This window comes from Bacillus rossius, chromosome 13, assembly GCF_032445375.1.
Source record: "Bacillus rossius redtenbacheri isolate Brsri chromosome 13, Brsri_v3, whole genome shotgun sequence".
Classification (NCBI taxonomy): domain Eukaryota; kingdom Metazoa; phylum Arthropoda; class Insecta; order Phasmatodea; family Bacillidae; genus Bacillus; species Bacillus rossius.
Genome location: NC_086340.1, coordinates 17965461 through 18253818, shown reverse-complemented (window position 1 = coordinate 18253818; position 288358 = coordinate 17965461). Strand labels below are relative to the sequence as shown.

The 288358-nt window shown below is 41.0% G+C and overlaps 5 protein-coding genes across 10 annotated transcripts in view; 4 read left to right on the top strand and 1 right to left on the bottom strand.

Annotated features, from left to right (window-relative positions):
- Window positions 1-35918: 35918 nt before the first annotated feature.
- LOC134538300 (gastrula zinc finger protein XlCGF8.2DB-like) lies at window positions 35919-64561 on the top strand. 3 transcript variants are annotated; one of them, XM_063379491.1, is made up of 5 exons: window positions 35919-36005; window positions 40290-40379; window positions 43222-43369; window positions 55670-60450; window positions 64267-64561. In XM_063379491.1, the coding sequence occupies exons 2-4, from the start codon at window positions 40293-40295 to the stop codon at window positions 56380-56382; spliced, it is 948 nt and encodes a 315-aa protein (XP_063235561.1). In that variant the 5' UTR covers window positions 35919-36005; window positions 40290-40292; the 3' UTR covers window positions 56383-60450; window positions 64267-64561. The 3 variants fall into 3 exon arrangements, with proteins under 3 accessions (XP_063235561.1, XP_063235560.1, XP_063235559.1); XM_063379490.1 differs by lacking the exons at window positions 35919-36005; window positions 55670-60450; window positions 64267-64561 and adding an exon at window positions 46833-55661 and having other exon boundaries at window positions 40289-40379; window positions 43067-43369; XM_063379489.1 differs by lacking the exons at window positions 35919-36005; window positions 40290-40379; window positions 43222-43369; window positions 55670-60450; window positions 64267-64561 and adding exons at window positions 43377-46521; window positions 46833-55661.
- Window positions 64562-80850: 16289 nt separating this feature from the next.
- LOC134538299 (oocyte zinc finger protein XlCOF6.1-like) lies at window positions 80851-110837 on the top strand. 2 transcript variants are annotated; one of them, XM_063379487.1, is made up of 4 exons: window positions 80851-80987; window positions 88285-88374; window positions 95916-96069; window positions 106719-110837. In XM_063379487.1, the coding sequence occupies exons 2-4, from the start codon at window positions 88288-88290 to the stop codon at window positions 107780-107782; spliced, it is 1305 nt and encodes a 434-aa protein (XP_063235557.1). In that variant the 5' UTR covers window positions 80851-80987; window positions 88285-88287; the 3' UTR covers window positions 107783-110837. The 2 variants fall into 2 exon arrangements, with proteins under 2 accessions (XP_063235557.1, XP_063235558.1); XM_063379488.1 differs by lacking the exon at window positions 106719-110837 and adding an exon at window positions 100947-103458 and having other exon boundaries at window positions 80898-80987.
- Window positions 110838-126390: 15553 nt separating this feature from the next.
- Window positions 126391-272643, bottom strand: LOC134538297 (uncharacterized). Its single transcript, XM_063379484.1, has 8 exons — window positions 272191-272643; window positions 263287-263791; window positions 180681-180821; window positions 170366-170559; window positions 153334-153551; window positions 151250-151399; window positions 149544-149803; window positions 126391-127577 (listed from the first exon to the last, which is right to left on the bottom strand). Exons 3-8 carry the CDS (start codon window positions 180779-180781, stop codon window positions 127418-127420), a joined length of 1083 nt encoding a protein of 360 aa, XP_063235554.1. The 5' UTR covers window positions 180782-180821; window positions 263287-263791; window positions 272191-272643; the 3' UTR covers window positions 126391-127417.
- Window positions 136744-141163, top strand: LOC134538298 (uncharacterized). The gene is made up of 2 exons (XM_063379486.1): window positions 136744-137195; window positions 139643-141163. Exons 1-2 carry the CDS (start codon window positions 137021-137023, stop codon window positions 140413-140415), a joined length of 948 nt encoding a protein of 315 aa, XP_063235556.1. The 5' UTR covers window positions 136744-137020; the 3' UTR covers window positions 140416-141163.
- Window positions 272644-281496: 8853 nt separating the features above from the next.
- LOC134538293 (4-galactosyl-N-acetylglucosaminide 3-alpha-L-fucosyltransferase FUT6-like) overlaps window positions 281497-288358 on the top strand; it is a 73142-nt gene continuing 66280 nt past the window's right edge. For all 3 annotated transcript variants that reach the window (XM_063379476.1, XM_063379475.1, XM_063379474.1), the window contains exon 1: window positions 281497-281603. The gene's annotated coding sequence lies outside the window, so the exon portion shown is untranslated. The remainder of the gene's footprint in view (window positions 281604-288358) is intronic.

Here is a 288358-nt window from a genome sequence, read left to right as displayed (position 1 = left end):
CCTGGACGACTCTGGGCCGGTGAGAAAACCTCAACTGAAGCTGTATCGAATCACCAGCCACTACGTTGAGACACCTTCACAAGACAGCAGCCAATGAGAGGGTGACATTTGACCGAGTGTACGTAGAACTATGAAGTTCATCCTAGAGGTCATTAAACCCGCTAATTTTTCCGGTCCCTGCCTATAGGCATAGACATGCTGGGTTTTGGCCATGCGGGAAGAGCAGCCTGCACCATGTGCTTGGTGGGGACTTACCGGCCATGGCAAATATTGATGCCATGCCTAACTCCCCTATCGTAATTCTAGAATATAACTTGTTAAGTTGGGCCCAGGTAAAGACATGCACAGATGCAGGGAAAACCCTGAGCTCATTCACGCCGGATTAAATATGGCAAACATCATGCAAGCAGGTTCAACACAGGACGAAGATGATAGACCGGAAGAAGAGTTGGTCTGGGCAGAAATGTTTCAACCACGTTGGAGTTCGGTAGCTTAAGACCTTGCTGTCCGCTTTGGTGTCCGCTTCATGCCCCTGACCTCTTCTGACGTGTACTTCTATTACGTATGAAGGCAGGACGAAATGCAGCTATTGACGTGATAACGTCTTATAAATCGATGAACGCCGGCTGCACGCACGAAAAAAGTAATGACTCATTGTCACGTTCCGCCCGAGCCGAGCGTGCAAGAACCAGCCAACCCACCGTGCGAGAAAATCTTCTATAATATCAAACAGGTTAAGGCGGGCTTTTTAAAGCAGCAATTTAAAAAAAATTGATTTATTTGTCCAATTTCGTCATTTCAAATTAACAATTTATTGACATTGATTTCATTTCAGTTTATTTCTATAACTAATTGCTCGTGATTATATTAAAACAAATTATTTAAATTAAATTTTCAAAAACTGTAAATAATATTTGAAAATTTAAAAATATGCAATTTTTTATCAATGTTTTCTTATGGCGTTTTCACGTTAAATTATCGTCCGTAACCCGACTTAACAGACAACCCCCCCCCCCTTTTATGTACATCATCATAACGAATCCCCTCCTAAATGTTGAAACATTAGTTACAATGTACACTGTAATAGTTAATTATTCATTACTTAACTACATGATGTCCATAAAAGAATTTTCCAGTTCCAATGGAATATTATAAAAAGTTAAATTTTGACTATTTAATAAAAATCATACATCAAATTGAATGTAAAATAACCTAGTTTTTTCTACAAATATTAAATATGTGCACCTTTAGTTATACGGCACACATCCAATCTAAGGTACGATTCTTTTCTCAAATTGGTTAACAATTCCGGAGTAATGGATGTAATAGCCTCTTTAACTAATGTCGCAACACTATGGAAAATCATTAGGTAGCGGCTGAACATAGACACGATATTTTATAAAGTCCCAGAGGAAAAAAAAATCGCATAGCTTCATGTCAAGTGAACAGGGAGGCCAGCGAAAAAGAGCTCTGTCATCTCGACCTTTACGACGAATCCAACGGTCATGAATAGAGACCGGAAATTTTCGCGAATTAATTTCGCGATAGGCTAAAATACAAATCGTTATACCTCAGTGCTGCCTCTGCTATTGGTTTACAACTCACCTGGATGACTCTGGGCCAATGAGAAACACCCAACCAAAGCTTTATCGAATCACAGGCTGCTACGCTGGAACGTCTCACAAGACAGCAGCCAATGAGTGGGTGGCATTTGACCGAGTGTACGTAGAACTATCGAGTTCGTCCTACAGGTCATTGAACCCGCGAATTTTTCCGGGCCCTAGTCATGAACTATGACGTTCAACCACTCTCGTACAAAGAAATTCTAATGGGGAGGGGCTCCATCCCGTTGCCAAATAATGTTTACAGGTTTTCCCTCCACTTATTGGGGAAATTACTCAGGAGTCGCCATTTTGCGTATGTGGCGCTGCAGGTGGAAAAAAACAGTTCTCGACCATGCGGTTATCTAAAACTGTTTTAGTAACTCTTTAATTGTGACCTTGAACCAACATTCTGCGACGCTTACAGTTGATATTAAAATTTATGACTGGGATATTCTTTTATGGACATGCTGCATTTTTTTATGATGTACCATAGACGAGCATGGATATTCATTCGTGGATGTATGTATTATTATGATTGATTTTACAGAAAAAAAATTGGTTGTCTGTAAAGTCGGTTTACGGACGATAGTTTAACGTGACAACGTCATAACACAACATTGATGAAATGATAGCATACTTTTATGAATAAAATTGAATCATTTTTATTGAATTATCACTATTTTGTATGGATACAAAGAAGGAGTGAAATGAAATATACAATTTAATTGATAAATTTACTTTTATTTGCACTCATTAATTCAAATATGTTTATTACTTTAACGAACAGATTATTTTAACTATAACTTTTATACATGTTTGCTATTTAACTTCTTCCAATCTGTGTTATTCTGTTAAGGATAGGACTATGATAGGAAAAGTAGGAAACGAATGGGAGTTTTTCAAGTTTATTGTGCCTCGAAAAAGTCAAATGGATGGTTGTTCCAATCGAGTGGAAGAGAGATAGATGCGGCGCAAGCGTACAATGAGCGTAACGTGACACAGCGTAACGGGACACTTTTTTCGTGCATGCAGCCGGAGTTCATCGATTTATTAGACGTTGTCACGTCAAAAAAAAAGTTTGACCTTTGACGCGGTCTGCGGATCACTTTGACGTCAAAGTGTCTTCTCTTCTGGCCGTCGTCGCCTCCCCAGTCAAATAAACTGGTTGCCACCGAGTCGTTCCGGTGCGAAGAAGCTCCTGTTATCTTATCTTCCCTTCTCCCTCTTGCGCGCACCCTTCGCCCTCTTACTTTCCTTCTTCTGATTGCCCTCTCGTCACTTCCTTGTGCCCACCCATCAAAAGGGAGGGGGGGAGGAGAAGGTGGATGGGAAAGTGTGAAGGCGAGAGAGGGAGGTGAGATTCCCTCTTCTTTTTTTTTTCTGCTGGCTCGGCGAAAGACAATTACTGGGTCGGCTATCCAGCTTCTACCCCTCCCCTCCCCCCCCCCCCTTCACCTTGTCCATATACCGTCCTGCACCTTAAAATAGCGGCCAATAGCACTGCGCGCGATGACGTCAGTGGCGAGCTGCTGACTACCTTCTCCTCCTTCCCCTCCTGTAGGATTCTCTCTACCCCCTTCCCTTCCCTCCGACGAACATCAAGCCACTTCGTGCCCCGCGCCTGGCTCGGACGGCAACCCGTGACGCACGTCGTCCTATTCGAGGGCTGCGGCGAGAGCCTTAACAGTTCTTGCGTCTGCGAACCACGTCAAGCACAAGAGAAAAAAATATCTCTGCCATCTATCCATACACACAATGCGTCTGTGACGGGAGTCCTTTCTGTGCGTGGGATGTATCATTGGAACAGTAGTCGAATTAATAATAGAGAAGTGTTTTCAGAGGAGAAAAAAACAACACATTTTTATATTTTTGTCTGCATGCTAATTTGATACGGAATCTCGTGAAAACCATTTAGTTATTGAGTGTTCAATTTATCACGATAGTATAATTTTATATGTCGAGAAGACACATTTAATGCTCAAACTGGTCCCAGTGGTCCATTGTGTTAGTCACTGGCGACTGTTTTTCACATACTTAAGTAATAAGTTTAACATTTCCGTTTCACAGTAACAATTTCTCAGGCGCAAGTGGGCCCCCACATTGAATTCCCCCCGTAGCGTAGTCGGTCCCATAGCGTAGTCAACCCACGTAGCTTAGTCGACCTCCGAAGTGTAGTCGGCCTCCGTAGCGTAGTCGACCCCCGTAGCGTAGTCGACCCCCGTAGCGTAGTCGGTCCCTTAGCGTAGTCGAGACCCCCGTAGCGTAGTCGGTCCCATATCGTAGTCGACCCCCGTAGCTTAGTCGACCTCCGAAGCGTAGTTGGCCTCCGTAGCGTAGTCGGCAATGCACCGGGCTTCGGTGCGAGGACTCTGGGTTCCTATCCCGCGCAAGTCAGGGATGATTAGCCATACACCAGCAACTACAACAACAACAAAATTACACAACGACTCTGTGTTACGTTAAAAAAAAATTTAAAAACCTTATTGGAGGGAGATGATTGGCTAACTGTTGACTGTCAAACTTGCCAGTGTGCCACTCGTCATTTCAAATAATAATAATAATAAAAAAGTCTTATGGCACTGGACTTGCATTCCAAGGAACTCGTGCGCGAATACCGGTACAGTCATGCTGATGTCAGTTCTATGTGGTTCCCTCGTAGGGGAAGGTTCGTTATTATACACCATTGATGGGCAGCTTAGCTCATTTTAGAGGCAAGATATTGTTCTTAAAACTAATCCCTGGGCTAGACACATATCAAAAAAATATTAAATTTATTACAGCAAATTTTTAAAGTTGAATTTTTTTTCGGGTAACCAATAAATGCAAACTGTAGCGTGTCATGAAGAAGCGAAAAAAAAAAAAATTTCTCTTAAATAAAATATTTTAAAAAATCCCCAATTACAAGAAGTAATACCCAAGGGGGGGAAACATGATATATAAATTATAGCGATATATATAAATATATATAAGCGAAATACCACTCAACTAACTCAATCACGTTTTTCAACAAAACGTTCTACAAAATTTAATGTCGGTGCTTTTTTTTCCGTTTCAACGCTGGGGACTCAGGGATGTCGGAACAGGGGGGGCAGCCCCCGTGCTGTTATGTATGGGGGGGGCGAGAGTAGCATTTCGCCCCCCTCCTTTTCCCAGAATAAATGTTTGGTCCTAGTAGTATTTTTCTCAACCAGTAGTTACAAACTTTGTATTGGTGATCACATTGATTAGAAAATCAAATTTATGATTGTCAATATACTGTAAAATGATTGCAAATTCCTAGATGGTATTTTATTTAAATTGTACTACATCTACTGTCAGAGTAGTATTTAATACACACTACGTCATCAAATTCTTGGAATGGTATATTTAATATTTTGGTTCGGAAACTCATTAAATAGCACAATTTTGCATCTAAAATTCCAAATTTTTCCGGGGGAGGGCCCCCGGACCCCCCGCTCTACGACTGAGGTAAGTGTGATACATCTTTTCGCCCCCCCCCCCCTCACTCATGAAAACGTTCCGACGTCCCTGTGGGGACTTCGGCTAGTGTGTGTTTGTGTGTGTGTGTGTGTCTTCCAGTGTCTGCGCTGACAACTTAGGATGGTTGCACTCAGAATCAAAAAACTTATAATGGGCGCACTCAGAATCAAAACACTTATAATGGGCGTACTCAGAATCAAACAAGGCGTGTCGCGACACGTGCGACACCACGCGATGGCCGCGCTATAGCTTTGACGCCGTGTTTTTGTAACGTCATTTATTCACACATTCTTTGGAATCAAATTACTGCTGTGAGACTACTCCTTCAAAGATTTAATTATGTACAATAGCTATTTCCAGTACTGAACATACTGATCAGTCTGCATCCGGCTCCATGCTGAGGGAAAAAAAATTCAATTAAAAAAACTTTACGAGGGAATATTAATTCAAATTAAATTAGCAATAAAAATAGTTTTTAATTAGTCAGATTTTAACACACTACGGCAATGCCTTTGTTGACAAAGAACACTTGCAGCCGTCAGACAGGCCTGCTTGTGACGAAACTGGGAGCAAGTCATCCGATGTTGCCGCGCCTCGCGTCTGATCGCGACAGTTTTTGTGGCGTCGTGTCGTGTCGTGTCGTGTCGTGTCGTGTCGTGTCGTGTCGTGTCGTGTTGTACCTCATTCTGTGTGCGCCCGGCCTCATTAAACACACGCAAACAAAGACAAGCCTGGGTATACACAACAGTGCGTAGCCGTGCTTGATAATGTTTCTTTGTTTGAGTGTTATCCGCCTTTGGTAACCTCGTTTGTTGACGATACTTTCGTCCTCACTCAAAGAAAAAAAATAAGTACGTACGTGTTTTGAAATTGGAAGTTTTTTTTTTAATTCGCCTGAACATGAACAGTTGGTTACAACGGGTAGGGATAAACGTTTAAGCCACTCCAACTGCGATGAGGCTAGATTTAGCCCGTAATCAATAGCTGGCAAAGAGTTTATGGCTATCGTGCCAGCGCGTGACGTCACGATATCAAGTTTCCTCGTCTGCTTTATCGAAGTGAAACTTTTTTTTTTACAGCTGACGTGTTTAAGTCGAGGCGATGACGTGGCGCAGCGGTCCGCTCAGGATTGGGGCGCTCGATGACAGAGAGGTTGGCGGTGAAGGGGTGGAACGAAGACTAAAGTAGGGAGTCGGGCAACTGCAAGACTTGTCACCGGTTTTTAGTCGCCGTGTCTGTTACAATTGTGAACCTCCAGCGTAAAACTCCATTACCCACTTTTATTGTTATGTTTTACGAAATAAAGATTTTGATTTTATCCTTAAAGTCATGGGCGTAGATTCCGGGGGGGGGGGGGGGGAGAGGGAGGGGTAGCAGCCACGAGCAACCCCTCTCCCCCACCCCCATGGATCTTAGAAGCCCATCAGCTGTCTTGCACTTGCAAAAGCGTAACTGTGAAACGGGTTTAATGTCAAATTTATGTTTTATGTAAAACTTTCTGCATTTTTTTTAAAGTTTTTTTTTTCCTTTCTGCACGCATATAGGCAAACATAAAGGGAAGTATACAACACACAAGCACCCTACCCAGATATGACTTGTGTGAGTTAAAACACACGCGCAAAACTCTCTGTCCTCCCCTCCCCATCTTTTTTTTTTTTTTTTTTTTGTGAATTTACCCTCCCCACCCTTCCTCTCTTTCAAATCCTACAGATTTGTGGCCCTGCTTCGAGTGAATTATTGAAGTGTGAAGTTTTACTTCTAACGCGCATTGTGGCAACTCACTCTTCTTTTTTGCTCTTTTTTTTTTTTGCTTCACTTTCAGAGTAGCTCAGTTTCTCCATATTCACGCGATTCCTTGACTCCTTACTGCATTATTTATTAGTTTTTTTTCCCCCGCAGGCTTGATCAGCCAGAACAAATTTACACTGTTCCCCGGGCGTTGCGGTGCAATCCTTCATTCTGCTGTCACCACTGCGTGATGGATTGCGCCCACGTGGTGGATTCTCGTCCAGTGGAAAATGGGTTTGTTTCCCGTGGAAGTTCTCCAGTCGACTTCCGAGATTACCGGTGTTAAAACACACGATCTGATGCGATGGAGTATGTACCGCGTCGCAGTAAGTATGGGTCACGTTAACTTGTCTCGGATTTGAACAAGTTTTCAGAAGAGTACCAGCAGTTTCCTATTCACCAACATGATATCTGTTTACGAACTCTGGCAACCGAAGTAAATTTGTTCACAAGCAATGTTGACAGAACGCTACAGAGGCAGAAGGATGCGTAGAACCTTTTTTGGGAACTGTCAAATTTGAGACGCGTTGAGGTGGACTCTCAATGATTAGAGACCGGAAAAATTCGCGGATACATTTCGCGGTACGCTAACATCCAAACAAGTGTACCTTCGCACCTCTTCTGCGACTGGCCCACATTTTATCTGGGGAACTGGTAGCCAATAGGAAACCCTCAACCAAGACAGTGTCAACCTAGTTGAGACGGTCTATGAGTCAGCAGCCAATGAACAGGTGTCAATTTCCTGGGTATGTAAAGGACTGTGGAGTCTATTCTCGAGGCCAATGAACCCGCGAATTTTTCCGGTCACTATCAATGACTAGAGACCTGCAAAATTCGCGGATTCATTTCGTGATATGCTACAATTCAAATAATTATACCTTAGCGCTGCTTCTGCAATTGGTTCACTGTTAATCTGGAGTAATGAGGGCTAATTAGAGACCCTCGCTCAAAGAAGTGTCGAATCACAAGACACTCGGTTGAGACGACTCACAAGTCAGCAGCCAATGAACAGGTGGCTTTTTCCCGAGTGTGTAGAGTGTAGTAGAGTCTATCCTGGAGGTCATTGAATCCGCGAATTTTGCAGGTCTCTATCAATGATCCGTTCGCGCCTGTGCGTCAAATGCCCGACCGATTCACAGCACAACGCACGCACATCACAAAACTGTTACGAGGATGCTGGAAGAAAATATTTCACAGTGTTGCGGGGCCTTTAGTCACGGAGTTAGGAACTGTGACGTAGGTTAAGTCACCATGCCAGAAACATTGCGGGAATGGTGCTTGACCACGTCTGAAGTAAGTGTGAATTAGCATCTCCGTCGTTAAAAACCGCCACTTTCATTTATTTTTTTTAATTAAAAATAAAAAGTCATTTGAAACTTTTTTTTACACTGCAACCACTACACTTCAGCCAATGTTTCGGGCGTGCATACAAACCAACATGGCGCAACGATTAGCTGAAGGAAAAGTTTTGGCTTCACGCGGATAGCAAGCGATCACGCAGGCAGGACCCACCCTCCCTCCCTGCCTGCCTGTAGTCGGGTCGTTACCACAACGCCGAAATACCACAACGCCGAACGTACAATAACGCCGAATGCCAAATTGACCGAAACGCCGACAGCTAGAAAACTGCTGTGTACCACAACGCCGAAATACAGTAACGCCGAAAAATGTTGCTTTGGGGAAGGGGGGGGGGGGGGAGGCACTGGAGCAAAATGAAAAAACAACTGAACGAATTTTTGTGTGTTTCTTAAATGTATCTTAACGTCGAAATACCACAACCTAACCTAACCTAGGCTAGCCTAACCTAGCCTAACCTAACCTTACCTAACCTAACCTTTGTGGCAGTCCTGCAATGACATTTTTCGGCGTTAATGTATTTCGGCGTTATGGTTTTCGGCGTTATTGTACGTTCGGCGTTGTGGTATTTAGGCGTTGTGGTGCGTCACCTCCTTGTGGTCTCGCAGTGACGTCACGTCCTGCTTCCAGCAACGCTCCCGCTTGTTTGCCCTGGGCGGCTGGGGCCGGGAAGCACAGCTCGAATACAGATCGCAGCTCCCGTTTAGCATTCCCCGGGTCACGTGCGCGCTTCGGAGGACGTGCCTTGACGGGGGAACCACAATCCCCGCCCCTCCTCCAACTCCAGAGCTCGTTTTCTCCAAATAATAATGCAACTCATTGACCAGCTTAGAATGACCGATGTACGGTTTAATCCTCGGTCACTGATCATCCTTGCTCTTTAAAACCCTTTGAGGCACACAGAAATATATTACAAATAAATTAGAATCTATTGTGTAACTTTTAGCAGACGTGGCGGAAGGAAAAATTAAATCAGCCAATGTTGCTTGTTCTTGTTAGGGTCGCCAGATAGCAGCACAAGGCTTACTCACGCGAGGTATTTCGGCAATACCACTGAAACATTGCGAATAGTAACATTTTTTTCAAAGTGGTATCATAGAAATACCACTATAAAACAAAGGGTTAAAACACATCTGTACCGCGGAGGCATAAGACACTAACGTCCGCTTTTGATTTTTGGGCAAAATGCACTTTTGGCCATAAACTTGACCACCGAAGCAGGTATTAAATAAAATCCTGTTCAATTATTAGACTTAACGAGATTAAATTTTCTTTTGTTATGCAAGTTTGGAATTTTTTTATTTTATAACATAAACCTGTAATAAAGGAATTTGTGTTCTGCTTTTGTTTATCCTTATTTATGATATAATCTGATATTGTAGTTAGTCAGCTCATGGAGATAATTCGCCGTAATAATGGTGTTCATTTACTCTAAAGAGTTCCAAATACCATCCTGGCAATTATTTTTTTATATGTTCTTTGAGAAACTGTAAATAACAAGCGAGACAAAGAAACAAGAATAATATAAGATAAACTGTAATTCTAAGTGAAAGAAAAAACCATTTCGTATTTTAATTTACTAGATGTGCAGTCAATGCTTTATTTATGAATAATTTGTTTATGAACAATTATTTCTTAATAAAATAAGGTGTTTCATTTAGATATTTATTAATTTTTTATTTAAGTTATTTGTGTTCGGATAATTTATTTTTATTATTAGTAAATATTTAAAGCTATAGGCTTACTCATCATGAAATAACAAAACCAATGCACAGAGATATAGCAATTAGATATTTAAAAAAAAAAATTATTTTACATGAAGTACAAATTTTTTTATGTAACAAGCAGGTTTTTTTTAACCCAGCGACGTGGTTTGAACCACATCAAAACATGAGCACGGAACGCGCACTTACACGACGATCTACCTTTTTTTTTTACATAAAATTTTTGGCTGGCCCGTGATTTTCATCACAAGCCAGTCAAGCATCCCTCCTTTATTTACTTATTATTTCTTAAAGTTTGACAATTTCGTGTAACAGTATCATTCACTTCGACAAATTAGTGACAATTGTAAACTTAAATTTACACCCATGTCACCCGGGACTTGAACCCGGAACCCCTCGCACCGTCAGCCGGTGTGCATGCGAATACGCTACGGAGATCAGCATCCAATGTTGCGCAACAATCAGCTACAGTTGCCGTCGTCCCGGTAACGGAGGCTGCGTTAGCGGGTAAGCCTAGTAGGGAAGTCGGCTGGTATACTGTTCGGTCCGGATGGGCGCCAGGCTAGCTTGCAGCTAGGCCACAGTGGGTGTGGGTCGTCATCCCCTGTGCAGCTCACTAGGCTCGCCGGCGGTGCGGAGTTCGCGTCCGGAAAACACTCACATATCTCACTATTCGCGTCTCACGTCTCGCGATCTCACGTCTCCCGGAGTCTCACAGGGTTACACTTCCGTCCTTGGTCGCGCGCGGGCGAATACTGACTAGTGATGGTGACTGCGCGGAGGAGGGGTGTGAGGGTGCAATCCGCCAGCAGGGGCTGGTGCTGGCGGGGTGGGGACCGGGCTTTACTGCCCACGGAGGTACGATGTCAAATGCCCCCCTCCCCCCCGGAGAAGACCGGTCTTACCCCGCGCTCTGGCCCCCACGGCGTGTTTGCACCCTCACTGCTGGGAGCAGGTCCAGGTGGGAGGCACCTGTGAGAGCTGCTGCTGGTAGGGTCTGCGCTCTGCTTCCCCCTGTGTTCCTCGTGGTGTACCTGGGGGCGGCATCTCCAGACGAGGGCCCTTGGGATGTTTCCCATGTGGTATGCCTCCAGGTACCTGGGTGGCCGTCGTACTCGGTGGGGGTGGTCAGGTCGACCGTCTCCTGCCCGACTCCCCAGAGGTTTTGGGCTGTCATTGGTCTTTATGGAGGTTACCCCATATTCGGGTTGCCCCCGTGTTTGTTGCAGATGGCATGGACTCCTTTCCTGCGCTGGGCTTCCTACCGAAGGGCCCATCAGTGGGTCCAGTGATGCAATTGTTTCTCTCTCCAGGCCGATTTGGACTGACAATGAACGGTAGGGCACCCTCTCCCGCTCAGGGATACCTGGTGAAATGTCTGTATTGTTGGTTTCAGCTGCCTGATAGCACTGGGGACTCCCTGTTTTGCCACTGGGCCATGGGCAGTTCGGGTTTTGGCCTCTTGGTCCGGGTGTTGTGGACCGGTCTCCTGCATAATCCTCCACGAAGGGGGGGTGCGGTGACTGTCGGTGTGGTCCGATGGGTGGTTCTTCATCCGGATCGCTCACATACATTGTAAAGGTGACTCCTTCTAGGGGCGCAAGGTGGCCCCAGGCACCACGAGTGGGCGACTCCAGTGTTTCTGGGTCTAGCTCCTCCGGCTCAGTCACGACTGGTAGGGTGGGTGGCATGCCATCAGCTTCGGGCTCAGATTCCTCTGCTGAGACATATGTGATGCTGAATTTCCCCAGGTTTGAGGCTGCGGTCGGCATGGGGTTTGTACGTCGGGTAGTTCGCTATTCCTCCCAGCGGAGGGTGTTTGCAGTTCATCCGGTTCCCCCTGTGACCTCGTGTCGATGGATGGGCAGTTGGGAGTCGGTGTCCCCGGGAGCCTGTCTCCTGGGAGTGGGGCGAGTCGTAGGTCATCCCGGTGTATTTTCTTCACTCGGCACCCGCCTAGGCATACCTGGTATGTCGTCTGGCCGAGCCGTTTCTGAACGGTGTAGGGCCCGCCCCATCGCGGGGCTAACCCCGCGCAGTAATTGCGAGGGGCAGCGGACAACGGGTGGACCCGGACATAGACTTGATCCCCGGCCCGCACCCCAGGAGGGGGTTGATTTGTTATAAGTGTGATCTCCTGCGCGTATGCCCATTGCCTCTGGCGTGCGCCCTCGTGTGCGAGGTTGCGACGCTGGGCCCGTTCCTCCAAATCTTCCGCTGTGTGCGGAACCCCATGAGTGGTCCACTCCCTGGGTAGTGGCAGGTTGCGCCCCTGGACCATCTCGGCGGGTGTCATACCGGTGGCGGCATTCGTCCGGTGCCGGACACAAAAGAGTGCGTCTGTTAGGTGTTGGTCCCACTGGACATGGTCCTGACCCAAACGGATGCGGAGTTGCACTTTCAGCTCCTGGTTCCTGCGTTCTGTGGGGTTGGCCCGCGGGTGGTAGGCAGGTGTAGTGTGGTGCCAGATTTGTTGCTCTCCACACCAGGCTTTCCAACACCGGCCCAGGAACTGACTGGCATTGTCCGTGAGAACCGACTGTGGGTAGCCCCAGCGTGGCAGGAACTCTGCTCAAGATCTTGGTGATCGTGGCCGCCCGCACGTTCCTACATGGGTAGGCCTCCGTCCAGTGTGTAAAGAGGTCGGTTACTACGAGGATGAAGCGGTGTTCTCTAGGAGTTCGTGGGTAGGGGCCCATCACGTCGAGCGCTAGTGTTTGGAATGCCGTGGTGGGCTCACGGGGCTGCTGTTGTTCCTCCCCATCTCGTCTTCGAGCCTTCCGCGACTGGCATATCTCACACTCATGCATGTAATCTCGTACATCGCGGGTGACTCCGGGCCAGTAGTAGAACTGACCCACTGCCCGTCATGTTTGGTCAGTACCTGGGTGGCCGGCCAAGTCATGGTCATGGTGGAAATGTAGCACAGCCTCCCGTGCCTCGGGTGGTACATATGTTTTCCACTCGACATGTTTCCCGGGTGCTCGGTTCATCAACGTCCCGTCCTGGGTACTCCAGGTCTCCTGATCTCCTTCGGTCACCTGCTGGCATCGACGGGCAGCTTCTGGTGAGACTTCTTGTGCCTCTAGTACCCGTCGGTGGACGTCGTTTGAGGTACACGGAGGATCGCCCTCTTCCAGTGTGTCGGCTGTGATCCGAGTGCAAGTCGCATCTGGGTGAGGTAGCCTGTCTTGGCTGTTGGGGGGCAACATGTCTTCCCACTCTTCTGGGTCGATCAGCTCATTGCGCTCGTCCGGCTCACGGGACAGCAGGTCGGGCAGCTGGTTGTCTGCTCCGGGGACGTGTTCGACGTTGAAGTCGAAGGATTGTAAGAACAATGCCCACTGGATCAGTTTGCCCTTCCTTCCCTGCATTGTATGCAACCAGGTTAGGCACTGGTTGTCTGTGCGAAGTGTGAAGGACTTCCCTTCCAAGTGTGGGCGGTACTTCTTCATCACCCACACGACAGCCAGGCACTCCTGCTCGTTACTATGATAACGACGTTCTGCCGAGCCGAACTTCGCGCTGGCATAATCGATAACTTGCCGACCCCCATGCTGGTCCAGGTGGAACAGCACGGCCCCTACCCCCAGGGTACTGGCGTCGGTCTGCAAGTACAAATGATGCTCTGGGTCGACCCGTGCCAGAGTATTGCATTGTGTGAACACCATTTTGACCTGGCTGAATGCTTTCTGAGCAATTGCATCCCACCGGTAGCGGTGTTGTGGGGACAGGAGGTCAGTCAGGGGGGCAATGACATGAGAGAAGTTCGGTACATAACTCCTCAGCCAGTTGACGAGGCCGATGAACCGCTGCAATTGCTTGCGGGTCCGGGGAACCTCGGCCTCTGCGATTTTCTGCAGGTGGCTGGGCTGTGGGCGGTTACCCGCTGCGTCCACGACGTGTCCCAGGAACTCGACTTCTGAAGCGTCGATGTGGCATTTGAGCGGGGCTACCGTTAAGTGGTGAGTGGCCAGCCGCTCCAGGACGAGTGCTAGCTGTTGGACATGGTCTTCCCATGTCTCAGAAAACACAATGACCTCGTCCAGGTAGGTCATCATTTCCTGGAATGTTGCAGGCGCGCACTTAAGGCCAAAAGGCATGGCTCTAAACTGGAAGCGCCGCCCATCCGGGATGGTGAAGGCTGTCTTTTCCCTGTCCCCGTGCTGTATGGGCACCTGCCAGTAGCCGGCCTTCAGGTCAAGGGTGCTGAACACCTTGGCCCGTCCTAGCCCCGCTAAGGCGGCCTCGACACTGATCTGAGGGGGGGAGCACTGACGGTCATGGCGTTCAGGGGCCGGCAGTCGACGCAAAACCGTAATGAGCCATCCTTCTTGGGGGCCAACACCACACAGGAATTGTAGTGACTACTGGATGGCTCGATGACACCATCTTGCAGCATCTCTGACACCTGCTCCCGGATGGCACGCTGCTCCCTGAAGCCATACCCCCTAGGTGGCTAGTGAATAGGTCGATCATGGGTGGTGGGGATGTGGTGTTCCGCTACTGTGGTGCGTCGGAGTGGGCTGGCCGTGGCGAACACACCCTGCCTCTCGCAGAGTACCTGTTCGATGGTGGCTTGATACTGTAGGGGGACATCGTGGTGTAACTGTCTCAGAGTCAGCGGCTCACTAGGTGATTCAGGTGTGAAGCCTATGCCATACACTGTGAACCGTTTCTGTATTCCCACATGGACGCGGGCTGACTTTAGCTCCACTACAGCATCATGTGCTGCTAGCCATGGTTGTCCCAGGACAAGGGCCTCGTGTAAATCCTCCACAACAAGGGCAGTCACTGTGGTAGTAAGGTCCCGAAGGCTTACCTCAATCTCCGCCTGGCCCACCATCACTCCTGTTCGTGTGGTGGTCGCTAGACGCAGCTCCGCATGGTGAGGCCGGAGCGCCCCTGGTGGTACGAGGCTCGGGGTGATGAACACATGGCTGGCGCCTGTGTCCACCAGCGCTGCGGCCGGCCGGCCATTCACCTCCACCGGTATGCGCAGCAGGTGGTATTGCAGTTGGAACAGCTGGCCCAGGGTTGGCCTGGGGCCAGTTGTGCTCCCAGTAGCCAGTGGTGCCCCCAGTGGTGGGGCAGTTGGTGCCCGGGAGAGTTTTGTGGCAGGTGGTGCCGATGATGTTAATGGTGCTGGGTCTGTGGTAGGTGGTCCTGGCATGGCTGGTGGTGTGGATGGTGGTCTTGTGGGGGGCGGGCTCCTTAGTTCCGCGCCCCCGGTGGCCCGTTTCCCGATGAGGTTGTCGTTGTGTGCTGGCATTGTGATGGAGGGAGGGGGCACCCACGATGCCAGTGGTATGTTCCGCTGGGACAGCGTCGTTGGCACTGTGGTGGCCGGTCATATTCACGTGGCTGCGAGTGTTCACGGTAGCCCTGTGAGTTGAGTGCCATTGGTGGTGCTGTCGTACCCTCGATGGCCCGCTGTCGTCTGGGCGGGGTTTGCCACTCGGTTGTCCTGACTGGTTGGTTTGTTGGCCGGCTGCCCTGTGTTGTGAAGTGGCTGCTGTTTGCCCGCTCTGGGGCTGGTGCACCTCGCCGCCAGATTTTCTGCAAGTTCTTCTCCGTGGCCACTGCCTGCTGCACGTAGTCTTCTACTGAGAGGTGTTGGCTGTTGTGGAGAAAAGGCTGGAGCTCATCACGTAGCAGTGTGGTGATGGTCGGGAGCGCAGATGTCAGATCCGTGTTTGGGGCGATCCGCCGAAACAACTGTACTTTGTGGGCGATGAACAGCTCCACTTGCTCCCTGTCCCGCTGCTGTTCCCCGTAGAATTGGGACGTGCAGAGTTCTATCGCTTGGCCGGTGTTAAACCGCCGTGTGAGCCGGTCCACGAACTCGGGCCATGGCATGTCGAACTGGCCCCAAAGGCTCCACCACTGCTGTGCAGCGCCTCGTAGCTGTTCGCTCGTCCGTTGCGCCCACTCGTCAACCGGTACCCTCGCTCGCGCCAAGCGTACATTGCACTGTCGCAGGAAGGCCCCTGTGTCTTCGTGTGATAGTCCGCTGAACTCCGGTAGCGTGGTCCTTCCGGCACTCATCTCCACATGTGGTGCTGCTACCCATGGTGGGCTCAGGTCGACCAGTGGTGAGTACTGTTGCACGGGCGTCTGTTTGGAGCCGCACTGAGCGCAGTTTTTACATAGGGTTGGTTTCGTGTCGACGGGTGGTATCCCGGTGGAGGGGTTACCAGTGTTTGGGTTTCCTTGGGTTGGTTGCCAAGAAAGTGGTGGCTTCACCTCTGTCTCCCCTCTCCAGATGGGGTTCCCTGGTATGTCCCATGCGTTGGCCACGGTATCACATTTGGTTGGGACTTTTCCCATGTCCGGTGCACACAGGCACGTGTTGTGCCATGGTAATGTTCCCGTCAGTAGATCCATGTTTTTTGGCAAGGAGCATTTCGCACAGAAGATGATCATTGTGTGGGGTAACATTGTGTTGGTGTTACTATCAGATCTGAGGTGATGGTCAGTCGAAAATGTTTAATAAAGAGTTTAAATTACTTTTAACATTGGAATCTTTAAGAATCAAAACTAATGGAGTGGTGTCTGGTGTTTGTTTTGATCGTAGTTGTTTGTTACATGGTCGTGCGCGCGCACTCTGAAACGAGGGGAGGTGTGGTGGCCCCTTGCCCGGACGACCGCACAAAGAGGAGAGTGATAACTCTGGGGGGGGGGGGGGGGAAGTGGGAGGTTGGGTCGTGCTGTAGTTGTCTGCGCGCGCAGCGTCGAGGAAGGAGTGTGGGACGCTGCCCGGACAATCGCCCAAAAGGGAGGGCGATAGCTGCCCGGACAATCGCACAAAAGGGAGGGCGATAGCTGCCCGGACGATCGCACAAAAGGGAGGGCGATAGCTGCCTGGACGATCGCACAAAGAGAAGGGCGATAGCTCCGACAGGTGTTGGGTCGTGACGCAGGCCAGCTGCGTCGCTCGCTCTGCTGGAAAGTTGTGAGGGTGGGGAGGGATGCTCTTTGTTCGCTGCGCTGGTTGCGCCGGCCTGTCTGACCCTAATCACGTCGCGCGCACGAAATGGCCGTTTCCCGCATACCACTCAGCTTGGATGTTGAAAAGTTGCTGTAGAACACTGCAATTTTCTTGATTTTTGCCACACGCAGGGGCGCCAAATGCCGTTGTCCCGGTAACGGAGGCTGCGTTAGCGGGTGAGCCTAGTAGGGAAGTCGGCTGGTATACTGTTCGGTCCGGATGGGCGCCAGGCTAGCTTGCAGCTAGGCCACAGTGGGTGTGGGTCGTCAGCCCCTGTGCAGCTCACTAGGCTCACCGGCGGTGCGGAGTTTGCGTCCGGAAAACACTCACATATCTCACTATTCGCGTCTCACGTCCCGCGGTCTCATGTCTCCCGGAGTCTCACAGGGTTACACTTCCGTACTTGGTCGCGCACGGGCCAAGACTGACTAGTGATGGTGACTGTGCGGAGGAGGGGTGTGAGGGTGCATTCTGCCAGCGGGGGCTGGTGCTGGGGGTGGGGACCGGGCTTTACTGCCCACGGAGGTACGATGTCACAGTTAGTCAGTAAAAAAATGCCATATATCAGAGTGATTATTTATATCAATGACTATTTAAGTTTATAAAATGTATAGCAGGATATTTCCACTGTCAAAAAGGTTTGTTTGGCACACCAATACGTTTGGTTCATCCTCATACATTATTGAAAGAGAATATTTACGGGTGTATGATATCACACGCGGGGAATCCTTTTCACAGACGAGAGAGCCAAACGCCCAATCGTGCATCTTCGGTTGCTTTTTCTGTTCATTGTAAATAAATATGGGGGTGTTGATAAAAGGATACTAATGGTCAATTAGGTTAGGTTAGCTACATTATAAATACTTTAAAACATTTTGGACGGTTGATTTGGATAGGATAGTTACATAGAAGATACAAAAAAAAACATGAACTTCGGGGAACTTCGGGTTTTGGCTCTCTCGTCTGTGAAAAGAAGGCTACCCATCACAGGCGGGTCCGCCAATGTGAAGACTACTGTTCGTGAGTACGGCAGAAAAAAAAACACGTTCTAGTACGGTTTTAGATAAGACTTTTAAACCCAGAGCCATACTCTCTTTGAAGGGTGCTAAGTTGTGATCTACACGGGAGCAGAGGTGCGCAAGCATAAATTATGCATGAAAACTACCTTGTAAATGGGCATCGTGTGGGGGTTTAGATAGCTTGTACCCTCTCGTTACTAAACAATTAGTTTGTAACGATTTTATACATCGAGAATGACGTCACAGAAAAAAACTTATAATAAGAAACTGTCGAGAATGGACGATAATCGATGAGCATCGACAAATTTTATCGAAACAATAAACTTAGAATAATCACCGTGGACCTGAGTCTAGGAGAAGACGTATGCAGGGTTTGTACGCCTCCTTAGTAACCTTAAAAAGTCCTTTATTTGTCTTTCCTTACATTTCACCGAGAAAACTTACAAAGATTCCTAGCTAAATGTCTAGTTAAATTAATTGTTAAAATAAGTTAAAACTTCAGCATAGCCTGGATCAATAGACATTAAATTTTCTTCGCTACATTCTTGTAAAAATTTTCGTAAGCAGCAGAGATATGTGCCCTGTCGTTCTGACAGCCAAACATCGAAGCTTCGCCTCATATAACACCGAGGAGATTAAAATTTACATTTCGAACCAGTTTGTGTGATATACACCATTTTCATTTAAAACTAGAAATAAAGCAGCATCAACTTAATTTAAAATAATTAAATTAATGTTTGTAAGACAGATAGAATTTTTTTTTCTGTTGAAGTCCGGTGCTGGTAGAGCAGTGTGAAGAGATCTCACCTCACTGTTCAGCTATCGTCCGTCTAGGACAACTCTAACATTTGACCTATAATTTGTTTCAACCGCTCCTACATTGCCATTGTGCCTGCGCCAGGTGATATTTTGGGCTCCTCCCATATATTACTTACACAAACGGATGTCTTATATGTGTATTTATTGTTCATTGGATCTATTCAGATATAACAGAATTTTTTTTAACCTATCACGTTGCATTACACGCGTCCACTGCCATATACCTCTCGTCTTTCACTAACAGTTTATCTCGAACTATCGCTTTGACCTGGGAAGCCAAACTTCCACTCCGAAGCTGAGGTCACGTGGCCAGATCGGTGGCAGGCTAAGCACCGACAAAGAAAGCCGACGTCAAGATCCCGCAGAAATCTTTAATAAATTGAATAATACAATAATGCAATAACGCCACGCAATTACACAATTAAGCTCTATCTCTTTTTTAATTTTTTTCACTGATTTTAAATGGTGTTTGACAAATGATGTAATAGAATTAAAGTTAGAATTAAAATGAAATTGATTTCAAAAATAAAATATAAATAATAATACATGTTTATCAACGACGTATACATAACTGATTAATAATATTAGCATTTAAAAGTGCTTATCTCTCATAACTTACCCTCTAAATGTGCTTCGCATGCTTTTAATTTTTTCGCTCAGTTTTTAAAGAGCTAATTAATTTCTTTGCAGATATCAGTAGTAAAATTTGACAACAGTATATAACTTAGCTCAAATACTTAGTCATTTAAAGGTGATTTTGGTTAGGCCCTAAACCAAATACTTAGTTTAACAACCTACTTGAATATTGTCGCCGAAATGCTCTATCCGAGCCTAGCCTTTTTACTGAACCCCCGAACAGTTGAAGGCCCCAGCTGGCTAAGTCCATCCCCGCTTGACGAGGGAGGAGAGAAATACCTCGTTTCCAGCGGTCTTTGCTCCCCGCCACCAGAGCAGGATGCTAGCATGTTCAGTAGATATTGAGTGTAAAGTCCTAGTTAGATTAGACGTACTTGCAGAGTCGTGAACTGTAGGCTGTGCTCAAACCACCATCAGTGGAAGCCTAGATGGCACAATAAAAGGACATGATCACCCCTAAGAGCAATCTTTGTGCATTTAACTGAGGCTTGGTGGCATCCAAAATATCCATCACTTCCTCAGCCTCAACTCGGCTTAGCAACGGAAAAAAAACGAGTGGTGTCGATTTGTGTACCGGTGAAAGTACCAGTGAAAATTCGGCCGAGCGATGGGTAAAGGACAGACATTGGGTGGACAAGAGGATACAGGTACCCACCTCTACCATATACCCCTCTCCCCATAATTGAGTTCCAGCACAGACAAGAGGAAGCAAATATCGAGACCTACTGCCCTTACCCCCCTCTTGCTTCCATGTGTTCCCAACACTAACCAGCTCTTTCTGGGCCAACATTTCACCACTTCCTCCTTTTATTGTTACCAATCAAGCATTCATCCCTCATGAATTCCTGACCTGAGTCGGAGAACAGTAGATAAATTCAAGCATGCATCTGTCATTCTCCCTTCACGCATGCAGGTGACAACTTGGAAAGGAAACAACTGATCGAAAATCACTCTAGATGGACATGTTGTTAGCAACATAGACTCTGACAATGTATCTACTGACGCCGCCGTCGGTGCTCCCTCTGAGAGCACATGCCGTTATGTGTCCTCAACACCTGAATTAGGGCCAGTGCTACGAACACGCCCGCGCGTGTAGCATAGTGCAGGGGGGAGCAGTGCCTCGAACGGCATGACGTAAGTCACAGCCGGCTGTGTATACGAAGCGCCCGGCCGGGTGTGGCAATGCGCAAAAGGGAATTCAGTGCATATGCAATTTAAATAACAAACACGAACTAAAACTTTTAATATGTCAAATATTTCTTAATAATTAATTAATGAAATTTTAAACTCTTTTCATTCACAAAACTGGCCGGCATCATCTTCCCACGCTCCGTAGCTTCCCGCGGATTTTCCTCCCCTCCCTGGCTGCCTTCCAGCACTCACCAGGGCCAGCAGCTCCGCGCACGTGGAGCCTCCAACTTTCCGCGCCAGAATCAGCATGTAGCTTCAATAGGTAATATTTCTAAATCCGCTTTCATCTGCTCCACGGTCGGCCCTAACTCGGCCGTATGACGTGTCGTACGGTCCGTCAGTTAAAATGTGTGACTCGACTACGAGTCGTTTTCGTGTGCTACGTAAATTTTAGTGTTTTTGGGCAGCCCGCCGAGGTGCCTGCGCTTCACACCTTTATCACTCCATCCGGAGAACTTGAACTTTGCCCACGCGGGGCGGCAAAACGCCTAACGCGAACCCAAACTTTATAACGCATCAATTCCTGGGACGTGCCACGGTCGCGGGTGAGTTACCACGTCAGGTAACACCACACCTGTACCCAGCTTAACGTGGCCTACGCCACCACGAGGACGAGCCTCGATTATCATTAATTTCCCTGAACGGGAGGGACTAGTATCATCCCGAGCTCCGGGACATTCTTGTAGTAAACTTTATTACCAGATTTAAGTGTTAGTGTTAGTGTTTGCCATCAACCATGCGTAAGTGTTAGTGTTTGCCATCAACCATGCGTAAGTGTCAATTTTAGTGTTTTGTGTAATTCCTCAATCAGTAACTAGTGAACTCTCTTTGTAACGTGCCGTCCGGACTACCACGTCCTAATCACTAAATTCGCCGCGTGCCTTAATCGTCGTCGCCGTCGCTCTCAGGATAGCCTGCGTCCCTCGATGTGGTAGTCTCCCAGAATACCGCCAGACGCTAACCAGTACCGCCAATGGAGGGCCGTGTGAGCGGAGATGAGAAGGTAGACGATGATACGGCCAGTCACGTGAAGATGTACTGTACAAGGTGAAGTACTGTAACGTGTGACGCAGCAATAAAACCAGTTACGTTTACGTGTGTTTTCAATAGTACGGCGTCCTGGGGGGCCAAAACAGCCCGGGGGGCCCTTTGTAGACGCGACCCTGCCTGCAGCCACGAGGCAAAGAACCCCGCCCTCGAGACCAAATTCTAGTTAACGTAATTTAATTATAATAATTTCAGGACAGGCAGCGGGGATGGTGTCACTGCATGAGTAAATATCTGTGCCCTTAGTTTTGCCCAGTCTTCAGAAAAATAAATACGGACAACTTATTATTTATAGTTTGTAGCTGATTCCCGATACATGTACATCATTTCAATTAAATGTTTCTTGATAAAATTTACACCAATTCATATTACAGGCACGATTATTTGATAATTCGTAGTCTAAACATCAAGATTACACATTGTATTTGAGGTTATCTGGCCAAAATTTAACTAATGGACAAATTCGGAAGTTTTTTTTTTCCATCCAATATTACCCTTCTAACTTTTTGTCACAAATATTTTGAGAAAATGTTTTTAACAGTTTGACAAGCCTTTAGTATCATAAAAGTTACTAGGTAAAATATTTGAGATAGGTACATAATTTGTTCAAAGAGTTTTTTTTTCTTTATTGCTATAAAGGTCACATCACACTGTTTAACATTCGCTTCCAACACCTAGCCAATATTTTTAGTTAAATAATGTTTGAGGGTTATGACATCCCCCACCATTAACATTACATACAAGTGCAACTATGTTTGTTTGAAAAGTTGTAATGTTTTTTTCCATCAAATAGTTTGTTATAGGACTGGTTCTAAAATGTGTTGACTGCAATTGGCCATTTAATATCGTACAAGGCAAAAATTTAAATTACATAGGTTTCCATAAAAAACTACTTAGAAAAAGGGTCTATAAAACAAGGTCTATACGGTTGCCGTCACCCGACCTCTGTGAAAGGCCCGGGGGGTACCTGACGGGCGCTACGGGCGTCGCGATGCTCTTGTTGTCCGGAGGGGCGCCAGGCTAGCGGGCTGCTAGGCCGTTGGTGTTGGGTCGTGGGTACTCTGCCCCTGCGTGCCCCGCCAGGTACACGGCTTGAATCTACCCTGAATAGCTCTCCCTTGACTGTGAAGGCCGCTCGGCCGTGTGGAGGACGGGAGACTACCTACGAAAAATTAGTGTACACGAGTTGGTGAGAATTACCTTTAATTTAGTCCCGCTACAAAACACTCTCACCAACACTTGGCGACGTCTAGCCGTTACACAATTAACACAAAAAAAAACATAACACTACGCGACACTAATGGTTACCGTGGCAGTCTCGCGGGGCGTGGGTTGATGCTCGCTGGAGACGGCCAGCGCCGAAAGTTAATGGGTGCAGGGGGGGCTCTATGAGCGGGCTCCTAAATTCGGCGAAACACTTACGTGTGTGCAGCCGGCAGGTATATGCACGGCGTCCTTAAGTAAAAACACTTCGCTGGAGTCGGCCAGTACCGTACGTTCTGTGATACGATACGTAGCGCGGTATCACACTGAAGACGGTCGGGATAGGCCCGGCTCCGCAAAATACGCGCCGAGTCGACGTGGGCAGCGGTGAATTAACAAAAGGTTTTAAATTTAAAGATTTAGTACAGAATAAAAATAATCAATGAAAGAAACTTGGATGCTGCCCACGGACACACGTCTGTTCCCGGCGCGGAGTGGTTGGAGACTGCCGAACATGGCCGCCTCGCAAGGAAGAGAAACTTTCTCTTCTTTGTGAGTCGGCGTCAAAAAACTTATATTAATTGAATTTACTCTATTACCAGTTAAAACATGTTCCAGGTGCCCAATTAAAATGCAGCACCTGGTAATTGGGTGCTTAAGGCTTAACAATGGTTTTAATGTATTTAATTATTCAAATTGTGACATCAAGTTGGCGACTGTAAATTTACTAACATATTGTCCCACTGCGAATTGTTTTAGAGGGATTTCTCCTAGTCTGACTTGATCATAGTCACGGGAATTTTAATTAAGGCCAGTGGCCGCAGTGACTGTTAATGAGGTTTGTTGTCTGCTCCGTGCGTGGTGTACTCGCCCGGAGTGGCTACGACGCACTTATTACATTGACACCGTCCCCGCTACTTCTGACTATTTAGACGTGATTTTTGCTCGGGTTCGTGATCTCAGGGAAGGTTCGGCCTTGTGGCTAGAGGTAGGGGTTAACGCAGTAGGGCCCCCCGAGCTGTTATGGCCACTCGGGACGCCTGAAGAATAACACAAAGTTTAGTTGGTGAATTTAATACAGCACAGCCCAATACATGGTGCTGCCCGTTCTGTCCGTAACGGTTTGCCCGACGCGAATAGTCACACGCGCAGCTCACTTCCTCAGTGGCGGCTCACGATTTTAATGCGCGTGAGGGGCGGACTTGTACACGTGATGCGATAGTTACAAAAATACACTCTGACATGGCGCACGATATCTTGACGAACAATACACTCCACTATTACCTAACACTTAATAAACTGGGCTAGTGGCACGTAGGCCCGTGTCTCCGGCGACTCTACGTGATGTCTAGATATGTCCCAGGGACTGAATCGTTATTATGTTCGATGGCACGCGTCGCCTGCTGGCTGCCACGTGCGGGCCAAAATTATGTAGCCTGTAGGCTAAGTTGGGGCGTGAAGCACCGACGTAAATTCACGTAAACTCCCCACAGTACTTACGTATGACGTAGAACACTCATCTTGGAGCACTGATTTAATCAAGTTAAATGCCTCATGGTAAATTTAGGCCGACCGCGGAACTGTACGTAAAAGGTTGAAAAGATATTACACTATTGAAAACTACATGTCGGTGAAAGCAAAGGTTGAAGGTTCCGCGTTGCGCGCAGGCTACCGGCCTGGTTGAGCTCTCGAAGGACACTGCCGGTGTCGCCGCGCGCGACCACCCTCCCCCGCCAGCCCTCCCGCGGAAACGTGTGAATTTCGCGGGAAACTGAACCGGCCAGGTTCGGGACAAAACGCACAGTGAGACATAATTTTGACAGGACTGAATTATTAATTAATGAAAAATAATGTTTAATAAAACCCTGTGGAAAAATATAATTAAAATAATTTGTTGTAGTGCGGAGGAAGGATATGCCACACCCGGCCGGATCCTTCCGCCGGAGCAGTACTCGTTGCATGGCGTTCGCCTCGTCGCACGCACTACCCTTTGCTGCGCGCACGGGCGCGTTCGGTGCACATGCTTTTGCGAGACATTGATGAGGCATAGCGGTCGGCGTCAACATGTCGGGTAATTAGTAATTTCGTACTAATGGCTTTTCGCTTAATTGAATTATGGGTTCGAGCCTCCGGAATTCCGTACCTTTAAGTTTCATTACGTCTATTGGGGTCACGCCCGAGGCGCTCGCCTGACTCATTCCGGCTGGGCAAAGGGGCGCGCTCCTAAAACGGGATACGGTACTGGCGGTGCGGAGCACGGGCTTAACGGCCATGGTCAGTACGACGTCAGGTTGTAACAATGTAATAAATAAAATAATGTGAATATGTATGCTGTATGCTAAATAATTGTATGTGTTAAAGGTAAATTAAATTTTTATAATTTTAAAAAATCAATTAACATTATGACGACAGTCGTCGTACCCTCCCAGATACAGAGGCCGTACCTGGCCACCGACGCGGGCCTGAGGGGGCCTATTTTCCCCCCCAGTGAACCCCAGTGTGTGCGACGGCCAGGGACGCACCCGCGTGCGCCCTAGCATGCCAACGAGTGTTTTTTCTATGTGACTTTATCTTTTATTTCAGTGTGTATATATTTGTAAACGATTAAGGGATTTGAATGTGTGTAATTAACTTATTTTATTTATTATTCATTGTGCAAGTTCGCTGTGTAATTAATGTCTCGTGTATGTCTTTGTAAATAATTCAATAACTTTTTCTGAAGTGTTTCGCCGTAGTATGTAATTGCAGCCTGGCGCGCCGCGGGACGGAGCTCTCTCCCACGCCGGCCGATTTTCCCCTCCCTCCCCGCCACCCGCGGGCGCCGGCCCGCGGGCGAGCGGGGAGAGTCAGTCGCGTCCTGGTCTCGAGCGGAGACAGACGTGTTCGTTGCTCCGCGAGCCGCGCACGTTGCGCTCGGGATTGAACGTTCGCTCAGTCCGCAGTCGGTCACGGCAGCTGAGCTGCCACCGCGAATCAGCTTAGCATTGTTAACTTACGAGTCATCGGGAGACGTGTCTAGCGGGCAGTTTCTACAACGCGAACGTGGTGCTACGAGTCTCTGAACTTTTCGCCGTCCACGGAACATTACGTAACGGGCCGCGTATGTACAGCGTTCCGTCTTCGGGCCCTTTCTCACTGGGTCAGCCTAGCATTAATAAACTTTACGATTCGCGCCGAAACGTATTTGAGAACCGCCCCGTCATCAGGGAGTCCGTGTCGCCGTGGTAGGGCACTTGTTCCGCGACGGTTCCGCCAGGCTGCGGCAGGACTTTATAAGCGTTAATAAAAGACGGCTCGTGAAATTCGTTAATGCCGTGTTCTGCTTGCGACAACCTACCAACATTCCTCGCAATCACTTCACTCTCCCTCCAGGTCCCGCCTTTCCCGGTCCCGGCCACGTTGGCCTGGACCCACACCTCTCCGACGAGGGCAGTACGGGCATAACAGGACATTTATTTCAACGGGAAAACGGGGACCTGAAGCCGAGGGACGTCATTTGGCGCCCAACTAGTGTGGCCGTAAGCATACGCAAGCGCACGCAAGCGCACGCAAGCGCACGCAAGCGCGCAGGTGCAGGACAGAACGGAAGCAGGTGCGGCTGCGCGGCGTGGGAGCGGCTCGAATTCGAGACGTCGCGCCGGCGCGCCGGCGGGAGATAACGCAGCGCGGGAACGGCGCGAACACGAGACGTTTCGGCGAGAGATAGCGCGTCGTGGGGGACAGAAATACAAGACGGCGGTGCAGCGGTATCCCGGACTGAAGATAACGCGCTGGGGAGGATCGTATTGTATTACTGGGGGAGATTGTGTTCACGATCCGCGGATCAGTAGCACAGGAGGACAGGATGGCGTGGAAACAGGCGGGACAAGAAAGATACGATCTAATCAGTTTCGAAACGGACTTGTGTGAGGAGGGAGACTCCGCGAAAATGGACGTAAAAAACGAGGTTTGCGGGTCCGGCGGCGCGGCCGAGGGCGCAAACAGCACGGACAGCACAGTTGAGGACAGTAAACGGGAACAGGGGGACAGGCACGCGGACGCAGATGGGCCGGTAGTGCGGTACGTGAGCACGCAGTTTGAGTTGCCAGAGTTTGCGGGGAGAGACAACGAGGACCCGCGGGAGTTTTTGCGGGAGTGTGAACACCTCCTAAAACTGTACGAAGTGCGACGGGCGGAGTGGACGCCGCGAGTGGCGGGACAGCTCCGCGGCGAGGCAAGGAACTGGTGGTCAATGGCCGGGAGTTTTGATACCGAGTGGGGACATTTTGTGCGCCAAGTCAAAACTAGGTTTGATAACGATCAGGCGCGGGCAATGTGTTTGCGGACATTTTATTGCCGAAACCAGGAGGAGGACGAGAGTGCAGAGCAGTTCATTTACGAGAAGTTACGCATGTTCCGCCGATTGGGGACAAGTGGGGACGTGAGTGCGGCGTTGCCAACCATTGTCGAACAATTGCTGCCAGAGTTTCGCCCCTTCATGAGGACGGCTGCTGGTCGTGACACGGAGGAGTTCGTGGCCCTCGCCCGCGTGATCGAACGTGACATGTCGCAGTGGAGGACGGCACTCAGGGGCGCGAGAGCTCCCCGTGCTCGCTCGGGGCCGCGAGGGGTCACCGTCACAGAGGTCACGGACAGTGACTTGACCGTGGTGAGCTACGCCGGCGGCGCGGGACCGCGCAGGACAACAGACCGCGGTGGCACCAGGGAACGCCCGGAACCAGCTGCGACAGGAGGAGGACGTCACGAGCGGACAGATACGAGAGAGAGGGACGAACGTCCGCCGCGATGCCGTTTTTGCCCGGACGCGTACCATTGGCATCGCCTCTGCCCCACCAGAGCCGCGTGGGAGGAGGCGCGCGAAGGCAACACGTCGCAGGCGGGAAACGCAGGACCGGGGGCGGAGGGACAACTGGGTGCCGCTCCCCGGCCCGCCAGCCACCGGCAGTCCCAGTAACTGACAGAACACGTCGACCACCACCGGCGCCTACCGCACTAACGTCCTGTATGCCGCCGGGAAGCAGGGGACAACGGGACTACTCCTCATCAGCTGTCCCCATGCCGAGGCAACTGCGGGGACAGCTGACTGCCGGCGCCACCACCGCGGCCCTGAGGCCGGGTATACCAGGGCCGGACCAGCCGCCTCGTCGACACGCCGTCGACGGGGTGGACAACCAGAGCGTCAGCGCAGGCATCCCGCCGACCATCTCCGGGCAGGGACAGCTGACTGCCGGCGCCACCACCGCGGCCCTGAGGCCGGGTGTACCAGGGCCGGACCAGCCGCCTCGTCGACACGCCGTCGACGGGGTGGACAATCAGAGCATCAGCGCAGGCATCCCGCCGACCATCTCCGGGCAAGGACAGCTGACTGCCGGCGCCACCACCGCGGCCCTGAGGCCGGGTATACCAGGGCCGGACCAGCCGCCTCGTCGATACGCCGTCGACGGGGCGGACAACCAGAGCATCAGCGCAGGCATCCCGCCGGCCATCTCCGTGCAGGGACAGCTGACTGCCGGCGCCACCGCCGCGGCCCTGAGGCCGGTTATACCAGGGCCGGACCAGCCGCCTCGTCGACCTGTCGTCGACGAGGTGGACCACCGGAACGTCAACACGTCGGCGCCGGAGCGAGCCGCGGACCTCGCCGCGAGTTCCCCACGCCCGGACGGCCAGGTGGCCGGGGGCGGTGGGGGACAGACGACTGCACAGCTGGGGCAGGTCGGCCCCGAGGAGCCGGAGCTGCTGCGAATTCCTGTCCGCGCTAACGGGCGGGAGATGCTGGCCCTGGTGGACACCGCCGCCAGCCGAACCTACATCGCGGCCCACCTGGTGGGAGCGGAGGCAGTGACACCGCGGAGGGAGCTGGTGCAGCTGGCCACCAGGGATGCCGTCGTTGCAGCAGGGGGCATCACTCAGGTAACAATGAGCATCGTTGGTCACGTTAGCCACGTCGAGGCCTGGGTGGTCCCCGAGCTCCGCGAGGGGCTGATTCTGGGGGTCCCATGGCTGCACGAGGTCGACGCCACCGTGGAAGTACGAGCTGGCCGGATGCACTTCGGCACCCAGGGGCGCTGGACGGTGTACGGCGTGCACCAGGTTCCCCCCAGTCCCCCTCAGTCAGTCATTCGCCTAGAAGACCTTCAGCACGGTGTTCCAGAGGAGTACGTCGATGTCATCAACCATGTCCTCACCTCTCAGGCACAGGTATTTGCGGCCGCGGACCGGCTACGACGGACAAACGTGACGGAACACCGGATACCGATGGTACCGCACCGCCCTCCCTTTGAGAAGGTATACGGATTTGGCATCCGGGAACGGGAGGCCATACAGACTCAAATTGACGAGATGTTACGTGACGGGGTAGTGGAACCCAGCACCTCCCCGTATAACTCACGGGTGGTGCTGGCCACCAAGAAAGACGGAAGTCTACGCTTTTGCGTAAATTTCAAGGCGATAAACAAACTGACCATTCCCGCCCCGCCCCCGCAGATCAATATCACAGACGCACTGGCAGGACTGGGGGACGCCACTATTTTCACGACACTAGACTTAAAATCAGGCTACTGGCAGGTGCCGGTATGTCTGGAGGACCGCCCTAAGACGGCATTTACGGCACCAGACGGTCGACGTTACCAGTTCTGCGCCATGCCGTTTGGTCTCATGGACGCCCCTGCCACGTTCCAGGCCCTGATGGTACGTGTTCTGGATGGGTACATTGGTGAGTTCGCCAGTGCCTATCTGGACGACGTTATCATCTGGTCCAGGACGTGGGAGGAACACGCGCACCATCTGGCATTGGTGCTAGAACGTATGGCCAGACACGGACTGACGTGCGCCCCAAAGAAATGCCACATTGGGGCCACGGAAATAGAGTTCCTAGGACACATAGTGACGGCGGAGGGGTGCCGCCCCCGACCTGAGCAGTTGGAGCTAATAGAGGGAAAGGGGGCACCGAAGACCAGGAAGCAGCTCCAGAAGCTGCTGGGGCTGCTCAACTGGCTGCGGTCCTTCGTCCCCGACTTCGCCACGGTGACGGCCCCGATGACGGACCTACTGTCGCCGAAGACTAAGTTCCGGTGGACCCCCGCCGCGGACGAGGCCTTGCGACAGGTGAAGCGCCGGTTCAGGAACTGTCACACGCTCTCACGCCTGGTGCCCAGCCGCCCCATCTTCATCCAGACGGATGCGAGTCAGGAGGGGATGGGGGCGGTGTTGTACCAGATGGATGACCGGGGCGAGAGGCGCGTGATCGAGTACGCCAGCGCCAAGTTTGGGCAGGCTGAGCGGAAGTATCACGTGAATGAGCAAGAGTGCCTTGCGGTGGTCTGGGCCCTACAGAGGTACCGTCACCACGTCGAGGGCCGCTCATTCACGCTGAGAACCGACAGCCAATGCCTCCGCTGGTTGGACTCCGCTCAGGGCCGGAAGTCTAAGTTCACTCGGTGGGCCATGCTGATCCAGGAATTCTCGTTCACGGTCGAGCACATTCCTGGACGTGAAAATCAGTTGGCCGACGAGTTGTCCCGGAATCCGGACCCTGAGAATGAGTTCCACGACGACCAGGGCTGGGAGGAAGTGCTCCTCCCTGAGCGTGAGCGCGGGGTAGAGGACTCGGTGCCGCGACCGTGCGCGTTGTACGCGCTGACAAGCCCCACTGCTCCTGCACCTGACGCGCGACCCGAGACTATGACTGACCTGCTGGCGTGGGTCCACGCGGCGCAACTCCGGGACCCCGACACCCGGACCCGACTGACAGAGTGTGGGGAGGGGGTGATACCGGGCTGCCGGAGCCTGAACGGGGTGCTCCAGACCAGGGGGGCTCACAGGTCGAGCGGGTGGCGGACCCACGTGCCGCCCGAGGCCAGGCGCTGGGTCCTGAGCTACCTGCATGACCACCCCCTGGCGGGACACCCGGGCGCGGAGCAGACGCTGCGTGAGGTCAGACGGACGTTCCGCTGGCCTGGCGACGCGGCAGAAGTAAGACGCTACGTGCGGGCCTGCCTGCGTTGCCAGGAGCGGAAGTCCAGGCGACCCGACGGCAAGGAGCAGCAGGTCCCACGACGGCCCCGGAATCCCTTCCACACTGTGGCGGTGGATATTATGGGGCCGTATCCTCGCACGTCCCGTGGTCGGCGATTCATTGTTGTGGTCACGGATGTCTTCACCCGCTGGGCGGAGGCGTTCGCAGTACCAAACGTGAAGGCCGGCACCGTGATTGCCCTGCTCGAGCGCGAGTTCTTCCCGCGATACGGGTACCCCGCGGTCCTGCTGACGGACAACGGGGTGCAGTTCACGGGGAGAAGCTGGCGAGTGTCCTGCGCGGGTTGGGGGGTGGAGCATCACACGACGCCCACCTACCATCCGCGCGCGAATCCGACCGAAAGGCGGAATCAGGACATTAAAACTCAGCTGCGCATCCGGTTGGACGAGAACCACACCAAGTGGGACCTGCACCTGCCGACGCTGCTGTTTTGCCTGCGCCGTCGGACGAACGCGGTCACGGGCCATTCCCCCGCTGAACTGGTGCAGGGCCGGAACCTCGCCCTGCCCGGGGAAGCGCGCGCAACCCCCGACTTGCACAACATGACCACGGACGATCTGCGCGAAGACGCCCGACGTCGCCAAGCTGACTACCTGACTAGACGTACGCCGCAGACGCACCAGCCCCCAGCACGACTAGAGCCTGGCCAGCAGGTGTTTGTTAAGTGTCATCACCTGTCGGCTGGCGAGCGGGGCTTTTGCGCCAGTCTGGCTCCTAAGTGGGCGGGGCCACAGGAGATCGTAGACAGACTGGGCACCACCTCGTACCTCGTGCGTCGCGCCGACGGACGGACAACTAAGGTGCACAGGGACGACATTCGACTGATAGGCGACCCGCACGACGAGTACGACCACGACGACAGCGGACCAGTGGACGGTGACGAGGCCGAGGATGACGTCACCGAAGGTGTACTGGCCGACCTCGGCGCCCCTGTGGTGGTACCGCCGGAGCCGGACCTGGGACGTCGACGGGGACACGCCCACCCCAGGTCACTGCGGGGGGTTGGCAGGGACGTTGACAGGGACGACGACACACGGGACGGGACCGATGACAACGTCGCAGTAGGAGTCCTGGTCGACCTCGATGACCCCGTGGTGACGCCACCGGAACCGGATCAGGGACGTCGACGGGGACACGCCTACCCCGGGTCACGGCGAGTGGCAGGCGAGAACGCTGACGGGGACGGTGACACACGGGACGGGACCGATGACAACGTCGCAGTAGGAGTCCTGGTCGACCTCGATGACCCCGTGGTGACGCCACCGGAACCGGATCAGGGACGTCGACGGGGACACGCCTACCCCGGGTCACGGCGAGTGGCAGGCGAGAACGCTGACGGGGACGGTGACACACGGGACAGGACCGATGACAACGTCGCAGTAGGAGTCCTGGTCGACCTCGGTGACCCCGTGGTGACGCCACCGGAGCCGGATCAGGGACGTCGACGAGGACACGCCCACCCCAAGTCACTGCGGGGGGTTGGCAGGAACGTTGACAGGGACGACGACACCTGGGGCACGACACATGGACGGGCCCCCACGACGACACCGACTCAGCCTCCTACGGGGGGACAGCAAAAGGGGAACGGTGGTTGGCAACTGGCAAGAGGGGGCGGGGAACGGACGCCCGTCAGAAGGGGCGGAAGGGGTCCGCGTGGCGCAAGCATGGCAGAGCTGGAGCGCTTTGTGGACCGGGTGCTCCCGCCTGATGACGTCAGCGCCTACGCCAACGACACTGATGGACCGCTCATCGAGGACGTAACACATGACAACACTGCTCAGGGCGACCTGGTCGACCTGAGTGAACCAGTGGTGACGTTGCCGGAGCCTACCCAGAGACGTGGACGGAGGTACGTCCACTCCTGGGAACGGCGGGTGACGGGGACGGACGTGAGCAAGGACGTGACAGACGGGGTAACGGTCCGGCTCCTCAGTGGGGAGGGCGATGTCGACAGGGCCCAGCAGGTGGTCCTGGACTTGCCTTCCGGGGAGCCGAGGATGACCGCTCACGCGGGGAGGGGACCGGCGTTGCGCCGGTCCACGCGTGAGAAGACGGCCCCCCACTACCTCCGGGACTACGAGTGGGGGAGTCAGCGCAAACCCCGCGACGTAAGACAAACGACCGACGGGGGGTTACGCTGCAGCGTGATGCAGCTCCTGCCCCAGTTTGCCCGACCCGGACGGAATGACGTGACGAGCTCCGACGACCAGACAAGTGGCCGGACGCGGACGCAGCTGCCGGTCTAGGTCGGCGTCGGGGGCCAGGACGGCCTCGGGAGAGGGGGGGCATATGACGACAGTCGTCGTACCCTCCCAGATACAGAGGCCGTACCTGGCCACCGACGCGGGCCTGAGGGGGCCTATTTTCCCCCCCAGTGAACCCCAGTGTGTGCGACGGCCAGGGACGCACCCGCGTGCGCCCTAGCATGCCAACGAGTGTTTTTTCTATGTGACTTTATCTTTTATTTCAGTGTGTATATATTTGTAAACGATTAAGGGATTTGAATGTGTGTAATTAACTTATTTTATTTATTATTCATTGTGCAAGTTCGCTGTGTAATTAATGTCTCGTGTATGTCTTTGTAAATAATTCAATAACTTTTTCTGAAGTGTTTCGCCGTAGTATGTAATTGCAGCCTGGCGCGCCGCGGGACGGAGCTCTCTCCCACGCCGGCCGATTTTCCCCTCCCTCCCCGCCACCCGCGGGCGCCGGCCCGCGGGCGAGCGGGGAGAGTCAGTCGCGTCCTGGTCTCGAGCGGAGACAGACGTGTTCGTTGCTCCGCGAGCCGCGCACGTTGCGCTCGGGATTGAACGTTCGCTCAGTCCGCAGTCGGTCACGGCAGCTGAGCTGCCACCGCGAATCAGCTTAGCATTGTTAACTTACGAGTCATCGGGAGACGTGTCTAGCGGGCAGTTTCTACAACGCGAACGTGGTGCTACGAGTCTCTGAACTTTTCGCCGTCCACGGAACATTACGTAACGGGCCGCGTATGTACAGCGTTCCGTCTTCGGGCCCTTTCTCACTGGGTCAGCCTAGCATTAATAAACTTTACGATTCGCGCCGAAACGTATTTGAGAACCGCCCCGTCATCAGGGAGTCCGTGTCGCCGTGGTAGGGCACTTGTTCCGCGACGGTTCCGCCAGGCTGCGGCAGGACTTTATAAGCGTTAATAAAAGACGGCTCGTGAAATTCGTTAATGCCGTGTTCTGCTTGCGACAACCTACCAACATTCCTCGCAATCACTTCACTCTCCCTCCAGGTCCCGCCTTTCCCGGTCCCGGCCACGTTGGCCTGGACCCACACCTCTCCGACGAGGGCAGTACGGGCATAACAGGACATTTATTTCAACGGGAAAACGGGGACCTGAAGCCGAGGGACGTCAATTTATTCTATTTTGAAACTAATATTATTAAAAGTTAAATTTATTCATGTTTATAAAATTAATATATGCGCAAATAGCATTACAAGTTTTAAAATTTCATCCAGCGTTGTGATCATTATTTATTTATAACTAAATAAAAAAAATTTAAAGTTTGAGATAGCTCAGAGCTAAAGTAAGCTGCCTGTTTTAGCTTTTTAATTGATTATTAACGATGTAAAGTATCTCAGGGGTTTTACGGGGGTTCGGCCTCGTGGCTGCAGGCAGGAGTGCGTCTCGGAGTTTGAAAATTACGTTCAGAAATTACCTGGGCTGTTCAGGCCATCCAGGACGCCTTGTAAATGAATGGTAAACGATTTATAGGACACTGCACTTTATTCAGTATCAATACACTCATTCGTCCCGAGACTGGCCGCGTCCGTTGTCGGACCGCTAAGACACGCGTATCTCTAAACATGACGGTTCGCGCGACCAAGATAGATTGCAAAGTTATATTGACAAGCTGAAACAGTGGCTTCACGTCCCTATGAAAGGTTTAGCATGTAAATGAATGGTTATTGCCACAACTTAGGCTGGCACATAAATACGTAGAAAAGATCCTATGTTCAGGATAGTTTGCAGTCTAGCCTGCTACGAAAAATTAACGTCTCTGAAATTACGTGGGCACGCCGACTGAAGACATACACGTAAAAGTTCCTTACACATAAAAGTTAGTCACTTAAATACACGTTACACTTTGCACTATAAAAACGGAGAAAGTTACAAGACGAAAGTTAGTCAGTGTTATTCTCAACACTTAATACAGAGGATCTACGACGATAACGATTAATTGGCTAATCAGCCGAAAATTGCGTACCATCACTACGCGGTCCTTAAACTGGACATGGATTTACGTATAAAAAGCGAAGTTCCCTTGTGGGAAGAATTTAATAAATCAAGAGCCGCACGAAATATCGTGCGACTGGGTTGGGGTCGGCGCCGAGTTAATTAAAAGATTTACGAAACTTACACTATTGCTGAAATGTTGAAGAGATGCTAGAGTTGATGACCCGACGTTCGCGGAGCGCCCGACCCCTTCGAGCTCCAAACGGTAACTGAGCGCGAGACCGCCCTGCGGCCTCGCGCCTAACCACGTGAAACGCGGGAAAACCGACCCGGCCAGTTTTGGACTTAAAGACAAGTTACAAAATATATGCTTATAAAAAAATTAGACATAATTTCCCTTACATGAATCCTCTTTTAAATTGTTATTAATTTAGTTGTTTTAATTTGACAAATAATTATATATAATTAGTTAGGCGCATTGCCACACCCGGCCGGGCGCTGACGTCGCTTTGGTGTTCGTCGCGGCGCACTTTCACACACTCGGCGGACATCACGCTCGGGCGTGTTCGGCGCACTTAAGAGTAAGTGTTGTTGTGACATAACGGCCTGTGCGAACCAGAGGGAGCACCGGCGGTCGGCGTCAATGGTGTGACATGATGTATAGCGTATTTTGAAGTTATCTATCTCAATTTAATTAATGAAGAGCATAGAAAGCAATTTTCCATTCAAAACTACCTTTCCTCAAAATTTTCATTTCGACAAATATTTGATAGTTAGTCCGATTTTCACTGTAGTAGTCGCACGTCTTTTTTTTCTTTTAAGTTTTGTTCTATGATATGTTTTTATATACATGTGTATATTTGGATTTCGTTTTCTCTCTTTCAACGAGAAGAATTTATTTTAAATAGGTAATTCATTACGTTTACCTTTGCTGTAACAAAATTCCGAAAGTGCTATTTATTAGCACTTCTCGGAGATAGGCTAGTGTAGGTTTGTCTCTTTAAAAAAGACTGCAAAGACTTGATAATTGATTTATCAGTTCCTTATTGATTCTAATTATATTATCAAGGCACATTCTTTAACGTTACATGTAATTAAAATTTTACGTTTGCCCGCCGGTATCGCAACTCACGCCATGGTTGATTCCCTGTAAGACCTGTACTATAATGACACGGAAACTGATAAATATATCCTGGAAATTTTGTTATCGCGTCTGCTGCTTCCACGTTTTGAGACGTAACAATTGGCAACTAATGAGAATGAATTTCAAGGTTACGAAGTATTAATTTAATTTTAAAGAAATTAAGGTTCGCTTTCATAACATGGTTAGGGTTTACGTATGTCATAATAATAAACCACAAAGTAATTATAGAACACTAGACATTCTTTTACTTGAAACTATTTTCAACATTATTATATAAAAAATGTGGCCACCACTGCAGCCAGATACTCTGCTTCTATTGGTCACACGGAGTTAACGTAAACGAAAGAGCTCGGCATTGTGGAACTGATCTGTACGGGTCCGTGTCTGCATGTGTGCCATTGTTGATATTCAGTTTGGGGAGATGTGTCTGTTTATTTGATCTGTCTATGTGTAATTTTAGAACGGGCTTAAACGTTGAATATTATTCCAGACATACACATGAAAACTGTATTTTTGGGTTGAAGGATGGTGTATCATTATTGTTAATATATGTAATGTAAATATAGTAACACAATTAGTTTTGGTCTTAAATAGCGTAGCCAAGACTGTTTTCAACGAGAGAGATTTCTGATCCTCCATTCTGCTAAAAAAAATATCCCTGTCAAGGTTGACTAGTTTGAATGCGCAGTAGGGATACAAGTATTTTTTTGAATTTTTATTTACCATACACTGCATCACGAAATCCAAATTAAAAATATACACATTATTATACATGGAGAACCACAGGATTGGCAACACAATTAAAGCACAAAGTGGCAGCAGCCACGTGAATGCACAAGCTTTGTAATGTAAAGAGTAAACTGTAATTTATCAGAAACCAGTAGGAGTTTATGAACACTGTTTTCGTCGTTAAACAAGAGACGTCTTATTACAATTCAGATTGGATAAAAGACGACCTAAGTTACAACATTCATAAAAACACTTTAAAAAATAAATAAATTCTGAAAACATTTGCCAAAAATTGCTTTTAAATATTTTTTATTTATTTTTTTTGTCAAATCCTAATTTTGTTGGGCAGTATTGTCTGAAGAAAAAGATTTAGCATAGCTTTTAAGTAGATTTATTTATTAGTTATTCCACAAAAACTGAACACTGTCCGTCATTACTCAATGATCACAGCAGGTCAACACAGTTTTCATAACAATACAAAACTTTTCTTGCTCAAAATATTAATGTTAATAAATTTTGATTATTCCGAAAAAATGTTTCTTACACTCACACACACACATTATGTCTCGCAAATAAGTCCTGAAGTCGCATGGTGTCGAAGGTATAGGTCAAGGAGAAAAAATTGCCCTTGGAATGGCGGGTAAAAGTCACTAAAGCCCCATCATTGACTGAATGCCGATGACTGTGGTTGATTAAAATTCTAATAGAAAGATCCAATAAGAAAGGTTGATTACCAGCACAGCCCGGATCAGAGCCTTTTAAATTTGTCACTTGTTACGTGTTTTTCTTGGAGTGAGCCACTGCCAAATGCGACCCATTCAGTCCACATCGAGCAGAGAACTGGTGAGATGATGCCACTGCCTCCAGTGACTCGGAGAGAAGGGAGCCGTATGACCTCACTCGACCAATCACAACATAGCTTCCTCGTACGAGGACACAATTTCCCTTAAAGTACATAGTACTTACATCTAGACATTTATGTGAATGAAAAAAACATATACATTAATACAAAGTTATTCCTTATTATTGGCTGGTGTAAAAATTTGATAAAAATTGCCAGAAAGCCTCAGCAGCTGAAAATTTGGCACTGCCAAGTAGCGCACCTGTCTCACGTCCTTACCTTCACTTAAGGAATACTAAATGTAAAATCATCATGAAAGCTTCTGAATAATTCCAAACATAAAATATATAGGCATTAAGACAAAATTGAAAGTAATTAATACACTGAAAATATGCATTTATAACACATAATAACCTAGCAAGAAAAATAAGAACCATTAAAAATATAGTTAAAACAGCATTTCAAATAAAACACCTCTAATACAAAAACTTTTTACAAAAATATTTAAATTGACAATATGCAAGTATTAAAAAAAAAATAGGTCACTACGACCTTGAAGCTATACAATGAGCTGATCCCTCTGCATGATAAATAATATTATTTATTAATTTCAAAAAATACTTATGTAAGCTGAAGAGGGCAGGGTTTTGCAACGTTACAGTCTTTAGTACTGAAAAACACAAATTTCGGAATTACATTTTATTTGCAGAAAAGCTGTGACAAAAATTTTTTCAACTGTTTACTTGATACTAGTGGCAATATATTTGTTTGGTTTTTTTTTTTATGGATCCTTTGTTGTTGTGTAGAGAACATACTGGTTTTTCACACTAATAAAGCACATTTGGGGTAGAAAATATATTAGGGCTGAAAACAGTTTTGGCCCTGTCTGTAACATACTTAAATTAAACAACACTGTCATTTAGAAAACAGTCTTGGCAACGCTATATTCCTAAATATCTCTGGAAAACCACAGGATCATGTTGCAGCTAGTGTCACTGTCAAGTAAACAGTAGGGCAGCGACAACTGGATAATTTTACACCATCCTTAAACCCGAAAAATATCATCAAATGTTTACCTAACTCAAGCATGGTGCTGACCGCATCACTGCACAGGTGTACGTAAAATGTTTAATTATGTGAAGTTGTTAAAAAGATCTTAATGTACCTCAAAACTCATTCTGAACATAGGTACGAATCAGTGTACAAGAATTAATTTATTTTAACATTATTTTAATCAAACCAACTGTTAACTTTTGTTATTAGCACCTGGTCAACCACTTAGCCTCTTTGAGAAAACTATGCTATGAAAACATTTCAATTATAAAAAAAACTCATACAACCAATGACTTTGTAAAGTAATGTTAAAAAGAACACATATAAAGACCTTTTTTTTTCAATATGAATGGGTAAACAGGCTTATAGCTAGAGACAAAATTAAGATTTTATGGTTTTATTTTCAGGCCAATTTAGTATTTGAAACAGGAGATTAGTTACTGTTTTTTTTTATTATATCTGATAATAAAAAAGTTATAATACTAAACAAATGTGATACTTAAATGTTCCATGTATTTTTTATATAATGATTTGTAATGAGCACATCTAACTTTTCTAAACTAGGTAATTACATAAATATTTTAAGTATGTCTATGTTTGAAAAATTTTCTTCATAATGTAAAAATGAGTTATAAATAAAATTTGCAAGATTAGAAAAAAAATGTTAACTTTATCAAATCTTTATTTATTAAACTGTACAAATTTCATGCTAACAAAAATTACTTCCATTGAGTTTAATATCTAAAAGTTTAGGTATTCATTAGTGTTAAGTTTTTATTGAAAATGCATTTTATTTTCATGATTTTAATTGCATTTCGGTGCTTTGTGGTGTATTAATTTGAATTTTGAAGTTAAAAGTAATTTATGCATATGCTAGCCAGAGGTGCCCCCCCCCCCCCCCCCAAACACTATGACTCACCCCCCCCCCCCCCCAACCTGATGCCCCCCCCCCCCCCCGAAATTTTTATGCCATTTTCTCAATGATTTACTCAATTATTTTATAATATTAGACTTTTTTAGTATTATATTTTATCACATTTTGCACTAATTAAAACTGATTTTCTAATAATAATAATAATTTTGGTCATATCAGGTAATATTTCCATTCTGAACCGACAGATGCCAAACTGCTTTTGTTAAGGAAAGTGTGGGGTTGCCAATTTGATTTACAAGATCCCTTTCAATTATCAAAGCACCAGAAACGTATTTTTACATTGGAAGCTATAATTATGTAAATAATATATACATTTTTCTCGTCTTTTAACCACCACCCCCCCACCCCCCCTGAAATTTTAATGACGCAGTCTGCGTCGTTACCCCCCCTTGTGGGCACCCCTGTGCTAGCTATACTATTAGCTTAGGTTGGGTTGACGTGGAACCCCTCCTTGTGCCTGTGCTACAGTGTGTGTCGACTTGTGGTTACAGACGATGGCTGAAGGCGTGTGCATCAAGGACGACCCAGCGGAGACTGAGCCGTTTGAAACTGTGATTCTACCCATCAAAGAGGAATTCAAGGTTAGTTCCTACTGCTGTGTTCTCTGTTGCAATCAGTTTTCAGATAATGCAAATATTTATTGACGGAACAATTGTTTTAAATTTTGTTATTTGGGTGTGGGGCCAGTACATAAAATATTCCAAGTCTTGTTTTTATTCTCAATCTTGGGTTGCAGTTGATTACCCAGAAACCCTTGCAGAGTTCTGCCAGTAGCTTGATACAAGTGCATTCATAGGAGAACTCAGAAATACTCTTTGTTTGTCATGCCACAAGAAGAACTGTGACGCCCTGTTTCATGCTTGAGAAATAAAATCAGAATGAAGTGCTTCAAGGAATATGAGCATCTAAGCAATTAAGAGAGAACTATAACATATAATGAGATAAATACCAGTTCCATCATTAATCAGGTAAATATCATCAGGGCACTGAAGAAAGTTTTGCGTGGTACACGGGTTCCACAGTTCAGAAGAACAGAAGGTCATCCGATGCTTCGTCTGTCAAGAACTGGGACTAATTCAGTGGATTGTCTAATGCATAAGAAGTCATTACAGCAAGAAGAACAGAAGACAGAAGAACAACAGATACATGTCATATGAGGCACGGCACACCAGGTGTGACACTGATCGCATTTCCATTTGTTGCGTACAGCATGGTGCGGGCATTCGTTGAGTCACTATATCCTCTAGCTATAATCCTTGCCTCATGTCCCTTATCACTGCTGTGGCATCAGCTTTCCCCTCCCCTTTGTACCCTCTTTCTTACATTTAGAGAATATTGGGCAGTTACAAACCATTCTTGCGACTTAAAATGGCAAAAAATTTTCTGAGTAATTCTGGCTTGAGGTAAAGGGATATTTGTCCACATATTTTTTGAAAATTCAAGATATTTCCTTGGCCGAATTCGCATGCTACATAAGTGTGTTGACTGACTGACTCAGAGAGTTGGATTTATTTATGCATGTGAGTGAATGTTGGCGATAACTGCGATCCAGAAGTGAAGAGATGACTGTAGGGAAGGTTTGGGAGCTGAAGAAACAAAGATCTGAGGCTATTTTAGGAACACAGCGCAAGAAGAGAGTGTACTGAGACAGTAGTGTACAGGTAAGAAAAAACCAATGAAAGGAGGTTCTTTGAAGTGAGAATTCAAGGACCTTCGTAAATTTGGACTTTCGCAAGAGTCCTGGTCATCTACATCTATTTCAAGCTCCATTTTCTTGTGGGGAGGGGGGGGGGGGGGGGGCACTTTTCATGCTCCAGAGGGTGCATTCTTATTATGTTCTTAACAGTAGTTATGATGGGCTGCAGTTCATAAAAGATAAAAGGGAGAATGTGGACCCTGGCAAGATTCCCTCGCAGGGTGTGACATACTCCATATGGGGGGAAAAGACCTGAAAAATTCTCCCACAGTAAGAAACTTCCCTGAATCAACACATACCTGGTCAGCTTTTTGCATCAGATACGCGTACTTGCTGACTTCCTCCTGGCTTTCAAAGTGTCCCACATACCTGGTACCTGGATCACTGTCACTTGAGCACACTACGATGGGTTGTGCTAAGCCGAGCAGAGGCAGTGGGGAGTTGGCTGTCAGAGTGAGAGCCTCGCGTCACTCACACGGCTGGCAAAGAGCCGGACTATGGCGGTGACCAAAAGTGTTTAAGTTCAGTGTTGTAACTTTACATTTCTGTGATGTTTACGAAACATGTGTGTGAAGCTGCGTAAATGCACAGCAGTTTGGGCCGCATGAAATGAGATTGTGTGTGTGTCTGACATACTAAGTGTGCAAACACGTGTCTCGCGTTTGCACGGCTCGTAACTAAGACGTTCCCTGTAGAAGTCACACCTTATGCAAGTGTGCTATCATCGCTGGAGTCTCAAGTAAGTCATAATGGACCTGTCTGTGTATGCCCAAGCCCCTGGAAAAAACGTGTGTAGGTGTTGACATTTGACAAGCAATTGGTGATGGCTGATGACTGCGATGGAGTTTACGGTATTAGTAGTGGTCACACTAGCGAAAAATAATCAAGTAATCTGCCCTTCTGTAGTATGTTCTACTGTGGAGATTTGGTGCAGAATGTTTGATACAGATTTTTAAGACAAGTTGTGAAAAAAGAAATATCCTTTTACGTCGGACAAATATTATATAAGGTGCGGCTAAAATTCTAGAGCGGCCCTTTCCATGAAACTGATAATCCTCAAAAAATGAATTTAATTGGGGAAGGCATTGGCATGCAATGCCAAAATATTTATAGTGTAAGTTTACAATCCTAATTTTTACTAAAGTGGTTATAAATGTAGACAACAAACCTAAGTTCAAAAAATACACAAAATGAAGTTCAGTAAGAACACCCTTCCTACTCTCTACAGGAATCCTTTAACCTAACAGAGGAAAGAAAAATTACACTGTGATTAAATTAGCTTCTTCTTTCTTTAACTGACCTTGGTAATTACGAGAATTGTTTAAATTGTGTACTATAATTAACTTTGTGACCAAGAACTTAATTTACACCATTCTTATGTACACACTGTTTCATGTAATGTATTTTGTATTCTATTTAAATAATTTAGACAAGATTATATCTCTTAAATCCCACATAGGGTCCACAGATCAGTATAAATAAATAAAACTACACGGGGCACTTATTTCATTCAGTGTATGTTCCGTAGTTAGTGTGTATGTACCGTAGATCGAGATGTGACGACTGTGGCAGAGTGAAGACAAGAATGATGGAGACCAGACCTCTGCTGGGACCACGCTTGCTCCTCTAGAGACAGTCGACCGGAGCAGGGTGAAGGATGATCATTCAGTGTATGTTCCGTAGTTAGTGTGTATGTACCGTAGATCGAGATGTGACGACTGTGGCAGAGTGAAGACAAGAATGATGGAGACCAGACCTCTGCTGGGACCACGCTTGCTCCTCTAGAGACAGTCGACCAGAGCAGGGTGAAGGATGAGAGCACCGTTGAGGACTCCCAGGCCTGGGAGCAGCCGGAAGCAGCAGCCTCACCGACAGGTGTGTATCCGTCTCGTGTCTGCAGAGATAAGGTCGAAGGTCACTCCTAAATGCTTGCTCTACACCCAGTGGCAGGGACTGGGTTTTGGGCATTTCTGCAGCTAGCCATACATTTGTGGTAGCTTATTGACAACGTGGAAGTAACGGAAGTAATATTGACATTTGAACTTTCAATGTTCTTGATAGCTAAACCACAGTTTTTCGAGGCATAATTAAAGCAAAATATGTATGACTGACATATTAAAAAAGAAATACATTACAAATGTACAACGAGTCACGTTATTCCTTTTATTTTATAGACATTTGTGTTTTTATATATAAATATAAATATATATGTGTATATATATATATGTGTGTGTGTGTGTGTGTGTATATATATGCATTCATACCATTTTTTTTCCCCTTTGTTTTACACAAACTAACGATGTAGGTTTCCCACTGCTATCATACAACCGTGTAGTCTATTACAGTAGAACCCGTTTATAGTGAACCCGCCTATAATGAATTCCCGTTTATTGTGAATTTCCGTCTCAGTCCCGGCAAAATGATGTGAGGTTATGTATTAACTTATTGGATATAGCGCACAACTTTTGTCAATGTTGATACGTTTTCCCTTGTACCACGAACAAATTTTGCCGGCATAATGCACATTTATCTCAAATATTTTCATATAATTACAAGTTTTTTCACAAAACGTCTATTCTGGATCACATTGAAGTTTTTCTCAGCAATACGCTACTCGATTGTCCACTGTTCATATTATAAACAAGTCGTATTCGAGTGGCCTCGGTAGGCTACGTGTAGCCAAAAATGGTGATCAGTTTGGTGAAAATAAAAAATAGTTTTCCCTGCATAGTTAAAGAATGGGCGAACGCGATAACATTTAATATGTTATCAAAATTAAACATAAATTACAGCCACACAAATACGTATATACATTATAGCAGCAAATTGAATATTTTTACGTCTCATTTTTATCATTCACGTTACGGACATTTTTATCGAGTAAGGTTCGTAAGACTACCAGTAGATAGAACTCTGTGGACTAAATTTTTCCATAGAATGTAAGAAAATTTCATTCCAGCTTTAGCAACTGCGATACTAAATGATGCGTAGTGATCTTTGATGCGTCAGACTTTTTATTTTTCGTTTATTTACTTTTGACGGTAAAAAATTTTTCTGTTATTAAGCTACAAATGTGCTTCAATAAGAAATATGTACATAAAAAAGGGTGAAAAACACGGTAAAAAACATAAGGCATTATCTGTGCGAGATAAACTGGACATTACTGTCCCGCACGTGTTAACAGCAAAGGAACTGGGAATTGCAACATCCACATTAAGTACAATATTAAACAAGATGAACAATCTTCTTTCACAAGCTGCGAAAACGTCACAGAGTATTAAATGCCTGAAAAAAGGATAATACGCCAATGTCCAAGAACCATTAGGTAATAGAAAGTTTGTACATGTGTAGTTCATTAAAAATAGTATCTGCATTTGCTCATAAAACTGTTGCTTTGAGTATTTACATTCATTCTTTTCTTGGCTTAGGCCTATGTGTAGTTAAGATTTTGTTTTTGAGTATTAATTGCCAATATAAAAGTTTTCCCAGATATAAAGTTTCCCCTCTATAGTGAACATATAAACTACTCCCTTCAGATTCGTTATAACAGGGTTCTACTGTATTTGTCGCCACAAGCTGTTATCATTAGGATGAAGCACTAAATGATATGATATTCAAAATAGCAAATATCAAGAGGTCGAAATTCAGATTTTTAAACCATTTTTGAATAAAAATTTTATAAGAGCTTTATTATTAGGTGCTAGCCCCCAAAGCATGCCATAATTTTAGCCACAGCTATATTTATAACTTGTGAAATTTAACTGCACAGTACTATAGTTAAGTTCATAAATTTTCTCATTTATTGAAACCAATGAAAAAAATTACTGCACTAGTATAATTTACCAGATACGTATAATATATACAACTGCAGTTGTAACCAAAAGCCAGAGCAGTAGATTTATATTTGTTCCCATATTTCTAATAACTAAGGTAAAAAAAGGTCATTTATGAAAGAACCAGAATTTGTTTCGTTCAGCGAGGTGATAGTGTAGTATGTCACGGATGGCATAACTCTGACTTTATATGGACCACTAAGTACGTACATGGTAAAGCTCACAGAAAACTGTGTGGTTTCAGCTTTCGTTTTTTGTTCAGATGTCGTAAATACACACAAAAGGAAGAGTGCTGTAGTGTTGTCATGGGTTCCCATTCTCGCCTCTTTTGACCAACAACTTCATTGGCAACTTTGTAAGGAAATCAATAAATACCAGCCAGCTGATACCAAAGTGCTGGTACAGATAGGTTGATGATTTGTTTATGATTTGGAGCCAAGGTGAAACAAAAATCTAAAACATAAAAACAGTATCCTCCCAAATATACAGTTTGAGAGTGGAAACAAGATGAAAAACTGTTTTTCTAGCTTGTTCAGGTAATAGGGAAGGATAATTATTACATCGGCCATAGAGTCTACAGCAATGTGATTCCCAGTATGGGGTATCTACGTGCAAACTTTCATTACCTACCATCGCTAAAACGTCGAGGTCAGTAGGGTAAAAGGTACTTATCGACCAATTGGCCTCAGCATTATATATATACAAATTTCAAACCCATAAAAAAGATCAAAGGGAACTCTGCCACAGGTGAAAAACTTACTGGAGGATACAGAATTCCTTGTACATGTGTTAAGTAGTACAAACTAGCAGGCAAATCATCATAGAATCAGTGGTAGGAGAATGCTCCATTGGTTATTTAGTACTTTACCTAGTTCATCAAATAATGAAACATTAGAGAAGCAATATGAAGTATTAAAACTTCTTTTTGAAATTAATCAGTGCAAAGGGATAAAGAATGAGCAGAACATGGGCAATGTGTCTACAAAGCAAGCACTAGCGGCATTATACACACTGATTGGCAGACTGCTCGAGCTAATCAGAAAACCTGCCCTACAAAGGCAAGGAATACCTATGTAAAGGTGGGGAAAATTCCATACCTCAGTAGGTACTACTATCTGAAGATGGGAACTGCAATATTGACTAAAAGTGAGAGATTATTTCTTCAATCTAGAAGCGGCAAACATTCACAACCAAGTAAGTTGAAAACCAAACAGCCTCAATTTCATTTTCAGTAGAATGGGGTAGCATATAATGAAAAATGGTATGTCTTTTTATAAGCATGGCTGTTAAGGGCATAATATATCATAATTTAAAATGTGTTTCATTTAATCATGCTGTCTTCATAGGTTATCCTATTCTAGTCTCCAATTAGTAATTGTTATTTTAATTAAATTCAGCACCTATCGCTTTGAACAAAAAAATTTTTTGCTTGTGATAGTATTTTTCTTGTCCTACATACTTTATATAAAATATGTTTATTAGTATTCTATTTTCTTTTTTTATAGGGTGCGTGGAAAAACATGAATTGCTGTGCATGAAAACAAAAGAGACTGAGAAAGAAAATTACATGGAACCATCAGTTTGTGGGGATAATTTTTCATTTCCTCCAGAATCATCTGGGTCATATCAGTCAGTTTCGTTGCAGACATTAAGCGTGAATTTCGAGGGAGAAAACCAAAGACTTGAGAAGGCTTTTAATAACAGTATATGTCATAGTGTGTTTGAGAAAAATGCAAGTCCATCAGTCAGTGTTTTGAGATCCTTCTCGTGTTCACAGTGTTCTGCTAATTTCACTCAAGAGAGTCATTTGCTTGTACACCTGAGAACACACAATGATCAGAGGCCGTTCTGTTGTTCTCTGTGTTCTTTTAAGTCTACTCGAAAGAATAAATTGATTACACATTTCAGAACACATACTGGTGAGAAGCCATTCAGTTGTTCACTATGTTCTTGTAAGTTTACTCAAAAAGATTATCTGATTTCACATCTCAGAACACACAATGGTGAGAAGCCATTCAATTGTTCTCAATGTTCTTTTAAGTGTACGCGAAAGGGTAATTTGATTTCACATCTCAGAACACACACCGGTGAAAAGCCATTCGCTTGTTCATTGTGTTCTGCCAAGTTCATTCAAAATTGTTCTCTTACGATACATATGAGAATACACACTGGTGTAAAGCCATTCTCATGTGTATCATGTTCTGCTAAGTTCAGATATAAAAGATCATTAATGTCACACTTAGGATCACATACTGGTGAGAAACCATTCAGTTGTTCACATTGTTCTTTTAAGTCTACTCGAAAGAGTAATTTGATTTCACATCTCAGAACCCATACCGGTGAGAAGCCATTTGCATGTTCGTTATGTTCTGCCAAGTTCATTCAAAATAGTTCTCTTACAATGCACATGAGAACACACACTGGTGTAAAGCCTTTCTCATGTTTATCATGTTCTGCTAAATTCAGATATAAAAGAACATTAATTGCACACCTGGGATCACACACTCATGTGAAGCCATTCTCATGTTTATCATGTTCTGCTAAGTTCAGTTATAAGAATACTTTAATTGCACACCTAAGAACACATACAGATGACAAGTCATTCTCGTGTTCATCATGTTCTGCTAAGTTCATGTCAAAGAGAAATTTGAATGCACACCTAAGAACACATACTGGTGAGAACCTAATCAGTTTTTCTTGATATTTTTCTAAGTTTGCTTAAAAGGAACAATTGTTTGTACAGTTCAAAACAACTACAGGTGAAAAGCAATACTCATGTTCATAATATTCTGCTAAATTTACTGCAAGTCATTATTTTGAGAAACTCATGAGAATACACATTGGTGAAAATCCATTCTTATGTTCATTATGTTCTGCTAAGTACTATGTTGCAAATTGATCACTTAAAAATGTATGAGAACACATTGGTGAAAAGCTATTTTCATTTCCATTGTGTAATGCTAAGTGTAATGAAAATAGTACATTCAGAAGATAAGAAAATGACACTCGTAAGAAGCTATTCTCGTGTTTTATATATTCTGCAAAGTTGATCAGAATACCTGTCTCCTCAACTTCTATTTTTAACACTTTATTTGTCATTTGAGATTTCATTTCTAAGAGTTGATAAACATGTTGAAGTTAATGAGGACCTTATTTAGCAACGTGGGTTACTCTTGAAGTGTTCTGAGGATTTGTTTGTTTTCTTTGTCTGTTTTTGAGTATACTATAGAGCTAGACAGGATCTTAGTTTTCCTGAAAACCGGTATTGCATCTTTCCCAAACTATTGTGCGGTAAATTGCATTTACTTTTGATGATTTTACTGCGGTAATATACATGTCCATGTGCCATAAGGTTGCTAAATAAATATTTTCAAATAAATATCTGCACTTCCACCTAAGTCAATAAATACATCACAGTGATAAAAAAAACACAATTGTCAGTATTTTAAATTCAAAACCATTAATGGTGGTGTTAAAACATTTGTGTGCATAATTTGACACATACAAGAAATAATCAAGATTTATTTCACTTCTGCTATGAAACAAATCATTTAAATGATTGTAAACAAGCAGTTTTTGACATATTGTATGTGTAAGGAACAATTATTTGTTGGTTTGTATGTGGTACCGATGTACAGAAAATATCAACAAACATGTCAAAAACTCTTATTTTAAAAACAAGGGAATGTCATACTAACATACTATGGAAAAATTTGTAACACTGTAGTTGAAACAACGATTAAATAAATAGGGACAAATGATCTGTCACAATGTTCACACAGTAGTAGCTTACTTGCAGTTTTTATCTATGACGCTACAGAGCAATTTGCAACTCAAAAGCATATAAACATACATAAAAGTGTCAGATTACAAGCGTAAATTCACAGTAAAGGTTTGTGGAATATTGCCGAAAAGTTACATGACCCTTTGAAAATAACTAAAAAGATTGAATAACTAGAGTTAAAAATGTAAATATTGTTAATTTTGTGTATATTTTTAAATTAAGTTTTTGGTTAAATTTTTATCATCAAATAAATGAATTTAGCCTTATTTCATACTTGTTTCCGGTTCATTAAAATTACCTGATTCTATAAATTTTCTAATTATAAATTGTTAAAAAAAATTCTTTGTAAAATATTATAAATTTTTGAAATTTGTAACCTCAATTAATTACTGTTACCATTCTGTTTCTTGCAGGAATTTTTTTTTCTCTGCCTGAACTGTTTCAAAACCAATAAACCCTTTATCGCCATCTCAATTAAATATATTTGAATAGTTTTAGATACTTAGGAAAATATTCTATGTTTTTATATTGGTTTGTTTTTACTCACTGCTGGGGATGTTACAATTTGAGGGTTCCCGCTGACAGGAAAAATCTGCAAAGCTCAGGGAATTAACAATTACAAAATAGTACCTGTAATTTTTCATGGTCTGTAATTTTTTAAGGTCTTAAAACTGGTATATATTTTAATCATAATTTGTATTCATTTAAAATCCTTTTTGGATTTTAACCACATTAATCAATAGAATTTTATACAAACAACTGTGTATTATTTTGAAGCACAGTAAATGTCTGTATTTTTTTGGCTGATCAAAATTGGTTACATAAAATTTGAAACATTGAAAACACGTATATTTGTTTTCTTTCTCAGACAGGCAGATTTGGTTATGTATTATAAATTATAACAGTGCACACTGTGTGTTGTGTAGGAAAATAATGTATAGTATATTATGCATGTTATTAATGTTTGTTGAAATGTGTTTTGTTAAAAATGTCAAGATGTACATAAAATATATCTTTAACCCGATGAGACAAGTGATTCATTTTATGGGGGCGAAGGAAAATCTCAGGGATATTGAATTATGTTAGGAAGTGTGTACTCTGTCATATAAATTATTTATATTTTTTTAAGAACTGAAATAATTTTATAAGAGTAAGACAGGTGGTGGCCAAAACTTTTACAGTTAGACAGATCTACGGTAGTTCCCCTGGAAGTGGTATCTCAGAACCGTGAGGACTGTCATTTGGGGAATCACTAACCTTTCTTCCTTAAGATAATTAATATAGATAAAAATGAAATACCTAATCTGGTAACTAGGAAGTCCCCAGTTATATTTTTGTAACTCTGGCCGAATTTGTAAATTTTTTTTTGGGGGGTGGGGGAGGGGGGAATTTAAGAACTATGTGACTGCCACACAGCTCACAAATGTATTAATAAAATGTAGTAAAGATAACACTTTAACGGCTGTGATTCGTACCAGGCAACAATTTTTTTTTTTTTTTTTCAACTGTTAATTTGTATTGGTTTTGGCCACATTCATTTTTATTGTGGTTTCCGTGAACATGTACGAATAAATGCAGAAATTTCACCCGGGAAGTAAGTGTTCTCATTCATATCCTGGTTGAAGTTAACTGTTCAATTGAATTAAATATATTTCCCAAAATTAACTTCATTCTGTTTTCCTATTCAATAGTAAAAAAATTGTTTTCAGCAGTGAACTTTCTTGGAGGTGTCTTGTTTTGTGGATATGTTATGGAACAGTGCATTTTGGTAAATAATAATAAATCATCTACAAATTTATTTTCAAAATTTTTCCTTGAAGCAATAAATCATGTGTGACTGCAAAAATTAATAACTGTGTCCGTCCACTGTTTTCAGTCCCTAATATTTTGGAAGTGTTCACACAAACTGTGTCTTAGTTGGATTGCCTTACTAGGCCAATCTGACCTGTTAAAAATAGTTCATTTAAGATTCATATGTGAAAAACTTCTGGTGATATAAACTATTCTCTTCACATTTGTTTATGGTAGAGAGTTCTTTCAAAAAGCATGTAAGAACACATACTGTTGAAAAGCCATACTGTATTACACAATGTTTTGCTAAAATAAGTTTAAACTACATACTTATCCACTATGTAAGAACACATACCGTTGAAACATAATTATATGCTTACAATGTGCTTCTAAGTTCACTGATAAGGCTTATTTAATTGTACACATTTCTACAAGCCAATAGGCTCAACTCGCCTTTTTTTTTGGGGGGGGGAGGGGGGGGGGGGAGCGAACAAAAATAAAATAATAATTCATCTTGGAAGTAGGCATGGGTCATTTCTTTGATTCCGATTTCCCAATTTCTGGTTTTATTTCGATCCCAATCCCAATTTTACTTTCTTTCTGAATGAAACTATGGAAATCCAAGAAAAATATTAACCTAAATAATAAAACTTAAGAAGTCTAAATATACGTACATTTTCTGAAAATTTACATTTGAAAAGCTTGCAATTATTGATTGTAGTATTTCTGTTACCCCACTCCCCTTGCCCTCAAAGACATCAACACCATATCAGCACCTAATAATAAAATAATCGTGTTTAGCCAGCAACTGATAATTTATTTTAGCATCAGTTAAGCTACAATTGTTCACCATCAACAAATATGTGCAAAATACATAATTAAAACTGATAAAATAGATTATTCCTCTCTCCTGGCTTGATCTTTAACAGTACTGATTGTTGTGTTTTTTTAATGACTTTATATAGTATATGCGCATAAATCTAATTTTTAACTGACTTCTTTTAAGAGGAAAATATTTGTGTAAAAGTTTCAAAAATATGTGAAATTAGCTTTAGTATATGAAAGACTAAAAAAATATAAATTTAAAATGTTTATGAATAACACAGTTGGCCAGCCTGCTCTAATTTATTTACTTCGTCATGGCATCATGATTGCTCTTCAACGTTGGAAGCGGAAGATATGTTTATTGAGTGGAGAGAAAAGTTGCATTAATTTTGTATTTATGAAATAAAAGTTATTATATTGAAATTAGGTTTACAGTGTTTTTCCCATTAGTACAGAAATCCAAGTTTGGTTGGTACAGTGTTACGGATAAATATAGGTTATTGCGATTGTAAACTAACATTAAATTAATATATAATAAATAATATACCGCATCTTTTTTAATATTTTAATAAGTGCCAGCACAACATCCAGTGTAAATCTCAACTGCAAATATAATTAATTTTTTAAATGACATAGATGTTCATACAGTGATAAAATTAAGTTGTCAGAGTAATGATTATCTTTCAAATCAAAAGCAAACACAGAACTTCACAATATAGTTATGTAGTTACCTTTTGAGCCTTGCAGAGCTATTTTCTGGAAAACTTTAAATACTACTATGAAGATGGTCTCAATAACATTTAAATTTCACTTATGTATTGGACTGCTAGCCAATGACTTACAAATTGGATTTTTATGCAAAATTTAAGTTTAACACTGATTATCAAACTAATCATGAACTAGCTAGCATTGTAGAGCATTGGCTTCAATATGAAAAGAAACACTTGTTTCTTGGGTCTCCCCTGAGTGTTTATTTGAGCGAAATATTAGTAAATAGCAATTCATTCAATCTCTTGAAGGAAATAAAACCAAATAGTAAACATACTGTTATAGAAACATAAATAAATTGTTTGAAAAAAAAAAAACTATCAAATTTAACATTTACTAAGGCACCCTGGATGAAACATTTAGTCATCACCAGTACATAATACCATACTTGTATGTTTTTGTTGATTAACGTCCTTCATAGAGTTTTCAGTTCTCTTCAGTAAGGAGCCATTGGAAGATGTCGACTTATAGGCCTCAGTAGTTCCCTTCACTGATTCGCTGGCCATTGAGGTAGAATCCACGATGCATCCTGGAAAGTTCTGCGAACTATTCGATGTCACCATTGTTCACCCGTAGAATTAAGTAGTTCCTTTTACAGCTTGTATATTGCTGTAGTGGAAGCCTCGATACGTGGCAGAAAGTTCCGCAAACTATTCGACAGCACTAAAATTCATCTGTAGAATTCTGTCTTTTTTCTCGTAGTGTGCATTCATTTTGGTAGAAGTCACCATTGTCGTAGAAAGTCCTCGAACTGTATAATCGCATAGTTCCACAAATCCATGCTTCAAACACTGCCGACGTTAGTAAAGTTTGAGGATAGTAACACCAGTGGAAAGTTTGTGTGATTCTAATTTAAGTTCAGGTATTTAAAAATATTTATATATATATTTCCTAGACATAACTCTTCAATATTTTATTTTCAATACTGGCATGTAAAAGAGAATATATACCAAAACTGCACACTAAAATCAATGCCCAAACTCATTCAGTAACAAATTAATTATTCAGACTAAATGTTCTAAAAAAGAACCAAACATCCTTCTCTCATTTTTTTCTTACATAGTACAATTTGTAAATAATCAAAACCAAAGGAATAAGTTAATTATAGAGATTCATTAAGCAAAAGTTTCAACTATGAAACGAAATCCCTTTTTGCAAAGACTTGATTAAAATTCCAATGTTATTACTTAGTCAATGAATAAAATTAAATTACCATTTAATATATTTTTCTGTGAATAATTGGCTTCATAGGACTTAATCCAAATTCCTTCCACTATGTCAGAGCATGGTACTACACTGCGTAAATTAGTTGAGGAAGGTATAGCCAAGCACTGGGAAATTGGACAAGAAAATGCATTTCTCTGATTTAAAGGAAAGCCTGAAGTTGCCACCATTGCAGACATACTAGGACAACACCATACCAGTGACCATGTCGATGGATGCATGTAGCCACTCAGTAGCATTAATACTCATGCAAGGGGAACAGCCTGTTTTTTATGCATCCAAGTGTGGGGTGGTATGTCATGATGACTGGTGTTAAAGTGTTTGTGTTCATCTCTAAAGGAAAGGGGAGATATTATTAGGCGGCCATGTTGCGCTTGTGCTACCAACCAGCAGTTCGTTGTTGTAAGCTGGCCATGTATCCAGCAGATGACGTTTAACAGTCGGTAATAAACCATACTACAATATGGACCAACTGAGTAAAGACATGGTAAACCTCACAGAACAAAGTGTGGTTTCAGCTTTTGTTTTTTCGTTCAGAGATCAGATATACACACTAAAGGAAGGTTGCTGTATATTATTCACCTCTCTGTCTTTCTCTCGACGAACTTCTTCACTACTGACTTTGAGTAGAAAGCAATAAATACCAGCCAGCTAATGGTACATAGGTGGATGATATTTTATATTATTTAGTGCCATGGCGGGGGGAAAAAATTCAAGACGTCCTAAAACCTTTAAGCAGTATCATCCCAGACATACATTTCACCAAGGAAAGTTGACCCAGATGAAAATCTGCCCATTCTGGCTGTGCTGGTAGCAAGGGAAGAGGATATACACATTGGACACAATGTCTTCAGGAAGCATGCTTACATTACCTACTACCATAAAAAAAAAGTATAGGTCAATAAGGCTAGGACATTTTGTGAAGAATACAGTTTTGAAACAGCATACTCACGACTGGTTACCCTTGGAAAGAATAGCTGTATGAGCCAGCACAAGAAAAGAAAAGCAGACGTCATCCAAACCACTCTAAATCGTAACGTACCAAGTGGTCTCATGAAGCACAATATGTTTACTAATTTTAAAACCCGTAAAAACAATTGAAGGGACCATGGCACTAGTGAAAGAAAAGAGAAAACCTTGCTGGAGGATACATAATTCCTTGTATATATGGTAAAAAAAAAAAATGGCAGGCCAATCATCACCTATATTAAACAACATACCATAGATTACAAGATTGAAAATACAATCAGTCATAGGAGAAAGTTCAACACAGTGAAATTAATAATTTTAGGTAGTTAGTTCCTTAGCCAATATATAAGGAGAGGCACATTAGAGAAGCAGTATGAAATATTTAAACTTATTTTGAACATAAATAGTGCAGATGCATACAGATTGAGTAGAAATTGGAAACTGCACGTACAAAGTAGCTAAAACCAAGACGAGCATTAGCAGTGTAGTGCCCAATGATTTGAACACAGCTCTTGCCAATCAGAAAATGTGCACTACACAGGCAAGGAATATTTAAAGGTAGGGTAAATTCCATACCTCAGTAGGCTGCCCTGAAGCTGACATATTAACTAACTAAAAGTCTTCAATCTTGAAGTGGCTAAAACCCATAACCAAGCAAGTTAAAAACCAAACACCCTCAGTTTCATTTACAGTAGAATGGGATAACATGTCAGATAAAATAATGGGACTATTTAGGAGCATGGCTGTTAAAGACAGTTAATATCATAATTAACAATGTGTTTTATTGATATTTTCATAAATGCTGCCTTCATTGGTTAGCCTAGTCTATTTTCCAACTTGTCATTTTTTTTTTTCAATTTCAGCACTGACTGCTTAAAAATCTAATGCTTGTATAAGTAGTAACTAACAAGATAATGTTTCTCATGTTGTACATACTTCTTATATAAAATGTATATCATTGTTATAAATTATTTTTTGTAGGGTTGCTGGAAACGAACGAATTGCTGTGCATAAAAACAGAAAAGACTGAGAAAGAAAAGGACGTAAAACCATCAGTTCGTGGTGATAACCTTTCGTTACCTCCACAATCATCTAGCTCATTTCAGCCAGTTTCGTTGGTTACTTTAAGGTTGAGTTACGAGAGGAAAAACCAAGGACTGAAGCAGTCGTTGAATTACAACACGGGCCCTGGTTTGTTTGAAAGCAATGCAAGTGCAACAGATGGTGTTGGGAGAACCTTCTCCTGTTCACAGTGTCCTGCGATGTTCGCTCAAAAGTGTAATTTGATTTTGCACATCAGAACACACGCTGGCGAGAAGCCATTTTCATGTTCGTTGTGCTCTGCCAAGTACATTTCCGAGAGCTGTTTGAATGCACACCTAAGAACACACACATCTGACAAGCCGTTCTCGTGTTTATCGTGTTCCGCTAAGTTCACTAGAATGAGTAATTTGAATCTACACCTAAGAACACATACTAGTGAGAAACCTTTCAGTTGCTCACACTGTTCTTCTAGATTTACTAAAAGGGGTCAGTTGATTGTACATCTCAGAACACACACTAATGAGAAGCCATTCTCATGTTCATTATGTTCTGCAAAGTTTAAGTCAAATGGATCGCTTAAGAAACACATGAGAACACACACTGGTATAAAACCATTATCATGTTCTTCATGTTCTGCTGTGTTAATTTAAAAGAATACTTTAAATGAACACCTAAAACATACTTTGGTGAAAAGCCATTCTCATGTTCTACTAAATTCATTTCAAATCAAAATTTAATTAATACCTTAGAACAGATATTGGCCAGAAGCCATTCTCATGTTCATTATGTTCTACTAAGTTTAGTTCAAAGAATAATTTGAACGTACACCGGAGAACAAATACAAGTGAGAAGCCACTTTTACTGTGTGTTTATATATGATGTGGTACTGAGGAATTTTATATTATTACTTCAATTCTATGGATGACCCTTTTTTTTATAGTTCTTCCATAAATAGAAAACAGGAAAAATTCAGGTAATTGAAGCTTAGAGAAATTATGAAAATGTTAGTATAAGAACTGTATCAATCACTTTTCATATCCTGTGGTATCTTAATATTTTTATTCGTGTTCTACTTATAATCCTGTTTTGATATTTACTAACATGAATTAAGTGTAATGATACAAACAATTGTGTATTAATTTGCAGCATAGTCAAATATATTTAGTCATATGCGTGATCACAATCAGTAATCATCGTTTTAAATTTTTATCAAACAAATGGTTTTTTTTTTTACACGCAAATATAGTTATGTAATGTGATAGAAATTGTAACAGTTATGACAATGTATAGAGAAGGAAAATGGTGTAGTTATTCTGCATGTTGTTAATGTTTGTTGAAATATGTGAAGATGTATACTAAAATATATATCGTTAACCTGATGATACAAGTGCCAGCTGCTGGGGAAACTGATGACCAAATGCTATACAAAGTACTTTATTTACCAACAATCTCATGTTTTGCTGTGAGGAAGTATGAAGTATTTAGAAACATTTAATTTTATATTTGTTGAATAACTGCATAACTAGAGAATTGTGTTATGACTGAAAATAATAAATATCTTATATCAATTATTTTCAGTCACTGTTGGTTACTGTACAATTTAAAGTAAAAGTGGAAGTAAAATTTTTATTAGGTTGTTGATGTGCTTGTTTTCAGTGATTTTGCAAAAACTATTTTGAAATAAAATCTTTTTGGTAAAAATTGTCTTTTTTTTTTCCCAGATAGCATATTCGCTTGCATCTTGAAATTGTCATTTGCTTATGCTACTGTACTGTTCAACATTGAGTCAAAGTTGACTCATAACAGACTTTACATGTGTTTAATACCTGCTAAAGTTGCAAGTTTCTTTTACTGGTGACATAGTACTAAAAAAATTATTATTCTTGGATTTTCATTTTAAATGGTTTTCTTGTTATTTTGTCATACTATACTTTATTTGGTTATGAAGCTGATGCTATCCCATAATTATTTATTCTAGTATGAAAAAGAATTTTAAACTGTATGCAGTCTTCACAATTTTTTCGTAATATAAAGCAGAAACTGGAGTTTCATGTGGCCTATTTCAAATAAAGTTTTTTTTTTTATATATATATATATATATATAGACACACACACATATGGTACAATAAATATTGATACTATGTCAGCAAAATATTTTAAAATTAAATAAAAAAAAACATTTATGAGCTAAGTTTAAATAATATTTGCAGACCTTCTAACTCTCCCGATTTTGGCCGGAGACTCCGGATTTTGTAGGTTATCTCCTGCCCTCCGGATCTTTCATATAAATCTCCGGACTTTTGACGTATCCGCGATGTATTTCAATATTTTTTTGCGTCAAATCATGCATCAAACTGTAAAAATAATCGCGATTATCGTAAAGTACGTTCGGCGAACTCAATGTATTATCGATTATCGCAGGTAGTTAGTTCTCTGGACTCTATATGCTACGATTATAGTGTCACGTGAAGGAATCGAAATAGTTTTGACAGCCATTATTCTATTGTGTCCCAGTAATTATTCGCAAACGCTTCAGTTGATTTCTATGTGAAATGCGTTGTTTGAAATTTTAAAATGTCTAGAAAATATGTAACTGTTTACCGACATGCATTTTCAGAAGAGCATCCGTGTATCAAAGAATCTCGGAAAGGTGTTACATATGCTTTCTGTTGCTTGTATAGGTGTGATTTTTCTATGGCACATGGCGGTAGACGCGATGTTATCAAACATGTGGAAACAAAAAAACACAAAGAAAGTGCAGTGTGCGTTGAAAGTAATCATAAGTTGAATTTTTTTTGTTCAAGAAAATGATTGTGAAAGTGTTACACGTGCAGAATTTTTGTTTACTTCGTTTATCATCAAACATAACCTCCCATTTAGCTGTGCTGATCATGCCGGGCCGTTGTTTAGGATTATGTTCCCGGACAGCCAGATAGCCAAAAAATACGGGTGTGCCCGAACGAAAACATCAGCAATTGTGTGTGAATTAGGCATTAACGGAAAAAAGACAACTGTCGAAATTCTTAAAAATACATCGTTTTCTGTCTCTACGGACGGTAGTTGTGGTCACTTTTTACAGCAAAGACTCTCAACAAATTGTAAACTGTGTAGTCTGTCCCTTCATTAGAAGGTGATGCGACTGGTAAAAACATTGGCAATCTTGTACTCACCACCCTCAAATCATGTGATATCCCGTTGTCGAATTGTTTGGCCCTAAGTGCAGACAATGCACCTGTAATGGTGGGAATGAAGAATGGTGTTGTGGCTCTCTTAAAAACTGAGATACCAAATCTCATAGTAATAGGTTGTCCATGCCACTATATAAATTTAGCTGCTGAAAAGGTAGCAGCATGCCTTCCTGTCAAAATAGATTAATATATGATCGACATTTATTATTATTTAGATAAAAGTGTGAAAAGGAAAGAGCATTTGAAGCATTTCCAGGAATTACATAACACAGAAGTTAGAAAGATTTTGAAACATGTGAGTACACGTTGGCTGTCTCTTGGTAGGTGTTTAAGTATATTGTTGCAGCAGTGGCAACCTCTTGCAAGTTTTTTTAGAACTGAAGTTTGTGGTTAGAAGGATTCCCACGTTGGTGATTTACAAACTTACAAAATTACCAAACGTGTTCATAATCAAGTTACTAGCAAAGTTTCAAACTCTGTTCAAGACTCCGACAAAGGTTCTGGAATAAGTAAGTCTGCAGTTTCATCCCGTTCAAAACGAAGCTTAGAGACACAAATGTGTACTAGCAAACACAAAAAACCGAAACAAAATGACACTCCAGTAAGTTGCAGTCTGTCACGAGAAGAAAGGTTATTTATGTTTATTTCTTCAGAACTGAATAAGGTGTTTTGCTTATTTCTTTCAAATACTATACCAGCATTTGAAACACCAAATTTGCTTCTCCAGTCCAGTGTGCCTCAGATTCATGTGCTAAGATCATGTTTGCTTAGTATGCTACTGAACATAATGTCTAAATTTGTTAAGCCAGCAGCAGTCAAATGTGCATCTTCAATTTTAAATGTTGACTACCATAGCAAAGACAATCAGAAAAATGACTCTGATATAATAGTAGGCAGTGCGACGACCAAAGTTGTGGCAACACTAAAACAAGAAGAGAAGTTGATTTTCTTTGATTCTGTAAGAAAATATTATTCAGCAAGTTGTGATTATATGGTACATAATTTTCCATTTAAAAGTGATGAAATGATTAATGCTGAAGTTGCAAATATTGATTCAATTTGCAGTGCGTCATTTTCAAGCTTGCAATATTTTGTGGAAAAATTTCCTACAGTTCTTGCTTCTACTGAACAAGATTTGGATGAAGAATTACATGCATTACAGGCCCAATTTTGTAATTTTCAACTTAAGCCAGAATTGCCACAAGACATCAAGAATGAAGAAAGAATAGATGTTAAGTGGTCAATGGTGGGTCAGATGAAAGCTACAGATGGGACATTAAAATATAACAAATTATCCAGAGTAATGCTTGCTATTTTGACAATCCCACACAGCAACGCATCTTGTGAGAGAGTATTTAGCCAGGTTACTAAAACACACACAGTTCAGGTCAGCACTTAGTGAAGAAACCCTGGAATGTCTTCTGACAGCAAAATCCACCCAAAAGGGAAAATGTTTTGAACAAAAGTTTGATACTTCAGTTCTCAAGACTGCAAAATCAGCTACAACATCAAGGAATCAACAGCATTAAGGTAGTATGACAAAGGTTTACTATAATTTAACTATGTTTTCTTGGATTGTAATTCTGTATTTTATTAATGTTTTTTAGATATAAAGAGGTTAATTTATTAGTCTTTTGCTATAAATTGCTGGTTGGTCTTCTAATCATTGTATGAATCACACTCGATAGCATTTGTATGGTGTTTTATAAAACGTCGCAAATTTCAAAGTTGGACAACTACAAATTTTGGCGTGTATGTTGGAGAGGAGGTGACGAACCTCCTGATTTTTCAGTTTGGGAAGTTGGAAGGTCTGCACATGCCATTTTGGGTATTGGTTTTTCTTGTCATTACTTTTTACGAACTTATTTAGCTGTTGCAAATTTTTTCCAATAGCTCTTTTTCATTTTTGATGGTTCACAAGTTATGTACTAAACGTTATTATCGAGATGTGAAATGTCATGCAAATAATCATGATTATGAACACTTGCATGATTTTACTGTCATTAGATGATTTTTAGTCATTAGATGTTGAGAATATTAACATAATATTCAAGAGAGCTATTGCCATAAATTTACAGGAAATGGAAGCTATGACAAAAAAAAATGGAATAGCAAACTTGAGGTGTAAGGCTAAACCTTAATTTATTTTTTTCTTTTTGTCAGCAGTTTTGGAGAGTTAACTGATAACAGCATGGAGGTGATGTTTTGAGTCTTGATTCCTTTCAATTAACCTTTTGAAGTATGAATTATTTTAATTGATTTTGTGAAGTGCAACAGAGATAGGAAGTTTCAATACAACAATCTTACCTATAGTGAAATGTTAATATATTACGCCTTAATGTAAATATGCGTGTTCAACTGCAAAATGATCCATTGACACTATCATTCTCCGAGCAAAGGCTCAAAATTGGCAATATAATAATTATAGCATGGAAATACACAATGCATCAAATTGCCAGACAATTTTTGCGACATGGTAGCCATGAAAGGTGCTTTGATTGAAAGCATTTTCCCAGATTTTCACGCTAATTATGTTAATGATGCTTGGTTACGTGAACTAGCTATTTTGGCCACAAAAATTATAGATGTTTACGCTATTAATATCAAAATACAACAGTCATTGCCTGTCAATGAGATATCGTTCAAATTGATTGACACTTGTCGATGCTGACGAAACAGTTATCTATCCTGTTGAATTCTTGAATTCACTGGATTTACCAGGAATGCCACCACGTAACTTTTGATTAAAAATTGGTTTACCAATCATTTTACTTTGGAATTTAAATGCACCAAAGCTATGCAATGGCAAGTGATTGGTCATAAAAAAATCATGGGCAATGTTCTTGAAGCTACCATTTTGAACTGCAAGTTTGAAGGTGAAGTGGTTCCCAGTGATCCCTTCAAACTCCCCCATTCCATTCAGACGCCTGCAATTTCCAATTTGCTTGGCATTTGCAATGACTAATAATAAGTCACAAGGCCAAACAATGTCCATTTGTTTGTTGAATCTAGAAAATCCATGCTTCTCACATGGCCAATAATAAATGTTGTGAGTTCTTGCGTTGGCAAACCATCAAGTTTGTTCATTTATACACCTCAGGGATCGACGAAAAACATTTTTAATCAACTCACATTCAAATCCAACATTTATTTATATATTTATTTTTTTATTTAAAGATTAATAAAAAAATATGACACATGGAAATGATTTAAGTTTTTTTTCCTTCGTTTGCTATTATTTAATCAAAATGAAAATCGTCCAAATTTGCATCATATGTTGTTGGTAAGGCATCACATTCCTCTGCTACTCGCAGTCTATCTTTATTGTACATATTGTTCAGTGGAACCACAGTGTAGAAATATTTACCACCAATCTCACGAAAAGTACGTTCGGGCAAGACAACGATTGTCGGGTCCGCTATTAACTCAATAAAAATTTAATTAATTTTTCTGTAAGAAGCTGCTAAAAACTTACTTCATTTGTGAGTTTTGCATCAATCAGTTTTTTTTTTCTCTCCTGTACAAGACATTGAATTCGTCCTTCCATGGTGTTAGTTTGATTTAGAATATGTGACTAGGGAAATAAGTTAATATTTAAACATTACAATTTTTTTTTTTAATTTTCTTGCAACAAACCATTGGAAATATGTTTTGCATTGGCCACATGCCTAAAGTTCAGAACTACTGAGTTATTTAGTTTTCCTTGGGTGATGGGAGGTTGTATTTTCTAAGTTACCAATTTTTTGGGAAGAAGTCACTATTAAAAATTCATTACTATGAGGGCGTACCGGTGTTGTGGTGAAATTATCGGTGGAAATTAATGGGCGCCACCACGTGAGTGGGCACGTGGACCCGGCTGAAAGACTCTACTCAGGGCGTTACGTGGCCCGTGTGCGGCGAGATATTAGCCCTCCAGATGTTATACGCAGCTCCTGTCCGTACCTAAGCCCGCTCTCAGCGTCGGGCACGCTTCTAATCCGCAGTGGGCTCTCAGGGCGTCCCACACGCCGCTGACCAGGTTAGGGACCCACGTGGCCCCCCAAACACAAAACACGTAACACAGTTAATTGGCTTTTATTCTACTCACGGTACACGTCCTTACACGATCCTCCACTGATAAAACTGTAAAACGCCCGAGGCACGAATCAGCTTAGGTGAGGAGGCGAACCACGCACGTGGTCGCCTCAAGGCCGAGACACGTCCGCCCTCGGCCGGCGGGAGAGAGAGACTGGGGTGAGCTCATCGCTCGCAGGTGGCAACATGGCGCCCCTTCGCGCCGAACACAATTACCGTTACACTTGCTGTAGCGTGCCCCGGGTTACTATTATAAAATACATAAATCCTTTTACAAAATTATTAGATAACTTCCATGTCCAGACCATCTGTAATAAATGCTTATAAACATAAAACAGGGTTCAAATGAGTTTCATGCTAGTTCCTCCGTCGCCCGCTAGGGAGCGTCCTGGTTCGTGCTTGGACTTATTAAATAATAAAAGACCGTGAAGTTATTAATTAAAAACACATACATGCATAGCCATCGTTACACTGTTTGGGGCGGAAAGAAAAAAGTTACAATGTTAATTAATATATTTAGGGGTGCGGCGCACTGCATCTAAGCGCCCTCATGCCGGGCTAGAAACACACGCACACACGCACGCACGAGCGGGAGGTTTGAACTGAGACGGTGGTTTGGCGGTGTCATATCGGGCTCAAAGGGGCTGCAGGCCCGGACGACGTCAACTATCTTACAAATTTTGCTAAACATGTTAATTTGAAGCCACCAAATGACCATAACAAGAGCATAATATCCAATATCTAGAATTATCCGTTATTTTGAATAATCTGCGGCATCACCTCCGTATTAGTCGAGAGTCTTTAAGCCAATCTGAAAATTGAAATAAAATTTAAAATTGATTTGAGTTTATAAAAAAGTATTTTGTTTTCAGTTACGCTATACCTACTCATTGTATTGTAACTAAAAAAAAAATTATTCATGAAATAGTGAATATCAGGACAAGAATGAGACCTGACCTTAACCAAGCAAGTTCAAAACCAAACAATCCTCGGTTTCATTTGCAGTAGAATGGGGTAACATGTAAGATAAAGTGGTGGGACTATTATGAGAACTGCTGTTAAAGACAGTTTTCATCATGATTTAAAATGTATTTCATTGGTATTATTTATAAATGCTGTCTTCACAGGTTATCTTATGCTATTCTCCTTCTAGTGACGATTTTAAATTTCAACACTGCTTTAAGTTAAAAAAATTTAACAGATGGTGTTTCTCTTGTCATACATACTTTATACAGAAAATGTATATTAGTGTTCTGATTTTTGTTTTTGTAGGATGCAGGGAAAGGTGTGAATTGCTGTGCATAAAAACAGAAAATACTAAGGAAGAAAAGGACACAGAACCTTCAGTTTGTGGTGATAACCTTACTTTACCTCCACGCTCATCTGATGCGTTTCAGTCAGTTTCGTTGGCATCATTAAGCGTGAGGTACAAGAGAAAAAACCAAAGACTGAAGCAGTTGTCGAATCACAAGATATGTCCCGGTGTGTTTGGAAATAATAAAAGTGCTACAGTCAGTGTCCGGAGATCCGTCTCCTGTTCACAGTGTTCTGCTATGTTCACTCAAAAGCGTAATTTGATTGTACACCTCAGAAAACACTCTGGCGAGAAGCCATTTTCGTGTTCATTATGTTCGGCCAAGTACATTTCAAAGAGTAGTTTAAATGCGCACCTAAGAACACATACTGTCGAGAAGCCGTTCAGTTGTTTACACTGTTCTTTAAAGTTTACTCAAAAGGCTCATTTCATTGTTCATCTCAGAACACACACTGGTGAAAAGCCATTTTCATGTTCATATTGTTCTGCGAAGTACATTTCAAAGAGTAGTTTAAATGCACACCAAAGAACACATACTGGTGAGAATTCATTCCTATGTTCATCGTGTTCTGCCAAATTCAGTTCAAAGAGTAATTTTAATGCACACCTAAAAATTCACACTGGTGACAAGCCATTCTCATGTTTATCATGTTCTGCTAAGTTCAGTAGAATGAGTAATTTGAATCTGCACCTAAGAACACATACTGGTGATAAGCCATTTAATTGTTCACAGTGTTCTTCTAGATTCACTCAAAGGGGTCATTTGATTGTGCATCTCAGAACACACACTGGTGAGAAGCCGTTCTCGTGTGCATCATGCTCTGCAAAGTTTAAGTCAAATAGATCACTTAAGAAACATATGAGCACCCACACACTGGTGTGAAGCCATTGTCATATCATGTTCTGCCGTGTTAAGAGTTCTTTGATGCATGCCTAAAACACTCACTGATAGCAAGCTGTTCTTATGTTCTGCTGAGTTCAGTTCGAGGAAAAATACTTGAATGCAGACCTAAAACACATACTGGTTAAAAACCATTTTCATATCCACAATATTCAGTTCTGCTAAGTTTAGTTCAAAGAGTAATTTGAGCGTACATCTAAGAACAAATACTAGTGAGAAGCCACTCAATTGTTCACACTTTGGGTTAATATCTCGATGTGTTTGTGAGGAATTTTATGTTATTGCCTCAATTTTCTATGGATGTCCATTTTTTAGAGTTTCCCCATAAATGGAAAACAGGGAAAACTCAGGTAATTGATATTCTGTATCTAGAAATTGGAAAACTCAGAGAAAATGTTAGTATAAGAACAGTATCAATAACTTTTCACTCTCTGTGGTATCTTAAAACTGGTATGTGTTTTATTATAAATGTGTTCTATTTATAAACCATTTTGTGATTTTTACTAACATTAATTAAAAGTAATTTATACAAATGACTATTAATTTGCTGCACAGTATCTCTGGACTTCTGCATGGTCACAATCAGTAATAATTATTTAAAATTTTGACCAAACAAATAGTTGTATTTTTTTAGACAGGAAAATTTAGTTATATAACAGTGCTAACTATGTATTGAGTTCGAAAATATATGGTATAGTCATTCTGCGTTTTATTAATGTTTGTTGAAAATTGTGTTTTGATAAAAATCTCAAGATTATATTAAAATATATCTTTAACCTGATGAGACGGGGGAAATAATTTATGTGGGAAAGGAAAAACTTGGGGAAATCTAGAATTAAATAACAATATGTAAACCCTGCAATACAAACTATTTATATTACGTAAAGCTGTAATCATTACATAACAGTGAGGAGGTGATGCCCAGAAGTGTTAAGAGTGAGATAGATTATGTTTTCCCCCCCTGGAAGTGGTAACACGAAACTTTGAGGATAGCGGATTTCCTAACCTTTCTCCCTTAAAATAATTTTTATATCCAATATGTAGTACTGAGTCTGGGAAGTGTCCAGTTGTATGTAGAGAATTTTCATGTGTTGTTAACTTGGGCCTTGATTGGCCAATTATTTTTCTTTAAGATGTTATTTAATTGGTTGTTTGGGCTGCGTGACTGGCTCCCTTCTTGCTTGATTGGACGTGGCCAAGCTGTCTTTGAGTTACTTCATTTGCTGCTGTACGAATTGGTCGCACAGGGCGACAGCTCGCTCAGGCCTCTACGAAATTCCGGAAAGTTTTGGAGGCAGACAACAAAATCTGGGAGCCAGTCTTACAGTCTTCCGCTCCTTTAGATTAATTTATCGCACATCAGCACAGCGGACAAGGAAACAACAGTAAAGCCACGCCCGCTTCGCTCGTCTGTGTTCAGGTTGCAGTGTTGTCTAGTTGTAAATATGTATGCGACGTTGCCAAGTGTTTGGAACACACAGGTGCTGTATTCGAGGTGAGTGAGACAGTTGCTGGGGAAACTGATGACAGATCTATACAAAGTACTTAATTTACCTACAAGCTCATGTTGTGCTTTGTACCACAGATAAAATGTATGCACACTAGATTAAATACCATCCTGAACCCAGCAATTTCTGTACACAAGATTTTGTAACTACAAATTATGCTGATGTTCTTAAAATCACTGTATTCCGGTATCTTGGCAGTAGTTAGCTGCCAGCAAGGAAAGTTTATGCGTCATGGTAACCTAGCCCTCTGGATTTGTAGAGCCTTGAGCACACAAAACAATACCTAATTAAAATTTAGCCAAGAGACAATTTCACAGGGACAATTTGCTTTACTATAAATTTAAATTTATCTTGACCACAGTCATTGGCATTTTGGCTTGCTTGACTATGTAAGAATACATGCAGAAACACCCCGGGAAATAGGTGTTTACAGCAGCAAACTCTTTGGTGGTGTTTTTTGTGAAAATGTTGTGGAACAGTATGTTGGTCATGTAATTTTTGTGAAAATGTGGAACAGTATGTTGGTAAATAATACATACATAATTTTTTTATTCAAGAGAAAAATGATCTTAATATGCAGCAAATTTAGACGCCAAAAGTTAAGAACTGTCTTTGTAATTTGTTTGCAGTGCCTAATAATTTGCAAGTATTCACGTGATCTGTGACTGACGGATGCCTTGCCAAGCTGATATGACCTGTTAAGAATAGTTCACTTAAGATGCATGTGAGAAAACGTTGGGAAAAGCCATTTGAATGTTCACATTTTTTCTGCTAAGTTTTTACTAAAAATAGTTGACCTACGAGAGACATCAGAAAACTTACTGGTGAGAAACCATCTTCATGTTTATTATGCTGTGCTGAGCATATGAGAAAAATATGAAAACACACTGGTAAAAAGCAATTCTCATTGTCATTTTGTTCTAAGTTTATGCTATAGAGTTCTTTGCATAGGCGTACCCAGGAATTTTTTTCGGGGGGTGTTCTTCCATATTTTTAAGAAAAACTGCATAAACACCAAAAAATAATTATTTCTTGAGTAAATAAATAGAATAGTTTCAAATTTAATTTTTTAACCTGGGCTATTGTTGATATGTAATTTGTACGTAATTTTTCTTTCAATTAACTTAAGTAAGTTCACATTACAATATTAAAATACCTACAAAACCCCCAAATATATAATATATATATATATATATATATATATATATATATATATATATATATATACTATATATATATATAATATATATATATATATAATATAAAATATAAAATAATTAGTTAACTTAACGAATTTACGTAAGCACTTTACAAACTTATTCCTAATAAGTTGACGGCATGACAATAGAATAATTGCTCTATAATTTGATTGTAACGGTGTTAGCAACTAAGGCCGGAATTACCATACCCCGTCCATCCGTCATCCGTCATCCGTCTGTCAATTACGTGACCTGCAGCCAATAAGATGGACTGATAAATGTCATCCACTCGTCCATCTAAAGCTTGGTAACTTTATACTTTTGACGGGTGAATGGATGAAACTATAACCTCCTTATGTCTTCTAGGTGTTTGCATATAAAATATGATATTAAAATGTATTAAAGTTTGTTTTATTGTTTAGGTGATTCCAAAATAATTTCTTAGCTTACGTTTAGACACATTTCGAAAGCTCTTTTTTGAAACAAAAATGGTCTAAGTCACGGAAGTATTATAATTACATATGGTAACTCTGGAAATGTGAAAATACATACAAAAAAACACTCTGAGTTTAATGAGTTTCAAGTACTTACTTTACATAATTGTTTAAGTAATATAATTACATACGATAATTCCCCCCTCCCCCCCCCCCTCCCCAAATTGTTAAATTTTCTCAACAGTTGTCAGCATTGACATGGAGAAATATTATGACGGACGAGCGGAGTGTTGTAAATCGCCAGCCGACCTCCGTAGCGTAGTCGGATGCACACCGGCTTATAGTGGGAGAGGTTCTGGGTTCAAGTCCCGGGTAAGACATGGGAGTAAAATTGAGACTTATTCAAAATATACACTTGCGATAAAATATGATGAAAAAGAATAATGAAATTGATATTTCTGGCTAAACGGATATCGCTCAAGGCCAAAATCCAAGCAGTAAAGTGAAGTGAAGTTGTATATCGCTTGGCGGCTGACGGACGGACGGATGAGACGTGCTGTTGTAATTCAGGCTTTACAATTCAAGTGTAGCAAAACAGAATTAAATCTCTATATATAAAAATCTCGTGTCACGATGTTTGTCCGGGCTAATTTCAAAAACTACTGCATTGATTTTAATGAAATTTCGCACAAATATTTGTAACTTTGTCCAACTTTACATATAGGCTACCTTTTATTTCGATTAATGACAGCGTTTTCCGAAAATCAGCTCCTAAGGGTTTTTAAGCACTGGCAACAGTAGGTACTTCATCTCCATGACAACGGGATTTTGCATTGTTTATGCCTTTTGCATCTTCATGGCAACGGGCATCGCTTAGATCGATTTTTTTTTTCAATACGAGGCATATTTCTGTAGAGATTTAATTATTATTTTATGTAAAATTATTTAATTTTAAAAATATATTTGTGCGAAATACTACTGACTGACTCATTACGATTGACTTGAAATCTTTCAACCGATTGAAACTTAACATAGTTAGCCTACTCATTTTGTGATGTATGTAGACGCTCACTAAGATATTATTTTCCGAAAATCAGCTCCCAAAGGGAGTTTAAGGGGTGTAAAATATCAAAATTACAGTTTTTGGTAGAAAATCACCATGGCAACGGCTGTTGCTTTGTTTATGCTTCATTTGTCTCTATGGCAACTAATTCACTGTTAGTGCAGTCCTCATCACCGTTGAAATTTTACGAGGACTTTAAATATCAAAAACTGCCCTTGTTTTTCAATTTTATATCCTACAGACTTGAACTTGACAGTAATGTTCCTCATGTTATGCAGGATTACGTTTTCCGAAAATCAACTCCCAAGGGTGGTTAAGCCCGGGCAACAGTGGGGCAGCGGGATTTTGCATTGTTTATGCCTTCTGCGTCTCCATGGCAACGAGCATTGCTTTGATTTTTTTTTCCCATTTGAGGTGCGGCAGTGGCGTACCCACAAGGAGGGGCATGTATAATGAGCGGCGCAAGTGTTCTACCTGTAGACTGCCGTAGCGAAGTACGGGTACATCAGTGGTACGTTGCGTGCTCGAGAATCGGGAAACCATCGGTGCTACTCGTTTTCTCTCCGGTACATTACAAAGCATTGTAAAAAATTGTTGTCGAAATTAATTGCATTTTATTTTATTTATTATTACTGTAAATGGGAAATTTAGTCTCATTTTTTCCCCATTAGTATAGCCGTGCGAAGCTGGGTCGGGCAGCTAGTATAATATATAGCTATATTAAATTATATTGTTCTATTACAATATTCGCTAAAAACACCTACACATTGAGTTGAGGCGATTAAGCTACTGACTCAAACACAACTTCACACCACGTTGCACTGAACGAGGTCCCTTTCATCTGAGGCGAGAGATTTACATTTTAGCTTTTCAATGTTTGTAACAGTCGTTTAAAATTACGCACCTTGCGATAATCAAACTTTTTTTCTTCGTGTTATACGTATAGATGTGCAGTATTTAAATGAAAGTACATGACTTGATAAAACGACCAAAAAACTTCCCCCCCCCCCCCACGTTTTAATAGTTTTATAGAGTTTTGTATGAAATTAGGTTGCAACCACTACTGTTACTCAATGCCCAATTCTACTAAGCAAATCTAAAACATAATCAAAGTAGAGTTGAACTGATTATTCCATAGATCAATCACCGCGATTTGAGAATTTAGAATTTAGACTGACCTATCATGAACTAACCACTGCAATTCAAATTTTTTTTTTACGTTTACTTACTAATTGGGTTGCTTGGTGACGTTATTTCTCTCGTTGCTCTGTGTTTATAAATTGAGCTCGAATGACATGAGTGTTCATAATTTTTTTGCCTTATTTCGGGAGGGGTTTGAACCCCCAAAACACCCCCCCTGGGTACGCCTATGGTTCTTTGGGAGCATATGTTCTGCTAAATTCAGTTTATACATCTTAATTAATAACCATGTAAGACATGTACATACTTGTGAAATACCATTATTATGATTACAATGTTCTTTTAAGTTCACCTATAAGGATTATTTTATTTTACACAATATAACAAGCACTTTGATTTGGAGGGGGTTATGAAATTAAATATTTTCTTAACCTTTTAAGTTCATAATTTTTCTTAAACATTTTTGTGGCATCTACATGAACATGTAAACATGAATGTTTAAATCATGAACATTGTGATTTTCATTGGGTAAATATGGCTGTAATATTGGGTAACATTTGTACATGTCAATAGGGTTTCTTGGTTTTGTATAGGAGAAGGTGCAGGGGAATAATGACAAAGATGGTATCGAGGATTGTTAAAAATTAAAAATGGTAAGGTTGTTGACTAGGTGATAACAGTACCGTGGAAATGTGTGTTTTTTTTATTTTTATTTTCTCGTAATACAGAACAATTAACATCAATTTCCAGTAACTGCATACCATAAGACTGGCCCATCATCTTCCACTGATCTTACTTAGAATTGCTTTGGTTTATTAGGAATTGTAGCAACACGACCCCTTTTCGTGGTGGTGGATAAAAGTTGATCGGCCCCACGGGGCGATATGCATCTGGTCTTCAGATGAGTGGTGGCGAACTGCAGAGACCATATCTTAAGTGCGCTACCAAGGCCCGGTTTCCCGCAAAAAGGTACTGTGTGCGAAACAGTAATTCGAGCCATATACCTAGCCTAGTTGCGCTAAAACATAATTAGTTTTTTATTAGTTTTGTTTCTATCTCTTAAAAAAAGGATTCTCTAACATTTATACTTAATACAATTATATTGCGAGGGGCCACAACAATGCTCTATTACAGCTTGAGCAGCAATCGATACGTCGGAGGTGGCTAGTATTTGTGGTGTTGCACTAACTTGCATGGCCTGTGCGAGCAGAGGGCGCACTGATGGGTGTCGTCAAAGTTAAGCGGCTGGAAGCTTCGGTCCAAGCCGAAAGAGGTCGGCCATGGTGCGGATTGAACATGATAATGAAAATGTACACTATTTCAGCTAGTTCAGAGATGGCAAGGTGAAGAATTATACTTGTCTGGCCTCAGCGCTTGGTGGACGACGACTGCTGCAGCCTTGGGAGGCGCCATGCTGCCCGGAGTCACTTTTCACGAGAAAAGAGCACAGATAGCTGAAGATGAATCTTGCTAGGATTTAGAATCGTGGTGCACTGTGAATAATAATTATTTTTGCAAATAAGGCCATTGGCATGCAATTACTGTTTTAAATTAGTTTTTTAAATTAATTTTACAATTCAGTGAGTGGCAGAAGGATACATGCATAGACACACTTGGCGGAAGAATACACACACTCGCTGGACTGTAACCGTGCAGGTGACTTATCAATGTACAGAAAGACAGACAGCATTGCACTGCACCAGGAGTGCATTCGTCACACATGTCGAGCTGAGGCATACCTAACGCCCTGTGCAACCAGAGGGAGCACCGATCTTTGGCATCAAAACAAAGTGAACATCAGTGTTTCTCTCCCCTCAGCCTAAATCAGCGTGGCGGATATGCTCACCAGACTGGATAATGCTATGATATTTAGTGCATTAAACTTAAAAGGCTGACCACTGACAAAATCCATTACATAGTGCGGGAAGATGGGGAGAAAACCACTCTTACCTCAACAGACTGAATATGTTTGACAATCCAGGCCATGCATTTCAGGTTGAAATGCTGGACTGCATCCTGGAGGGTAATGAAAATCAGATTGCTACACCCTACCAGTACAGCATAATCGTTTGGTTGAGCTGTGGGAAGAGCATGGGCGTAATCTGGTCCTGATCCTGGAGTGCCTTGAAACCCATTGTCTGATGTGCATGCTTCAGAAGTGCAACATTGGAGTAGAGAAGGTTGACTTTTTAAGAGCTATTGAAATAGCAAACTTCGATATACCAATATCGTAGCTCATACAAAAGATTGATGCAATTGACCCTCATTGCATGCATAAAAAATATTGTGGGCTGAGTGAATTAGTCGAGGAGCTATTAACATAGGTGCTCGGTCATCCTAGCTCCCCTATCAGACCTATTTCCCCCAGAGAAATATACAAGTGCAGACCCAAAGAAAAAAGAATGTGTTAGAGGAAATTAAGAAGTCTTTCACTTAATGTTGCCTTGTTCCTTCATTTGATTTTGACGTCGTACCAACCATGGCCTCTAAGTCCGTGCTCTGCACCGCTAGTACCGGATCCCATTTTCAGAGCGCACCCCTAGCCCAGCGGGAATGAGTCGGGCGAGCGGCGTGACCCCACTAGACTCAAATAAACTTAAGGGCACGAAACCCCCGGGGCTCGACCCCATAAAACAATTAAGGAACAAGACACTAGGACACAATTATTAATTCACAGGCATTAAACAAGTGTGTCGTAGCTACTCCATGCAAGCACCGCACGCACGGAGCAGACAGCAAACCTCATTAACAGTTGACGTCGTACCGACCGAATGCCATTAGCCCGGCCTCAGCCCGCAGTACTGGCTCCTGCTGGCGGAACGCACCCCTTTGCCAAGTCTTCACCCAGATGAGACGAGCGGTGTAACCTTGGCGCATGGAGGGAGTGTCGTCGTCCCCCCCCCCCCCCCCCCCTTTCGCACGCCAACCCCCGAGGCAGTTCTGATCAGCTCGCGGCCTGGAGCGGACGTGCGCGTACCGTGGGGAGCCTTCAAGTTTTGTCTCTCTGATTCCTCACGACTGGTAACTAAAGTCATCACCAAATACCTTTTTCAACGTGACTCCGGGTCGTTTTTTTTTTCTACGGTGCAGGGATGAACCCGGCTGTCGCTACTTTCCAAGTCAAGCAACCGAGTCTAGGGGACACGCTGGGGCCGATCGACCCACTCACGGTTAGACGACAGAGCTAGCCTGGCGCCCTCCTGGAAAACACCCCAATTTTCAGGTACAGCTCCTTAGACTCGCCGCGGGAATCGCACCCGCAACCCCGGCTGATGGCACAGTCACTACGGCCACTGGCCTTAATTAAAGTGCCCGTGACAATGATCAAGTCAGATTAGGAGAAATCCCACTAAGACAGTTCACAGGGAGACAATATGTTAATAAATTTACAGTCGCCAACTTGATGCCACCATTCAAATAATTAAATACTCTAAAACAATTGTTAAGTCTTAAGCACCCAATTACCAGGTGCTACCTTTTAATTGGGCACCTGGAATGTGTTTTAGCTTATAATAGAGCAAATTAAGTTAATATAAGTTTTTGGTGCCGACTCACAAAGGAGGTGAAAGTTTCCCTCCCTTGCGAGGCGGCCATGTTCGGCAGTCTCCAACCACTCCGCGCCGGATCAAGACGTGTGTCCGTGAGCAGCCTTCAATTTTGTTCCACCAATCATTCACTCTGACGCCGTCGTCGGTGCTCCCTCTGAGAGCACAGGCCGTTATGTGTCCTCAACACCTGAACAGTGCTGTGCCACGAACACGCCCGCGCGTGCAACGTAGTGTAGTGCCCCGAACGGCGTGACGTCAGTCACGGCCCCCTACATTTGCAAAGCGCCCGGCCGGGTGTGGCATTGCGCGACTAGGTAGTTTGTGTACATGCATTTGGTAAAATAATCAAAAACTAAAACGTTTAAAACAACCAATAATTATTGTTAATTAATTAATCATTTTGTAAACCAATATCGTTCACTAAACTGGCCGGAAATATCTTCCAGCGCTCCGCAGTTTCCAGCGGAATTTTCCCCCTCCCTGGCCCGGTCGCCAGGGAGAGCGGGCAGTAGCCATCCAGCACTCGCGAGGGCCGGCAGCTCCGCGCACGGGGAGCATTCATCTTTCGCGCTACTCTCACCATTAACAGCAATAGGTAATTATAGTCAAACCGTTTCAACAGCTCCCCGGTCGGCCCTAACCGGCCGTACAATATCTCGTGCGGTCTTTCGATAAAATGTGTGACTCGCCACCGAGTCTTTCTTGTGCTACGTAGAATTATTTAGGCGGCCCGCTGTGGCGTCTGCACCTCACGCTTTTAAAACCACCCCCTAGGGGAATTAGTTATCGCCCACGCGGGGCGGCTCTGTGCCGAATGCGAAACTAAACTTACGGACGATTCATCACCTGGGACGTGCAACGGTCACGGACGAGATATCCCGCCGAGTTCCGCCGTGCCCGTGCCCAGCTTAAAGTGGCCTTCGCCACCACGTGGACTATCCACCCTTACGTGACCACCTGAGTGGGACACAAGAACTTCACCCCGAAACCGGGACTAACCATTAGTGACTTTAGTGTAATGTTCTTTGTAAGTGTACTTGTTTAATCAGCCGTTAGGGTGCCCACGTTACGTCTCGCACCAATAAATCACGTGTGCATAACGGGCTCGCCGCTCACCCGAACATTCGTCTCCGTAACTCGCTGGGTTACCTACCTCTTTTAAAGTACTAGCCACCGGACTACCGAGCGCCCGTAAAAAGTACCTCCAACTGAGGGTGGTGTAGGCTGAGTGGAGGTCGACGATTAGGCGGCCAGTCGCGTGAGAGTGCCTTGTGTGACGTAGAGAAGTGTAACGTGTGCGACGTAATAAATCTGTTAAACGTATGTGTGTTTTATCTAATACGGCGTCCTGGGAGGCCATAACAGCCCGGGGAGTCCTTTGCCGACGCGTCCCTGCCTGCAGCCACGAGGCCAGGAACCCCACCCTTGAGATCAAAATTCTTTAAACCCTTTTAATTCACGTAATATCAAAACAGGCAGCGGGGACGGCATCAACTCTGTACTTGATTTAATATCCAGGCCCTTTTACTTCATTGCAGCTCATGTAGACTCGGCGTGTATTTCACGGACCTGGGCTTATTTCGACCGTTTCCTTAGTGATTCTGCACCGCGTCGCGGACCACACAATTTACGACACTGGCCGACTCCAGCCAACTCGCTTTCGCTAATATCGCCGCGCATACGCCTGCTGGCTGCAACCTCATGTAAGTGTAAAGTGTAATTTACGATCACGCTCACTGAGCACCCTTTAAGACAACTAACTTTCGGTGCTGGCCGTCTCCAGAGCATTAGTAACCACCATGGCAAATTCACAGTGTTATGTTAGTGTCGTGTTTTGTTCTGTAATCAGTGCGTCTTAATGTAACTGTACAACAGCTCAGACGCAGCATAGTTTTTGTAGCGGTTCTGCCACCGCGTAGTGTATGTATAGGGAGTACCGCGTACCCATGCGTACTACTGGAGAAGTCCGTGAATTAAACGCCAAGTTAACGTTAACTGTGTCGCTTACGATTATTATTTCGCACCACTCCGTCCTCCACACGGCTGAGCAGCTTCACAACTAAGTAGGGAAGTTCAGGATAGATTTCAAGCTGCGTACCTGGCGGGGCATGCGGGGGCAGAGTACCCACGACCCATCACCAATGGCCTAGTAACCCACTAGCCTGGCGCCCCTCCTCCCCTGGACAACGCGACTCCCATAGCGCCCATCAGGTACTCCCTCGGCCTTCTACAGAGGCCGGGTGACAGCAATTTCCATGAGTATCATGTAAAAAAGAGACCTAAATCAACTCCCAATATTGCTCTCTTGGGACCCCTACCAGTTGTACATAGTCGAAGTTGTCGCAGACTGGAAGAAATGGTCCTGCCACGAGTCGAATCATTGCTGTTTCACCAGATTGTTCTCGGATACAACCCTATAGCCACAGATCTTGACAAACACAACTAAAGCCCAACAAACACCGTGGCCCTGGAAGAGCTTGTACACAAAACACAGATCATTTTGACGCCACCCATCATTGCTCCTCTCGTCGCACAGGCCGTTATGCATCATCAACACCTCCCCAGAAGCGTGTGCGACGAACGTGCATGTGCGCGCAGTGGAGTGCCGATGTGAGCAGTGCGCGAACGCTACGAAGATAGTGCCAGTACCGTCGACGTTGGCCATATCACTCAGCCGGGTGTGGCAAGGTGCTTCCGCCAAACTACGAAAAAGGGCTCATGTATTTATTTCCAGTAATAGACTTAAACTTGTAACTGCTGTGATTTTTTTTTTGCCATAAACATAGATTGTTTTATTTGCGACTATGTCGTAAAACTGGCCGCTTCTGTTTTCCCGCGTTCTGCACTTTTTTTGCGGAGTTAGCGTCATCCTCCAGCCCGGTGCTGGGAAGAGAGTCAATCTCCGCCGCGAGCTGACACGGGCCGGCAGCTTCTGCGCAACCTGGGAGCAGCTTTTCGCGCGTGAATGAGCATGCTGACATAGTATTGCTCATCAGGAACACGGGCAGCACGACAACGGTGTCATAAGTATATTGTTGGAGTGTTGTGTATTCACTTTAATAGTAACGTCAGTGACTTCGTGCCACGCGGGAACGTCTGTCGCGTCACTCAAGCAACGGAATCGGTGCTGCCACTGGAAGGGGCCGCGTTAGTGCCGAGATGGATATCCGAAAACGGAAACGGCCAGGAGCGCGACAGCACCGTGTACCTCGTGCCAGTGAGAATAAACCTCTGTAATTTGTCATGTATTAATTTTTTTTTATATTTAATACTGTGTCCAGAGTAGCCTGAACGACCTAGGGATTCTTTCAGTCGGCATGCCTCTGCCTCCAGTCACGTGGCCGAACCGAACCCTGAGACCCACGCACTTTCTTACGGACTTAATTACTACAGGGAGGCAGACGGAGAGGTGTCAATATCAAACACCACACTGCGACATACTTAGGGATGAGAATGTCAAGTCCAACATGGAAGTAATAAGATTATCTGTAGTTGGGCCCCTTTTCGTGCTATGCAAGGCACATGACCATGACTTGTCAGATATTCTAATACTAAGCAAACAAAACTAAGTGTGCAGGTACTACAATTGTTGACCTTTGGTGACACTGTATGTTCGGGAGTACCTATGTCTGGGAGTCAGATGTTTTGTCATCGATGGAAGGCTCTGTCACACAGGCCATTATGCCACATAGACGCCTGCCTCCTTTAGCATGTGCATACAGCGAACGCATCGGGAATGTGATTTGGTGCATCGAAGGAAACGACCCCGAGGTCGATAGCCACGCAGATGGCTATCGAGGAGTGTTGATGCATTCATCTGTCTCTGGAGTGTACTTATTCATCTGACAAACATAGATTCCAAAAATTATTATATATTTATTTACTAATTGTTAATTAAAATAGCTTCATCAATTGTATTTCTTAATAAAAATAATATTGTTCACTATGCCAATCTTAGCCCGATTCGTTCCTGCACTCAGCATACTTCGTGTGGAAAACATGGCCCTGGGTAGTTCAGGGCTGCCAGTGCTACATCAGTCGTCTCTTGACCCATGGTGTTGCCGAACACGTCTCATACTAGGGGCATCTCATTGCTCCTTCATTGTGTAATTGCATCATCGCCCTTCATCATTATACACCATCCGCATAACTTATGTAATCGTAAATAAGGTGATGGTTTAACATTGTACATTTTTCGGAAGTCGCGTTCATTGTTCCTCACTCAGCCTCTTTACAATCTGTGAGTATAATGTTAGCTTGTTAATGTAGTGCTTAATGTTCCCTGTTCTTTTGTCCATATAGTGTGTGCTGTGATCAATGTCACAGACTTGGCATATTAGTAAGACTGCATCCACGTATCATACTTCGCGGACATTTCCAAGACATAACCAATGGACACTCGTCTTTAGTATTGCACCCCTGATTTACTTGTAACCATAACGCTTCCATAACATAAGTACATAGAGACGTGCACCGACACCGACATGGTAGGGGCTTTGTGCTGCGGTATTAGCAAAATCTTTTCGGAGTTACTTGCTTTCACTTGCAACGAATTACATACTGCTGTCTCCAGCCATGTAGCCAGAAACTTCTTGAGAGCTCACAGGGCATCACTATCAGTCTATTTCAACCACTAGATAGCCCATACAGCAGCACAGATTCTTGAAAGCACTTAGGGAACTTATATTACACCTTTATCTTCATTTCTCTGCCATATAATGTTAGTCACCGCTCAAATTTTAGAGTTGTCCTGTGAGGACGAGAAGACTGTGCACCAGTTCAGTGCTTTGCGCTTAGCAGCTATACCGCACTATAAATACCAGCGAGTGTCGCGCTTATCATATCCCACCTCACTTACATACATTCACCGAGACTATACAATCCCCTTAAACATTATCTTTATGGGGGCATGTTTACGAGAAGTTGGTGAAAATGGCCATAAAGCAAATAATTCCGCAGTTCTTACTCCTTTCCCCAACAAAAAAAAAACATTACATATTTTGCACCAACAACTTGATGCCAACCGCCAATGCTCAATGCTCCTCTATGTCGCATAGACCGCTATGCCTCATCAACGTCTCGCAAAAGCGTGTGCACCGAACGTGCCCGTGCGCGCAGCAAAGTGTAGTGCGTGCGACGAGGCGAACGCCATGCAACAAGTGCTGCGCCGGCGGAAGGATCCGGCCGGGTGTGGCATTTCCCTCCGCCGCACTACAACAAATTATTTTAATTATATTTTTCCACAGGTTTTATTAAACATTATGTTTCATTAATTAATAATTCAGTCCTGTCAAAATTATGTCTCACTGTGCGATTTGTCCCGAACCTGGCCAGTTCAGTTTCCCGCGAAATTCACACGTTTCCGCAGGAGGGCTGGCGGGGGAGGGGGGTCGCGCGCGGCGACACCGGCAGTGTCCTTCCGGGAGCTCGAGAGGCCGGCAGCCTGCGCGCAACGCGGGACCATCAACCCTTGCTTTCACCGACATGTAGTTTTCAATAGTGTAATATTTTCTTAAACTTTGCGTACAGTTCCGTGGTCGGCCTCAATCTGCCATGGGGTATTTAACTTAATTAAATCAGTGCTCCGAGATGAGTGTTCTACGTTATACGTAAGTACTGTGGGAAGTTTGTGAGGATTTACGTCGGCGCGTCACGCCCCAACTTAGCCTACAGGCTACTTAGTTTTAGCCCGCACGGGGCAGCCAGCAGGCGACACGTGCCGTCGAACATAATAACGATTCAGTCCCTGGGACACATCTAGGTGTCACGTAGAGACGCCGGAGACACGGGCCTACGTGTCCCTAGCCCAGTTTGTTAAATGTTAGAGAGTAGTGAAGTGTATTGTCCGTCAAGAGATCGTTCGTCATGTTAGAGTGTATTCTGTAACTATCGCGTCACGTGTACAAGTTCGCATCTAGGTGTCACGTAGAGACGCCGGAGACATGGGCCTACGTGTCCCTAGCCCAGTTTGTTAAATGTTAGAGAGTAGTGAAGTGTGTTGTCCGTCAAGAGATCGTTCGTCATATTAATGTGTATTTTGTAACTTACGTGTCACGTGTGCAAGTCCGCCCCTCACGCGCATTAAAATCGTGAGCCGCCACTGAGGAAGTGAGCTGCACGTGTGACTAGTCGCGTCGGGCAAACCGTTACGGCCAGAACGGGCAGCACCATGTATTGGGCTGTGCTGTATTAAATTCACCAAATATCTTCCAGAAACTTTGTGTTATTCTTCAGGCGTCCCGAGTGGCCATAACAGCTCGGGGGGCCCTACTGCGTTAACCCCTACCTCTAGCCACAAGGCCGGACATTCCCTGAGATCACGAACCCGAGCAAAAATCACGCCTAAATAGTCAGAGTTAGCGGGGTCGGCGCCAAACTTTACCTGCTGTGGTTTGATTGGTGCTTCCAATAAGTCTTTTGTAAATTATAACTTTATCTGTTAAGTCTTAACACAATATAATATTCGCTCATGACTTGTTAATACTCCTCTTCGACGACCATAAAGAGTCATATCTTACGTACACGAAATAAACTAATTCTTAATTTGCAATAGGTAGTAAACAAATTTTTAGTCCCAAATATAAATAACTGCTTAGTTATTGGGTTTCAAACTTACTCGATAAAAAAATTTGAGCCGTATATGTTATTCAAAGAAATTTTTTAGCTACCCAGATTTATTTGTTGAAGAAAATTGGAAACCATTTTCCATCCTATATTGCTAGACCAACTCTATTTTCAAACATATTTGGACGCATTAATTATCACCTTTTCAGTTTCCACTCTAGTAGTCGCAATTAGTCTTTCTCCATTTTTGTTCTATGATGTATATTGGTGGTTAAATGGAACCGTCTTGTGATTTTAAACGAGAAGACTTTATTTTGGCAGGTAATTCATTACGATAATCTTTTGATGGAAAATAATTACGTAAATGGTATTTATGAGCATTTCTCGATGATTGTCTAATGTAGGGGTGCAACTTCAAAAAAAAAAGAAGGCAAAGACCTGAATATAGATTCTTTCATTTCCTACCATAATATTAAGGCGCTTTAAGATATTATCTAGAAGTTTACTTGTTACTAACAATTTTACGTTTGCATGTGCGTTGTTGAGGCCATTTGAGTCCCGGAAATATCTGCACCAAATATTGTAGTAAGACAATATAGGATACTTCAGACTGAGGATAAGTTAGATTCGAATCATTAGATTCGTTTCTAATGAGGACCATAATTGTAGTACCGTACGATAAAAACGAACACAACTAAACAATGACTTGGTGCAAGAACGACATATGTAATCCAAAGTTAAATTTTTTAATTAAATTAAATAAGTATAAAACACTTGTAAGATGTTTATATGTACATAAAAACGGAAAACATATATAATTTAATTAAAAAAGCAAAAAGTAAACCTATTTTATCAGATTAAAGGTTTTTGAACACTAGGCATCAATGCTATATAAAAATTATGTAGGCCTATAAAATAAAATAACAATGGTGCAACATTCCGCTTGGTGAAAAAGTTTAAGGAGACCCTTGTCTACACCACACTTATTGCAGAACCGGGTGACGTGGCACCATAATTACCAGTACCTCACTATAGCATTCTATGTGCTTCATAACTGGTCAACCTTGGAATAAATAAAAATTATTATAAGATAAAATAATAAAGGGTGCAACATTCTGCTTGGTGCAAAAGTTTAAGGAGACCCTTGTCTACACCACACATATTGCAGAACCGGGTGATGTGGCACCATATTTTACCAGTACTTCACTATAGCATTCAATGTGCTTCGTATCTGGTCAACCTTGGAATTAAAAAATATAATAATAATAAAGGGTGCAACATTCCGCTTGGTGCAAAAGTTTAAGGAGACCCTTATCTACAACATACATATTGCAGAACCGGGTGACGTGGCACCATATTTTACCAGAACCTCACCATAACATTCTATGTGCTTCGTATCTGGTCATCCTTGGAATTAAAAAAAAATTATTATAAAACAAATAATAAAGGGTGCAACATTCCGCTTGGTGCAAAAGTTTAAGGAGACCCTTGTCTACACCACACATTTTGCAGAACCGGGTTACGTGGCACCATATTTAACCAGTACCTCACTCTAGTGTTCTATGTGCTTCGTAACTGGTCAAACTTGGAATTTAAAAAAATTATTATAAAATAAAAAAATGGGTGCAACATTCCGCTTGGTGCAAAAGTTTAAGGAGACCTATGTCTACACCACACATATTGCAGAACCAGGTGACGTGGCACCATATATTACCAGTACTTCACTATAGCATTCTATGTGCTTCATATCTGGTAAACCTTGGAAATAAAAAATTATTTTTATAAAATGAAATAATTAAGGGTGCAACATTCCGCTTGGTGCAAAAGTTTAAGGAGACCCTTGTCTACACCACACATATTGCAGAACCGGGTGACGTGGCACCATATTTTACCAGTACCTCACAATAACATTCAACGTGCTTCGTATCTGGTCAACCTTGGAATAAATAAAAATTAATATAAAATAAAATAATAAAGGGTGCAACATTCCGCTTGGTGCAAAAGTTTAAGGAGACCCTTGTCTACACCACACATTTTGCAGAACCGGGTTACGTGGCACCATATTTAACCAGTACCTCACTCTAGTGTTCTATGTGCTTCGTATCTGGTCATCCTTGGAATTAAAAAAAAATTATAAAAAAGCACATAGAATGCTATAGTGAGGTACTGGTTAAATATGGTGCCACGTCACCTGGTTCTGCCATATGTGTGGTGTAGACATAGGTCTCCTTAAACTTTTGCACCAAGCGGAATGTTGCACCCTTTATTATTTTATTTTATAATAATTTTTTTTAATTCCAAGTTTGACCAGTTATGAAGCACATAGAACACTAGAGTGAGGTACTGGTAAAATATGGTGCCACGTCACCCGGTTCTGCAAAATGTGTGGTGTAGACAAGGGTTTCCTCAAACTTTTGCACCAAGCGGAATGTTGCACCCTTATTATTTTTTTTTATAATAATTTTTTTTAATTCCAAGGTTGACCAGATACAAAGCACGTTGAATGTTATGGTAAGGTACTGGTAAAATATGGTGCCACGTCACCCGGTTCTGCAATATGTGTGGTGTAGATAAAGGTCTCCTTAAACTTTTGCACCAAGAGGAAGGTTGCACCCTTTATTATTTTATTTTATAATAATTTATTTTAATTCCAAGGTGACCAGTTACAAAGCACATAGAACACTAGGGTGAGGTACTGGTAAAATATGGTGCCACGTCACCCGGTTCTGCAATATGTGTGGTGTAGACAAGGGTCTCTTTAAACTTTTGCACCAAGCTGAATGTTGCACCCATTATTATTTTTATTTTATAATAATTTTTATTTATTCCAAGGTTGACCAAATATGAAGCACATAGAATACTATAGTGGGGTACTGATAAAATATGGTGCCACGTCACCCGGTTTTGCAATATGTGTGGTGTGGACAAGGTTCTCCTTAAACGTTTGCACCAAGCGGAATGTTGCACCCTTTATTATTTTATTTTATATTAATTTTTATTTATTCCAAGGTTGACCAGATACGAAGCACGTTGAATGTTATTGTGAGGTACTGGTAAAATATGGTGCCACGTCACCCGGTTCTGCAATATGTGTGGTGTAGACAAGGGTCTCCTTAAACTTTTTCACCTAGCGGAATGTTGCACCCTTTATTATTTTTATTTTATAATAATTTTTATTTATTCCAAGGTTGATCAGTTATGAAGCACATAGAATGCTATGGTGAGGTACTGGTTAAATATGGTGCCACGTCACCCGGTTCTGCAATATGTGTGGTGTAGGCAAGTGTCTCCTTAAACTTTTGCACCAAGCGTAATGTTGCACCCTTTATTATTTTATTTTAAAATAATTTTTATTTATTCCAAGGTTGACCAGTTATGAAGCACATAGAATGCTATGGTGTGGTACTGGTAATATATGGTGCCACGTCACCTGGTTCTGCAATATGTGTGGTGTAGACAAGGGTCTCCTTAAACTTTTGCACCCTTTATTATTTTATTTTATAATAATTTTTTTTAATTCATAGGTTGACCAGTTACGAAGCACATAGAACATTAGGGTGAGGTACTGGTAAAATATGGTGCATTTTCACCCGGTTCTGCAATAAGTGTGGTGTAGACAAGGGTCTCCTTAAACTTTTGCACCAAGCGGAATGTTGCACCCTTTATTATTTTTATTTTATAATAATTTTTATTTATTCCAAGGTAGATAGTTATGAAGCACATAGAATGCTATTGTGAGGTACTGTTAATTATGGCGCCACGTCACCCGGTTTTGCAATATGTGAGGTGTAGACATTGGTCTCCTTAAACTTTTTCACCAAGCGGAATGTTTCACCATTGTTATTTTATTTTATAGTAGGCCTACATTATTGTTATATAGCATTGATTCCTAGTGTTCAAAAACCTTTAAATCTGATAAAATAGGTTTACTTTTTGCTTTTTAAATTGAATTATATTTTTTTTCCGTTTTTATGTACATATAAACATCTTACAAGGGTTCTATACTTATTTAATTTAATTAAAATAAAAAATTTAACTTTGGATTACATATGTCGTTCTTGCACCAAGTTTTTGTTTTATTTTGTTTCGTTTTTATCGTATGGTACTACAATTATGGTACTCATTTAAAAACTAATCTGATATTCGAATCTTACTTATCCTCAGTATACTTCAGCCATTTTCATGGACAATGCAACAATCTTATGCTGGAATCACAATGCCCCGACGGGTCCGAACGACAGGCCCGACAAACTGTCGTACAGCATCTCAGCACGACAGATTTAAAAGCGTAGGGTCACAATACCACGACAAAAACAACCTGACGATTTTCAATTTGGCTTTCGGCAAGTCGTACCAAGCTAAATACTTCAATTAAAATGCATTATAAAATGTGCTAAAAACAAAGTAGGCTTTTTTATTTATTTAGTTAACTTACCATCAACTTCCTCTCCCGAAAAACTATTAGCTATCTCAGCCCATGCTTTTTCATTTTTTGGCTGGTTTCTGTAGTCCTTCAGACCAATATCATACTAAATAGCATAAGCTTGGACTTTATTAATTAGAAGTTCTTCGCTGAACTCTTCCATTCTTAAATCCAATCTTCACGATTATAAAATAACGTCTTTAACCATAAACACGATGATATCTGTTTATGTTTATACAAACAGACTAAGGCAAGCTACAAATGTTTCAATTCACCCACACGTAAAACAAAATTTCAGCAAAAAGATTTACCAAGTAGGTAAATATTTTTGAGATTTAGTTCTGTACTGTTTCCTTTCCGTTGCCGTTTTATTTTCTGTCGGGAGCCCGACACGACGAAATTAGAAATAGAATCTATTCCTTGCGGGTCGTCGGGGTGCGTATTTTGTCGGGCTGACGTCACGGCGAGCTTGTATTTCATTGGCTATTGAACTTGTCAAGCCTGTCGTGTCGGGGCCTGTCGGGGCATTGTGATTCAAGCTTTAGCGGCTCAGCCTGAAGAAAACCCGCGAAATTCACATTCCCTTATATTTCAATGGGTAATCTCGGCAAATATTTTCTCTCGTTTAAAATGTCGTAGAGTAATGAATTTTTACTCCATATATTTGTATGAAAACAGTGTATTCATAATCTAAACAAGTTTTTGTAATCTACAAAAAGATATTGACTTGACGATGATAAGAAATGACCTAACTTTAAACATAAGACACATTTTTTAACAATGAAACATTCTTAAATTTAAACCTAGATTTCTGTATGATTGAAGATTGGATGTGCAAAATTTTACGAATTTCGGAATGAATCTTTATATCTGTATAAAAAAATGCAAACAAATACAAACTCCTCTGTATATGTCTAATACACATATTCATGTACACCCAATCAAATCATTTTGAATATGTTAGTAAGATTTATTTTTATTGTCAGTATAAGATAATGTTATATGCCTACCTAGTGTAAAATAACCAATCCAACTAACTGAGCTGTTTAGTTAAAATAATAGTTAAAGAAATAAGTAAAATGATTTTCTTTAACTATGCCATTAAAATATAATAATGAATCATACAAGAAAAAGTTAAAAAAAAATGTTATGGGCATAATTTGATCACATGATTTTCCAGTTATCAGCCACGCAAAATACAACATTTTTAATACACCAACTTAAAATATTAGTAATATATTGGTTTAAGTTTGCTACTATTTCTTTGCATGACTATTAAAGTACAGAAAAAAATTCCCAGAATTTTTTTTGCTATCACAGATTTATTTGGCACACCGATACATTTGATATGTCCCCCGGTGTTCATGTAAGAGAATATAAAATGGTTATTGCAGTCACATGCAGATGAGTTAAGCACCAATGCAGCACCCACTTCAAAAACAACTTCGAGCAGTTAACAACATTGTAGTTGTTGCAACCAAAGATTGCACAAAGTTATCCAGCCATTATAAATAATTACAACTGCATAAAACTGAGGGAAAACATACACTCAAATATGCCAAAATACCTGTAGGATCAGGCGCTGCCGCTAGAATGCACTGCTTAACGTGATTCCTTTTTTTTTTGTGACTTTCCTATATTGTTTTACTACAATATTTGCCTGTACTAACAAATATAGTAGAACAATATAGGAAACTCAGGCCTTGTAAAATGGTAAACGCTGAACGCTGGCGACACCCGACTGCAAATATTCTAGCGGCTTGCCCTGAAGAACACCTGCAAAATTCAAATACCCTTGTATTACAATGGGCGATCTGGCACATAATTTATCTCATCGTTTGAAATATTTATGTTTGAAGAGTAATGAATTTACCCTTCATACATGTGTATGAAAACATTCAATTCATAATTGGAACAAGTTTTCGCAATCTACAAAAATATATATAGGGGCCTACTTAAAGATCATAAAAAATGACCTTTCATTAAACATGATGACAAAAGGGCAAAGATCATACAACTTTTAACAGTGAAACATAGTTAACTCTAAACTTTTTGTTAATTGTTTATTTCGTAAATAATTCTGTGATATATGATAAAATAGTTAATTTCGTACAATGACTGCTCATCGGAAAGAGGGGGAAAAAAAACTCAAAAAATGGTATTGTTGATTACTACTGTCTTTTGAAGTGTTTTTAATGTTGCTAACTTAAAACTAATCAACTATTTACAACAGTTTGCATTATTTTAAATTTAGCGAACCAAAAAACTGTTCAGAACAGTGAACTCTTGGTAAACTTCTTGAAATATCGCAAAGCTGTTTCGCAGTCATCAAATAGAATTAGATGAATTAAAAAATTTAACTGAAATCTGATAATGTTTGGGGTGGAGAATCTTTGAACATGTTCACTAACGAGTTATGCTCGCATAGTACATTTGACAGGGTTCTATCTCAGTACTTTGGATGACACAAATTCTCGGGCACCAGGTGTATACCCAAGTGATTCAAAGTATGCTATAACTTTGTAGGGTAGGTCCTGTCACCTTTAACCTTTGTACATCACTGTATACAAACTCCTGTGGACAAACTTGTAGGGTTGTTTGCACTTGATTATCATAGTGTTGGTCTCCTTTCGGTACATTGAAACTTAATTCTGGAGTGCTTCAAATTTCCCAGAATTTTCTGTTACCACATTATCATTTTGCAGAATGCTAAGCAGGTTAGTTTGAGTTTTATACTAAGGTGATATTTAAAACATGATTGAGAGGTTAAAGTGAACAGAAATATACTTAATAGAGCAATTGTTCCGTACCACGTATCCAATTTTATCCTTTGATGCTAATGGAATGATCCTGTCCAAAAAAAAACTCGAATATTACAACATAAACATGTTAATGTCGGGTCTTAGGGAATTTTTTAATGTCTTATTCAACTTACGATCATAATTCATGTTACATCACAAGTTTTCGTTACATCTCAAATATATTTGAAGTACTAAATTAAAACAGCAAGCGTCATGTACCAAAGGATCAATGTATACAGAGTCATGATATCATATCAGGATGAAGGAATTAACTTGGAAACATGATATGGAAGTGTTTTAGACATAACTAGGCTAGCAATACTATTAGCTTAGGTTGGTTTGACGTGTAACCCCTTGTGCCTGTACTACAGTGTGTGTCGACTTGTGGTTACAGACGATGGCTGAAGGCGTGTGCATCAAGGACGACCCAGCGGAGACTGAGCCGTTTGAAACCGTGATTCTACCCATCAAAGAGGAATTCAAGGTGAGTTCCTACTGCTGTATTTTCTGTTGCAATCTGTTTTCAGATAATGCAAACATTTATTGATGGAACAATTTTTTTTTAAATTTGTTTTTTTGGGTGTTGGGCCAGTACATAAAATATGTCGAGTCCAGTTTCGATTCTTGGTCTTGGGATTCAGTTGCGAACCAAGAAACCCTTGTAGAGTTTTGCCAGTAGCTTGCTACAAGTGCATTCACAGGAGAACACAGAAATATTCTCGTCTTTGTTGTACCACAAGAACTGTGATTCCCTGTTTCATGCTTGAGAAATAAAATTAATTAGCTTTGTGTCTGTAATCTTTAAATTTTTCATTATATTTCATTCATATGGATGAGGCCTGTTTTATATTATGACAATTCAGACCTCTTGACTAGCTGTGGTCAGAATTGCACATACAAAACATTACTTAAATATTTTTTTGGGATGCAGAGAATAATTTAAGTTCCATCGAATATTACTGTTTTAGGATAAATCTGTTTACTCTAATGGTTCTCTTGCATAAATAAAAGAAATTATGAATAAAGATTGTTCTCTTATTTTTTTCCCGTATCGAACATTGAACATGGCCGCCATTTCACAACGACGACAGCTTACAACATGGACTAATGGCTTCAAAAACAACCAGTAGCAAAAATTGGTGTATCGCTTGGAAGAAAATGCTCAGTGTTCAATGTGATTTCACTGACAAATATATTTACATTGTGCGGTTGATTTAGTACCATGAAAATATAGCGGAGTACTAAGGCACAACCCCGATATTTTCGATATTGCATTAAATAAGAGAGTTCAAACGGGATTCGAACTCAGAGTCTTTCACGAAATGTCGTCTGACCACTTTCCAGTACATCTACTATTCGTGGTACTAATGGCCATCAATTTTATAGTAAGGCTCCACTAGGCCCACGCTGCCGTCTGTGGTCGAAATGTCAAGTTAAGTAAAATGCCAGAAAGAATGTTCATCGACACGAACCAGCCCACAGGCATTGAATTTTTTGGTACTCCCATTAAATAATTATTGGTGAGTCACTGCCACACTTGTATTTCCATGGCAACTCCAGAATAATGGCTAGCCATACAAAAAACAGTACAAAAAATCACACTCAAAAGTACAAAACAGGGAATTCCCTGAAAAAGCTACCGTCATATTAGCTCCTGAGATTTTTCTTACAATTACTATTATGTGATTCCTCAGTCACAGAGCTTTCTTTCTGTTCTGGCACATGTCTCCGTTTCTCTAACACAGGATGCAATAATTTTGTTTATCATTTTGGCATATGCCTTTTTTTTTTAACTGAAAACACTGTATAGTGTTCTAGAAACATAACCAACTGATACTTAATGTAAAAATCACCATATAAGCATACTATTCATATAAAAAAATTATATTATGTACACAAAAAATTAGTCACAAGATTTAAAACATTTAAAACATGTAAAAAAGTACCTAAACTGCTTTACAGAAATAAAATGATATAACAATCCTAAAATCAAAATATAACATGTAAAAATTAAATAATCTCAACAAAAAACATTACTTTGAATTATGTAAACAGATGATGCAAATGATTTATTAAAACATTAGTTTCATCCTTCTAAAAATGGATTAAAATTGGGAAAGGCTTGGCCTGCAAAACGAAAATTTTTATATGAGTTATATAATTTTAATTATTATTTAAGTTTTTATAAACATTCCAGCTAACCAAAGTAAAAAAAAATTCCCTTATTGATGTTTTATTAAAACATCCTTTCTATTCTCTGAAGGAATTCTTTAACCTAATAGAGAAAATAAAAATTGAATGTGATTTTATTAACTTTTTTTTTACCAACCTAGGTAATTACTGTAAAAGCTGTTTTATTTGCGTTGTGAGCAAGAACTTAATTTATACCATTATTATGTGCACACTGTTTAATGTAATGTGTTTCATGTAATTTTGTTTCTTAAATTCCACTGGATGCTTATTTCATTCAGTGTATGTTCCGTAGTTAGTGTGCATGTGTATCGTACAGCAAGATGTGACGACTGTGGCAGAGTGAAGACAAGAATGATGGAGACCAGACCAGTGCTGGGACCACGCTTGCTCCTCTAGATACAGTCGACCAGAGCAGGGTAAAGGATGATCATTCAGTGTATGTTCCGTAGTAGTGTGCATGTGTACCGTACAGCGAGGTGTGACGACTGTGGCAGAGTGAAGACGAGGCTGATGGAGACCAGACCTCTGCTGGGACCACGCTTGCTCCTCTAGAGACAGTCGACCGGAGCAGGGTGAAGGATGATCATTCAGTGTATGTTTCGTAGTCAGTGTGCATGTGTACCGTACAGCGAGATGTGACGACTGTGGCAGAGTGAAGACGAGGCTGATGGAGACCAGACCTCTGCTGGGACCACGCTTGCTCCTCTAGAGACAGTCGACCGGAGCAGGGTGAAGGATGATCATTCAGTGTATGTTCCGTAGTCAGTGTGCATGTGTACCGTACAGCGAGATGTGACGACTGTGGCAGAGTGAAGACGAGGCTGATGGAGACCAGACCTCTGCTGGGACCACGCTTGCTCCTCTAGAGACAGTCGACCGGAGCAGGGTGAAGGATGATCATTCAGTGTATGTTCCGTAGTCAGTGTGCATGTGTACCGTACAGCGAGATGTGACGACTGTGGCAGAGTGAAGACGAGGCTGATGGAGACCAGACCTCTGCTGGGACCACGCTTGCTCCTCTAGAGACAGTCGACCGGAGCAGGGTGAAGGATGATCATTCAGTGTATGTTCCGTAGTCAGTGTGCATGTGTACCGTACAGCGAGATGTGACGACTGTGGCAGAGTGAAGACGAGGCTGATGGAGACCAGACCTCTGCTGGGACCACGCTTGCTCCTCTAGAGACAGTCGACCGGAGCAGGGTGAAGGATGATCATTCAGTGTGTGTTCCGTAGTCAGTGTGCATGTGTACCGTACAGCGAGATGTGACGACTGTGGCAGAGTGAAGACGAGGCTGATGGAGACCAGACCTCTGCTGGGACCACGCTTGCTCCTCTAGAGACAGTCGACCGGAGCAGGGTGAAGGATGATCATTCAGTGTATGTTTCGTAGTCAGTGTGCATGTGTACCGTACAGCGAGATGTGACGACTGTGGCAGAGTGAAGACGAGGCTGATGGAGACCAGACCTCTGCTGGGACCACGCTTGCTCCTCTAGAGACAGTCGACCGGAGCAGGGTGAAGGATGATCATTCAGTGTATGTTCCGTAGTCAGTGTGCATGTGTACCGTACAGCGAGATGTGACGACTGTGGCAGAGTGAAGACGAGGCTGATGGAGACCAGACCTCTGCTGGGACCACGCTTGCTCCTCTAGAGACAGTCGACCGGAGCAGGGTGAAGGATGATCATTCAGTGTGTGTTCCGTAGTCAGTGTGCATGTGTACCGTACAGCGAGATGTGACGACTGTGGCAGAGTGAAGACGAGGCTGATGGAGACCAGACCTCTGCTGGGACCACGCTTGCTCCTCTAGAGATAGTCGACCGGAGCAGGGTGAAGGATGATCATTCAGTGTATGTTCCGTAGTCAGTGTGCATGTGTACCGTACAGCTAGATGTGACGACTGTGGCAGAGTGAAGACGAGGCTGATGGAGACCAGACCTCTGCTGGGACCACGCTTGCTCCTCTAGAGATAGTCGACCGGAGCAGGGTGAAGGATGATCATTCAGTGTATGTTCCGTAGTCAGTGTGCGTGTGTACCGTACAGCGAGATGTGACGACTGTGGCAGAGTGAAGACGAGGCTGATGGAGACCAGACCTCTGCTGGGACCACGCTTGCTCCTCTAGAGACAGTCGACCGGAGCAGGGTGAAGGATGATCATTCAGTGTATGTTTCGTAGTCAGTGTGCATGTGTACCGTACAGCGAGATGTGACGACTGTGGCAGAGTGAAGACGAGGCTGATGGAGACCAGACCTCTGCTGGGACCACGCTTGCTCCTCTAGAGACAGTCGACCGGAGCAGGGTGAAGTATGATCATTCAGTGTATGTTCCGTAGTCAGTGTGCATGTGTACCGTACAGCGAGATGTGACGACTGTGGCAGAGTGAAGACGAGGCTGATGGAGACCAGACCTCTGCTGGGACCACGCTTGCTCCTCTAGAGACAGTCGACCGGAGCAGGGTGAAGGATGATCATTCAGTGTATGTTCCGTAGTCAGTGTGCATGTGTACCGTACAGCGAGATGTGACGACTGTGGCAGAGTGAAGACGAGGCTGATGGAGACCAGACCTCTGCTGGGACCACGCTTGCTCCTCTAGAGACAGTCGACCGGAGCAGGGTGAAGGATGATCATTCAGTGTATGTTCCGTAGTCAGTGTGCATGTGTACCGTACAGCGAGATGTGACGACTGTGGCAGAGTGAAGACGAGGCTGATGGAGACCAGACCTCTGCTGGGACCACGCTTGCTCCTCTAGAGACAGTCGACCGGAGCAGGGTGAAGGATGATCATTCAGTGTATGTTCCGTAGTCAGTGTGCATGTGTACCGTACAGCGAGATGTGACGACTGTGGCAGAGTGAAGACGAGGCTGATGGAGACCAGATCTCATCTGGGACCACGCTTGCTCCTCTAGAGACAGTCGACCGGAACAGGGTGAAGGATGATCATTCAGTGTATGTTCCGTAGTCAGTGTGCATGTGTACCGTACAGCGAGATGTGACGACTGTGGCAGAGTGAAGACGAGGCTGATGGAGACCAGACCTCTGCTGGGACCACGCTTGCTCCTCTAGAGACAGTCGACCGGAGCAGGGTGAAGGATGATCATTCAGTGTGTGTTCCGTAGTCAGTGTGCATGTGTACCGTACAGCGAGATGTGACGACTGTGGCAGAGTGAAGACGAGGCTGATGGAGACCAGACCTGTGCTGGGACCACGCTTGCTCCTCTAGAGACAGTCGACCGGAGCAGGGTGAAGGATGATCATTCAGTGTATGTTCCGTAGTCAGTGTGCATGTGTACCGTACAGCGAGATGTGACGACTGTGGCAGAGTGAAGACGAGGCTGATGGAGACCAGACCTGTGCTGGGACCACGCTTGCTCCTCTAGAGACAGTCGACCGGAGCAGGGTGAAGGATGATCATTCAGTGTATGTTCCGTAGTCAGTGTGCATGTGTACCGTACAGCGAGATGTGACGACTGTGGCAGAGTGAAGACGAGGCTGATGGAGACCAGACCTGTGCTGGGACCACGCTTGCTCCTCTAGAGACAGTCGACCGGAGCAGGGTGAAGTATGATCATTCAGTGTATGTTCCGTAGTCAGTGTGCATGTGTACCGTACAGCGAGATGTGACGACTGTGGCAGAGTGAAGACGAGGCTGATGGAGACCAGACCTGTGCTGGGACCACGCTTGCTCCTCTAGAGACAGTCGACCGGAGCAGGGTGAAGGATGATCATTCAGTGTATGTTCCGTAGTCAGTGTGCATGTGTACCGTACAGCGAGATGTGACGACTGTGGCAGAGTGAAGACGAGGCTGATGGAGACCAGACCTGTGCTGGGACCACGCTTGCTCCTCTAGAGACAGTCGACCGGAGCAGGGTGAAGGATGATCATTCAGTGTATGTTCCGTAGTCAGTGTGCATGTGTACCGTACAGCGAGATGTGACGACTGTGGCAGAGTGAAGACGAGGCTGATGGAGACCAGACCTCTGCTGGGACCACGCTTGCTCCTCTAGAGACAGTCGACCGGAGCAGGGTGAAGGATGATCATTCAGTGTATGTTCCGTAGTCAGTGTGCATGTGTACCGTACAGCGAGATGTGACGACTGTGGCAGAGTGAAGACGAGGCTGATGGAGACCAGACCTCTGCTGGGACCACGCTTGCTCCTCTAGAGACAGTCGACCGGAGCAGGGTGAAGGATGATCATTCAGTGTGTGTTCCGTAGTCAGTGTGCATGTGTACCGTACAGCGAGATGTGACGACTGTGGCAGAGTGAAGACGAGGCTGATGGAGACCAGACCTCTGCTGGGACCACGCTTGCTCCTCTAGAGACAGTCGACCGGAGCAGGGTGAAGTATGATCATTCAGTGTATGTTCCGTAGTCAGTGTGCATGTGTACCGTACAGCGAGATGTGACGACTGTGGCAGAGTGAAGACGAGGCTGATGGAGACCAGACCTCTGCTGGGACCACGCTTGCTCCTCTAGAGACAGTCGACCGGAGCAGGGTGAAGTATGATCATTCAGTGTATGTTCCGTAGTCAGTGTGCATGTGTACCGTACAGCGAGATGTGACGACTGTGGCAGAGTGAAGACGAGGCTGATGGAGACCAGACCTGTGCTGGGACCACGCTTGCTCCTCTAGAGACAGTCGACCGGAGCAGGGTGAAGGATGATCATTCAGTGTATGTTCCGTAGTCAGTGTGCATGTGTACCGTACAGCGAGATGTGACGACTGTGGCAGAGTGAAGACGAGGCTGATGGAGACCAGACCTCTGCTGGGACCACGCTTGCTCCTCTAGAGACAGTCGACCGGAGCAGGGTGAAGGATGATCATTCAGTGTGTGTTCCGTAGTCAGTGTGCATGTGTACCGTACAGCGAGATGTGACGACTGTGGCAGAGTGAAGACGAGGCTGATGGAGACCAGACCTCTGCTGGGACCACGCTTGCTCCTCTAGAGACAGTCGACCGGAGCAGGGTGAAGGATGATCATTCAGTGTGTGTTCCGTAGTCAGTGTGCATGTGTACCGTACAGCGAGATGTGACGACTGTGGCAGAGTGAAGACGAGGCTGATGGAGACCAGACCTCTGCTGGGACCACGCTTGCTCCTCTAGAGACAGTCGACCGGAGCAGGGTGAAGGATGATCATTCAGTGTATGTTCCGTAGTCAGTGTGCGTGTGTACCGTACAGCGAGATGTGACGACTGTGGCAGAGTGAAGACGAGGCTGATGGAGACCAGACCTCTGCTGGGACCACGCTTGCTCCTCTAGAGACAGTCGACCGGAGCAGGGTGAAGGATGATCATTCAGTGTATGTTCCGTAGTCAGTGTGCATGTGTACCGTACAGCGAGATGTGACGACTGTGGCAGAGTGAAGACGAGGCTGATGGAGACCAGACCTCTGCTGGGACCACGCTTGCTCCTCTAGAGACAGTCGACCGGAGCAGGGTGAAGTATGATCATTCATTGTATGTTCCGTAGTCAGTGTGCATGTGTACCGTACAGCGAGATGTGACGACTGTGGCAGAGTGAAGACGAGGCTGATGGAGACCAGACCTGTGCTGGGACCACGCTTGCTCCTCTAGAGACAGTCGACCGGAGCAGGGTGAAGGATGATCATTCAGTGTATGTTCCGTAGTCAGTGTGCATGTGTACCGTACAGCGAGATGTGACGACTGTGGCAGAGTGAAGACGAGGCTGATGGAGACCAGACCTCTGCTGGGACCACGCTTGCTCCTCTAGAGACAGTCGACCGGAGCAGGGTGAAGTATGATCATTCAGTGTATGTTCCGTAGTCAGTGTGCATGTGTACCGTACAGCGAGATGTGACGACTGTGGCAGAGTGAAGACGAGGCTGATGGAGACCAGACCTGTGCTGGGACCACGCTTGCTCCTCTAGAGACAGTCGACCGGAGCAGGGTGAAGGTGAAGAATGAGATAACCATCGAAGACTTCCAGGTCTGGGAGCAGCCGGAAGCAGCAGCCTCACCGACAGGTTTGTGACCATCGTCACTTGTCGAAATCGCCCCTAAATGCTTCCTCTACGTCCGGAGACAGGTACCTGTTCTTATGTCATTTCTCCGGGTAGCCACAAATAATTTGTTGAAACCTACTGACAGCTTGAAACACCTATGGCCTTAAGCCTGGGTCTCTTAACTCCACTTTGGTTTGTTTGATTTTCTTGTCATTAATTTTAAAGAAAATTACGTTCCTGTAAATTTATTCCAAAAGCTCTCTTGCATTTGTTGTTTGGATGACAAATTTTTCTCAGTAGTTATTCAGGAAACATTATTTTCCAGCTGTTAAATTTTACAGAAGTAATTTTAATTTTGTACGCACGCATGTATTTACGCTGTTGAATGATTTTTAGTAAATAGCTGTAGAGGAAATTAACCTTAAGTTCCTGAGGGCTAGCATGAATAATTCACAGGAAAAGCCCTCAATGTGAGTTATGACAAGAAAATTAAATAGCTAACATGGCTTGTGAGACTGTGCCGTTAGTTAAGTTGTCTTATTGCCAGCAGTATTGGGGTCACTGGTGTGTGATTTTTCGAGTATTGATTCATGTCCGTCGACATTTCTAAGATAGTATACATATTTATATATAGAGAGAGATAGGTATAGACAGAGTTACAGTTATAGATACGTAGATAGTTGTAGATAGAAAAAGATACAGGGAGATTGAGGTAGAGATTTGGAGGGAGGGAGATTGAGCGAAAAAGAGATAAAGGTATCAGATAGCCAAACCAAATAAAAATTTTTAAATATTCTATTTTTAGATAAGCTGTACTGGCTTTACTTGCAAACTTAAATATAACGTGGAGGAAACCTGTTGCAATAGTGAATTTGAGGTCAAGAAAGTCTCTCAGCAGTTTAGAAATTAAATATGTATAAAACAGTTAAAATTTATTTGTTTATTTATTTATTTGTGGTATGCACACCATTAGTTGGGGAACTTTAGTGGTGTGCACAAAATACATTTATACACAATATATGTTACATAATACATGCACAGGGAACAAATACACAAAACACAGTAAAGATAGGCAACAAAAAAATGAACATAAACAAGGAACAACGTACAAGTCTAAAACTTTAGTATAAATCTTCTGGGACACGTACTGAGCAATTGATAAATTATATTATTGATTACAAAATAATAATTTCATTAAAATGCAAAAAAAAAAAAAAATTCTGAATTATTAAAATCAGAATATAATGTATAAATAAATGATAAATTGATATATTTATTTATTAGTAAATACAAATTCAAACATAATGATAATGGCAAAAAATATATAATTATTTATTTAAATCCATACAAAACATTTTTTTTTTTTTTTTTCAAATTAATGTTACTGTTGAAAATATTAACATTTTTTTCTAGGTGTTAAAGATTGTAATTAATCTATAAAGAATGTCATTTTTATTGTTCAAAGTACAAAACATAGCCTGTAAACAGCTATTAATTTGTTGGACTCTTGAATCAGTATTTTCAAGTAGAATTTATATTTGATGATTTTCTGATATTTTATGATTGATTTACAAATGGATATTTTGGGAAATCAAGTGTTTTATTTTGGTGGCTGCAATAGCATATATTACATGTCGCCAAAGAAAAGAATAAATAACGTATTTATAAATTTACCTTTTACATATTATTATTATTATTATTATTATTATTAAAAACTACCTATTTCAAATTTTATAACATCTGTGGTTATTTTTGCTACACTATAAATTTCAAATTTTGTGATGCAAAAATATTATGCTTTCCTAGCATTTCAAACTAATTTTTTGCTGTGAGCTATGCAAATTTGGAAGACATTGCTCAGCTTCAGCCGTCGCCTCGCCTTCCCCTCTTTTCCCCCACTCCGACCTACCTTGCTTTCCCTCGATTCCTTCTCCTAGCACCCCTCCCCCTGATTTTTGCACATGCACTTTAGCCTGTTTTTATATATATGTGTGTGTGTGTGTGTGTGTATGTATATGTATGTATGTATATATATATATATATATATATATATATATATATATATATAAGGGTAGGGCATAAGAGCTTCTACCTGCATCTGGTCGTCGTCTTCAGCAGTGTTCGTACGTCAGTGAGTGTCCCGGAAAGGTTCTTCGAGTAAGGCTAATCTAGAGTTTGGTAACTAGATAACGTAACATTCATATGTGAAAAAAACTTTGTGTAAAGCCATTGTGATGTATGCAGTGTTCTGCTAAGATTTTTTACTAAAAATATCTGACTTAAGAGGTACATCATAAAATACTATGGTGTGAGAAACCATTCTCATGTTTATTTTATTTTTTCTCAGCGCATTGTAAATAGTTTACTTAAGAAGCATGGTGGTAGACTGTTTAGCCTTATTATGTTAATATCAGGAACGGACCTTTAAAATATAATGGAATGGTACTTACAATTTTCTAGACCAATGTCGTGGTGTCATGTTCTGCGAGTAATTTGATTACCTGCTGTTGGCCTTTTACGTGTATGTGTAAGGACGAGGGGAATTCTCACACCCACACAGTCGATGTCACAGCCCTATACTAGAGTCGGTGTACCCTTTTCTCATGGTGGCACCCATGCTTACAGCGAACCTGACAACTCCCTATTATCAGTGTAAATCTTATATTATTGCAAACTCTTTTGATCCTATGAATGCCAGGTTGTCCTGCACTAGTTTATTAGCATACCTACTTCTGTTACATTAAGTTTTTATAAGAGTGAGTTCTTTATCAATTATAGATTGATAACATCACATAATTGTATTTTTGTGAGACATGGCTTGTACAATATCATTGTACAAATTTTCACACACAAGATAGCAATAATGGATGTAGTAAACTAGACTAGACTAAAACGTTCTGATATGGCATATGGAATGGGTTGTTTTTGAACAAGCATATTTATTTCAAAGAAAGTTAACATAATGGGAACCCTTTATATTTTAAGAAAATACAAACTTTTTTGGACTCTACTTTTTTATCATCTCTCATGGCGAGGTGATTACACGATTTTATTGATACTTCTCTGAAAACTCTTGCCTTTCTTAATGAATGTTGTTGGTTTTCGAGGAAAGGACATGACATAAGTTATTTTCAGCTTCTTATTAAACTATACCTTATTGGAAATAACACAACAATATAAGAGTATATTAATCAGGCGGTAACGTTATGTCAGGAAAAAAGCAATCTCATGTATGTAATAATCTCTTGTAGACCTACATTATAATGTGTACTAAATAATACTAAATAAACTTCAAAATAATCATATGCAAGAATCCAATAGCAAACATTTTGTAGTTAATGCAAATAAAAATTAATAACAGGTAGTGAACTTTTTGACTTTGAATTTGACTTTAAATTTTCAGAAGAGAAATGTTGATGTAGTGTTTTAGATTACATATAGCTATTTCAACATTGGAAATGCGGTGTTGATGATATTTACAAATAATTAGAATTTCAGTTAGTGTATATTTCCTACATTTTGATAAGCTGACGAGTGTGTTATCATGGTAATAAGACAAGGCTCCCAAAAGTTTTAAAAATGGAAAACTCAGTAGTTCCAACTGCTGCAAATTGTATAGTTATAGCATCATAATTAAGACCCCCTTAGGTAAGGCTAGAATCTGATAGATCATAGTGAAAAACTAATCTTTCGCTCAATGTCATAAGGCTATATTCATAAAAATTAGTCATCACAGTAATGTTAAAGATCCACAATTGACTTAGAGGAGGAACCTTTGGCTATTATTCCCTCTTTTAGTGGTTTATTATTTCAGAGACACCACTTGAACAGCTAAATAATTGATGCTTACATACCTTGTAATTTAAAATACCGTGTTTTCTCGCATAATCGTCGCAGATTTTATTCTAAAATCAAGTTTGAAAAGTAGGGGTGCGATCATTGTGCGGAAAAATTTTTTTTGTTAGGTAAAGTTATTCATAAAAACAAATCCCGTTCATGAAAAGTACGTTTATTTAAAAAAAAAAAAGGCAAAGTATACAAGAGCACGCCAAACAATCTATAATAATAATTCCTTAAACAAAAACCTTTCTTCAACTTTAAATAGAAAAACCAAAACTCTAACGCGAACGCGTGAACTAACGTGTCGTAGTGTACACACTTGCCACGAAAGAATGCGGGCTATCAAATGTAGTTAACTCGGCACCTGACAGAGAGCGCGCGCGCGTTGGATCCAATCGGCGAGATATCGATATTCGACTACGTGCGCGCGCTCTATACGGGAAGCAACATAACCAAACATGAATGATGCGCTGGCTACATTTTATAAGCGGTACGCCGCGGTAACGCAGACAATCAGATAAAGGAAATAATGTTTAAAAACGTCTTTAAAAGAACATTTCCGTTAATTAAATAAATAAGTGGTAATGACCAAAATTAAATTTTAGATTATACCTACACTGCGGCGACGTAGACAATCATATAAAGGAAATAACTTTTAAAAACGTCTTTGTAAGAAAATTTACACGCCAAACAAAGTCGTATTTTTCCGTTAATTTATTAAGTAAGTGGTAATGAACGAATAAATATTAGATTTATACTTTAAAATACATTCTTTTATATGGAAAAGATACCTACACAAAGTGTTCGGCATCTACTAGCGGGACCAAAAACATCATGCGACGTTTACGCGAGAAGTTTTTTTATCCCAATTTTGACAGCCAAAAATATGGTTGCGACGATTACGCGCGTGCGACGATTCTGTGATAAAACACGGTAATACAGTATCTGTTTGCAAAACAATTATATGCAGTATAAGTTATCTAAAACCCTCTCAACCTTCTTAAATACTTTTATCATACAATATTAAGTGGTTAATTTATTTTAAATGTCTTTTTTAGGGTGCAAGGAAGGCATTGAAACAATGTGCATGGAGGAAGAAAGGACTGAAGATGAAATAGACTCTGAACTTAGAGTTGGCATTGATAACCATTCAGAGACTGGTTTCTCATTGCAATCAGTTAATTTGCAGACATTTAGTTTGTGTACTGAGAGAAAAATCAAAGGTCAAAATTTGAAACACCAGATCTGTCCTAGTGTGGTTGATAATAATACCAGTGCAAAGCCCAATGCGAAGAGATATTTCTCATGTTCACAATGTTCTACTAAGTTTGCTCAAAAGGAAAATTTAATCGTACATCTAAGAACACATAGCGGGGAGAAGCCTTTCGCATGTTCATTTTGTTCTGCTAAGTTTATTAAGAAGAGTCAGTTGATTGTACACCTCAGAGTACATACTGCTAGTGAAAAGCCATTCTCATGTTCATTATGTTCTGCTAAGTTTAATGAAAATAGTTCACTAAAAAGACACATAAGAACACACACTGGTGATAAGCCATTTTCGTGTTCATTATGTTCTGCCAAATTCACTGCAAATAGTTCACTTAAGACACACATGCGAAAACACACTGCTGAAAAGCCATTCTCATGTTCATTATGTTCTGCCAGATTCATTGTGAATAGTTCTCTTAACACACACATGAGGACACACACTGGCGAAAGACCGTTCTCGTGTTCAACTTGTTCTGCTAAGTTCAGGTCACATAGTACATTGCTTGGTCACCTAAAAACACACACTGGTAAAAAACCATTCTCTTGTTCGTTATGTTCTGCCAGATTCACTGCAAATAGTTCACTCAAGATTCATATGAGAACACACACTGGTCAAAAGCCATTCTCATGTTCCTTCTGTTCTAGTAAGTTCAGTTTAAAGAGTACTTTAAAACTACACCTCAGATCACACACGGGTGAAAAGCCATTCGCATGTTCATTATGTTCTGCTAAGTACGTTGCTAGTAGATCACTTAAGAATCATATGAGAACACACCAGTGAAAAGCAATTTTATTTTGTATTTATATGTTCATTGTAAATAGTGCATTAATGAAAGATGAGAAAAGGCACTGGTTATATGACTTGCTCATGTTCTATATGTTCTGCTATGTTTGTTGAATATATGTAGCATTTCAGCTTCTCTGCCTCCTCAGCTTTCATAAGACTTTTTTTTAACACTGTGTTTTTTTTATTATTAAATAATTGCTGTAGCTCATTATACATATTCAGGATCATTATGACATTTTAGCAAGACAGGGTTCCTTTTTTAATACCAATCATAATTTCTGAGTATTTGGTTATTTTCATAAAGCCTTGTTAGATATTTACTAGATTTAGATACATCAGGATGTATTTATAATTGTGTTTATTTTTGCTTTGTTTAGTGCTGTAGATGTTACATGTCAGGGTTTCCTTTAAATAAGAAGAAAAAAAAGGAAAATAACAAAATTGTAGGAAAATAATTGTGAGGTATCTTTATAACTCGGAAAACTTATGAAAATTAGCAATATATGAGTTACATAAGAGTATGTCTATTAATTATAAAATTGCATACCATCAATAATTTTTATTGTGTTTTTTACCAGGATTAAATAAAAGTAATTGTTATAGTCTTGATATTTCTTGAATAGTGATTTGATTAGAATTCCATGGTGTATTCAAATATATCTGTAACCTGATGAAACAGAGAAAACTCGAAAGGAAATTGAATGAATTAATTGTAAGGGGACTCTGTAGTGCAAATCATTACATACTTATAACATAATAACTGTAATCATTACAAATGAGAGAGGCAGGTGATACCCAGAAGTGTTTGCGAGGCAAGTCAACAAAAGCTCTCTGTAAAATATTTTCTCAGAACCTTTAGAAACTACTGTTCTCTGGAGTATTCCAAACTTTTCTTTCTTGAGATAATATGTATAGCCAATCATTTAAGACCCCCATGTGTATGTCTGTAGAGAATTTCCATGTGTTTTACCTTGGTCCACAATGGGCAGATTATTTTAAAGATGTTATGTAATATTTTGTTAGGGCTGCATGATTACTTCCCTGCTTGTGTGAGTGAACGTGGCCAGGTTTGCTGCTGTATCAATCAGTTGCCCTGGGAGACACTTGAAAGTATTTTAGTTAAAATGTTATAAAATGACTGTTTCACGGCTGTGAGCCAATCTAGGCCATGACTCACCCCTCCCCCTCAGTAAATTTTGATTATGTTTGGACCTCAGTTGTTGGCATTTTGTCTGACGTGACCATTTGAGAACCCATGCAGGAATGAGAAACAACCCAGGAATTAAAAGTTTTTGGTCGTATCTAGTTATGAGGTAATAGTAGGATTTAATTATTGATTTTTTTCCTTCTTTTCATTCTTTCTTAAGTACCATTGGACAGTGAATTTGTACTGCAGGAATGAATTTTCTTGGTCGTGTCTTGTTTTGTGTAGATGTTGTGGAACTGTGTGTTGGTCATTTATTGGCAGACCTAGTTCATTTATTTAAATAACACTAATAAAATTTAAAACTTTATTATTTGAACCTTTTTGTTTTAAGGGGGGAAAAAAATCTTGTAATTTGGACAGCAAAAATTTAAGAACTGTCTTAGTCAACTGTTTGTAGTGCGTAATAATTAAAAAATGTTCACATGAACTTTGATTCAGTCAGATTGCCTTGCCAGGTTGATCTGACCTGTTAAAAATAGTAAACATTAGATTCGTATTTGAGGGAAAAAAAATCTTTTGTAAAGCTATTGTTGTGCTTGCAGGTTTATGCTAAGTGTTTTACTGAAAATAGTTGAGACTTAATAGACACATCAGAAAATAGACTGGTGAGAAACCATACTAATTTTATTTTTCTTAACACATTGCAAATAGTTCACTTAAGAAGCATGTGAAAACAGTGGTTTCACAAAGATAACATGAAATAAATATGAAGTGGGACAGTTCACTCTTTCTGAGTCTGTGTATGTCAGCAATTTTCACTTTTTTAATTTTAGTTCTAAGGAACTAGAAATTATTCGACCAGCGGCATCAGCATTTGACTCCAGGATACCTTGTGGTTTTTAACATGCAGTAATCCCCTGGTAGTATCTAGTTATAAAATTCCATCTGCAGAACATAGTGGTTGAGTAAATATTCTAAATTTAAAATATCTCATACAAATTTTTTTTTGCTGCTAGACAATGAAGAAATTATTTGATTCTGGCAGTGGAATTTCTTGGTGAGGTATATTTGACTTCCTTGTATGTATTGCAGCAACTGCTTTTGAAATTCAAAAACAAAAAATTCTTGGATCTCTTTTCATACAGCTATTCATACTGAGTGAAAATAACATAAAAATTCAGTACTTTACCGTCCTATTAACCTTTATGACAATCCAGACCTCGCCTAGCTATGGTCCAGTATTTATGTTTAAAGGACGCTAGAAGATATTTTTCTGGATGCAACAGTACTTTTTAAGTTAGATAAATAGTTATATTTATTAATTATTTATTATATAAATTCTCTTGGCAACATTAATTTTGTTTCACTGTTTTTTTCTTCTTCTTCCTGTTAATTAATAAAGCACAATGATGAAAATCTTCTGAACAAGGAACATTTACGTGACGAAAACAAAACCAGCAACTTCACTAGCTTAAACAAGTCGGTTAAATGCTTGAACAGCCAAAATATTCAATATTGGGTGATAATGTTGGACAAAAAATCATTCTCTGCTTACAACAGACAATAAAAATGCCTGAGAGACCATTCTCCTCTCAGCGTGGCCACACAGACGTGAATTTCTCTGCACTCACATTTAGTATATTATTCGAGTGCCACTATTCGAAGCATTTCAGTCTTGGCAGATTCCCAAGCAATGACTGAACAATGGCAACCGTTGTCGTTGTTGTCGTCACTGTCGCTATTTGGCACTTTTGGCCTCGTGTGTTGACCAAGGCGGACGTTTTTCCTGCCGTGGTACCGACGAGGGTGGGATTCCACATACCAACCGTGATGATTGTGTTTTGTCTCTGTGTCATGCCCACCAATAAAGTTTGTTGTGACTGTCGCTAGACATGTTACAGTTTTTAGATAAATAAATTTTAAAAAATAATTTTCTAGAACGTTGTGTACTGGTGCACGACTAATTTGACTACATGCTGTCGGCATCTTACGTGTTTGTGTAAGGACGAGGGGAATTGAGTGTCGCACCCACAAGGTCAGCGTCACGGCCCTGTGCTAGTTTCTCCACCGGGTCCACGTACCCTTTTCTCTGAACAACCAACACATAGTTGTACACCTGACAACCCCCCATATCAATGTAAATCTTATATTATGGCAAACTCCTTTTATCGTATGAATGCTAGGTTGGGCCAACAAAATAATTCCTAGCATACCTACTAATTTTATATTAAATTTTATTTATTTTTTAAAAAATTTGTAACATGCCCACCAACTTTCAGAAAAATTTTAGGGGGGCACGACATACAGGACAGTGTATACCCAACAGGCATGCAAATGCCGATCCTAGGTAGGCACAAAGTGCTGGTAGTCGCCACCTGCAAGGAGAAAACTCAAACAGGAAGGCGTTACCAGCAGAAGCAGATAGCCAACTGACTCTAGCAGGCACTCCATACCTGAAGGGACTACAGCACACGCAAAAAAAGACACAACGTACAATACATTTAAAGACAAGGACAGACAATTAAAGTTACAAATATGAACAAATAATATACTATCATAATATAATATACGTAATAAGAGACATAAATCACATTATTGTATTTTTGTGTGACATGGCTTGTCCAGTGACTTTATGCAAACTTGTACACACATGATAGCTGTTATGGATGTAATAAACTAAACCAAAACTTTCTGATGTGGCATTTTGAATATTTTGAAAAGGGTTTTACTGAATAAATATATTTATTTCAAGGAGAGAGAAAGTGATGTGTACCTATTATTTATAAAAAAATACAAGAATGAACAAATTCTACTTTTTTATCGTTTATCTGACATGTAGAGGTGTTTACACATTTTTTTTATTGGTAATTCTCTAAAGAACTTTTGCATTATTAATTGAATGTTGGTTTATTTTATATACATATATATACATATAAGGAAGGACATGACATAAGTTATTTTCAGCTTCATATTAAACTGATAAACCTTGTTTAAAAGAACAAAAAATACGTATAATCAGGCCATAACATTATCAGTCATGAAAGAAAGCAATTAAAAATAATCTCACTACTTTAAAATAATTATATACAAGAATATAATAGCTAACATTTTGTTGATGAAGCAAATAAAAATCAATAACAAGTCATAAAAAAATTACCTTAAAACAGAAGAAAAATGTTTTTTAGTGTTTTAGTTTACATATTTGCTATTTCAAAATTGGAAATGCAGTGATCTTTATATAAACAAATCATTAGAATTTTAAACAGTTTTTATTTTCTACATTTTGATAAGCTGATTAGTTTTTTATAATTATAATAAGATGCTATATAAAAATAAAATAAAAATTGGGCATCACAGTAATGATAAAGATCCACAGTCGACTTGGAGGAGTTACCTTTGACTATTATTCCCTCTTGTAGTGGTTTATAATTTCAGAACTACCACTTTGAGCAGCTAAGCAAATGAAGAAATGATGCTTGTATACCTTTTAATTTAAAATAATACAGTATCTGTTTGCAAAAAAAATACCTATATGCAGTATAGGTTATCTGAAACCCTCTCATACTTCGTAAATACTTTTATTACACAATATTAAGTGTTTTAATATATTTTTAATGTATTTTTTAGGGTGCAAGGAAGGAATTGAATTGCTGTGGATGGAGGAAGAAAGGACAGAAGATGAAATTGACTCAGAACTAACAGTTGGCATTAATAACCATTCATTATCTCTAGAGACTGGGTGCTCATTTCAGTCTGTTCATTTGCAGACATTTAGCTCAAGTTTGGAGAGAAAAATCAAAGGTCAAAATTTGAAACAACAGATCTGTCCTAGAACCAGTGTAATGCCCAATGTGAAGAGATCTTTTTCATGTTCACAATGTTCTACTAAGTTTTCTCAAAAGCAAAATTTAATTGTACATTTAAGAACACATAGTAGTAAGAAGCCATTCTCATGTTCAATTTGTTCTGCCACGTTTATTAAAAATAGTTTACTAAAATGTCATATGAGTATACACACTGGTGAAAAGCCATTCTCCTGTTCATTCTGTTGTATTAAGTTCAGGTTAAAAAGTACTTTGAAAGCACACATAAGAACTCACACTGGTGAGAAGCCTTTTACATGTTCACTTTGTTCTGTTAAGTTTGCTAAGAAGTATATTTTGAGTATACACCTTAGAAAACACACTGGTGAAAAGCCGTTCAGTTGTTCACAATGTTCTTCTAAGTTTACTCAAATGAGTCGTTTGAATGCACATCTCACAACACACACTGGTGAGAAGCCATTTGTATGTTCACTTTGTTTTGCGAAGTTTACTAGTAAGATTCGTTTGATTGTACACCTCAGAAAACACACAGGTGAAAGGCCATTCTCATGTCCATTATGTTCTTCAAAGTTTAGGGAAAATTGTTCACTAATAGGTCATATGAGAACACACACTGGTGAAAAGCCATTCTCCTGTTCATTCTGTTCTACTAAGTTCAGGTTAAAGAGTACTTTGGAAGGACACATAAGAACTCACACTGGTGAGAAGCCTTTTACATGTTCACTTTGTACTGCTAAGTTTACTAAGAATTATTATTTGACTTTACACCTTAGAAAACACACTGGTGAAAAGCCATTCTCATGTCCATTATGTTCTGCTAAGTTTATGGAAAATAGATCACTTAAGATACATATGAAAAAACATTAATTTTGTGCTGCTAAGGATTATATTTGTGAAATATGTCGTTGAACTTTACTTTGTAGCAGATATACCTAGTTATAAATAAATCTTAAGGCTGCAATGTACAACAAAAAGCAGGAATATATCATACTTTAAAAATATAGCACACAAATGATTACATAATTAAGTTGTCAACTGTATTTCAACACTACCTCTTAATCCTTCATTTTATATCTAAACCAATCACAAACACATTTTGTTGTTTTGTGCAGTCCTTTAATGAAGATGTGTCCAACCATTTCTTTTGTGGAAAGATAATTGAATACAATTTGTTTTCAACTACATTTCTTACTAAATGATGATGCACATCCATGTCTTTGGTTCTGTAGTGAAGAATAGGATTGTCTGCCAATTTTTGTGCACTGAATTGTCTTTCCATATTCCAAGTTTTTCCCAAACAGTTCCATCAAGAGATCTTTTGTGAATTTTGCTTCTTGGATTGTCACACTTTAGCTGCCCCTACTAGAGTAAAAACATAACCAGGATAACATTTTTTTCCTTCTTTATCATTTTCCATATATACATCCAAAAATTTCAAATACTTTGTAGCATTGCAGTACCATACCCTTCCCAGCTTTAATAAGTCTTTTTTGAGTTGAATAAATGTTATGTTTTTGTCATTTAGATTAATCAGCTGGTTATATCGTTTTAGTGTCATGGTGGCGTAGTTTTTCGTACTTGTATTTATCATCTGTATATTCTTGTAATTAATTTTGATATTTAGATATTTTATTTATAAAAGCCATTAAACTGTGTTGATACCGGTTTTTCTTTTGTTTGTTAGTGTAGTATGTGTGTAAATTTTCTTTTTTCAGTATATATTCATATCAAATATTGTTTTTATGGCTATATTATTACATATTTATTTGGTGCAAGCTATAATTAAGTTTCTTGAACATTATGTACTTGGAAGAGAGAAAAAAAGGACAAGAGACAGGTGCCCTAGTGGTACCCATTTTTCACCTGCCGAGACATTCTTGCATTTTCTGTGTATATTCTTATAAAGGAAAACTCTGCAGGTTGTTCACTCCCACACAAAACTGTCAATGTTTTCACATTATCGCAGCCAGTCAGAAAGAGCTTTGTGTTTTTAAGTTTATACTAGTTACCCGTCTCGGCTTCACACAGGTGCAATATACTAATAAAGAAAATGAGACAAATATTTAGAAGGAAAAAATATATATACATAATGTTTAGTATTTATTTATTTCAATGGTTATTAGTATTTCACAAATGAAAATCTTCTCTATTCTCTAGTCCTTTTGATTCATCCTTCCATTTCAAAGCACAGCAATATTCACAGACAACAGACATTGTGCCTATTGATACAACAGGATCATTCTTGTGTTCAATATGAGAATCAGAATTCATTGCAGAATTCAATTTATTTGTCCACAAATTAATCATCCTCTGAGATCTGTATCCATCCATGTCACGACTAAGACAAACCTCACGTTGTTGTATACTATTTACAGATTTGCAGAAATGCCTAGATATAATGTTACTGATAGCATACGTCATGCTATTGATAGGCGTGAAATAACGATCCTAACGTTGCTTGACTTTAGTAAAGCATTTGATTCAGTAGATCACAATATTATTGTACGAAAAATGTCAATTCAATATAATTTTTCTCATAGTGTTTGTATATGGTTCAATTCCTACCTAGGTGGTCGTTACCAATATGTTTTTCTCAATACTGAAGTATCCACATGGCTCCCAATAGTAGCAGGTGTTCCTCAGGGTTCAATTCTTGGGCCTCTTTTATTTACTATATTCATAAATGATCTACCTAAATGCCTAAAACATTGCCAATACCACATGTATGCCGATGATGTGCAAATATATATTCATGCAAAAGCAACCAATATCAATCAGTCAATTTGTTCTGTCAATGCTGATCTCGATTCTGTTTCTAAGTGGGCAAAAGTTAATAAACTCAAGCTGAATGCAAATAAAACCCAAGCAATATTAATTGGTTCTCCTCATAAGCTATCTGAATTAATTCCTAACAAATGCTGTAATTTAACGCTCCAAGGAGTTGATATTCAGTTCTCTAACGTCGTAAGAAATCTGGAAGTCCTGATAAACACAACCTTAACCTGGAGGGAGCAGATAATGCAAATATGTAAGTAGGTACATTTTTCCCTTCACTGCTTACGACGGTTAAAAAATTTGCTTCCACTAAGTATTAAAACCATGCTTGTTCAAACATTAATTATGCCTCACTTTGATTACTGCGATGTCCTCTTTCCTGATCTAACTGATAAACTAGCTAAGCGACTACAGAAGCTCCAAAACTGCTGTGTAAAATACATTTTTAACCTTAAATTACGTGATCATCTAACCCAGTACTATCAGCAGCTAAAATGGCTCACTCTCGCACAAAGATGCAAAATGCACATACTTATCCTTGCTTATAAGGTTCTGCAGCAGGTATCACCTCATTATATGTCAGCCAGTATTAATTACCTACATAGTTACCATAGCCATGACATGCGATCCACACGCAACCCAATGCTATCTATCCCAGTGCACTCATCCAAATGTCTTGTCGGGATCTTTTGCAACTGTGAGTAGCAGGCTCTGGAATAAATTAGACCAAGCGACAAGGCAAACAAAAAATCTAGCTTCCTTTAAGTACAGGCTGAAAAAACATCTTTGTAACAACTGCTTACCATGACCACTTCGCCGCTGCTTGATTCTGTGTGTGAATGTGCGAGTGACTGATTTTAATGTAGTAGCACCTTTTTTTTTCTTTCCGGTTTTGATACTATTTGATATATGTTTAATTACTTTCCTTTTTATGTATGTCTATGCTTATTTTTTAATTACTTAAAATTAGTTATGGTTGAATCTTTTGTAATAGTTAATATTTGAACATTAAGCTAAAATTTTAATTTGTTCTTTTAATATTTAGTCAACATCTGCTTATATCATGCTTAATTTTTAATATTCAACTCTTTGATGTAATTGCAGATAAATGAAAAAATAAATAAATAAGTACTATGCTATGAATTTTGTGTGTTGTTGTGACCTTGTGCGAGGGAGATATGCCATGATTGGTGAGGTCATGCCCTTGCTTCTCCCTGTGTGGCTGGAGGCAGTTGCGTCATCTTGCCAGTTCTCTGCTCGATGTGGACGAAGTAGGGTGCGTCAGATAGTAGCTCACGCCAAATAAACATGCATCAAGCGACAAACTTTACAACTATGGACCGGGCTACAACGTTTATCAACTTTCTATTTTGAACATGTTAAACTAGAATTTTTGTGATCACAGTCAGGATGATTGCCGATAATGGGGCTTTACTAATGTTTCAGCCGCCATTCCAAAAACACTTTTGTCCGTGGTTGTACCGTCTACGCTAAGCAACTCTGGGACGTGTTTGCAATATGTGTTTGAATTTGAGTAGGTATTCGGAACATTTTCAGCATCATCAAAATTTCGCCAACTGTCCTTTGAGCAGGAAAAATTAATTGGTATTGTTGCTGTAAGTAGAATTCTTTGTAATGATCATGGACTGGTGAACCTTTTGTGTAAGTTCCTGGAGAAAAATGAATTTTCATGACTTTAACCCAAGTCTTTTCTTCCGAACTATAATACATATCTGGAAAACTAACTTCAGTAAATTTATGAACTTGTCTGAACAGTTATTTAAAGTGGCATAAATTAATTTGAAGAGTGTTTTGTCTTCTGAGCATCAGTATGTCTTTTAGCTGGGCACAAATTTCTACATGCCCCGAGAAGCAAAATCTTCAAAATCAAGATTATCAAGAAAAATAGTTTGCAGGGAAAACAGTCATTCACCTCGTCTGAATCATTTCACCGATGCAGTTTACCTTTGCAAGTGTGGTCAGAAAACATAGTCATATACAGGATTAAAGCTGAAGTCATCATACCACAAAGAGGACAACTCGATAGGTCCAAAACCCACAGTAGCCAATGAAATGCAAGGTTGTGCTGATGACAACCCGACAAAATGCACGCCTTTACGGCAAGCAACAAATTAATTCTATTCCTAATTTTGTTGTGTCTTGCCGTACGACGGAAAGTCAAATGGAAACATTACAAAACTAAACTTCAAAAATAAATATTTACGTACTTGGTAAATCTTAATGACGAAAAATGAAATTTTGTTTTACGTGTGGGTACACTTTCACTTTTGTAGTGTGCCCACAATCTGTTTGTATAAACGGGTATTATTGTATTTAGGTTCAATGTTGTCATTGTACATTGGTCAAGATTTTATTTAGTATGGGCTGAGAGAGCATGTGCATTTTCTCTTCTACACAGTTTTTAGCGCTTTCTAAACTGCATTTTATAAACGTATTTGGCTTGGAAAGATTTGCCGACAACCAGAATAGAGATTGTGGTATTGTGAACCCTACGCTATTAAATCTGTCGTGCTGGAATGCTGTAGGACGTTTTGTTGGATTTGGTGTGTCGTGTTCGTCGTGGCATTGTAACTCCAGCTTAACATCTGCATTAGCTATGGGTGACGTCTAGGTACAGGCTACGGGACATTAGCACCATGGAATATTGCGGGACGTCGAGAAATGCAGCCAACGGCCCGACACAGAACTTCAGGGATCACCACATTGTGGGACATCGAGAGATATATGCTGGAAAACAGCAAGTTGACTGAGGACATATTGTATTTGGTCTGTAAATTTTGGTAATATGATTATTTGTTCATATTTTGTTAAATGTGGTGAAGTTGTTTATGATTGGAAAATTTTGTGTAAGCTATTAATTGATTCTAACAAATTGTAACAGAGGCGAAGATTTTTTGTTTTTTCTGGAAAACTCTTGTGATCCAGAATATCCTACCAATTATAATAAATGTGAGATTATGAGGGGGGGGGGGGGATGGGGTTCAGATACAATATTACAGAGATTAATTGAAATGGTACAGAAAATGGAACAGGGCCAGGAAAAAATGGATTAAAAACTAGGTCAGATAAAACCAGTTAAAAATAGTTCTCTTTGGATACCTACATATGAGAAAAACCTCGTAAAGGATTTTCACCAATGCAGTGTCTTGCTAAGTTTTAACATAAAGTGGGGCAATTCATGCTTGTTTGGTCTATGCACTGCAGCAGTTTTGACATTGTTTGTTTTGGTTTTTAATGAACCATAAATTATTTGACCACAGATTTCAGCATTCTGCCCAGGGCGACAATGTGATTCTTAACATGCAGTAACCACCCCCAGGAACAGGGATAACCTGGTGGTTTCTATTTATAAAATTACATCTGCGGGGCATTTTGGTCGTGTAAATAAATACCCTGGCACCAAAACTGTTGTTGGCCTGTGCTATCAAACATGATGACCTAATGGTAATTTAAGCTTTTCTGCAGGCAATACACCTATACCTGGAGTAGGTAGCTGCCTGCACATCTCGAAGACATCAACTTTGGTAACATTGTTCTGGTAGCATCTTGCCATTCATCTTAATACTTTTAAACCTTTTTCTTTCTCTTCTTAGTAGACTTAATATCCTAATTATGTCAATTCCAGCAATAGACCTTTGAATTATGACTCATAATTTTAAAGACCAGGTCACATGGTGTCCTGGTCCACAACTAATTTAATTACGTGCCGAAAAAATTTTAACTGTTATAAATTATTTTGATGTATTGCTTGGAAAGCATAGTGTGGACTGTGTTTTAGGTAGTAAAAACGTTTCTGTCAGATGCTCGTGCGTACATTGTCAAAACGACCACATGTACATGTGTCCAGGGATCGAGGCTTTTGGGACACCTAAAAAGCCCACTATGGATTATCGACCAGTTGTAAGTAATACAAGGCTTGTCGCTCAGAACTGGCTAGCACTAGGACGAGGGGAAATCAAATCTTGCACCAACTGGTGATGTCACGGCCCTGTACTAGAATTTTTGCAGGGCGTACCCTTTTCACAAGGTGGCGCCCATGCTTACAGCGAACGACCAACAAATTATTGTATACCTGACAACTAAAAAATTCAGATGTGGCATTTGGAGTATTTATTTCAAAGAGATAGTGGATGAATCCTTTATTTATAAAAAAAAATACATATATCAGTCAACTGGCATAGTGAACTGATTACACTTTTTTTATTGATAATTCTCTAAATACTGTTGCATTTTTTAAGGAATGTTTGTTTGGAGTGAAGGAAATATATCTAAGGTTCAGCTTTTTCTTGAATTACTTACCTTGTTAAAAATAACATAAAAATACATAAGCAGTTTAATCAGACCATAACACTATCAGACAGGTGTAGTAACGGGTGAACTGACTAGTGTAGTGTGGTAACGAAGGAACGGATTGGACCAACGCAGATTGTGTGGAACAGTGAAACAATGGATACTGTAAGCATGGGATGTACATGTGTTTGTAACAGTAGTGTGCAATAAAGAGATACAACACTGGCGACGAGGATGGGTTTAAAAGTGGCGTAATCGAGCGGTGTTTCGTTTATAGTGGTAGCGATTACATACGGATGTAGGCGGCATTCAGTAGTGTAGCTAGGATTTGTGTAGGGGGGGTGTTAAGAAGCATTGCCCCCCCCCCCCCGTATTAAAGCGGTGTACAGGGGTCTGCCCCCGGGAAAATTTGGATTTTAAAGTGTAAAATAATGCTATTTTAGCAGTTTTCGGTTCTTAAATTTAAATATTGTAATGGTAAAAATTTTATTAATTTTGATATGAAATTTGTTTTAGTGATGAATAAGAAATTAATTAAAGATTTGGGCCTGGGGGGGGGGGGGGGTTGAACCCCTAAACGCGCGCCCCCCCCCCCCCCCCCCACCGCCCCTGGCTACGCCCCTGGCGGCATTACAGTATGCAGTGCGGAACTTGGGAAGTGAGTAAACCAAGATGGCGTTAGGAATAATTGAAGAATTTAATGGAGTGGAAGGGGATTTCAATTGCTACATCGAGCGGCTGGAACACTATTTTAAGACGAATAAAATTAAGGATGAAGAAAAACGCAGTGTGTTTTTGACACAGTTAGTTCCTAAATCATATGCGGTGTTGAAAAACTTGTGTGTGCCAGCCAAGCCAGGAACAAAGTCATTCGAAGAACTAGTTGAAATACTCACCACGCATTATGCGCCCAGGAAGATTATAATTGCGGAGCGTGTAAAGCTTTTACGGAGGCGACAAAGGGGCTACAGTCAAGTAGAACGGGAAGCTCTCAGTTTAGTGTATGCAGTACAAAGGTTCCACCGTTACTTGTACGGGCGGAAGTTTGTTTTAGTAACAGACCACAAGGCACTCACAATGCTGTTTGGAACAAAGCGGGGTGTTCCAGTTATGGCGGCGGCCAGAATACAGCGTTGGGCAATAGCATTGGGAGCTTACATGTACGAGATGAAGTACAAAGCTGGTTAAGAGATCTGCCATGCAGACACGTTATCACGCCTACCAGAAATAATTGCACTTACAGCAGTGGGGGGCGAACAACATTTACAGGAGGAGGAGCTGGGAGTGTTTTTCTTCGCAGAGTTTCAGATTGGGCCATTGGAGGCTTCAGACATCGCGGAAGCTACTCAGAAGGACAAGGTTCTGTCAAGGGTGTCTGACATGGTGTTACGAGGGTGGTCAGCCACAGTTCCAGCAGAATTGAAGTGTTTTGCATCCCGTAAGTTAGAGCTGTCGTTGGAACAAGACTGTGTACTGTGGGGGTCCAGGGTGGTCATACCGGAGCGACTGCAACAGGAGGTATTGAAGTTGTTGCACGAAGAGCGCCCAGGGGTTACAAGAATGAAAATGTTGGCCAGAAGCTATGTGTGGTGGCCTGGCATGGACATGCAGATAGAAAGTGTGGTCCATCAATGCAGCCTTTGTCAGCAATTTCAAACGACGGAGCAAGCCGTACCCTTACACCTGTGGAGTTGGCCAGTTCGGAGGTGGCAACGAGTGCACCTGGACTTCGCAGAAGAACACCATCAAAAGTTCCTCATAGTGGTAGACGCGTACTCTAAATGGTTAGACGTCATTCCAATGACTGCTACCACGGCGTTTCACACGGTGGGGAAGCTTAGAACTCTTTTTGCAGCGTTTGGGTTGCCAGAGGTGGTGGTGACAGACAATGGTCCGCCTTTTCAGTCGGATGAGTTTGTGCAATTTCTGTCCGCAAATGGTGTGAAACATGTCCGAACTCCGCCTTATAATCCGCAATCAAATGGTGCGGCGGAACGACAAGTACAGACTGTCAAGATAGCTCTGAGGCGTCAATTGCAAGAGGGCCGCAGCAATGCCCACACCCGCACGCTACAACATATGGTTGACGTATTTTTGTTTGCTTATAGGAATACTCCACATTCCTTGACTAAGAAAACTCCAGCGGAATTGTTTTTACAGCGACAGCCTCGCACTCAGTTGTCGCTGTTAAAGCCGTCATTTTCGCACGACATGTCAGCACGCCAGGAACAAGTGAAACGTAGGCTGGATCATAAACGAGGGCCTCCGAGAGTTTTTGCCCAAGGAGATTTGGTCTGGATAAAAACGGTGCAGGGAGAGGAGTTCAACTGGGTGCCAGGATCAGTGAATGAGGTAGTGAGTGCGGTTACTTACCGAGTGCAAGAGGGTTCGCATGTCAGATATGTTCATGCGGACCACTTGAAGCTGAGAGAGACAAGAACCAATGGAACTCTACGTCCAGAGAAGCACTTGGTGGGTAAATACGCAGGCGGGCAGCTGGGTGAAGAAGAAAGGGTGACAGAACCAGAAGCAGAGACAGTTGCATCAGCGCCCGAGGAGTCACACGTGGGGGAGGCCTCCGTCCCGAATGGCTAGTGGAGGGGATGGCAGTCTCGAGGATGAAGGTTTTCGGGGATTTCCGCCTTCAACGCCAGTAGCCGCTCCCTACCCCAGGCGCTCTGGTAGATGCGTCAAGGTGCCAAGGAGACTAGATTTATAAAGAAATGGAAGGGGGAGTGTAATAACAGGTGAACTGACTAGTTTAGTGTGGTAACGAAGGAACGGATTGGACCAACGCAGATCGTGTGGAACAGTGGAACAATGGATACTGTAAGCATAAGATTTACATGTGTTTGTAACAGTAGTGTGAAATAAAGAGATACAACAACAGGAAAGAAAGCCACCAAAGGATTTACCCACTTTCTCTTTCTTTGAAATAAATATGTACTCCAAATGCTACATCAGAACATTTTAGTGGTGATTAAATGTTATTACCGTGTTTTTTCGCATAATCGTCGCAGATTTTATTCTAAAATCAAGTTTGAAAAGTAGGGGTGCGACCATTGTGCGGGAAAAAAATTTTTGTTAGGTAAAGTTATTCATAAAAACAAATCCTGTTCATGGAAAGTACGTTTATTTAAAAAAAGGCGGAGTATACAAGAGTACGCCAAACAATCTATATTAATAATTCCTTAAACAAAAACCTTTCTTCAACTTTAAATAGAAAAACCAAAACTCTAACGCGAACGCGTGAACTAACGTGTCGTAGTATACACACTTGCCATGAAAGAATGCAGGCTATCAAATGTAGTTAACTCGGCACCTGACAGAGAGCGCGCGAGTAGGATCCAATCGGCGAGATATCGATATTCGACTACGTGCGCGCGCTCTATACGGGAAGCAACATAACCAAACATGAATGATGCGCTGGCTACATTTTTATAAGCGGTACGCCGCGGTAACGCAGACAATCAGATAAAGGAAATACCGTTTAAAAACGTCTTTAAAAGAACATTTACATGTCAGACAACTTTGTATTTCCGTTAATTAAATAAATAAGTGGTAATGACCGAAATTAAATTTTAGATTATACCTACACCGCGGCGCCGCAGACGATCAGATAAAGGAAATAACTTTTAAAAACGTCTTTGTAAGAAAATTTACACGCCAAACAACGTCGTATTTTTCCGTTAATTTATTAAGTAAGTGATAATGAACGAATAAATATTAGATTTATACTTTAAAATACATCGTTTTAAATGGAAAAGATACCTACACAAAGCGTTCGGCATCTACTAGCGGGACCAAAAACATCATGCGACTTTTACGCGAGAAGTTTTTTTATCCCAATTTTGACAGCCAAAAATATTGTTGCGACGATTACGCGCGTGCGACGATTCTGTGATAAAACACGGTAATCCATAATTCATAAAGAAGTACATGTGTTATGTTGATAACAACTCTGATAGAAGTATTCATTGTTCTGTACTTCTTTCTCAGAACTGTAAGAATTTAATGAAGTTACCTGACACATGCTTTATTATTTTCCGTAACTTAATTGCAAGAGACTTAATCATCGGCTAACTTCTAAAACCTCGTAACTCCATTTCAGTGAATTTTACAGGAGAACTTATGAGAACGGTTTCGACTGACAAAGATACGGGGTTTTATAATTTGTGAATAGAAAAGAGACTAAGTAGAGTTGACTTACAAGGTTTTATCAGCATATGCACTATGAAAAAATGAAAAAATAAACCAAACACATCCGGAATATAAAACTGGGAAAATCTGGACTTACGAGGTTTTAGAAGTAAGTCGACGAATGCTGGACATCAGTAAAAAATATACATATATGTATTTATTTTCATTTTTGTGTAATAGACAAGTAGTACACAACTCACCTCTAATTACAAATATTTAATTTCAAGTAAGAGAGAATTAGGTATGGTATGTACTCGTAATCAGCCGTCAAAGAACAGTTAAGTCTCATTTTTCAACTATGGTGCATCAGTCTGTTGACGTGAGGTGTCACAAACATTTGTGCTTTCTTTGGATTTTTGAATCCAAATTAAATGAGCACAGAAAATCCATATTAAAAATAACAGGTTATGAGAAAATGATGTAACATTTTTTTGCTTTTCAAAGCAGTATGTAACAATAAAAAATGGAATCAAGCTAGAAAGTAGTGTCCAATTACAGGTTAGGTAGAGAAATGTATTCCAGTATAATCACAATTGCTGATAACTGCTTATGACTGATTTATTGGGTTCAAAGTCATGGTTTAGGAAATGAAACTAATTAATAACTAATTAATAAAGCTTAATGTAATCATCACTGGTTTTGCCATGGTTTTATTTAGAAACTGTACAAACACACTTGTTATTGCAAAAAAAAAAAAAAAAAAAAAAAAGTAGCTACTTTAGGCAAATATATTTTTTAAACCTCAGAAATATTTTAAAAAAAATTTATGATACATTAAAGATTGTATCACATTATCGGTGCTGCTAGCTGAAGCATACAGTGGGTACACTTTTTTATGTTGCTCACTGTACATACCGTGTTTTCTCGCATAATCGTCGCACATTTTATTCTAAAATCAAGTTTGAAAAGTAGGGGTGCGGCGATTATGCGGAAAAACTTTTTTTTAGATAAAGTATTCGTAAAAACAAAACCCATTCATGGAATGTACGTTTATTTACAAAGTGAAGTATAAAAGAGCACCTCAAACAATTTAATTTAATAAGTCCTGCAACAAAAACCTTTCTTCAACTTTAAATAGAAAAACAAACTTTAAATAGAAAAACAAAATCTGTGATCCAAATGCAAGTCGAACGAACGCGTAACTACCGTAAACACTACGAGTGAGTGGGATATCAAATGTAGTTAACTCAGTTCCGCATAGAGAGCACGCGTTGCATGCAATCGGCGAGATATTTATATTCGACTACATGTGCACGCTCTATACAGGAAGCAACGTAACCAAACAGTAATGATTGCAACGAGCGCTGGCTACATTTTTGTAAGCAGTACACTGCGGCGACAGAGACGAACAATAAAGGTTATAACGTATAAAAAGTCTTTAAAAGAAAATTATATGTCACACAGCTTCGTATTTCCGTTATTTAAATAAGTAAGCGCTAATTTCTGAATAAATATTATATTTATACTTTCAAATACATAATTTTATACAGAAAAGATACCTACTCAAAGCGCTCGGCATCTAATAGCGGGACCAAAAACATCATGCAACCTATACGCGAGAGGTTTTTTTTTAATCCAAATTTTGACCCCCTAAGATATGGGTGCGACGATTATGCGATAAAAGAGAGTATTGGGTCTAGTTACAGAATGTTTTTTTTATTGTCGTATTTAAGCATATTTCATTGTTTTTGCTTACTAACGGCTAGTTTCAGTATTTTTTGGCAACAGTTTTTAGTTACATTCTTCAAATGTTTTTCATTGAAATTCCTACCATCAGTTTTATTGCAGTTTGGGTTAGCAAGGTTGTATCCTAGCATCCATCATTGTATCATATTTTTCTTTAGCTGCACGTGTAGACCAGCTGTTCCCAAATGTTTTCCGCGGTTCTCTGGGGTTCCGTAGCGAGGGTCAATGGGTTCCGTGAGTCAGGATGAATGTCATATAAAGCTGGCACAGTTATTGTCAAAGAACTTTCTTCGAAGGAGTTGGGGTCCTGCCAAAGTAAAAGTCGGATCATAGGGTTCCCTGGCCTAAAAAATCGGGAACTGCTGATGTAGACAATTTTTTGTTTTGTTTCTTCGTTGGATTAAGAGTTAAGTGTAGATAGGAAAGATTTGCACAGAAGCTTTCCAGATTCCAGACAGCCAGGTCGCTTAGTGTCTTCTGTCGTCGATGCTCAGTTCGAAGAGGCACGTAGTACGAGACTGTTACGAATGTCTGTTATATTATTTAGCAAAGATTGTTCCTACTCCAGTTCGTTTTGAGCCATGAGTTCTGTTGTTCCTAGAGGGAAATTAGGGAGACTGTTGTAATGTTTTCTTTTAATGCATCAGCTACCTTGGTAAGGATACCACGTTATCAACACGAAATAACGCCAACAACCATACGTTCGTTCTTCATACTGGTCCCAGTTATACTGCTTAGTATTGCATCTACTTCCCTCAATGTTATATATCCTACAAGACTAGCATCATGCAAATATGTTCGTATTTGGCTGATTTATCAAATTCTGCAAATACTTCGGCTTGTGTGCAACGGAACGGTGCCCTTAGAGGTCATGAGAGAGCATTCCACATTGACATAAGTTCATTACATGTGAGAATTCAAGATCAAAACAATTTTTGCTATTTCAGAGCTCAGTTTACCGTTCCCATATCAGCCTTGGTCGTTTAATCAATTTCTATATTGGCTTTATTATTCCAGTAATCAGTTAATCGGTTAAAAGATTGTCTGGTAGTAATATTTTGTTGACGAAAGGAATAAGCCGGCTTATTAAGAACGTATTTAAAAAATGTTTGAGCATAATTTTGTCATAATTTCTTTATTTAGTAATTTTCATTATATCAGTGTTCTTGTGCATGTGTTGTGTATGTTTGTGTGGTCATTTTGGAAACTGCATGGTACTAAAAAAATTTTATGTTATCTAAACATATTTGCAGTTTAAAACACACAATTTTATCAGTTACTTTTTTTTTGTACTGACGTCAACCGGGGCTCCGCCCCCTTGAGCCTGGCCAGGCGTCGTTCCCTTCCTCTCTTTTCGTTCCCCCCCCCCCCCCCCTTTTTTTGTCCACCACCGACGGACATGGGCGTGTGTGGAAGTGTGTGTTAAAACTGCGTGCCAGACTGCAAGGAGGCATTTCGAGTCAGTGCGACGCCCCTTTTCTGAATTTATTTTATATACACTCCTTTATAATTCTTATTCTCTAGTCCCAGTGCTGGGTGTGTCATCAGTGTCACTTGTGTCGCTGTTGTTCGGAGTTAGGGACGCTGCCCGGGCGAACCCGAACAGGCACAGACTTGGACAAGGCTAGAAAGGTCTCGAAAAAGCCACCTTAGTGTATAAGAACTTTCTGCTGTGTTCTTCCACCGTCGAGGCACGAGGCCGCTGAGTAACCCTGCCCGGGCGTGGCGCAATCGCTGGCGCACGATATTAGCGCGAGCGACGCTGCGCTCGAGTCAGTCCGTCATCACCACCGGTCGGGAGCGCACGCGTCTGCAACCCGGGGACTTCATCTCTTGCTAAACTTTGATCGAGTAATTCTGGCATGTAAAGTAATCTCCAAAACCTTTTCATTTTATCCCCGGGGCGTCTCTCAACCGGCGGGCTGTTTAACTAATCGTATTTCTCGCTTAGAGACTTTCACTAATCTTCCTACGTAGAAACTTTGTGTGTAGCCACGAGAGTGAGCTAACTTCATCTAATCTGGTCCGTGCCTCGGTATTTTAACAGTGTAACGTAATCATGTATGTGAGATCGGGTGGAAGGAATAACAGGGATAAAATCTAGTACTGTGAGTATTCTTTACTGACCACGTGGTACTTCCTTACTATAGCTAGGTGTGAGGCGTACCCGGCGCCTTAAGATCAGGCTAGGCAGGGTCAGTCAATACTCCAAGCAACAGAAATAGGGCTGGTAACTCGCCTCGCTCGGGTCACGTCACACCCTGAGAGAGAGGTTTAGCCGGGGTCCACGTGCCCTTACACGTGGTGGCGCCCAGTTCCATCAGAGACTGTCGGGATCCACAGCCGAGTAGCCCTCAGTACATACTACAATGGAACCCCTGAATTATACTTTTCAAAGGGAAAACTGAAAATGGTGTTATTCGGGGGAAAGTGTAATTGAGGGCAGGGGTGTAGCCAGGGAGGGGGTTTTAGGTGTTCAAACACATCCCCCCCCCCCCAGCACCAAATCTTTAATTAATTTCTTATTCATCACTCAAACAAATTTCATATTAAAATTAATAAAAATTTTACCATTACAATATTTAAATTTAAGAACCGAAAACTGCTAAAATAGCACTATTTTACACCTTAAAATCCTAATTTTCCCGGGGGAGGACCCCTGGATCCCACCGCTTTAATACGGGGGGGGGGGGATGCTTCTTAACACCCCCCATACACAAATCCTGGCTACGCCACTGATTGAGGGGAAACTAAAATTTTACTATAAACTTTATGAAGATATGTATAATTCTTCAAGTCAACGCTTGCTGTAATAAAGTTTTACAACAATAACTATAGGTATTATTTTTGTTTGCAATTAACTTGAGTAGTTAATGGCAATCTCAAAACTTAAGTAAAAATATGTTATAGGCCTAACATTTAACAACTTGACTGGTCTCATCGGCATTAAATATGTCCTTAGGGTGATAACCCTTCAACACATCTGGCAAAGTGTTTTTCCAGTGTTAAACTGTTTCCAGATCAACACTTTTGCTTTCACCGCAAACAGTGTGGTACACAACATTATATCTCTTTTTGAACCGATCAATCTAACCATTTGAGGGGGTAAACTCAATGCCTAAGCGATCTGCAATCTGCGTTGCTTTCTCGCGACTCAACCTGCCGTTCACTGGAATGTTTGCTGCCTGTGTAGCATCAAACCACTCCTTAACTAAGCCGTCCAGTTCTTGTTATTTGGACACCATCACAGTGTTTTTTTTTTTTTTTTTTTTTTTTTTTTTGCAATTGGTCCACTTTGTTCTGCGGCATGTTCGATTAAGAACAATTGTGTTTAATGTAGACACAGGAATATCCTATGCCTTGGCTAAGGCGACGCACAATCCAACGTGGTTGTCAAATTGCCTCAAAATATTACATTTTTGCTCAACTGTTAAAGCGTTTCTTTCACAACCACTCGCCATTGCACGAATATTGCGAAAATTTAATCACAAACGTGAATAAATTATCTGTAGACCGTGTCAATAAAGCGTGAAAATTTACGTCAAGGTAAACAATAATAAAGCCCAGAATCACTGGTACCAAACCAACACACGAACACAGCGGTTCGCAGTAGTGTTGCCAACATTTGCCAAGGAGCGAGATACTGTACATGTATGTGCTACGCGGACGTGTTCCTTTCACTACATGGAACAATCTGAAGAACAAAAAAAAAAATTTGTAACAATAAAAGCACCCGAATTTCCATTTGCGACGTAGTGCACAACATGCATGTACGTAACGGAACGATACTCTGTTCGAGGTATCGATAGAATTGAAATGGAATATGTATTCTTACTACAGTTGCGGTTGGCAACACGTAACAAGCGCTTTATTCGATGACAACAACGGTGTATATCACTGGAAGGCATTTGATTTTACTGTGTGATTAGCGGGAATGTAATGTATTGTAAACATAGGACAAATGGCGGACCAGCAAAAAATGGTTTAATTGACGGGAAAACGCTATTCGCAGGAACGTAATTGCCGGGTTCCACTGTATTATGGCCAGTCAGTTACACTAGTCCATAGAGCTATGGTTCTTAAACTTTTTGAAGTTGTGGGATTACATACTGATCAGTAACATTTAAAATCTTAAAAATAATTGTAGGTGCACTATATAAAAATTACTGAAAAATCTTTTATAATAATTAAGTCAAGTACTACAGAAAATATGTGATAAATAAAATTAAATGAAACATAGATTAAGTTCATTCATTCATTCTTATGTTTATGAGAAACATAAGCATGTAGAATCATTCAATATATTATTGTATATCATTCAATATCATAATAATGATGTGTTAACACAACAAGTGGTATAGCCATATCAAAATGATGTAATAGAGCAACAATATTTAATTTTATACCTAGACACATATTTCTCTGGAATACCACAGGACGTACCTGGAAATCTTCTAGGGTGCATTAGGTGCACACTTTGAGAACCACAGCCCTGGGATAATTTTGAGCATGTGCAGATTTTTTTTTTTTTAACTATGTGTATTTTTCCCCCATGGAAAATAAATAAGCAGAGTGATAAGATACTGCATTTGGATTTATAAGAATGTTATAAATTGGGAGTTATGTATGCATGTTGTTTGACTTTTTTCATTATGTTATAATGTAACTTTACAGTGAATCAATTTAAAAAAAAAAGATAGAATTAATTGCATTATTTTAGATACAGGCCAAGTAAAATTTATTTTTGTGATAACATTTGGTATAAAACAAGCTTATCATTATTTATTTTCATTATTATATAGACTCCTTAGAAAGTGACTAAATACAAAAGAAGTACCTAAAACTGGATTATCTTGCATTCTATACAGAACTGATGAATAAATGTTTTGTTTAGTGGATGATAAATTTGATTTTACTTCAGAACAAGAAAAATGGTTTTTTATACACCCTTAATGTTCTGTGAATGTAACAAAGTACCTGGTAACAATCAAGTGTGAAAACACAGCCATTTTTATCTTTACTGAGGACATATAAACAAAAATTAAAAACAAAATAAGTATCGTTCATCTATATATGTATATATATATTTCTTCCTCTCTTTCAATTTATTAAGTACATAAATATACACGAAAGCAGATTGGCAACACTGTAAGATATGTACTCACGCAAGATGTTCTTTAATTTTAAAGGGATTTAAAAGGTACCGTACAGTCACACTGTAGAAGCAAGTCAACACAAAGTTATAATAAATCTAATATATATATATATATATATATATATATATATATATATATATATATATATACACATACACATACAGTTTCAGGACTGACAAAATTTAATAGATAGATAAATTTTAGCACAAATAAAATATGTAAGAATAGGTATATCTTTAACCAATTTCAGATTTCATAGTACAGCTCTGTGGATGAACTTATAAGCATTGCAGCCCTTCCAATACATGTTGCTGTCTGTTTTGTAGTGAAGAACTCTTGCCATAATAATAAAACCTACACTTCACATTCATATCAAAAAGAAGCCAGACTTAAGGATAAAAAAAATAAATAAGTACAGTGAAAGGTGTTTAACCTAGCATGTTCGGAACACTGCTATGCCAGATTATTGAACATCAATATAGTTTTAAAGCTATCAGAAAAATTAATATACAGTACAGAGGAGTTTAAAACAATTTGTAATATAGAAAGGAAACATATAAATTAGTGTTTTTTAATCATAATGGAAATGTCCCCTTGAAATGTAACCACTAGACAACAGGATAAACTATGAATGAACTAAAAGTGCCGACAGTGCAGTAATGAATGCTACCTGGTTGCCTAGGTCAACAGCCAATATCCACCCGAAAAAATATGCATGTGGCTTGATTTCTTCCGGACTACAAAGCTATAGAATCTTACAATACTGGATCAAAGACTTTCACCGTATTTCAGGGGAAAAACTGTAAGTGGCAAGAACATATTTCTTCTGAAAATGTGTGTGTGTGTGTGTGTGTGTGTGTGTGGGGGGGGGGGGGGTTTACTAAAAACATTTTGTGTTTACAAATACCACAATATAATGATGTATGAAACTTAATTTCAGACAGGTAATATTTTTATTTGTTGAAAATTTATAACTGAAAAACCAATGGTAACTCTGCAGTGAAAGTATTTACCTATATTTTCACAGAAGGCAAAGGAACAATTCTGCTTCTATACATTTAAGTTTTGTCTGCCACAAAAAAAAATTAAAATATATTTCTACAGGTATATAGAAATAAATATAATCAACTGAGGTTTTGTTCATCTGGACTGTACCTTTAACAACCTTTGCACCCAAAGGTGTAGTGAGTGCTTAAATTACAACAGATTTAAATATTTATATTGGATCGTATGACTACTAATGAAAGGTATTATTTCATTGATTTATGTATAATTATTTCAACTTCTAAACTGGCAATTAATTTTATGTGAAAATTTAGATTTGTAAATCATGGAATTTGATCAAGCTTTCTTTTTTTTTTTTTTGTCAAATATGTATGTCCACAAAAAGTTGTTGATAAATAACACCTACCTAGCATCATTTTTCCATTCCAATTTTTTGTTACTATTATATATAAGTTATCGCTTAATTGTTTTCGAATCACATATGGTGGCATACATATCGCAAATGAAAATGCACACAATGATACTCAATATTCAAATTCGTAACTCCTGCCCACCGACACTTAATGAACTTTTCACCCCAACTCCCACACTTGTGCAGAAGGTCTAGCACTCAGTTGTAGTTAACACCAATCGGTAGAACAATTAGCTAGTAGCCTCTAGAGTACTCTACTTCCATTAACAGCAACACCTTATTAAATTTTGGTTACAGGAGTCGTACAAGTTACAGCCCACGTGAACAAAACCAGTATTAAACAAGCAATAAATTAACATTTTAAATAAATTCTTTTTTGGAGTGCAAACACTTGGCAAGTAATATCCACAACTATGGAAATGCACATTTTCTTGTAACATAAAATATCTTGACTTTACATTGGATGTGTTATCCATTTTGTAGGGTTTATTTGATACCTAGAGTTCTTGGACTTCCCACACTGAAGAGTTCTTGGTGAGATCTATTGTAGCTTCTTTCACGAACGTGCTTTATTGCAGATAAATAAAAGCAAGCTTACAGAAATGGATCTTGCAAGTACAACATGAAAAATATTTTGGCCGCTGCTACTTGTTTAGTCGAGTTATCATTTTGATTAGTTGCGCGTCGTAACAGCATTGCAAATGTTCAGTGTATCCTACCAAGAGCCAGATCAGAACGTGATAAATGTCACGTGGTGGATATTTGCAACACCACCACCATAAAGTCACTGGTATGCCCAAAATTTTATGGCTCACTTCTGGAATAGTTCTAGTGTCAACTAATATTTGAGACAGCACTTGGACAAGTTATACACACATCATAAGTGTTCGGTTCACGGAGCACAAACGTAAGGACTCGGTTAAAACGTTCTGTTCGTTATCTTTCAACACTTGAGTTTCAAATGTCATGATAGTAACGCAGCCTGGTGCCCAAATTCTCAGACTCGAACATGGCAATGTTGTTGTCGTTTGCGCTTGCTGGCGGCAGGACTCTGCGGTACAGCCAGTCGTTTGAGTTCACAGCGGCCGGACCAGGACCCGTGCACAGCACCGGCGGCCTGCAACAGTCACGCACAGTTTGTGACCAAAAGACTTTTCCAAAAACACACCTAAACACCTATGATGAATCGTGAAATATTCAATTTTTATACTACATGTCACAAGCCGACAAACGGTTGGAAAAACTTCGTAAGGCTGACAGAACATGCGTAGCCATTACTGAAGACTAATACCTAGCAAGTGGGGCACTCAACAAATAAATACATGACAGAAACAGCACTCAATAACACTAAAAAAAAAGTCTGAATGCAATAGTAAGTAACAGAAAACGAATAAAGAATAAAACGGAATGTATAACATTACAATATCAGATCCACATAGTTAAAATTAATTTAATTAAAATGATGTAGAATGCAGGGTGATGTAAACACATGCAGCTGAAATATAATGACACCTTCTCATATTTTAGGGCCATTATTGCAAGTAAAGATTTATGGTTAAAGTTTAAATTTGTTAATAAATTACCATTGCTTTACTCAAGTCAACGTGGTGTACGGACCTAAAGCGCTATTGCCAAAAGACATTTGCTTGAGGACCTAGAAAATTATCTAACCTTTGTCAAAAGCTTAAAGAAAATTAACATCAAATACGCTGTTTACTGGATGTGTAAATTCTGGAGTGACGTGAAAGAATCGGCACTTAAGAAAACCTGGAAAAACAACACCCTGAAAAATTATACCACTTTCACTTCAAACGAAGATGATTTTCTTATTATATTCTCTTTATTTGAGATTATGCTAATGCAGCTGCAATCCACATTGTCAGTTAATCATAACACTACTGTAATAATAATTACTGTCATCCAAATAAAATACAACTCTTACTATCTGTAAAAGACTTGAACATTACATATTACATAACAAACATAATGCAATTATTACCTACTCTACAAACTAATATGTATACTCTACAAACTAATATGTATAAGAACAAAGATTTTAGTGAGAAACTATACTTTACATGACATTTTGCATCACACATTTATGCCCTGAGACTAGGTGATATCCTCCATGATTATAGCTGGCTCCTAGCCACTTGGATACTAGTTCAGTGCTCACAAATTCATGCAATGCCAGGAAAGAACCTGCAACCCTTGCCACATGTGGTTGAGCGATCAGCCACCCAGGAAGCCATGAGGAATTGACATTAGTTCATGTGTTTGTGTCGTCGAAACATATTACAGTAGATTTCCGATAATCTGCATGTTTGGTATTTTGTAGTGAAAAAGATAGATTGTCGGGCGGGTATCTCCCACAAATTGCTAAATGCTAAATTATAGAGCAAACACACCTGTAAGACGGTGTTTGGCAGCAAATGTTGTTCAGCGAGAACACAAAAAAAAAATGTCAACACAAATATGTACAGGCCAAAACTTAATTTACTATGGAAGAAATACAAAGCATTTTTTACCTTGGCTAAAACATTAGTGGTTTTTATCTTAACGTTTGCCGGGTTGAAAAGATTGAGTCTCACACTCCATGTTTATTTCTGTACGTTAACATTAGTTAAGGGCTATTTCTGTGGATTTATCACCATACCTTCCTTGCATTTGTTATTCTGTCACAAATATTTTCAAAATATATTTACTAAGTGTAATAAGTGTAAAAAGTTGCACGAGTAATAACAATTACGAACACTTTTGCAACTTTTTATACCCATTATATAACTCTCGGTAAATATCTGTCGAAAGTATTTGTTACAGAACAAATAAATGCATGGGAGGTATAGTGTTAAAGATACAGAAATAGCCCTTAACTAATAGCAATGACAAGAAAATGAAGAGAGAAAAAAAATCAATATAGCATTTGAGCCCAACCCTAGTTCATACACTCCTTGCTGGTGCCGGACCACTGGAAGCATCCTGTCTTCAGGAACTAAGTAGCTTTCACCAACATCTTCTTGGGGTGATACGACTGCTTCCACTAATCAGATTGGCTGTCAGTTGTCAATGAGCAGGTAGCCTCACAAATTTTTTTAACTTAAAAAAAAATTAAAGGAGTATCCTGGTGTAAAGAAGGTGTTATGCTCACGGCACTGAAGTCCAACTCTATAGTTATTTTAAAATCATGTTTGCCAGTAATTAGTTTTCTTGGTAATGTTTGGAAATCTCTAATCAATGTTGTAGTTTATTAAAAAAAAATTTACACTTCCTAAGCCGAATTAATTTTCCTGACTGATTGGAAGAGAAAAAAATCCAGCCACGACGGGTTACGACGAGCAGTGTGATCATTAAAATGCCAAAAATCACAGTCGCGACCCGGAGTCTTGTGTGCTGGACTCGTGGACTCTGAGAAATGTGGAGGAGGGCTTCGTCCCACGAGTGTGTCGAGACAGCCGGGGCGGGGTAGAACGATTACCACACGCCATCCGGCAATGATGGATGGCCACCACGAATGTGTTCTTCTCTTGTGGGATGGATAAGGGGAACGGGGCGGAAAAAGACGTCGGCATGAAAAAGGACAAGGGGGGAGGTGAAGGGGATCCTGGAGACGTTAAAAAAAAAAATGAGGGGTGGGGGGGGGGGAGGAGGAGGGTGAGAGAGAACGACCGCACGACGCGGTTCTCAGGAAGTGAACTCGAGGGGGGACGAGCGTATCCGAAATGAAATATCGGCGCTGGGCGTCGTCGTAAAAACAAGCCCCCTTGGAGAAAAAAAAAGAAAAGTTGGGGGGGGGGGGGGCCGCCATGTGCTCTTGAGGCAGCTGCCACGACCGACCGCTTCTGCGCTGACAGACGACGGACGCAGGGTCGTCCACAGGAACCACACAGAAACCCCCATCGTTAGTATTTAACGTACAACTTTTTTCAAACCCACAATCCAAAACAAAAAATTCTAAAGGCTATAATCGTCACTGTGTTACGTGATTTATGTGTATCAGAACACCCATCAAAGTTTTTCTATGAATTCTATTATTAAAAGACTTGTAATTTTTGATCTATTAGGGTAATCCCAAGCAATAAATATAAATATCGAAACTAACGTCATCCTGGTGTCCGATCCCCGGATTACACCCCCAGTAGTGTGTTTTGGTTTTCCTCCTGGCGCAGGCATCAGGCGCGAGGAGCTGGAGCTGGAGCCGTGGAGCCGGCCGATTGCTCTGATGTCACGGCGTCCATCTTGGACTCAAAAATGACTCAAAATGGCTCAAAATTTCTCGTTAGTGTAATTTTTACATGCTAGAGTACAGTAATCAATTATTATTACTGAGGTGCCCGCCATCTTTAAATTACACAAAACATGATGGTGGCACACTCTTAGTAGCTGAAAACAAGATGGGGGTGGCCTCCAGCAGATGAAAACAATATGGCTGACATGACACCATACCAGCTGATTATATACCTTCGTATTAGTGGAGGGAGGTCTGATGATTTTTATATTTGCTCTTACCGGTTTCGAACCAAGGATGGGAATCGACCTACTCAGTAAGTATTCAAATAAGTTATTTTTTTGATGAATTTCAAACTTTTTTTCATTAAAATCGGATAATAAATAAAGATTTTCAAGATGGCGTCCGTAACGATAATTGATACAGTGGTGACAATTCAAAATGTCGGGTGTGGTGTAAGATGTTTTTATTGCTTTTTATTGAGAATTTTTTAAATATATCAATAAATTACCGGTTTACTCTCACCAGAAATCGAACCGAAGACCGAAATCGTTTAAATAACTAAACATTTGAAGTAGGCAATTTTTTAAATATTTTTTGGATTTTTTTCGGAATTTCTAGCATTGAAATTATGGATTTTCAAGATGTCTGCCATAAAAAAACTGCAACATTAATAGGATCCAATATGGCGGTCGTAACATAAAGTGTAACGATGACATCGTACTCAACCAAGATGGCTGGCATAACGATGAGTGCAACAGTGGTTTTTAAGTAATATTTTACTAAAATTTTATTATTCAATTCGATTGATTTTTTTTAATGATTTTTAATTTTTTTCCCGATTTTCTAACATAAAAATTACGTATTTTGAAGATGGCGGACATGACTTCATACTAGGTGACAAAATATATACTTTGAAAAAAGTGGTGGGGGTCAATCTGCCAGCAGCCACCATGAGGAAAGGATCGGTCTCCATTTTTTTTTTGCCCTCACCGGGTTCGAACCGAGGACTCCGATCTCCATGTCATAAATGTATGCTTTTTAAATATTTTTTCATTAAAATCGGATAATAAATAAAGATTTTCAAGATGGTGGCCGTAACGGAAATTGCAACGATGACGTCATAAACCTAGATTATCGGAGGCTGTAGATGGATGCTTAAGCCTCTTTTAGGAATTTGTGTTCTTTCTAAGGCAAAAGACTTTTGGGGTTTTTCGAAATCCTAATTTTTGAATTTTTGAGTCCAAGATGGACGCCGTGACGTCAGAGCAATCGGCCGGCTCCACGGCTCCAGCTCCTCGCGCCTAACGGCTGCGCCAGGAGGAACCAAATTATACTACTACCACCCCCCACCCCCCCGCTAATTACTTTGCCCACCCGTGGACTAACACAGACCGCGCAGAGTCCAGCACCGAACGTCGTAACTGCCGATATAACTTTCAAACAAATTGTCACGGCCAGCGCCAAGATTATTTCGCGTGTTCGTTGGGTGAACTTGAAGCACGTACGCATCTGCTTTATCTTGATGATTGAATTACAATCACCGATGGCTAGCTGATAAAAAAAAAATCCTGACTTTTCCCTCACCACTAAATTAGTATCTCGTTGATATACAACACTTCACCGCCGCAAAAAGGCAACTGTAAATTATTTTATCGCACTACTGTCGATAGCACTGGAGTCAATGCGCGTGGTGAAAAGTGCTGGCATACTCACGAGAAAAAAGAAATGGTAGAAATACTTTCCGTAACACGTAGATAAGGGCAGTAAAGAGGGAAGAAAGGATGTGCATGTGGAACCTGGACAATTTTAAGTGGATCTCTGCTGTAGCTTTAAGTTTTCAGTAACCTCTTCATTAAAAAAAAAAAAAAAAAAAAAAAAAAGTTCCCTTTCTTTTCTCTGTTAGTGAAAGACTCCCCACTTGTCCAGGTTTCCCCTGTTGCTATGCTCCCTGTGACACTGCTGTTGACATGCCCTTGACCCTCAGCCTCAGTGGAAAAAGTGGTCACGCAATCACGCCTAACCCGTCAAAGGTCGTGATCTTGCTATCGACCAAATGGGCACGTCATGTCTTAATCGGCTGCTGCCACATTTCACCCGATAAAAAATTGTTGTGGCGTGAAAACTGTTGAAACCAAATTGGTTCTTTCGGTTCATATCTATCACACGCCACGTTAGTTTTTTTTTTCCGTCATTACTATTTATTTAAGGGCTTTTTATAAAATTTTAACTCGATGACTCCCTTGCATTGTTGTTCGCCATACATATTTTTTTAACAGATATTCACTTCGTGAATGTACGCACCTTTTAAACACCCGCGATATTAATTACAATTAGAAAATATCTTGTGAAAATATCTGTGGCAGAACAACAAATGCAAGGAAGGTATCGAGTTAGGACTTTAGAAATAGCACTTAGAAAAAAGTGTTTACCAAAAAAAAACTTTTAAAAAAATCTCAGCTCTTGTGGGCTTATTAAGAGATGCGCGTTGAAAGATGCGTGCTGTGTCATTTTTTTTTTACGCGGCTGTTTTCTCGGCCCATGTATTTCTTGAACGGTTGGTAGCGCTCCAAGAAAGCAGGGGCGGATCGCGGGAGGAACTGATGACAGCAAAGAGGACGAGAGAGAGAGAGACAGAGAGACACCAAGAAGCAGCTTGTGAGGAAGCCTGTACATCGCCGCTCAAAGCAATAAGGGTTTCTGTTCGGCGGCGTGGGCCGTGAAATTCTCTGGTTTCACGGGATCGATTGTATTGAACGTGGCCTCAGAGCCAACTCTTGTGATTTTGCAGGCCGAGGACATGGCGTACCGCGGACATGAGGCCACAACGTAATCACTCTTTTCAAATACACGGAGTGGCGGAACTTAGCGTATTTTTGATGTGTAACATCTTAGCCCTCGGTATAAGGCATTTGGTACGAGTAATTTCGTAAATGGAACGGAAATATTAAAACCTCGGTACTACCATCTGTGGCGAATGGCCTCGAACCAAAGCGCACAAAGACAAAGAGAAACTTTATAGTACTAACTGTTTAATGAATATTAACAATATAGGCAGTGTTTTAATAAAATTTATTGTTGAAAGTCAGGTCCGAAACAGGGGTTTAGTATCGTTTCAATCAATCTTAGCTTTTTAATCGGAGCTGTGTGTGCGTATGCGTGCGTCGTGTGTGTGTGTGTGGGGGGGGGGGGGAGAGGGCAGGTAATTAAAATTCAGATCTAATGAGAAATGTCATAGGTCCAGCATTTTTCCCTAAAATGAATAATTTTCGTATATTTATCAGGCTCGGCATTTTTTAAAAGGAATTCTACGTTAATTTTAGTGTCACAAGTTTCGTATTATGAGTATATTTGCAACATGATAACACACGAATTTGCTTGTTACCGAGGCTAGATGTTCACACATCACTATCTCACTTTTTTTCCTTCCGTCCGCAACCATAATACGACGTCATGTTAGAAAGACAAAGGCATAGACGAAGTAAAAATAAGTTCTCGAATTTCGAATGTTTCATGCGATTTTTATATCATGAATCGGTTTTATATCAGATTATACGAATCACAGGACGCGAAGCCGACCTTGAGGTTCGCCTCGCCGCCACACGCAGCGCGGCGTGACGTCACGTGGCCGCGCCGTAAACCCATGCTCGTTACCCTCCCTCCCTCCCTCCCTCCCTATCCCCCTAACCCACACACAACCCCCCACGGGAGGGGGGAACACTCACAAGCCACAGTCGCCACACATGACGGGTTCCCCACACAGCATCCACGCGCGGGGAACCTCGCTGCAACAAGGGCGTATGTGCCGTCGCCCCGCGACCGAATCGTTCTGATCGCAGTCGTTCCAACAACAAGACAGGAGGAGATGAGAACGTACAGTCCGTTCACGATAAAATTGATCCTTTTTTTTTTCTCTAGCCACTTACCACTGCTTTAATACTCGATTATTAACACCACCTGAAGATGTGCTCGTAAAAAGAAAATAACAAATAACTTTCATGGATATCATCCGATACTCGTTACATGTATTCGTCCATATTATAAATCGTGTTTATATTCTTAAAAAAAAAAAAAAAAAAAAAATGTATACGCGAGATGTGAGGTCGTAACGCTCCCCTTTCTAAACAAACTCCATCTACTCACTAATGATAGTGAATTTAAAACGTTGTGAAGTAACTTGAGGACATTTTGGACTTTTAACACCCTTTTTAACATTTTGGTTGTTCAGCTGCAGTTATTTACAAATGTGCAGAAATATTTTACATATCTTTTTTTTTCTTATTATTTATTAAGATTTGACATAATTTACCTGTAGCACCTCCTGTCGAATAATCTCGCTACGCCCCTCTTTCATTCGATCTCGTCCCCACTAGATGTATCATTCCGCATCCGGAGAGGAAGGAGGGGATGAACGAAAGTGGTACTATTTGGGGAAAGACTGGAGGGAAAACACCGGAAGAGGTGTGTTACCTGTTCGGGACCAGAGGGTTTAAGGAGGGGGGGGGGGGGGGGGCCGGTGTCACGAGGGTAGTGTGTGCGGGGCAAGGAGGCAGGTCTCGCTACTCCCCCCCCCCCCCCTTGCTACCACTATTCCTCAGCGCCTCTGGAGGGCTCGACACGTTCCCAGAGCCCCGCCCGCGAGAAGTGGCGCAGCTAGGACGCCGGTTGTTCTGGAAGCTTCGGATGTCAAGTGGACCCTCCCAAGGGATGCGGGACCACTGCAGAAGGGGCCTGACGCCAGTCTCAGGTGCAGTAACGGCGAGACTCGGGCTTCGTGTGTGTCCCGGGAGCTCGGGCCCGCCGAACAAGCATCTGGGACCGGGACGGCAGGCGTGGCACGCACGCGCACTTCTCCAACGAACCGTTTAGGTAAGACCTCTTTTTTTTTTAATTTTAATCTGCGCGGGTTGGCCATGTTTGCTCGGACCACCCAGAACTGAGGGGGCAGGCCCGCCCCACCGGCGCTCGGAGCTCCAGAACAACACACATGGCTGCATGGCCACCACGCACGTTACAAGTGAAACTTCACAGAGAGAGGATAAGGATGTGCACAAGTATGCTTTGGTATACCTAACTACACTAGAACACCACCAATTTTTTTATAGGTTTAAAAATCATAATTACTACCCTGACAAGTGTAAAATATAAATATAAAAAGTAAGCTTTTCACTTGCCATAGGCGGGAGCCATAATTTTACCAATAGAATTTTCAGTTTTTTTTTTCTTTTTAAATTGCATAAAAATATAGGGATAGGATGTTTGTGAACGATGCTTAAAAAAAAAGACCCAATACAAAGTACAAATTGGTCCGGCAGATTTTCTTTGTTTGATTTTATTTTTATTTTTAAGCGGGCCTTCTCTATTTAAAGGGTTGGTCACCCTTCAGCTATAGGACTGTAACTTACATCAGAACCAAGGTCGGTCGAAGACCGCAGCGCGGAAGCCACCCTCCCTACAGCGCCAGGGGTAACATGATTACACAGGGGTCTGTAATCTGCTGTTTACTTACGGGTAGGCCTCATGGCGTCTCCCCCACCCCTTCCCATATCCTCTCCGTAGTCTGGGATGGTTAGACAGGCTCCCCCCCCCCCCCCCCCCCCCGAAATGTTATGAACCAAACAAGTCAACATTGCATTCGAATAAATTTTTTTTTTTTACCTTAGGATCCATAATAAAACAAAGTGCATGTAAACAAACAATATTTTTTTCCAGTAATTCTGAAAAACAATTAAGCTTCGTTTTAACATATCACATTTCAGTAAAATACGTTTAATCTGTAGCTGTTGTGACCAGTGCCTCTGATCACGCGAGTAAAACCACTGTTCAGGTTAATTTTTAAGTTATGTTTTACAATAATATACTTATGTTGTGTATTTTCCCACGATCTAATTTAATGGTAGTATGGTTCTTTGAGACTGTCATGTTGGCAACGTGATCGCCGTACGTGATTTATTTTTCTGCTAAATGCAGCACGCGGCAATTGCGAGTGGTGTGTAAATTTCCACTGAATTCGTGAGCGGGCTGCAGTTCGCAAGATCTCGCCACACGGCAAGCCAGGTGTTTGGGCCCTGACACACGAGCGACCGAGTCGCGCGACTGAGACGCGCGACTCGGTCGCCGGGAAATCGCTTGCCATAAGATAGCATGGGCGTGGGTGAGAACCTGGCACACGGGCGACTGAGCGCGTCTCCATCGAGCGTCTGTCGCCAGCAGACGCGAATCCCCGCGACAGATCGCGGCGACCAGTCGTGCGGGAGCCTTGCACACGGGCGACTTTTAGCCGCGCGTCCGAGCGACTGTCGGTCAGTATCTGGTTGTATGTGCTGGCGAGGAAGATGGCGTTCGATTGTGACCGTTTTATAATCGAAATAGAATCAAGGCCAGCTATTTGGGATTCCAGATGTGATGAGTATGCTAACAAATGCAAAAAGGGAAAGGCATGGGAAGAGGTGTGCGATATGTTCGTTGAGAACTTCAAAGCCATGGATAGCGTCCATAAAAATAAAGCAGGTAAGTGTAATTTATAAATATAAGTGGTTAGTGGTGATCTGAATATTTCGTGCAGCCCTGCATTCACTTTATTTGTTTCAAATGTATTATAAACATAATTGTTCTACGTGAAGCCTATTTACTAGACAGAGTATTGCAATAATTTTATAAAACTTATAAAACGAATATAATATTTTTTTTTCATTATTCCTTTATAGAAACGTTACTACGTTTTTAAATGATTTACAATCGTGAAGATTACTGTTCAAAATATTTACATTATTGTCGAAACTGTTTGGATGTGCCCGCTGCATTTTCGTATCGGGTGTTCTCTTCAAACGTCCGTTTAAGTATTCATATTACCACGAACCACCTGATATTGGCAATAATTACAACACATGTGAAATATTGTATAGTTAATATATCTCTTAACAACAAACAGGTGTGAAATTTTAACAGTTCGTGTTATTCTTCCCTCATAAAATACAAAACCACTGTGCGTGCATGTGAGTCATTGCCAATGTAAATAAATTAGCTATTAATGGAAGGGTTTGTTTTCAAATTACATTGCAGTATTTTGCTTCTACGCGGAATTCATTGTAACTTACGCTTATGTCTAATGTTTACGATAAACATAGAAATACAAGTAAAATACGATATAATATTGTTACGAACGTGGGAACGATAGGGTTCGAAAGGATAGCCCCTTTTTTTAATTAATTATCACTATTTTTATTGGTGCTACTATTTACAGTTTTATTTACAAGTTATCCTGGCTTGATATAGGCTCGAAATAAAGAAAGTCTCTCTCAGTCCGTCACAGTCTTACCGCAGCCACAGATCGCCGTAAAGTGTCCGCCGATGTCACACAGGGCACTTGCTGGCTTCGCCGATGTTATACACTCTCTTCCCAGAAGTCGCCCGGTCTTCGCCGCCTCGTCGCACAGGTCTTCGCCTCTCCACACTGCGCCAGACGCGCCACACAATTATCTGCTCTGATGCAACCGCCCCCTGCTGATATAGAGGTCGGCCTTACATTTAGAACCTTCGAGATGCTCTTTGACATTGCGCAACTAGGGACGTCCAGGATTACGTGCTGGGGCCGGCGACGATGTCGGAGAACATTCAAGAACCGTTCCATTGACCGACCAGGTGCAGCCAGGTCATTAGCGCAGGCAGGGCGAGGGTGAAGGGGGGGCAGGCAGGCCGCGTGTCATCAAGATAAAGATAAGGCACGCGCGGCGCTAATCTGTTTCCGAGAAGAGCATCGCTCCGTCCCCACTGCGACTGGGCTTGCACGTAACAATATAATTAAAAGTAGCGTAACAACTAACATAATTCCAAAGTGAACACATTTTCGCATACGGAAATTTTGTTTTCTCTATATTTTGTTTATGCCACAAAATTCACCATGGCTACTGTCCAATGTAACGGTTATACGGTTATAACTATTACGTTGTTGAATGTGACACCTCTATAAAAGTTAAATTTCACTAGTATTGTTCACTCTTCAAAGCAAAAAATATTGCCATGGCACTGACCCTTGTTCACTAGAAAAGTAATCGGAAAACTTTTCTCGGATTGTTAAAGCTGATCGTGTATTTCCTGGTCGTGTAAGCGGCTCCCCTTCATCTAGTCCCACGACGTTCAGAGTGCTGTCAAATTCAACACCATCCCTTTCTCTAACAAAATTGTGTAAAATACAACATGCTTTCACTATAGTTTCTGCGTTTTCAATTTTCACGTCCAATGGCCTGTGAAAGATACGCCACTTATTTGTAAGTATGCCGAAAGTGCATTCGATGTAACGTCTGGCTCGTGACAGCCTGTAGTTAAATATTTTCTTTTTTTGAGTAAGATTTTTCCCACCATAAGGCCTCTGCATGTGAGTTGAAAGAGCAAATGCTTCGTCACCTACGAAGGTAAAGGGAAGTGGCTCTCCATTTTCAACTATTGGCCTATCACTTGGGATGTTCAACGTATTATCCTTCATCTTCTGAAACAGCTCACTGTTTTTATATATTGCTGAGTCTGATGATTTTCCATAAGAACCAACATCAACAAATAAAAACCTATAATTAGAGTCGCATAATGCTAACAACACCATGGAAAAATATTTCTTGTAGGAAAAATAGGTTGACCCACTTTTAGCAGGTTGAATAAGCCTTACATGCTTGCCATCTATTGCTCCTAAACAGTTTGGGAAATTTGCACGTGTTCCAAAACCGTCAGCAATCTTCAGCCAGTCCTCTTGCATTAACTGCGGGAAACATGCTTCATGTAAAAGCCGCCATATTGTTTCACACACTTCAATAACAATCTTGCGACATGTGGAAATTCCACAACGGAATGTGTAATGCAATTCTGTGAACGAACATCCTGTAGCAAGGTACCTGCAAAAAAAAAAAAAAAAAAAAACACACACACTAAAAATATGCACCTTACATTATTGTTTTTTTTTTTTTCAGCTGCAGATCTGCAACGGAAATGGAAGAATCTACGTGACTGTTTCAGAAGAGAACTGGCTAAACAGAGGAATTGTAAATCAGGTTCTGCAGCAGATGGCAGGAAACAATATATATATTTCCAGCAGTTAACTTTCCTATTGCCAGTATGCGACACCAAACCTACAACAGAAGAATCTCCAGACTTGCACACGCAAGCCACACCCGCAGCAGCTACATCTACGGCACCTACTTCTCTTAAAAGAAAAAAACCGTCACCAGAAACAGAAGAACTTGAGCTACTTCAGTCGCTTAGAAGAAATATGGAAAAACGACATGCAGGTAGAGAAGAAGAAGACAGTGACAGGCATTTCTTGTTGAGTCTTTTGCCGTACTTCAAACGTCTGCCAGACGATATGAAACTTGAAGTTCAAAGCGACTTTTTAAACACCTTAAGAAGGTACAATCAGGTGTCAATTTCTGGTCATCGATGTCCTTCTCAGACTTCTGTCTACCCTCATTCTTCTCCATCAGTGATCACAGGCCCATCATTTGTTTCGCTTCCATACCCTAGTAGTAATACAAGTACCTCTGGAGTACGCAACCAACAATTTACACCCACCATCAGTCAGTCTTACAACTACGGGTCTCATTCAACTTCAGAAACATCGCAGTTAATGAGTCAACCCCAGCAGCCGCTGCAATGCCACGCCTTATCACCAATGTCACCAGCAGCTTCCTCATCAGTATCTCTCCAGTCTGATACGTCAAGTATTTGTGAAGACTATTTTAACTGATACCTAATAAATTATAAGACATGTGACCTTCATGGAAAGAGCAGTTTCAGTGAATAACAAATAAATATGTTATCTAACAATTTTCTTCTAAATTTATGAAAGAATTTATTTTCGTGTGCAAAACGATAAACATTTATGTGTTGGATCTTTGAGACAATATCGTGTCACGTAATAATAAATGTTACTTATTTGGGGTATGTTCAGAAAATGTTTTTTTTTAATAATATGATAATAAATGCTTCAACTATACCCTTAAAATACATGTAACTGTCTAATTAAATTATAATTTCAGCCGTAGCCAAACACATTTCACTCCTGTGTTCCTTGTACAACTATGAAATGAACTATTTGTCTGCTTATACAAGTGTACCCACCTTAATGTAATTGCAAGTCTCTCTTCAGCAGGGATACTTCTTCTCATACTTGTGTCAACTTTTTCAATGTGAATTTTCAGTACATCCAGAAGATCCGAGAAAGTACTCCGAGACATTCTGAAATAGTTAAAATATTTCGAATTGTCTTCTTTTAGCTCACTCATAATCGTATAAAACTGGCCCCTTGCTAAGCGGTCTGCAGTTATTGGGTGCATCCATAGTACACGTTGCCTGCGACGACGCCGGCGCCGACGGCAACGACGCCTTAGGACAATGCCAAGAACTGTTTCTTCGTCGGTGTCCATATTCACAGTGAAGAGTGTGTCGCGTGAACCTGGCACACGAGCGTCTCGGTCGCGCGGCTGAGTCGCTCTACTCGGTCGCTTGGACGCTCGACTGCAGTCGCGCGTCTCAGTCGCGCGACCGAGACGCTCGTGTGCCAGGGCCCTTTCTGCTGCTGCGAGGAACGTCTGTGCGGCGGCCCATCAACTGGGTGCTTGGAACACGCGGTGGTAAAATTGCGCGTTGCCATGTTACGCTCCGGCCGGCGACCTGCCATGTCAGTAGCCAGCTGGTGGAACTGCAGTGACGGCGGTGGAGCTCGTGAGATAGCGATGACCGGCCTGCCAGTACATTCGGATACGTCAAGTCCGCGCCGAAAACTTCCGTGGTGTAAACTGTGGAATTTTTTTTTGTTGCGTTTAATATTTTTTTTGAAACGTTTTAAAAAGAGTAGTAGGAAAACGACGTCGTATATAATTAATTTAATTACGTATTTTTAAATATATAATAGGGCTTTAATATTTTATATTTTTGGTAATTTCATATGTTGTATGTTCGGCGGTATTTTCTTTGGTATGCCGAAGCTACTAAAAAGTAAAAGCACCAATAAATTATACGTTAACCCGTTTATTTGTTATATTTCAGCTCAGCTATTATTATTGCTATCGCTAGGTACTTCTTAAATTTGCTACTGCTCACGATCTTATAATATGGGTAGCGATCCAGATGTTTGCGGATTTGAGTTGAGAATATTTCTGATGAATTTCTTTTATAATGTTTGCGCCTCCGTGGATAAATAAGACTGCTCATGGTAAGACGTGGGAGACCTAAGATGCACATAAAGTTCTGCCATTCCCGATTACACCCCAACAATTCACCTTCGGCCAACTTCGGGATTTGTTTCATTTTTTGCGCAGGAAAAATGAATTCAAATATTAAAAGTGGTCGGTTAGGTTAACTACATTAAAATAAACAGAGAAATATATATAAATAAACCCGAGGTTGGCCGAAGGTGAATTGTTCGGGTGTAATCGGGAATGGCAAAACTTTATGTGCATCTTAGGATTTCCGGTAAGACGTGGGGACTGTCACTGTCTGTTGTCCCACCAGGGATCAGTGACACTGTATCTAAACGGTTGTCGGTCATTGCAGTCAGAGTACACTTAAATAAAATATATTTTAATGTTATTAAAAATTTTGTTATTGAATTGTATTATCAAAATTGCACAATAATAGCATGTTAAATGATTTAAAAAAAAAAACAGCGTTTTACGCCCTACCCCACCACCTCACCAAAGCCCGGTTTACGATTTTTCATGTTTTTACAGAGTACGAAAAATAATAACTAAATGTAGCACTGATAAATATTACCGCATACAAAATAACACTATTTCAGAGAAATAATATACAAAAACCGTAATGTAAAAAAAATATATACGTCAGTATAATTACTAAAAATTACACTTACAAAACCTTTCATACATATAATATATAATATATATATATACATATATATTATATATATACACACACATACATACTACATACAGTGTATGGCACGTTAGGCAATATTAATGAACACAACCTACTGTATGGGGCTTACATTTCCAGCATTACGCCACTGTTAATACAACCGGGCGGCTCTTTTTTTGTTCTTTCAAAAGCAGTGCACGTTATTTTCTCACAACTACAACGCTCTCTTATACTGTGACTCGCGTCTTCGCACTCAAGGCTGTGACAAAAGGACTGAGGGGCCAGGGTGGGTTATGGAAAATGTAGATGTGCAATCTCAGAACGCCTACATCCGTTAAAAAAAAGAAGAAGAAAAAGTGTTCGAGTCTTTCAATTATCGACAGTGATGTGCGACATCTAACCTGGGCAACGTAAAAATTCATGTGTTCTCATGTTTAACATAAGACTAGAATTATTTAAAATAATGTCGAGCGTAATAAATACATGGAAATTGTTTTTTCAACAGCATTTCTGGACGAGAATCACACGAAGTTTCCGTAGCCACCGCTAGAGTTCGCTGCCTGCTCGGGAACACATGCGGTGTACATAGCTTCAGAAAATAAAACCACGCGATTTGACAATAATTGCTGAAGATATTCGAGTGGTGTCTGTTCGCGAAACGCATACTCTGAGAGAAGATAAGTTATGTTTGCGTATTTCGTTTTTAAACTGTATTTTTAGAGGAGTTGAAACTGCTTAAACTTGTGTTTTTTCGAATAATTTTTAGGCGTGAAACATCCCGATGAAGATTCTTAAAAGCACTCAAGAGGTTTGCAGTTTATCTTTATCTTAATTTCCACGCCATATAATGTTCTGGTCACCGTTAAAATCTCACAGTTGTCCTATACACGACGAGGAAACTGCGCGCCAGTAAAAAACATGCGTTTAGAGGCGACACCGCGTGTCAACACCAGCGAGCGTCGTACTTATCGTCCCGCCTCACTAACACAAAGACACCCCTGACTAGGGGGATGTTCCGACAGCTTGTTGAAAGAAGGGTCTGCAAGAGACTCGCAGCGATGTTCCAACTATAGAAAGATGCACGACAAATGTCAATTCGCACAAATCATTTCAACAAATGAAATACTGACTAACCAATCATTTACCACGATTTATTTCAGAAATTACGCAAGAATATTCTTCTGCTAGTCTAAAAACGCAAGCTTCTACCAACATAAGGCGGTCATCAAGAAAAAGTAGTAATTAAAAAAAATTCAGTTAACCTTAGTTGACGACGAGTTATTTCATTTTGTCATTACTATTAATCAAGGGAGTTTGTTATAAATTTATCACGTTGGCTATCTTGTATTTGTTGTTGGGGTCACAGATTTTCTCAACCGATATTAACTTTTTTTTAGATGTAAAAGTCACGAAATCTTATCATAAATATTCAAACTTGCGTGACATTAAATGTTTATTATGTAATATTTAGTAAGTGTATTTTAGGAATACAGTACACTCCCGATTATCCGCGAAATTAAGTGGCAGGGCCACCGCGGATAGTGAAAATCGCGGATAATCCGCAAAATAGCCGAAGATGGGAAACAAAAAAGGAAACATTAATTTCAACTTAAAAATCTAAACATTTATGTACAGTAAAAGTTACAATTAACAGTAAAAAATTTTAATGATGCTAAAATGTTAGTATTTTACTGAATAATTAACGTACAATACATTTCGGTAATGTAAACATAAAGGTGCTCAACCATACGACTAGAAACAAAGCGCGACAGAGACAAAAAAAGCAATGCTTGCCAACCTACCGCGTTAGTTCCGAGAAGGCCTGTGAAGTTTCACTGTATACTGCACGCAATATACTTATCAGTAAAGTTAAAATTTGCTCATTTGTAATAAAATACAGATTTACATATGTGCTGTATTTTTTCGTAGCATGAGCGGATAATAGGGAGTTTACTGTATTTAGTAAGTGTATTTTGAGAATATATGAAAAACCGAAATTCCAAACGCAAGAGATCTGTCGTGATAAAATTGCAGGAAATACCCTTAATTAAAAGTAATGACCAGAAAACCGAGACCGAGCCTTGCAGCCGGCAATTGGATCGCCGAGTTCTTTGCGTCCCGAACTGCATTTTGTTTCCTCAACTCCATGCAGCGGTACTCAGCATCCAAGACTTCATCTCACACGACACGCAGGCTTAGTTTGTTTCACCAACCAAACTTGTGCATCTTCAAATTTTTTTTTTCTTTTTAATAACCCTTGTCTGAAGTAAGTATTTGCGCGCTGCACGTCGCTTTGAGTCGTTCTTGCGCGCCGAAGCAGGGAAGGACAGTCATGAATTATACATGAGCATCCCGGGTGCTTATAAACTGAGCAGGATTGAAGGGGGTTCGGAAGGGGGGACAGGCGGGTTGAGATAAAAAAAAAAAAACGCGAGGTCTCGTTGGAAGGGGTGGAAGCGGAACACGTGATTGGGAGGAGAGTTAGAGTTTCCAAACGAGCCCGGGGTATAATCACTGCAAATTACGAGAAGTGGTTCCCGGGGTACCTGCAGGAAGGGAAAAGAGGGGTGGAAGGAGAGAGGGGAGGGGGAAGTCAGCCGCGCCAGTATTTGTTTTAGGATAGTTTGTGATTGAATTTTACATCACAAACGACGTGCCGACACGGGGAGGGGCGGACGCCCCAGGGGGCAGGGCGGGCATTACCCGCTCCGCCGGTTCGCCCCCCGACGTCTGCCCGCGTCTCGGGCGAAGCACGCACGCGATGCCCCGCCACGAGACGACCGGCCGTGGCCCCCACAAGCGTGGGGCTGGGTGGACTCCTGGGTCCTGGGTCCTGGGTCCAGGGTCCAGGGACCCGGGCCTGGAGGGGGCCCGGGTTCAGCCTCATTTTATTTTTATCTCAGTGTGTGAAATAAAGGGGAAGCACCACAACGCCGAAATGCCAAATTGACAACAACCCCGGCAGCTATAAAACTGCTGTGTACCACAACGCCGAAATACACTAACGCCGAAAAATGTCATTTCAGGACTGCCACAAAGGTTAGGTTAGACTAGGTTAGGTTAGACTAGGTTAGGTTAGGTTAGACTAGGTTAGGTTATATTACACTAGGTTAGGTAAGGTAAGGTAAGGTTAGGTTTGATTGTGGTATTTCGGCGTTAAGGTAAATTTAAGAAACACACACAAATTAATTCAGTTGTTATTTCGGCATTGTGGTACACATCAGTTTTCTAGCTGTCGGCGTTCTGGTCAATTTTTACATTCGGCGTTATGGTATTTCGGCGTTGTGGTAACGACCCTGAAATAAACATACATACTCGCTGTGGTTATTTTAAAGTAAAATAATTTTATAGATAAAGCTTAGTTTGGACGTATAAAATAGTAGTCATAATTATACCCTGTATTTTCAGGTTAAGTAACATTCTAAAAAGAGTGTAGGTAGGAAATAACCATGCAATTATAATGTAGCACGTGACTAAAATTGGGAAGGGGGGGGGGGGGCAGTCCCCGATCCTGGGTCCAGGGCCCATAATCGAATGTGGGAGCCATGGGGCAGCCACAAAGAATAAACTTGGTACGTGAAATTCACACACACAGGGTTGGAAATTTCGCGGATTCATTTTGGTATCAGGCTAAAATTCACAGTCCATGTACGCGCATATACTTTACTATTGGCTGATTTCTTGCGTATGTGATTCGGTCTCTCTACTGATTGCTGGTGACTGGCTGGCCCAATTGTACATTATATTGTCATTCAATATGTCCTTTACTAGAGATCTGTAAATTTTGCGGATTCTTTTGTTTATCAGTTAGACTGCAGCAGGGGCGTAGCCAGGGGGGTGTTTTAGGGGTTCAAAGCCCCCCCCCCCTACCCCAGCACCAAATCATTAATTAATTTCTTCCCCCCCCCCCTAGCACCAAATCATTAATTAATTTCTTTTTCATCACTCAACAAATTTCATATTAAAATTAATAAAATTTTTACCATTACAATATTTAAATTTAAGTACCGAAAACTGCTAAAATAGCACTTTTACACCTTAAAATCCAAATTTTCCCGGGGGAGGACCCCCGGACCCCCCCGCTGTAATACGGGGGGGGGGGGGGGGGGCAGCATGCTTCTTAACACCCCCCCATACACAAATCCTGGCTACGCCACTGGACTGCAGACATCTACACTTGGCATTGATCTGATGATAGGTTCACACCTGTTCCACAACTCCCCTCTTTGACTGTGGACCAGCAGGAGAGAGACAAAATCACATCGACTGCTACAAAAAAAAGTTTCCAAAAGAAATCAGCCATCAGGAAAGCATATGACAATACCCCAGCAATGTTAAAGGGCTTTAAATTAATGATAACCAGACGCTAATAGTTTAGAAAGCAGGCATCCCATTGAGTAATTACACTACCCACATAAACATATCAAACTCTTCATGCCAGGTGGATGGGCCCATTAAAATGGCAGCTTTAATGGGTGAAGCTTTCTATGAGGTTCAACAGCCACACTATCTGAAATATGAAACTGTTGGAACTACTGAACATCAGTGGAATTTCACGTTAAAACAGTTTTAAGTGGACTTATATCCCATCATCTTAGGTTGAAAAAAAATTGCAAGATTGATTATGGATATTTCTTTTATTAGTCTGATAGTAGTGTGTATGCGAATCAAACCAGGGGGGAATTTTTTCCTGGCAATAACAATTAGTTAGTCAACATTCATGGCCTAGTTTAACTGTTAAATCAAGTATAGCGCTCTCTGTGAGATAATAAGTGACGTTTACATGATAGTCTGCTCATTAATACCAGACGATAATAGCATACAAAAAACTTGGAAATGTATTATTTATGCCTTGTCTGGTAAATAGTTTGAGTATATGTTTAAAAAAAAAAATTACAAAAAAGTAAACGAATCCAAGAGGTGGAGTACATTCCCTCTTGAGGCTTGGCTTCACCCGCCGTTAATTACTGTTCTTGTCGCAACTGTCTCTGGGATCATCTGTGCTGTGATATTTTTTTTCTTCTGAATAATTCCAGTTAATTATCGGTGCTATCTAGGCTTTTAATTTTGACATAGTCTGATTCTGCATATTCATCTTTTCTGTCAATTATTGAGGTTTCTCTATGACGTACCATGTCAAGCAAGAAACATTCAAAGAACATATTTTGAGTTATTGCATTTGCATTCCATGAATGATTGTGATTATAATTTTTGTTTGAACTAACAGCAACGTGGTCACTTACTATATATAGTTCACTTTCTGGGCTTTCTGTAACTGGGTGACTGGGTAAAAATATCTGTAATCAGCCATAAACCCAAAGTGTAACATGGATAGAGTCCCAAAAATTTCACAATTTTTTGCTGTTAGGCTGGTTATAATCATACCGTCACATACTTTCCTATACGCTGATTTTTTTTACTTAGAACCTCCCATGTTTTCGAGTGGGTAGACTACCCGACTACCCCCTTTAAGCACTAAAATGATTTTCCACCATTTTTTAAATTTTGATTTGACTTTTGTAAACACATCATATTTTGAATCTAATTGTTTTTATGAATGAATAATAAGTTTCTTACACAAAAATCATAAAATACTTTCCAAATAAAATTTTAGCAAACAAGTGCAATTTTTTTTATTATTTTTCTATATTGTGCGATTTACAAGATATGATGCAAAATGTTTTCATTTATGAACATAACTCAGGATTTGAACATTATTTGTTAAGGGGTTATGAGTCTTAATTAACATAAAATTTGCTTAAGGAAGAGTTTCTGGGAACAGAGCTTGTTCGCTTACTGAGGAATTTCTTTTCAAAAAGGGGTCAAGGTAAAATTTTAATATTTTATGTAAATTAAATTTATTTGTTTATATGTCATACAGTAGTTTCTCACACATTATTGAAGTTATACTTTTGTAGATGCGTTATAAAAAAAATGAACAGTTAATTTTTACGATGTGTGCACATCATGCAACAACAGTGTCACAGGATGAAGAAAAAAGCTACATACAAATAAATATTATAAATGTGCTTTCAAAATCTTATACTTTTAGTCATTGAAACTGAATACTGGTCCGTATCATTAAAAACATTTTTTTTACTGAGAGGATTAGTGAAATAAATGTTGTTTTTAAATTTTTTCAAGTGTATTTTCAATTGTATTTATTTAAAAGATGTTAAGGTTATAATTCTTTATGGCACGTTATAAAAAAAATTAAAATAATGAATCCTGTATGTACAAAATTATAAATTATTAAAACTGAATACTGAGTATTTATTTAAATATTTTAATTTGATTTAATTTATGCTTCACCAACCGTATTTACACTATCACTCAGGCCATTTTATTATTTTATTTCTATTGATAATTTCATGTGAAGTTAGTTTTTTTTTATTATGCCAAGTATAACGTGACATCCATGGGCGTCGCAACTGAGGGGGGGGGGGGGGGGACACATCCCCCCCAATATTAAAAGTCTTCACTATCGTCCCCTCCAATAATATATTTAGTTTCGTAGTTGTATTAAAAATATGATTTCTGTGGTATAACCCATATGTTGCGCAATTAATGGATATTGTGTGGATATAGCACCAGCAGATATGTTAAATGTGTTTTCACAAATTTGTTCTCCGAAAATTTTTTTTTAAAAAAATAAATTATATATTGCAACCAACTATAATTAGAATATTTAGGAAAGAAAAAATGAGTAAAAACCACCTTTCTGCACCTTCAAACCCCAAATTTTCCCGGGGGAGGACCCCCGGACCCCCCGCTTATTTTTTTTTCCAGGGGGATGGATATTCCTCAATAACTAAATCAATTGCAGTCTCCCCCCAAAAAATATATCCTTGCGACGCCCATGACGTGACATCCATCGGTGTTGGCATGCCAAACTACCTGCTTGCTAGCTGGTGGCTGACTGGTCCACAGTGAGGAGTGGACGCGAGGGGCAGAGAGGAGGTGCAGGTGCTAGTGCTGGTGCTAGTGCTAGTGGCTGACCTGTGCTGGGCGTGCTGGTGGTGGTACTGCAGCCTCTGGTTGTCGGCGGGCGGCTGGTGCGCGACCCTCACGGGCTGGTACACCGGCTGCTGCTGCTGCTGCTGCAGCTGCTCCTGCTGCTGCAGCAGGGAGGCGGGCGCCCTCGCCAGCTCCTGCAGGGGTATCCCGTCCTGCTGCAGCAGCTGCTGCTGCTGCTGCTGCTGCCTGGACGGCCTCCGCAGCGCCCGCCGCCGCCTCTTCACGTTGCGCCGCACGCAGCACTGCCCGACACACGTGCACACACACCTTTGAATATATATATATACATACATACATACATACATACATACATACATACATACATACATACATACATACACACACTGTATAGAAGTCGCGAGTGGATAGGATTTACTCTACGTTTTTCAGGAGCGTATGAGGAGCAGCTTGGGAACTTCGCTGCAGGGCGCTGCCGTAACGCCCTGTATCGTCTTAGGTTGTTATTTACACGTTAGAGCGCAGCACTGTCGCCCGCTGTCATTCCCCGCACCCCCCACACATCATTCACTGCAGCTCAAGGTCGTTCAACGGGAGGTGGAAGGGGTGTTTGAAGAGTTCGACACTTGTCCGCTAAGGACCACCACAAGTCGATGCCCTAGAGATGGTGGCGATTGCGGCGGTGAATTAACCAACTACCTCAAACCGTATTATAAATTTTAACCTGGGCTGGCGACTTCTATACAGTATATATATTCAAAGCACACACACGCACGCGCGCGTGAGTTCGCGCGGAAACAACACACAAGAGTCTGTCGGAACTCAATCGACAAAAACCTCAGCTGCACGACCATCCGGGGAAAATTAAAATAAGCATCAACGACTTGAAGTGCTTCGCAAAGCGATACACAGCGCCTCTCTGGAGTCGGAGCTCAACAATATTGGTTTTAATGCGAATATTAGAGAAATCATCTTAAGATTTAACAAAAAAAAAAGCAACGGAGTAACGCTCAACTGAACAATATTACAATGATTTCTTTGAAGCAAACGGGAGTAAACTTTTTTTTTTAGCATTTTGTTAAGCCGGATTATTTTCGTCTTCAGAAAAAACCACGGGTTTTTGAAAACCTGCTCGAGATATCCGAGTCTGTGTCTTGTCTACGAAAATAAATTTAAGCATTCCGTAATTTTTTTTTAAACGGTAATTTTAGAAAGTGCCTAAAACGCGTATTTCCATACTAGTTTTCCAGGCATGAAACACCCTGGTGCATGTACTCGCACGGCGGCAAGACCAGCACGATCACGCGATGACGGACGCTATACCTGCACGGACATGTTATGAGGATCTCTCCTCCTTATTGATAACCCAGCCTTCTTATCCTGTAAGGATGTCCAGGCTGGGGCCCCCATGGGCATGGATGCGGATCACGCCGCATACGCAACCAGGAGGGGCGTTAGAAGTGTTAGCTATACACAGAGGCTGGGACTACCCATCCCAGCTTGTGCACCACCTCCGGCCCCCTACCACCACTCAGCTCACCAGCAAGTCGGGATGCTCCCTCAGCCCTCCGGAGTTGTCATCACTCCTGGGCGCCTACCCCGGTCTCCCGCCTCACACTGGGACCCCTCAAACCACCACCCAGCCTGCCCAACCTCTCCCAACTGTCCCAGGCTGGTGAACCGGAGCTGTCCTCGTCGCTCACTGCGTCGGCACGTAGAAAAGGGCCTACCTGCACGGACAGCAGCAGGCCGCACACCATGGCCACCATGAAGCCGATGTACACCAGCACCATGAGGTCACCGCCGCGCCGCTGGCTGCGCAGCACGCTGCCCGCTATGGTGAGCGATACGCCGGTCAGGATGCCCGCCACGAACACCATCTGCCGGGGGCACGCCACCGCACTCTTGTTTCCAACATCCTCTTAACAACGGTGGATTTTAATTTATTTCAAACACTAGTCTATACCTGTGGTTTCTGTACCATGACAAAATTGTAGGCTCAACTGAAAAGATCTAAACTGATCGCGGGTGATGTAAGGAGTGTAAAAGAATACAATAATGATTTTTTTTTTTTTTTTTTAAAGAATTTCGTCCGTCTGGTTTGCCTGTTTTAACACGCTAATCTTCAAAAACTACATACTAAACGAATCATCACGGTTTTTTTTCACAGGTCAACTTTGAGCGTAGCTCGGGGGAAACATCAGGGTGTTTTCACAGGTAACTCTAGTGTAGCTTGGGGAAGCACACAGGCTTTTATTTCATCAAAATCAGCTTACGGGGGGGGGGGGGGGGGGGAATCTTAATTTTTGATATTTCAAATAACTACAACAGTTTCTCAAAATATATCACCTTTATTTTCTTTCACATTTCCTTCCACAAAATACATACTACTTCCATCTTATATCCTTCACCCCCTTACACGCTCCTCTATATTTTTTCCTTCCAAAATAAATACCAAAAACAAAAACCACATCCTTTTTTCCATTTACCAACCTGACAACACAACGACTCCTTTCCCTCAAAACTTCCCCCAGTAACCTGGGTTTTGGCGATTACATTCTACAAATTTAAAGTTTTAGGAGTCTTGGTACAGTTCGTAATAGAAGTAAATTGATGGGGCGAGGCCAAGAGGCAGAGGGAGGCAGAGAGAGGCAGAGAGAGGCAGAGGGAGGCAGAGGGAGGCAGAGGGAGGCAGAGAGAGGCAGAGAGAGGCAGAGAGAGGCAGAGAGAGGCAGAGAGAGGCAGAGAGAGGCAGAGGGAGGCAGAGTGAGGCAGAGGGAGGCAGAGGGAGGCAGAGAGAGGCAGAGAGAAGCAGAGAGAAGCAGAGAGGGGCAGAGAGAGGCAGAGAGAGGCAGAGACGGGCAGAGAGAGAGAGGCAGAGAGAGGCAGAGAGAGGCAGAGAAGGCAGAGGGAGGCAGAGAGAGGCAGAGAGAGGCAGAGAGAGGCAGAGGGAGGCAGAGGGAGGCAGAGGGAGGCAGAGAGAGGCAGAGAGAGGCAGAGGGAGGCAGAGGGAGGCAGAGGGAGGCAGAGAGAGGCAGAGAGAGGCAGAGAGAGGCAGAGAGAGGCAGAGAGAGGCAGAGAGAGGCAGAGGGAGGCAGAGGGAGGCAGAGAGAGGCAGAGGGAGGCAGAGGGAGGCAGAGGGAGGCAGAGAGAGGCAGAGAGAGGCAGAGAGAGGCAGAGAGAGGCAGAGAGAGGCAGAGAGAGGCAGAGAGAGGCAGAGAGAGGCAGAGAGAGGCAGAGGGAGGCAGAGGGAGGCAGAGAGAGGCAGAGAGAGGCAGAGGGAGGCAGAGGGAGGCAGAGAGAGGCAGAGAGAGGCAGAGAGAGGCAGAGAGAGGCAGAGGGAGGCAGAGTGAGGCAGAGGGAGGCAGAGAGAGGCAGAGAGAGGCAGAGAGAGGCAGAGAGAGGCAGAGAGAGGCAGAGAGAGGCAGAGGGAGGCAGAGGGAGGCAGAGGGAGGCAGAGAGAGGCAGAGAGAGGCAGAGAGAGGCAGAGAGAGGCAGAGGGAGGCAGAGGGAGGCAGAGGGAGGCAGAGGGAGGCAGAGAGAGGCAGAGAGAGGCAGAGGGAGGCAGAGTGAGGCAGAGTGAGGCAGAGTGAGGCAGAGAGAGGCAGAGAGAGGCAGAGAGAGGCAGAGAGAGGCAGAGAGAGGCAGAGAGGCAGAGAGAAGCAGAGAGAGGCAGAGAGAGGCAGAGACGGGCAGAGAGAGAGAGGCAGAGAGGGGCAGAGAGAGGCAGAGAAGGCAGAGAGAGGCAGAGGGGGGCAGAGAGGCAGGCAGACAGAGGGGCAGACAGAGGCAGACAGAGAGGAGGAGGACCGACCTGCAGGCAGTAGTAGCAGAAGTTGTCGAAGGCCTCGCAGTGGCCGCCGCAGCCGGACACGGCGCCGCCCGAGCCGGAGCCCGCCGGTGATGAGGCGGGCGTCACGGGGCGCTCCCTCTCCGAGGCGGGCACGATGACCGCGCGCGAGTTCTGCTGCTGCTTCTGCAGCAGGGCCTCTGCGTGGCTGCAGCCAGCTGCTGCGGAGATCTGGATCACGGCTGCGCGCACACCACACAACACATCACCCACCGCAGGCCTTCCCCGGGGGCGGCGCTCTCCAAGACACTCGGGCAAACCACCTACGTTCTTTAAGTGATTCGTAGAGCCACGGAATTTTCTCGCATTCATTTAGTCGCAAGCTAGAATGCAAACCTCCACACTGTCGCACAGTGTTCATGATTGGACCGCAGTTATCTGGACACGCCCCTCTACGACCGTGAGCCAACGATGTCCAGCTAGGAGAGAAGTAAGCGAATCAGGCAGTACCAAATAACTAAGAATAAAAATGTTCTCCCTGAGAAATCAACCAATGGGAAAGTAAACATGGGTCGAGCACACCTATAACTTTGAATTCTATCCTTGAGGCCAGAGGAATCCGCGAAATTTCCGGGACTCTAATGATTCGTGCAATGCGTAGAGACCTGAAAAAATTCGCGGATTCAATTCGCGATATGCTAAAAATTCAAACAGTTATACACCAAATGCTGCTTCTGCCATTATTGGCTCACAACTCATCTTCAGGACTCTGGGCCAATGAGAAACACTCAACCAAATCCGTAACGGATCACAGGCTTCTACTACGTTGGGACGTCTCACACGACAGCAGCCAATGAGAGGGTGGCATTTGACCGAGTATACATAGAGCTGTGGAGTTCATCGTAGCAAATTTTTCCGGTCCCTAGCAATGCGGAGTTATGATTGATTTAATGCTGTTTTTGTCATTGGGAAAATTCCGAAAATAAATATGAGGATAAATATTCACGGAAAACAAGACCGAATCAGCTGATGTCGGGCTGAACGGAACCAAAAAAGTATCATGGACAACACGACGACGACAGCACGGACAAAAAAAGAATGTTCGACCTCTAGATATCAGACTACACAAGAATTCCATTACAAACTGTCTGAAGTTTAGAGGTTGGACATTTTTTGTCCGTGCTGTCGTCGTCGCCAAGTTGCAAGTTTCTTCGGACGACAAAATTTGTTATGTTAACAATAAGCAATAAGTTTTATATTCACATTTTTCTCGGTAACCCCAAAATCGTATTTTCAGTGCGACCAACAAAATCCATAAAAGTCAGTGAAATTGTGGAGAAAAAAAAATAGGTAATGGCTAGGGGCATGAATTTAAAAAAAAAATTCTGGATCACTCATTAGATTGCAATAGTTGAAGCCTGCGCTAGCGATTATTCCTTTGTAATTGGTGCCGTCTGCAAGAGAAGGCCCTATTTGGCCGGGCCATTCAGGAAGCGTTCACTTCCGCACTGGGTGGCTGTGATTGGTGTTCTTGACAGCAAACATGTGCCTGAAATAATCCCAGCCAGCCACGACGCGAGAGAAAAGTCGAGTGTTTTAACACACGGCTGGTCTGAGAATCTTTTCGCAAAAAAAAAAAAAAAAAAAAAAAAATTACATGGTCCTGATAATGACCTGTTGTAAGGAAACGTCTCATCTCACAGGGGTGATTTCGATAAACAAAGGAGAACCGAGATCAGTAATGGCCGAACAGAAAATAGATCCTGAAACCTTAGTCATAACGAGTCTAGTGCCTCGCCGCTGCAACATCACAAGTGCTATGTGGTGTCTGAAAAAAAAATCGCAATCTCCATGTCGCTAATTGATATGCTTTACTGCAATTTCCTCCAGATACTTAAAAAAAAAATTGTAATTCACAGCTTTTCCTTGCAGCTACGATATCAGGTTGGGCAACTTTTTTTTAAATTCACTTTTTTTGTTCGTGATTTGCGAAACGAGAATCAACGCAGTTCCTTGAAAATTAGTTTTACAAAAATAAATGGTGTATGTAGTTTCTTTTTTTTTTTTTTTTAAAGAATAATCAATTTTCGCTCGATACATAGGTTCATAACGTATCAATTTATTTCTCTCCGTAAGCAATGAAGAACATGATACGTAATTATAGCTAGACACGTGTCCGACGCCATGTCGGTAATTGCTTAAAACTCACTCAAGTTGGAATATTAAACGTCCACGTAAGTAGGCCTGTATATGTTTCACTCGAAAAAATAAATCATCTTTATTACGTTGCTCAACTTGTTTCAATGAAACTTGAAAGGCAATCACAGATACAAATAAAGTGCCAACATGTTTTAATTTAAACGTAACGTACGCGTGCTCAATGCGTGCAAATAAACACATTCTGTGTTTTGCGCCAATAAGGTTACAGTTCTCACCGTTTGATTTTTTTTTTTTTTTTTTACTTATTAAGGTCCCTGCTTTTAGCCTTGTTGGTTAATGGGAGACGGGTTATATAAATACGTCTATAAACACCACACACATCAATGCTTTTACCAAATAGCACTCAGAATTCAAATTCGGCGAGCAAAATTAACGTCTTAAAGGACCTTTTTTTATATAATTACTTCAACCAAAACCATCAGTACTGAGATTGCGTGTGTGTGTGTTGAATTTTTAGAGACGATTCAACACAATTGCAAGAGTTTTTAAGTCTGAAAAGCCATAAAAAATTATTTTCAACACTTTAATATAAATCGCATTGAGTGATCTTGTGAGTTCTGAACAAGTGAATGATGAATCCACCCTATCCGAAACCTATGAAATTAAAAAAAATTGCAAACTAACCAATTACACAACTAGTCACAATTATTCCGCGGATTCATTGGGTGGAAAGAGTAGACTTGAAGCACATCCTACATCTGTCTCACGTTTGATGACTGTAATACAAGATGAGACTTTGTTAAAAAAATTAAAAAAAAAAAAAGTCTGAATACCTTTGTATCGGCAAGTTAGGTCTATCCTGGAGTGAAATGAGTTCGGGAAGTAATCGTGGCTCTAAATGTAACACGGCCTCAGAGTATCGCCACACGCTGAAGTCCGCAGGGTTTTATGCGTAGGAACTGGAAAAAATATGCTGTTTCAATGACCTCTAGGATAGATTCCACGATCCTTCTATGTACTCGTGCAAATTACACAAGCTCATTGGCTACTGACCCGTAACACCCGACAACTAGCAGGCTTGTGATCCGATGCTTATTTCGCTCGGGGGTTTCTCATTGGCACAGAGTCCTTCAGATAAACTGTGGTCCAATCACTGAAGCAGCATGAAGGTGAACTGAGTTTTTCAATTCTAACCTACCGTCAAGTGAAGTCGTGAAATTTTTCTGGTCTCTTAATGTAGAGACCGGAGAAATTCGCGGATTCGTTTATGGATAGGTTGGAATTCAAACGTGCATACATTTTTTTTGCTGCTTTCTGCTGTTGGGCTCTCAGGTTTATCCTGGTGGCCAATGAGAAACCCTCAACCAAAGAAATAGCCAATCACGCGCTCCCCATTTCACACGTCTCGCAGGCCAGCCAATATTCACCCAAGAATACAAGGAGGGGTCGTTACCACAACGCCGAACGTACAATAACGCCGAATACCATAAAGCCGAAAGCCAAATTGGCCGCAACGCCGACAGCTAGAAAACTGCTGTGTACCACAACGCCGAAATACAGTAACGCCGAAAAATGTTGCTGCGGGGAGGGAGGGGGGCACAGGAGCAAAATGAAAAACTGAATGAATTTGTGTGCTAACCTTACCTAACCTAACCTTTGTGGCAGTCCTGCAATGACATTTTTTTCGGCGTTAATGTATTTCGGCGTTGTGGTACACAGCAGTTTTCTAGCTGTCGGCGTTGTAGTCAATTTGGCATTCGGCGTTATTGTACGTTCGACGTTGTGGTGCGTCCCCTACAAGGAGCTGTAGATGATATCCTGGAGGTCATGCAATCCGCAGATTTTGCCAGTCCTTGCGCATGTGTACATCGTGGAGGGAAGGGACAAGGTGGAAGGGGGGAAAAAGGGGGGGGGAGAGATCCCGCGCATGCGCACTCCGAGAGACGAGACGGCCTTCGGGAACGAGTTAACAGGCTACATTCTTAATGCCATGCTGTCAGAAACATAGCTTGTCCGACTCGATCATCCTCGGGAGGTAACCCCCACCCCACCCCTTTCCCGCCAGCAATCCTCGTGGTGTGTGTTCCACCCGCCACGCACATAAAACACCCCCCCCCCCCACCCCACAACCCCATCCCTTATCGGGTATTATTTGTCATGCGCGTCCGCCGCTGGCTGCAACAGCCAGACCCATTCCAGGCGCACACGTTTTCATTTACCTGCGTCTAATTGGCCCGGAGAGAAGGGAGCGAAGGTGGGTTCACGCTGCGATGTGGGGGGGGGGGGGGGAAACAGGAATGCTTTAACACGTGTATTTATTAATTTATACTTTTGTTCGGCACAGTTAAAGGCTGCACACCATTTACACTGAACCACGATACACATACCTACAACGTAACATCTAGGAATCGAGCATGACATTATATTGTAACAAATTACGGCAATTAAATACTGACGAATCATCTACCAAATAACATCAAATTAAAGTAATAAACTGTATCGTATAAATTATTATATTTAATATAAAGCTATAATTAAAATTCTTATTATGAACCTGTCACACACAGTATCCGTTTGGTTACGTGTCTGTGAATTTAGAGAGCCAATGATTTTTTACTAAGATTGTTTTAAATGTTTTGGTAGACCGTGGGTGTCTACCTGTTCCACAGGCGAGATGCAGTCACTGTGAGAATTTTGCCATTGTTTTACCACGAACTGATTTTGATCGAGGTCCCTTGGCTGTTGCGCGGTCTTAAGGGGCCCGCCTACCTGGGCACACATACGGTGTGCAGAGCTTCAGGAAAAACAACGCGATTTCAAAACTACTCAAGATATCCGAGTGGGGCCTATTTACGAATAGCATTTAAGAGTTCGATGAGGACCGAAAAGTACTTTTAATTTCGGATTAAGTTTTTAAACTGTATTTTTAGAAGCGTTAAAATGCCTAAAACGCGTGTTTTCAGAGTAATTTTTAGGCATAAAACAATCAGTACAGATTCTTGAAAGCACTTAAGGGGCTTGCATAACACCTGTATCTTCATTTCTCCGCCATATAATGTTACGGTCACCGCTCAAATTTCACAGTTATCCTGTGACGACGAGACGAATGCGCGCCAGTTCAGAGACTTGCGCTTAGAGGCTATACCGCGCTGGAAGCACCAGCGAGCGTCGCGCTTATCATCCCGCCTCACTAACACACATACACCCCTGACGAGGCGGGCCCCTTAAAGACGTAAATCGCCAGGATAAATACACAGGAGTGAGTATATTGTTAAGTATTTTATGTTGCTTAAAGTAGAGCGTCTAGTGATCTTTCTGGTGAAGTTTAAGCCAACCTAGTTTTTTTTTTATATATATAGTAAGAGTGCAAGTGATCACGCATTTTTAATTTTTTGCTGTTTCCAAAATAAATAATGGTTCTGCCACGGGCGCACATCTGTGTGATTCGCAGAGACGAAACACGGAAACTGCGTCGCAGGGGTTTTGCAATGTAGGCCTATGTGCATGCGACAAGCGGATAACTTTATAATATTCAAAACTTTTTGCTGTAAAATCGTTTTGGCGTTAAAATTACGTTTACCATCCTCGTCTCATAGTTACTGTTGCCTTCACAGTGAAGAGGAAAATGGGGGGGGGGGGGGGGGGGAGAGAGAGAGAAATTAAGTCCATGGGACTTTGTGTCCTAGCTCTGCTTTTCCGTCAACAGGGATTTGTAAAGAACGTAATGCACGATAAAAAAAATTTTTATATAAGTGGAGAGAGAAATATTCATGTAATATTACAGATATTTGTAGATGTGTACATTTATATCAAAACAACTGTATCACTAGAAAAATAGTGTTCGCAGTAATACTGGGTTCGAATTCTTACCTGGGAATTTATTAATTTAACAGAAATTAACAATTATTACAAATGTTGCCGGCAGTTAAATACACACAAAACATACGACAGTCAACATGGTTTACAGTTATTTTTTAACGACACGTTTTCTGATAAATATGTTAAGTTCTAATTTTACAGATAAATTTACTCGACGTCACAAATGTAACGGAACGTGATTGGTAAGAAATTTATTTTTATTGGCGTCGCGCTTTTGTGATTCCAACATTAGTCTATGCTGAGGTTCTTACAATGAGAAACCTTTTTTTTTTTTAAATTCGAATCTTATATATTAACAAACATAAAATATGGAAGTTTATTCTAATCGAAATTAAATATACAGTCAAATGTTTTTTTTCACTCTTCCCACAAGTCCAAGAAAAAATATCTATATACGTACTATGTTACACAAAACAAATCAAAATTTATCAATAAGTCTTCTTGACTTCATACATGTTACACTCTAATCATTAAAAAAATTATGTAAACGAGTCATCGGGGCAACAATCGGTATATATATATATATATATATATATATATATATATATATATATAAAGGATCTAATTTTCCAGTACTCGCGAGAGATGTTTAGCGTGCGTGCAGGGCCGCCGAGAGGGGGGGGGGGCAAAAGGGGCACATGCCCAGGGGCCCGGTAGCCTTAGGGGCCCGGGCGCCCGGCTGGGAAGTGGAAAATAAATGGCTGGAAAAACATTTTCCCCCTGTGCTATTAAAACATCTTGTACTATATATATATATAATTGTTTTGTGTGTTCCTAAAACTACAGTCGATAACCAATAACCTAACCGAGCAGTAGGTACTTGTAACATTCAGTTCACACCAAAATACTTGCGTAGTAGCAGAAATGGGAACGTTACAGGTACGTCGAAACGGGGGGGGGGGGGGGGGGCAGCAGGGGCGAGTCGCTCCCGTGCTGTTATGCATGGGGGGGGGGGGCGAGAGTAGCATTCGCCCCCCTCCTTTTCCCAGAATAAATGTTTGGTCCTAGTAGTATTTTTCTCAACCAGTAGTTACAAACGTTGCATTGGTGATCACATTGATTAGAAAATCAAATTTATGATTGTCAGTATACTGTAAAATGATTGCAAATTCCTAGATGGTATTTTATTTAAATTGTACTACATCTACTGTCAGAGTAGTATTTAATACATACTACGTCATCAAGTTCTTGGAATGGTATATTTAATATTTTGGTTCGGAAACTCATTAAATAGCACAATTTTGCTTCTAAAATTCCAAAATTTTCCGGAGGAGGGCCCCCGGACCCCCCGCTCTATGACTGAGGTAAGTGTGATACATCTCTTCGCCCCCCCCCCCCCCTCAACTAATGAAAACGTTCCGATGTCCCTGGAACGTTATAAATAATTAATATGTATTACAAATGTTTCAATGTAATGAACGTGGTTCAGTGTGTTTGATGTTTTCGAAGTAATAAAATTGATTATTACTTTACATTATTTTAATAATATTTACATTCAGAATAAATTATTATACTTGTGTATTTTAAACACTCATATAATAATGCAATTTCTGATTACCATTTAATATTTTTTTTGTTTTTTTAGTTATATATACATCAAAATTAATTATTATTTGTATTTTGATGGGATTAACAATGTAAAAGTGCACTGAGATAATACATGCTAATGCTCTTTTTTTTTTTTTTGCGTAACTAGGAAATCATTATGTATGTTCAAATGAAAGATGAAATTTTACGATACCATATATATTTATGGTATAGGCCTACGTAGTAGTGGTATGCAAAACAAAAAAAGGAAGGGGGCCTACTACCCCAGCTGCCCAGGGGCCCACAAATTCTCTCAGCGGCCCTGCGTACGTGATACATACGAGAATTGTGTTTTCAAACGGCTCCGATAAAAGCGAAAGGAATTGAGTAACCGGCTTTGGACCTGAATAATTTCGTCAAGGAATTTCGCTAAAGTACTGCACATCTTGTTGAAATTCAATAAACAGTTGATACCGTAAAGTTTTCCCTTTGGCTTTGTTAACTTTTGTTCGCGCCACCCGCCGCAGATGGCAGCACCGCGGTTACACACATTCACGAAATTAACTCCCACCAACACTGCCGAAAACCGGTGAGCTAAGATGTTAACACATCAAAAAATTAAATTAAATGTAAAGATATGAATGTCAAATTATTTACTTCGTTCAGGGGCGCAACACAAGGGGGGGGGGGGGCAACGGTATTTGCCCCCCCCCCCCCTCTTAAACCTTGAAGTGGGGGCAAACGGAGGCCAAGAAAGTGCTGTGTAATCAATTTTTAGATAATAAAACTGCTTAAATAGCACCATTTTCCACCTTGAAATACAAATTTTCCCGGGTGAGGACCCCCCCCCCCCCACCCACCGCTTCAATAGGGGGGAAATATGATTATTTATAAAAAGGTATATTGCCCCTCTTTTTTTTTTTTGGAAATTTAGTTGTTGCGCCCCTGTTCGTAGTCGATTATTTTTTTTCTTCCGAATGTCGGCACACCCCCTTGGTTCTTGGTTGTTGCGTATACAAGCGACCGTGAACAAGCCTTAGCGTGGGCAGAGAAAGGCGTGGGGGGGGGGGGAGGGGGAGCGAGGCAGATATTGTTTATGTAAATAAGCATGGAGGCGGGGCCCGCAGCAGGCAGCGTGACAAGAGACGCCAATAACCGCCTCCCCGCCACAAACCCTGGACCGAGAACCCGTTCTCGAGTGCTTCTTCCTCGCAGCTAGCCACACGACGGGAGACCCGAGTGTATTCAGAGACGCCTACCTTTTGTCTCCGCCCTTTTTTTGTTTTCCTTTTTTTACTACGATCTTCCTCGCTTCTCAATTCCCCCCGCAACTAGCACTAGTAACAAAGAACTCACGGGCGAAGAAGTACTTTTCCCCCAAACTTTTCATAGCCAGCATAAAATATAAAATAAAAATTAACGTCTCCGAATGGTCACACGGCCAAGGATATACAATTTAACGACGTAATTCATTTGAAACACAAAGTTCTTGTAGAATGGGCGACGTGGTTTGTTCCCTATCCCCCCACCCATTCACTCTTTTTTTTTTTTTCCCTGGACAAACGAAACCCGTGGACGAGTCTCCCAAAGGCAACTTCGAAACAAGAGATTTCGAGGAGGGTTTTGAATACCTTACAAGCCATATACATGCGTCTGCCATTTTTGCGTTGACGGCTTACGTTACAATTTAAAACTCGAATTTGTCGCAACTGCTGCACCATAAAAAGTGTTTTCATAATGTTTGTTTCTTTAAATTAATGTAACTATTTCATCAGTGAATAGCACGAATTTTCCAATTAGTTCCGGCCAATGCCAATGCGTCACAAGAATTTTCAGCAACCATCAGCCTTTCACTGATCTGCATACAATAGCTTACCTCACAGATAAATACTACGTCTGCGGCAAAGAGTACGTAGCGATTGTTTTGATGTGTGCATTTCGAAGATAACAAGTGAAACTAATTTAAACGTGGTGTTTATTTGCGAGATAAATCATTGTAGTTGATAATTCCTAACAGTTTAAAATTAACGGCGAAATCAAATGCTTCAATCTAATCATCTGCTTCATATAATATCTGACAAAATGCAAATTTTTGAAAATAAAAATTGGGAATTTTTTTTTTACCGCTGTGTTGTATGCGAATGCTATTGTCAAAAACGTGTTTGCGTGCTATCGCGAATGTAGGCTATATCGCAATGTACGATTGCTAGTCGGATTGAATAACATGAAGTTCAACAGTTATGTATAATACCGTGTTGGAGTTAGTGAAATACTTATGATTTGATTGCTTCAGGGTCTTTGACCAAACCTTAAAAACCACGTTCTCGATTCGCGCCTTACTTCGGCAGACCGCATCAAACTCGAGGAGAGTGTTCTCTTTCGTGCCGCTCAACTCTATGCACGAGAGGAGAAAAAAAAATGTGAGCTATTCTTCCAGTACACGCCAGAGAATGTGTGACATTTAATCTCGGTAACGAGCAAATTCATGTATTTTCATGTTGTAAATATGGGGGAGCTGAATTGTTGCCTCTTGGATGTGCAGCCCATCAGGATTTTTCTGACAGTGGTGTTTTTGAAAGGTTGTCTGAATTGTTGCCCCTTGGATGGGCCCTTCAGGATTTTTCTGACAGTGGTTAGTTTAGGTTAGGTTAGATCACTTTACAAACTAACCACTGTCAGAAAAATCCTGAAGGGCTGCCCATCCAAGGGGCAACAATTCAGACAAGCTTTCAAAAACACCACTGTCAGAAAAATCCTGATGGGCTGCCCTTCCAAGGGGCAACAATTCAGACAACCTTTCAAAAACACCACTGCCAGAAAAATCCTGATGGGCTGCCCTTCCAAGGGGCAACAATTCAGACAACCTTTCAAAAACACTACTGTTAGAAAAATCCTGATGGGCTGCCCATCCAAGGGGCAAGTTTTCACGATTATTTAAACTCTTAAAGGAGCGTGTTTTCAGAAATTGGATGGGCTGCCCTTCCAGTCTCTGTACAAATAAACCAATGTCAGAAAAATCCTGAAGGGCTGCCCTTCCAATGGGCAAAAATTCAGTCGCCCCGCAAATATTACGAAACTCGGACACGAAATTTAAAGCAGAATTCTTTAAAATAATGCCAAGCGTGATAAATATACGCAAATTACACAAAATAAATTTCTCGACGCGAATCGCGCGCAGTTTCCGTACCCGCCGCTAGACTTTGCTGCCGGAGTATCCGCGTCGCCTATCGAACCATTAGATTTGCAGACCGTTTATTTTTAAACTGTATAATGAAACGGCACGGGGACCTTGATTTTCGACGAAGAATTTCTATTAAAATACTGCCCGCCTTGTTCAAAATTTCATACACAGTTAACACTACAGAGTTTCGCTGTGGTTTTTTTGTGAAACTTTGGCTCGCGCCATTCTCCACAGACGGCGGCACCGCGGGTTAACACGTTTCCGTCCCAATCGAGTTCCGGTCCATTCGCGAAATCACTCCCACCAAAAACGCCGTAATACCGAGAGCTGAGATGTTACACGTGAAAAAGCGGTCACATTCTTTATTTTAAAAACGCAATGCACACAGCAGTTGAAATAACGACTGAATTGCTGCGTCACATTGTTCGATTGATTTTTTTTCTAACCCAACTAAAACTAAGCGTATTTTGGAGGGGTCCGGGTTAGGGGAGGAACCTGGGTGCGTCTCAGGCCGAAGCCTATACGCCTAGTCATGCTGGGATTAGCCATGCAGGGAGAGGGTCGCATGCATCATGTGCTAGGAGGGGATTGGCCAGCCATGGCAGCGATTGGCGCCATGACTAACTCCCCTCACTCTTGAATCTAGACTATAACTGGAGATAAGTTGGGCCCAGATAAAACCTGCATAGACACAGGGAAAACCCTGGGCACATTCATGCGGGATGCAAATTGGCATGCATTACGTGTAGGAATTTACAGGAGACAGAGGATGGTCTGGATGAAGTGTTGGACAGAGTAGAAAAGAGTCTACCATGCGGGGGTTGGGCACTTGGACTCGTGGTCCGCTTTGCTAATTGTCCAGTACTGGATTTAGTGACCAGGGACGCAAGCGCCCCTGGTGGTGAGTGGTTACACTGACCACTCACTCCGCCGCCAGTCAGCACCTAAAAAACTAAGAAACTGAGACAGAAAAAAAAGATAAATGACTTACAAACTATGCATTTCGTTACGAAATATGCAAACACCCAACTCAGGGATGGACGTGCAGTGCTTAAGATAAAACTAAAATAATAACTATAAATATTATTTTTTTATAATTTGTTTTATTATTATTTTAGAAATATATATTTTTGATGAGTATTACTTAGTAACGACTGAATTGCTGCGTCACATTGTTCCGAGACGGCGCCCGAACCAACGCGATGGTCGACGGACGGGGTTGTCCGGCCGCTAACAAGCCGTGAGAGGAGAGGAGGGGGAAAAACGTTTCCCCCTCTCAACCCCTCCCTCATTATCGTCAGGGGTGGGCCGGCCTCACTAGGAGGCGGCGGGGCAGCTGTACTCCCGCCGGTGAAGGAATGCGCTACATCACCGGCAACAGGTTCTGCTATCTTTCCCTCAACCCCCCCCTCCCCCACCCCCACCATCGGGGGCCCTGGGCAAACCGGTACGCCCGAATCGTCCCACGTGTCCACCTCCGGTGTCCAGTGTTTGCCTTAGCCCCGGCGAGAGGCTGTGAAACCCCTGGCCCCTTATAAGAGGCCACTCCAGTGTTTCAGGGGCACTACGCAACCCGCGTTAACCTCATAAGATACAATGCTATTTTCATTTTGCTTACAACTAATCAACTAATACAGATTTCGAAATGATGCTTGCTTTATATGTAAGACAACGATGCTCTTATCAAAGCCCCTTTATTCAAAAACGTGCATAAATTATGGTTTTATACTAATCTTTACTAATATGCATAAGTCTATTGTCTAGGTTTGAACCATAATTTATGCACGTTTTTGAAGAAAGGGGCTTTCATAAGATTATCGTTGTCTTACATATCAAGCAAGCATCATTTCAAAATCTATATTAGTTAATTAGTTATAAGCAAAATGAAAATATCATTGAATCTTATGAGGTTAACGCGGGTTGCGTACTGCCCCTGAAAAACTGGAGTGGCCTCTTAAGGGGGTGCCTCCCATTTCAGGTCATGATTTTATATTTACATTAATCACTGAACAACTTTTAGACTTTTTCAATTGTTTAACTTTCACAAAATGAGAATTATATACAGCCCATACTTTTTGCATAATTAGCTGCCAAAGTAGCATTTTTAACGTTTTTGGGTTGTACAAATATGGAGAATTTAATTTATTGCAGAACTGAAACTTTTTAGGTTTAACTGTAATGCCTAGCTACTTCATGATACTGTTTGCATTTCTATCACAAAACCTCATTTCATGTTTCTTGGCTGTCAAAATCGTAAAAAATTTGAGAATTTTGAAATGCTAAGTAAAATTAATTAATATTTTCTGAAAGAAATTCAAACCATTTCTTGAAGTAGCCAGTGGCATTGTAGTTAAACCTAAAAAGTTTCAGTTCTGCAATAAATTAAATTCTCCTTATTTGTACAACCCAAAAATGTTAAAAATGTAACTTTGGCAGCTAATTATGCCAAACGTATGCGATGTATATATTTTTCATTCCGTGGAAGTTAAACAATTGAAAAAGTCTACAAGTTTATCTATAATTAGTGTAAATATAAAATCTTGACCTGAAATGGAAGGCACCCCTTTAAGGGCGACACTGGCCCTCGCGGCACACGCATCTTCGCCTCTACGCGCCAAGGCACCGAACTGGCGTACGCAAGTCGTTCGCGTCGATAACACTCCTCTGTGGGACTTAAAAGGGTGCCCGCGTAATTTTTATACAGTTTAATATTGGAGATAAAAGGCTTCCTGCGTTTCCCCATACCACTTGTAGAATTTTTCACCCTTAAAAAAAGGTCCGTGAAAACACCCATTTTTAGCCTTCTTCACGTTAAAGACGAGATCCATGAAACGAAACTTGTATATAGGCAAGTGCTATTCGTATTCCTAATCAGACATGTTAAATACATCTTAAGGGAGTATATCCCGTTCCAGGATTTTATTGACGTGACAACGTCTAATAAATCGATGAACGCCGGCTGCACACTCGAAAAAGGATGACTCATTGTCCCGTTACGCTCATTGTACGCTTGCGCCGCATCTCTCTCTCTCTCTCTCTCTTCCACTCGATTGGAACAACCATCGATTTGACTTTTTCGAGGCACATTAAACTTGAAACATTCCCATTCGTTTCCTACTTTTCCTGTCATCGTCCTATCCTTAACAGAATAACACAGATTGGAAGAAGTTAAATAGCAAACATGTATAAAAGTTATAGAAAATAATCTCTTCGTTAAATTAATGAACATATTTGAATTAATGAGTGCAAATAAAATTAAATCGTCCGTGAACCGACTTTACAGACAACCAATTTTTTTTATTTTTACGTTCATCGTGGTTTAACTAGCGACTGTTTTAGTGGCCGAAATACATATGTTATATATATATATATATATATATATATATAGTGCATACGTTATGCATTGCGTAATTAGATGTTAAAGTTGAATTATTAACATTTTTGTGCAGTATGGATAATGAGAACCAAATGGAATAAATAACAGAAATCTTTTTGGGTTTAAAGGCAATGCTGGTGGAACTGCATGGAATGGTTTAAAATTCCTTCAGAAAGTAATTTTAATTGTATTCAAGATTTTAAAATCATAAATATTCTGATGAATTTAAAAACCGAGGTAATATTAAATAAATTTTTTTCTGAAAGAAATTAAACCATATTTACATAGCAGCCAGTAAAATTGACTTTAAACATAAAAAGTTCCAGTTTTGTATTTAATTTCATTCTCCTTGCCCACACGCATGAAAACGTTGAAAATACAAATTTGCCAAGTAATTATGCAAAAAGTATGGGCTATAAACATTTTTCTTTTTTCATTCTGTGAAAGATGAGCCAATCAAAAAGTCAGCAAGTTTAACCGTGTGGAACGTAAATACAAAATAATGACCCGGAACGGTACATACACATACATAAGCGGTTTGTAAATGGCGCGTTAACACCTTAAGTTCTTACACGCCGTTTGGCTACCAGTCAGGCGGCAACATTAAGGTGGAGTCGCACACGCCATGTCGAATTTTTTTTTTTTTCGTCGTTATTACCCGTTAAGGGCTATTTCTATAAATTTAACATTTGTTGTTCTGTCACGGATATTTGCTAGGTGCTCTACAATGGGTGTAAAAAGGCGCGCAAGTGATAGCGATACCAGCACTTCCGCGCCTTTTTACACCCATTATATAAAACTTACGAAAAATCTGTGGAAAATATTTGTAACAGAACAAGAAATGCAAACTAGGTATAGAGTTAAATTTACGGAAATAGCCCTTAACTAGTAGTGATAACGAGGAAATGAAGGGGGGGGGGGAATCAACGTAATGTGACCAAGCAGTTTTTCACCCGTGAACAAAACAAACACAAACAATTGATCAAAAATATGTCTGGTCATTACGTACGCACCAGACATACGACAGCCACCAATAGTTAATGTTTTTTTACAATTGACATAATCGAGATAATTAAATTTTAACCGACCATATTTATCAGCTGGAAAAACACTGTGCGTGGAAAACATTTCAGAGGAAACTCAAATAATTTTAGTAAACATCTCCTTGAAAATACACGAATGAAAGTAGTATTGCCAATCCACCAGTCAACGTGTAACCTGCTCAAGGATGCGACCTTGTTATCGCATAATTTTTTTTTTCAGAATGATAAAAACTGCAATAGTACTATCATTATAAAAATATTGTTATGGTCTCAGCGAAAAATAGAGCCGATTTTTTAAAAAATATATATAATAATTAACTATATGGTAGGTATACAAAACAAGTAGGGGCTGGAAAAAATCGCTGTTCCAATGACCTCCAGGATAGACTCCAAGATCCTCTATGCACTCGGGAAATGACAAGCTCTTTGGCTACTGACTCGTGACACCTGTTAACTGGGATGCTTGTGAATAGAATCGTCTTTCGTTGAGGGTTGTTCATTTGCTCAAGAGTCCTTCAGACAAACTGTGGTCTAATCACTGAAGCAGCAATATGTTAAACCATTTTTTTTTTAAGCCTATCGCGAAAAGAAAGCGCTCATTTTTCAGGTCTCTGAAAACAATATTTTTAACGTTAACAACCCCATGGTTCGTACCCTCTTGTACAATCAAAAATTACGGAGTTTTTAAGTACACATTTACTTCATCGCCTTCGTAACTATTAAGAGGTAGAAAACTAATTGTAATATCACAAAATACCTCCAGGAAAAAAAAAATTAAATAGTTAAGGCACTAAAAATAATTTCGTGGCTTAGTCATTTCTTACAGATGGAACACACATCTCCCCCTAGCATAGTGTCTATCTGAAATTGTAGCCCTTTGATCACTAATTATATTTACTTTATGAGTGCAAATTGAGACAGTAAAACAAATCTCTTTAGTTTAAAGGTGAGATACAAAAAACGAAAAAAAAAACTAATTCAAAACGTTTTTATACATAAAAACTAGTCACGTAGCGTTGTTTGTTGCCAAGTCAGAAACAAAAACAAAAAAGAAACCTTCGAATACACCCATTTATTCATTACTTACACGCTATCGGTCTTTATTAATGATTCTTGGTGAAATTTAAGAACTTTTAGAGGTCCTTATTCAATTAAAGACAAATTAAGGACTTTCTAAGGATATTAAGGAGGCGTAACTCTGCGAAGCCTGGTAGTACCACTTCGGCGACAGTTCACAGGGACGAGAGCCACGCCCGAACAGTTCCGAAGTTCTCCGAAGTTTGACGATCGCTCGTGGAAAGAAAAAAAAACACCTTATCGCAAGAATTTTTTTTTTTACTGTCACTGCGTATTTTTAATAACGCTAATCAAACCTAACCATTCTATAATTTTAGTTACGACAACCTAACCTAAACCTTTGAATATATATACTGTATAGAAGTCGCCAACCCAGGTTAAAATTTCTAATACGGTTTGAGGTAGTTGGTTAATTCACCGCCGCAATCGCCACCATCTCTAGGACATCGACTTGTGGTGGTCCCTAGCGGACAAGTGTCGAACTCTTCAAACACCCCTTCCCCCTCTCGTTGAACGACCTCGAGCTGCAGTGAATGATGCTTGGGGGGTGCGGGGAATGACAGCGGGCGACAGTGCTGCGCTCTAACGTGTAAATAACAACCTAAAACGACACAGGGCGTTACGGCAGCGCCCTGCAGCGGTGAAGTTCCTAAGCTGCTCATCATACGCTCCTGAAAAACGTAGAGTAAATCCTATCCACTAGCGACTTCTATACAGTATACATATTCAAAGCCTAAACTAACCTCCCGGGGGAAATACTCTTCATTACGATGACCTAACCTAGGGGGGAAAAGCACGGAATTGGGCGCTCACCATCCACGTGCGAGTTGTGCGAGTTGTGCGAGTTGTGCGAGTTGTGCGAGTGCTGAGAGATGTGCGCGTTGTGCGCGTTGTGGGCCGCCTGGTGGCTGCACAGCCAGGGCGGCGCCGGACCGCGACACGTGCGGCTGCTGGACGAGCTGTTGGTCGTCGACTGCGAGTGGTTCTCCTCGCCGGCCCACGGGTTCCTGCAACACACCCGCCCCACGTCAACACTCGCCGGAATTCAAAACACTCGCCACATTACACAACACTCGCCACATTACACAACACTCGCCACATTACACAACACTCGACACATTTCACAACACTCGCCACATTTCACAACACTCGCCACATTTCACAACACTCGCCACATTTCACAACGCTCGCCACATTCCACAACACTCGCCACACGTTACAACACTCGCCCCACGTTACAACACTCGCCCCACGTTACAATACTCGCCCCACGTTACAACACTCGCCCCACGTTACAACACTCGCCACATTCCACAACACTCGCCACATTCCACACCACTCGCCACACGTTACAACACTCGCCCCACGTTACAACACTCGTCACACGTTACAACACTCGCCACATTTCACAACACACGCCACATTTCACAACGCTCGCCACACGTTACAACACTCGCCACACATTACAACACTCGTCACACGTTACAACACTCCCCCACGTTACAACACTCGCCACATTTCACAACACTCGCCACAAGTTACAACACTCGCCACATTTCACAACACTCGCCACATTTCACAACGCTCGCCACATTTCATAAACACTCGCCACATTCCACAACACTCGCCACATTCCACAACACTCGCCACATTCCACAACACTCGCCACATTCCACAACACTCGCCACATTGAACAACACTCGCCGCATTTCACAACACTCGCCGCATTCCACAACACTCGCCACATTCCACAACACTCGCCACATTGAACAACACTCGCCGCATTTCACAACACTCGACACATTTCACAACACTCGCCACATTCCACAACACTCGCCACATTTCACAACACTCGCCGCATTTCACAACACTCGCCGCATTTCACAACACTCGCCACATTCCAGAACACTCGCCACATTCCACAACACTCGCCACATTCCACAACACTCGCCACATTGAACAACACTCGCCGCATTTCACAACACTCGCCACATTCCACACCACTCGCCACACGTTACAACACTCGCCCCACGTTACAACACTCGTCACACGTTACAACACTCGCCACATTTCACAACACACGCCACATTTCACAACGCTCGCCACACGTTACAACACTCGCCACACATTACAACACTCGTCACACGTTACAACACTCCCCCACGTTACAACACTCGCCACATTTCACAACACTCGCCACAAGTTACAACACTCGCCACATTTCACAACACTCGCCACATTTCACAACGCTCGCCACATTCCACAACACTCGCCACATTGAACAACACTCGCCGCATTTCACAACACTCGCCGCATTCCACAACACTCGCCGCATTCCACAACACTCGCCGCATTCCACAACACTCGCCACATTGAACAACACTCGCCGCATTCCACAACACTCGCCACATTCCACAACACTCGCCACATTGAACAACACTCGCCGCATTTCACAACACTCGACACATTTCACAACACTCGCCACATTCCACAACACTCGCCACATTTCACAACACTCGCCGCATTTCACAACACTCGCCGCATTTCACAACACTCGCCACATTCCAGAACACTCGCCACATTCCAGAACACTCGCCACATTCCAGAACACTCGCCACATTCCAGAATACTCGCCACACGTTACAACACTCCCCACACGTTACAACACTCCCCACACGTTACAACACTCGCCACACATTACAACACTCGCCCCACGTTACAACACTCGCCACACATTACAACACTCGCCACACGTTACAACACTCGCCCCATGTTACAACACTCACCACATTTCACAACACTCGCCACACGTTACAACTCTCGCCACACATTACAACACTCGCCTCACGTTACAACACTCGCCACATTCCACAACACTCGCCACACGTTACAACACTCCCCACACGTTACAACACTCGCCACACGTTACATCACTCGCCCCACGTTACAACACTCGCCTCACATTACAACACTCGCCACACATTACAACACTCGCCTCACATTACAACACTCGTCACACGTTACAACACTCGCCCCATGTTACAACACTCGCCACACATTACAACACTAGCCACATTTCACAACACTCGCCACACACTACAACTCTCGCCACACGTTACAACACTCGCCTCACGTTACAACACTCGCCCCACGTTACAACACTCGCCACATTCCACAACACTCGCCACACGTTACAACACTCCCCACACGTTACAACACTCGCCACACGTTACATCACTCGCCCCACGTTACAACACTCGCCACACGTTACAACACTCGCCACACATTACAACACTGGTCACACGTTACAACACTCGCCCCATGTTACAACTCTCGCCACACGTTACAACACTCGCCTCACGTTACAACACTCGCCCCACGTTACAACGCTCGCCACATTTCACAACACTCGCCACACGTTACAACACTCGCCCCACATTACAGCACTCGCCCCACGTTACATCACTCGCCAGATTTCACAACACATATCCATATTTCACAACACTTGCCACACGTTACAACACTCGCCACATTCCACAACACCCGCCACATTTCACAACACTCGCTACACGTTACAACATATATCCACATTTCAGAACACATATCCACATTTCACAACACTCGCCACATTTCACAACACTCGGCACATTTCACAACACTCGCCACACGTCACAAAACTCGCCACATTTCACAATACTCCGACATTTCACAACACTCGCCACATTTCACAACACTAATGAATACATGAAAGAACTTATACATTTATGGAGGGACCGAACCAAGACCGATCCGGTTTTCTGACGGTAGTTCACGCTGGAATAGTAATGGTATAACTGGCCATATGGATTTTAAATAGTACCTACTTCGCTTATTCACTCAACTGTTTTCTACCGAGAAAAAAAAGTCAAATGGTGGTCAAATTTCAAGCGTATTTTTCCCAAGAGTGGACATAGTGACTTATGCCTCTGATATGTGCTGTGTAACTTGGGCGTCTTGTCTGCTTCTTCGCCTCCAGCCGGCTCATTAGCGCCGCCCAAGCCGCGCGGGCAAAAAGGGAACATGAGCGCGCGGGCTGGTGAGTTATGAGCGACTGGCAAATCCATAACGAGGGGCGTGGGAAACATGCGCAGCCCACACGTGGACAACAACCCCCCCCCCCCCCCCCCCCCCAATCCACCACCCCACGAGATGTTACATCACAAACCAATTTGTCGACACATTTCTGCTATAGAGTTTTACGTAAAGAGTCGACAGCAAGGTCATCGTGTCGGGACGGGCAACACCGAACTAAGTCCAGTGATTAGTAAGCCATTCAATATTCGGGTTATAATTAGGGCCATGTAATTTCCGCGAAAAGATTTCCATACTAATTGTAGCATTGTTTGCATCTGGGGACGTACCAAGCGAATAGTCACAAAAATTAAATAATACCTCTACAAAATTACATTGTAATCCTGGGATTGCACATTAAAAACTCACAAATATTCCTAGGTTTAATACAATGTCAGTTTAGTTCAGTAGTTAAGAACGTGTCATTACGATTCAAAGCGGCCAAGTTAGAATCCACTGTATACTTTTAGGTAAATTTCAAAGAAATAATACTAATTGTAGCCGTTTCCATGGTGCGACTTCCGGACAATTTTTATATGGTTTTTCGTTTCATGGTCCATAGACCCCAAAACCATCGTCAACTCAAAAGTTTATATAACTATTGCAATTTCTCACAAATCACATAAAATGATACATTTTATCTCGGTCGAGTTCGTTAATGGGCAATAACCGACCAAAGGGGTAGAAATTGAGGTTTTTTTTAAACAGAAAAATCGCTGTAACTCCCATTACATGGAAAATATCACATCCGTTTGAAAATATTACTCGTAGGAGTAATACCAAAATCATTTGTCTGAACAAGTTTTTTATACGACCAACCATAATTGCAAGGGGTTGACAAAATAAAGGAGTAGATTTTTAAAAAAATCATAATTTAATTACCATGCACACTGTTACATCCGTCTTGTTTTACTGTAAAACCTTTAATTATTATCTAAAACTTTCGTCTGAAATAATTTTTTATACGACCAACCATTACTGCAAGGGGTAGAATATACAAGGGTTGGAGGACAAATAAAATCTTAACTCCCTTCGTAGGCACAACATCGGATTCGTACAAATTTTGCATTAATCTTATAATTTTTATTTAAAACGTTTGTCTGAAACAATTTTTGATAATACAAACCATTGTTGCAAGCATTTAAAAAAAATGGGTGGAAATTTTAAAAAAATAATAAAATCAGCTATTTTTCCACTATTAAATCCATTCCTTTTTATTGTAAAACCTAAAAATATTATCTACAACTTTCGTCCGAAATTATTTTTTATCCGACCAACCATTACTGCAAAGGGTGGAAAATAACAGGGGTTAGAGACAAAAAAATCATAACTCCATTAATATGCACACTATTAAATCAGTTCGAATTGTTTGTAAAGCGTATAAATATTATCTAAAACTTTCTGCTGAAATAATTTTTCCATACTACCAACCATAACTGAAAGGGGTGGAAAAAAAAAAACAAGGATTGGAGGTCCAAACAATTATAACTCTCTTAGTAAGGACACAATCGAATCCATTCAAATTGTTTGAAAATCTTATAATTTACATCTAAAACTTTTGTCTGAACTAATTTTTGATAATACAAAAATACAAGCAATTATTACAAGGGGTTGAAAAAACCGGGGGCTGGAATGAGAAAATAAATTAAACTTCCCTAACCGGTACACTATGGAATCCATTCTATTTTTGTTTAACTGTCTAAATATTGATTAAAACTAGTCATAAAAGAAATTTTGTTTACCCAACCATTACTGCAAGGGGTGGAGATAACAAGGTTTGAAAGTAAAAAATAATATTTTTTTAAAATAGATATGCTATCATATCCGTTATAATTTATTGTATGAATCCTAAACTTCATCTAAAACTTAAGCTGAAACAGTTTTTGATTAAAATAATTATTACCGTAAACAATAGGTTGAAATAAAAAAAATCCAAACTTTCTTAGAATCAATTTCGTTTGAATTAATTTTAAAACATCTTAGTATTATCATAAACCTTGGTGCAATAAAAAAAAATTTATACGACCACATTATTACTGCAGGGGATGAAAAATAGTATTTGAAGGTCAAAAAATTAATTAATTAACTTAGTTGGCATATAATATGAAATTCGTTCTAAGATATTCAATGCTACGATGTAAACTATCGAATGCTGGATACATTGAGTTAAAAATATTCGTAATATTTTGGCTGCATGTAAAATGAGCAATATTTAATCGATACTTTTGTAACATTGGAGAACATAAATATTTGATGTACATTAAGTTCTTAAAACGTTCCAGAAGTTCATAGAAGTTTCCAAAATATTTCCAGAATAAATAGGTACTTCGAAATCCACCTACGCATGTAGATTTTTCTGAAGGGATTATTTATTTTAATTTTTTTACAACTAATTATTATATTTAAGCTATAATTTAAGAAAAAAATTACACTTGTTATTTTTACAAACAAATTATATAATAACGTTTAATACATAGCTCTCAAACCGTTGGTTTTGTTATTTTGCAAGGTTAGGCATAGAAAACTTTTGTGTTAAATTTTTTTTTTTGCAATTAAAAATTTCAAAATATTTTTTTTGGGCGTGAAATAAGAAAAATTATAACTTATGACGCCCGTAAATAAGTACACGTGGCTTTTTTTATTATTATTTCCATCACACACGAGTGTAACAGTCACTGCACATGCTCATAACCTTGCACCATAGAGCTGACTGACTAGTTCATCCCGCAACAGACACGCCCTTCCCTTGGCGACTGCGCCAGACGTTCAAAAGGGATAGATTGGGGTTGGTGGAGGTGGAAGGGAGGGGGGATAATGGGCAGTCGACCCCCACCGCGCTCCCGACTGAAGAGTTGGTGATTGAGGACGATGGAGGGAGGGGTGTTTGCGTGTTTGTTCGCCCGCAGACAATGCACGGCCGATCGAACGCATCAGCCGGGGCCGATTCTATTGTGCCGAGGGAAGGAAGGCTCCCCCCCCCCCTAGAAGGATACGCCCTTCGCTTACCGCGGCGTGGGATCCCGGGCCCCGCCAACAACTTGTACACGGCAAAAAAAAACATGCGGCGGCGTGGGCGTCACACGCGTTAGGAGTGAAACTTCAGTGTAGAGGTATAAGAACGTGCAGTGATGTCTACTAGTATGCGAGTGAACAAGTACGCTAATGAGAAATTTATTCGAGTGAGTAAATATGTGCTAGTGCAAGTATTCGAGTGAGCAAGTATGCGAGTGAGCAAGTATGCGAGTGAGCAAGTATGCGAGTGAACAAATATGCGAGTGAGCAAGTATTCGAGTGAGCAAGTATTCGAGTGAGCAAGTATGCGAGTGAGCAAATATTCGAGTGAGCAAGTATGCGAGTGAGCAAGTATGCGAGTGAACAAGTATGCGAGTGAACAAGTATGCGAGTGAACAAGTATGCGAGTGAACAAGTAATGCGAGTGAACAAGTAATGCGAGTGCGCAAGTATACAGGTGAGCAAATATGCAAGTACGATGTGATACAAATACGCCATCGAGGGTCCCGCTCCCGATCGTTGCACTTCTCATTGCTTTCTAAGCTTTAAATATTCGTTACGCTATGACGACGTCATCGCCTCAACGTACCCTAACGACTGCAAAGAAATTTCACTTCAAAAACGTGCAACATAAAACGGAAATTACTAAGGCCGAGTTCGATTCGGAAAATATTTGAACTTAAAATGGGCCAGTGGACTGATTTTGTTGCCAAAAATTATGACGTTTCGTAAATTCTTTTTTTTTTTTCCCCTTTTATATGTGACAAAACAAATACAAAATTCACAAATCCACATGCTAGTTTTAACCTTCCAAATAAAGATAGTGTTACTTACTAACTAAAAACTTATAAATTAAGTTTTTCGATTAAGATATTATAATACAGATTTAGATTATTCGCAATACTCATCTGAAGAATAATTTGTACCTGTTTATAAAAGAAAAAAAAACATTAGTTGTGAAATCAAACTTTTCAGTAAAGTTGGTTTCAGACATTCTAGAGATTTATTTAGTAAAACAACACGAGATTATAACTCTGAAACAATTCAAAACTATTTTTCACTTCTCTATAAATAACAGCTTACCGAATAGGAGTAGCTATGCAAGTGAGAAAGTAATCCGAAATTACAACTACCAATCACAGATTACAAACGTACCTACTATTTGCCCAATTTAAAAACTGCGTCTTTATACTTTTCGTGGGAAATTTACTATACGTACATGGTAGATGCCCTGCGCATTTTTAACAATTGTAGGAGATTATCATACCATGGGAAATACTGTTAACCAACGCGTGAGTTAATAACGTTCGAGACTTGTGCACTTTTATGACAGGTAACTTTATCAACTTTTTTTTTTGACAGCTTAATATTCTCCCCCCATTTCTGAGAAAATTACTAGTTAATGGTTGGCTAGCTCAGTTCTTTGGAAAACCATGTACTTTATTTTATTTAATGGGATAATTTAGGTGGGATGGCAGCTTAATGCCTCGCATGAATCTGTTAAACAAGCCACTCTTTCACGTGACAGAACATAGGTACGTCACCAAAAACCTTTTTTACGGCGTAGAACCGAGCAGCAAGAAGATGAGGGCTCTACAACAGTAGCATAGTTCCTATTAAAAACTCCACTACACAGACCACCTGTCAGTCAAATGTTTTTTTTTTTTTTTAATCTTTTAAGCCCACTTACGTGAAGGCATTTAACAAGGGGACCACCAAGTATGGTACAAAGGGATTTTAATAGGTCTTATATATGTTGTGGAGGGAAGCCCCCAGAGTACTACGCTAAAAGGGGTTTGTCCAATGCGCCTTAGTTTTCGCGAAAATGGTGGTTAAAGTTTTATACGAATGTTTTACGCCGGTACATTTTCCGTTGCGCCAGGCGAGCCAGCCTAGCCTAGTTGGTAAGGCTCTTGCCTAGCAACCGGCCGGTCAGGGTTCGCTTCCTGCTCATAGAAATTTTATTTTTTGATCATTTCATAATTTTATAATAATTCTTATTTTAACGCTAGCGACGATGTATTAAATTCGTACTAGAAGTGTATTAAAATCACATTGAATAGCATTAAATATAACAATGAGTGAATGATGTGTTATAGTTCATTACTTCCTGACCATTTATTTCCCCTTTAAAAGATTAGAAACCCATTAGGACTCGCCTACAGTAACTAAAGAATAAGAGCAAGTATTAAAAGAAAGGTTGGGAACGGCAAAATCAGGTAGCAAACGTTGCCTAAGTATGGTTGAAAAAAAATATATCACGCAAAAATAAAATATTTCTTGACTATTTATTTCAGCGTAAAAAATTATGCAATAATAAAAAAAAATAATTCTTACTACGGTAACGGTACGCATGCCATAATAATTACCGTATACCATAACTATGGCGAGTGTACCATGATGACACGCATACCATAAAAGTGGTACGTCTAACAACCCTGTGACCGCAGGAATGCAAACGCTCCCCGAAGATACGTCACAGCGTCACGGCCCGAGGTCGAGCAGCATCTCAGCAAGGAAGGAAAAAAAAAGGGGGGGGGGACGAGGTCGCGGGGTCAACACCCGGCGCGCACCACGGTCATCAACGCAGACTAACGACGACAGATTCTTGTCTTCTGCGCGCTGTTGAGTTGATCGCCGCACAGAGGGGTATTTGATCCAAAAAACACGGACGAAATTATTTTTGAATTATTATGTTTTCCTCTTCCTTGAGTATAAGTCAGAAAGGTGTGTGGATTCATAGCGGCGATGATCTCACAACCTGTCATGCATATTTGTAATAAAAAAACAAAAAACAAAGTTCAGTAATTCTTTTTGCTATTGAGCTGAACTGGTTTTGCGTACTTCCACTAACAGGAATTAATGTTTCATTTTATTTCCAATTGCTTGAAAAAGTTGAGAAAAAACGTTACTTTTATAATAAGAATATTACCTATTAAACAGACACTGAAATTAATCAGTTTAATTTACAGGGCAATTTTTTTGCAAAATAATATACATTTTTTTTTTTTTGCAAATAAGACGAAAATATCAGTCTCAGGAATATTCTCAACACTTTTCAACGCAAATATCACCAAGAGTTCGTGAATTCACGGATTTACTTTTAACACGGACATAAACTAATCTGCTTGGTGTATAACAAAAAAACCTCCAAAAGTAATTTGGCCCTCAGAAAACCAAGTTAGTCGTAAACAACACTGGAAAGCAAGCGCCGGACAAGCACCAAAGCTGGAACTGCTTTCACGAGGATTCGAACCCACTCTCACGAAACTTAATCGATTACCGCCCCGTTTCAGACAGTAATATATTTGCAACACACATAGTGCGGGTTCGCGCCGATTGATAAATTAGACTGAATTCACAAATGACCCCTCACAAACTTATTGCATTTTACCACAATTATAACCTACATTCCATGCATCATTGATAGGCAATACGGGTCCGTGGCTTGATGCCCGGTAGAGCATCCGGAAACACAGCCCATCAGCACTATGACACAACACTAAGACGGTGTTGCCTTGAATCAGCAACTGGTCTGAGCGGCAGACAGCTGAGGCCATGGTGGAGAAGAAACGTTACCTGAGGCCATGGTGGAGAAAACACGTTACCTGAGGCTGGGGTTGAAAAGGTATGATTCCTTAGGCTGAGGTGGAGAAGCCATATTTACCGAGGTTGGGTTGGAGAAGGCACATTTACCCGAGGTGGACACGAGGCTCAGTTGGAGAAGGCAAAGTTACCACTGGCTGAGGTGGAGAAGGCACAGTTGCCCGAGGCTGATGTGGAGAAGGCACTGTTACCAGAGGCTGATGTGGAGAAGGCACTGTTACCAGAGGCTGATGTGGAGAAGGCACTGTTACCAGAGGCTGATGTGGAGAAGGCACTGTTACCAGAGGTTGAGATGGAGAAGGCACTGTTGCCAGAGGCTGATGTGGAGAAGGCACTGTTGCCAGAGGCTGATCTGGAGAAGGCACAGTCACCCTTGGCTGAGGCGGAGAAGGCACGTTACCTGAGGCCATGGTGGAGGTGAGTGGCAGGCTGCAGTTGTCGCACCGGAGCATGTCCGCACGCGGCCGCGCTCTGGTACGGATGGCGAGGGTGTCTGGACATGGCGCAGGTTCATCGCGCCGTGGGTCCACTCTCCGCCGACCTGCGAGACAAACACCGCGGTTCAGTATCGCTTATCTTATCTCTTCGTCGGCGGCAAGGTTAACACAGAAGGAAAACACAACACAGACGAGGCACGCTGGGTAAGGAACCATTACAACTTTTATAACTGCTTCTTGGCGTTTGGACTGTGACCCCATACAAGGAAACGATGAGATGCTCGCCGGTTCTGCCAAGGGCGATTTATATTTGAAAACCAGGTGTTAGGGCATAGTATTTATACAGGCCATTCACAGCCGAGCTGCGATACGTCCATCTGCGTGGCCATGATTAGATAATGGTGACTTTGATTTGGTGACCAATTCACAATTGTATCGCCTCTCCTCGCTATGTTTGTGGACCAATCAACCACCAGCTAGCAGTAGAAAGGCAGTATCATATCGACCCACTCAAAAGAAGGTGAGAAAGTAAGAAATGAGCAAACAGAAAAACATATGAGGCTACAGTATACATAGTGCTGTGAATTTTAGCCCGACTGCAAATTAGTCCCCGAAATTCCTGGGTTTCTTACTAATCAGGGTGAGTCTGCTGAATAGAAGCTCAGTTTATCCTTCAGTTGTTTATAATCAGCAAACATTTTCTACCAATATGGCGACTTAAATAACCACCAAAGCCCGATATCAGCAGCCTACAGTGGCGTAGCCAGGATTTGTGTATTATGGGGGTGTTAGGAAGCATGCCGCCCCTCCCCCCCCCCCCCGTATTACAGCGGGGGTCCGGGGGTCCTCCCCCGGGAAAATTTGGATTTTAAGGTGTAAAATAGTGCTATTTTAGCAGTTTTCGGTACTTAAATTTAAATATTGTAATGGTAAAATTTTTATTAATTTTAATATGAAATTTTTTTGAGTGATGAATAAGAAATTAATTAATGATTTGTTGCTAGGGGGTGGGGGGGGTTTGAACCCCTAAAACCCTCCCCTGGCTACGCCCCTGGCAGCCTAGCATTTGCCTGGAGTGATTTCAGAAACTACGTTAAACTCAACCATAATATTTTGACCTACTTTTCAACCTGTGTCCTCTGCAATGAGATCAAGTACCCGTGGTGCTCTCTTGAGTCAGTGCCACAATAAAACTAAAATAAGAGACCCTAGTCCTGAATGGTGATTCCATAGAGGATGTGGATGGCTTCACTTACTTTGGGCAGTGTATTTGCCAAGGATGGAGGAGCCACATAGTATGTCTCGCAACACGTTTAAAATTTTGTCTTATTCAATGGAGTGTGTAAGAATAACAGAATAGCTATTAGAACTCTTCCAAAGTAATGTCAAGTCAGTTCTATTATATGGGTCTGAGATTTGGAAAGTTGCTAAAGTAATTACCTCTTTGTTAACCTCTGACTACAAAAGATTCTCAACATCTATTGGTCGGAAGTAATCTCCAATCATGAGCTATAGAGAAGAATGGGAGAAAGAGCGAGATGGCCATGTAGATAAAGCGGCGGAAATGGATGGGCATACATTGAGGAAAAGAAATGGAGCCATTGAGAGAGTCACTGGATTGTAACCTGTAAAAGGAGGAGAGGGAGAGAGAAAAAAACTCGGCGAACATCTGTACATATGGAAGAAATGGAAGAAGGCAAGACCTGGAGAGAGGTGAAGAGGTTGGCTGAAAACAATACTAGATGGGGACAACAGGAATTGAGTCAAGTCAAGAGACCATAGCATTGTATTAAAAAAAAAAAAAAATAGTGTAGACTTCCTATTACTGGGAATAGTATTTATCGCGGTAAAATTTGCATGGTTCGTTGGTTTTCATATGATTTTGTTTATGCCTGCACTTTTTATACCTTACAATGGCTACTGAGTAAATAACATACGAGAGTGGGAGTAGGTATTTTTTCTGATCCTGAAGTCCCAACAGTACATCAGTTCGCCAAGAGGAGCGCTGGTATCGCTGAACAGAGAGGCAAGTAGCTAGCAGACGACACACGATCCAGAGAGCAGCTGGCGCGCCTCCTACCGCCGTCATTTGTTGCCAGCTATCCTGCCAGTATGTCAGAGTTGAAGATTGAAAACAAAATGATTTACAAGTGTTATTTCAAAGTAATAACGAAATAAAATACGATCATCAAACATTCAAATTGATACTCCCTTCAGTCATAGCTTGGTCTAATGAAAGAACCCCGCGCATTTTTTCCGGCTGCTAATTTAATTTGCATGCCTGCTAAGTTGGCAACACTGCTGAATTTTTCACTCTCCCGGTCCACAGTCACGTGGCACTAAACGGCACGCACCTCTGGCCCTTGCATGTTAATCACATCAACCCTCTCCTCCTCCCCTCCACCCCGTTCCCGAAACCCTCCCGCCACAACTCACAGATCCGACAAGAAACACTTTCTCGTTAACGACCCGCGCTGTTTGAAGTCGCCGACACGGCCATGGGCCTCCACAACCAAACTGGTTAGCTGGTCCTCCTCCCCCCCCCCCTCACCAAACCAAAAGAAAATAAGAAAGAAAAATATTCTACTCTCGCATCCCATTCGTGCGGTACAGTCTGTTCGCCTGGTCTGCTAGTACGAGGATCGCGCGCGGAAACGGATGCCAACACAGACGTTGCAAATGTGCAATTCGGTTCAAAGAACTTCTGCCAATTTCTCGAAAATTGTTGTTCGCAGGTTCAATTACCTCCGCAGACCTCATAAGTACTCGAGCAAACGTCCCCTGCTCATCGGCCGCTCATCTGAAAGGGTGTGTCTCAACTGGGACATTACTTCGGTCGAGAGTTTATTTTTGAAATGGACAATAGACCTTCTCAACTGTCTGTAGGCCACTATAGGGAGTAGAGACACAGACATTTCGCGGATTCTTTTTTGGTTGCAAGGTAGACAACATGTGCGCCTCTGCATTTCTTTGATGATTTGGATCACAATTGTTTGGACACTTGCCTCTACGACTGTGGTCCAATCAACCACCGGCCATCAGTAAAGCGGCCCTATCACATCCCACTCCAAAGAAGGGGAGCTTCTGCACTAAGAAAACAGCCAATATAGAAGCAAGTGCGGTTATAGTATATATAGGACACCAAGTGAATCCGCGAAATTTGAGGACATGTACTTATCGCGAAATGAAATCGTCAGTTTTTGTTGTCTCTGCTAGGTACTTGACGAACATTCGTAGTTTCAGTAACCTCTAGGATAGAATCCACGATCCTCTAGGTATTCGGGGAAATTACACAAGCTCATTGGCTACTGACTCGTGAACCAGTTCACCAGGATGCTTGTGATCTGAGACTTCTTTTTTTGAGGGTGATTCATTGGCTCAGAGTCCTTCAGACAAAACTGTGGTCCAATCACTGAAGTTAAACGTATTTGGGTTCTAGCCTATCGCGGAACTAAACAGATTATTTTTCCGCTCTCTATCTGAATATAATTGGTATAGACCTGCAAAATTAGCATTACATCTAGTACTAAGATGAACTACACACACTTGTACTTAAGTCGGTGTGTTAAGCCATTTGCTGCTGTCATATTTTACCTTAGGACCGGAGTATATGAATTTGAATTTTGTAATGTTGATAGGCCTACTGGTTTATTTTCTTTTTAGGCGTGGCAGAACTAACAATGGTCCAATGAGAACGCAGTTCAAGTGTATAGTAACACGCATTACAGCCCCTTTCCAAATTTTAAGGCGATTTTCGCATGTCTTCAATGATGGACACGCTCTGGAAGTGATAAGATCACTTCTCGATATTTTTCCCACCGCTAAATATCGCAGAACAGTGTCATAGTTTGGTTTATAAAGGCACAGAAATTCCACGTATCCTTAAAGACACGGAAATGTCACAGGATCATTTGCTGACAGGCTAAAATTTACAGTTCTACGTATACTTTTATATTGGCTGGTTTCTCAATGTAGAACCTCCCCGTTTTTTGGAGTGGGTCGATAAGATTAAACCACTCTACTGCTGGCTGGTAGTCGTCTGACCCACAGTCGTAGAGGGAAGTGGCGATACGATTGTGAACCTATCACCAAAGCAGTGCTAAGTTATATATGTTGGCAGTCTAACTGGTAACCAAACGAATCTGCGGAATTTATCATCACATGGAACCACGGACCCTCCTCAGCCATGAAAGATGCTGAGTTTCGAAAAACGATCCCTTCCACCTCTTGACGAATTCTGTTTCTATCATCAGCCCCTAACCTGTGTTAATTCCGACGAGCACCGAAAAAAAAGAAGACAGAATAGCTGAATAATGGGCCCGCCTCGTCAGGGGCGTATATGTGTTAGCGAAGGAGATTATAAGCGCGACGCTCGCTGGAGTTTCTAGCGCGGTGTCGCCTCTAAGCGCAAGACTGAACTGGCGCGTAGTTTTCTCGTTGTGCATACGACAACACTGTGAGATGTGAGCGGTAACAATAACGTTTTATGGCGGATAGATGAAGATAAATGAGTAAAGCAGAGCCCTTGGGTGCTGACGAACAAACACCACTCGGATATCTTTTTTTGAAGCTGTGCGTGCGCACCAGGGTATTCGGAACCGTAACCGATTTTCAGAACCGGGGATTTCGGTACTAGTCTTCAACGGAACCGAGCATTCCCGGTACTTTCTGTACAAGGTTTTTTTTTATTTATTAATGGTGCAGCAGTCGATGATTGAAATAGTAATAATTAGTTTTGGACGATTAAACAAATTTTAGTGGCCAAAAGTAAAAATATAAACATTTGTGTTACAATTTTTTGTATTGCAAAAAAAGGATCTACTAACGTGAACAAATAACTCTATTATCAGTCTTACTCTCAATATTTAACTTTGAAAAGAAAACTCTTCGACAAATAATCGTTTTAACACATGAAAATTAGAATAAAATTTCTTCTTTTCATAATAAACTAAAATAAAAATGGTCTTAGCGCGCAATTAAAAAAAAAAAAGAAATTTTATGTTGTCGATGTTGAGTCCTGAAAGTACCGAAAGAACCGGGAATCGATTTTGAATTCCCCGCTTCTTTTACTAGATCAAAGGGACCGGGATTTCCCCTACAGCCAGGGACGTCGGACAGGGGGGGGGGGGGGGGCAGCAGGGGCGAGTCGCTCCCGTGCTGTTATGCATGGGGGGGCGACAGTAGCATTTCGCCCCCTGCTTTTCCCAGAATAAATATTTGGTCCTAGTAGTATTTTTCTGAACCAGATATTTTAATCCATATTTAATTTTAATACATACTACGTCATCAAATTTGGTTCGGAAACTCATTAAATAGCACAATTTTGCATCTAAAATTTCAAATTTTTCCGGACCCCCCCGCTCTACTACTGAGGTAAGTGTGATACATATTTTCGCCCCCTCCCCCCCCCCCCCACTCATGAAAACGTTCCGACGTCCCTGCCTACAGCACAGAGTACGTGCGCCCAGGGTAATGACTGTGCCCGAACTTGGCATCGAACCTCCGGAACCTCAGCTGGAGAACCAGGCAGCGGAACCCTCCAGTTCTGATTCTACAAAATTTAGGTTCTTGCTGGTTCAGCTGCGGGATGCTGGCACCAATCCCTGGATTACGTGCTCGTCGCGGGCAGAGCTTGGCCACGCCCCCTCCGGGCCGGGCCGTGGGCGGCGGGGAAACACAACCCGTAATTAGCGATAAGTCGCCGAGATACGGCGGGAAGCTGAAACGCTCTTTAGCGCCGGGCGGAGAAAGTGAGCGAGAGAGAAGAGACCAAGCCGACCAGGTAGAGGCGGTGAGGAGGGGGAGGTTCCAATAATGACGGATTAATGGCTCGGATAAGGAATCCGGGAGAAGATGGTATTTCGTACCTCGGTGCGCGGAGTCGCTGTTGCCTTTCTTCCTCGCTTTTTATTCCTTTTTTTTTTACATCGTCTACAGCTTAGCTTGCAGTACACCTGTTTTCCCCGGCTTGTTACCATTAAAAAACTTATTTTGTAGCCCATCTTTTAATTTTTTTTTAAATTTAACTAAGTCGCAATTTTGAAGGCCATATACTAATCAGTAGAGACCTGAAAAATTCGCGGGTTCATTTCGTGTTATGCTAAAATTCAAATAATCATACCTTAGTGCTGCTTCAGTCTTTGGTTCACTGTTAATCTGGAGGACTGAGAGCCAATTAGAGACCCTCACTCATAGAAGTGTCGAATCACAGGCCACCCAGTCGAGACGTCTCACAAGTCAGCAGCCAATGAACAGTTGGCATTTGCCCGAGTGTGTAGAGGATATTGGAGTCTATCCTGGAGGTCATTGAACCCGCGAATTTTTCCGGTCTCTACTAATCAGAAATCTCAGGCGGTAAAAAAACTATGCGGAATAAAAATGAAACAAAAATGTGCAAACAAAGAATTGTTAAAACGTAACTATTGTATTTAAACATGGCTAAGAAGCTTTACTGGTGAAAGCAGGTGAAATGTAATCCGTGGAGAGCATTCACCGGCAATGGGTTTCCGCAAACAAGGGACGAGGAGCGATTCTCACAAAGAATGGTTAAAAAAAATTAAATTTATTATGATTTTTCATTTTGTTAATTGTTGCTATTATATGGGTAGGGGCTGGAAAACTTCACGGTTTCAATGACCTCTAGGACTGACTCCAGGATCCTCTATCCTTACAACAACCTTTTGGCTACTGACTCGTGACACCTGTTAAACTGGGATAGGCTATCATTGATACGAAACGTCTTTCGTTGGGTTATTTGTTGACTCAAGAGTCCTTGGGACAAACAAGTAGTACAATAACTAGAGACAGGTAAATTTCATGGATACATTTCGCGATAGCCTTAGGATCCAAAAACTAGAATCGTTCACCTTAATGCTGCTTCTATTATTGAGCCATAGTTTAACTGAAGGACTCTGAGCCAATCAAAAACTCTCAAAAAAATAAATATTCAATCAAAAGCCTTCCAGTTTACGGGTGTCACGAGTGATTAGCCAATGAGCAGGTGTAATTAGCTCGAGTACACAGAGGATTGTGGAATATATCCTAGAGATCATTATTCCAGTTCTTAACAATAACCGAAGCATAGGGGCATGTAATCTGAGAGCTCGTTAGACTGCAATAACGTATATCCGCGCCAACAGATTCCTCGATGTGATTGGCGGAAGTCTGCAAGATGAGCCATTGCCGCCTCTGACCAGGCCAATCAGGGCGAGCTTGCCTCCGCACAAAAATGGCTGCAATTCGCGTGCCGGCAGTAGACATGCACTCAACCAATCACGAAACACGGACGATGCAACCATTTTTTAAAACGAAAACAGCAATGTTTTCGCGAAAAATTATATGCCAGTAGTATATGAATGGGGCTCCGAGGACAGGCTTCCAGGCTGTGGTGCTGTGTGTCCTTTCCGCCATCTTGGATTGTGACGTCACGGCGGCCATCTTAAACGAGCGTAACGGGACACAGCGTAACGGGACATAACATAACGGGACAAGTAGATCACGGCGGCCATCTTGGATCCGCCATCTTGGATCCGCCATTTTGGATGACGTCATTTTGTTTTCTCGAACATTCCGACATTTTGTTTTCCGCCATATTGGATGATGACGTCACCGTCGCAATTTTGGTTACGGCCGCCATCTTTAACTTTTTTATTTATTATCCGATTTTAATGAAATTTTTTAAAAAAATTATAAAAAAATTTAAATAATATAAATTTAATAAAATATTTATAAAAAACAAACATTATCGACACGGAGCTCGGAGTCCTCGGTTCGAACCCGACGGGTGCAAAAAAATTAAAAATGGCGACCGATCCTTCCCCCCACGGTGGGTGCTGGAATACTGACCCCCACCACTTTTTTCAAAGCATATAGATCGTCATCTAGTATGACGTCATGTCCGCCATCTTGTCTTTGATGCTGGAAGCCATCATCATTGTATCGGCAGCGAGAGTGCGCTCACGCCATGTTAGTTTAGTTCTTATCCGATAGAGTGCAGTAATCATTTATTACTGTGACACCCGCCATCTTTAAATCTGGCCGCCATCTTGAAAATCCGTAATTATTTAGCTAGAAATTCGGGAAAAGTTCCAAAATTCATTAAATAAATCACTCATTAATTTACATATTGATTCGATCGATTCACGTCCTCGGTTCGATACCTGATCGATGCAATAATGTTTAATTTTATGAAAAAATAATAATTTCAATAAACCATGTTAAACTTTCGTAAAGAGACTTTAAATCCTCTACTACCATCATCCTATCAGACGTCAAGACTACCATATTGGAAATTCGTAATTTTAATGCTAGAGATTCGGGAAAAAGTTCAAAATTCATTAAATAAATTTGTAATCAATATACTGATTGATTGGATCGACTAAGGTCCGTGGTTCGATCCCTTGTCGATACAAAACAACATTAATATTTTAAAAAAGTACCACTAAAGTGTAAGGTTTGAGAAAATAAAAAACACCGCAAGTTCTTTTAAAAAAACTTTTATTTCATACATACTACACTACTACAAGAACAAAAAAAAAACACTGACAAATTACTAAAGTTTTGTGGATTTCTCGATTCAAACAGTCTTCTTATTGTACGGACTAAGCCTTTTACATGACTTTAAATGTCTATACGATCCGTTCATCACCACAGCCAGAGACGGACTGAAGTTCATATCACTTATATAGTCTCATTAGACGGTACAACACATGAGTCAAAACAATAACCATGTTCATTATACGTCTCGGAGCATTTTTTATAATGACGATGTAAGCTATCGAGACGTGAAATTAGTTTATTACATTTTATACACTGAAATTGTATTCTTTGAACATTATTAGAACAACCGCTCCTTTCATGTCTGCGCGCATTTGAAGTTCTAGTAAATGATGCGTCACAATATTTGCACTGATGCGATGCACGCTCTTCATGAATTGAAGTCTGGAATGCAGATGGTGAAACTTCAGCTGATGGTGGAACAGCACATATCGAAGTCTCCTCCAGCGTTGTCAGAGGCGTTGCCAACGGGATCTGCTCCAACATCGTCGGCGCCGACGTCATGGTTCTCGTAGTCGATGGTACATCCTCCATCGAGTACGACGTTAAAGTCGGTAAAGATGCCATCGAAGTCTCAAGAACAGGCAATTACGCGACTTATACACCAGAAGAAACAAACTAGGTGATCCGTACACCGTCAACGGCAGTAACAAACTAAGCGTCCTGCTGTATAGGACTCGTTTATATACATTAACCGGTTTGAATAATACGCTAGTCAAATCAAGAACAATTTACTAAAATACTAGAGTCAAAACAACATTAAAAAATAGAAGCACCATCAACAAAAAAGGAAGCACATTTGGAAGCACCTTCAAAAAAGGAAAAACAATAGGAAGCACCGACTACGAAAAAACAGCACATTTGGAAGCAACGACAACGAAAAGGCAGCACATTTGGAAGCACCGTCATCGAAAAGGCAGCACATTTGGAAGCACCGACTATCAAAAGGCAGCACATTTGTAAGCACCGACTACGAACAGACAGCACATTTGGAAGCACCGACTACGAAAAGGCAGCACATTTGGAAGCACCGACAACGAAAAGGCAGCACATTTGACAGCACCAACAACGAAAAGGCAGCACATTTGGAAGCACCGACTACGAAAAGGCAGCACATTTGACAGCACCGACAACGAAAAGGCAGCACATTTGGAAGCACCGACTACGAAAAGGCAGCACATTTGGAAGCACCGACAACGAAAAGGCAGCACATTTGGAAGCACCGACTACGAAAAGGCAGCACATTTGGCAGCACCGACAACGAAAAGTCAGCACATTTGGAAGCACCGACTACGAAAAGTCAGCACATTTGGAAGCACCGACTACGAAAAGGCAGCACATTTGGAAGCACCGACTACGAAAAGGCAGCACATTTGGCAGCACCGACAACGAAAAGGCAGCACATTTGGAAGCACCGACTACGAAAAGGCAGCACATTCTTAAGCACAGACTACGAAAAGGCAGCACATTTGGAAGCACCGACAACGAAAAGGCAGCACATTTGGAAGCACCGAAAACGAAAAGGCAGCACATTTGTTAGCACCGACAACGAAAAGGCAGCACATTTGGAAGCACCGACAACGAAAAGGCAGCTCATTTTGGATGCACTATCATAAAGGCAGCACATTTTGGAAGCACCATCGAATAAGGAAGCACATTTGGAAGCTCCATCAACAAAAAAAAAAAAACAAAAAAAAAAAAGGCAAAAGGATGCAAAATTTACGAGATCTAAGTCTTAGTTAGAAATCAGAATACAAGAAATAAAAACATTAAATTCTTATAATTTAAATTATTTATTTTATTTCTTTACATTATACAAATGCAAGTAAAACAAGCCATTATTGTATGTAGCCAGCTTCCCTCAGTTCCTTGAGTATGAAGGATATTTCTTTGATGCACGAATAGTTTCCTGCACAAAGCGAACCATGTAGAAGTCTTAACCGGTCAACCAATATGTTTGGATCTTTCCATGATGTGTAATCATTCTCTTCTATCACCATCTTCCTTGCACCTTTATAATAAATATTATGGTCTCTGGTGTCTTCCGTTTTACCACCAACCTCAGGGTAACTTTCATGTTTGAGACGGTGATCATCACAAGCTTGATCAGATTTATTTAATATATCACGTCGTTTCCATCGTTTCGGTCTCAGGACACCGCCACATTCTTCGATCTTGGCAGCTTTAGGTGCTTCATCATAGGCTATGTCTTTGTCAGCAGCCTCAGAGTCACTGTAACAATCACCGTAGAAGGAATCGTCTTCACCCAATTTACCATAATAATTCGATGTTGATGATGTTGAAGTGTCTTCATCGTCTTCATGCTTCCTTTTTAGGAGTCCATCATTTTTACAAAGTAGGAAAGAACTACTTGAATTCGGCTGGAATATATTCTCACTTTTCACGTTAAGGATTCTTCCATTGTCTTCATTCTTCCGTAAATCATCATCCTCCTTCAATTTTAGTTCTTTGTCGAGATCGGAAGAGCCAAGAAAATTATTATCGTAATGCAGATCACTCTTCCTTAGGCTAGTAGATTCATCGTTGTCCTCTAGCTTGTACGCAGGCTTGGCGCTACAAGTTCTGCCATGTCTTTTTAGGCTCTCTCTCCGCGTAAACGACTTGCTACATCGAACACAACTTATCATATTGCGCAGTGGATTTTTAACACAGTCATTCTTCTCGTGTTGTCTTTTATTCTTTCTCAAGATAAACTCTTTACTGCAAAACTTACACCTATGTTCTTTCGATACAGCGTCAGATCCCAAATCGGAATTCATATTAGTTACTGAGACTAATGTCAGATGCAAACTAAGAGTTTTAAATTAGATATATTACTTAAATATAATTTTTTAATTATTTCATCAGCGATAATTAATATATCTCATGCAAAAGTACTTTATGCATGTAGTTCTGCTTTTCAACAACAGATGTCGACACATGTTGCTTGCAGGTAAATAATATTTAGTTCTTTTATGCGGGATGCCTGATGCTCACTAACGATCGCAAAAGAAGGATGGCTTCGATAGACTCCAAGGAAAAGGAAGTTCGTCTTGCATGTTGGTGCTCCACAGATGTCTCATGGCGTAATATTAATTTGACTGAGTAATGATATTTGTCAATTCCACCTGATAAAAAAAAATTGCAAGTTTTGATTTAGTAGCAGAAATTATCGAATTAAATGTAACTCCAATTAAAATGACATGTCTCATTAGACAAAAAAAAAATCCATGCAGAGAGCGGTTCCTCAGAATAGTCAGAAACACTTGAAGAAACCACAGGAATGATTGCAAGAACACGGGAAAAACCATCAAAATATTGACATTAATAATCAGGAGCACACGGAGAAAACCATCATAATATTGGCAAGAATAATCAGGAGCACACGGAGAAAACCATCATAATATTGACCAGATTAATCAGAAGTACTCGGAGAAAACCACCACATGTTTTCCTTGATATCATAAAATTACAGGAAAAAATATTTAAAAATAAAAATAAATTTAAAAAAAAAATAAAAAAATGCATAAACAGTTTCTGATAGCTTGTAAACTTATCATTGTTGAGCAAAGATAGAGTTCTTGTACAAGCCAGAAATTTATGCATTTTTTTATTTTTTTTTTTAAATTTATTTTTATTTTTAAATATTTTTTCCTGTAATTTTATGATATCAAGGAAAACATGTGGTGGTTTTCTCCGAGTACTTCTGATTAATCTGGTCAATATTATGATGGTTTTCTCCGTGTGCTCCTGATTATTCTTGCCAATATTATGATGGTTTTCTCCGTGTGCTCCTGATTATTAATGTCAATATTTTGATGGTTTTTCCCGTGTTCTTGCAATCATTCCTGTGGTTTCTTCAAGTGTTTCTGACTATTCTGAGGAACCGCTCTCTGCATGGATTTTTTTTTTGTCTAATGAGACATGTCATTTTAATTGGAGTTACATTTAATTCGATAATTTCTGCTACTAAATCAAAACTTGCAATTTTTTTTTATCAGGTGGAATTGACAAATATCATTACTCAGTCAAATTAATATTACGCCATGAGACATCTGTGGAGCACCAACATGCAAGACGAACTTCCTTTTCCTTGGAGTCTATCGAAGCCATCCTTCTTTTGCGATCGTTAGTGAGCATCAGGCATCCCGCATAAAAGAACTAAATATTATTTACCTGCAAGCAACATGTGTCGACATCTGTTGTTGAAAAGCAGAACTACATGCATAAAGTACTTTTGCATGAGATATATTAATTATCGCTGATGAAATAATTAAAAAATTATATTTAAGTAATATATCTAATTTAAAACTCTTAGTTTGCATCTGACATTAGTCTCAGTAACTAATATGAATTCCGATTTGGGATCTGACGCTGTATCGAAAGAACATAGGTGTAAGTTTTGCAGTAAAGAGTTTATCTTGAGAAAGAATAAAAGACAACACGAGAAGAATGACTGTGTTAAAAATCCACTGCGCAATATGATAAGTTGTGTTCGATGTAGCAAGTCGTTTACGCGGAGAGAGAGCCTAAAAAGACATGGCAGAACTTGTAGCGCCAAGCCTGCGTACAAGCTAGAGGACAACGATGAATCTACTAGCCTAAGGAAGAGTGATCTGTATTACGATAATAATTTTCTTGGCTCTTCCGATCTCGACAAAGAACTAAAATTGAAGGAGGATGATGATTTACGGAAGAATGAAGACAATGGAAGAATCCTTAACGTGAAAAGTGAGAATATATTCCAGCCGAATTCAAGTAGTTCTTTCCTACTTTGTAAAAATGATGGACTCCTAAAAAGGAAGCATGAAGACGATGAAGACACTTCAACATCATCAACATCGAATTATTATGGTAAATTGGGTGAAGACGATTCCTTCTACGGTGATTGTTACAGTGACTCTGAGGCTGCTGACAAAGACATAGCCTATGATGAAGCACCTAAAGCTGCCAAGATCGAAGAATGTGGCGGTGTCCTGAGACCGAAACGATGGAAACGACGTGATATATTAAATAAATCTGATCAAGCTTGTGATGATCACCGTCTCAAACATGAAAGTTACCCTGAGGTTGGTGGTAAAACGGAAGACACCAGAGACCATAATATTTATTATAAAGGTGCAAGGAAGATGGTGATAGAAGAGAATGATTACACATCATGGAAAGATCCAAACATATTGGTTGACCGGTTAAGACTTCTACATGGTTCGCTTTGTGCAGGAAACTATTCGTGCATCAAAGAAATATCCTTCATACTCAAGGAACTGAGGGAAGCTGGCTACATACAATAATGGCTTGTTTTACTTGCATTTGTATAATGTAAAGAAATAAAATAAATAATTTAAATTATAAGAATTTAATGTTTTTATTTCTTGTATTCTGATTTCTAACTAAGACTTAGATCTCGTAAATTTTGCATCCTTTTGCCTTTTTTTTTTTTTTTTTTTTTTTTGTTGATGGAGCTTCCAAATGTGCTTCCTTATTCGATGGTGCTTCCAAAATGTGCTGCCTTTATGATAGTGCATCCAAAATGAGCTGCCTTTTCGTTGTCGGTGCTTCCAAATGTGCTGCCTTTTCGTAGTCGGTGCTTCCAAATGTGCTGCCTTTTCGTTGTCGGTGCTTCCAAATGTGCTGCCTTTTCGTAGTCGGTGCTTCCAAATGTGCTGCCTTTTCGTTGTCGGTGCTGTCAAATGTGCTGCCTTTTCGTAGTCGGTGCTTCCAAATGTGCTGCCTTTTCGTTGTTGGTGCTGTCAAATGTGCTGCCTTTTCGTTGTCGGTGCTTCCAAATGTGCTGCCTTTTCGTAGTTGGTGCTTCCAAATGTGCTGCCTTTTCGTTGTCGGTGCTGTCAAATGTGCTGCCTTTTCGTAGTCGGTGCTTCCAAATGTGCTGCCTTTTCGTTGTCGGTGCTGTCAAATGTGCTGTCTGTTCGTAGTCGGTGCTTACAAATGTGCTGCCTTTTGATAGTCGGTGCTTCCAAATGTGCTGCCTTTTCGATGACGGTGCTTCCAAATGTGCTGCCTTTTCGTTGTCGTTGCTTCCAAATGTGCTGTTTTTTCGTAGTCGGTGCTTCCTATTGTTTTTCCTTTTTTGAAGGTGCTTCCAAATGTGCTTCCTTTTTTGTTGATGGTGCTTCTATTTTTTAATGTTGTTTTGACTCTAGTATTTTAGTAAATTGTTCTTGATTTGACTAGCGTATTATTCAAACCGGTTAATGTATATAAACGAGTCCTATACAGCAGGACGCTTAGTTTGTTACTGCCGTTGACGGTGTACGGATCACCTAGTTTGTTTCTTCTGGTGTATAAGTCGCGTAATTGCCTGTTCTTGAGACTTCGATGGCATCTTTACCGACTTTAACGTCGTACTCGATGGAGGATGTACCATCGACTACGAGAACCATGACGTCGGCGCCGACGATGTTGGAGCAGATCCCGTTGGCAACGCCTCTGACAACGCTGGAGGAGACTTCGATATGTGCTGTTCCACCATCAGCTGAAGTTTCACCATCTGCATTCCAGACTTCAATTCATGAAGAGCGTGCATCGCATCAGTGCAAATATTGTGACGCATCATTTACTAGAACTTCAAATGCGCGCAGACATGAAAGGAGCGGTTGTTCTAATAATGTTCAAAGAATACAATTTCAGTGTATAAAATGTAATAAACTAATTTCACGTCTCGATAGCTTACATCGTCATTATAAAAAATGCTCCGAGACGTATAATGAACATGGTTATTGTTTCGACTCATGTGTTGTACCATCTAATGAGACTATATAAGTGATATGAACTTCAGTCCGTCTCTGGCTGTGGTGATGAACGGATCGTATAGACATTTAAAGTCATGTAAAAGGCTTAGTCCGTACAATAAGAAGACTGTTTGAATCGAGAGATCCACAAAACTTTAGTAATTTGTCAGTGTTTTTTTTTTGTTCTTGTAGTAGTGTAGTATGTATGAAATAAAAGTTTTTTTAAAAGAACTTGCGGTGTTTTTTATTTTCTCAAACCTTACACTTTAGTGGTACTTTTTAAAAATATTAACGTTGTTTTGTATCGACAAGGGATCGAACCACGGACCTTAGTCGATCCAATCAATCAGTATATTGATTACAAATTTATTTAATGAATTTTGAACTTTTTCCCGAATCTCTAGCATTAAAATTACGAATTTCCAATATGGTAGTCTTGACGTCTGATAGGATGATGGTAGTAGAGGATTTAAAGTCTCTTTACGAAAGTTTAACATGGTTTATTGAAATTATTATTTTTTCATAAAATTAAACATTATTGCATCGATCAGGTATCGAACCGAGGACGTGAATTGATCGAATCAATATGTAAATTAATGAGTGATTTATTTAATGAATTTTGGAACTTTTCCCGAATTTCTAGCTAAATAATTACGGATTTTCAAGATGGCGGCCAGATTTAAAGATGGCGGGTGTCACAGTAATAAATGATTACTGCACTCTATCGGATAAGAACTAAACTAACATGGCGTGAGCGCACTCTCGCTGCCGATACAATGATGATGGCTTCCAGCATCAAAGACAAGATGGCGGACATGACGTCATACTAGATGACGATCTATATGCTTTGAAAAAAGTGGTGGGGGTCAGTATTCCAGCACCCACCGTGGGGGGAAGGATCGGTCGCCATTTTTAATTTTTTTGCACCCGTCGGGTTCGAACCGAGGACTCCGAGCTCCGTGTCGATAATGTTTGTTTTTTATAAATATTTTATTAAATTTATATTATTTAAATTTTTTTATAATTTTTTTAAAAAATTTCATTAAAATCGGATAATAAATAAAAAAGTTAAAGATGGCGGCCGTAACCAAAATTGCGACGGTGACGTCATCATCCAATATGGCGGAAAACAAAATGTCGGAATGTTCGAGAAAACAAAATGACGTCATCCAAAATGGCGGATCCAAGATGGCGGATCCAAGATGGCCGCCGTGATCTACTTGTCCCGTTATGTTATGTCCCGTTACGCTGTGTCCCGTTACGCTGTGTCCCGTTACGCTCGTTTAAGATGGCCGCCGTGACGTCACAATCCAAGATGGCGGAAAGGACACACAGCACCACAGCCTGGAAGCCTGTCCTCGGAGCCCCATTCATATACTACTTATGCCCCTACTGAAGCACCGAAAAAGTTGAACGCAATTGGATTCCAAACTTTCGCGAAAAGAAACCGCGAATCTTCCCGGTCACTCTGTGTGTCTCCATGGAACCTCCCATTCTTTGAAAAAGGTGTAACTAAGAGGGGAGGGGGGGTGTTTACCCTCCTCCTCTTCTGCTGTTTTGAGCTATTTTTTTCCCTAATCTAACTAAACCTTAAGTGTATTTGTTTGGGAGGGGTCTGGGTCATGGAAGACTCTAGGTGCGTCCAAGGCCGAATCCTTTACGCCTATAATCATGCTGGGTCTTCAGCCGTGCAGAAATGTTAGCCAACATCGGGTGCTTTGTTCGGGGGATTGGCCAGCCTTGGCAGCAATCGATGCCTATCTCAAACTCCACAGACTACAACTAGTTAGGCTCCTTTCACACGGGAGACTTGTCTGCCGGCGACTTGTCGCCCGGCGACAGCAGTTACATACGCAGCATTGGTGGTGTTCACACGGTAGACTGTCGCCACCGTGTCGCCGGGAGACAGGATATCAGTCGCCGGGTACCTGCTGTCGCCGGGAGACTGAAGACTCGCGAGCGACTGCATGGGCGTTCAGTAGCATTGTTGCTGTCACACGGGAGACTTGTCTGCCGGCGACAGCAGTTACATACGCAGCATTGGTAGTGTTCACACGGTAGACTGTCGCCACCGTGTCACCGGGAGACAGGATATCAGTCGCCGGGTACCTGCTGTCGCCGAGAGACTGAAGACTCGCGAGCGACTGCATGGGCGTTCAGTAGCATTGTTGCTGTCACACGGGAGACTTGTCTGCCGGCGACAGCAGTTACATACGCAGCATTGGTAGTGTTCACACGGTAGACTGTCGCCACCGTGTCACCGGGAGACAGGATATCAGTCGCCGGGTACCTGCTGTCGCCGGGAGACTGAAGACTCGCGAGCGACTGCATGGGTGTTCAGTAGCATTGTTGCTGTCACACGGTAGACTTGTCTGCCGGCGACAGCAGTTACATACGCAGCATTGGTGGTGTTCACACGGTAGACTGTCGCCACCGTGTCGCCGGGAGACAGGATATCAGTCGCCGGGTACCTGCTGTCGCCGAGAGACTGAAGACTCGCGAGCGACTGCATGGGCGTTCAGTAGCATTGTTGCTGTCACACGGGAGACTTGTCTGCCGGCGACAGCAGTTACATACGCAGCATTGGTGGTGTTCACACGGTAGACTGTCGCCACCGTGTCACCGGGAGACAGGATATCAGTCGCCGGGTACCTGCTGTCGCCGAGAGACTTAAGACTCGCGAGCGACTGCATGGGCGTTCAGTAGCATTGTTGCTGTCACACGGGAGACTTGTCTGCCGGCGACTTGTCGCCCGGCGACAGCAGTTACATACGCAGCATTGGTGGTGTTCACACGGTAGACTGTCGCCACCGTGTCACCGGGAGACAGGATATCAGTCGCCGGGTACCTGCTGTCGCCGAGAGACTGAAGACTCGCGAGCGACTGCATGGGCGTTCAGTAGCATTGTTGCTGTCACACGGTAGACTTGTCTGCCGGCGACAGCAGTTACATACGCAGCATTGGTGGTGTTCACACGGTAGACTGTCGCCACCGTGTCGCCGGGAGACAGGATATCAGTCGCCGGGTACCTGCTGTCGCCGAGAGACTGAAGACTCGCGAGCGACTGCATGGGCGTTCAGTAGCATTGTTGCTGTCACACGGGAGACTTGTCTGCCGGCGACAGCAGTTACATACGCAGCATTGGTGGTGTTCACACGGTAGACTGTCGCCACCGTGTCACCGGGAGACAGGATATCAGTCGCCGGGTACCTGCTGTCGCCGAGAGACTGAAGACTCGCGAGCGACTGCATGGGCGTTCAGTAGCATTGTTGCTGTCACACGGGAGACTTGTCTGCCGGCGACTTGTCGCCCGGCGACAGCAGTTACATACGCAGCATTGGTGGTGTTCACACGGTAGACTGTCGCCACCGTGTCACCGGGAGACAGGATATCAGTCGCCGGGTACCTGCTGTCGCCGAGAGACTGAAGACTCGCGAGCGACTGCATGGGCGTTCAGTAGCATTGTTGCTGTCACACGGGAGACTTGTCTGCCGGCGACAGCAGTTACATACGCAGCATTGGTGGTGTTCACACGGTAGACTGTCGCCACCGTGTCGCCGGGAGACAGGATATCAGTCGCCGGGTACCTGCTGTCGCCGAGAGACTGAAGACTCGCGAGCGACTGCATGGGCGTTCAGTAGCATTGTTGCTGTCACACGGGAGACTTGTCTGCCGGCGACAGCAGTTACATACGCAGCATTGGTGGTGTTCACACGGTAGACTGTCGCCACCGTGTCGCCGGGAGACAGGATATCAGTCGCCGGGTACCTGCTGTCGCCGAGAGACTGAAGACTCGCGAGCGACTGCATGGGCGTTCAGTAGCATTGTTGCTGTCACACGGGAGACTTGTCTGCGATGGCGTCCGGTGAAGTGCTTTTTGATACTGAGAAGTTTATTTAAGAAATTCGGCAACGTCCCACATTATGGGACATTTCATCAGCAGATTAACATAAAAAACAACAATATTAGCCAATCTATTCGACCTAGATACCTAAGAATAGATAAGAGTCCAGATAAGTAGTTTTACTTATTGCGTTATGCATGAACAATTTCGGCCAATTTATTGATATTGTATTATATTTTGATTGACTAATTAGCAATAAAAACACGCAAATGTATATACAGCGATTATCCTTTAAGCTGTATCCTGCCTCTAATATTGTACTAAATTCGCCTGTGATATATCTGGCGACTTGTCTGCCACTAGTTTTCCGTAGTCTCCAGTGACTACAGTCGCCGGGCGACAAGTCGTCGGCAGACAAGTCTCCCGTGTGGAAGGAGCCTAAGAGTCGGGCCCTGGGCTCATTGACGCGGGCATCAAGCAGGCAGTTGACGAAGGCTGCGCGGGACGAGAACGCCTCGCGGCAGAGAGAGGGCGCGGCTGAAGGCCTTACAAGGCCAGGGATGCCGGCCTGCCTGGCGCGATGACTCAGCGCCGGGCGACTAGACCAGCAGTCCCCTAGGACCCCTCTGGTCGGCGAGTTCCGTCTGACCTTTGAATATATATACTGTATAGAAGTCGCGAGTGGATAGGATTTACTCTACGTTTTTCAGAAGCGTATGAGGAGCAGCTTGGGAACTTCACCGCTGCAGAGCGCTGCCGTGACGCCCTGTTATCGTCTTAGCTTGTTATTTGCACGTTAGAGCGCAGCACTGTCGCCCGCTGTCATTCCCCCGCACCATCCCACCCAACATTCACTGCAGCTCAAGGTCGTTCAACGGGAGTTTGTGCGTCACAAAACTGTAGGGATGAGTGGTGGGGTAGAGGGTGGGTGGAGGACAACGCATTTTTGAGGGAGGGTGGGGAAGGGGTGTTTGAAGAGTTCGACACTTGTCCGCTAGGGACCACCACAAGTCGATGCCCTAGAGATGGTGGCGATTGCGGCGGTGAATTAACCAACTACCTCAACCCGTATTAGAAATTTTAACCTGGGCTGGCGACTTCTATACAGTATATATATTCAAAGGTCTGGCGAAGTGAGCACAAGAAACATGCGGCCGACTCTCTGGCCGTTTATTGATTCCAATAGCATTCCATCACTTGACGTAAGCTTTTGGACATACGCCATTGCTATGTACATGTATGTCTATAGTCAGTGGCGTAGCTAAGGTGACTGGCGCCCCTGGCCAGACTTGAAAATGGCGCCCCCTCTTGGATTAAAACAGGGGGGGGGGGGGGGGGTGAACGTTCAGTAACCGCGAAACCGTCGCAGCAGCGCCCCCCCCCCCCCCCCCCATGCTCCGGCGCCCCTGGCGGGGGCCATCCCTGCCACCCGCCTGCTACGCCACTGGATGTAGAAGAAAACTACAAAAAACACAAATCAGTGGTGTTTATATCCTGACAACAGCAATTTTTTTGCTCAATTTGTGTTTTTGTCATCTGTGTTTTTCGTAGTTTTCTTCTACAGACATACATGTGCATAGCAATGGCGTATGTCCAAAAGCTTACATCAAGTCATGCACTCCCATTGCACAAATCTTTCAAAGATAACATTCCATCACACCAGAATATCTCCAGGAATATTTTTGGTTACAGGACATTTAACACTTTTACAGTTGTATACTTTTACAAGGACAATCCTCGGAAACTCAGTTGCCAGCGACATAACTTGTAAAATTGCAAGACAGAGCTTCGTACCATTTGCAATTTTACCTAGCCCCTGCCTTGCACCTTTTAAACGTGATATCGTTGACAACTGAGCTTGAAAAGGATTTTCCTTGTAAAAAGTACGAATTTTTTTACAGATGAGGTTCACAATGCCTTTGACACTTTCTTCTACCCACTCAAAAGAAAGGGGAGGTTCTACATAAGAAATCAGCCAATAGGAAAGCATGTGTGTTTAGAGTACACATGGAAATGTGAATTTCAGCCTGACACAGCGAAATTTCATTGTCTCTACACAATAAATCAACAAACGCGGTATCGAATCACAGGCATACTACTTGATAGGTTTCACATGACAGCAGACAATGGGTATGTGTAGAGACCGGAAAAATTCGCGAGTTCATTTCGCGATAGGCTAAAATACAAATAGTTATACCTCAATGCAGCCTCTGTTATTGGCTCACAACTCACCTAGATGACTCTGGGCCAATGAAAAACACCCGACCAAAGCTTTATCGAATCACAAGCTGCTACGTTGGGACGTCTCACAAGACAGCAGCCAATGAGTGGGTCACATTTGACTGAGTGTAAGTAGAACTATGGAGTTCATCCTACAGGTCATTGAACCCGCGAATTTTTCCGGTCCCTAGGCATGTGGCATTCGCCCGAGTTCATAGATAACTGTGGAGTCTATCCTAGAGGTCAATGAACCCGCGAATTTTTTTGTCCCCAAGTAGGTGGAAACTTTGGTGGCCAAGGGAAATGCGCCACTTATACGTAGAGACCAGAATAATTGCAAGCCACCCCTATCTACCTTAAAGACATGAATGCGGGAGCACAAATAATATGGAAAAAAAAATTTCGACTATGTAGTCTAAACCGTTTATTATCACCTTGATAATTGGTTTCAAACACTTCAGAGTTGATGAAATTATAACAGTTTCATACGATGGTCCCGATTAATAACGACAATATTGTGAATAAGTATTTAGAACCCATAATTATATTTATACATCACATTATTTGATCCACCTACCGTGAAAAGACGCCCAAAATTCGCGTTACCACTTAAAAACTAAATGAGACACTTAGTAATGTCCTCGATAAAACGAGCAGCGAAATAACGCGTGTCTAATTAGTTACGTGAAAAAAAACTATGTTTGAATGAATACAGACGGTGGATGAAGAAGTAATGAAACAATTAAGTGAAAGGCAATAAGACTGAATATGCTGTACAAACATGTGATTTCAGCGGAGTACTTTTTTATTAATAAAAAAAACAGCGCGATAACGTTGAGTCCGCGGCCCCGTCTGCGAAGAAGGCAGATATCAAGTTGCGCGCACGGTATTTTCCGTACTGGTTTCTTTCTTTCTTTCTTTCTTCCGGCCGTAAGTACAAGCTGGTCGCTGACAGGACAGATAAACTATCCGGTAATTACTGCTAACCACATGGTCCACCGATTCATGCATACACATCTATGGGTACAACACTTTTATTTCTCGCTCACTCTCCATCACATCCTCCCTTCTCTCTCTCTCTATTTCTCTCTTTTTCTCTCTCTTTCTCTCTCTCTCTCGTGGGACAGGTCTGAGCCATGATGGAAAGAAGGGAGGTGGGGTGTCGTGCAAGTCGCTCGGCGTGACGTCACAACTGCAGTTGATTGCGAGGGAGCGTAATTCAGGGTGCTGCTTGTTTAACCTTGTTAGGTTGCTTGCGAGCTCACTGAACGATGTCGATTCGTGCTCTAAGCGACTGCATTCAAGCTTAAGGCTTACAAAAACAGTAGTTATGTTGCGCGTAAAATAAAATACAATACAAATTTAACACACAAAACTGTAAGAAAATATCGATTCTTTTTTTTTTTTTACAATTATTTATCCGGTTGAAAACCACAACAAAATAATTATAAATGTGTGTGTTTTAAGATTACAATAGTTTTTTTTCAAACAATTCATACTTTTAATCAAATTTCCTGGTTTGTGGTTTTTAATAGTATGTAACTGTGATGCGAAGTGTTTCAACAGTGCCTTGCGTAATAGCAAATATTTTTGCTAACACAAACAATATTGCAATATAACTAAAATTACCTGTAATAATTAATGTCCACTATAAATACGAAAAATAACTAGTAAATAATTATTTCATGCTTTATAAAATTAAATAATGATCGTACTGTATTATACTAGCTACATTAATTGCTGTGTCAACTTTCAGCAACAGGCAGAGTATTATATACAAAGAAAGACTTATTTTTCCTTATTTATTTTGACTTACTTAATGGTCAAAATCACAATCTGGTTAAATAAGAATTAACGTAAAACCTGTTAAATGGATTCAATGTAGCTAAACTATTTGGTTAAAGGTCTCGTGTATCTGAATCAGAATACCGCTGCAGAATTTTTGAACAGAAAACTCTTTAAACATCCTAGAAACATCCCCCCTCCCTAACTACCCAACGAAAAATAGTAGCTTCAGATAAGTTAGGGAGTTTCTTCCAAGACATCTCTCAACAATATTAATAAAGCATCTCGCTATGGCCCTTTACCTTTTAAAACCTTCCAACGGAATATTTACGAAACTTACCAAGGTCACCAGCATTGAATCTACCTAAACCACTTTACAAAATACATTTTATTATAAGTTTACCATATTAAGTCTTATGCATGCAATGCTACAGAGAGATTTCAAGCTGTATTACCACCACTACTTGCACGTGACGTGTATTATGTATACTATCTCACAAATTTGAGTACAGGCATTTTTTTTTACAAACATAAAGCAATCTATCCATTTTTTTATTTCTATAAATATAATGATTTTTATATAATAAACTAGTTGATGTACCCACGCTTCGCTAAGTAAGTCAACAGGCAAAACACTTTCACACTGCACGTTAGGCATGAAAGGCACGAAATACAATTTCTTAGTGGTTCTCTATAAAATCAAAAGAATACTGCAAATATGTTTTTTTTTTGTAAATGGAGTTGAAATGATCATGAAAAATTACAAATATTTGTAAATTTGTACATTACATGAAAGCAACTGTACGTTAGTTAAAGTTATTTGGAAAAATCATTCACTGAATAGTTTCCCGGTACTAACTGCGCACATTAATAAGCATAATTTAAAAAAATCCAATTTTTTAATATTCGATTATCTTGTCCAAGGTTGTAAAACTTATGCTTGTTTAAAACATTAATAATTTTTTTTTAATTATCCGTCAATTTTCGTATTCGAAACAAGGAATATCCCGAATTATTTCCAAAAAACGTTATTTCATGTATGTAAAAATAACCACAGCAATGTGTAGTACAAATTTACAATATTTTTCTTATAGCATTTCGAAATAATTCTTGGCAACTGGTTTCCAAATAAATCTTACGTCAGAGTATAAAAGCAAAATGATGTGAACCTATGTACCATGTTAGCTATCTAAGCATTTTGTATTTAGAGAAACAGTAATCAATGATTCAGAGGATTTTGAATTTCATAGTCAGCCGATATGATTAGGTTTGAGGTCATATTTTCGTTATGGATATGTCATTATTGTTAGAATGATCTTAAAACATGTTTATCAGAGAGTTTATTCAGTGGTCGTTTCAAGCTGACACGTAAATGTTTCAAACAAAAACGCAATAAGTTTGGAAACGCGCCGTGTATGTCTGCCGGCCGTCTCGCCAAAAGCTCCCACTGTGACGTCACGCGCAGAAGCAGCCATGTTCAAGCGGCTGTATGGTCCCACCTCCTTCCTACCTCTATGGGTCTGACCGGCTTGTGGCGATCAGCGTGATAGGTAACAACGAGTCGCGCAGCAACCCGCTACGTTACAACACAATACACACCTTATAATTACTACACGGACGCCAGTTCTAACGAAGCAATGAAATACAGTCAATCATTTCATTCATCAAAATAAGATTTCAATTGCAACAATCAAATAACCTATGTTCGTAGATGGAGGGAAAACTCCTGCATCACGACAACTGAATAATAATAAAGTAATTTTAAAGATTCGCGGCAAATTTTTTTTTGTCATGTAGTTGTGAAAAGCCGATGCGCGTATGGTTTTTTTTTTACTGCAACGCTGATAAATTCCTCTCTACTAAGATAATGGAACACTCGGAAAAAAAGTTCTAAAATACAATAATGTCAATAATAATAATAATAAATCTAGATTCAACGACCATCATCTGCATAGAAAAGCATTCTTTTTTTTTTAATTACAAATAAATTCAAACGCTAGTTCCTTGCTGATGTGTTGTTGACATATTTGTTTTAAAAATAATCAATATTCTTCGTAACGAGTTACTTTCAAGCTAACAAGCAAAATTCTACCATTATACTTTATATACGGATACGATTTGTTTCGCTGGCTTAAACTTTGGAACAGACATTCACTCAATATACTAATCGTAATAAATACCTCCGTAGATTTGCTAGGGGTTCTCAGTCTTGACACCATTTCGAATTAGAACTATGAATTTTAGCATATAGCTTAACAGACATATATTTAACGTGTGTATCAGTTCACCGTAAAGGGGTGTTCGGCGTGTGTTCTGAGGAGAAAGGGGTGGTATTCGGACGTGTTCGCGGGTGGTTTCCTCCGCACCAGAGCGGCCAAGACGTCCCCTCGTGGTGTATGACTAAAGACCTGAAAAAATCGCGACTTCAATTCGCGATATGCTAAAATTCAAACTGTTATACACCAATGCTGCTTCTGCCATTGGCTCACAACTCATCTTCAGGACTCTGGGCCAATAAGAAACACTCAACCAAATCTGTAACGAATCACAGGCTACTACTTTGGTACGTCTCACACGACAGCAGCCAATGAGTGGGTGACATTTGACCGAGTATACATAGAGCTGTGGAATTCATCCTAGCGGTCATTGAACACGCGAATTTTTCCCGGTCCCTATGTATGACCAACTAGCGCCTGCGAAACGGTTCATCTCTTTGAATAATGTTGAGGGGAAGTTTGTGGAGTTGGGTCCGGCCGTTCCCACGCCAAGCTGGCCGGCGCCTGGACGATGCCTGCGCGTGGGTATGTTGCGCTTGCGCGTGTTTCGTCGTGGCTCGTCTCGCCCAGTAAGTATAGTATGTTCGATTTCAATTTGAATTACTATTTTCATCAAGAGGGTTGTACGTGATTGCGTGACAAAAATCTTTTAGTCAAAGTATCTAATAATTTGGTACAGGGTGAAGATTTAAAACTTTATAGGGGAAAAAAAAGCAAATAACTCGAAGATTTAAAACTTTATAGGGGAAAAAAAAGGAAATAACTCATAAATAGAGACCCGTGAATTTCGCGGATTCAATTACCTCTAGGATAGACTCCAATATTCTCTACACACTCGGGCAAATGCCAACTGTTCATTGGCTGTTGACTTGTAAGTCGTCTCGACTGGGTGGACTGTGATTAGACATTTCTATGAGTGAGGGTCTCTAATTGGCCCTCAGTCCTCCAGATTAACAGAGAACCAATGACAGAAGCAGCACTAAGGTATAATTATTTGAATTTTAGCATAACACGAAATGAATCCGCGAAATTCACGGGTCTCTACTCATAAACTACGACACTTTTTTTTAAATTCTATTTTATTTATTCAGAACCGTAATTATTTTGCCTGTCAAAGTTGATTTCTGTGTGTGTATGTATATATAATATAGTGACCTGCTGAATACCATGTGGCTGACTTGCCACAGCGATAGTAACTGAAAAATTCCACACTGTGCAACTGTTCATACTGAATACGAAAACACTTTAGAAACTAAATCGAAATCTAATGCAAATACTGTCACCCGACATCTTCAAAATAAACTAAATTCAAGTATGTATTTTTATGGATTAAAAAAAAACCTGGAATGATTACTCTGTCTCATTATCTTTGTCATCGTGCTTTCCTTGATTTTTTCTTCTTCTCTCCGTGTCGTCCCAGTTTCTTTACTGGAGAGTTTTTTCCTCTTGCGCTGTCACTCCTAACAACTTTACAATTGCCTTATTTTCCACTCGCTGTATTTTTACCCCCCTCTCCCAGATCCTGTCTTCTTCTTATTTCTTCCGAATCTCGTTTGGAGGCTACATTATCTACCTTCTTTTTTTTTTCTCGTGCATCGCCTCCTAGCCGCTAGCCCGCGCGCATTTTTTTTTTTTTTATTCATCGTGTTGTGGTTAACTCATTCTTCGAGTCTTTTCTTTCCCGCGTGGCCGTCCTCGGGCTTTGTAGACAGTTTCTCCCCTCAGTTCTGATCGCCAGCGATTTCCTCCCGCAGCGAGAGTGTTGCGATCTGGAAGGGGAGTACGGAAGGAACTACACAGAGAGAAAAATTGTAATTTATACAAAAGATTCCTTTGGAAACCAGTTGCCAAGAAATAGTTTGTAACACATACAAGAAAGATATTGTAATTCCATAAACACACGGCTATGATTAATTTTCATTACTGATTATTAGAGACCGGAAAAATTCGCGGATTCATTTCACGATATGCTAGAATCCAAACTGATACATTTATATTGCTTCAGTGATTGGCTTACAGTTTATCTGAAGGACTTTTAGCCAATGGGAAACCTTCAACCAAAAAAGTATCGAATCTCAAGCGTCCCAGTTGACAAGTGTCACGAGTCAATAGCCAATGAGCAAGTGGCATTTGCCTGAGTATGTAGAGGGTTGTGGAGTCAATCCTAGAGGTCATCGAAAGCGCGAATTTTTCCAGTCTCTACTTACGAAAATCGGTGCATAATTTTATATTTCAAATTATGTTTCAGACAAGCATTTTTTTCCCCTAAACCATGGAAAATATAATCGAATATTCAATATTTGGACTTATTTTATTTGTTTTGCGCTACTCAGGAAACGATTTAAAAATAAATTTAAATGTTGGAGGTACTGGAGCAACACAAAGCATAAATGCCCGGGTAAGAATCCAAACCCAATATCACTGGAAACACTATTTTGTAGCGATACAGTTTTTTTTATGAAAAAATATAAACTTGGAAATGTTTGTAATTTTACATGAATATTTATGTTCGGTTTACAAAAAAAGAATTTACAATGTACAACGTGACTCGTCTTTAGTTAGCAGCGTACATTTCAATGGGCATTTACTCTCTCTCTCTCTCTCTCTCACTCTCTCTCTCTCTCACTCTCTCTCTCTCTCTCACTCTCTCTCTCTCTCTCTCACTCTCTCTCTCTCTCTCACTCTCTCTCTCACTCTCTCTCTCTCTCTCTCTCTCTCTCTCTCTTTCCAATGCACGGTATCTGTTATCACTGCTGCCCTAGTTTCTGTATGCTCTGTTGCCATATGCACCCGAAGAGCACAAAAGTTTTAGAAATTTGAAATACGAATTTTGGAAATACTTTTTTTCTTTTATTTCATCAAGAGAATCATCTGATATTAAAACCTTACTTCTAAGGAAACGTATCTGGAAGACGTCGTTTTGGTTTCAACAATGATTGCCGTCAAATTTTTATATAATCTAATATTAACCATTTTGGCTCGGTTTGGCCATTTCACAAAGTTAATAGAATGCATTCCTATTGATAGTGACCTGTGAAATAATAATTGGTGTTCAAAATTGATTTTTGATGAGAAGAAGGAATTTCATGAAGTCAAATGGAACGAAAATGGGTAACCACGGTGCTGCCATCTGTGGTGGATGGCACAAACTAAAGTTCATTGAGACAAAGAGAAACGTTATAGTATTAACTGTTTAGTGAACTTTTAAAAAGACAGGCAAAACAGAAGTCGAAAATCAGGTCCAAAGCCGGGGTTTAGTATTTGTTCCAAGTCTTTTTCGCCTCTATGGAAGCCGTTTAATTATATAGTTTAATCTTTTGCTCTGCACATCGAATGATTCAAAAGTCGACGTAGCTGCCCCGGCAGCGTATTCTAGCGGCGGGTGCGGAAACTACGTGTGATTCGCGTCCAGAAATGTAGTTGAAAACACAATTTGCGTATAATTATCACGCTCGGGGATATTTTGAAGAATTCTCAGTTAAATTTCGTGTCCGAGTGTGTTTGCAAAATAATTAGAACACATTAATTTACTCTTTACTAGAATTAGATGTTTACAAGCCACTGGCGAGTAGCTTAAAGATCAATTCACATTTATTTATTTCAAAACATCAATGCAACAGTAAAAATACTGTAAAAAGACACCATTTTATGGTCTTATAAATATCAAAATAGAAAAAAAAATTTAAAATATAAATGTATTCGATGGTATTCCAAGTAAGAATTTTAATGCTAACTATACAGGTAGTATCAATCTGGCAACAGTGTGTGTGTGTGTGTGTACTGCAATGAAAGCGTGGGACAGGCTATAGGATAAGAGCAGGGAGAAGGGAGGGATGTAAATAAAACAACTGGGTCGGATCTCCGGCAGAGGAGACTAGCGCTGTGGCCACGGTTCTTACGGAGAGCCGGAGAGAGGGGGAGGGGGGAATTAAAGTGGAGTGGGAAGGAGTGGTAGTGGGGGGGGGGAGGGGGTTGAAAGCACGAGTGCACCTGGAACGTATTATCACGTGGCCCCTGGACCTCGAAGCGAACCAGTGGTGGTGGTGGTGGTGGTAGCTGGCGCGGGAAAGACTGTTTGATGTCTGAATGTTTGGAACCAGGCTCCGGTCCGGGCGATAGGTACGTGGTTGTCTTTTACACGAGGGTTAGTTTTTTTTTTTTTTTTTTTTTACTTCACCAGAGACGGCAACACTGGATAGATTGTTTTAAATAAAATTTGTTATATTGAGATGTTTTCCTCCTATGGTACCGACGGAGGTGGGAGTCCATACACTGGTAGTGATAACTGTGTTCCTGTTATTGCGTGTAGTGCCCACCACTAAAGTCTACGACTGTTGGTGGGAATGTGACAAATTCCAAGTAAATAAATAAATAAAAATAAATAAAATATTATTTTTTATAAACCAAAATTATTGTAACCTCTAATATTATTTTCTAAATAAACCAAACATATAAAAAAACTACACTACAGTTTATACTAACGTTGTTTTAATATTAGGTTTAATTTGAATTTTAAAAAAAGGGGAATTTTTTAACATAAAGACGTGGACACGTGCTCAATGCGCTCGGGCCAAAAGGCGGTGGGGATGAGGAGGGAGGGGGGCATAGAAGGGGGAATGAGGTTTGTTGGATTACAGGCCGCCGGTGTGCGATTCGCCGAGATGTGCCTAGGGCCCTCCCCCCCCCCCCCCCCTCCACCCCAAATCACGGCGTCGTTGGAGAGCGCCGAGGACAAAGGCCGAAATTACCTCTCGAGGATCGAAGATAATGCCAAGCAAAAAAAAAAAAAACTGGGTGGATAACAAAGAAACAAAAAAAAAGAGGCAGTTGAGTAGTACTTGAAGAACTCGACAAGCAAATAAGCGCGAGGCCGCGGTTTTCGCGGCAACAAAAAAAAATAAGAAAATGAAAAAGGCCAGAGAGCCGGTCACGTAACTCGTCTCTCGTCGCTAAACGTGTTTCCCTCCCTACGCCTTAAAATCACAAGGGCGAGGGAGCCGATGCGACGGCCGCGTGACGTCATGACTGCGCGACTGGCTTGTCAGTTGGGCGGTGGACTTAACGGCCTGGTTCATATAAACTACGCAAGAAAACCAGACGCAAAAACTTTCAACAACTATACTCACTATAGAGTACAAGTTTATAAACTACGCAAGGCGCAGTAACCCAACACGAGTATTGCTCTAATTACAAACTTTCTGGCGTTTTGCCTTGCGATTCCGACGGCCATATTTTAGAAGTGTTCCGAAAATTTTAAAGATGCAAACATTACATGCCCACTGTGATTTTTGTTATTGTAAACATTATGTTCACACTGTAAATATTCACACATTGAAAGAAAATAACACTTTTGAATAAAATTAATGACAATAAGTTTTTTTTTTCATGCTAAATATGAATAATCAAAAGAGGCCGGGATTTTTTTTTTATATACCGTTTTACGACTTGCGTGCTTATGAACGACCGTGATTGCGCTTCTCGTGTGGTTATAAACCCAAACACCTTCGCCTACCCGGGCACACATGCGGTGCTTCAGAAGCAACCACGCGGTTTGAAAACCGCTCGAGATATCAGGAAAAAAAAAAAAAACATTTAGGAATACGCTGAGGGTGGATGAAAAGTCGTTTTCCCTTATTTCCTTTATAAACTGTGTTTTTAAAAAGAGTGAAGATGGCTAACGTGCGGGTTTACAGAATACTTTTGTAGGCGCTCAATTCTCATGGTTGTACTATGCACGACGAGAAGGCTGCGCGTGAGTAGAAAGCCTTGCGCTTAGAAGCAGAAGCAAAAGCGGAAGTCGCACTTATCGTCCTGTCTCATTAGCGCATACCTAGGGCCATGCATATTTCGCGAAAAGATTCCGAGACTAGCTGAAAGTTAAAACACTGTAGCATCGTTTGTGTTTCGTGATTGGGTGAGTGTTTCTTTCAGGTACATGACGATTGTTAAAACACCAATCACAGTGATTCATTGCGGAACCAAATGCGTCCTGAGTGGCTCAGCCAAATAAGGCAACTACTTCTCTCGCAGACGACCGCCAATCACAAGGAAGAAACCGCTGGTGCGCTTATACCTTGTTGCAGTCTAGTAGGCGTTCAGATTTATTCGCGAAAAATGCCTGCCCCTACGCATACCAAATATTGTAATAGGGACAGTATGGGAAACTGGTAATAAATACGCGATACAAGTGATAGCGACGTAGAGTACCTGCCTTTTGGTTTAAAAAAAAAATAAGTGTTTTAAGGGCAAATATCCCGTTCCAAGCCATTATTTTATATTTAAGTTCCACATGGTTAAACTAGCCGACATTTTGAGTGGTTGAACTTTCACAAATTAAAAAAAAAAGTTTAAATATAGCATACTTTTCGCAGAATTAGCTGCCAAAATTAATTTTTTTTTGCGTTTTTGTGCAGTACGGATAAGGAAAATGTAATGGAATAAAAAAATAAGAACTTTTAAGTTTAAAGTCAATTTTACTGGCTTATATGTATAGTTTCATTTCTTAAAGAAAAAAGTATTTTTAATTTTACGTAGCCTTTTAAAATCCTCAGATTTGTTATGGTTTTAAAAAGCTACATTAAGAAAAATTAATTTTTCTAGACACAAAATTTGCAGTTATTTATGCCATTTGGTTCTCCTTATCCACACTGCACTAAAATTTAAAAAATTAAACTTTACCAGTTAATAATGGGAAAAAAAATTATGCGCTACTCAAAAAGTGTACAAGTGTAACCGTGTCAGACGTAACGATAAAATTATCACCTGAAACGGGATATACACCCTTAAAGTGCGTGAGACTAGTTACAGTAGTGGCATCTAGCGGCGTGGAGCGTAAAATAACAGTAAAGTTGTCTGGCGCTTCGCCACAGTGCTAATTGGCCAGAGCTTCCCATAATGCGTTGCGACGATATTTTCACATGTACGGCCCCGCCAATCACAGGCGAGCGAGAACAAGACGAGGGAACTGGAAGCACGCGCGGCGGTTTTCAGCGCGACGTTGCCGTGACGGCTGCCGCTGGCAACACCGCGGCCCGCCTCCTCCGATACTCCTCGCCGACAGGGCGTGGATTACGGCTAACGATTGACACTACCACATAGGTAGAGACCTGAAAAAATCGCGGATTCAATTCGCGAAATGCTAAAATTCAAATAGTTATACACCAATGCTGCTTCTGCCATTGGCTCACAACTCATCTTCAGGACTCTGGGGTTCTGGGCCAATAAGAAACACTCAACCAAATCTGTAACGAATCACAGGCTACTACGTTGGGACGTCTCACACGACAGCAGCCAATGAGTGGGTGACATTTGACCGAGTATACATAGAGCTGGAGTTCATCGTAGCTGTCATTGAACCCGCGAATTTTTCCGGTCCCTACACATAGGTAGAGACCGGAAAAATTCGCGAATTCATTTCGCGATAGGCTAAAATACAAATCGTTATACCTCAGTGCTGCCTCTGCTATTGGTTCACAACTCACCTGGATGACTCTGGGCCAATGAGAAACGCCCGACCAAAGCTTTATCGAATCACAGGCTGCTACGTTGGGACGTCTCACAAGACAGCAGCCAATGAGTGGGTGGCATTTGACCGAGTGTACGTAGAACTATGGAGTTCATCCTACAGGTCATTGAACCCGCGAATTTTTCCGGTCCCCACACATAGGGGCAGGCATTTTTCGCGAAAAGATCCGAACACTTATTAGACTGCAACAAGGTATACCCGCACCTGTGGTTTCTTCCTCATGTTTGGCGGCCGTCTAGCGAGAGAAGTCGTTGCCTCGTTTGACCGAGCCGCTCCGGACGCGTTTGCTTCCGCATTGAATCACTGTGATTATTGTTGTTATAATCGATGTGTATCTGGGAGAAAACTCGCCAAATCACGAAACACAGACGGTGCTAAAGTGTTTTAACTTTCATCTAGTCTCGAATCTGCATGCCCCTACTGCCACATTTATTTTATTTAAAGTATCTATAATTTATTTATTCGTGTGGAAAAAAGTTATTGATTAATACAATTAACTTTATAAGTATCATTTTTATCTGAATAGTATTACTGAAAATGTAAATAATTTATATATATCCATACCTAAAGTAGAGACCGGAAAAATTCGCGGGTTCATTGACCTCCAGGATAGACTCCAATATCCTCTACACACTCGGGCAAATGCTAACTGTTCATTGGCTGCTGACTTGTGAGACATCTCGACTGGGTGGCCTGTGATTCGACACTTCTATGAGTGAGGGTCTCTAACTGACCCTCAGTCCTCCAGATTAACAGTGAACCAATGACAGAAGTAGCACTAAGGTATAATTATTTGAATTTTAGCATAACACGAAATGAACCCGATAATTTTTCAGGTCTCTACTAATAAGCAAGAAAAGAAGCTTCACTACTGTCACGCGTGAACCCCAAACACACACGATTGATTTTTTTAATAATCCGACATATTTGAGAGAACTATGTTAAATTCGAATTTAACATTCATTTGGAAAGATCACGTCTCGTAAACACATTTCAGAAACATCACAGATATTCACTTAAAAAAAAAAAAACACGAATAATAATAATTTTATATATACATAGTATGCGGCAGTCTAAACACAATTTTAAAACAAAATCTCAGCGCTTATTTTTCCAGTAACTTCGCGCACGCGACGCAACGGAAATAGAAAGAAGAAGAAAAACTTTTCGGTCTGAAATTCTGTCGCGACGTCAAAAGATGTGTCGAATCGTATTCGCGGTCATCGCATCGCGCGCCCAGAAGCGAGGCCCGAAAGTAAATAAGGCGGAAAGGAGAGAGAGAGAAAGAAAGAGAGAGAAATAACCGTAGCCGGATCTGGACCGAGGAGGTTGAAAACTGTTTACTACTAGCTGCTTGGTCCGGATAAGAGAATACAGACGACGGCGGAAGGAGGAGGAGGAGGAGGGTTACGAGGCCCGCCGCCGACCAATAAACACGGGCCATCTGGCGACGCGACCGCTCCGCGTTTGGAGTGCTTTCAGCCTCGCTCTCGATTACGTTAGAGGGGGGAAGGGGCGCGTCGCACTGCACAAACCACGACGCTTCAAACTGCTCTGAGTGGAGGCTTGATTGCCCCGGCGCACAGTGGAGTATTTGTACCGAAATCCTGGCCAAAAATATTTTTTTTGATTATTTGAAGTCAAACAGTTTATACGACTTTTTGTGAACTATTTTTGCAATAAAACACTTAAATGAAGCTCTTGTGCACCAAAGAACAACTGGATTCAGCAATAAAATAAAAGCAAAGCCTATTAAGTGGAAAGCTATTCACATTGCAGATTCATTTTACATTTACTTCTGTATTCATAGCAGTCTTTATAGATGATAAGTTATTTACAAAAATGAGTTCAGTTTATTCTCAGCCTTCATTGTAATTTCTTGTGTCTGTACGATGAACGCGCGCTGTGTTAATCCGAGTCTTCGGAGCTACAGCTACGGTTCTCCTCTGCTTCCTCGTAATTATATTCAGCTTCTTCATCGCACCTATTTTCGCTTCTTTTGGTAGAACGAATTTCAGCCATCTCTGGCAGAAGAAGCTCCAGAGTCTCGCTGCTATATGGCTTAGTTGTTTTCCTTCGCCTCTGTGTAGAGCAGCTCAAAAAAGGATCACTGGTTAACAGCAGCCTATTGAGGACATCTCTGTTGCACACTTCTCTGTTAAATTTTCGGGAATACTTCGTCCTGTACATCCGGAAATGTTTGTTCCTAGCCTCAGCAGCTTCTTCTGATAGCTGGCCTATAGGCAGAATAGCTTCTTTAATAACTGCAGCTCCGTGAATCAATACTTTGTGCATTGTTGGACTCATGGGATGCCAACTATAGAGGCTCACATATATCTTGGCTGTTTCATAAGCATACTTATGAAATTTCGTCTCATCAATATGGTGCCCACTTGAAATAGCTTCCAATATTACTTTTAATCTTTTAATAAGTTCAACATTCACGCAAGTAATTCGTGATGCAGTGTCTGGTTCTGCAAAGAAGCGTCTTGATGTGTTCCCATCATTCGTAGTTCCAAATCCTTGCTTTGGAACATCAACCAATAATCCAAGTTCGTCTTTAAGCATTTTTTGAATGTTCTTTTTAGTATCCGCAACAATTCTCTTCTGTTCTTTACTTCTTGCTTGCCAAATGCTAATTGGTATTCTGTATGACAAACGCAAAATTGATTCCAAAAACCTGATCCGTGTGTGCAGAGGGGACAGTCCAAACGTTAAAGTATTGGGGTTTTCTGTGAAATCCTTACATAATTTATTAAAATCTTTTGATGTAGATCCACAGATGTAACACCTCATTGTCGATGTCGTGCCAGTTGCAGCATTGCAGACTTTTCCGTCAACCATTGTTAACAGTAAAGTGTGTCGAATCTTCACAGCTCCATGAAAACTTGGCACTTCTGTTTCTTTCAATGTTTTTATTTGTTCCTGAATGTACTTAATTTCATCAAGAGTAACATCTGCAGTTTCATGTACAAAACGGATGCGAATTGGCCTACAGAATCTTGTGGAGGAAGGTGTTGGGTTCTGCCATATAATTTTTTTCTCTGTATGGTTATTAGCAATTAATTTTATGGGCACACATGAACTTTGAAAAATATTGGCATCACTATCAGCTATGTTTTCAAATTTTTGTTTGAACTGTGTTTGCTGAGAACCATCGCACCCCCATTTTGAGATTAATTCCAAATTTTGTTTTTCTTCTGACGACAGTACCTGTAACACTTCTTCTAAGTATTTGCATAACCTTGAAGAGGTGTGATCCAATAAAGACTGTAACTTAACTTCTGCTTTTGTTTCAGAAACGACAATGGAGTCTTCGCTTGGGTAACATTCTTTTTTTGCTTTTGTGAGCAGTGAATAGCAAGGGTAAACATTTTTGTTTGCACTATAAATTACTTGATATTGCTGTTTTGTTAATTCCGCTTGAACAAAAATAGACAATGCTTCTGAAGGGTTGTGTTTTTTTACTGAATTTCTGTTTGACAATAGATTTGTTTTAATTTTACTAGCCCTTGTTGGAGTCTCAGTGATTTTTTTCATTAAATCAGCAGCATCAGAATTTCCTGAAACTCTGTGATTCATTGATGCAGCATATGTTAGTTCTTCAGGGGTGAACTGTTGTCTGAGTTCTTCTGTTTTCCTGCGTTTTGTCCTCTCACTTGACTCAATGAAGTCCTTCGTAGGACGACCGCGACCTGAGGTAGTTGATGAAAAGTTGGGCACCTTAATGGTATGCGATAACCATTTACCATTGTTCCGGAGAAACCGTTCCTCTTTGTTATTAGCTAAAGACCACCTTTTCTTAAAATCAGCTTTAAAATACCTGAGCAAGCGACTTAATGACTTTCTCTCATCTTCTGGGCACTTTGTTATGTCAGCTACTCTGTGTTCCATAAAATGAAGCTTTTCAACAATGGACCTGTTTGGAGATTCCCGGAGTAGTTCATATAATGACATTCTTGTAAATTCCTTTTCCATGTTCTGAACCTAAAACAAAATAAACTAATATTTATGACTGTAATTAATTATGAAATAAAGTTTATACTTACATATTATTTTAAAAAATTATCTAAATCTTATTTACGGTTTATATTAGTATAACGTAGGCAATCACTTAAAAACCGATATCTTAAATCTTATCTATATCACGATAAATATAAATGTATAAGATTTTTAATAAATCTGTGTTAACAAAACCACATTTCCTATCACATTAATATCTGGATAAGAAACATAATTGGGACAAAGAAAATAGTAAACGCACAGAACTTTGAAAGTGAATGTTGATGGGAATATGTCCACTCCGAAATTAAGAGAGGAGCATCACATAGGGTATTTTCCTCAATTTATTTTCTAATTCCCAGTCTCCAACACGTGCATATCTCAGCACTGATGAATCAACTGGCTCATAATATTAATTTAAGCACAAATATTGAATAGCAACTTGTACCTAGTTCTGTAATAGTTTTATTAGAATTTACTAGCGGTGGAAAACGTTTGGTAGGGACTGTAATGTTATTATTTCTTATTTAATAATGCTGGCAATGTATTACAAATACAAGAGCTATAATAAACCAAAGTAAAATTAGTTTTTCCGGTATCCTTTGATAGGCAACAGTCAAATTTGTTAATCTGAAAACTATTGTAAAAATCCACACCAATGTTTAAAATTAGTGTTAAATAAAAATGGCAACTACATGCGGGAAATTTCTCTTCTGGTATTGAAACTTAGTGGGCAACGTATTAAGAATATGTTTAAACGACAGCCCGACAAGGCCCGACACACATTCAAAAAGTCTCTTGAAATCATAAATTTTTTCTAACCTTTCGAACACACATTTTGTCCTAACATTGTTATTTTTTATTACGGCACTTAAATAATTTTTCACAATAAAATATACATTGAAATGAAACAGTTACCTTATTTAACAGCTGTACGAAATTTCATGACAATATGTCAATCCTAACAGCTAGTAGAAACACGTATGTTGAAGAACACGAACGGTGAACTCTCTAGCACAAGCACGTCCGCACACATAGACATCAACTCTTCAACTAAGCGTAGCAGTCACCGGATATGACTCATGGTACCAAAATAGACCCTGCTCGACGCGCATGTGATTAGGCAACAAGAAAATACCATTTCTGCTGTGACTAAACGAATTTTTTTTTTTTCTTTTTTGGCCAGGATTTTGGTACAAATACTCCACTGTGCGGCGTCTGGCCTGGCCTGACTGCACACGCCGCAGACTGGAGATGGACGTACAGGGTGGGTCGGAGTTCAACCCACAGACCTCGGCTGCAGGTCCATCAAAGGGGGAAAAACAAATTGGTTGTCTGTAAAGTCGGTTTACGGACGATAGTTTAAGGTGACAACGTCATAACAAAACATTGATGAAATGATTGCATACTCTTATGAATGATTGCATACTCTTATGAAAAAAATTGAATCATTTTTATTGAATTATCACTATTTTGTATGGATACAAAAAAGGAGTGAAATGAAATCTACAATTTAATTGATAAATTTACTTTTATTTGCACTCATCAATTACTTAACGAAGAGATTATTTTAACTATAACTTTTATACCTGTTTGCTATTTAACTTCTTCCAATCTGTGTTGTTATGTTAAGGATAGGACGATGATAGGAAAAGTAGGAAACGAATGGGAGTGTTTCAAGTTTAATGTGCCTCGAAAAAGTCAAATCGATGGTTGTTCCAATCGAGTGGAAGAGAGATAGATGCGGCGCAAGCGTATAATGAGCGTAACGGGACACAGCGTAACGGGACAATGTGCGTTACAGGACACTTTTTCGTGCGTGCAGCCGGCGTTCATCGATTTATTAGACGTTGTCACGTCAAAAAATAACTGAGAAAGAATTTTGAGATGGAACAGGAACACTTGGGCGTTTGGATGAATTTCGATTGAACAAAGTTCTATAACTACCGCAAAATTTGTCGTCGCTGTAGTGAAATTATTTTATTGAAATTTTTTGGGGTAACGTCGTTATTTGCCGGGGTCGCAGGCAAGGGTGGTTACGTCTCGGAACAGTCGATAACTGAAGCGGAGTGTGCGTGACGGATGAGTGCAGAAGGAGAGAGAGAGAGAGAGAGAGAGAGAGAGAGAGAGAGAGAGAGAGAGAGAGAGAGAGAGAGAGAGAGAGAGAGAGAGAGAGAGAGAGAGAGAGAGAGAGAGAGAGAGTGAGAGAGACATTGATGACCCCCTTGAATTGGGACACGGTCTTAGATCCGAGCCACGCCCACTCCCAAACAACTGGTTGCCTGACTGGCGGGTTCTCATGGGAACGATAGATCGATCGATCGACTGTAGGGAAACTCCTCGCTGCATCAGTCGATACTGGGCGCGGCTCGAACCGCCGAGAGATGTCGCGACGAGCCATCCATCACAAGTTAAGTGCCCTTACAAGCTCTTTTTTTTACTTCCTTCCTCCCCCACACGATCACAAAAAACTTAATGTGTTTTTTCTTCTTTTTTTTTAGTTCTGAAATAAATAATACAAAATTACATAAATATGACTGTACACTTAAACACTGTTCCCACATATTCCCTGATATTTCCTTGTTTTACCTGTCCCACCTAACATCCTGTATCATCGGTTTACTTGGCAAGATAGAATAAGGGTCATCGAAAATGAGTTCCGGGATTCTAAACTGCTATCGTAAAAAGAAGTATTAAATTGATATACGCGTGTGGCGTCTTAAAATGTTCAGAAATGTCTAAAAGTATTTAGATTTGGCTTATTGCACTTCGACTTTTTTTTTTCTTCATCTCTGGTGAAGACGGTAGGGAGAAGACCCAACAAAATTATTTGCTATCGGACACCTAACTTCACTCGACGGCCCTGGATATGAGTGTCCGCTATTATATTTTGAGACTTCCCCCCCCCCCCCCCCCCCCCCCCCCCAACCAGGATAGCGGCGGGAAAACTAGGTGGATGGTTTGGCTTCCGTCTGGAATTTCCATGGCGTTCGTTTTTCGGGAATCATTCCGGGGAAGAGAAACCTAAAAATCATTGACCCCGAGTCAGGCACCGAGGCAATTCGCTCTCGTTCATATTTGTAATTATTTTTTCCCCACGCTGCTTAAGTTTGGTTAGGTCAGTTACATTAATGAAATTCTCGCAAAACGTATTTTTTTTTTTTCTCGTAAGGTTAGGTTTTCGCAAGTCTAGAGTAGACTAAAATTAAATGTTGGTCGGGTAAAGTCAGCGACATTTAAGATACTAGAAAATCGCGAACGTGTATGAAATCTCGCCAAACTTCTAATGCGACTTCCAACAAGGTTGCGTTAAACGTTTAACGCTACCATGGAGGGGGTATGAAAGCACTGTTTGCGTTAAACGTTCAACGCTCCTGGGGAGGGGGAATAGAAAGAGACAGAGCGAGAGTGAATGCGTGGCACTCGAACGCATGCGCGTAGTATACCTGTTACAGGCCAGCGCGAGCGTTAGCAACGAGTAGAGTCCAATATCCCAACGCAAGAGGGAGAGAGAAAGAAAGATACACAAAGGTAGAAAGTAGGAGAGAGAAAGAGAGTGAGTCGGTAGATCCCAAGCACATGCGCGTGGTATTCTTGCTATGCAGCGAAGTAAACAGTGAAGTTTCACTTCTTCCGCGCGGAGGGACTCCACACGCACTATTTTTTTTCTCGATCGCGAAGTTGCACGAGCGAGCGGCAAAAAACTTCGGCTATGTTCGGGACTGATCGGGGAGTCAGTGAATCGTAGGGTTTACCCTTCCGTAAGCGCATCAACAGGGGCGCCAGCGCATTCCGCGAGCGTTCCGTTTTCGCGCCCCCCGCTCACGCGCATCGTGCAAGAAAGACCCGAGCCGAGAGAATTTTTAGCATCTCATCACCGAAGGAGGGAGCAGGGAAAAGGGGGGCCATGAATAATTCAAAACTTGGCCCATAATTGGACAGTAATTGAAGGAAACGTACCTACCCTTCACTCGGGGGGAGCACACACATATAATCGCCGTGAGCATCAGCTGCTTCCATGAACCGCTGCCCAACCCTAAAGCCACATCCGGGAATGACGTGCGCGGCGTGACTAACCGACTTGTTAGCCGTCTACGTCTAGGGCACACACACATCAGATGTGAAGAGCTTCAGAAGAATAAGAAAAGACACCACGATTCGAAAACTGCTCAAGATATTCGAGTGGGGTCCGTTTACGCAAAGCATTTTAAAATACGCGGAGGACGGATGAGTAGTTCTTTCAGTATTTCGTTTACAAACTGTATTTTTTTTAGAAGAGAGAAAATGGCTAATAACGCGTGTTTTTAGAATAATGTTTTGGGCATGACACCCTTGATCTTCAATTATCCACCTTATAATGTTACGGTAACCACTCAAATATCATAGTTGTCCTGTGCACGACGAGAAGGGCTGCGCGCCAGTCCAGAGGCGACACCACGCTAGAAGCACCAACCTCACCAACACAAATACAACTCTCGTAAGGCGGACCACAAAACTGATTGGTTTTCCCGCGCGAGAGTCCGTTTTTGTATAGTGCAGGCCAGAAGTCCTACGAGCCGTCAGCGCACGGGTGAGGATCACGGGAGGTAATCCGATCGTTGAAGAGGAACCAGAAAAGGGGGGGGGGGGGGGAGAGAGAGAAACACGTATCGGTGGGGGCGCGGCCAAGGAGTTTAAAAAGTATCATCGGGCGCAGCGTTTTACCCGTTCAAAAAATGTAACCTCGTAGAGCTCGGCGGGCGATGCGTAGATACAAAGCACCAGCTTCGTCACGATGGCTGATGTTTTTTGGAACAGTTGATGTGTCACAACCGGGCCGTGCTAGGTCGGCGCTATTTGGTTCCGCAGGTCTTCGTGTGCTGTTTTTGACTTCTGCCGGTCCATTCCGAGCACATCGTTTCCATAGAGATGTGGAGCCCAGCTCAGCTCGCAAGACGTTTGCCCATACTATGTATTTGAACCAGGCAGCTGACGAGCGGTCGCTGGCATTGGTGTGTCAAATGAGACGGTGAAGGAAGTGGGGGGGGGGGGGGGGAATTGTGTGTGGGAAAAATTTGCCCTTTAAACTTTCAGTGAGGGATAGATCATATCAACGTACCACCCCCCAAAATTCAATAGTATAACATTTATATGTATAATTCATTATTTTTAAATCTCATATAACCTACATGTAATTTTTAGTTGGTTAAATGTATCCAAAAAAAAATACCTGAGACCTTATGAAAAATACGTGAGACCATATGAAAAAGTTCATAATGAGACGATAGTTAAAAAATGTTTTAAATAGTGTTAGTAAAAAAACAATGAATTGAACTCTGGAGAAATCTATGTATGATTGTGACTATACATAGAATGTTTGTGTGTGAGTGCCGGGGGGGGGGGGGGGGGGGGAAATAGTGTGCGTGAATTTTCCAAAAAAAATCTAAATTTTTATTTCCATTCCATGCAGGCCGCAAAACAACTCAGACAATCCATCCACGAAAATCCAAATGCATGCAATGAGCAATAAAAAAGATACTTATTTGCTAATTAATAGGCAGGGTTCTGCGACATGCAGACATCGCAGAAAAATAAAAAGTGCTACTAACAGTACCATTGGCCGAATCGCGTGTAGACTTTTGAATGACCAATGAATGTCAGCCGCCAAATTAATAAATCATATAAGTAGCTTACAGGTCATTGAAACTGCGGAAATATTCCTTCTCTGAATTCGGAGCTTACAAAATGGGGGAGGGGGGGGGGACTATCGAAAACGCTGAAAATGGTATGCTCGGGCGTGAGGTCTGTAGCTTTTCCCAGCTCAAGAGATTTCGTGAGGGGATTTCTGAATTTCTGTGGGCGTCCATTCTTCGCCATGGAAACTTTTCACGCGCCAGCCATTACAACCACCGCAAACCAACCCCCCCCCCCCCCCCCCCCCCGCCCTCCGTTTTTTTTCTCCTAAGCTCTGTGAATATTGTTTCTCTGATTGCCTGCCGCGTCCATTCGACCATTCGACCATTCAACCATGGCCCCCGAGTCATTGTGTTCTCCGCAGTTGTCAGGGATCAGTTGTCAGGGATGTCTCAATGCCAATTCGTGACTTGGCATGCCCTTGGGAAGTCACGCTACGTTCCTGGTTCCCACCACGTGGCAATGTTGAGCAGCTGTACTTAACTGCAAACAGGGTTGCTAGCGAAAGCCATACAACCAAGGCAGATGGCGAAACCGAAGAATTTAATTTTTTTGACCTTTCCCTCACTTGCCCTAAGTCTCTCAATTTTTTTCCCCTGACGTTTACTGGTAGGGACCGGAAAAATTCGCGGGTTCAATGACCTCTAGGATGAACTCCACTCGGTCAAATGCCACCCACTCATTGGCTGCTGTCTTGTGAGACATTCCAGCGTAACAGCCTGTGATTCGATAAAGCTTTGGTTGGGTGTTTCTCATTGGCCCACAGTCATCCAGGTGAGTTGTGAACCAATAGCAGAGGCAGCGCTGAGGTATAAGGATTTGTATTTTAGCCTATCACGAAATGAATTCGCGAATTTTTCCGGTCTCTATTTATTGGCAATACAGTGACTTTCCGAACAACGCTCGAAAACTTCGCTTCTTCTACTGGTCGCAAGGTTAACTGCAAACATGTATAATCATTGCTTTGGTGATTGGTATACACTTGTTGCGCCACTGCCCTCTACGACTGTGGGCCAGTCAACTACCAGCAACCAGTAGAGAGACCGAATCACATCGACTCACTCCAAAGAAGGTTAGGTTCTAATAAATCAGCCAACAGGAAAGCATAGTATACTTTTAACTTCGCATTTTAGCCTGACACAAAATGAATTCGAGAAATTTACGGGTCTCTACTGATTAGCAAACGTCAACACATTTTTTTATTATTTAAATTTATAGTGAAATAGTATTTTAAACCAACTGTGATAAATAAGCTGTTCTGTAGAAAGAAAGATAATACAGATAGGCGTTAAGCTTTAAAAAAATAATTAATGTACCCGTGAAATATGAAATGTAGCACGGTAGAAAACAGGAACTGATGTACCGAAACGAAAACCAACAGTAACGATAAGCTCAGAGCGAAGTGAAAACGCAGGCAGCGCAGTATGCGACCTTCGCGGCCAAGGAAAACAGCTTTGATACACCCGGGGGAAAATATACGATGCCAAGTAGCTCAATATTGGCGCCGTGTCACAGAATGTGAATATAAATTTTTGGATTGCTTGCTGAAAAAAAAAATTCCATTTACAAAATTACTGGCATATCTTTGTCTTACATGGTCTCCACTACATGGAAAAAGATTCAGAAAGTACGTGGTGTAATTTTTTTTAAAAATAATATCTCACTCCGAAACACCATCACAGAGAAATTTCAGTCTCACTTACAACGTTATGCACAAAGCTTAAAATAACAAAGCCAGAACAAAATGTGTATGGCGTAGTAGGTGATGGTAGACGTGAATGTGTCTATCAACATTTTATTTTAAATCCCTGACCTAACCATTTTTGCTTGACTAGTCCTCAACCTGACGTAAAAAAAACTGTGAAAATAGCTATAGTCTGTATCACGTAACTAACCTCGAATTAAAAAAATTGGTTGTCTGTAAAGTCTGTTTACGGACGATAGTTTAACGTGACAACGTCATAACAAAACAGTGATGAAATGATTGCATACTTTTATGAATAAAATTGAATCATTTTTATTGAATTATCACTATTTTGTATGGATGCAAAGAAGGAGTGAAGTGAAATCTACAATTTAATTGATAATTTTACTTTTATTTGCACTCGTTAATTCAAATATGTTTATTACTTTAACGAACAGATTATTTTAACTATAACTTTTATACGTGTTTGCTATTTAAATACTTCCAATCTGTGTTATTCTGTTAAGGATAGGACGATGATGGGAAAAGTAGGAAACGAATGGGAGTGTTTCCAAGTTTAATGTGCCTCGAAAAAAGTCAAAATCGATGGTTGTTCCAATCGAGTGGAAGAGAGATGGATGCGGCGCAAGCGTACAATGAGCGTAACGGGACACTTTTTCGTGCGTGCAGCCGGCGTTCATCGATTTACTAGACGTTGTTACGTCAAAAAAAAAAGTAGTAGTACCGATGGTCTACGTATCATTCTGCCTCGATGTCCGTACATAACTTCATGCGGTTGTCGCTTTTCGTGAGCACACGTCACGAGATTCTTTCCGAGTGACAGCTGTGGGAACAGGTACCACCCACTGGTGCCTGCTTTTGGAGAACCATCAGATTTGAGACGAGTTAACGTGACACAAGACTTTCAACTGTCGAGGTTCGATGCTGTGGTTACACACACTTCCTGGATAATGTGTATCCCCCCCACCCCCTCCGACTCTTTTTTTCCGGAAGCAGACGCACGCGCAATCCAAATATACCCGCCGACGACGCAAGCTTCCCTCCCTGCGGTGTTTGGCCCACACGTGCGCGCGGGTCACGTCCACAAGCTAGCCCTCGGGACAGAAGGCCAAAAACGACGCATGTCTCGCTCGTGCTATCCGCTGGGCCTCTAGTTCACGGTATTACATTTTTTGACGTGACAACGTCTAATAAATCGACGAACGCCAGCTGCACGAACGAAAAAGTGTCCCGTAACGCAAATTGTCCCGTTACGCGGTGTCCCGTTACGCTCATTTTACGCTTGCGCCGCATCCATCTCTCTTCCACTCGATTGGAACAACCATCGATTTTGACTTTTTTCGAGGCACATTAAACTTGGAAACACTCCCATTCGTTTCCTACTTTTCCTATCATCGTCCCTATCCTTAACAGAATAACACAGATTGGAAGAAGTTAAATAGCAAACATGTATAAAAGTTATAGTTTAAATAATCTCTTCGTTAAAGTAATAAACATATTTGAATTAATGAGTGCAAATAAAAGTAAATTTATCAATTAAATTGTAGATTTCATTTCACTCCTTCTTTGCATCCATACAAAATAGTGATAATTCAATAAAAATGATTCAATTTTATTCATAAAAGTATGCAATCATTTCATCAATGTTTTGTTATGACGTCACGTTAAACTATCGTCCGTAAACCCACTTTAATGACAACCAATTTTTTAAGTAAAACTTATTTTTTCATCCGGAAGCAGGGTCGTCGAAAGAAACTGAGGGTCCAGGGGCAAAATAATTTGTAAAGCCCCATTCTCATTACGTGAATACTAGATTTTTGATGCGTAGCGAATATCAAATCGAATGTTTGAAATATTCAAAAAGTCGAATCGAAATGCGAATATTGTTCTCGGCGAAGCTGTATTACACTTATTTTGAAGTAAAAAAAAAAATAGTTCAGTTGAACTGATTATGCGATTTACCGATTGGGCCCTATGAAAAACGCCATTCAATTTTGAGTTTATAAAAGTAAACAAAGTGCCACCTTTAGTTTTTTTAAAGTAACCAACTTTATTCAAGCAAAACATATGCAACAAAAAAAAACTAAATATTTTTATGAGCAAATCTCCTCAGGCTTCCCATGTTTTGAAGCTTTGCAATAAATGCAAAGCCTTAAAATAGACTCAAAGCTTTGCATCACAACCTAATTTTCAAATAAAACGAAGTCAAATCGAATATTAAAAAAGAGCTTCGATTGTTGATTCGCTTAGTCGAAGCTTCGCAAGTGCCTAATTGATATACAATTTTTCTAACTCCACATTTAGAAATAAATAAATAAAATAAAGACCGTAATAAACTATATCTGGACTGTAACTAACATGATTTGCGCATATCGCGTAACTTGTTGCGTTTCCTATACCCAAGCATCAAATAAAAATCTCGAAACGCAAACCCAATTACATGACTAATTCATTTAAATAATTTGCCTATTTGCAATTTTCTGAAAGAAAGAAAAGCCACCCTCCACCATCCCCACGGAGGCCTATGATTATATAATAAAAATTAAAACTAAACAGTCTTGCATACGCATGACTATGAACTATAACACCATCCGAGTGAAGAAAAAAAAATTATTTTCCTGGAGCGCGACATTTTCCCTTCCAATTGCTATCACTGAGGAATTTCCATTACTTTTTCAGGATTTCAAGAACATTCCCTGACTTTTCTATGATCTTCATCGACTTTTCTATGATCTTCACCGACTTTTCTATGATCTTTCCTGACTTTTCTATGATCTTCCCTGACTTTTCTATGATCTTTCCTGACTTTCCAGAATGTGATCACCACATGTATTAACGGTAAAGCCAGAATGTATGTACCACATCTTAGCTACCAAGTTACTTGCCGAAGACACAGATAGTGGCAACAGCTGCAGTTTGAATGCAGACAAATCGTCTCCGTGGGAACATTTCGTGGGAATATTTTAAGTTGGAACAAAAGTCAATACGGTTATAAAGAAAACGATTGTTGCTTCTAGTTCTAACATGTTTGCGTGCAATTATTCGCAGCACATGTGGCGTGATTTTAGTTTTGCTCGTGGTCGCCTTCAGAGAGATTGGTGTATGTTTGTGAAACGTAGTTTTGTTCAGTATAGTGTACGTTTAAGCGTATGCAGGAAGATACACTACTGTTGTATCAAAACAAACTTCTTTCCAACCGGTAGGGGAAGATGAAGCGATGATGTCCTCAGAAGTGGGGAGTTCAAGAGTGGAGCACTCGACTGAATGTTTGCATTATAGCACACTTGGATATTTGCACATGTGAATGAATGGTAGATAGCCACGCACCCAATGAGTTTTTTTTCCCTGGCTTATCTAGTGGGTTTCTGCCGCTTCAAGAAGGGAGATACAGTCTGTGACGTTAACGGTCGACAGTGCACTCTATCGTCAATTGCCTACTCGGACGATTAAAAAAAAAAACCTTTTGCAAAATGTTTTACGACTCAGACAAAGAATTCGGCATGCATCTGGATACTTTTTGAAGTCGCCCTTGAAGGACTGAGGTTTATAGTTGCCCGCATGACGTAACGAATTGATAAACACCTTATAAACCGGGGTTACTCTGAGAATTCTTTAATATTGGAGAATGTTTACACATCGTGTACATTTGCCCCGGCAAATTTCCTTTGTACTTACTACCAGACTATTTATAAATGTATATTAATGGCAGGTTAAAGAATATTTGTACTTAAAATATAAATGGCAAACAGTAGCCTTGATAAGACTAAATTGAGATAGAGGTTCTACTGTTTCTGTGTTTAACAGGAAACAGTTTAAACAGTTTATCTTGAATAATACATAATGAAAGTATCTGACATTTCCGGCTTACACATAAATACACATAAATACACATAATTGCCGATGTTAGATGCTACACATTACTGGCGATTACTGAAAGAATGGCTCTTTTTTTTTTTAAGTAACGTACAGCGATATCATTAGCAATGTGGTTTAAGTAGGAGAACTAATAAATATATTGAGAACACAGTTTTTATAAAATTTTGATTTTCATGTACTCTTATAAATGGTTTGTGCAGCTCAATTCTTGCACATGCTAATATTGTATAAGTTTGTAGTTTTAGTAATCTAATTAAGGACAGTTTAATTCATTGCTTACACATGCACTCAATCCACGCCTCAAACTCGTTTTTACTTAAAATAAAAATATAGCACACCATATGAATTATAGTATGTATGTGTATATAAATATTCAATTTTATATCCTCTATGCCGTGAAATATTTTTCGTTTACAAAAACTGTGTTATCAGATGTTGATAAGAATTTAAAAAAAAACTTCATCAGGTGTAAATCAAATATGATTTTTATTTTCTTACATTCTTCTCGTGTAAACTAAAACAAACAAATTATGTGTAGACACACGTTAAGTAGCATGCATGCTTTGCAACTGTTTCTAGCCTCGCGCAGGGCACCGTTTATTATAACAGCTGCCGAACTGTTCTCTCACTGGGATCTGGTTTGGACACGTTTTGCAATACGGCCAGCTAGTTAAGTTACGGCTGTGTCCCACCATTGCAGTGCTTACTCGCTACCTTCACGAACGTCTTGAAATATCGCCCTAAATGTTGTAACAAAGATTATGAGTAATTTTTGTTAATACATGAACTTTATATATAAAATAATGCATATGTTTCTTGATTTCACTCAGCGATTTTTATTTATTTTATAGGTTCTTTTTTTGCTGTACGTTAGTCACAAATCTTAAAACATTTCACAACATTAAGAATGCATGCTTTTGGGTTGTGATTTTCCCCATTTGCAATCCTTGTGTTTCATTACATTATACAAAGTAAACAATTAACATTATATATATAAAAAAAAGACCATGAAAATCATTACGGCTGGAAATTCAGAAATCCGCCACTGCTATTCGTTTAGCATACACCGGCTTCTTTGGCCCGTGAGGAATGTAGAAAGCAGTCTAACAACACTTACAATGTCCGCGCACGACTCTAAATTTGAAATTCACGTCGCAAAAAATAATAATAATAATAAACGCCGTAATTTAAACGATTTCTGTCGAAAAATTGAGAGCAGCAGTGAATTTAAAAAAAAAAAAAAAAGGCTGGCGCAATGTCCCCGTTACTGAGTGAATACTGATGAGGCCGGGGCTCGCCGTATAAGTACCGAGCACTCCTGCCTGCGAACCGCCGCCAAGAATACTGACGGGTCCAGACGCCTGCTGGTGCGAATATTCGCAGCGCCAATCAGGGCGTCTGCAAATACCTGGTGAACCAATTTCCAGACTTCTTTCTTTTTTTGTAAACCTGCACGAGCTCTTGAAAGCGCGGGGGCGCCAAGGGCGACAATGGCTCGTTCATCACATGCTTCTTCGCCTCTAGGCGCCAGACCGTCTTACAGTCGGTAACGCGCCTCCATGGGACTTAAAAGCTGTGACCCTATAATTTTATGCTGGAATATCAAATATAATAATATCCCTGCACTTCCCTATACCACTAACAATACTTAGTTCAACTTTTTTTTTTTTAACGTCATTGAAAACACCACTTTTAGCTTTTTTTTTCACTGTCCAAAAAATTGCATGTTAAATACGAAACCATGAAACGAAGCTTTTATAGTTGTGTAGACAAGTGCAATGGCTCTTCGATCCTATTCGTAGTCAGACATCTTTAATAAATCTTAAGCGGATTTTAAATGGCGCGTTAACACTTGGAACAAGTATATAGATACCTAACAAAAAAGTAAACATGTACAAATGCACTAAAAAAAAGTCATACAATTCGCATGAACATGCCGAATTTAAAATTAGAAAGCTAAAACGTTTTCAGAGATAATTTGCCACAGGATTTAAGTGGAAAGTCGTCAAATATTTGCATTTAAAGATGTGACTACCAACTTGCTAAGTGAGGTGTCAAAAAATTAAATGCAAATTATAAACCTGCTGCCAAGACTTATAGCACCATTGCTGTTTATTCAGGGACCATTTCATTTCTATCATGACCAGTTCTTCAATTTTCTCACTTTTTCGTGACTTTCAAGACTTTCGGAACCTGTAGACATCCTGTATCCGCCATTCGTTAAAGCAAAGCTTTTTTTCAATTCCTGTCATTACATAAAAATTCGCACAAGCATAACGGATTTTCTTTTCGCACATCATTTTCCTCCGATTCGCACTTAATCGAATTAACAATGATTAACTGCAAAGCAGAATTTAAAGAAGAAAAAAATGTTTCTAATTTATTTTAGAACACAGTTATTTTTCCCTCCACTGAAGCCACGCAAACCGGTTTTCAATATAAATAAATATTCATTTATCCGGCGATCAACCAGGGATTTTTTTCTGGGAACCACAATTTTACTTTTTACGACTTGGCAACTAGAAAGCTGAAATGTGAATGTATTTACATAGTACTGAAATACTGCCAAATCATCAACATTGTAAAAGATTGGGAATTCTTTATTTGATATACACTCTTCGCTATAGCCCCGTAAAGTACAACTTGACGTAAGGATGTTGATATAACGATTTCAGAACTGAAGATAATTTTTTTAAATAATAATAATAATACATTTCTTTACACTACTACAATTCACTAAATCAAAAGGGAAAATATAGCACTTACGAAAGCAATTTTGTGTGAGAGTGCATCTACGAGTCACTTTAACCATCGTGCGGTATTTTGACTAATGTAAACAGTTTAAAAATTGTAACAATATTGACAATAAATAAGAATAACTTGAGAAATTTTACACAAGTTTTCATAAAGTTTAAAATTAAAAAAGAGAAATTAATTTAAATACAAGATAAAGTATAACGTTGTTTCAGAACAAATCTATACATAAAAATGTCAATTTAATTTTTAAAGAAAAAGTCCGTTTACAAATCCATAAATTACTACAGTATGTAAAACCTTACCTAGATATTACAGAAGTTAATTTATCCAGCCAAAGATTGACATATTTTATTATTATTATTATTTTTTGTTTTTAATTTTTTAGGAAAAAACAACTACCATTTCTGGAAGAGTGTGAGAACATGAAGGCCAGGATTGTCTTTCCTCTTAACCTTATAGGATACTGTACCTGAACTCACGTCTTTACACGTTCAACTAGAGATTTTAGACTTGGGATCTTATAACAGTCGCTAAATGCAAAAGTTTTTGAATGAGTAACGAGATTTGTTGAGACACGGAAATTTCGCTGATTCTTTAGATTGCAAGGCAAACTGTAAAAAATGTATACCTCTCCACTGATTCCATGATCCGATCACAACTGTTCCCCTCTGCGACCTCGGAATTGTCAACTGCAATCACACAACATTTACGGAATTTTTTAACGAAGAACCAACCCGAAATAAACGGAAAAAGAAATATATTCGTAATGTCAAATAACAGGACCTTAATAGAAGCTAAGCCGAGTCCCAACTTTACTCATAACTAGAGACCGGAAAAATTCGCGGATTTATTTCGTGATAGGCTGAAATTCAAACATGTGTACAATTCTGCTAGTTCTGCTATTGGCTCGCAGTTTAACTGGAGCTCTCTGGGCCAATGAGAGACTATCGATCAAAGAAGCGTCGAATCACAAGCTACCCAGTGGAGACGCCTCACAATTTAGTACCCAATGAACACGCGTGTTTACTTGAGAAATGCAGAGGATAATGGAGGCTATCCTAGAGGTCATTGAATCCGCGAATTTTTCCGGTCCCTACTCATAACTCGGGAGGGAAAAAAATTACGTAGACTCAAAACGTTTTTGATGTTGTGTTACTATTATATTATTATTATTATTATTATTGATTCATTTTCACAGTGAGTGAGCTCAAAACCAGTAAACGTACGAAGATAATCGTAAATTAACGAATACCCCTGGATAATCTATTTTGTAACCAGCGTTCTTCCTAAATTAAAAAATATTTTAACATGTGCAGCAGAGTGACTGAATCACATCGACTTATTCCAAATAAGAGGAGGTTCCATAGTAATAAGTCAGCCAACAGAAAAGCATATGTGCCAACTGTGAATTTTAAAATGACAGAAATGAAACCGCGAAATTTCCCGGTCTCTTATCTTACATTTGGTTCGATAGAAAAGAATGTGCTATAAAACAAAGCAAAATTTTAACTTAAGCTCTTTTTGCTCCGAAGTACAGATATTTTGAATACTGAATTGTTCTGCGCATCGTTCAAGCGCTTACCGACATTTCAGCACAGTAAAAAACGGGAGAGCGGTTGTAGACAACGTAATTCAGCTGTGTGAAAATTATTAGCAAAAAAGCTCAAAGCAAAAAAGTTGATATATTCTAGTTTTCCGTACTCCACATACACTGATAAAAATTTTCCCCTTAAATTTACGAATAAAGCTGGTTACAATTTATCACGGATCGTCGTAAGGTTAATGTTATCTTCGTAAATTAACGGGTACTAAAATAACTTTATTTGAACGTAATTCCTCTAGAATAATCTTGGTATATTAAAAAAAAACTTCAAAAACTGGTCAAGTCTACTGCAGCAAAAAAAAATTGGTTGTCTGTAAAGTCGGTTTACGGACGATAGTTTAACGTGACAACGTCATAACAAAACATTGATAAAAATATTGCATACTTTTATGAATAAAATTGAATCATTTTTATTTTGATAATAAAATAATAAATACTTGAAATTATACTAGTAATCATATTTTTAAAATACAAGAATAATAAACCTTTATTGCCGAAATTGTTGTTGTAATAAGCAATTAAAACCACATTAACTTTTCACTTCACTTTATAAACAGTCGACGTAACAGTTCACGTGTAGATGACTTGTAATTAATTAAAAACTGGCGTTTAGCTATAAAGTTTAAATATAATTATGAACAAGTTTTCATATAAATAAACTGTAATCAAATATATATCATCAATTATATGAGTCACCATAATTTTTTAGTCAATTGTAACATAACCTATTATTACTGCACTCGCCGACAGATGCTACTTTTTTAATAATAAAAGAATAAATACTTGAAATTATACTAGTAATCAGATTCATTTTCTTAAGTACATTTGATGTAGAAATTATTTCATATTACACATTTATAAACAAAGTTTTAAGTTTTCACTTCTGTCGGTGCGGCGCAAGCGTACAATGAGCGTAACGGTACACCGCGTAACGGAACAATGTGCGTAACGGGACACTTTTTCGTGCGTGCAGCCGGCGTTCATCGATTTATTAGACGTTGTCACGTCAAAAAAACACTACTCTTTATTCTTCGTATGCGTGTTTACCTTGCTTACAACGCAACACAAAACTCGGAATACGAAAACCACCGTAGTTTTTAAAAATATTCATTTACCTAAAATTACCAAGACCTCTTCGTGTATTTGAGAAGCTTTCTTTGCTGAAAAGTCCACAAATTTACTGTAATTTCCAATAATGTACATTATAGAATCACTCAGTCATGTAATATTAAGAGAGAGAAAAAATGGGTGCGTGTACTTACGTATGCGCGTTATAAGTTACATTTACTTGGCGTAAAAAAAATTTAACTTTAGTTTTGCATGCAAATAATTAATAGAAATATAATAAAAGGACTGGAGTGATATTATGAATACAGTTGGTAAAGTATGAATTAAATCCAATTAAAAAAATAAAATAAATACTCAGTATTGAATATTAACATAAATAGATGTATAAAATTAATAATTTAATTTAGTAAAATTATCGAGATAAATTTTAACTAATAATGAAAATAAATAAGTATGCTGAAAATATATTCTAATTTATTAATTTTAATTATTTGTTAAATAATAATGTACTCATTTATAATGTAAATAAATAATACATACGGAAAAATAACCTCACTTATACAAACAAACTTGAAAAAGTGTATAAATACCATTTATATCACTAATATTCAAAATAAATAATTTTTTTTAACTATATGGAACAGTATTCAATATCAATCACTAAAGTATAAGATTTTAAAGCAGATATATATGTGTGTATATATATATGTGTGTGTGTATGTATAGGTATATATACTTTTTTCATCCTTTCCATTTTTGTTGCATGCTGCGGCGCATCGTAAAAATTCACTGTGATATTTTTTTTATATAACGCTCGTAAAGAAGTATATATAATCTAACCTTACTTATATAAATACACATGAAACAGTTTATAAACACAATTTCTATCACTAATGTTTTTAATGAAATGGACCAGTATTCAATATAAATCATTAAAGTATAAGATTTAAAAGCACATGTATAATTTTTATTTGTATGTGGACATTTTATATGTAGCTTTTTTTCATCCTGTGAAAATTTCGTTGCATGGTGCGCGCACATCGTACACATTCACTCTCGTCATTTTTTTATAACGCATCTAAAGTAACTTCAAAAAATTTATTGGGCTATCAAATGTTTTCACTTTAGGAAAAAATTCATCTAGAATCTTACAATTGCCACATCTTTGTGGTCACACTGAGCTACGAATTAACGAGTGGGCATCGATGTCATTCACAGGCAGAACGAAGCAACGCTTCAAGACGAAGTCCGTCGCGTTTCCCACTTACTTCAAACAGTACAAAGCTAATTGCTGCCCGTGGTTTGTCAAGCCAAAAAAAAAAAAAATTAATAAAAGCTGCTGGACACAAGGATAGTACCACTACTCAACATGTTTCCGACGCCACCTCGCCCATCTGCTGAACAAGAGGATAGCGCCACTAGTCGCCTGACGCCGCCTTGCGAAGCTGGCTGGACACAAAGATAGTGCCACTACTCGACGAGCCTCCGAGCCAGCCTCGCCTTGCATCTGGACACGAGGATAGTGGCACTACTCGACAAGCGTACACACCGTCTCACCCGGCTGCTGTATATGAGAATAGTGCCATTAGTCGACCGTCGCCTCCTAGCCAGGCTGCTGGACACAAGGATAGCTCTACTACTCTACGATCCCTCGATGCAGCCTCCCCTGCAGCTGCACACGAGGATAGTGCCATTAGGTGACCGACGCCACCACGCTAAGCTGCTGGATACAAGGATAGTGCCACTACTCGACGAGCCCCCGACGCAGCATCACCCGGCTGTTGGACACAAGGATAGTGCCATTAGTCGACCGTCGCCTCCTAGCAAGGCTGCTGGACACAAGGATAATGCCACTACTTTACGATCCCTCAATGGCCACTACTCGACTAGCCCCCGACGCAGCATCTCCCGGCTGTTGGACACAAGGATTGCCATTAGTCGACCGTCGCCTCCTAGCCAGGCTGCTGGACACAAGGATAGCGCCACTACTTAACGATCCCTCGATGCAGTCTCCCCTGCAGCTGCACACGAGGATAGTGCCATTAGGTGACCGACGCCACCACGCTAAGCTACTGGACACGAGGATAGTGCCACTACTCGACGAGCCCCCGACGCAGCATCACCCGGCTATTGGACACAAGGCTAGTGTCATTAGTCGACCGTCACCTCCTAACCAGGCTGCTGGACACAAGGATAGCGCCACTACTTAACGATCCCTCGATGCAGCTGCACACGAGGATAGTGCCATTAGGTGACCGACGCCACCACGCTAAGCTGCTGGACACAAGGATAGTGCCACTACTCGACGAGCCCCCGAAGCAGCTGATGGACACAAGGATAGACCGCCTCACCCGGCTGCTGTATACGAGGATAGCTCCACTACTCGACGAGCCTCCGACGCAGCCTCGCCTTGCAGCTGGACACGAGGATAGTGGCACTACTCGACAAGCGTACACGCCGTCTCACCCGGCTGCTGTATATGAGAATAGTGCCATTAGACGACCGTCGCCGCCTAGCCAGGCTGCTGGACACAAGGATAGCGCCACTACTTAACGATTCCTCGATGCAGCTGCACACGAGGATAGTGCCATTAGTAGAGACCTGAAAAATTCGCGGATTCATTTCATGTTATGCTAAAATTCAAATAATTATACCTTAGTGCTGCTTCTGCCATTGGTTCACTGTTAATCTGGAGGACTGAGGGCCAATTAGAGACCCTCACTCATAGAAGTGTCGAATCACAGGCCACCCAGTCGAGACCTCTCACAAGTCAGCAGCCAATGAACAGTTGGCATTTGCCCGACTGTGTAGAGGATATTGGAGTCTATCCTGGAGGTCGTTGAACCCGCGAATTTTTCCAGTCTCTAGCCATTAGGTGACCGACGCCACCACGCTAAGCTGCTGGACACAAGGATAGTGCCACTACTCGACGAGCCCCCGAAGCAGCTGATGTTGGACACAAGGATAGGACCGCCTCACCCGGCTGCTGTACACGAGGATAGCTCCACTACTCGACGAGCCCCCGACGCTAGCTCGCCCGGGTGTGGCGGAAGGACCCCCGCGAAGGGCAATATTTTCCCCGCCACTAGAGGAGCGGCCGTTATTTTGACAGCAGCAATAAAGCCAGCGGGACAATGCCCGGCTTGCAGCAGCAGCACAGAGGGGTTGGGGGACGTAGTGAAGGGACACAGAGGTCTGGGGCAGCAGAGGGTTCAATAGATCTGGCGGCAATCCAGGCGTACTTCGTGCCGTTCCAAGTCATTTCCTCCAACGAGGTTGGACGGGGGAAGGGTGGTGCCGAACGCAGCACTCCATTGGTTCCACTTCCTTCGGGGACGCTTGCAGCCCCACAAGTTACATAAAAGACGAGACTGCTCGACTTTACTGAACAGAACTCAGCCGAAAAATAACTTAAGCTTGTTTATTGTAATTTTTTACCGATTTTTTACAACATTTTAGTAGGTTCTAGAACATTTCATTACAAATAATTTGATTTTAAAACTTTATTTGACATAACGCCATTTCTGGTTACAATGTATGTACGTTTTTTGGTAGAGGGTGGAAACAGATCTCAGTTCCCGAAACGTCGCAAATGTTTTGTTTTCGAAAGTCAATTGTGTTCATCTGTGCTGTCGTCGTTGTGGTGTCCAGAATATCTGTCATTTCGCTGTGTTCGCCTGTGCGTCTCTGTGTCGTGTTGTACATCTATCTTATCTGGTAATCTGTTCGCTTGTTTGAAACTGTGTGCTCCAAGATCGTTTATTGTCTTTATTTGCCGATCTTTTTTGGAACTTTCCCGTCGTCAGTCCGCTGTGCTGTAATATTTTTATAATTACTTCCAAAGAATTTCCTGTGCTATCTAGGAATTTAACTTTTGACATTGACTGATTTTGCCTTGTTTTTTTTGTGTATGAATAATCATCTCTTTAGTCCGCATTGAGGTTTCTTATGACATGGCAGAGTAATTAGTAATGGCGTAAGTCCAAAAAAATTTTTTTAATCAATCTTCCTCACAGCGAGAAGAAAATAACAAATAATTAAATTTAATTGGATTTACTCTAATACATGTTATTATACTTTCATATTAATTAACTCTACAGAAAATCTAGATCGTGAGCTTTCGTGACTAGTCACTAATAAATTGTTTCTTATCGTCTGAGGCCACATCTATATAAATGTTCGTGTGCCCGACGTTTCGGAATGTCTTGTTGCAGTTATCTTCAAAAGCGAGTGACAATATAATATCTTGAGTTTTGGCACAGTTTTCATATAGAGACAATCAACTACGCTGTGATTGACTCCTGCAAGTGACTATGGTTGGAGAACGGTCTGGCTAATCGGGATGCATCTACTTATTACGTGTGGCAGCAATGACTGGCTAATTCTTGGATGGCAACAGTTTAGAACTGTGGATCCAGCAACAAGACAACCTGGCAGAAGGATCTGCATTCGTCTAAAACAACCTTTAGCAGATATCAAAAATAACTGTAATTGCTCAACCATATTATCTTTAAAAGATTTGTGCAATGGGAGTGCATGACTTGACGTCAGTTTTTGGACATACGCCATTGCTCAACCATAGCACAGCACTAAAACGAACAGGACAAGAAATCCATATAAATAAATAGATATAAATATAAATAAAAAATAACATGAACAGAGAATAGGTATGGTACAGATTAAGTAATATATGTCATTCTATGTTCCAAAATAACCATGAACGATCACCATCCAAGAATTAGCCTCAAGGCTGCTGGAATTAGTAAAGCAGAATTGTCGTGATTGGTCAGACTCCTCATCCAATCATGGTCACCCACAAGGACCAACCATAGCTCGGCTGCAAATGGCCAGATCAATATTTCGTACGGTTTCCCCTGATACACACGAATTCAGATGCTAAATAAAGAACAAAAGCGAACCTCTGTCCGAGTTCACTCACCCAGAAATGTTCCTGCACCTACCAGCTATTCCAACGGACCATCCTCTCTGTCCTCTAGTTTCCTGCTTGCTTAACGCATTACCTATTTTACTCCGCATAACCAAGTCCAAGGTTTTCCATATGCAGGTTTTACCTGAGCCCAACTTAACATAGTTTTAATCTAGATTTAGACAGGAAAGTTACTCACGGCATCAATCGCTGCTATGGCTGGCCAGTCCTCGAACGAGCACACGATGCATGCAACCCTCTCCATGTATGACTAATCCCATCATGACTAGGTATATAGGCTTCAGCCTGAGATGTAAATGCCCCCCCCCCCCAAAAAAAGAAGCCCGGACCCTACCAACAAAAAACACTTAGTTTTAACTAAGTTAGGAAGAAGAATTACCAGGCCTTCAGATGTCACTCGTCTTTGAAAATAGCTGCAACAAAGAATGCCGAAACTTCGGGCACAATATAAATTACCTATACATATGTGGCTTCAATCCAAAAACCAAAAAGTAGTTAGTGCTCATACAACACAAAAAAAAAAAAAAAACATTGTGAGCGAGTCTCACAGCACTCGCCAGAAATTTACAACTAACTTTGGGAACGAGTAAATTCATGAGTTCTCATGTTGCAAATACACTTCTAACATGAAACTCGGATACGAAATAATGCCGAGCGTGTTAAAAATATATTCAAATTGTGTTTCGAAATATAATTATAGAATTCGTTGCCGAAGCAGCTACGTCGACTATTGAATTATTTGATAAGCACACCGAAATGTCAACATATTTAACTAAATGGCTCCGATAAAAGAGAAAAGATTTGCAAAAAAAAAAAATACTAAACCACGGCTTTGAGACCGATTTTTGACAAGAAATTTTCTTAAAATACTGCCCATTTTATTAAAATTCATTAAACAGTTAATACTATAAAGTTACTCTTTGTCTTTGTGCACTTTGGTTCGCGCCATCCGCCACAGATAGCAGCACCGTGGTTACACATTTCCGTTCCATGCGACTTCCGTTCCATTCAGGAAATTACTCCCACAAAACTCCGTAAACCGAGAGCTGAGATGTTACACATTAAAAAAATCGTTTATAATTAACGCTGAAAAATGCCTGATTAATCGCGGTACAACATGGCATTTGACTAAATGGGCGTAATAATCATTTGTGATTTGTTAACTCGATACGGAATTTTGCACGTTGTTGCTAGATTGTAGGTCATAGTTTTTGCACAGCCGTTCATTTATAAAGGCATTATTATTTAAAAAAAAGTAAATGTATAAAGTGTAAGGGTCAGAATTTGATTCTAATGTTTTCTCCTGTCGATAAAGTTATCATAAATAACAGGCTTTGTCCTCCATGTCATTTTTTCTCTCTCGAAAGTAGTTATATTATAGTTATCAAATCATAACAACGTATTTTAATCAAAATAAAAACTACGATGTTTTCTAAAAATGGCAATTTTGTATTCTCGATTAGATAATGTGTGAAATTACAAACATTACAGAGCATTTCAACTTCAAGTAACACAAAAACACTCCCATACTGAGTTGGTTAAAGAGAGCGAAGTATAGAAAGGCTAGCAGTAGCCCACTATAATTTATTAATAAATATGTTTTTTTTTGTATCTTAACATGGCGCCTTCCACGTTCGTACACATGTACGCTATGCACACACAAATTCACTCAGAAAATCTGACGTTATAACACCAGTCTAACGGATGTGCCCAGTGTATATGCGCTACAAAACCAACACTATGAAACTGAAAATTTTATTTTTTTCTTAGAATAGCTTTTTATTTTTTAAACATTATAAATATTCAAGGCAAAAAATAGACACATATTGCTTCAGGTTACACAATGTATATGGAAACGGTTTGATAAAGAACTTAACTGTATAATTTATAAAACGTGATTCTACATGCCACTAGACTAGGTTTATTTCTTGCACGCTCGAAACGAAAAAAAGCGAAGGAAAAAAAAAGGAAAACTGTTTTCAAGCAACCACAAAAATATTTTATGTCTATTGTAAGTCAACAAAATAATTTAGCAGCTGAGTTGGGGTGTATGGACGGTGGCAATGGGAAGGGGAGAAGGAATGACGGATAAAGAGAGAGAGAGAGAGAGAGAGAGAGAGAGAGAGAGTCAAGACGATTGTTTTAACAATTCGATGAGATTCAAATGAATTACCGAAAAGTTTTTTTTTTTGTCGTCGGAGCGTGAAGGCCGCGCTCGAGTTGGTAGCACTGGGTCGCCCCCTTGTTGGCTGGCCTGTGGCTGGGAGCGAGGGTTTTGTCACCTCCTCGTGTGTGCCGAGAGGGGAGAAACCTGTGGATGGCCTTGTCACGTCCTGAAAAGCTGCTCCCAGCCCCTGTAACCCAAGAGGTCCTGTCTGAAGTAGAAGGGGCAGGGGGGGGTGAGACGTGTCCTCAGGACAAGCAGAAGCAACCAGGGGTGTACACCCCGTAGGGACTGCGGAGAAAAAAAATTTTTTTCCGTGCTTTCACAATTATAATCCTGTGTGCTGTGGTATCCCTTGTATATTTAATTCGTGTCATGTACTGCAAGAAGAGACAATGAAGAAAAAAAAAAGTCTGGCATTGCAGCTGTGTGTATGTGCCGTGTTTATTTAACTCACTAATAATGTTACTGTATTTCTTGGCTTATGCCACGTGCAACAATCTACTTCCGATAAAATAAAAGAATTTATAAAACCAAACCAACAAAAGATTCCTTTGGAAAAAAAAAGGTTGCCATACCACAAGAAACATGTTGTGACTATGCACAACACATGGCTATGAATGTTTTGGTTTTTTTCGTGACAATAACTGAACATTTCTTACCGAAAGCGGCGCGTAATTTTAGATTTTTATTAATCGATGTTTCATTCAAGCATAATTTTTTTTTAAACCATGGATAATATAATATTTAATAATTGGTCTTTATTTTGTTTTTATCGTTCTTATTAAATTGCGCAGTTAATACTGGAAAGCTATTCAGGACACAGTTTACAAATAACTCAGAATTCTACTTTAAAGCTGGTGTCCGAGTTTCGTATTATAAGTTTATTTGCAAAATGAACTGCATGAGAACACAAGACTATGATCGTTACCGAGGTTAGATGTTTATACATAACTGTCAAATACTGAATGGCTCGCAAACTTTAAGGTAGATTTCGAATAAATACTACCTATTGTAGTCGTTACCATGGTGCGACTTACGGAAAATGAATGTTTATATAGTTTTCCGTTTCATGGTCAACAGACCCCAAAACCATTATCAACTCAAAACTTTATACATAGGCCTATCAAATTTTTAGGAACGAATTGCGGTAATTTTTCACAAATAACTTCCAAACTGATACATAAAATATAGTCATGAAAAATCTCGGTAAAATTCGTTAATTGGCAATATCCGAATAAAAGGGTAGAAATGGGGAAGGTTTTTTGAAAAACAGAAAAATTACTATAACTCCCATAATATTATAATTATCAAATCCATGTGAAGGTATTATAACTCGTAGGGGTAGTACCAAAAATTTTTGTCTAAAGACATTTTGGTACGACCAACCATAAATGAAATGGGTGGAAAAAAACAAGGGTGGAGGACAAAAAGTGCATAACTCCCTTAGCAAGAACACTATAAAATCTGTTCAGATTATTTTTTAAATGGTGTAATTTATATCTAAAATATTGTCTGAAACAATTTTTGGTAAATCGAACCATTGCAGAAACGGGATTAAAAAAACAGAGGTATTATTAAAATAAATCATAAATTCCGTACCATGTGCACTATTAAATCCATTCTAATTTACTGTAAAACCATTAATTATTATCTAAAACTTTCATCTGAAATATATTTTTTTTGCGACCAACTAACTCTTACTTGCAAGGGGTGGAAAATAAAAGGGGTTGAAGGACAAAAAAAAATCAATAACTTTCTTAGTAATTGCAATATTAAATCATTTCAAATTGTTTGTAAACTTTATAAATATAAACCAAAACTTTTGTATGAAACAATTTTTGATAAAACTACCATTGCTGCAAAGAGTTGGTAGAGTGGTTAAAATACGAAAATTAATTCGTAACTCCCCTAGTACGTTTAAATACGTTCAAATTGTTTGTAAATGTTATAATTTTTATGTTAAACTTTTCTCTGAAGCAATTTCTGATAGTACAATTATTTCCATGGGTTAAAAAAAAAACCTGAGGTTGGAAAAAGAAAATAAATAAAACTTCACTACCATGTACCATCAAATCCAGTATTACTTTTGTTTAACTTTCTAAATATTGTCTAAAACCTTTGTTAAAGTAATTTTTGAATTCAACCATTACTGCCAGCCAGCTCCGAAACTGGCATCGCGGTCTGGTCTCTAGCTTTCGTAGCAATATGCATTGCAAACGTCAACTTCGTCCGCGGTAAATTTCGCTAACCTGGTCGCAAAACTAGAACATGAAAAACTGTGTTTAAGGGTTTTTTTATTTAAAGATGTTTATTAATAATTAAATTTAAAAAAAAAATAACTGACTCACAATGGCACCGTTTGAGCTAGATAGTGTCTTTGAAAAAGAAGCACCCGAAAGTACGTTAAGGCTACTACGGGGAAGATTCAAAAATAACTACCACTAACACAATTTAACGAACCTAACACGACTACCAACTTCCGCTACGCGAACAGTTGGTCGACCTCATTTTTTTTCTTCTCTCCTTTACTTCTCACTCTGGCAAATACTTCACAAGCCGTCACGGCAAAGAGAAGTTGGCAAGCTATGAAACGACTGTGGCGACAGAAGTAAATTCTTTCAGTGTGGACAACTTTCGGAACACAAAGCCACACAAACAAAACAGCTAAAGGTGACGATAAGATTTACTGCACAGAACAGGTCATAAAAAAAATTACAAGCGTATCATTAAATAAAATAACTGTGTGTTGGACTGCTTTTGTCTATGAGTAATACTATCCAAACTGAAAACACAAACTATTTTTAACGAGTTTATTTGATAGGCATTTCATACTGAAAATATCATTTTTTTTTTCAAAACTGCTGCCACGCCTCGCTCCAGAAAAGAACACTTGGAATAATACATTTAGTAAACATTCGCCAACTTCTGATACCAAAAATATAAATTATCGTAAGCTGCTGAAACCTACGCCGCGTTTTGAAACCAGGTAGTAGGAACTACTTCTCGGCCTGTAAGCGGTTCGGTAACACTGGTCGTAAACTCGAACAGGATTATTATTTCAATTACTGCAAATCGTGTCCAAAGACTATGCACATCTACTTGCGATCACGCTGGACCATCTGAAGCTATCGAATCAGTACGGAGAGATTGCTTACTGAATTGCCCGACGTTTCGGCAAACTTATGTTACGACCATCCTCGAGGGCGAGCAACAGCTTTTACTGTACTTCCCAGGTTTTCACGGCAGCCTATTTCATTTACCTGAGTAGTTTTCCCTTGTTGTCCAGTAACCCTGCTACACGTGTGTCGGGTGCAAGGCCAAGTAAGATGGAAACGCCAGTAAAGGCCTGTCTACAATAGCAATGTCCTAAACTGTGTCCGAAGGACACTCGTCGCTGATTGGTCCACGTGACCCTCTGACGTCATGCGTCAAGTGGGCGAAGGTCCGAACCTACCTGGTCCGAAGACATTCGTCAATTTGAACTTTTTGTCCCGACCTGTGTACTTCGGACACAGAAAAAGAACAGAACACTCACGATATTTGAATTTCCAGTTCCCGTTTGAAAACGTGATGTTTGTTTTTGTCAAATATCTGAATAAATATATAATATTAAACTCCCACAACTTTCATAAGTTCTATCTCAAACTACAAAGCATCAAAACAATAAACAAAAACATTTGGTTTTGGCACATATACTGCGCTCTGGTGACAACTTTAGAAATCAATACATTCGGACATCGGACATCGCAATTGTGGACAGGGCAGTTTTCAGTGAGGCAATGTGACGTCACTCACATTCGGACAAGGACACGGACCACGCACAGGTTCGGACTATTGTAGACGGGCTCTAACAAGCCCACCGTCGACGCGGTTAGGGGAGGGCCTAGTGGATGTATATAATATATAATTTTTTTTTTTGCCGCGTGTTATAGGGAGGCGTTTCGGAAGGTAGCTGGGCCGTGGCGAGGGTCGTCGCTGCTGCTACCTGGCGGAACGCTCGCTCAACTGCCTGGCCCTGGTTGAAGAGGGGAGGGGGAGGGACTGTGTAAACACTGCGGGCCAGAGGAGGGGCGGAACCTTGGTCACGGGGCACCTGTTGCCGTGTGAACACCGTCCTCCACCGGGTGTTTCATAAAGGCCCCGCCACAATCAAACATGGCACAGTGTTTATTATGGGAAGCCCACAACTCACGTAGTTTCGGTTCCCTACCACGTTCGTGCAACTTCGGATTTCTCTCGAAAATTGAAATTAAAAAAAAATCGAAGGGTTTATGTTAGGTTAGGTCAGTCACAACATGCTTGTTTTCATTGGAAACTTCTGATTTAGCGGCTGAAGTGGCGTTAATACCAAAACGCAAAACTTCGGAAATCTTCGGAAGTTCTTGCAGGGAACCGAAACTACGTGAGTTGTAGACTTCCCGTTTATTATACGGGGTAACAGGCACTAGACCGAAAGTCATTCGACCGAAATTTTCTGAGAAACTAGTGCCTGTTAGGTTTAGTGCCTTTAGGGCTAGGTAGTGCCTTTCGGTCTGGTGCCTTTCGGCCTCCGCATCCCCTCTTAATCACACGGACTTAGTTCGTCAGTCAACCAGGACAGCCATCATCAAGGACCGGAAGAGCGGAACGAGTCCCGGAGGGGTCGTTACCACAACGCCGAAATACCACAACGCCGAACGTACAATAACGCCGAATGACAAATTGATCGCAACGCCGACAGCTAGAAAACTGCTGTGTACCACAACGACGAAATACAGTAACGCCGAAAAATGTTGCTGCGAGGAAGGGGGGGGGGGGGTTCTCCACAGGAGCAAAATGAAAAACAACTGAATGAATTTGTATACCTAACCTAACCTCGGCTAGCCTAACCTAACCTAACCTTTGTGGCAGTCCTGTAATGACATTTTTCGACGTTAATGTATTTCGGCGTTGTGGTAATTCGGCGTTGTGGTAATTCGGCGTTGTGGTACACAGCATTTTTCTAGCTGTCGGCGTTGTAGTCAATTTGGTATTCGGCGTTATGGTTTTCGGCGTTATTGTACGTTCGGCGTTGTGGTACACAACAGTTTTCTAGCTGTCGGCGTTGTAGTCAATTTGGTATTCGGCGTTATGGTTTTCGGCGTTATTGTACGTTCGGCGTTGTGGTACACAGCAGTTTTCTAGCTGTCGGCGTTGTAGTCAATTTGGCATTCGGCGTTATGGTTTTCGGCGTTATTGTACGTTCGGCGTTGTGGTGCGGTCCCCGTCCCGGAGGTAGCTCGACCCGGCGAGTGCAGAAGCTCGCTCGCTCAGAGGTTATTAAGCATAACTGCCGGATCGAGTCAGGGAAATAACTCGCTGGTGATGTCTCAAGTTAAACTGCACGTACTTCGAGTGACCACGCGCGGATGCAGACCGAGTGGAACGTCGTCGTGGGAGACACGAGGCGGTAAGAGCCGTGGCAGCTATGACGGGTATGAATGAGCAGCCGGCTCTACAATGTTACAGCAGGATCCCTCCAGACGATGGATCGGTTCCTGAGCTCAGGAAAGTAACCGACGTAACAGCAGCGGTCGTCGGAAGACCGTTCTCCCGTGGTTATTGCCCCGCATTTGAACCTCGTCCAGGCAAACTCGAAAGTTGTACAAAGTGTCTCTGTCGTCCGGGATTCATTAATAGAGACCTGCAAAATTCGCGGATTCATTCGGCGATAGGCTAGAATTCAAACACACATACCTCTTAGATAATTTTGCTATTGGCTTACTGTTCATCTTGGCGAATCTCAACCAATTATAAACCCTCAAGCAAAGAAGGATCGAATCACAGACAAACCAGCTGAGACGACTTACAAGTCGGCAGCCAATGAACTTGCGTTATATGCTCGAGTGTACAGGAGAATGTGCAGTCTATCCTGAAGGCCATCGAAACCGCGAATTTTGCAGGTCTCTAGGTCATTAAGGACCGCCGTCTCCCGACGCAGGTGAAATTCCGAAAAATGCTCGTGTGCACGGGGCGTGGGTGGGCGTCCCGGCAGCCGGCACGGGTAAAACGGGCGGAGTTTTCATCCCGCCCCCCCCCCCCCTTTTTTTTACCCCTCTTCTGGAGCAGCAACAGCAGCAGATCCCGGCTGTAAATCAGTCTCCGCGTAGCAGATAACACTGGGCGGCCGGCATGTTGGGAACAAGGCGACTGGAGGAGGGAGGGGGAGTGTGGAAGGAGAGAGGGGGACTGGGAAGGGGAAAAGGGGGGGGTGGGGAAATGTGCGCGACCACCTAGACCAGACGACAATCAAAAAACCTAGCTGATTTCAAACACATCAGGCTGAAAAAAAAATTCTGTGATTTACAATAGATTCCTTTGGAAACCAGTTCCCAATAAATAATTTTTAGTACCTTCTGCAAGAAAGATATTGAAACTTTGTACAGCACATGGCTATGGTTGGTTATTTTTACTTATATATATATATATATATATATATATATATATATATACTAGCTGCAGTACCCGGCAAACGTTGTTTTGCCATATAAATTATTTCTAGGGAATGTCTAGATGCAGTACCCGGCGTTGCCCGGGCTGAACACGGGATGAAGGATACCTTTTTCGAAATCAGATGTAGTTAGTAATTGTCTTCTTAATTTGAATGTCAAGTATGCAAAATAATTTATATCACTTTCAGATCCCGACAGACGTTGTTCTACCAGCCAGTGTATAGTTATTTACCTGTATATATCTATACCTCGCTCTATCTCAACTTATCTCTCTGTCTCTCTCTATCTCACTCTATATATATATAAATATATCACTCTAGCTCTGTCTCTCTTTTATATTAAAATAAATTGTGTCATGCGTGCGCACTTATTCAACAAAAACAGACGAAGTGCCGCTATATAATATTAAATAAACACAATTTTCGAAACGATTTGTGCTCCAACTATTGAAAAATAGTTATACCGTCTCGGAAACCTTCACGGGCATGCGCATAACAACTCACCAAAATTTCATCGCAAACGATAGTGCGTTTAAAGTTCAAGGCAACTAACTCTATATATTGACGAAGTTAAGAACAAAACTGTTATTAGCGCTTTTATTTTGCTAGCCGCTGCGAGCTCCACTAAGCGGGCTGGTCTCACCAAGGAGAAAAATAAATTTGCCAGACCTTACTATGTGTATGATCGTGTGGCAGAAATAGAGAAATGACACTCACTCACAATTTTTATGTCTATGATCTATGATTTTTTCTGTTATAAAATGAAATTATCACTTTTTCTCTCCCTTAGGGATGGAATTTCATATTAATATTTGGTCTATGTGTTAATCCAGGCAATGAGCTCGCTGTAGGCGGGGAAGGTTGATCAAGTGTTAATTGATCAGCTATCGACCGGGGTTGAAAACTATAAAATTCTATTAAAAATTAGGGGTTGGTGATATAAGGGTGAAAATTGAGGATTGTATGTATTTTTGTATGTTGTATCATAAAAAAATAGAAATTAAAAATTTTGTCTAAAAAATAAAAATAAAAATTTAGGGGTGGACTACCCCTAACATTTAGGGGGATGAAAAATAGATGTTGGCCGATTCTCATAGATACCGGATAAGCACAAAAATTTTCATCAAAATCGGTCAAGCCGTTTCGGAGGAGTATGGCAACGAAAACTGTGACACGAGAATTTTATATATTAGAGATATATATATGTGTGTGTGTGTGTGCGCGCGCGCGTGTGTGTGTGTTTTATATATGTGTACCTAAATCAAACAAATTACAAAAAAAATAATGCATGATTCATTGCAATGCATGCCGGGCATTAGCTAGTGTTTATATAAAATTCAAAAGTAGAACTGCTCATAAAATTATATATATTTTTATCACTAGGTCGTAGATAGATATCTTGCCTGGCTCCTAAACTTTCAGAGATTTTGTAAATGCCTGAAACGTATCGCGAGAAAAATAAAGACCAGGTTTGAACCCCCCAAAGGAAATCTAAACGGGAATCCTTGGTGGGAGACCAGTGATATCACCACTGAGACACCGCGGCTTATGGTGGCGGGGTAGAGGATGGATAAAGAGGGAGGAATATATATATATATATATATATATATATATATATATATACACATATATATATATAGAGAGAGAGAGAGAGAACAAAGCGATTTTACGCGGCAATCCTGTAGCAGGCGAACATCCGCCAAAAAAAAAAACGGGCGTGTAATTGCGAACCTGCCTATCTGATTGGTTGGGAACCGCGAAGCTTCAAATTAACGAAGCCGACCGAAGCCGCATGTCTGCATATACCATATACCCCTCTGTGCAATGCCCTCGGGGGTTTTCGCAAACCGCACACGGATACGGAAGCCAACATGGCTGCCACTGATGTCACACTGTCCCCTCCTCCTCACACCGAACAACGACCTTCGCGTACACGTGTGTATCAGGCGGAGCCCCGGAAATTACGAGGTAGGACTGCAAAAATTTATAACTTTGTACTGCTTTGATGTTCGGATTACAATTTTTTTTTTGGACACTCACTCTACTACCGTGGCAGCTGGCAATGGAATCACATCTACTAATTCAAACGAAGAGGTGGTCCTACAGCAAGGCATCAGCCGACAGGAAAGCATATGTGGGCAGAGTATGCATAGTACTGCGAATTTTAGCATGACAACCAAATTAAACGGCGAAAATTCCCGGGGTCTTTGTTACTAGCTAGTGAATGTGGGAGGGAGCTGTATCTCCAATGATTAGAGACCTGAAAAATTCGCGGGTTCATTACGTGCTATGCTAAAATTCAAATAATTATACCTTAGTGCTGCTTCTGCCATTGGTCCACTGTTAATCTGGAGGACTGAGGGCCAATTAGAGACCCTCACTCATAGAAGTGTCGAATCACAGGCCACCCAGTCGTGACGACTCACAAGTCAGCAGCCAATGAACAGCTGGCATTTGCCCGAGTGTGTAAAGGATATTGGAGTCTATCCTAAAGGTCATTGAACCCGCGAATTTTTCCGGTCTCTACCAATGATGCAGATGCCTTTTTACATTCATGTGTCACTGTATTTTAATCTACACAGTTATGTATTAAAACGCGATTTTGTTGTAAAATAACAACAACCTAGCAATATTTTTCTTCGAATCTTTTCCCTCGAATATCGAATCCTTCGAACACTAAGGATTTGAGGATATGATTGGCCCATCTCTAGTTAGAAAAACTCTCTTCCGTGCGCAAACAAATCAAAGTTCACAGCAAAGCAAAGACTGGCTATGCTAATTACGCGACAGGCTTCATTAGTTTCCAGAGCGCAGCGCACAGAGGCTCCCAACGTATTTTTTTTTTCTTCCCCCCTTCCTCCTGAAGCAAAGTCAAATTTATTCATGTATTCAAATTGGCAATCTTGTTTTCCTTTAACACCGATGTCCTTCGGTCGCGGCGCGATGATTAAAGAGCGCTCGACTCCAACCCGTCCTCGACGCATACCCGGACGCAGGAGTTGAACAAGTTCCAACAACTTCACCATCGGCGCGCCTGGGACGTTTACGATTACTCGTCGTGGAAATTTAAAAAAAAACAAATCCGCGCGGTCGTAGATGCGCGGGATCTGACGTTAGCCGTATCAATTATCTGTGCGCATACACTGCTATACGTAGTCATACTTGAAAAAACTAATAATAAATGGAGAACAAACTGCTGAGAACGCAACAAGACTGTCCTTCCACACATTAATTCAAAATTTATTTACCATCTGAACCTTCCGCGAACCGCGAAACCATTTATCTTCACGGAAAACTTCCGAGCAAGGTTAAAATGACTATGGAAAACACATACATGAGTATGCATATCCATCGAAGAAATCACTAAAAAAAAAAAAAATGTACAGGCAGGCAGTGAGAACAGACTTCGAGAAAAATGTCCTTAATTTCCATAAACAAATGGACAGATAAAAATGTTTTATGTAAACATCACTGTGTTGCCGAGATATCGACACTCCAACTCTTAACTCTAAAAATATTCAACCAATTAATTTTTGTTCTAACTTAAAATGTGTATGTGTTATATGTGTCGTTCCTGACTGATTTTTTTTTTTTTTTTTTTTTAGGTCTTTGAGTTCTGGCAGTAGGTGTCACAATTACGTAAACTATCGTTCGCAGAAGTGTTCAGCTTAGACTCAATGACAGCCAGGTACGGTGGAAATCTTGGCTCCACTTTAGGAATGTTGTTTTCAATGACACAAACTCACAAAATATCTATATATGGTAATGATATTTTTATCGTCGTCAATCACTATAGTTACCACTGGCCGCATGTTGGAAAATCTTGTGCGCGTTTCGCACGTGATCGTATAAGTTATGAAGTAGTTGATTTTATGTTGGTAGAGCCACTGTTAACTGGCGGAATCTTTTCACTATCTTTCAGAATATATTCGATAAATAATCAAGCCATCTTGGTGTGCATTAAAATGCACACTACAAACTACGGATGAAACACGCTTAACTCTTTCGGGATGATGGCGAACACTCGTGGAGAAATCCAGTATTATAAAGGCTCTACTCGTACCGCAGTCCATGATTACGAGCCCAACGTACGGTGTGTATTTCGTTACGAACCACGAGACGTGTGTGAACCACGGTACAATACAATGTCGTCAAAGGGTCAGCCACCACTGAATAGTTAGTGTGTGCTTTGGATAAACTGTTTTGTCATAAAACAAAAATATCATCTTGTTTCAAGTATTTAAAATAAGAAGGTAGTAAAATTTAATTGGGTCGTCTATGTTGCCAAACGTGTGCATTGCCATAGCAAGCACGAAACCATGGATTAATAAAATAAAAATCTCTACAGTTCCTAGCCTCGATTACTCTTCACGTTAAACTTCAGTTTGGATGGATTCGGCTACCTAAAAACACTCGAAAATGTTAAAAGAAAATCGCAACTCTAAATTGTCTACACTATTCATTACTTTTTTGTAGTTAAAGTACATCGTTTACCTTTTATTCGTGGGATATGGCGTAGCACAAGTGCGATATGTGTGTTCATTTCAGGGTTCCAAACAAATATGTAAAAAAACAATTTCCTAACTGGACTTCCAACGACCAGATTTTCAAATTTATCGAACAATTTTCTTTTAATATGGTTGACCTTTTTTATTTTTTGAAATAACTAAAAAAAACACAGCCCACATCTGGCCTAGAATTATATGAAAAAAAAAATTAAAACTTAAACAGAACCTTTCATATTCCACTTTATAGTGTTTATTACTATGGATTAAAACACCATCTGAAAAAATATATATTTCACAGTCTGGATTATCGCAGATTGGAGCATGAAATGTCCCTTTCGAATTACTGCCACAGGGGAATTTCGTTTACTTTTTCCAGGATTTCAAGTAAATTCTTGATATATTCCAACTTCCCTGACTTTCCAGAATATGGACAACATGCATACTAAATAGTTACGGTTTGTTTGTTTGTTTGTTTGTTTGTTTATCGTCTTTATTGGTGGCTAAGTTAAGGCGGTACGCCTTCTCTTACACTTAACCACTTTTCTGCAATTACATCAAAGATTTGAATATTAAAAACTAAGCATGATATAGACTAAATATTAAGAGAACAAATTAAAATTTTAACTTAATGTTCAAATATTAACTATTACAAAAGATTCAACCATAACTAATTATAAAGTAATTAAAAACTAAGCATAGACATACATAAAAAGGAAAGTAATTAAACATACAGCAAAAAGTATCAAAACCGAAAAAAAAAGAAAAAAAACATTAGGTGCTACTACATTAAAACCAGTCACTCGCACATTCGCACACAGAATCAAGCAGTAGGGTAGCAGTGAAGTGGTCATGGTAAGCAGTTGTTACAAAGATGTTTTTTCAGCCTGTGCTTAAAGGATGCTAGATTTTTTGTTTGCCTTGTCGCTTGGTCTAATTTATTCCAGAGCCTGCTACTCACGGTTGCAAAAGATCCCGACAGACATTTGGATGAGTGCACTGGGATAGATAGCATTGAGTTGCGTGTGGATCGCGTGTCATGGCTATGGTAACTATGTAGGTAATTAATACCGGCTGACATATAATGAGGTGATACCTGCTGCAGCACCTTATAAGCAAGGATAAGTATGTGCATTTTGCGTCTTTGTGCGAGAGTGAGCCATTTTAACTGCTGGTAGTATTGGGTTAGATGATCACGTAATTTAAGGTTAAAAATGTATCTTACGCAGCAGTTTTGGAGCTTCTGTAGTCGCTTAGCTAGTTTATCTGTTAGATCAGGAAAGAGGACATCGCAGTAATCAAAGTGGGGCATAATTAATGTTTGAACAAGCATGGTTTTAATACTAAGTGGAAGCAAATTTTTTAACCGTCGTAAGCAGTGAAGGGAAAAATGTACCTTCTTACAAATTTGCATTATCTGCTCCCTCCAGGTTAAGGTTGTGTTTATCAGGACTCCCAGATTTCTTACGACGTTAGAGAACTGAATATCAACTCCTTGGAGCGTTAAGTTACAGTATTTGTTAGGAATTAATTCAGTGAGCTTTTGAGGAGAACCAATTAATATTGCTTGGGTTTTATTTGCATTCAGCCTGAGTTTATTAACTTTTGCCCACTTAGAGACAGAATCGAGATCATCATTGACAGAACAAATTGACTGATTGATATTGGTTGCTTTTGCGTGAATATATATTTGCACATCATCGGCATACATGTGGTATTGGCAATGTTTTAAGCATTTAGGTAGATCATTTATGAATATAGTAAATAAAAGTGGCCCAAGAAATGAACCCTGAGGGACACCTGCTACTATTGGGAGCCACGTGGATACTTCGGTATTGAGAACGACACGTTGGTAACGACCACCTAGGTAGGAATTGAACCATGTACAAACACTATGAGAAAAATTATATTGAATTGACATTTTTCGTACAATAAGATTGTGATCTACTGAATCAAATGCTTTACTAAAGTCAAGCAACGTTAGGATCGTTATTTCACGCCTATCAATAGCATGACGTATGCTATCAGTAACATTAATGAGGGCAGTAGTGGTACTGTGGCCGGGTCTAAATCCTGATTGGAAGGTATCTAAAAAATTTCTCTGTAACAGGTAAGCATAGGTTTGTTTGTGCACCAGATGTTCAAAGGCTTTGGAGACAGTTGGCAAGATGCTTATAGGGCGAAAATCTTTAGCTGTCTCAGGAGACTTAATTTTTGGTATAGGCTTTATGTGTGAATACTTCCACTCTGTCGGGTATTTACCTATTGTAAGGGATACGTTAAAAATATGTTCTAATGCAGGGACTACAAAAGGTAAAATAATTTCCAGCATTTTAATTGATATTTGGTCGTTACCAACTGCATTACTTTTGATGCGACGCAATGCTTTCGCGACATCTAGACATGACACAGGAGAGAAGAAAAACTTATCTTCAGAATACTCAGAGTTGTTAGGTACGAATGTGTCAGACGATTTGGTTGTGGACGGGATTGACGTATCTGTATGCTGGCTAACGAAAAATGAATTTAACTGGTTTGCTGTTAAATTATGATTTTTAAGATCAGAATCTTTCTGTGATGAGTTAATACCCGCTGTTCTAAGACTAGCCCACAATTTCTTAGGCTCAGAACGAAACTCGTAGAGACCGTACAAATGTTTTCGTTTGGCTGTTCTGACAGCTTGAATACACCGTCATAAAGTCATCAACTGTCAGAGTTAAACGGAAAAAGAAAGTTTTGTTCGTAATCACGTAGTTCCTACTTGAGGTAATTTCCACGACTTTATTTGCTTACGCAGAAAAAGAAAAATTCTGTACTTTTACAAAAGATTTCTTTGAAAACCAGTTGCCAAGAAATAGTTTGTAGTACTACATTAAATATATCGTAGCTTTGAACAACTCATGGCAATGATTATTTTTACATGTATGAAATACGTTTACCGAGATGGTACTGAGTTTCTTTTTTTATTTTAATTGAAGTTCCTTTAAAAATATATATATTAAATATGGATAAGATAATAGAACATTCAATTACTTGACTTAATTTTGTTTAACCGTACTTATTAACATGAGCAATTAATACCGGAAAGCTATTCAGGGAACGGTTTACAAATGACTTTTAACTATAGGAGGTACAGGGACAACCCAAAGCGTAAATGAACCAGGTAGGAATCCGAACCCAGTGTTACTTCGAATATTATTTTGTAGTGATAGAGTTGTTTTCACGTGAATGTACAAATTTACTAACATCTGTAATTTTACAGATTATTTCTGTTCCATTTGCAAAAAATAATTACAGTTTACAGGGTCTTAAGTCGTTAAAATGCGTGCTCGTGGTCAGCTCGCAGCCCTAGGGATTTCCAGGCGGAGAACTGCCGGTAGACACGCGATCAGCAAGTTCATGTGTGGGTGGTGGGAGAAGTGAGGGGGGAAGGTGGAGGGTCAGGGGGTCACGACCTTGAACCGGTCCCGCCACCTCGCGACAACCTTTGAATATATATACTGTATAGAAGTCGCGAGTGGATAGGATTTACTCTACGTTTTTCAGGAGCTTATGATGAGCAGCTTGGGAACTTCACCGCTGCAGTGCGCTGCCGTAACGCCCTGTATCGTCTTAGTTGTTATTTACACGTTAGAGCGCAGCACTGTCGCCCGCTGTCTTTCCCCCGCACCATCCCACCCAACATTCACTGCAGCTCAAGGTCGTTCAACGGGAGTTTACGTGCTTCACAAAACTGTAGGAATGAGAGGTGGGGTAGAGGGTGGGTGGAGGACAACGCGTGTTTTAGGGAGGGTGGGGAAGGGGTGTTTGAAGAGTTCGACACTTGTCAGCTAGGGACCACCACAAGTCGATTCCCTAGAGATGGTGGCGATTGCGGCGGTGAATTAACCAACTACCTCAAAACCGTATTAGAAATTTTAACCTGGGCTGGAGACTTCTATACAGTATATATATTCAAAGCGACAACGCCGTGTCGAACCGCCCCTTCGTCAGGGGAAGTCCGGCGAAATAGCGCCGAACACTTCCCTCCCGCTGCCTTCTTCCGCCAAGCAGCCCGTCATCAGAATCCGGTCATCAGCTCCCTGCGGCTGCTTATGACCCGACGGTGCCCCATCCGTAGAGACCAGGAAATATCGCGGATTCGTCTAGCCTCAGGGTAGAATTCAAAGTCATATGTGTGCTCAACCCATGTTTGCTTTCCTATTGGGTGATCTATTACATGAAATAATGTTTTCTTTTTTTTTAATTGGCACTACCTGATTCGCTTACTTCTCTCCTAGCTGGGCATCGTTGGCTCACGGTTGCAGAGGGGGCGTGTCCAAATAACCAGGGCCGGTGCAAGATAAATTGGCGCCCTAGGCGAAAAACACCTTAATGCCCCCCCCCCCCCCCCCCCCACGACCGGACACCCTAAAAAAAATTTCCTTGCCTCAAAATACATCACGTAAGCCGAAGATTTTGTCAACAATCAAATGTAAGCAGGCTTGTGTGTTTTTAAACTTTTTTACTTATTACAAATCATAAACAGGTCGCCGTGGACTTTAAATAATTACTTATATCAATATAAACATTCCAAACTGTCACAAAAATCCATTTTCATCTCGTTTCAATAATCGTTAAACATATTATATGAGCTGTTATGTGTCGTGCTGCGCCGCCCCCAGCTACTTGGCGCCCTGGGCGGTTGCCTAGTTCGCCTGTGTGGACGCGCCGGCCCTGGATATAACTGCTGTCCAATTATGAACACATTGCTAGTGTGTAATGGTTTGCATTCTAACTTGAGACTGAATGAATGCGCGAAATTTCCGTATCGCTACCCATCCGCATCGTCGGCTCCGGGACTACGAGCTGTTTTAGGCCCCCCCCCCCCCCCCCCAACTGATGATTGAGGTCGGCATCTTGCGGACTTGACTTGCCCCCCGTTCTAGCGTTGCTTGTACTCCCTTTGTCAACTTTTGTATACCTACTCTAGTGTGTTATTGATGTCATGCCATGTTCTTGACTGTCTACATGTTTTTTTTTTTTTGCCCTGTCTCTCTGGATTCTCTTGTTTGCCCATATGTTTTTAAACCACTGTTCAGCTCTTTAGTTTCTTGTGTGCGCTAGGTTATTTTCTAACTATGTATTTTTTCCTAGCATTTTGTATTTGCTGAGTTTTTTTTATGTACTAGATGATAAGTCGCCTTTTGATTGATGTGATCGCGCAAAAGTGCAGTGTCGCTGGAGCGCGCGGACCCATTCGGCTTTCGGGTACAAATGTATTTGTGCTATTGTCTAGTACGCAAGTAAAAATAAAATTAAAATAAAAAAAATTCCGTAAGTCGGTTTACGGACCATAGTTTAACGTGACAACGTCATAACAAAACATTGATGAAATTATTGCATACTTTTATGAATAAAATTGAATCATTTTATTGAATTATCACTATTTTGTATGGATACAAAGAAGGAGTGAAATGAAATCTACAATTTAATTGATAAATTTACTTTTATTTGCACTCATTAGTTCAAATATGTTTTTTACTTTAACGAAGAGATTATTTTAATTATACATGTTTGCTATGCAGAAAAAATTTATTAAGACATGTATTTGAAAACGCAACATAGATCCTTCTCGGCTAACTATGGCATATAAGTGCTGGAGAAATGGGGCACAAGTAGTAAGTATCATTTTAACATGTTTTGTAAATAATCAATAATTTAAATATGACTTCAAGAAAACAACGCATCGTCTATGGGTTCAATCTTCGCTGGTGGATAGAAGCAAACTGATATCAGAACACGCCTGCACTGAAACCACTGTGTTCTGACGAACAAATCTGAGCTGTTCTGACGAATTAATTTTCGCCAGGACACTCACTCATCCAACGGTTGCCTAACGGGTCCCGCCTACCCGTGCACTACACACACACGGTGTGCAGAGCTTCAGGGAAAACCACGTGATTTGAAAACTGATCACTAGGGACACCTGTATTTCGCGAATACATTTCGTGCCAAGGTATTTCACAAAATACTGTAGCTTTTCTCCTGTGGTTATTGGCTGAGGTCGGGTAGAGGTGTCGTCCCGCTCTTGACGGGGCCAATGAGAATGTGGTCACCGTACTGCTGCACCCTCACAATTTGCCACGACTCTTAGAAAAAGCTACAGTATATTGTGAAATACCTTGACACGAAATGAATTCGCGAAATACAGGTGTCCCTACGTGATCACGATATCCGTGTAGTGTTTGTTAGCGAAGAGCATTAAAGAATTCGCTGAGGGCAAATGAGTAGTTCTGTTACCGTTCTTTTCTTATTATTTTTAAACCGTATTTTCACGAGAGTGAAAATGGCTGAAACGCGCGTTTTCTTAATAGCTTTTACGCAAGAAACTCCGGTACAGAAAGCACCCGAACACCTTTTTTTATCTTCATTTCTCCGCCATACAAGGTCACCGCTCAAATCACACAGTTGCCCTTGTGCGCGACGAGAAGACAGCACGCCAGTTCAGGGCCCTTGGGCTCAGAGGAGTTAAACAGGCTAGAAGCACCAGCGATGCGTCGCAAATATCATTCCGCCTCACAGCCTGAGTCATGTGACTCGTCTCAGATCCGACGGTTCTAAAAAAGTAGCACCAATTGCACCCGTTTTCCCAACAGTCGCTATAGCGTGCCTCATTCTTAGTTTGTAGTGTAACGAAATGAGAATTTTTGAAGTGAAACTTCTTTGCTGAGGGAGCCACAATTTTCCAGAGTAACGTAAATTCCGATCGCATGAGGGGAATAGATAGATAAGGGGTAGGGGAACCGGTAGAGGTGGAGACGGCAGGCGAGAGTTATATATGACGCTTAACATTTGCATACCTATTTCTTCTGGAAATGTTTTGGAAACTTCTGTAAACTCCCGGAACATTTTAAGAATTTAATGTACATAACATCCTATATGTTCACCAATATTTAAAAAAATATATATATTAAAAAATTATCGATTAAACATTTTCTCATATTCAGTGCAGCATTATGCATTAAATGTCTTAACGTATTTCATATTATACCTACTAAGGTAGTTATGCAATTATTTTTGACCTTTAAACAATATTTTTCATCCCTTACACTAATACATGGTCGTATAATTGTTTTTGGGAAGGAAGGGGGGGGGGGGAAGTTTGTGGTAATATTAAAATAGTTGCAAATAAATTGCGAAAAATTTTATAAGAGAGTTTTTTTTATTTCAAACCTGTTTTTTTTCAGGTAATAGTTTGTTTCATCAAAAATTGTTTCAGCCAAAGCTTTTGGATAAAATCGTACGGCTGCAAAAAAAAATAATTTCTAGCGACACATCGAGCATTTGCTCCATCTGCAAGTAGAATGCATTACGAACAAATTCGAAACTAGCAAATTATGCGCTGTTTAATGTTCGTTCCTTTAACTGATATTTTTCACCGCGTTTCAGAAGTCCTAGCAAATTGATTCTGATCATTCAAATCATCAATGTAAACTCAAGCGTTAAATAATATAACGAATTTTAACCCCTCCCCCCCCCCTCCCCATTCCTGGAGCCATATTCTCGACGGACTGAAGCACTTTTCCTGACATTCAAACTAATATAAGTAAATTTTTTTTGACGTGATAAAGTCTTATAAATCGATTAACGCCGGCTGCACGCACGAAAAAATTGTCACGTTCCGCCTGAGCCGAGCGTGCAAGAACCGGCCAACCACCGTACGAGAAAATCTATAATATCAAACAGGTTAAGGCGGGCTTTTTAACTAATTGTTCGTTATTATATTTGAACAAATTATTTAAATTAAATTTGCAAACAATGTTTTCTTATGATGTTATCACGTAAAATTATCTACCCGTAAACCGACTTTACAGACAGCCGTTTTTTTTTTTTTTTTTTTTTCGTGTTGCGTTCAGATGAAAGGAACAGTTCTCTAGTCTCGGTGAAGAGCGTGATTGAAGGACGACGCCGAGCTATTGGACGAGTGTTGTCGCTGGCAAGGCCGCGGCAGATGCCAAGCGCCTCGGCCGCGCGAACACAGGTATCGGCGCGGAAATGGAAGCCGTTCAGCATTCCGAGCTCGCTCGCCGCTGTTCCTCTCCTCCTCCTCCCCTGTCCCTAGCTGCTCGTGCCAGGTGGAATGCGATGTAATACAGGCGACGGAGAGAGACGGAGACAGGCGGATGTCGAGATCCCCCGCCCCCCCCCCAACCACCTTTCCCGTTGCCAGGAGACCCCGGGCGGCAAGAACGCACCCGACAAATCGAGTTTTCACGGAGGGGAGAAACTCCAAGTTCGGTGTTCCAACAAGAGACAAGAATAAGGGTCTCAGGTTTTGAATACGCTACACCTGTACCCATGGGCGTCGCAAGGATATATTTTTGGGGGGGGACTGCAATTGATTTAGTTGTTGAGGAATATCCATCCCCTGGGAAAAAAGCGGGGGGGTCCGGGGGCCCTCTCCCGGGAAAATTTGGGGTTTGAAGGTGCAAATAGGTGGTTTTTAGGCATTTTTCTTTCCTAAATATTCTAATTATAGTTGGTTGCAATATATAATTTATTTTTTATAAAAAATATTTTCAGAGAACAAATTTTTAAAAACACAGTCCTCACATTACCACGATTGGACTAAATGCACCATGCGCAACATATGGGTTGTATCACAGAAATCAAATTAATAATATAACTACGAAACTAAATATATTATTGGAGGGGACGAAATTGAAGACTTATTATTGGGGGGGACGTGTCCCCCCGTCCCCCCCCCCCCCGGTTGCGACGCCCATGCCTGTACCCTAATCGTGTTCCTAGTGCACGACAGGACACGGCCAGTCCCTTATTATTGGGCAGCCGAATTTTGGTGGCCTAATCTGCTGCCGATATGTTGCCAAAATTTACGCGGATGCGCAAAGCTCGCTTTTTCGTTGATTTCGCCCGGACGGCTGAATCGCATCTGGCGCCATTAACTCGTATATATAGTCATTTTTATAATCAAAGGGGGGACCAAGGGTGCTGGTGTGCCAAATGAAACTTTATGATAGCGTAACTATTCTGGAATACATTTGGTACACTTTAATGGTCATAACAAAAAATAATTCGCAAACTTTAAAAGTACTTGAGAAAATTAAAATCACACAATTTAATTCGCACTGTAGTGCTTCTGTCTGTGGGCTATTTGGCGTGGAAAATGTATCGCTGGTTGCCAAATGTCCGCTAGAATGCATTGAATTCAGTTTCCAACCTCGCGCAGGGCACAGTTTATTAAAACTGTTGCTTTTTCGTTACCTTGCAGGGATTGTGTTTGGACACGTTCTGAAATACGGTCAGCTAGTTAGGTTACGGTTGAATTCCAACAAGGCAGTGCTTATTCGCTACCTTACCCGAATGTCTTGGAATACCGCCCTAATTGCTGAGACCTAAGGCAAGTTTCTGAAGTAGTTTTGGGCCCGCCCACCAGATAGTAGCTTTCATAATATATTAATAACATAGCTACATTTATTGTGAAAAGTAATGTATCAGCTATTATCAAGCAAACAAACCAGTGAAAATTAATCCACTTTATTTTGGTAGCCACATATTTTGTTTGTAGTGTGGCATACCAGAAATACTGAAATCTCCTACTAATTTATTTATAACATCCTCTTTTATTATAAAACAGTGTTTTTTTTGCCAGCTTAAATCTCTTCTACTAAGCAATTAGTGAAGTAGTTAAATAATCATTATAAAACTATCGTCGGGCTTCATGGGGAAGCCATTATATACTCCAACGAGAACCTTATTATAAGACAAATAGCTATCCACTCTAAAATACTCAATTTAAAAGCATGCCAGGAAATTTTCTGGAAAGTTTCGAGACATAATAATCCTTTCAATTTGTGACATTTATTACAAGTTGAAATACCCGGCGTTGCCCGGGCTAAACACATCATAATATAAGGAACATCACTACCGAGTTTCAAGTCTGTAGGACATACACTTTAAAAACGGGAAATTTTAATTTTTAAGTCCCATTGATTGCACAATTCCCCTATGCATCAAGGCTACGCAGCAGCAAAACCGGGAAGCCAATCTTCAGCTTCATTTTGTGGGAAGGCAGGTGACCCCTAAACAAGACGTGACAGACGCACCAAACGATAGCGCGTTAAAAATTCAAGGCAACGCCATCTATTGACTAAGTTCTAAATTAAACTGCTATCAGCGCCTTTAGTTCTCTAGCAGCCGCGAGCTTCACTAAGTGGATGGGTTTCGCCAAGGAGGAGGATAGGAAGTTATAAGACCTTTATTACCGTGTGGCGGTCACAGAGAAATGAAACTCACTGTTTGTGTCTATATGACATACTCCTATTAATTTCTATTACAAAACTGAATTTAGCCTACCCCTTTTACAACTCCCTCAAGGTTAGAATTTCATACTTATATGTAGTCTATTTCACACTCCAGCCCATAAAGTTTTATATGCAAAAACAAATGACGTTGATACATTGCTCCGCTGTTGCGTGAAAGTACAAAAATACGAACACACTTTCGCATTTATAATATATGTAGGGATATGGCTAACAATCCCTGCTTTGTAAGCTCTAATGTATTTATTTTTTTGATTTAGGCAAGAAAAAATATTCAGCACTAGTCCATCCCCCCCCCCCCCCCCACGCCTTTTTTTCCAACAAACATTTTCGGTAGGACGTAAAGAAAGAAGAACAGGCACTTCCAGGTGTCAAACGCACTCAAAATGTTACTTCCCACCTGGAAGTTTTCCTGCGGCAAGCGATTATATAACATCTCTCCGTAATTCTACGAATGATAAAAAAAAAAAAAAAAAAAAAGAAACACGAAATAACACGAAGCAGGTGTCCGCTTACCTTCGAGCTAACCGCGCAGCAGTCCCATGTTTCGTGGAGTTATCGTGGGGTCGCTTTGTTCTGTGCTTCGCACAGACGTTCCTTCTCCGTGCGAGGAGACCATCCACTGTTGTCACTTCCCCACGAAGAGAGAAACAACCGAGACGAGAAACGTAAAATATGTCGGAAAAAATTAGGCACCGACTTCCCTTCAAGTTTTAGCTACGAAAAAAAAAAGTCAAATTATTTCGCTTTCCCACTTTTAAAAAAACAAACTAATTCACTATATTTTTGTGGTTGACTTTCACACTCCTATAAGCCACTTTGGAAGTTTTTTTTTTTTTGCCTGTAAAGTCTTCACTCTACCTCCTGATACGCGACTTTCAAATGTACGCAGTGGCAAGTTCAAGGCCAAAATTTTTCTCCCACTTCCCCTTCGGTCTTTTTTTTTTTTTTGTGGCTGATCACGACGACGTAAACTTTGTCTTCATCACCGCCATCATGTTTGACACTGTCAGCATCAGCACTGAAACAAAAGAAACAAAAGTTCAAGTGTAAACGGATTAAGTATTGTGACGGTCATATAAAAATTGTAATTACTAGGGACCGGAAAATTCACGGGTTCAATTAATTACCTCTAGGATGGACTCGATAGTCCTTTACATACTCGGGCAAATACCACCTGTTCATTGACTGCAGACTTTTCAGAGTTCCCACTTGCTAGCCTGTGATTCGATACTTAAGTGGATGAGGGTTTCTCATTGGCCCAAAGTCCGCGACACAAACTGTGAACCAATAACTATAGCAACGAAGATGTACAATAGATAGAATTCTAGCCTATCACGAAACGAATCTGCGAATTTTTCCGGTCTCTGGTAATTACTAGGGACCGGAAAAATTCGCGGGTTCAAACACCTCCAGGATGAACTCCATAGTTCTACGTACACTCGGTCAAATGCCACCCACTCATTGGCTGCTGTCTTGTGAGACGTCCCAACGTAGCAGCCTGTGATTCGATAAAGTTTCGGTCGGGTGTTTCTCACTGGCCCAGAGTCATCCAGGTGAGTTGTGAGCCAATAGCAGAGGCAGCACTGAGGTATAACTATTTGTATTTGAGCTTGTCGCGAAATGAATTCGCGAATTTTTCCGGTCTCTAGTAATTACATATTAGAGCCATGATTATTCCGCGGATTCATTTAGTAGCAAAGTACACAGGGAAGCACATATGCACACGCCTTTGTCGAACCTTAGCCAGTTATGAATAGAGACCGGAAAAATTCGCGGATTTATTTCGCGATGGGCTATAATTAAATTACTGATACCATTGTGCTGAGTCTGCTATTGGCTCACAGTTTGTGCGGAGTACTGTGAACCAATGAGAAAGTCTCACCAATAGTAGTGTCGAATTAGAGATTACCCAGTGAATACGTCTTACAAGTCAACCAGCCAATGAACGGGTGACATTTGCTCGAGTAAAGTCTATCCTGGACGTTAATAAACCCGTGAATGTTTACAGTCCCTAGATATAAACAAGGAGAAGTTGTAACCCAATTACGTGTAAGGATGTGGCCTTGTTTTCGACCAATGAGCACAATAAGAATGCTGGTTAAGTCTAACCTGAATTGAAATAAATCCGTGAATTAATTGTAGCACTACTACCCATATATCAGTGACAGGTTGGAATTCATACAATTACCAATAACATAACTTATAACATTGTATCAAAGATTATTTTACACGCCCTAGAGAACTAAAACCCAATAAATAACAAAAGGGCGAAATTTATAACATCGAACCATTTCCATTCCAAACAGTCGGTAAAAATAAACATAGACCCCTAAAGTTTCGCGGTGTTTATTACCGCTAGGCAACCCTTCAAACATCCAGAACGTTTCGTCTACATACGTGGTTGAACGGTCGTTAGTTAAACACGCTCCATTTAAAAGAGCTATACCCAATGGTAAACATCTGCCTCTCGGGTGGGGGGAATTCCGAGTGGTTCCGAATTAAAGATGAAGATGGCGTCTTAGGAAAGCGATAGCCAATGAGGGGTATGGTATTAGTAGGGCAGTGGTGGCGGGGGAAAAGTACCATAAAGGAAAAGTACCATAATGGTAGAATTTCCCTTGACCACCTCAAAACAGGGGGGGGGGGGGGGGAGAACCATAATGGAAAACTACCATAAGTTAAAAAGACGAGGGGGAATTCTGCCATAATTTATTATACACTCCATGGAATGAGTACAACGGCCTTGCTCTCAGAGTAGTGTAACATAGAATACGTCGATAGCTGTCAACACCAGCAGTTTATTTGTTTAACTTAAAAGACTACAGATAGCACTTCTGACGGCGACTTTCTGTAGTTCCAGTCATGTATTAATACAACAGATTGCGCATAAGAAGAAACAAATGTTTCCAAAAAATTTGATATAGGAAGCAGAACTGCGTTCTTATTAAAAAAAATATATGTAAAAAAAAACTATGGTAGAATTCCCCTGGTACTTTTACCTTGTGGTAGTTTTCATTATGGCACTTGTCCCTCTGTTCCTCTAAGGCAATGAATAACCCTCAACGAAATAAGTATCGAATCACAAGCATCCCAGTTAACAGTTCTCACGAGACAGTAGCCAATGAGTTGGTGTAATTTTCCCGAATACATAGAGGATCGTGGGGTCTATCCTATAGGTAAAAGAAAACCGCGAATATTTCCAGTCCCTGTCAATAGAAACAATAACACGACTTAATAATTATGAACACGTATGATCGAGTAGGTACACGTATTTTTCGCTTTCGAGACTAGCCATGTGTTAAAACATTGTAGCAAAGTGTTTCGTGATTGGTTAGTTTCTCTCAGGTATATACGTATACTGTCGGCACACGAATCGCAGCAAATTTTGTGCGAAGGCGCACTCGTCCTGATTGGCCGGACCATACGCGGCAATGGCTTCTCTCGCAGACGGCCGGCAATCACAACTAAGTGACTGTTGGCATGGGCATACTCAGTGCAGTCTAACTAGCACAGAGATTGTTTTGCGAACAAGACATGTATTTAATGATGAATCTAGCCTGATAATGAGAAGGGAAAAAAACTATTAGGCTAATCTGTAGGGGCATGCATTTTTCGCGAAATAATCTGACTGCGTATTAGACTGCAAAAAGGTATACCCTCTCTAGCGATTGTTCCCTTGCGATTGGCGGCCGTCTGCGAGAGAAGCCATCGCCATGTTTGGACGGGCCATTCAGGAAGTATTTGCTTCCGCACTGGAGACAGTAGACATGCACCTGGAATAAACCCAGCCAACCAAGAGACACAGACAGTGATACAGAGTTTTGACACAGCTGGTCTGAAAATCTTTTCGCGAAAATTACATGGCCCTACTAATCTGTATTATAAATTCGCACATTTTTGTTGCGTTATATTAAAGTTTCACCGTTAATGGTTTTTTTTTATTATTATTAAGCCCTCCGTATTATTCGACATTTTCGCTTATCTGCTGTTCAGCCGGCCCATTTATGTCTTACAAGCGGGACTTACGAGCGCCGTCTGCCATGGCACACACACGGTGCGCAGAGCTTCAGGAAAAACAACGCCATTTCAAAACTACTCAAGATATCCGAGTGGGGGGTATGCTTACGAATAGCATTTAAGAATTCGCTGAGGGCCGATAAGAAGTTTTTATTTCGGATTAAGGTTTTAAAACTGTATTTTTTTATAAGATTTAAATTGGCTAAAAATGCGTGTTTTCAGAGTAATTTTGAGGCATGAAACAACCGGTACAGATTCTTGAAAGCACTTACACGGAACTTGCATTACTGATTTACTTTCATGTCTATGCCAAATGTTACGGTCAGCTCAAATTTCAGTTGTACTATGGATAGGGACCGGAAAAATTCGCGGGTTCAATGACCGCTAGGATGAACTCCACAGCTCTATGTATACTCGGTCAAATGTCACCCACTCATTGGCTGCTGTCGTGTGAGACGTCCCAACGTAGCAGCCTGTGATTCGTCACAGATTTGGTTGAGTGTTTCTTATTGGCCCAGAGTCCTGAAGATGAGTTGTGAGCCAATGGCAGAAGCAGCATTGGTGTATAACTGTTTGAATTTTAGCATATCGCGAATTGAATCCGCTATTTTTTCAGGTCTCTAACTATGGACGACGAGAATCCTCAGCCTTGCGCTTGCACTAGAGGCGACACCATGGCTCCCCACAAGGGTGGGGCTGGGTGGACCCCTGGGTCCAGGGCCCTGGCCTGGAGGGGGCCCGGGTTCAGTCCCGTTTATTTTTATCTCAGTGTGTGAAATACATATAAATGCTCGCTGTGATTATTTTAAAGTAAAATAATTGTTTCAATAAAGCTTAGTTTGGACCTATAAAATAGTAACCATAATTACAACCTGTATTTTCAGGTTAAATAACATTCCAAAAAAAGAGTGTAGGTAGGAAATAACCATGCAATTATGATGTAGCACGTGACTGTAAAATTTGGAGGGGAGGGGGGTGTCTCCGAACATGGGTCCAGGGCAGTGGCGGATCCAAGATTTTGGTTTGGGAGGGGCTTGACCCAGCTGAAGCTGAGGCTAGGCTTTATCAAGGCAAACACTAAAACAATAGTGGACCCAGATGCTTTTGGAGGGGGCTTGAGCCCCTTAGCCCCCTTTCTGGATCCGCCACTGGTCCAGGGCCCGTAATCGAATGCTGGGAGGGCCATGGGCGACACCGCGCTGGTAGAACTAGCGAGCGTCGCACTAATCATCCCGCCTCACTAACGCCGTGTGCATGCACCCAGGCCGGAAGGAGCCTCCTCGACTACGTATTTCGAAGCGTGCGCGCCGTACATTCCGTCGCCGTTTTTATCGGAAACGGACGGACGTCGCTGGAACCAGTCCCCTGAGGAGGTTAAGAGAGGGGGTAGGGGAGGGATGCTCGCCGCACGCATCCGGCGCGCTAACGAGGAGGCAACAAGATGACGGCCGCAGATACACGCCGCCTTTGCACGCGACGCCGGTGGCGGCCCACGGGGGATTCACAGGACTCTTCCCCGACCAAGTACCCGAACACGACCGAGGTTCGCTCCCTCGCGCGACTTCGCTGTCGGAATAAAGGCGAGATTACACTAGGTGCTGGCTGGCAGCGGTTGTTGGGTGGCCAGCGTTGCCGATCACCGCCAGGGGTGCGGGCGTCCCTCGTCAAAAAAAAAAAATTGTTTGTCTGTAAAGTCGGTTTACGGACGATAGTTTAACGTGACAACGTCATAACCAAGACATTGATGAAATTATTGCATACCTTTATGAATAAAATTGAATCATTTTTATTGAATTATCACCATTTTGTATGGATACAAAGAAGGAGTGAAATGAAATATTCAATTTAATTGATAAATTTACTTTTATTTGCACTCATTAATTCAAATATGTTTATTACTTTAACGAAGAGATTATTTTAAATATAACTTTTATACATGTTCGCTATTTAACTTCTTCCAATCTGTGTTATGATGTTAAGGATAGGACGATGATAGGAAAAATAGGAAACGAATGGGAGTGTTTCAAGTTTAATGTGCCTCGAAAAAGTCAAATCGATGGTTGTTCCAATCGAGTGGAAGAGATAGATGCGGCGCAAGCGTACAATGAGCGTAACGGGACACATCGTTACGGTACAATTTGCGTAACGGGACAACGTGCGCAACGGGACACTTTTTCGTGCGTGCAGCCTGCGTTCATAGATTTATTAGACGTTGTCACGTCAAAAACTCTGTAAATTATTCAAAATATGAAAGCGGACTTCGCGTCCAAGTCCATATTTCTACTTCGTACCAACTCTTCAACCATACCATCCTCTGCCTCATGTACACTCCTACGCAATCAGTGCACGCCCTTGCATCCCGCATGTATGTGCCCAGGGTATCCCCTGTGTCTATGCAGGTTAGATTGATAGGGAAGTTGGTAATTGCGCCAATTACTGCCGTGGTTGGCCAATCCCCGAACAAAACACAAGATGCGTGCTAACCTTCCCTGCACGGCTAATCCTCAGCACGACTTGGCGTATTAGGCTCCGGCCTGAGAGGCACCTAGATCCCTCCCTATCCCGGACCCCGCCTACAAATACACTTAAGTTTCTAATTAGAAGGTTAGGAATACAAAAAAAAAAGGATTACAATAGCCCGTCGTCTCCGTCCGTCAGTACCTCGTTTGTCCGTCAGTCCCTCGTTTGTCCGTCAACGCCACGCAGCTAATTTCCAAGCGACATACAACTTGACTTCATCCGTCCGACGGAATATTTTCCCAAATAAGTGCTGCCAACAATCCGTGTTTTTCTCTCGGAGATTTATATACGTTTTTTTTTCTGTTATCTGTGTCGTGTTTATGTACGTACCGTATTGCAATAGCATTTCCTCGAAGAAATTCTGAGTCGCGATTAAACTGCTTGACATGACTTTTAAGAACCGTTATTATGAAAAGTTATTACGCAGAATATCTGAACGACCTGCACAAAGTCCACAGGCCTGCATTCTGGTTACAGTTCTCTTGCCGCGGCCAAAACCATAGATAAAATACATCCGTCCGTCCGTCCGTCAAAAGTTAGAGCTTGCCAAGCTTTTAACGGAAGGATAGAATTTTCCGGGACATCTGATTGGCTGCAAGTCACGTAACCGACATACGTACTGTAATTTCGCCTTTAGAAAAAAAATAATAATTTTGAGAGAACTCGTACATTTTCAAAATTTATGAGTTCCTTAAATGTCGTAACTTCTTTGACTTTTTCCTGACCAAATGTACAAAATTTCTTGTATGTGAGTGTGAGAGTTTGTATGTGTGTGAGAGTGCATGTGTGTGTGTTTGTGTCGTCTGACTCGGGGTTGATGAATCTTACGTTTCTCACAAGACTGCGGCCGCTGTTTCGGTATTATGATTGCCGGAGGTATACATGTACTATAGTAGTTGGTATTGTTCAGACGGGGCATTACCGCTATTAACAATAATTGCCTTAAATTCACTAAAATACTGGTTACAAATTTTTCTCGGAGTATTCGTAAATGAAAAAATAATTTCATAAATTTCAAGCTACTGCGTTTTCTTCCTTTGAACAAAAATCATCTAGAAAAACAATAACATAAAAACTTATTTGGTTTACTTTCTAAGAATATACTATTATCTTGATTGAAAAGGCCACAAATTAACTTATTTTTCTATTGTAGCCGTCTAAAATGAAGCCACTATTTTCGAAACTTATTTCGGTCATTTTACACACCAATATGGCGGCCGTTTGTTTACATTTGCATCAGCCGTTATTGCCTGTTTTGATAACCACGTTTATTTAGTAATTCAAGTAATTGGGTGATTATTCCTAGCAATATACTACGCATATGAGACCTACTATTCGTTACTATGCTCACAAATGCACAATGTGCAACCAGAAATACACCAGTGTTACTAGAGTAAAGAATAGATGGTTCAAAGCATCAAACAAAACGGATGTAGTTTTGATACGCGAGTTTCACAGCTTATAAACAACACACAACATACACCCCCCCCCCCCCCATAAAAAAAAATAAACAAGTAAAGCCACAGCCCAGAAATAGAGCTAACTTCAGTCTAGTAAAATCCACGGCGTAAATTATAGTCAGCAGACTTCGTAAGTACTTCACGCATAATGTCAGGGGGTTTATAAATTGAGTGAATACATTATGACTGCAGTGGAGAAAAAAAAATATATATTCTTAATGCAGATGAAACATCGCTGGGGATTAAGAAATCTCATAGCACTTAATCTGATATTCAATGCGTGAAGTGTTTGTAGCTTGTGACTACAATAATTGGCTAATGTCATTCCGAGACAAAATTGAACAGCAAGTGACTATTCGGGACAGTTACCGTTCATTGTTAGCCTGTCACTAACTTTGTTAATAATTTATTTAACAATTTATGAAATAAAACAATTTATTTTTACACTGTAACATCTGGCTTGTCAAAATGACTTCTGATATACCTATAACAGTTTATAGTCTACACTTCTTAGCTAAGTTATGAAAGGAAAAGCGTAAAAGACTAACTCATTGCAGCATGCAAGCTCAAATCACAATTTATTTTTACTCTCGTAAAAAACATTTTTTGGAGAAGTCACCATTTCACCGATTGTTGACAATGAACAATCAAAACTATTTATCTCATGACAGCGTATGGACATTTCTATTGGATTTTCTTCAATAAATGAACACGTACAGCCACGATAAAAATGACAAACTGTCACTATTCTTCTGAATACAGTGAAATATTACGTGAAAGTAAACAAAGGGCGCACAGTCGTTAAGTTGTGCTCTTTTTCTTCATTATATTAACTATAAGAAAAGTTTTGGCCTAACCAATATGCTGAATGTGCATTCGATCAAAGTTTAACAACATGGTAATTTACTTAAGTCATCGATGTAAAACAACATTAAAATATACTTGGAAGTATTAACTGGAAGAACTGCTATTTTATGAAACGTCACTGTATCCTTTCTTAATAATGAATTTCCCGCCAATAAGAATTATACTGCGCAATAAATTGGCATGGGTTCAATAGACGTTATTAATGTGCTGTACTTAATAATTCTGATAGAACAAGTCTACTGGATGTGATCATGTGTTAGTAATTACATCATAAACAACGGCAGAATAAGACAACTTCGTACAGTAAATGCACTAACTTTTAGTCATGCTAGTCATTGGAATTAAATTGATTATCTTTCCTGTCCTTATTACAACTTAGGAACTCCAGGAAACATTAAAACTGTTATTGTCTAATATCTGTAAATTTTTGCGCCACGTTTATTTGTTGGTTACAACCGTGTTTACAATTATTTTTAATAACGTTAACACATTGGTTTGTGGAGTTAAGAAAACGACAGGGTAGTGAATACTAATACAATCATACACAACTCACCAAAAATGCGCATATTTCCAGTAGTAACAAGACGAATTGGAGATGAGAAATTTCTCTCACAACAAACACACGCACACACCAGTGCAACTAAGTGTTTTTATTTGTATACTTCTTACTTCGTTATATTTCCCACTCACAGCAAATGCACATACGAAAGCGAAACACTATGAGAGATAGACACGCAAAAGAAACCAGATCCCCTCGAAAGGTGCAGACCGACGCCAGATGCCTCGTTCGAGAGAACTTAAAAATAAAACCGAAGCGGTAAACGAGAGAGGGGAGGTATAGCTTCGAGCCGTTCCTTGGTTCACATGCTAGCCTGTTTTCGGGAGTGAAGTGCCCTAAGCCGACAACCGGCGTGTTGGCTTCGAACACGAAACACTACACCAACACACGGACCGCCATCCTCCAACACAATAACAAAACTAACTGCCGCAAGACTCGTTACAGACTGGGAGCGCTGCTGCTCGCGGGATAAGATGGCGACCGCTGCCAACGTAACAAAACCAAAATGCACTACGCTCCGCAATACAACCTCATCGCTTGCTTGAGGAGTCCAACCCACCCATCACGTTAATGTAGTATTTTTGTTGTTGTTGTTGTTGTTGTTGGTTTGTTATTGTTGTTAGTATTATTATTATACTTCTTTTTTTTCAGACTGGCAAAATAAAATTCACAAAACAAAAGTAACATTATTTTAAGATCGAAAGAGTTTTGAAACGTGTCCTATTCCGATGGTCGCATAATTCAAGTAAATTCTACTTAGTAGTTATTAATAGGTCGTGAATTTAGTTGTTACTAATTTACAGTGCAGAAGATAACAATAAATTTATAAATTATTTGATATTTTGGTTGTGTAATAAATGCAGTGACGACCCGGCCTCGAATTTTGAAATGGGTGGAGGAGTAGTGTAGAATAGATACCTGCCAATTAAATGGGAAGTCCGAAATTAAAAAAAATTATACATAATGTAATATCTTAAAATAATATTTTAAGACTTTTTTGACATCTTAAATAGTTTTTTTTTAATTGTACGCAGTACAATAGCACTGAGAAATGTATAGTTACACATTTTTACAAAAAATCTAACTTACTTCAAAGAGCAGTTGTAGTCTGAGTAAAAAATTGTTATCCCTCTATTTTTTTTATTAGGTTTTGTGAGAAACTTCAAAGAGGGGGAGGGGGGGGGGGACCACACCCATATCCTCCCATAGGACCGCCATTTATAACAGTAACAAAAACTTTTATTTGTTTTGAATTTTTTTAAAATTTGATTGCTCCTGATTTAATTCGCCAGTGTTTATTCGCAAGACATTTAAAAGTATAATACTAACGATAACAGAATCTATTTTTTTTATCTAATGCACATGATACGTAATTGACCTGTTTTTCCAATGTACCGTACCTGTCTAAATCAGTTGATGAAAACAAAGACAGTATGCATTTGTTTTTATTTTATTCAAACAGATCTGCACTTTTGACGTGATAACGTGTTATAAATCGATGAACGACGGTGCACGCACGAAAAATTGTCACGTTCCGCCTGAGCCGAGCGTGCAAGAACCGGCACCCCACCGTGCGAGAATTTCTTCTATAATATCAAACAGGTTAAGGCGGGCTTTTTAACTAATTGTTCGTGATTATATTTAAACAAATTATTTAGATTAAATTTTAAAAACCTGTAAATAATATTTGAAAATTAACAAGCATGCAATTTTTCATCAATGTTTTCTTATGACGTTATCACGTAAAATTATCGTCCGTAAACCGACTTTACAGACAACTCCCCCCCCCCCCCTCTTTTTTTTTAATTGTTCGATACAATGAAGTAAAATTACGTAGTAGGCCTACATATAATTTAATCCTAGCCCCGAACTATCAATCAGTTTTCTCTCTGAAGTAGTCAAACACACTACACATAAAGAGACATTCACAGATTCCACTGGCCAGTGGTTTTAGAAATGTCAGCTATTATTGTTTCCACAAAGCTTACTAGCACTAACGAGCATGATTAGCGTAAGCTTCTGTACAGAAAGCTCTTTGTGCGAGGCTACAATTATCTGAAAAAAAAATATTTTTTTTTTTTTGGGAAGGGGGGGGGGGGGGGGGGGTTGGCAGTGTCAGTGATTTATGATTTTGGCGCCTCTTACAATTATTGTTTTTTTTTTCTAAAACAGATATTTAGGTCTACAGAATAGGACTGCATGAAATGTATAGTTCAGTTCGTCACACTGTACAAACGAAAATCACTACCGAGCTTTAAGGAACAATTTGCAGATAGCTGTTTAAGCTTTTTGTTCATTTTTTCAATCTTTCATAATATGTCTAGGAGGCCTATACGCCTAATCGTGCTGGGTATCGAGACAATTCATGACAATCAGTGTTCTCAATGTTCAGCAAGAAGAAAGAAATAAACTCACTGTTTAATAGAGGAATTTTTTGACAATCGATTCGATAAAGGTAACAACAAAAATGTAGTGCACTGACTAACGACAGCATTATGTTACGTTTACCTAAACATTAAGAGTAGCTTTATTTTTTTTAATTTCTAGCACTTAATTAAACATAGTTTAAACAGTTAAGTTCGTATCACTACTGTGTAATAATAATAATAATAATAATAATAATAATAATAATAATAATGCGTAATTGCATGTCCAAACTATCTAAATCGTTTCGTTATTTCCATATTATGCTGTTCATAGAGTTAGTAATTTTTGGGGGTTTAGTAACTTTTTCCCGACGGAGCATACAGTTGTCAGACCTGCCTTGTCTTCAGGGCCGTTTCGCCCGCTCTTTTCTCTCTCTCCTTTCCAGCTTCCCCGCTCGGCCTGTACGTCATTCCCTTCCTGAACCCACTATCTTTCTTGCCCATCCCCTCCCAACCTGAACAAAGATCAGGGACGAGGTACCAGCCCAGCCCAAGCCCCCAACACCGCTGTCCCGAACTTCCTTCGCAGCCCGGGAGGCTAGTTGTATTTCACGGCTGCGTTATCCAAGAGCACACGCGCTGTACAACAAAATCATACACGGTTTAAACCACATAAAAAAATAGTTAATGTTAAGTTATACTAACTTGGCGTGATAAAAAAAAGAACTTTAATTTTGCATGCAAATAATTACTATAAATATAATAAAAGGACTGGAATGATATTATAAATACGGTTGTTAAGTTTAAATCCACTCAAATCAAAACATTTTAATTAATACCCAGTATTAATATTGATAGTAACATGATTTGTGTATAAAAGTAATTATTTAATTTAGTAATCTAATAAGATAAATCTTAACAATGAGAATCAATAAATATGCGGTATGTTTATTCTAATTTATTAATTCTAGTTATTAATTAATTAATAGTGTAATAATTTTAATGGATATAAATTATACATACGGGAACATAACTTACATTTTAAAGTACACTTGAAAAAGTATATATACACAATTTCTATCACTAATATTAACAATTAATAAATGTTTTACTTATATCGATCAGTAATCAATATCAGTCACCAAAGTATAAGATTTAAAAGCATAAATATATTTATATACATTATTTATTTTGCTTTTTAGTAAATTTCGAAGAAATAGTACCTATTTTTTGTAAGTGGCCTTTTTTTCATCCTGTGAAAATTTCGTTGTATGGTGCGCGCACATCGTAAAAATTCCTTCTCGTCATTTTTTTGTAACGCGCCTAAAGAAGTACATCTTCCAAAATACACACTACAGATTACTTCCTCAACCTTAAATTTTTAACTTAAATAGATTTACAACATTCATACGCAATCGTTTTTCTTAGCTCTTAAGTCTGTAAAAGTAATCAAATTCACACATTTAATAGAAATTTCGCGGAATTCTGTTGATGGTTAGTGAAATCTTGAATTTGGTTTCCTGAAATGTTTTATTTATTTATTTATTTATTTATTTATTTATTTATTTATTTATTTATTTGATTCTTGCCAACTTTCTAAGCAGGCAGTAAAATTTCAGGTCCGTTTGAAGATGTTACATAAAAAGCGCTAGAGTATTTTTTTTATAATCTACGCTCGATTTTCAAATCGTAATATTGTAACTATGCAAACCACCAAGGTAGTGACTTATGTAGTGGTATCGTATATGGAAATACGTAATATAATTGGTGCGAATAATTACATTTATTTATTCGCCTTGGAGCCTTGAAGACCATCAGAAAGTTGGGGTTGTTTAGCAACCAGCATACTGATCTCATACCACGCCGTGCAGTAAGAAGTTGCGACGTACCTGTGGCTCTCAAACAGGGTGATGATACTATGATGGTTTGCAAACTGCCTTCCGCAAACCTGTACAGAAAAACAACTGACAGATGAAATTGACTATCACAGACATGTATGATTCCAATATTGTAGTCTTATTTGAAAATATAATCAAGAGCGTATGCATGATTTCATTTCCTGAACTAAAAAAAAAGGAGGGGGAAGCTGAGGATATAACAACTTTGCCCGCTGTTTGGTTTCAAATTCTTTCATTTTTTTGTTGGTGGGAAGAATAGATTGTTTAGGATTTTGGGTTCCCCCCCCCCCCTCCCCCCACGGGCAATCATCCATCCCTCTAGCGTACGCCCATGAATATAACATAAATGACCATTGAAGTTGACACATTGTTGGGGGTAGTAACACGTCAGAAAAAATATGTAGGAAAATTATGTGTTTATTTTATATAAAATATATTTTTAATGTAGGCGAATCTTTCAGTACTCGCCAGTGATTTGTGAACATCTAACCTCGGGGTAACCAGCAAATTTGTGTGTTCTCAAGTTGTAAATAAACTTATAATGCGAAACTTGGATACGGAATTTAAAGTAGAATTCTTTAAAATAATGTCGAGAGTGATAAATATACGAAAACTATTTTCAAATAAATTTCTTGACGCGAATACACGTATTTTCCGCATCCACCGCTAGGATTCGCTGCCGGAGCAGCTACGTAGACTATCTAATCATTCGATTTGCAAAGCGAAAGATTAAACTATATAATGAAACGGCTCCAATAGAAGTGAAAAAGACTTGAGAAAAAAAAAACTAAACACCGGCCTTAATTTTAGCAAGGCGTTGTTTTTAAAATACCGCCTACCTTGTTAAAATTCATTAAACAGTTAATACTCTAAAGTTTCCCTTTGGCTTTGTGAACTTTGGTTTGCGCCATCAGTCACGGATGGCAACACAGTTCACAAAACAACTCATATACCAAATGCTTTATACCGAGAGCTAAGATGTTTACACATAAAAAATTGGTTGTCTGTAAAGTCGGTTTACGGACGATAGTTTAACGTGACAACGTCATAACAAAACATTGATGAAATGATTGCATACTTTTATGAATAAAATCTGTGTTATTCTGTTAAGGATAGGACGATGATAGGAAAAGTAGGAAACGAATGGGAGTGTTTCAAGTTTAACGTGCCTCGAAAAAGTCAAATCGATGGTTGTTCCAATCGAGTGGAAGAGAGATAGATGCGGCGCAAACGTACAATGAGCTTAACGGGACATTGTGCTTAACGGGACACTTTTTCGTGCGTGCAACCGGAGTTCATCGATTTATTAGGCATTGTCACGTCAAAAATTGTCCCAGATAAATTATTGCATGAAAATGAGGTAACACATCGTGGGGGCTGAAAACTGAGCCTTACAGTGCCATTAAAAAAAAAAGTGCAAGTCGTGTGAACGTGTCGTGCAGCTCGATCGGGCGCGTGCGGCCGAAGCAGCGAGGACATGTGTCACTGTCCCAGAGCGCGCACGCGCATCGCATGTCCCGATGGCCGAAGTGCGGACGTGGAAGCGAGGCGAGGATAGGAGGTGGATCGCCAAGGAGGAGGCGAGGATCGGCGTGCGCTTGGCCACGTGCCCGCCACTACCGCATCCGCCATGGAGTAAAGAATTGTCAGGTCGTAGTTGGTCACATTTTAACCTCGCCGTCGCCATATTGTTCCGCCCAAAACATTGCGGAAATGGTGTTTGATAACGTCTGTTGATGGTTGGTAAGTATGAATTAGAATATTCAACGTTAAAAACAGTCACTTTTTTTAAAGGTCATTTAAAACTGTTTCCACAATGCAAACACTACACTTCAACCAATGTTTTGGGCGTCTAACCTACATGGCACAACAATCAGCTGGAGAGAAGAAAAAAATATGTCTTCACACACCATGTGGCCACCCCCTGGCATTCGCCCAGTTCGTCAGCGCCTCCTCTTATCACAATGATGAGGGAGGAGGGGGGGGTTGGTTGGTTGGTTTCTCAAAACTCTGAGAGCGATACTATTGTACCTACTCATTCCACGTTTCCATGGAGTGGGTAAATAATGCTGCGGTAGAATTCTGCTGTTACATTTCCTTGCTGGCACTTTCCGCGCTCCCATCTAGGTGAAGCCAAGAGGAGATGGGACTAAACATATGTTGCTCCATATCGCAAAGCCCCGTTTATTTTGATCCATAAGTGAACATTTAGTGATTTAGTGGATATTATCATCACCATATTGGAAAGAGAAAATGTTTGGTTGTTGCCTGGCAGTGGTTGGTACAGAAGGAGAAGTGAGAGAGACTGATGAGATATATTCCTCTCCATCCCCCTTCTATAAGTTATGAAAAAATTGCGAGATTTCGGTGAAGGCAGTATAACACCAGGAACTACAAACTATTCATAAAGTGACGCATTTTAAGAATGAAAATGTAATAAACCAACTTTTTTTTTGTTGATGTAAGTTTTTGGAATAGGTACACAATTTATTCTATTTTTTTTAAATTAATCTCGGGAAAAAATTCCTGTATTCGCCATTGTATATCGGGCAACGGTCCGGTTTGTTGGACTTCACTTCCGCTAGCACAAGGCTGCAGCTGGACTATTCCAATATTTATGATCCATTCCACTATTTCTTGTCTCTACCATAGACCAAATTTATAATGAAGATAGATTCTTGTTATTATTGGCTTACCATTTGCCAATGGATCTGTCAAATATATATTACAAACAGTCATAAGGGCATGTTTACTAACAGTTCATAAATACACACATGTTTTTGTTGAATTAAAAAAAAAAGTAAATTAGTAATTTGTCAAAGAAAATATTTAAATACATTTATATTAAAATGTAAACACTGAAACTCTTACATGAAAAGTGACACGAGATTTTATTACAGGTTTGTTGGTTTCACTTGTAGATTTACGATTTACTCTAAATTTTTCCAAAGAATATTTGTTTGTATATTGAAGGACTTCAAATTTTTTTTTTAATGAGTAAGCAGTGGAATAGCTAATTTTTCAACCATTTTTGAAACACAAAAGGCCGTAAAACTGAAAGGAAGGGGGTGGGGGGGGGGGGGGGGGGGGGGGTGAGAGAGAGTTTTGAGTTCCGAAATATTCTTATGCTAGTGTTTACCCTTATAGTAGCACAAAAATTATAAATCTATTTCTAATAAATTTCATTTGAAACCTTAGAAATTATGTCATTTTTCCATACCCCGTTTAGAGTTATGTCGAAATTACAATAGTCCATCACCTTCATCCGTCCGTAATCCGTCCTCAATCACGTGACTTGCAGCCAATAAGATGGTCTGAAAACTTTAATTCATCGTCCGTCCGTCAAAAGTTTGGTAACTTCATACTCTTGACAGACGGGTATCTATGCGGAAGGGCGTGTGAAATTATAACCTCAAAATGTCTTCTAAGCAGTAGCGGATCCAGAGGGGGGGCTAAGGGGCTCAAGCCCCCTCCAAAAGCATCTGGGTCCACTATTGTTTTAGTGTTTGCCTTCATAAAGCCTAGCCTCAGCTGGGTCTTTGAATATATATACTGTATAGAAGTCGCCAGCCCAGGTTAAAATTTCTAATACGGTTTTGAGGTAGTTGGTTAATTCACCGCCGCAATCGCCACCATCTCTAGGGCATCCACTTGTGGTGGTCCCTAGCGGACAAGTGTCGAACTCTTCAAACACCCCTTCCCCCTCCCGTTGAACGACGTTGAGCTGCAGTGAATGATGGATGAGGGGTGCGGGGTATGACAGCAGGCGACAGCGCTGCGCTCTAACGTGTAAATAACAACTAAGACGATACAGGGCGTTACGACAGCGCACTGCAGCGGTGAAGTTCCCAAGCTGCTCATCATACCCTTCTGAAAAACGTAGAGTAAATCCTATCCACTCGCGACTTCTATACAGTATATAATATATTCAAAGGCTGGGTCAAGCCCCTCCCAAACCAAATCTTAGATCCGCCACTGCTTCTAAGTGTTTGTGTATTAAATCTTATATTAGTAGGAATTACAGATTGTTTAGTTGCTTAGTTGCTTCCATAATTATTTCTTAACTTACGTTTGATAACATTTCAAAAGCTGTTTATTTTTTTTATTTTTTTAATGTTTTGTGTCACAGAAGTGATTAATTAATTATTAATCACTAATGCTAACACTAGAAATATAAAAATAAATACCAGAGTAAAAAGTTTAATAAGTTATAAGTGCTTAGTTTACATTATTATTAAACTAATACAATTACTTAAGAAAAATTTTTTCTCCAAAATATAAGTTTTCTCAACAGTTGTCAGCATTGAAATATAAAAATATTATGATGGAAGGACGGGTAATGGACGGACGAGACGGGCTATTGTAATTCAGGCTTTATGGGCAACGTTTCAATTTTTATTGTTCTGTTTTATAATTGCAGGGTTTGAAAAATTAAGTAATGGGATGGGTGAAAAACAAAATTTATTGCCCCCCAGGCCCTTAGATTCTCTCGACGGCCATAAAATAATAATATTAATAATAAACTTTTTATGGATTATTCTGTAATGCCTCAAACGTAATTACGCAATCAAATAATTAGTAATAATTATTACAATAATATGGTTCTTAATAAAATTTATTTTTAGATACGAGAAAGCAAAATCACAACAACGTTTAGCGCTACCTACTCGGGAACTCCTAAACTTTTGTATCGAATATAATCGATAGTCAGAGTGACTGTACATTTAGCGCTCCTATCGTGTGATTCAGAAACTGAAGTAAAAATTGTATCTTTTGTACATTAAATTATTAATTATTTGCATTTCTCAAATATATTTTATGATTTGATTATTAACGTCTTGTTAATTTTGTTTTCATTCACATGGATAATATTAGAAATACGTAACCTGTTTTTATTTGCATTGCGTAAAGCAAAGTGCGTATCAAAAATAGCTCGAGTCGATAAATTCGATATCTCGCAAAGTTCTCTCGCGTTTCAGTTCTGTGTTTCGCCGTACGCAGCGCTGTGGCTAGCTGCTACAGCTGGGTTTGAGATACGGAACTGTAAACACGCACGCGGTCGAGTACAGTGTTCAATTGCATTTGTTGTGTGCGGGAATGGCTGAGGTGCAGAATACCGGCAACAGTAAATTATCACATTTCGGTGAGTAAATGTTTTTTTGTCGTTAGGATTATTCTAATTACGCATTTTGTATGAAATGAAAAAGTATGTTTAATGTATTTTGCGACACGAGACGTAGGCATAATATATTTTTTATTTTATTGATTGTTGCACTGGATTTCAAAGCACCATGTTTTTTTTTTTAGAGAATAATTACCATTTATATATAAATTATGGATTTTTATTAAATCGTTTCAAATAATTCTTAAATGTTAGTTAACTGTATTGGATAAAAACCAGAATAGCCTTTTATACTAACTCTATCTGTGCTTTGAGTAAAATATCTTGGCCTATGATAGTTGGCATTCGTTTGATAGTAAGAAACTCTCTGTATAGTGAGAGACGTTAGTTAAATAATTTTATTTTACAGCAGTTTGCCTGTTTTTCAAAATATGGCAATATGCTGTAACAAAATACGTAAATAAAAACCATCAACAGTGTCATGAACCTTAAGAGTAAGTGTATTTAAAATGCAGTAAAGATCCCCCAGTCTTAAATACAACTCGCATTTTGAGGAGTCGCCGTAAGGTAAATGTTTTCTCACATGTTTCCAAGAAATGATTTAAGTAGACAGATGAGGTTAGTTTAAAAAAAAAGTGTATACAGCATAGAATTTTTGTCTACATGTTTTGAAATAAAAGGGAAATAGAGAATTTTTAAAAGTAAAGTTCATAATTAACAAGTATACATAATTATGAACATCGCTGTTTTCGCACGCAACGCCGGTTAATATTCAACTAAATATTTATAAAGTATTTAAATAGTAGTTTCAAAGTTTAATTATGTTTGTAAAAACACATCAAATATAATTTAAACGCAGTTATACTACAAATATTTTATTTTGCCACTAATAGTTATTTCGCCATTTAAGTTACCATATAATTTTTTTTTTTTTTTTTTAGTTTTTCATTGGCAGATGATGTTGCCAAATAAATTAGGCTACTTGGTAAATTCCAAGAATAACGTAATATAAAATTACAAACTCACCCCATTAGCTATATTGTTTTAATTTTTGTTAGAAAGAGGTGCGTTTTTTTTTTTTTTTTTTTTTTCCCCAAAATTATAAATACGTGCGGGTACCTTCCATTTCCCCCACTTCTTGCCGTCAGATGCTCACCGGAATGTATCATCGCCTCCCTAACCTAACTGTTCACAGCCTCCGAGGGGATGGTGACAATGGGGGCTGTAATAAAGCGACCTTCCAGGGAGGGCTGTGGCGGGAACTCTGCTTTCCTGTTCACGCGGTTGCTGTGTTGCCATACCCCATACGACTTGTGCCGAGCATAGATTAACGTAGACAGATTCTTGTTTTCTGCGCGCGACTGTTAACGCTGACGAACGATTAACTAATTAAACGTTCATACATACGTTCATATCTACGAACAAATGATACGTACTCCCACAGACTTAATCGAGGGGAAAAAAAAAGTTCCTAAATGTAATTTTTAAATTTATCGAATATTCTTTTACGATTTTCAGTACATTCTGAAATATTCGAATATAGCTAACCATACGTGATTACTCTTTCGCACGATTTTACAGTATTTTAAATGTTACCGACATATCATAAACAAATGGTCACATGAATTTTACAGTACGTACTTTAAATGTCGGTGGCATAACCTCTACTTTTTACTCTCGAAACGTTCCGTTTACATGCGGAAAAACCTATTCAGGAATTTACAATTAGTGAAATCAATCGATTAATACATTTTTTTTTTTCATAGACTACACAATTGTTTACTCAATAAGTAAATAAGTATTCACACAAACATCGATCAACGTGTTTCACATGCGAAATAATACACGAACCAACTTATGCTGGTATTACATTAGCGGGAAGGACGCTAGCCAATCACGTTCGAAACATCCGTGACGTCAGAGTGACATTATTGGCGTACGCGACAGGCTTCCCGATTATGCTGGAATGACAGTAGCGCGGTGAAGGACGAGAATATTTTCTCCAACCAATCACGTTCGACACATCCGTGAAGCCAGCGCGACACAAATGACGGTCGCTACAGACTTCTCGATTATAATTATTATTCTTCTTATTTCCATTGCGTCGTGAGTGTGACGCTACTAAAATGAACGCCAGAATTTTTTTTTCTTTTTCGAAAAATGGTTAAACTGGTGTCTTGATAATACTGTTATTATTTGCGTATTTTTTTTAAAGATTTTGTGTAGTGAATTGATTTGTGAAATCTCTGAAATGTGTTCACGTACGCTGACTTCCATATCTGGTAATGTTGTTTTGTGATTATCTAAAGGGTACACCCCCCTCCCCCCCCCCCCAGACCCATCACTTGATCCGCTCCTGCCTAATGTTTGGCCCATAAGTATGCAAAATGATAGTCGTCGTGTCTTTAAACACGTATTAGGACATAAAATCACAAGCGGTGGAACATAATGTAAGAATTTACATTTTCATAAGTAAACATTTTTATCAATTTTTTTTTTTTTTTTTTTGGTTTTGATAAAGCACTGAAGGGTCGTCAGAAAGACTAAAAATGAATTTTCAGGCATAATATTTTTAAAAAATTTCCGAGGTAGGCATTCCATAATCCTCAGACCCACAGAAACAAATCTAACCAAAATATTTTTTTATAAATCACTTTTGTCACTTTCATATACGTATGATGTTTCTAAGGTATGATTAGAGATTCATGAAATGAAATTCTAGGCAGGTTTATACTCTCCATATAAGAATCTTTATGTACGGTATAACATATATTAACTAATTACAGGCTGATGTTGTACATATACAGTCCGAATTTCTTTATGCATTAATTTATATTTCAAGGGGGGTTGTTATGAATTGCATGACTTTAGTTATCTTACTAGCAAATTACAACTCGTGTGTGTTCGTTGTAATTAGTCACGCATGATGTAATATATTTATTTGATTTACTTACAATTGTGGTATTTTAAGTTCTGAAGTTAAGGCGGTTACGGTTTAATCGCTTTGTGTTAATTTGGTTCGTTCCGATTCAGCCTGTGACTTAATAGCCGTTCCACATGGTAATGTAACTTCAACCTTTCATTGCTCTTTCAGTCACGGAATAAACTGGTTGAGGATGAGGGAAAGTGAAGTCGTGCCTGTGAGACCGCCATTTGCGGAAGGGGGGGGGGGGGGGGGAGAGGAGATTTTTTTTTTGGGGACGCGTTGTTACTACACTTTTTTAAAAAACGTTGTTGCGTGATCGAGTGGTTTTCGTGCAAACATTAGCATTAGCTCCGTTACGTTGTCTTTCTGTCTCGGCTTGAAAGTTGAAGTTATCGAACGACCCGCAGCAACTGTGAAAACGGACAATTTTGATTTAGTTCCGGGCGGGTCTGTTAGGATTTTCGATGCGGAACGTCTGCATCCGGTAGGGCGAGTGGAGGCGATGACGTCACCAGAGCGTAACTAAATGCGAGCAATTGTGGAAAAAAAAAAAAAAAAGGGGGGGGGGGGTGCGCTTATTGGCCTTTTTGCGTTACAGCGTTCTGTATTTACGCACTTACACACTCTCGCACTTGCATAGTTGCTCACTCACTCAGGGCCGCAACTAGAGTCTCTGGCACCCGGGGCATGAATGGATTCATGCGCCCCCCCCCCCCTTTTTTTTTTTGCACATACCAATAAAGCGGATGTCCGGGGGCCCTCCCACTAAAAATGGTGCTATTTAAGCATTTTCCATACCTACATGTAACAGTTTCTGTGCTACTGTAACTTCCATGCATGAACCCACTATGTCCATAAAGTAGTCCGTATAATCACTAGACTTGTTCATTAAATATGTAGAGACGTTATATTGTAAATCAGATTAGACATTCCTGGCATGCAAGTTAAAAAAAACTTTTTAACCAGTCACCAGTTGTAGTAGGAATTACAATGCAAGCGATTTCGGCGCCCCCAACAGCTTTGCGCACGGGGCGTATGCCCCGCTTGCTTCCCCCCCCCCCCCCCCCCTAGTTGCGGCCCTGCACTCACTCGCATTACGTGCACGCATTCTTATAGTTGTCCAGGTTTGTTTGTTGCCTGTTCTTGTTGAGACTTGCGTGGTCGTTGTCAGCCCGTTGTGTTCGTTACCGTTGTTGATTTTTTTCGTGACTAAATTCCTTCCACGGAATATCTGATATTTAAAGTGTGGATGTGTTCTTCTGTGCTGTTGTGTTGTCCATAATACTTGTGTTTAGCTTCGTCGTTGGATCCATCTGTTCGACGTCAGCTGATTTAGTCTTGTTCTCTGTGGGTTTATGTTTTCTGTTTTACATTCTTGAAATTTTTCCATGATGGACGGTGCCTAACTGCAATAACGTATTACCAAAACATTGCAATAAATTCTCAAGTTCTTAAACGTCATTCATTTCTGTTCTAACGTGCGTGATGTCCACGTACGTCTACTTTTTTTCTTTTCCACTGTTTAAATCAAACCCTTTAGAATGTTTAATTTTTTTGTTTTTCGTGTGTGGCAAAAGAGCTTTAATGCGCATTATGAAGGAATGACAGCAGCACGAAGGGACACGATGCGATGAAAGCGAGTATTTTTCCAACCAATCACGTTCGACACATCTGTGCACGTCAGCGCAACATACGGACGGCGCAGAGTGGCTGAAATTAACATATAGTTGTTTTTTTTCGTGCGATGGTTAAACTGTTGCCGTTGGTAATACTATAATGGACCTATATTTTATAAATAAAAATTAAGATTCTGTTTTTGCTACATTTATTCGAGAAATCTCTAAAATGTGTTCACGCTCGAGTGAATGTTTTTTTTTTTTTTTTTTTTTAAAGTTGATTTGCACGAGTTGGTATCTGTAATCTGTAGCGTATAATTGTTACGTTTGTAATGGCAAGGAACATTTAATATTTAATCGCTTATTTTAGTTGGCCGCGCGGGAAAGATCCTCAATGTTAACAATAACGCAATATTTCGTGGATCCTCTATCCCCGAGTGGTGGGGCGGGGGGGGGGGGGGGGGGGGGTAGATGTAAGGACGGAAGCTATGCATTTTTTTCTTCAAAATATCAGTGAAATCATTACGTTACTGTGTGAGAAGCCACGTCAGCCTACGGCTACTTATTTGTGTTAGTGTCACTAGTATTGTAAGTTTTGATAAATAACTGTGGTGTTAAAAATTTAAAAAATTTAGTCTTTACCCTGAAATGTTTCTTTATCCGCCACTGGCGGGTGAGATGGGTCAGGGGACGCACCACAACGCCGAATTACCACAACGCCGAAAAATGTCATTTCAGGACTGCCACAAAGGTTAGGTTAGGCTAGGTTAGGTTAGACTAGGTTAGGTTAGACTAGGTTAGGTTAGACTAGGTTAGACTAGGCTAGGTTAGACTAGGCTAGGTTAGACTAGGCTAGGTTAAGTTAGGTTAGGTTATATTACGCTAGGTTAGGTAAGGTAAGGTTAGGTTTGATTGTGGTATTTCGGCGTTCAGGTACATTTAAGAAACGCACACAAATTCATTCAGTTGTTATTTCGGCATTGTGGTACACAACAGTTTACTAGCTGTCGGCGTTGTGGTCAATTTTGACATTTGGCGTTATGGTATTTCGGCGTTGTGGTAACGACCCGATGATGGGTCATAGGACGTCATCCTATGCCCACCGCCCACTGCCCCCACCCCCACCCCCTCCCCCGTCTCTCGTGAGTCACGCAATGCCGGTCAGGTGTGACTTACGACTCGCCGCCCGCGGAACCGGTCAGCGGGTCGGAGCCGTGGAGTGGAGAGGCGATCACAGGGTAGGGTAAACGGGACAGCAACCAGGGCAGCTGCTGTCCACGTGCGTGCAGTCGGGACAGTAGATTGGAGAGCGCTACAGCTGGTGGTTGGAAAGAGTCGAGCGTGATAAACACGTGTGTGTATGTGGGGATGGGGAAACAAAAATTCGCGGATTCATTTCGCGTTATGCTACACAAGGAAAACTAAAATTTGTTGTCTGTAAAGTCGGTTTACGGACGATAGTTTAACGTGACAACGTCATAACAAAACATTGATGAAATGATTGCATACTTTTATGAATAAAATTGAATCATTTTAATTTTAATAATAAATGAATACATACTTGAAATTATACTAGTAATCAGATTTTTAAAATGCAAGAATAATTAACCTTTATTGCCGAAATTGTTGTTGTAATAAGCAATGAAAACCACATTAACTTTTCGTTTAAATATAATTATGAACAAGTTTTCATATAAATAAACTGTAATGAAATATCTAACATAACATATTATTACTGCACTCGCCAACATACTACTCTTTTTTTAATAATAATAATAATAATAATACCAGTTTATGTGATGAACTCTTGGCCAGTGAAAAAAAAAAAAGCATCCACCAAAGAAGTATCGAATCGCAAGCATCCCAGATGACATTCCTAGTGAAAATATGTTCAACTAACACGTAGCAGGCGCCATCTATTAACAATATGATTAACTAATATGATAGCTATTAGATTGTTTACATTCGATATGCAAGTGTAATCTATCACGAAAAGCAATCAAATTAAATCAACGTAGAGCGTTATGAATCGTTACAAACTGTTCTTTACAAACCAATATAACTAAACGTAATTAACTGAATCAAATCACACCGTATTAAATCGGTAAGTACTCCTAACTTCTGTAACATTGATGCTGAGTATATTGTATACTTCTCTTCAAAATAAAATATCTTTCATTAATAAAGACTTGCATTTACTTATTTCTACATTAATATGTTACTGTTCGGTGTTT

Bases quoted from the DNA above. Each gene is read 5' to 3' on its own strand.
- LOC134538299 (XM_063379487.1), top strand. From the start codon at position 88,288: ATGGCTGAAGGCGTGTGCATCAAGGACGACCCAGCGGAGACTGAGCCG. The intron at 88,375-95,915 runs GTGAGTTCCTAC...CGACTGTGGCAG, and splicing joins CCATCAAAGAGGAATTCAAG to AGTGAAGACGAGGCTGATGG. The intron at 96,070-106,718 runs GTTTGTGACCAT...TGTATTTTTTAG, and splicing joins AGCAGCAGCCTCACCGACAG to GGTGCAAGGAAGGAATTGAA.
- LOC134538297 (XM_063379484.1), bottom strand. From the start codon at position 180,781: ATGTCCAGACACCCTCGCCATCCGTACCAGAGCGCGGCCGCGTGCGGA. The intron at 153,552-170,365 runs GTGAGCGCCCAA...GTGTGCGCGCAG, and splicing joins GCACAACTCGCACGTGGATG to CCGTGATCCAGATCTCCGCA. The intron at 149,804-151,249 runs GTAGGCCCTTTT...TGTGTCGGGCAG, and splicing joins GCCTGCTGCTGTCCGTGCAG to TGCTGCGTGCGGCGCAACGT.
- LOC134538298 (XM_063379486.1), top strand. From the start codon at position 137,021: ATGGCGTTCGATTGTGACCGTTTTATAATCGAAATAGAATCAAGGCCA. The intron at 137,196-139,642 runs GTAAGTGTAATT...TTTTTTTTTCAG, and splicing joins CGTCCATAAAAATAAAGCAG to CTGCAGATCTGCAACGGAAA.
- LOC134538300 (XM_063379489.1), top strand. From the start codon at position 46,449: ATGGGAACTGCAATATTGACTAAAAGTGAGAGATTATTTCTTCAATCT. The intron at 46,522-46,832 runs GTAAGTTGAAAA...CTTTTTTTATAG, and splicing joins CGGCAAACATTCACAACCAA to GGTGCGTGGAAAAACATGAA.